The sequence below is a fragment of the Netta rufina genome (assembly GCF_964035555.1).
Source record: "Netta rufina genome assembly, chromosome: Z".
Lineage (NCBI taxonomy): Eukaryota > Metazoa > Chordata > Aves > Anseriformes > Anatidae > Netta > Netta rufina.
Genome location: NC_140126.1, coordinates 78,436,938 through 78,725,295, shown reverse-complemented (window position 1 = coordinate 78,725,295; position 288,358 = coordinate 78,436,938). Strand labels below are relative to the sequence as shown.

Below are 288,358 nucleotides of genomic sequence, written 5' to 3'. Positions count from 1 at the left end.
GGATGAGAGAAGAAAATGATTACTAAACCTGCAAACATTAATAAAAAGATCAAGTTAATCCTTTCACTTAACAGAAGTGCAGTTATGTGTGTTAGGGAAAAATTTCAGCAGTGAATCTTACCATGATTGCCCTGTTTTCTGTTTAAGTTACTACTTATCTAAGAATTTTGTTGTGTCACAAATGTAATGTATGCTGGGCAAAGAAAGTAGACAGTAGTTTATATGTAGGGAATAGACTAATCCCTGCCAACAAGTTAGTAGGGGTGAGAGGCAGCTCTTCCCAGTCTTCTTCCAGTCGTGAGCTCATTTTACCACCAGGATTGCTGGCATAGCATCTGAAAAATGCTGCATACTGCACAAATAACTTCCTAGGCACTCACAGATTAGTTAACCACATATTTTAATATTCAAACTATTACAATATATAAAGCTTCTGATTTCCAACCCCTTCTCTTCTTCTCTTTTTCCCAGTTAAAGGCAGGGTCAAAATACACAATTTCACAGAAAACTGAGTTCCTTAAATGTGCATATGTTAAATGTGCACAAATGTTCCTATAATGTGCATATTGAAGTTAGGGATCCTCGGGGGGATGCTACTTATCAAACAGTTTGAAGAGGTTATTTGGAACCCCAAAATCAGAGCAATGGAAATTATTTGGTTCAGTCAGCCAGGCTTTCTATTTTCCCCAAATCCCAGCCTGTTTCCAGAAATATATCAAAATGCAATTTCTGGTCAAGATGTAATCAGTCTTTAACCCTCAATTTAAAAGCACCTTTTATTTTATTTTCTGGGGAGGCAGATGGGGAAGAGCATGAGACAGATAAAACGTTAGAGAAAGCAGGCATGCTTTCTACCATGCTTAAATGATTAAGGTAAGTGACAGCTGATTACTGTGCTGCTGGAGGATTATACAGTCCATCCAAAACAGCCTCTCAGGTCCGTGCCGGAGTCTGGAATTCATAAGAGTCATTTCAGCTTTCTGGTCTAGTGTAGTAAGAGCCAGATGCTGAGATGGGGTAGCTCCTACAATTCTGTGATGTAAAAACAAAGAGGTTTCAGTAAAGGATCTGTCCTCCATAATAAGGAAGTACCAAAAAACTGTAACTCTTTCCCATGGAAGAAAGTGCAAGTGCAAAGGCATGCTGGCATTTAACAAATTATCAGTTAGAACTTTCTAATTCAAGTTAATCAACACCCTCATCCCGACATCATTCCTCATTCAGTACTCGTAAGCGGCTAGACGCATTAGGTAAAACACATTACTTCCTGAAAAGACAAACTCTAAGCAGTATTTTTTGTAGACATTGTATCTTTGTATAAAGATGTTTAAGCTACTTGATTTTTCTGTATTATTTTAAATACAGTCTTGAGGAAAAATAAAAAAGGAAAGAATTCTTTCTAATAATATTCCTTACTGAAAGCTACAGAATAGGATTTGCTCAAAATAAGTTATTTCAGAACCTGAAAGCCCTTTTTTTTTTTTTTTTTTTTTGGTGTGTCATAAAAGCTATCAGAAAGATTACTATATTTTGTGAAATACATTTTCTTTCAAGAAAAACAGATTTTAGGTTTAGTTTTCTGACATCCTCAAAAATATATGAAACTTAAAAGAGAACAATAATGTGGGACAATTTATAAGTAGTACGGAAAAATAAAAACAACATAAAATGAAATCCAAGAGACCTTTTAGATAGAATACCAACCACCTTTAGCATACTCATTTCCACCAGAACTACTGTAAAGTGCAGGCAGACATTTACAAAGCATCTATCTCAGAACGGCACTTTCAAAAATGATAGGTGGCTAAGCCTTGAACAATGCATGCATATAATTTAAAAACAAAATACCTGCTAACTGTTATTAAACATCTGTTCCACCTCCTTTCCTGGCTAAAAAGGCAACCATAAATTCTCAGAAAATATGAAGTTTTCATGCAACCCAAGAACCACGCAGTCACCTTTCTCTCCATGGCAAGAGTGGGGACACTTTCATGTTCCAGGTGTCCTCGTTTTCCCCCAGTCTCAGAGGAGATAGATATCCTCACTCTCAACTCATATTCCCAGAAATTCTGTGTTGAGTTCACTGTAAAATATCACACTGAATGGCAGCTTAAGTGTTGACATGAGGGCCTGCTCTGCAGTTCCAAAATACGAGAAAATACACTGTCCAGAGCATAAACTAGGTGGCATATTTACTATTCATAAGAATTATTTTTAAACAACCATAATGAAACTTGTCAAATGCTGAAATCCATTATATTTAGCATAAATATGACAATCTAGTGGTCTGGCAACCTTGTATCATGTAAGGACCAGAGGAAATGCCACTGCCAATGTCACCACATGTTCAAAGCCACTGCAGCAGCCCTGTCCCTGCACATGGGCAAGTCAAGCTTAATCTCTTCCTGAAAATACTTGTAAACCCATCCTTCACTGGCACAAAACATACAATGCTTCTCTGGAAAACAAACACTCTATCTCTTAAGCTTCAGTATATTGCACCAGAATAACATTTAAAATGTTTTCTTTACGAAAGCCACATTTTAAAGGATACAAATTGACTTTAAGCAACACTGCTTACATTTTTATTTCAGAAAAAATGTGGCAGGCCATGAGGGATTTTAATAATGGCACACAAAGAAATCCGAGCGCAAAATTTAAACACAAAAGATTCATTGTTCCTTCATGTCTTTTACGCACAGAGGCCAAAACAGCCAATTCCTGGTTCACCTTCTTTTATGTAAGTGGATTAAAAGTAAGATTAACAAACTGTCAAAAAGCATGTTAAATGATAGCTTCTGCTAGTTAAAAATTCTGGTTGTTCTAAAACTCTGTTGGTGGCCATCTTGATCTAGCAGCTTTAATATAAATGAGACTAGTGAAGACAGGGGATGGGGGAAGGAGTCCTTACTGCCAGAGCTGTACAAGGGTAGAAGAGGTTATTAAACATGAGCAATCTCTGCAGAAAGAAGCCACCTAGTCCAAGCAGAATATGCTTTTTAACATATGCGTACATACCGAAAAACAAATTAAAAAACAAAAATTGTGCGCTGTCCATTTTGGGGACAGAATTTCATTACTCTGCATGTACTTTCTGAAGATGATACTAATAGTTGCCATACGAATTCCTATTTGATTATTGCATCCACATTTTCTTCCCGAGCTGGCCTTGCTATGTTCATTTTTGTATACCATTAGCCCCTCTGAACAATTAAACAGGATTGCAAACGCAGGGAGATCTATGTACAGGCAGTGCATATTTTGTTTTATCTCAAAATATTGAGGTGTCCATTTGCATGTTCTCTCAGTACCGCTATCAGCTGCCACCAGGCAGGAAGGGTTTGAGCTTTGTTTCAGCCAGGCTCACATGAAAGAATTCACACAGTGCAGCTTCGCGCCTTGAGCAAAACATGGCTCGCTATGTGCTGGAAAAAAAAAAATCTCTTTATTTTCCAGTGATGTAATTTCTTGGGTTGAAATGAGAGCGCTTACAAAATACCTTTCATCAGTGCCATGAGGTAACCAGTAGTAAACCATCAGCCGACCTCCAGAAGGGGGGTTGGTCTGCACCCAAGGTCTTGTCCACAAGTACACGTACAGTACAAGTACACGTACAGTACGTAAACAAACTTTCTTCCATTAAGTGATGCTCCCACCAAATATCAGCTCTGGATCCTGCTATTTCTCCAAAGCTATATGTGGTTAATATTTAATCTAGTTCCTATATTTAGCTGGCCATTTTTCAGAAATGGAAAACAGCTTTCTCTCACAAAACTCACAGCCGCAGACTCCACAATGAATGTCTAAGCCTGGGCTACGGCAGGCTTATTCTTTCCCTCCAACATGCTAAGATTTACTTAAAATGGGAGCTGCCACAGGAACTAGTTACATGACCAGATACCAAGTTAAATGCAGAAGGATGCTATCATTTTTTGTTTTTATTGATGGTAGTTTTTTTTTTTTAAGTATACACTGCAAAACTGAACAGAACAAATGAAAATTGTATGGTGCCTTAATCTCACAAGTATTTCCCCTGACTCCTTTCTCTGTAAATGCATGGCCATAAACTGTTTTCCACTCGAGTACAGAATATTTAATAAATGCTTCTACCTTTTGTGGAAAAATCCAAAAGAACAAGAAAAGGAAAAATAAAAAGAGCCAAACATTCTGATGATGAAAAAGCACTCCCAATATCCTTAAGATGTGGGAAAAAGTGATATAATGGCATGTTCTTTGGAGCTAAGATCACATTTCTCTGGGTTTGTGGAGTAGCTGGCATTTAGAACAATGAAGTTATACACTAAGTTTCCTAATAATCTATAACAAAAAGCTTTATGAGACCTTCAAATGCCCTGACACTGAAAAAATTATACTTATTATTATTTACACTGCAGTAAGCCATGATCAAAACTGTTTATCTGGATCTGCAAATGAAGTAATTGTGTTATTATTTGAATTGATAATAGCCTCTTTGATAAACATAAGCTGGTATCAAAACTGACCTATTTATTGCGGATAAATAAACAGATACCTATATAAAGAAAAATATGTTTTGACAAATGTAATTTCCCTATTCTGACACAGGAGAAATATACAGAGATCAGGCAAAATGAGAATGATTTGCAAAAGTTTCTCATCACCATTTTTTTTTTTTTTACAGAACATTTTTACTTAAAAGAGTTGAAAGAACAAGTTTAAAGAAACTAACCTCATCCAGTTATAAACCTTTGATTATCACAGATCCTTTAAATTTAAGCTTCCTTGAATACAATGTGATAATCTTTTCTTCTATCAAAGGGCAAATTAAAATATTCCACTTATAATCCTTTTTGCCATTTCAACTGCTCATAAGATTTCTTGCATCACCAGTCTATTTTGGTTAGAATAAGACATTTCTGCCCATATAACAAATTGTTTGTAATGTGCCAAAATTTGTCACCACAGCTAATGTAAACAAAAACCTACCACCATCCATAACAGCAGAATGGATTTATTATTTAGTCATTGTTCTAGTCAATCCACATTCCTGTGCAGGGGCTACAATAAGTCAATAGATGGCAGTCCATCTCTTAGGAAAGACACAGATAATGAATAAAATCACCAAAAGCTTCACAAAAGAGAAAGGTATAAGGCTGTCTGTTTTTTAACAAACATTCACAGTAATTAATGAAGAATACATAATGCAAAACATTTAGACAAATTTTGTAATGGTTCTCTGTAAGTAACATCAAAAAAGTATTCTTTTATTGAAAATTGGAATACCTTGTTTTATTTGTGCACACATTTACCTGTAGGTGTGACACTCATGATCAATTTACCAATATCAGTTTAAATCAATGGCTAAAGCATAGGAAAAACCCACTGTAGCTTCTGTTTGTTTCCTAATAACCAGGCAGTTTCTAGAGCACAGTAACAACCACAAAAGGAGTTTAACATGTAACTTGTAACTTGTGTTATTTTTCTTTAAACACTTACCGTTTTGTACAGAAGCATTTATTCTAAACTAGGGAAATTATAATCTAATTTCTATACCGAAATGCAAATGTGATGATACGGGAGTAAAAAAACTACTTCTTACTTATAATTCTTTACAAAAATACACAATATACATTATTCTATTAAAGAAGTTTTAATTCTTTCAAGAAAACTATTTAGTCTTTTCTGCTGTGGGTACAAAAAATATTTAAACAGAAAAATAAAAGTTGGGCCTCATACATTTAAACAACTCAGATATTACATTATCTTAAGGTATAAACTAATTTAAAAATATCAAGCATGTCTTCTACCACATAGCTTTTGAAAATTTGTCTTAATCTGACTATTAATGTAACTTTAAATGAGTCACAATGGCTCTTCCCATGCATAAAATGGAGAAGTGCAAAGTATTTCCCAGATATCATAACTCTTATTTACAGATAACTTGCAGTCTACTGGAAAACACAAAAGTATTTAGAAGTAGCTAGTGTCCGACTCCAAGCCTATTTATCTCTGTGTATCCATTTTTGACTACATTTCAAAATGTCTCTAAATAGCACTAATAATTTCTAAACAGGACTGTTAATAATACACTCTGTAACTATTTTATTTGTCTACAAGAGCTCTTGAACAAATGCTTTTACTTTTATACAAGGTAAAGTAACTCAGAACACTTTCTACAAAATTCTTCGCTAAAATTTTCTACCTCAGCTACCTCAAATGTTTTCATAACAAAAACTTGGCCACTTTTTAGCTCTTCTGTAATTTCTACAAAAATAAATATTTTTGAAGTATTGATCACCACTGGCTTTTTGAGGAATCTTCAATGGCAAGCAAGAATAAAATAAAATGAAATCTTACACCTCAGTAAAAACAGAACCCATCACATTGCAGTACCTAATATACATATGTGGTTACTAGGCTCCAGATATCATAAACATTTCAAAAATATTTTTATATGCACCATTAAAAATATAATGAAAATATTTGCTTTCTCGCTTCATGCAATTTAAAAAATACAAGCAGAAATATTCAGTAAATGCACCTATTCCTAAACTCTTTTAAAAAAATCACTACCTCAGTTCTGTTTACAAGTGCTCAGAGAGAGTGGAGGATTTCCAACGCTGATCGTTGTTTTAAAATGATTACACAGAAGAGAAAAGCAAGAGGTTGTCAGCACAGTTTTTCTCTAATTTTAGCAAAATCCAAAAGAAAAAAAAAGAGTATTCCACTATTACGAAGTGGTGGAGGCAACAAATTATAAAAGACATGCCATATTTATTGCTCATAGAAAATATGCACACCAAACACCCGTAAAGAAAAGTACTGAACAAACTTTTCTCCTTTATCCTGAATGGACAACAGTGATTAAAAATATATAACAGGTAAATAGTAAGAGGTAGATCTGGACAGCAGTGACAACAAAGATTCAGATGAACAGCAAATATCCTAGTATTTAAAGGTAGTTTTATATATAGAAGTTTTATAAATTAATGTATTCAACATTTGTGATACCAATTCTTTAAATACTGTTTTAACCAGTTAAATAGTGTCCCAGGCTTAAATATTAGCCAATTTTGAAAGCATTTTGTTTTATTTTTGTCTCTCTTTTACATAGGAGGAAAACCCTTAAGTAATATACCGCTACAGTTCAAAAAGTTTTTTTTGTTTTGTTTTGTTTTGCTTAAACGATTAAAGATCAACTCACACATGTCACAGAAGGATAGCTATATTCTTGGCAACTGGCAATCATCTACAAAAGTTTATAAAGTGTATTTCTCAAATTAACATCTCTCTTTAGCTGAGATTTATTTTATTCCTTTAAAAACAGAGCTTTGTCATTAATGGTGATTAATTACCAGAATTTGGGATATCTGAGATGGGATTATTGCTTCTGCTATGCATCTCAACTTAAAATTTAACTCTCTTTATATGTGTAAATGTAGTCATTGAGAGGAGAGAGTACTGCAAGACACTCATTTAATGATTACAGTATAAAAACAAAATCAGAAGTTCTAAAGATGTTTAAAAAATACTGACAGTGTTTCATTGCATTCTTCAGTTCAAAAACTCTTCAGATGTTTATTATCTTCTTGCAGAAGATGCTTGTCTATATTTTATGGTCAGCAGTTCACAGAAGAGTAAATAGGTTGGGTGTAGAAGAAAATAAAAAAGGTGTTTCTACTTACTGTTAGGTGATACTGCCTCCATATTTCTGGGCAAGCCTGGAAAATAAAAATATTGATCAGCTAGGAGCATGAAACAAGGTGCTTTACAGCCTGTTGGTTTTGGCATAACACAGTATCCACCGGTGTCGGTCACAGGAAAATAAGAAGCTTAACTGAAAGGGTCTGCATTTCAGCTTCAAAAACCTGGCTAGACAGTTTAATTGAATTTTACACTGGTTTAACACACTCCCTGCCATTGTCAGAAAGCCAGTAACAGTTTTCTCTCTCCCCTTCTTCTCTGAAGGTTAGAAGTTTGGGAGAGTAGCATGCTCTTAACTATAATAAGTATTAATACTGTAAAACAAACACAAATTAATTGAAATTTAAAATTTTCTGCATTTTTACATTTATACAGTGTTTTGGAAATTAAATCACAAGGTACCTTCCTTTTATGTAGAAATAAAAATATTTTAGTATTTTTGTACATATCTCTATCCTAATCAAAACATAATTGTTACATGTAATAATCCTCAGTAGCCTAATGTCAGATGAGTTGTAAACAAGAAGCATAGCAGATTGCTTTAATGTTTCAATTTTTACAATGTCTTGCTTGCTTTTTTTATTATTATTTTTTTTAAATAACTTGCAAGTCTTGCAATCCAACTTGTAAGGACAGCCCATTGTAAAATTTTTTACAGAGTAGATTCTCAATCACTACAATTAGACAATGGACCTAAGGAATACGTAAGAAAGAGGGAAGAGGAAAATGTGAATTTTCTTCTTTAAACAAAATAAGAATGTGCTAGTGATCAATGACATAGGGTAATTTCTCACTTGTTCTTGATATTTTTACAAAATTGTCAATATTTCCGTCTTCTTCTATTCTCCTCAAGCCACAAACAGATAAAGAAACACTGCCACTTTGTTAGCCATTTTAGTTTTTTAAGAGTGTGTACACAGCTACTTCAATGGAGGTCTTTCACTTTTGTTTAAAACATTCACCCTTCTATTAAAATAGCTTCTTAATCATTTGAACAATTATTGATTTGGTTTGTCAATCTCAATTTTCAGTATTTTAAGAAGAAATATTAGTTATTCCATGGCTTCTACATAATATGATGTAGCTATAATTTCAAACATTGAACTCTCATGACTACTTGTAAACTAGTACTAGTAACATTTATTTAGATTTTTAATATTTTTTTTTTCTCATAACTCTTGCCTTCTTTTATTCTGACAAAGCATGTTAATTAAAAAAGCAAAAACAGCAACAATACACAACAATCAATATTAGCCATCGAATCTCTCACAGAATAACACAAGTTTTTGACAGTCACCCTATGGTACATTCAGTAAGTTTTTCGCAGATGTGATGGAAATTATATTATTTATTATTCATTCTGTCTGCAACACAATTTTCTGGAGAAAAATTTACAATCTGTTCTGTGTAATGGTTCAATATTTCTCATCTTACTCAAATAGTTCACGTAAATATTTGAGTTTTATATTAATATTTCTATAAAGAAAATGTGTGAAGTGCATCATATTTCTAACAGGAAAACACTACAATATTTGACAGTTTGAACACACTCGAGCTATTTTCAGATGCAAACAAAAGGATTTTCCTCTTGCACAGGATTTTGAGATGCAATATATAAACATTCTCTACCTGATAAAAATATCGTATCAAAGATGTTAGTTTCTTCCTCAAAACTATATAAAGCTTCAACCATACATGAGACTTTTTCTGGTTTAGCACAGGGGTAGCAAGCAGTTATTTATACATTAGTTCTGGGTAGTTTTCGATTACCACAGTGTCCCCAGACTAATATGGTTGAAAAATCGCAATCAATGAGTTGTCATATACTGACAAAATGCCACTCTGTGATATGACCTTTACTTACACAGCAGCTATTTAATAATAAAAAACATTACTTTATTTTTTGAATAATATATATATATTTTTTTTCCTCCCTGGATCAAAGACATCATTTAGAGTGAAAATCTGAAACTCAAAGTGGGAATCTACAACTGGCACAGCTCTTAACAAAACTCTGCAAGAGGAACAATCCCAACTACTTAGCAATGCTATCTAGAGGTAAGTTTTATTATCATCATCAAGTGTGCTTCAAGGCTGTGGGAAAACTTAAGGGAGATAGGAAGAAGGTAAAGGAAAATTCACCAAGCCTCTTTCTTCATTCAGATGGTGATTCAATATAATACTTTTCATCGTCACAATGATCACTTACGAAAAGTCAGAAGTTGAATACAATAGTCCAAATCAGATGCTAAAGAACAGCCTTTTAAAAATGATGCTTTTAGCTTAGAGTCTTATTACCTTGCATCAGCTCAGAATGACTGTCTATATCTTTTATCATAGAACAACAAAAAATGTAATTAAGAATTACTACTGAATACTGGCTTCTGAAATGAAAAAAAAATGCATGCCCTGCTGTGGAAAAAAGAATAACCAAATACAGCAACAACCAAAGCTGTGATTTTTATTTATTTAAAAGTACTTAGCCATGAATGGCCCTCATTTAAAGAAAAGCCCTCGTGGTATACAAGCACGATGGCAGTGTGATGAACTACATTAAAATAAAATTGCATTTATTTCCTGCCCCAGTGGTCTGACCTTACTAGCATTTAGATGTAAGAACACAAGAGTTGACTACTCTTAAAAGCAGTGCCACCACTTTACAGCCGCAGAAAAGATATACAAAGGATGGTTTTCAATATCTTTAGGTAAATCTGCACACCTTTTTCTGCACAAGTTCTGCACAATTAATTTTTCAAAAATAATGCCATTTCTGCTGTAACCACATTTGATTAATTTGGAATGGTTATTATTCATATCCAAACACAAACCAGCTCTGTTTGCCACACCAGATGAATCAAGACTAGATACTGTGCATTTTGACCCGTATTGAATTTTATCAGGTGCTAATTATTGTTTTACCAGAACAACGGCTTAATGCATCTGTTGTTTAATTCCCACTTCCCTATTCTCAAATGTGAACATCAAAGAAAATAAAACACTCAATCTGAAACAGCCCCTGACAGCAGACCAGGACTCAAGTGCTCAATAGACAAGGCCCTTGCCACCAGTTCTCATATTTCCACAACAGTGAGCAAACACAAAAACAGCGCTAAGCGGCCTTTCCTCCTTTCCGCTCCCCTTGGCCAGTCGTCTGCCGGGTGCGCCGGGCGCTGGACGGCGGCCCTGCTGGGAGCGCCGCGCGGGAAGGATTAGCCTCACTAACACGCCAGCATTCGCAAATGTGGAGGAAAAACCCCACCACTGTATTTGGCGTATGAATAACCAAAATGCACGCGCTGACAGGAGACCGGGATGGGCCTATGGCTCCCCGGGAGAAAATGTAGCTGTGATGAGTGACAGGGCTTTCAGGAAATATGTTCACAATCACAGACAGTGAAGGCCATGACCTAGATCGTTTAAGAGCTTGTCTTGTCAAATTATCAAAAGCTTCTTCCTCTCTGAATAAAGAGTGACATAAGTGAGTGTCAGAAAGCTGCAGGCTGACAAGCCAAGCATACAATAACAGCATGCACGTCACATACTTGCCGAACACCGCCACGGCTAGCGGCAAATCTTAATGAGAGCGCGGCTGGCCCAGGAGACTTGGGTCCCTGCTGGCACAGCTACTCATCTCGCAAAAATCCTTCAGCTCCAAGTCAGTTATGGTCTGACACGACGACTACAATTACTAAACACAACTTTTTAACAGAATCCTCTGGTGCTTTGTCAAAGCAGCGGCTGCTAGGAGCTGCCCCGCTGTAAGCGACCACAATAAGACAAAAGATTTGCCAAAACACACACTTTTCATCACCTCCGCATGGGAACAGCCGCGAAAAATACACAATGCATCACTCCAGAAACACTCTTGCACAAACAGATGTCAAGACCCTTTCCCCATAAGCTAAGCCTCACATGGCCACCACTCCCAGCGCTGCACGCAGAACTGAGGTGTTTAACCACCAGGATTTCAAAGACTCCTGGTAATGTTTACTTATGCTTACGATTAGACAGAAATTGACTCAGGGCAGGTGAGAAAAAAAGGGAGTGCTGCTGGGGAATAAGACTGTGAGGAAAAAATGACAAAACTGCTGCTTTCTCTCACAATGCCCAGCAGAAGGGCAGAGAAGAAGGATGGAGGCTATGCAGCACCACTGGTGGAAAAGCCCCTGGCCGAAACGTCACGAGCACACCCTTGGTAAGGTCCAGCCCATGCAGAGCCATATCCAGCCCTGCCAACACTGGCACAGCACCAATGGTAACCAGCAGCATGCACTTTGTAGCAGTGAAGGCAGAAGGAAATCATCTGTGAGAAAACATTCTGCCCGTGGCTTAAACAGCCAGAAAAGGACATTTAAAGAAAGATAAGTGAAGTTCCCAACTGAAGTACACACCTGTTTTTTGGGCAGAAGCACTGCTTCAGAGCGTGTTTGAAGTGTGCAGATATGCACAGATGGAGCCAGTGGACACTGCACAGCTGAAGAATGTGGGAGACCAGGACACTGCTGCCTGCTACCTCCAACAGTGAACTCTGGCAGTGCACTGTGTATCTGTATGCTGTTTTTACGTAAGTGTTTGAGGAAATGTTATGCCTACCATTTTTGCCTCCTTCCTGCCACATCATCCTGTTTATGAACTTCTCTTCCCACCCATGCAGCTGGCACACAAGACTGTAGAGCACAAGCCTCAAGACATCCATCTGAACTGCCACCAAACTTGCAAAACAGAGGATGTTTACAGCATACACGTATATAAGCATAACTGTATACACATGCATGTACACCTCAAATATATACATACAGACATGTATTTGTACACACAGATATGCAAGACAAGGTAGTAACATTGCATAAGAGAGACATGCATCTTTGTAGCTGGAGCAGCATATGGTCAAACAGAGCAGCACTCAAAACATCTGAACAGCTCTGCTACATGCTTCTCTGATAACTTTCCTGACGAAAGCACACTAGGTTCAGCTCTTCTAATATGACTCAAATCCAAGATGAGCCTATAAATTATTAGAGTTGTCTCGGGGAAAGTTACTAGTAATAAATGTATTACCCTGAAGTTTTAAATAACTTTGACCATTTTCAAATCAAACTATATGAAGTACCTTGACTTGCCTCATATTCTCTTCTTGACAAAAGCATGGCTGTGGAGAGTGTCACTTTGAAACAGAGCGTGCATGGTAGATTGTTCTGCATCCTTTGTGTCACAGTAAAATTGAGTGGTCTTTCTAGGAAAGACAGATTAAAGCCTTTTTGGATAGTCCAAAGAATTTGATAACAGCTCAAGATCTGCTCTGTGAAGGTGGCACTAGAGTTTTCAGAGTATTTTGGAGAACTCTGGAGAACATTGGACTCATTTAGCTCCAGGCTCTGAGCAGAACTTGTAGTCTGACCTTAGTTCCTACAGGAACCATAGACATCACAATGATACAGACAGACTGATACTGAACAGGTGAACTGACTGGGCTTTGTACATCACTTGGATTTTTGATAAATTGCCCCATGGAGAGGACTCATAACTCTTTAAAGGATGCAATTAACAGAGGCACAGATACATGCATCTGTTACTACAATCAGTTTACTGTCTGAAATGAGTAAAGGCTACACTGCATCAGATCACCTGCCCATTGTCTCTTAACTGTGGCCATAAGCCCAAGTCTCATGGACCTTAGAAACAAGGCAAGTCTGCCTCCTTTCCCTAGTACTCTTCCACATTCAGCTGTTTCCAGTTCAGTGACTTCCCAAGCTGAATACAGTTTCTTATGTATTCAATAACCTTCAATGAGTTGTTCTTCCATCAATTGGTTCAGTGTCCTCTGGCGCCTGAGCAGACTCATCATCTATTACATCCCTTGGTAAAGAGCCTCACAGGTCTTTTACCTACTGCCTGAAGAGTCAACTCCATCTGTCTTTTCTGAACATGACTCCTACTGCCTTCATCAGATGCCCCTAATTCTTGTACAAGAATAAGCAACAAACAACTGATCCCTAACCACTGTCTCCCATCACAGAGGCTTTTGAAGGTCTTTACAGATCCTTTCCTCTGCCATCTCTCTCCCTGGCTAAAGAGATGCAGCTGTGCTGAAGGGTGCAGAAGAAAGGGATCAAACCTGCACCCAGTTCTTCACTGCTTGCCTGGTGATTCCTAGTATTCCATCAGCTTTTTTTCACACCTTCTGAACAATGAAGTGATCCTATTTTTGGAATCGTATCTTCGAAGTTTAAAATTGAGTCCTGAATAGTAGAGCTCAGAGCCCATCATTTCATATATAAAGCTGCAATTATTTTTTTCCCAGGCATTTTACTTTACATTTAGTGCCATTAAAATTCATCTGCCATTTTATTTTGCTGTTTATTACAGGTGCTGTGCATGTCTTCACAGTTGGCTCACATCACTGAGACACTAAGTTCAGTCTTCCTAGCAAATATTGTCATTCTGCTGTTTACACTCTTCTATGTCACACTTGCATATTCTACCCTTATATTCTTATTCCATGCCTGTTTGGTTTCCTCAAAAGCTTTTGGTCAGGAACTTTTTCAAATGCCTTCTGGAAACTGTAGACTATGTTAACTGGATCACTTTCACACAAATGCTTCTTGACATTCTCCTTTGAAGAACTCCAGAGGTTTCCGAGAAGTGGGATTTCCTTTATAAAATCCTTCTTGAATTCTCCCATGCATATCATATTTATACACCCACTTCGTATTTGACTTATTACAGTTTCAGTTAATTTGCCTGGTGTACACATTAGGCTGGCAGGCCTGGTTGTCCAGCTTTTTCTGGGACCTGTTTTAAAATTCATCATTGTATTTTCTACTCAGTTATCAATCAGACACAAGTCAAGAGGTTACACAACACCTTCAGTCATCAAGCTATTTCACCACTCAGTGCCTTTACACCTTTTGGATAACTATTATCTAGTTCTCGTAATTGGTTAGAATTCATTTGTCATCTTAAATTTCAGTGATTCCATCCTGATTTGCTCCCTAAAGTAATACTTTGGTGTGAAAATGTCCCAAATTTCTTCCACAACGAACATTAGATGCCCAAAAAAAATGTTTTTAGTTTGCTAGCAATGGAATTATCTTGGCTGAACATTCCTTTCATATCTCGATCATCTGTTGGCCTTACAAGCTTCTTGCCCTGATTTGAAGAAAGATTTACTGTTAGTTTTCTTCCTTTTCTAATTGCTCTTTGATCACTTTTCTAGACTGCTTTACTGCACTCTCACATTTAAGCTGCCAGGACAGATGAAATTCTACTTATATGGTCTGGCATTCACTGAACAGATATGCTACTTCATGACAGGCATGAGATTATAAGAAAGTTTCAGAGACAAGCCTTTCTGATTTAATTGGGGACCTAAGTGAACAGCCAAAACACAGGCTGTAACGCTCCTGATAATCTGTACAATTTAGGTAGAGTTTAAATTTGGGCATGATAGAGGACTCAATTCCCTACAGAAAATAAAATTATGAGGACTGGCTTCACAAAATATGTAAAATCGAAAAGGTGGCAAAAGATGCAAAGAAAAGACACTCAGGATTACTGAAGGGGAAATTCAGATCATAACTGCCGGGACAACTGGTGATTTGAGACAACCTGGCATGGAGGGGAAGGAGGTCTGGCTGCAGAAGGGGTTAAGCTGCCTGGGAGTAGGAGCAGGAACCAGAGGCTCTCCTAAGGGGGGAAGGTTTCCCTTGCTGGTGAGGTGACAAATGCACAGCTTTGCTGGAATGACAGCCCAGGGCAGCCTTTGGGCAGCAAAGCTGGGCTGGGGGATGAAGCCAATGCTGGGCTGAGGCATTCCAGGCCAATATGCACAGGGTCAGTGCTAGTAGTGTCTGTGTGCTGTAAAGGCATGAATCTCCTTGTGCCACATCTCTGCAGAGTCCTGGTAGATCTGCTTAGAGTGGAAGGATTCTGTCCAGTGTCTTGTCCATTGAGTTAAGCACAAATGTGTGCTTGACTGCCTCAAAGGGTCCAGTAAAAAATGCTCAACATTACACTTCCAATTGCTTACCAGAAAGTGTTTACAGAAATATACCCTTCGTGTTCTTCAAAGGAATGGTACTGTGTAAATACTAGCTATGAGCAAAAGTACACTTAAAAGAAGAAAACCGAATTTAAATTTCTAACATGCAAAAATACCAGAAGAAATACTACTAAGTAAATGTTTGGGCATCACAAATGGGTTAAGCATTATTTGCATATCCCAAATATCATTGTCTAGAGTGATCCTGTAACAAACTCTCATTTTTCCTTCAATTTCTTATTTTTCTCATTATTTGCTGCAGTAACAACTAATTTTGGGGAACAGGATGGATACATGTACAGTACAATGCACACTCCCTCTCATCCTATCTAGAAATGACACTTAACTAGCATATCAAGGGAAGCTTCCTGTGTCTGACTGGTAAGCTACCGGGTCAAACATCTCATTGAAACTCAACTATTCCACGATGCTGCAAAATAGGGATTGAATATAATGACAGAGGTTATGGAAGATAATCTGTATCAGGTTAGAACAGTTATTCAGATAAACTTTTGTATTCAGTGAAAGGGAACAAAAGGTCTTCTCAGGATCTCTCTTCACCTTTGACCAAATGGAAGAAAAAAAAAGGAAAGGAGGAGACATTTAGAAAGAGATATCAAATGTTTCTGAATTTCAGAAATAATAACATTTAGGGGAATCAAACAGGAGTGTTTGGAAACATTTACACCCTATCTTTAGCAAGAAAATTTAGCTAGTAGGAATTTATGCTGATTTTAACACAGGTTGCCATTTATTCTTATATTTTTGTGTTTAAGTTGCTTTTAGTTTGAGAAACAATATAAAGCATAAAAGACCACTTGCTATGTATCAGGAAGGAATCTGTGGGACATGTAAATTAATGTAATGTAATTTCATATGAGGTTAAAAAAAATGACATAAGTATGCTTTACATTAGTAGATCAAATCAGTCACAAATGCCTTCAAACTGAATTCATCTTTTCAGCTCTTACACTATAAAAACCACTGCTACTGAAAACCCACAGTGAAGTTAAAGAAAGGACAAAGTACATCTTTTACCTGTATTTATTTACATGGGCAACCTGATCTAGTGGGTGGCATCCCAGCCCCTGGCAGGTGGTCTTTAAGGACCTTCAAACCTGAACCATTCTGTGATTTTGTGATTTACAAAACACAAAGAGAAATCTTCACATTAAAGTCGCAGTTAAACCTCATACTAAACTTAAATAAGTGTCCTACTGAAAAGTCAGTACCTTCGTCTGATTTATATTTTTAAAATATAATTCAGCACTACCACATTTACAGACTATTTGGGAAAGACGTTGTACAAAACACAAAAGAACAAATAGAAGACCTCTCCAAATGTATTTTTTTAGTACCACTTAATCTCATAAAGTGATAGCATCACTGGAATATACTTTTGCCTAATCCTCCATATGTTTCACATTATGCATAGTTATTAATCATGAAAACTTTGCTTGTTTTGCCAATCACTTTTACTCTTTTACCAAACCTCCAATTGCTATAGGATTCAATACTTTCTCACCAGTATTAAAAATGCTTTTGTGCAAGTGTCCAACAGAGTTGGAACATTCTTGCCAAAATAGTTCACCCTGTACTGAAAATTCACACAAAATTGTTCATGCAGGAAGCAAAAATTTAAAACATAGTCATGTCTAGCTTTGAAGTACACCATACTTAATGAAAGCAAAGTTGCTGGTTTTTGAGGACTCTAGGCTGCTACAAAAAGCTTCTGTTTATAAATATATATATATATAAAACATATGTATGTATATATATAAATACACACATTCTGGAATATTTATAGAAACTTTTACGTAGGCTACGTGACATTAATAACTATGTTAAATGTGCTTATTCAAAATCTTTAGATTTCTTTCAGATCATGCAGTGGTGATGCATGGCACTACAGTCCTTAGATCCAGGAGTCGTGATTACTAAGGAGCTGATGATGACTACACTTACTGTATAGTGTCTACTAACTTTCTCTAGTGGTAATAATATTTTTGGGCAGACTGTCAACAGTTAGTTTCTTTTTTCAAAATGCATTCAGAAGAATTGAAGAGATGTTTTTTGAGAAGGGAGATCATGCTGTGGAGAATGTGTTTCTATAGTGGCACCATTTACATGGTAAAAGTTTTAAGGAAAAAGTCTCACCCAAATGAAGGCAAATGCCCAAGCCCTTACCACTCCCATCTAGGCTTCTGTGTAGAGAATATACTTTTTCTGAATGACCTTTAGTATACGTCAGTATCCTTAAAATATTCAAACATTTTTAAAATGTCTATAGCTAATTTTATGCCAAAGTCACTCACTTATCCAAGACAAGTTTGAATGCCCAGTTAAAAATAACAATAGCAGAATGCATGTGTTTTACAGGGCTCCACATCTCTACAAAATAAATAGAAACTCTTCTCCCATTTTGCTGCTCAACCTGAAACACACAGTCAAGAGTCTGATGGGAAATACAAATGAACATTCAGTCTTGTAGCAAGTATCTCATAGATACATGAAAAGAGATCTTTCATATTCCCAACTGGTGGAAACATTTTTACCATGAATACAGATGCAAGGTTGATAACATCTCTGTTTTTTTAAGTAAAGCCTTTGTTTTTTTAAGTAAAGTATGAGGATTATCATTTGCACCAAGTACTTTTTTCTCTCCAATGCTTAGACATAGCAGCAGTGTAAGAAAATATGAAAAAGGAAGTAGAGTGACTGGTTACAGGACCAGAGTGCCCACCCAAGATGAGCTGTATGAGCCACGTTGGTCTAAGAAGAGAATTTTGGTTTTTTAGTGTTAGTATTGAAGTTGGAAAACATCAGTGTGGTTCTTATGGGATTAAAACAGACATCAGTAGACTGTAGACGTTCCATGCTTTTATCAATATTTTCCTTTTAATACTGAAGTATTTAGAACAATTTTTCAACTGTTCCACTACTTTATGAGTTCTCTTACAGTATGTATATAAGGGCCTGTTCATAGAGATATGGAATTAGATACAGAATTAATGTCATCATTATCTTTCTTTTTGCATGTTCAAAAATAATAGAGGACTCTACTGACAAACAGGCAGAAATTAATCCAAGATGTGAAAATACGGTTGTAGACATGTATACCTACAAGCTACTGTCAGATAAATTTTTTATTCATCTCTACTTGCGTAAGAAATAGAATGTACCACTTCCATTTTGTTCATAAAGGACATTTGCAATATAAAACACAACACAGTTATAAACGTCTCCCAAACCCACTTAGACTTTAGTTTAAATTTCTAATAATTTTTTCATTGATGAATATGTGACCATAGTAAAGTCATTGATCTGGAACTGTTAGAGCATCAGAGCTATTCTTTACCTCTGTCTAGCATGCTTGTAGCAATACATATCTCCTAATTTCAACCTCCTTACACTTTCTGTTCAACAGAAATGTTCTCTTCCTTATCTGCTGCTAATATTTTCAATGTTTCTCCATGCAGAGTAAAATAAAGTGTTAAACACTCCATTTACTGAATACATTTTTTCTGCATATTTCCCCTGTTTTTTAAAACCACCACATTGAAAATGTTTGAACTGCACTTTCTAGGTTTTAAAATCCTTTTATTAAAAGAGATGAGTAGTACAAAACCATATTAATAGACATTTTTCACCACCCTAACTAAAACTGGACAAAAGTAAATTAAAGACTGTGTGTTTCCAATGCTCCAGTTTTCTTTGGACCACCCTTCATGATACCAGGTACAATACTTCCATAAGTTTATACAAATATGCACTTTATAAAATGAAAGAAAATATGAAATAACTGTGGTTCGTGTAACTTCAGCTCTTGACAGATACAAAAACAATAGTGAATGAGTTGTTTGCCATGGATTATACTCACATCAGCGTAATGCCCCTTCATATCACAGCGACTGCAGTGCTTATTCCAATAGGCTCTCTCAAGACATTCCCTGAAATAGTGGCCAGGCAGACAGCAGTTCAAACAAAACCGTGCTGGGCAAGTGTTTTGTAGATGACCTCTTTCTGCACACAGGCAACAAGGGGGAATTTTCTACAGAGAAGTACAAAAGAAGTATCTTAAGTAAGTACATTTTAAAAGATTACATAAAACAAAACAAAAATTCCACAAAAGATGAAATGAAGAAGAAATCATCCTAAATGCTTACCAGGAATTGCATAGAAATTTTGTTACACAGAGAAACTATAGTGAAGGAGAACTATAAATAGTGAAAAACTGCATAGATTCCCAGTACTTTATTATTTTGGACATAACATCAGAAGCACATATTAAATTCTCTAGAATTACTTGCTCAGTGAATACAGCAAGAATTAACATTAAATTGGAAAGTGTATTTCACTCAGAGAAAAAGTGTTTGGTACTCTGTATGAACACTTTTAGGAGACTTCTTGAAAGCTGAAAAGTGTAAGTGTATCATAGGAACATGATATACAGCATGTGACACAACATACTGGAATTGTTTGCAGATATTATGTGTCCTACAGACCACTGCACTGGGTCTGGCTGGAGTAAATTTTATTCAAAGCAGCCCATATGTGGATGTGTTTTAGTTTACTGACCACAACAGTGTTGATAGCACACTGATGTTTAGCTGTTGCTGAATGGTGCTTGCACAGCTTTTGAGGATTTCTCTGTTTCCCACACTAACCTCCAGCCAGCAGGCTAGGAGTGGGCAAGAGTCTGGGAGGGGGCACATCCAGGAGAGCTGACCCCAACTGACCAAAGACATGCCCCTTACCATATGACATCATGATAAACAATAAAATTAGGCACGGGGGCATGGGGAGGTCCAAAGTAGACATTGCCTTTGCATCTCTTGATTTTTTTTCTTTCCCTATGAGACTGTCTTTATCTCAATCCATGAGTTTTTCTTGCCTTACCAGTTCTCTCTATCATCCTACTGGGGGTGGGTGAGTGGCTGGATTGGGGCTTAATTGTTGGCCAGGATCAGCCTACCACAACCACTCAGCTCCATGCCTTGTGACTCATGCAAATACACACAGACGGCCTCTCGGACTGGCAAATATAAAACCGTAAAAAGTACTCTGGGACCAAAGCCCTATCTGTTTAAAGACAATTTTTCCAGTGATGGAGTGCACCTTCACTCCGTTTCAACTGTCTGGGATGTAGTCACAGGATACATGCTTTCAAAGAATTTGCTTTATGTCAATATTCAAAATCTCAGTGTAGGTAGCATCCTCAGTGAATGAGGTATGGATTTTTGCAGGCTTTGTTGCAGGGACTGATAAATCCAGACCCTCCTGCAACTGCTATCACTTGTTCACAATATAGCGATTGAATTTTAAACCTCTAACTCATGGACAAACTTTTTAAATATTTGGCATCTATCCAACCTTCTTAAAGTAATTTTATCTTGTCAGTAACTTTTAACATTATTCATATTATGGTTCATTATACAGACATCTGTTTTCATTCGTTTACTAAGGGTGATTCTTGGATTCCTTAATGTTCTTGTTGAAATAAATTTTAAAAATATTTTAGTTCTTAAAACTTGTTCTACAGTATAAAAAAGATATACAAACCTTGTACTTAACTCTCTTTCTAATCTGTTTGTACTCATGTTTTTTTTTTCCTTTATAAAAACTAAATAAAGTAATCACCTTCACAAAACAGCCAGTTATTTTTATACAGGAAACTGATCTTGTGCAAGCTACCATTCAACTTGGAGCAATGAAATAACAAACCACTGAAGCAAATCTTCTAATGGCAATCAGAAAAGAGAATCAGAAACAACAGCTGTATCTACAGGCAATTAAGATATTGCATTTACCTTTGGACCAGGACAGTTTTTGGACAAATGACCTGGTCTACTGCAATTTTTGCAGGTAACATTTTTCTCAGCTGTGTAGTACCGCACACTTGTACGCCTCACACTTGCATAGTTACAGATCTGTGCCTGGGGAGACAAAAACAGAAAAATGTATTTATCATTTGAGATTCTATGGCACAATGTTTGCTAGAAATTCATAAAGTTCACTGCTGGTAGTGTTCAGTTAGGAATCTAACTTCTTACAAATACAATTTGCATATCCAGGTTTGAACTAGATAATTTTCTTCTAGAGAAACTGGCATCATCTAGAGAAAAATTATTGTCTTGTTTGAACTTCCACTTCAGGACATGCTTTTTTTTGCTGTTTAAAACTAAAGCCATGAAATTTTGCTTTCACTTTATTAGTTGAGACACTTTTACTCACTGTGCTATTTCATGATGAACTGGAATTTTTCCCAGAATGCAAATATAACTAAGATTAATTGCAAATGCAAGTTACAAGTTCCCTGGCACACATTAAGGGAAGCTTCTTGGACAAAGTACAATGCTAAACAAGTCTAGACCAAATCTGCAATTTGCAATTGTAAAGAATGATTTAAAAAAGGAAAAAGAAGTTAAAAGAGAAGCTGGAAAACACCCTCCCTCTTCAAATGACCTCATACATACTTTCTGTTTATGCAGACAGAATTGAAAATTCTATCTTCAAACCCTATTGCTTAGTGAGCATCTAATTTTTAAAAATGGAAAAAAAGATTATGGACAAGTGAATGGAAAAGGTGCAAAATACCAGTTCTCTTACGGGAAAGAGATTATAATTTCACTTGATGATGTCTCTTGGGCAACTTGCTTAAGCTGGGGTGTTGGACAAGACGACATTTTGAGGTCCTTTTCAGACTAAACTGATCTTTGATATAAGCTTTTCTGAACATTGGAAAGAGAAATCAGGAGACGGACCTCCTAGCTGCAGCTTACTCTTCCTGGATACTATCACACCTTACACAAATGCCTCAGGTTACAGCCTAATAGTACTAACGACTGAGCTGACTCCTTTTGCTGGAACTGCAGGAAGACTAACTAACCATGGCAGACTTATGGTGACACCTGCAGGAACAGGGATCTAGCTGCCATGAAACAACTACTGTGAAGAGACTGGAAAGGATGAACTGATGAGTTCCTCATTGCAGAGGAGCTCTTGCTCCCCTCATCCTCTCCCACCACTGTTTGTGTACCTTCTTTAAGAAGTGAACGTCTTCCTAATAAATGGTAGGTCAGGTTTCACATGCCATTGGAAGGACATTCTTAAGACTTCCACATAAAAACTACAGATGGATTTTCCAATCCTGTTTATCTTGCTCTGCTTGTTAATAAACATAAAAATAACAATTATGGAACAATTTGGTTCTCTGTGTTACCTCTAAGTCTTTATTACTGATGGACCAGTCCACATCAACATCCCCTGAAAAACAGAAGTACAACGAATTATACTTAATTTGCATGGAAATTTTTTCTATAATGTGTTCAACATTATGATTACTGCAGTTATTGGAAGTGATAATAGACTTTGAAAGTACCAAAAGGGAGAAAACTTGTTCTATTTTCAGAAAAGAAAAGTTATCAACCTGCTCAGCAGTAAATCTGATTCACCTTAAAATCAGCATAGGTCCAGCTATCAGGTGGACTATATTTGATGCCACTATCCTTTTCCTCTTACTCCTCTATACTATTTGATACCTCCATCATAATACTGACCCCCCAACCCCCCAGGAATAAATTCAGGCAAGCTTTAATTTGTTCAGAGTCAGGGACTCTAAAGCTTCTCATTCCAAACAGTTATCTATAACTTCATTCATGGGCATGGCCAGCTCAAGTCCTCAGGCTGACTGGGTGGGAGCATATGGAACAAGAATTTAACACACAGCATAAAATATACTTTGTGAATTCAAAAAATCTGTGTCTTCAGCACTGCTTTCTGACTGCTGCATGCCAAAATGACTTTATGCATAACCACAGCAACTGTAATGTAAGTAACTCTATTTCATAACAGGGTTTGGTAATGTGCAATAAATCAGGACGACACACTGAATTAACAACTGTCACACTATAACCTTCTCATACACTGACTTTGAACTGGCAGAAATAAAAAGAAAAAATCAAAAAGAAAATAAAAGGCAAAAAGCTAAAGGAATAGGGATGCAGTTAGAGCTGTTTAAAAATTCTGCATGTCAACACTGTTTACTTCTTTTGCTGTGCAAAGACAGCTGTAACACCACAGTATCTTTCTTATCATCAACAGAGGATTCATGTCAACAGAAGTACTTGCTTTACCTATACTTCTACAGTAACAATTATAACTTGTGTGTAAATAAACTCCATGTGTTTGCAGGCTTTTTAATGCCAAGTGTCCTATCCTGTTCCCACACCATAAATCTGAAGCATCTCTGTGTCACCAAAACAACATCAAGAATCACAAACATTAAAAAAAAAAATCTGTTTTTGATTGTATTTCACAGAATCACAGAATTTCTAGGTTGGAAGAGACCTCAAGATCATCGAGTCCAACCTCTACCTAACGCTATCAATCCCCACTAAACCACATCCCTAAGCTCTACGTCTAAACGTCTTTTAAAATTTTTCATTTGTAGTGAAAGACAGATGATTAGAAATTACAATAATACAATCCATAATGTCATGTCTTACTCTTTTTATGGAAAAAGTCAATAAATAAAATATGTAACACAATATCTAGATACCAGGTATGTCACTTAAACATACAAATACTTTTTAGAGCACAATACCTGTTTGCTGCTGTTCTTCATCCAAAAGTCATGACTAACAATAACTGTTCCTTTCTCAACAACACTCTAAAATATTTTTTTGCAACATTCACTAATATCAACAGTCATAAGCATCACTGAGACATTACCAATAACTTAACTGGCCTAATGTAAAGCAATTCAAGTGATGTGTTGCATCTAAGTCACGGTACACAGAGGAAGTGGCTGAGCAAAAACTCAAATGAAGAACTACATGGATACTTCATCCAACTATCATTCAGGATAACAAGAGATACCATAATGAAAGATGTTATTGTCCATATATACCTGGAGACCACTTCTTCCAGACTGTCTGGGTTCCAACAGAGAGGACAGAAGGGGTAGCATTGTGTCAGCTCTCTTTAGTGGAAGCTATTCATGGATATACCCAAAGGAAAATTAGGCCTTTTGGTGTCTACTCATTAAAAGTACAGAAACACACGTACTGATATATTTCAGTGCATTATTTATTAATTGGAAGCTTATTAAGAAAATTCATTCACAAAGAAAAAGATATTTGTAATTCAAATCAGTACTGTGAATGCCATATGCAGAATGGTTGACAAGCTACAGATCAAAATTACCAGCAAATTAACTCCTGTTAATCATCAGACATGTCCTTTCTAAGGACAAACCAACTAAGTTTCTTTTCTTCACTTTCAAAATTCCCAGCGTCCCAAGGAAAACCATGACTCAAAAATTCCTTGTGTTAGAAACTAAAATTGCTCAAATTAACAAATATATACGAGAGCTTTAATGCTGAATGAAACATCAAAACAAAATCTGCCTTTATTAAATGTTTGGTTACCCCCAAATTAAGTCTATTTCACAACAGAATGTACAAGTCTTTATTTTTAGTCACAAGAAATGCTGAAGACTAGAAAACGTAGGAAGAAGAATGTTTCTGCAACCAACCTGAAATCTTTCTTTAGAGACAATGTACAAGTATTTGCAATGATTTTTCTCATTGACCACAGTATTTTGTCTGGCACAAAATCGTGGAATAAATTCATGAAACACTGCTCAAACTGACAAACACATTCCCTCCCCCCCCCCCCCCCCCCCCCCCCCCCCCCCAATAAATAAATTCTACTTAGTTGGATGGATTAACCAGTGCCAAACACAATTACAGTCTTTGGGTGCTGTAAGTATGTCTGAGCTCGCTTTCTGACCAGGCCACCTCCATCAGTCCTTCTGCCCTCTTCCTGGCTTTCAGCGCTGATACCGGCCAGCCTGTTGGAGACTCCTTTGTCTTATGCTCTTCCTGGTGGGTAGCACTTCTAACGTTTAACTCCTTGATACTCAGTCATACAGAGGACAAGTCTAAGACCACAGATACAGTACTTCTTCCTATGAGGACATATGTCATAACTTAATGTCTTTCTGTCAGTGCCCAGGGGAGATGTTCAGGGACCATCTTCTGCGCTCACTCCACAACCTCAACCAGAAGGCTCAGATCCTCTCCTTGGACTAAGAATGTAATTTTGATCAAAGCACTGACAAAAAACAAACTCATATGCTAATTACTGAAAATTACGCAATATAGCAAACATCAGTACGATGCAACTTGTTACCTGATGTTTTCCAAGGCCAAGCCAGTACAATGTGAAAGCATTTCATTCTTTTCTCAGACACACACACAGGGTGTTTGTCTGCCTCAAGAAATGAGGTTATGACTACTTGCCTTCTACTTTTTACAGCACCTTAGTGAAGTAGCAATTTAAAAACTATTCAGATAACCTCTGTCAAGACTTTCCTTGCTCTGTGAAGAGACTGCACATTTTGCAGACACAAAACAGACAGTATTTAAAGAGTGCAAAAAACCCTCCCAGAATATTTTTAATTGTTATATTATCCTTCCAAATCTTCATTTTTAAAAGCTCTTTTTTAAGAAAGATTTTTTAATTAATTAATTTGACTGAGATTAATCTTGATACTGCAACTGAAGAAATAAAACTGACTTTGCCATATGAACTTATTTTTACACTTGGAAGAAGAAATGGCTTTGTCAATTTGCTGAACATGGAACAAGATGAGGGAAAAAAGAGGCTAGAAAAAAAATGATGTACAGGACACAAAATAAATGCAATTTAGATTAAAATGAAAGCTGGGGGAAAACTGCAAGGGTCTTCTTTTATGAAGTACTACACTTTGGCTATCCTGCATCCCTTTACAAGAGGATGAATAGTAAGCAACAACTTTGCTTTTATTTAGAAGAAAAATTTTCAAAGATCATTAAGATTCACATGTATCACTCCACCAGCATGAAAATGTAAATTTCAGAGCAGGGATCACCGTGAAGACAGATTTACGACTTACGACCACTGTTCAATATGCATTCAAGCTTTCTCTGTTTCATTCCAGAAAGGGGAGAGGTGGTGAGGAGTGAAAACGATGAGTAGTCAAAAACTGGAATTGCCAGAGTAACAACCCATTTTAACAGAACAAAAAAAAATGACTGGAAATAAACAGCAAATTATTCAGAAAATGTCTGTATCTGTTGTACCACTGATGGTCCTAGCAACCAGACATACTGCCCCACCCAGAGTGGATGGCCTTGCCTAGATTTTCACCTCTGCCAAAAGTTACACTTTTCTATTATTTATTTCTATTCATCAGAACTAGAAGAAAACATGGTCCTGTTCTCTGCACAAATTCAGCCTGCCCTGCAAAGGTTTTTTTATTACCACATTTAATAACACTGAGAAACGGTAGAGCCGGGACATTCAACTTTGCAAACAAAACACTACCTTTTCCTAAAGTGTAAAGACAAGTGTTTTTTTCCATTCCCTTCCAATTTGAATACACATGTAGTCATGTATTTTAGTTACTGTATTTTATGATCAATCCACTGAAACAGGGTTTTTCAATCTGTGACAGTATGGTATGCAGCCTGAAGGGCAAACACATTTCAAAGTTGGGCTACAAAAATTGGATTTTGACTGCTAATTAATACAAGCGCACTATAAGACCTCTACAGCACAGGACTGTTTTAGACTTCTCTCTGAACAATATTTAATATGTCAGGACACAGCTTCTGGCTGCTACTGGAGTAACAAATAACAATGTAAAACGTCAACCCCTAGAAATGATCTAGAATTTGAAGTATTTAACATTGTAATACTTTACATATATCTGAAAAATCCTGTTCACATTTGAACCAAAGTGATTTATGTATTACTGTTATATAATCTATCACAGTAAGTTTCATATTTTTCTTTCCAAAAACACAGAATGATCATGTGAAGTTAGTAGTGCACCAAAACATAAATTGAAATTTGTTCCCCTCATTAATTTTGCTAAAGACAGGAAATTCAAATATCTACGCAGTAGCACTTTCCTTTCTGCTCTAGAAAGATGTATTCCAAGTATGCAGTCAAATACCCGTATGAATAAATTTTTATATACACGCATGCCACACGATCTTTTGAAGTAAATGTTTTCTCTGCAGGCACTGAAAACTAAGTGTGACCTGACGACAGAGCAGGTCCTCCTTACGCTGCCTGAAGGTCCTGTTCAAACTGCATCCGAATGAAGTGCAGCCCAGGTACATGGTGCACTAAAACACTGCTCTGGTTTGGAGTGAGGGTGCCTGGCAGCCTGGATGATTGCAGTGCAACCAGCAGATTTTAAAGCACTGTACTGGGAGACCAGGTGTGGCTCCACATCAAAAGCTCAGGTTTCTTGCAGTTTTATCAGTCACTGGTAGCTTCATCCAAACACAGACAACTTCTTGCAGGGTACCAGAGCTGTGACACACTGAGGCCACAGTGGATGAAATCCTGTGTGTATCATCCAGTTTCTCGATTTAACCACTCTGCAGAAGGAACAGAATTTACTGCTGTATTTTTCTTAGGCACTTTAAGGAACCTCTCAACTTTTATTTAATGAGTAAGAATTTTACTTAAAAATGAGGCACCTGCTGTTATAATGGATTACATGTCAATATCTCTAGCACAAAAAAAGCATTAAGAGAGATTCATGAGATTAAGAGATTCCCCCACAGAAATTGCTTGATATTACTGACAGAAGTTCGAATGACGAGGAGAGACTCTGCTGCCTCTTCCCTTGATATCTTTTGCGTGAGTGCATATATATTTATGCAGTGTATATATCCACATATATATAAATGCAGTAAGAAAATAGCAGAAATCTTGTTTTTTAGCAACCTTTCTCTAATCTATCATGATGTTTTTGAAAAGCATCACAAAATTGGAAATTTGTCAGTGAACAAACAACAAAACTCAACTCATTTTGAAATGAATTAAAACATAAGATCTTGACTCAAGCAAAAGCAGCATTGGTCAAAAGATTATCCCATTTTAAAAAGAAAAGTAATCCACACATCTGGAAGTCCTGCATAAATGAAAAAACAATGACAACCAAGAAATCAAGCCTGTTAAAGTAACTTTAAACAAACTTAAGCAGCCACTACCCCTGGGAGAAGACTTAACTGTCACAGCCAGAGAATAAAAGTCTGACGGTTGGGGGCTATAACATGGTATTTATAATCCCTAGGCAGCATGTTCGGCTGGGGCCCATGGCAGGGTTAAAGCTGCGATTTTCAGGAAGGCTCACAGGTCATGAAGTTTAGGAGTGTGAATTAAGAGTATGTGATCAAGCAGAGAAGTGTGCTTTTCATATTTAAAGCAGATATTTAAAAACACAAGAATCACTCAAACATTAGCATTTTTATTGAACGTTAGTCGTGCCACACAGCCATGCATTTCAGCCATGTATTTCTTTTCTGCAGAGCTGAACTCTTAACACAACTTCTGTAATGGCAAATCCTGCACCTTCTTCTAAGCTTATGCCCTTTCGCACCTACATCAACTACTTGCATTCTTTTAACTATGTATGGTAAGATGCTTCACACACTAAGTGGAATAAAGTGTGCAGTGAATAAGCAAATGATAATGCAATTCTGTAAATCTTACTCCTCAAGAATACTAACAAATGATTAAAATGCAAGCACACATTAAAATATAAATACATAGTGTGCCCTTTCCAACATGTAAGTACACATAATTTTCTGTATTATGCTGTAAATACTGCTTCTGTTAGGTTTGACCACTGTAGTAATGTTAATTCACAAAACTCAGTGGCTCATGATTTTCAAAGCTTAGAGCAACATTTGCGGAACAAAGTACGTTTTTCTCTCTTTTTGGTGGGTACAACTATAGGGACCACAGGAACAGTTAAATTCATGGCATGGTTCGTCTACCACACAGTCGGGGGAATTCTTTAAATAGAGCCTGTCACTCTCTTTGCCCATCAATGGGATTTCCTTCTCAAACTGCTGATTCGTTCAGGTACACAACAGAGGAAATTTCAGTTAACCTTTGTTTCACCCCAGGGAGAAATCTGTCTGAAAAGTATAAAATGAATAGATTAAAAAAAAAAAAAAAAAAAAAGAAGAAGAAGAAGAAAGAGAAGAAGAAGAAAGAGAGGAAGAAGAATGACAAGAACAAAAAGAACAAGAAGAAGTAGAAGAAGAAGAAGAAGAAGAAGAAGAAGAAGAAGAAGAAGAAGAAGAAGAAGAAGAAGAAGAAGAAGAAGAAGAAGAAGAGGAAGAAGAAGAGGAAGAAGAAGAGGAAAAGCTGCAGTTTTATTCTTCCTAGTGTTCACAGCAGTCAAAGTTAAACAGAGAAAAGGAGGCAAACATGAACATTTTATTCCCACCACTGAATAAGGTATAATATATGATTTAGAAATTCCAATGTCTGTACTGTGATTTCTAATTTAGAAAAGGAAAGACTGAACACAAATCTATTGTTCCGACTGGATACATCAAGAATTCACTTTCTGACTGTTTCCTATATGGCTGAAAAGCACTAAGGACTAGCAGCTTACTTTGAAGTGAAAGCCTTTTTTTTGCTGTTTGATTAAGTTGTCTTAAATGCCTTTTAGATTCCATCAATCCTTGTTGAAAAGAAAAATAATAAATGCTAAGTCAGGATTACATACCAAAAAACACATACACAAATAAAATCAGAAGTAAAGCCATAAAATAAAGCAAAGTTTTAGGATAGATTACTGACGAAAAAAATATGGCCTTATCCTGTTCTAAATTACTCATTAAAAGACTTATTTTGAGATATAATTTCAACATAAAAATAACCATTTTCATTTTCTATTGTCATTCATCTGACAACAAGCCTGCAATAATCACTCCAGTATCAAAAAAAATTCCACTGTAAATCTCCCTCCCCAACAAATTTTCGTATGTCTGACTGCAGGTAAAACTTGTGCAATATGGTTAAGGAGCACGGGAGACTGTAAACTGTGCATAGCTTTAGCTTCAGTGGAAGTGATACTCTGACATTTCTTATGGGATCAATAAGATGTCAGGAGCTGATTCTGTAGTACATTACCAAGACTATTTTAGTATTTTAAGTGATTGTTATCATGCAGTAGACTTTCTAAGTGGCAATACATAACTTCATCAAAGAAGCAGTCATAAGGGAAGTTGGAGGCTTTGGCAGTTGAATAAGCATGCAGGATCTTAATCTCTTAATCAGTACTCAAGGAGTGGTATCTATTGTAGTCATCAATATTAAGATTCCAGAAGCCCAACCAATGCATACACATTGTTTTGATATATTTACAGATTCCTTCATACAGTCAGCTAAACTGGAACTCGGCTCATGTCCAGGACCGGAGCCTGAAGAGTACTGTTGGTCACCTGCAGTACAGTTTTAAGAGAAAATCAACTGTTGAGACTTGGGAATCCGTTTTGGCAATATATCACATCTTTTGTACCAATAGAGAATAAAGAAGATATAAATGTAAAAGGTGAAAAGAAATCCATGAAGCCTGATTTTACTGAGGCTTGTGGTCTCTGTTATGGTAAAGTCACTGTGTCTGAAAAAAAACAGTGTAAGAGGTGTGGTAGCATCATCACAATTCTCTACAGAATAGAGAGGTATCCAGCTTTAAAACTCCTTGGAAATGATTCACTCATTCTTCAACTGAAGCACAGACCTAAAACCACAACAGACCAACTGTATCCCAGCAAAATAGCATGTCTCTTTTGATGTTCCTAGTCAGAAGAAATATGGAAATAAATACCTGAGTGTGAAGAACAATCATGTAAACAAGTATCTGAAACTAACAAAACTTAAACTGGGCTCTTGTCTCTACTTCTACATAAAAATGAATTTAAAATGAAATTTAAAAAGTATTTAACACAGAAAAAGATCATATTTAAACTCAGGGCAATTGCCAATCTTTGGGTATAGGCTAGAATTTAAGTATTTAGGTTCAACTTTCATTCACGTTGATAGCTTGCCCATTTGGCAAAGACAAGCTAAATCATCCCAATTTCTTCCCACCCTGAAGGTCAGACAAGCCTCCCTTGCAGTGAGGTGGAAAAAGAACACCTCTTGGAACACAAAAGGAACAGCTGTGGTGTATTGAGGATGATGTAGGGCTGATGTGGTTAGGCTGGAATAGCTCCTAAGATGGCAGTTCTTTTCCTCAGAGCATTCAGATGAACTCTGCAGTGTTTAATATATCACTAGAATTGGATATTGTGGTTTGACTCTGATTTGGCACTTCCACTGTTTGTAAGAGAAGTAATTCATGGGTTGTTAACATAACAGGACTTAGACTTTCGCTATAACTTTTCATGTTTTTGAACTCTTACACATTAAGTGGTATTTTCATGAATATGAAGGAAGAGAAGTCTCAAAACTTCTAAAGATACAATTGGAAGTGTTAACCCCCTTGTACTAAAGTTTAACACTACCTAAAAAGCCCACTGTTTTTTAAAGGTAGTTCAGACATCAGAAGTATTTACAAACAGTCAAATATTAAACTAGAACAGAACATGACAGATGCTTGCACTGTCTTTACCTGCAGATGAAATCCTGAAGAGTCTGATCATTACCACGTTGCAGATTACATTTAGTCTAAGCAAAAATGAAGTCTGAGTTAAAGCTAACATGGGGACCTGGAATGGGTAAAATCCAGTTGCTTATATTCCTAGTTCCTCTTTTTGATCTTTCTAAAGATTATCACAAACATGGAATAGAAAACACATACAGGAGTTCCTGAAAAATATTCATAATGAAACCAATACAATGCATCTTAGTTGCAGAGATTAATTTCAGTTCATGGATTTCCTATACACCAAAAGGTCCTTCTAAGACACTCCACCTCCTCTCTCATGCTCTCCACCCCCGTTTCCCATCAAGGAGGTATACACAGCATCCTGGCCACTACATTGCCCTCCACACTACGTCTTCCTCAAACTCATGCTTGCCAAGAAAATTAAGACATGAGAAATGATCCAGTAACAATCTAAACCTACTTAACATCAAGTAGTAACAAAGCACTAATGCTGATGTGTAAAAACATGCAGTTATTTTATGAGAATAAAATTTATGGGTTTAACAGTCTGTTCTTACTTTGGTCTTCATAAGCTTTTATGATCTGCATATCCAAAAGCATCCACCACAAACACTCTCACACCACGGAGACTAAAAAGTCATCTCAACAACTTCAGGGTTTGTAAGCATGCATCAAGATTGTGTTCTGGCTCTTCTGAGAGTCACTGTCATGGAGAATCTTGGTTTGTCCTGGCAAAGATGACACACTGCTCTCAACTAGCTGCGAAGCTTTGTAAGTGTTTCAGATTAACAGTACCAAACAGTACTAACATGCTATGGACGCCTTGGGATTCATACTTTATATCATGCTTTAATGGGCAGAGATTGAAATACAGGAAAAGAACTTTTTTTTTTTTTTTTTTTTGGTATACCTTGTTCCATTTGAAATTAAAACATCCTTTTCTTGGGAACACAAAAAATAACTGTGATGGAATTCTTTGGAACATCTTTCTTCTGTTTGTAATAGAAAACATGGAGTTCTCCAGAAACATTTCCATACGTTTTTTTTTTTTCCCCTTAAAATGATACCATAGCAATAAGAAAAACCTTCTTACTTTTACCAAAACCAAAGTGTACTTTAATTATGTTACTAGGAAGAACAACTTTCTTCCAGACCTATTAAAATTTAGAGCTCTCTAACATAATGAACTTTTCAAATAATTAAGGTCCATGAGAATTGCAACCCTTCACAAAATTCCATCATAAAGCACGCAGGGAAAGCACATTAGAAAAGACAGGATCAACACCCCCAAACACTGTTTGCAGAACTTTTCTGACAATATGTCCCCCTCATCCGCAATTTCACTAGGGCTTCAGAGAGTTGTTGGAACTGGTCAGTGTGGCTCCAGTTCCCAGACTATCTATGCATTTTGTTTCCACACACTCAGCTGTAAAGTAAAGTGGCCGTGAATTTTTCAACCAAGAAAGTAAAATCTTGTGTGTTATACTAGCCTGGGATTATTGGAGTCTGAAAATAGAGACATAATTTGTTTAAGATACCAAGGACTGGTTAAAGCATTCGAGTAGGAATTACTCGAAAATGCTGACACCGAAAATGATGTCATCTGATTCTAAACCCATGCATCATTAGTAATACTGTGGACGTGTAACGTAAGTCAGAGGAAAAGTAAACTAAACTTTCACTAAACTGTAATTAGACAAGAGCAATACATATGCTCTGAATGCACTACTAACCACGTTTCAATAACCAACAAGCATTAAACTAGAACCATAGTTATATAACCATAGATATATAACATATCCTGTGCTCTAGTTTACACCTATAGTGAAAAGAAGTGTAATTATATTTTGTGCTGGATGCGTTTACTGCCCTCATAATTGTACTGCAAGCAATTTGTACCAAAATTCAGAAGCCTTGTTCTATAAAAGCATATTAAAAATCATTCAACTTTTCCATTTGGATAAATAACCAATGGTGAATAAACACAAGATCAAAAAAGAAGTGCCTGGACCATAATATCTTCGGTGGATGAAGCTCAAGTACTCCCACATTGTGAACGCAATGTTGATGCGTTCAAGATATAAAATAGTTGCATGAGAACAAGCAGAGCTCACAGTGATTTTAACCATTTAAACTCTGAGAGTTTAGCAAGTCTTTGTTGAAAATGAATCAGACAACAGAAGTACTGAATAGTTAAGGTGTACATAATTATTTTTAAACTAGGACTTTGACAGACTTTTAATAACACCTTTTCCTGACATGAGAATTTGGCAGTGGACTTTTCCTACTTGAATTTATAGTATTTGCAACTCTTAACATTTTACTGCTACTTTAGGAAAATTCCAAGCAGTTTGTATGTGTTTATTTATTTATTTTTTTAAAAAAATCATTTATATTTTGAGTAAAACAAAATTTTATGCTTTTTTTTTTAATTCAGCTTGAACTTCATGTATGGGACTGAAATATCTATATTAATTCGTGAAAGATGATTTTTTTTTAAAGTTGTGATTTAAGTCATTCTTTTGGATAAAGACTAATGAATCTCGCCTACATACATCAAGTGAAAGTCCCTTACACTGATCACTGCAGTAGAGTTATGATTCTACTGTGCAAAATTATTGAATGTACTTTCCATATTGCAAGTCAAAGCAATAATTTCTGAAATCTTTGATTCAAATTTTCCCCATTTCTCTGCCTAAAAGCAAGGGATGTCTGAATCAATGATTAAAGGGCTGGTTGTGAGACAGATTCTGCTTCTACCTAGCAACACACAAAAAATAACCAGTCCTATCACTGGAGAAAATTATCAATGCCTCATTTAAAATGTGCAACCACCCAAATTTCCTGAGCAGTGTGGTAGCTCGTTGCTCCTTTAAAAACAAATAATACAAACACTCTCTCTAACTCCCACCTTCTTTCGTTAGACTGTGAGTATAGAGGAAGGAGACAAAAAAAGAAACAAAACGTCATGTCTGAGACTGAACCCTTCACTTGGGCATACACTTTGAACTGGGAAACTGAGTCACTGCAGATCTCATGAAGATCAGTTCTATCTCTAATACAGTCTTGAAAAGCTTAGAAGTGGAAACATGAGACAAACCTGGTCAGAGATATTAGTGAGTGGGGACTGCAGCATTTCACACACAACTTTAAAAAAGACCAAATAGATTTTACAGAAGAAAACAGAAGACAACTCATAACTACCTTCTCATCTTCAGCAAGTTATCAAAGGTACTGCACAGGACTAGCACGCTGTGGGGTACTGCATGAGTGGCAGTACTAATGCTTGTAGAAGCTTTGCAAAGGGCCAAACAGTAGTCCTGTCTTATTTGTCGTATCTTTCTAATGGAATGGTAGCCATACTTGACAGATTGTATTTGGCATTGTTTTATCAGGCTACCAAATGCCCTTAGCATAAAAGTTTTTTTTTTTAGCCACACTTATGGTTTTGGTCATGAATCATGCTCTAGATGTCTTCACCTAAGCCTAAAAGAAACTATGGATGCAGAAATTATTTTGTCTGGAATAAATGACCAATCTAGGGACTGCTGTCTGCAGAGACTATGCTGGTCAGAAATTGCATTTCATTGTATTAGTGAAAGAGCTGCACTAGCCTATGTCCATAACAAAGTCCAAATGGGCTAATCCACACAAAGAATATGAGACCTGATTCTAAAATCATTTTACATACATGCCTAGTTCTGGTGGCCACAAATTATCAGAAGGTTTGGCTTTGACACTGAATGCATGTAAACCAAATATACACCATCAATTAAAAAACAGGCTTACAATACTCTTCCCATGTACTCACCTTCTAAAATTAAGGCAGGATAAAAGGCAGCAAAATACTAAAATGTGTGGCAGTTAAGAACTGTGCTAAGAACAACCTCAAATAATTTTATTTCAAGTCCTTGTCACATTAGCAATGAAGAATTTCCTGGCTGCTAGTGTTAGTCTCACTGTTTAATGTATATCAGTGATTCAGAAGATACAGTGCAATAGAATTCAGAAATATGTTTTGCATTTAAAAAAACTACTGTACAAATTTGAAAATAATACATTAATTGTCAAAAAAATGTGAAGACTATATATGAAATGCATTATTTGTACATTTACTTTAGTTTAGTCTTGTGTCAATAGCTTAGTGATAATGCAGGTAAAAAGATGTTTGATTTTTGTTTTATTTATTTTTTTTTTTTTTCAGAAGTGCAAAGGGAAGTATAGGAGAATAATAATCTGGAATTTGTTATCCAGTGAGACTTCTGAGATGACTTTAGAAAATGAAAATACAGTACAAAAGTAGAAATCCATGTATTCCTCAGAAATGCACCTAAGTAAACCAATTATTTAAACAAAATTTTCTATCATTCACCTGCAATTTTTAACATCAATGAAAGGAGTGGACCATCTACTTACTATTAATCTCAGAAGGGAGTGCAAAATCTGCCTCCCTCTCTTAGAAATATAAAGAATGATAAATTAACTGCTTGCTTGAAGAGAACATATCTAAGGAGTTGTAGAAACACTCGTTTCCTTTTTTTTGCCATTGTCTCTGATGACATGCTCTCTGAATTACATACCTGCCTCCAGCCTTCATTATTTTTGTTTCATTATAATGAAGATTATACTTTGACTTCCAAGTTTTTTTGCCATTATGCAATCCTGCAAAACCATTGCAATCTCTGTGTCATAATCTGTGTCATAATTGTGTTGCAATCTTCCATTGCAATCTCTGTGTCATAATAAAAATGACACATAATTCTTCCACATACTTTTTTTATCCATATTCACTCTCCCTCCACCTGCCACACAATGAATGAAAAAAAAATGCCAAAGAGGAAACTATTTCATATTCAAATAGTGTGGAGAACTGGAGGGCCCATGAAATCCAAATCAGATTTCACTACTGTTATTGATTTTAAGGGGAATGCTTCGTTTGGAGTATCTTGGTCATTTGCATCAGGGGAAACAAAATGGAAAATATGAATTGCTTAATCATATACAGTATTTTCTCTGTTAAAAAACTATCTAAGTGATTAAATAGACAAAATGACCGCTTTTTTAGTTAAGTCTCCATTTACTTTATGAAGTGCACATGAAACTTCACTGAAATTTGTGCTAATTTTGAGTAGGTCGGTAACTTGCATAAGGACTCCCTGTATGATTGACATTGCATAGATGGAAGTTTTATGATCCTTCCACGGTAAATTGCAGAGGACTACATTCTAATAATGACTGTGTGAAAACATAAATAATAAAACAAAGGCTAGACTGTGACCTCCTATTTCCGCCCCTTTCATTTCTCTGGCAGAACAAATAAGCCACAGAGCCGGCCGCATAAGCAAGCTGAAGATCCCTTGATGTGAAGGAACTGGTGGGTGGCCCAGCTGCTTCTGAACGAAGCCCCTTCCGGACCCTTCCCAGAGCACCGTGTCCTTCCTGCATGGCACCAGAGGCTGAGCTGCTTCTGGGCAGATTTGGGGTGATCAAACAGCAGGCCTGGCTTGGGAGCACCTTCACCCTTTTGGACAAGCCAAGCAGAGATCGGTCCCAACTGTGGACAGGGCCTGAAAACTGAGACCTGGTTATCCCAGAATGTTATCTGTCTAGTCATACCGTTCTGCTGATACACGTGGCTTGCTGTGTGGCCCCAACTTCATTTTTTATGCCAATCTCCTCACAGGGCACCAGGCACATTTGCTGAAAGTTTACACACATACTTACACTTTCAAATGGTGTTTCATGCAAGACCTAAAGTACAGTTATCATTTTGGACATCTGTGGCATCAATGAAAACAACACAAATAGCAGCAGGGTTCCTGTTTAACAAAAAAAAACATTCAGCTATTTTGTCACAAACACATTTTACCTGCTGCAATGTACTATTTGCTTCGACCAATGAAGGCACTGTAGTAATCCCCTGGGGTTATTTTGGGCACAGTTTCCAAAGCTTTTTCACATGACTGCAGGTGTTATCTGCGTTGAATAACATAACCTTTTTTTTTTTTTTTTTTTCCTGTTCTTTTCTTGTATTCCGTTATTCTTGCACTCAGACAAATTTTAAAAAATTAAGTTTCTGTAAATACAGTGTTATCTTAACAAGTTCAAATATTAATAGACTATTCCCCAGGGGAAGAAAAGCAATATGTTCTAAAGCAAGTAGCTGTACATTTTGTAGAAGATGGCTATTCTGAAATTAAGAAATGCAAATGATTCTACAGTTTATGTGCCTCAAAGTAAAAATAATGATATTAAATTTTAAAAAGGTAGCACAAGATATTGCTGCTTACGCACGAGCATCAGGATGCTAAGGAACCCAAAGCAATCCTCGGTCTAAGGTTTTCAATGGCACAGACTAGTGATCACAGGATGCTGGTGATACTCTCCAGTTACCCTTGGCAACCCTTCTCAACTGTAACGATGCTGCCCTACAATAGCTTTCACTGGGCAGCTTTCTCTTCACTTAGCTGAATGCTTTGGGACCATCTGCGTCGGAAAGCATAAAAGGCCAGCCTGCCTGTGGGCCCGTCACTCTGAACACCACCTCTCTGACCCCGATTAAATACAACTTTCAATCCCTTTTGTCCTCCCTGTTGACTTCTCCTATTAAGGGAGCCCTTTGACAAAGAAAGCGGAAGAGTGGACTAAGTGCCCCCAAGAAAGGTGATGTCTGATACTGCTCAACACAAGGATTAGCAAGCCAATACATAACAAAAGCTAGTCTGGGGGAGGGGTAAAGAGGAAGAGAAAAAAATGGTTTTAGCCAGGTCTTTGACTAATTCAGTAGGTACACAGTTCAACAAATAGCTATACAACAGGCCTGCTCCGAAAGAAACAACTACCGAAGAACAATAATTTGAGGAGATACCTTTCAACATCACGACACAAGGCCATGACATTGACAAGAACAGTAGATATATCATTCGCTACTTCAGGCTTTTTAAACTGAATTTTGCGGATAAGGAAAGACAGGAGTAATAATTGAGAAGTTTTTTAAAGAAAGAGTGCTCCCCGCTGAAGGTCTCTGTGAAATCTCTCCGGTCATTAAAGCTCACTTTAGAGGTAGAAGTATGAAATCACAAACGACAAAAACACTGTTGGCTAGAGAAAACCTTAATCACTTACCATGTGAAAGGTGACTGTTTCCACGGGTATACTAAAAACCTACCTGCTTTATGGAATATATAATACACCTTTGTGAAAAAGAATAAATAGTTCTAATGGACATTTACCTAAATTCTTGCTTCAAAAAGACTTGCAATAGCAAGATTGAATCTTAATGTAACATGGACTCTAAGTCTAAAATCTACTGTCAGCACCTGAGAGTGTCGTCCAAGACAGCTCCAAGAACATTTGCCCAGGCAACTACACAGTAATTATTATGTGAATATCACAAGGGAGAAGTTAGGAAATGCCTTACTACATAAGATATCTCCACTGAAGAGCCCAAAGCCAAACAGAAGGGCCTTCTGCAGAGTGAAACAGTAGAGAGGATGATTACAAATTTTATTTCCAGGGAGAAAGGTATTTAGACAGTAGCAGTGACAAGAAGAGAGAAACAAAATGCAACATCAGAAATCTATACACAAAATAAGCCTTAAAAGAAGAAGAAGAAAAAAAAAAAAGGTAAAAAAGTGAGCTCTGGGGGAAAATTTTATTATAACCCCCAAATTGGCAGTAATTAGACTGGGAAAGCAAGCACATCAGACGGGCCCCATGAAAATTTCAAAAAGTATTAAACCTGCCCTTTGTCATATTAGGAAGGATTACAACAGACCTGCATAATCACATCAATATTTTTCATGCTAAATTTAACAACATTTTACTTTTCTTTAAAACTGTTCAGTTTCCCAAATCTGTGAAGGTATATCTGTTATCCAGCTGAGGACAAGAAGAGACTTCCTTCAAAGTACATCAGAAATGCTTAATCTGGTGGTGTTTGTACAAAGTATCATGGTGTAAACCCTCTTCTTCTCAATCCTCTCGGAGGAGAAATCATTACAAGGGGAAAATCTTTTCAAGGATAAAAAAAAATAATAATTGGGCAAATCATGCAATCTGCATTGGCTTCCTAGCCATCAGGAAACTCTGATTGTGTTATATTATAACATCAGCTATTGACAAGCTTAGTCTCTGTGTATAAAGTACACTTAATATCCTTACTGAACCATGATCTACACAGGCGCCAGCACTACTGAGTCACTACTACCTGATCCCATTTATATAACCTGTTTCTCTCAACTGCAATCAGATTGTCATATGCTGTTAAATAAATGACTGTCCACCAGATTTCACTACACCCCCAAAACATTCTTACACTGCCTTTAACACCGTCTATCTGCATTACATTTTCGTGTACATGCTACCTTTAAAAACATAAAGCAGGCAGTTGTCCTAACCCTGATAGCGTGTACTGAGTTACAGCAGGCACAAATGAGACAAAAGCATTTGAAAGGAGTAAAAGTCACCAGCTGCCATAGAACAGGAACAAAAGAGGATACAAAAAAAGCACTTTTTAAGACAAAATTATGACAGGAGACTTGCAGCTTCGGTTGGTTCGGGCACACAAAACAAGGTGGCTATTGCCAAAGAAGAAAAAAACGTTTTAGCAAAGAAGTTGCAGCATTTAACCTGTGGGGTGGGGAGGATAGAAATGGGGTCATATCAGCAATAGCTACCATCAAAATCAATAGTGAGAAACTGTATTTCCAGCACGGTCTCACATAGGTAACAAGTACAGTTGAACCAGAATTTGGAGCTTTCCATACAGTCAGTCTCGAATGAAGCACTACTACAGAAAGCTCTATTGCAGCACCGAGTAGGCACACAGTTGGGTCTTACACACGGATTAAAAGACAGAACAAGGTATACCATAAGAGCTGTGGATGGAAAACCAGAATTATTCATTCAGAATATGTTGACTGTACTGTTGTAGTACAGCAACCTCGCTTCTAAATGACCAGTTAGGATTCTGGTTGTGCCCCTGTAAAACCTCCCTCTTTTCAATGGGGCCAGTTGTATCAACTGGCACTGCACACCTGCAAGATCAGCGTCCTCCAAGAAAGCTTCCTGCTTCCAAAACAGGCACCTGTCTAGATTAACCTCCTTAAAAAGAATTCCTGCAATACCTAACTATGGCTGCTGAATTGTACAGCCAAACACAAGGTACTTGTGCACAAACTCCACCTGCCATGTCTTAAATCTTAACTATTGCAGATATAAAGGAACAAGTAACTATACTCACTCTTAACCAAAAAGCAAAGTTTATGACTCCAGAGACTCTGTTCCCAGACACCACTCTAGCATGTGTTTTTGTATGGGCTGCAGCAATAGCTCAGGCACATTTCTTGAAGCAATTGGGTTTTTACTGACAGCTTTATTAACATTAACTATATTTCTTTTACATTTTCTATTGAAATTTAATGTTTTATTTGGCGCAGTCAATTTAGACTACAGATGTATTTTCTTCTTCCTCTTTTTGTCTTTTTTGAAAGGTGGAAAAAACCATCAGTAAAGTCCCTAAAAGGGCACCACTGAAAATAAGTATTTCTCTATGCACTCAAGAAAGTAATAGATGGGAACCTGTTTCTAATAGTTTTACTTTCTGTGTTATCTGGAGAAAAACAGATTCATACATACAAAGTGGACTGTTTCAGAAGATAGTGCTGCAAAAAAATGAAAGACTGTTCCAAAGTAAAAAGTGATTATTTCAGATGAAATGAGAAGCTCCAGTGTCAACCCTACTGCCTGAGTCAGCAAAAAATCAAAGCCTTGCATAGAATAGGAAATTGGAGATTTTCCTTAAATTTACATTTCTTTTTGCTGAGCACATTTTTGCTTGAACGTGAAAGAACTTAGAGACATTCCTAGTTTCAGACATTGCTTTTTGCTATGGTGCTGTAAAATGCTGCTGTCTGGGACTAGAATTCCATTAGTATAATTGGAAGAATTTATACATTAATGCTAGACATGAGCCACAACAGCCAGCTATTTTAAAGACTTGTGTTTATGGATAATATCACCCAAATTATTTTATTTTGTATTGTTTTTAAGTAAGATTTCCTTGACTGTATTAGCAATTGTCCAATAAAAACCCAAAGCCATATAACCTGAAAATATAAATGGTAGGTTCTGCAGCTGGAATGCATTAGAAATGTAAGCAAAACATAGATGTATGCATCTCTGAGATTTGGTGTGCTACTGCAATAAAATCATGAAAAACTCTAAAAAAAACTCTAAAAACTCTTTAAAATCTCTAAAAATGTTATCATAAAACATCAAGCTATTTATTAAAACAAGTGACATATCAATCCTATTTCATTCATATAGTATCATGATTACATAATTAAAGACATATAGTTTTGATATTACAGTCTACCTCAAAACAAACCAACCAACCAAAAAGTAAAAACAAACTCTGATCAGTTGGAAAAGAGTTTTGCTTTATGTCTTAAGTGTATAATCCTCCTCAGAAATCTTACTGAAGAACTAAGAGCATCCTTCCCCATACCAATGAAACAGCACGGTCACTTTTCTCTAACAAATTGTAAACATACCAATAGAAATTTTGTTTCAGCAAAAATAGGAAACTGAGGGCAACATAAAGAAGCAGCAATGTGATTATTCTCCATACAGGAAGATAATAAAACGATGTGTATCTGATACACAACATGGATAATTAGCCAAGACAAACCAGACACTGTATGGTGCCTGGTTCTCAAAATATTTCAGAAAATAAGGCATCTTCAACGAGCACTAAAGCTCTAACCTTTTTAAAGTCAAAGCTTTACTTATGGCAATTGCTTTTTCTAGTGACCATTCCTTAAGTATCTGCTGAATTCCTGAAAGAAACACAAGTATGAGTGAAGCTACCACTTGAGAGGCTCTTAAAAATTCTGGGGTGATACAGAGAAGAAAAATCTGTTCTTGTGAATAAGATCTACAGTTTGCAATGGGAAAACAAAAGCTAGATCTCCGGCCTGTGCTTGATAGTATCTCCTGCTGTCACCTCTTGCAATGAATACACCCTGAAGAGCATCACAGGAGAACAAACCGAGTGCTTTGGGCATACATTTACAGTCAGAAGAATGCATATGCCCTCATGGACTTTTGTCTCCTCAGAAGATCCTGCAGAAGAACCAGCAAGCATCACAGATCAGACTCAACTCACTGCGGGCTCGCTGATTTCTAAACCATCTGAAGACAGTTTGGTACTTAGGCCACTGCTCCATTGCCCAAGCAAGATCTGTTAATTCTTCAGAAACGACTAACCTTACACTTTATTTAACAGATTAATGATTTACAGAAAACAGTATTGTATGAACTGCTGATTCATCCACAGCAACAAATATCCACAGTAGCAGCTTAAGCTACAGACACAAAACCTGGTTTACTCAAGATATCTTTTAAAAACTCAGTATTTTTAAAAAAAGCTCAACTGAAATAAAACTGTTCTGCATTTGTTTCTTTACTTTGGCACTATGTATTACTTGCATATGATGAACTCTCCTTATCATTTTATCTCTCTTGGTGATTGATGCCAAAGTGTTTTTTTGGCTAGTAAAAAGAGAAAAGACTAGACCGTGGATTACCAGTATCTGCGATGCAGATGGATAACCCCAAAAAAGGAAAGCTGCACCAGAAAGCAAAGATGTCACTATAAAAGAGAAGCAGAAATAGCATGCACACGGTATTCACAACAATGAAAAATACAGTTAAAAAAACAGAGATGCTCAAAGTGTTTTTTCTTACTGTCACCAACAAAAATAACGAATTTTATGAATACGTGACCTAACTGGGGCTTAAACTGTTATTTGTTCTGTGCTTAACCCCAAATCCAAATCAATATGTTCCATTATACATAAGACCAAAACAATATCTAGAACATCATTTATCAGTTGTCATCAAGACTTTATTTTCTTGAGACTGTAGATCCATCTTCATTTCATAATTCACATATAAATTTTTGTGGTAATAATTTGTATCTAAAACTGGGTAATAAGAAAACACTTTTAGATTATTACTTCAACAGTATTTCACAAAACAAAGTGGTTGCATAGTGCACTTACATTTAGAGGTCACTTAATGAAAAGAGCAGACACAAATGAAAAGAGCAGACGGACAGAACTACAAATCTTTTGTTATTTCCTCAGTGTTTTTCCATTTTGGCCAGAGACACCAACTTGCATTTTGTGCCACAGTCACCACACAGATTGCACAGTGCTCTACGAGGCTCCCTGGCAATCTGCAGCATGGACCATGGTAGAGGAGGGTGGCACTGTGTGGTGATGTTTTTCAGACAGTCCTAAGGGGGCATGTTTGGGAAAGAGGAAGATTGTAGGAGCAGAAGCAGGCAAGGTGGGGAGGTGAGCTGGGAAGCGCTGGCCCACCAGCAGGTACAGGCGCGCATGGTCCTCACAGACATGAGCCCAGTGCCAAAGGTGCTCGGCACGAGTCACCCCAGCGAGGGCTCTGCGGTTGAGCTGCAGGGATTCCCAGCACTGGCAAGATGCAGAAGTCAGCGCAGCTTTGGTCTGAACTGTTAAAAGAGAGAGAGGAAGTGAAACTAAAAGATGACAGATGTAAAGCCAGCAGAAGAGGTAACCACCGATACAGCTCACCTGTGAAATGAGCAAGAGCATGCTGGAAATGAACGGGAGACCTGTGGTTGGGCCCAGGAGTCCATGACAGGGCCCTGGGGGTTAAGACCGAGCAGAACGCCATACCACCCCCCAGCTTGCCTGCACGTTTCTCGCTGTGCACAACCGAGGCAGCGTAATGGTGTCAACACAAGAAGGAACAAGCCTGTGCTACCACTGTCCCCACCTTACCCTTGAGCCTTGCCAAGCACACACACACCATGGCTCTGAGGGAACCCTGACATCTTTCCCAAGCTGCTGAGGCAAGCTGGGGTGCAGGCGGCAGCCTGTGCTGCCTTCAGCAGGTGGCCACGTTAACTGGGTGATGGATTCAGTGGTATGGTGCAGGCTGTTCAGATGTGCAACACGGCCATAGGGCTGCCTCGAAGTGGCAGTCTGAACCCAGTGCCACCCATGAGGAGCGCTGGCTTCATGGGAGGCAGGCAAATACGTGTGGTGGCATTGCCTGTCGCACCCCGCTGCCTGACAGGACAGTGCCTGTCACTCCACACTCCACAGGACTGTGCCAGGAGCACAGCAATGCATGAGGGGATGGAAAGCTTTGAAACTGCTGTAAATGAAGGACTCCCTCTGAAATTCAGGTTATACTTAGATACGTAATTGCTTTGTTTGTCCAAAGACAGAAGAGGATGTGCAACTGAGGGAAAACTGATTTAGGTAACATCGGGCTGCAGCCTAAGAGGAGCAAGTAACAGAGGAAAATTCAAAATCATTGCCTTTATCAACCCATGAGGCAGTAGCAGCACCATCCACACTCTTGCAGAGAGCGCTGCTGGCAAAATGTCACCAGCTCAGCAACTGAGTCTCACGGACAGAAAACAACAGTGAACTCTCCTGCTAGAATTGAAATAGAAATTAACAACAAACAACAACAACAAAATACTTATGACTGCTCACAAATTTCAAATATAGTGATCAGGTTTTCTTTTTACCTTTCTGTCTTGCAAGCTTTGGAAACTCCAAGAAACCTCTCGTGTGAACTGCACCAGCTGAGGAAACCAATGTCGTCTTCCCACTCCACATTAAATTCATTTATTGTCAAGCAACAAAGCTTATTTGACAGAAAAGCAGTGACACTCTGAAGACTACAGAGGGATGGTAATAAGGAGGAATACTTCATGAAAAACTACACTTTCTGGTAATGTGACTGTCAGCGTATTAGATAGAGTCCAGTTTTTCAGGATTAGGTAACAACTTTACATTAAAGGTATTTTCATGGATTAAAAGTTATTTTTTTAGTTGCATATGCACACTTCGAAAATTGAGTTATCTGCAGAAGAATGGTGTCTGATATGAATTTGCTTTTACAACACGTGTCATTTTAGCATGAACTGCAACAGAAGACATACTATTAGTGATCTAGCTGGGAATAGTGACAACCTGAGCAGGATGGTACAAATAACCGCATGTACAACTAGTACTCAGAAAGAAATGCTCTTCTACACGTGCTTTTTGAACAAGAAACTACACTGCTAAGATCCTCTCAGCAAGTAGTAATAGAATGTCAATTACAAAATTTCCCATACTGAGAAATAGCTGGTGCTATTAACTGCCACATCCCCATGGCAAATTTACCTTAATGTTGTTTATTCCTATTTACTTTTCTAATAATGAGATATGCTGGGAAGAAAAGACACGAACGTAAGATAATTCAGACATATTAAACTTTTATCTCGACTATTTCTGAAATGTATCTGTTCCATTCAGGTTTTTTAAAAAGGAGATATAGAACGGGGTTAAGTGCATCTTTTGTCAGTAACCTATCTTCTCCCTGTGGTCTCGTAAACAAGCTGCTTTCTTTAGAAATACAGCAGACCTTCAATTTAAATTTATGGAAAGGCTGAACCAGAGGAGCCCGCACTCAAATAATTTTAATAACCTATTAAGTTGCGACTTCAGATTCATTTTATAACCATGTACCTCAGGGAACAGCACTATCAGGATAAAGATAGAATTTTTTTTCTTTTAAAGATAAATAGCATCATTAATCTGCAACATTTCTTTTCTATTATCTTTCAAAATGAGGAGTTATTTCGTTCTGATCTTGAGGTAATTAGCCTTCATTCACTAGCCAGAAAATGTCTGTGTTCTGAAAATTAAAAATGTGTCATTAAGTGGAATTTACCATAATGTCATTTATCTTTATATAGTTCATCAGTGACAGCAATGGGCCTGGGAATCCATCAGCTTTTACCAAGGAAGCATTAAAACAAATTGAAAAACAGAATAATCCCAGGCACTCTTTAACACAGTCAAAGCCATTTGGGTAATTAAATAGTGGTATTTAAAGTTTTAATTTAGATTTTCCCCTCTGTTCATCAGCAGTCAAATGAGATGTTCATATTCATAACTGTTTGTAATAAAGGGTTTCATAAAGCAAACGGAATATCAATGCTGTTAAAATTAAAGAGAACACAGAGAAATCTTTCAAGTGCAAACAGGGAACTTCATTTCTACTGCACCCTATTTTCTCAGGTTACATCGGGAATAAACCTTTGATATACCTGGCTCACTTTCCATAATAAAATAGTATAAATTCTATGATGTCTGTGCTCCCAGTGGTTAAAAATAACTTCATTTGCATTTCTTGTCTTTGAATGTTTTGTTACACAAAAATGCCACTTTCAAGTAGTGTATAGTTTGCCTTCCATTTCCATTGTTTTTCAGCTGTTTGCATATTAATCTCAAACATCTTTTATCTTGTATGTTCAGCTCTTGAGAGCTTATCATTCTGTTTTGTTCTTACACCTACTGCAATGCAACAATGTGCACCCGGGAAACTGACAGGTATTATAAATAAAGCTAACAATAATTATTTAGGAACTCAAATAGAATCATTAATGGACAAACTGTACAATTGTAATCAACCTCAGGACATTTTTTTAATGTGTATTGTCAAAACATTAATGAAATTATTTTAGAAGTGTAACAGCATCCCAGTTCAACATGGAATAGCTTATATGAACAAGCTTATATGAACATCCTATCTAGCACAACAAGGTTACTCAGCACACACTTCTGTAAACAGCTCCAACGTAGTAGCTAACTTTGGGATGATGGGTATCCTAGGAAGAGATGGCGGCTGTATTGCTTATAGAGTTAAAATTTAATGTCAATTTAATGTCAGCTTCAGGACACAGATTTCAAGTTGTTAATTATGGTTTAATTATGTTTAATTACAACTTAACATGCTAGGACAATCAAGTATAAAAGCTTACTAGTACCACTCTTACTAGACCCAAATAAAGTTCTTGCTTAAACTAGAGAAAGAGAACATATAGCTCCTCATGAAACAGTTTCAGCTGATCTCAGTCTGACTGTCAAAACTTCCAATACAGGTACATTTCTCATCAACATGGTATTTGCTGGGACACACTTATTTAAAATATGAAAAAAAACAACAACAACAAAAAACAACAACAACAAAAAAAAAAAAAAAAAAAAAAAAAAAAAAAAAAACCAAGCATATATTCTCTCTTCTGGGTGCAGTTGGACCTAAACTAGACCAAAACTGTGGAAAATAGGTTGTTTCACCGTTTTTGTCCTTATTTTGCATGGCAGGAAGTATTAAAAGATTTTAGCTTCTCTTCCGAAAAATCTTTTGTGTTTGTCTCTCTTTTAAAGAAAGCGGACAACAAGCTCGGTATTTCATTTGCAACGTTATAGAGACTTAGATGTACGTTTTGGCAGAACCACCTGAGATGCTCTACTTTTCACCTGAGTGAACACCTGAGATGTTCAGGTTTTTGCCTGGAGCAGTGGGCAAAAGTCATCATATTAGGCAGAAGACAGTCTCACATAGCACCAGAAAGAAACATTAGAAACTTGACTACCTCTTGTATTTTTCACGTATGAAGTAGAAAAAAATAGCATAGTATCCATTAGATACAACTTAATATAATCAAAACCCAAACAATTAGATAAATACCAATATGCTTGTGATAAAGCAGTGTTTGCTATTTTCTGTTGTGTTCCTATTCCTGCTTTACTGAAAAATACTAAATTTTTTATCACACTTTTCACTACAGAAAAGCTAAGTAAAAATACATCTTTCAAGACAGACAGGCTGGTCACTAAAGAAGTAACTAGGCAAGGGTTTCAGTAGTGTTTCTTCTGACAATAAAATATTCCTCTAAGTTATCCTCCTAACATATATTCCAAAACTTACTTACTTCTGATAACCTGTTTACATTAGCATTTTATTTTTTTTTTAATTTAACTGAAATGCTTTTGGCTCAGTAATATGCCTTAGCTAGCTCTGAGGCACATTCATATTGCTATACCCCAGAGTTTCAGTTCTACAGATTTGGTAGACTTCACTCATCTTTAGCAGCTCCTTTTCCTCAGAAGCATACAAGATAAAGTCAAGTCACACCCCAAAACTACAAATTCCTGCAGTTTCTGCTAGAATTAACTCTTTAACACTGCTTTTTTAAAAGTTTGGTCACCTAAAACCTAGCACAGACTGTATTAAATGGCACACATACAAGGAAATACAAAGAAAGGTGCAAAATTATCACTGCTACGTTGCAGCAAAGTTACTTAACAAAGGAATGAGAGGAGATGCTTCATGTCAGTAAGCAGAAACTCCTCTGCCTCCTAGGAGGAGTAGTAACTACTTCTGTAGCACTGACAGGCTCTGCAAAAGAGCATAGTCTACTTGTGCTGTGCATGCTAAATGGTCAAATTGTCATGGATGCAGGAGAACAGGGAAAACTATGAAAACCATTACATACTTGTGGATCTGAAAACTGAAGGATTGGAACACTTCCACCAGCACCTTCTGCGTATCAGTGAAGAAAATGAAAAGCAGCATCTTTACAGTTATAGTGATGACCTAATCACGACTACCAGCTAAGACACAACAAATGCAAATGTGTTCTTTAAAATGACCTATATTCCACACTTCTGAGTAACAAACTACATTCAATACAATGTTTGGAGTATGCACCTTATCCCCTAAACCGCTGGCTACCTGTTAGTGTAACATAAATAACTAGACTTTCGGTAATGTGAACTCTATTCTTGTAACATTTAGCTTAACTTCCTGTGTCTTTGTGTTATTCAAGGAAGTGAAACTCATGCATAGCATGTTTATATTATTCCCCCTTATAGTAGACTTGCAGACAATGTCAGGTCTGGAGAGATAAGAGCTGCCTCTAGGACATGAATTCTCATGAGGATTAGACAGCCACCATCTGGGGCCTTGAGTTTATCTGCAGCAGCTGCATTCTAAATATCAGCATTGGATAAAAATGCGTGCTGGTCCTGAAGTGTTTAACAAGTTGCTGCAACTTGGTTTCAATTACAATTTGCTGTCTTTTGAAAAAATGTAAGAATAAATAATGGAATGACCTCTCTTCTGAACAGAAAAGTTTCAATGAATGCCATCTGCAGTTCTGCAACCTTACATGCTGATCTCTGGCTAAAAGGAGCAGACCCCCATGACAAGTAGTTAGGGTGGACTGATTTGGTATAAACCCTTGAACACACAGCACATGGCAAAAAAAAAAGACTCAAAGTTTTCGATGTACTCTCTTATTGGCATTCATTGAAAAGTAAAAGTTCCAAACTTCTAAAATAAGTAAAATGACCAGTATGAGGAGCAATACGTTCAGGTATTTAAAACATTTAGAAGTTTTCCCTGCAAGTAGGGAATAAAAGGTAATTGCCAGAGACATTTAACTTTAAACATATTAGAATCCTGCCGCACATTTTTTCCTAGGCACTATGCAGAAATGAGGGAATTGTTAAATCATTTGAGCTTGTTTCAAATTCAAGCCTGAAGACAAACAAATCAAACAAACGCATAGATTGCCCTCTGCTGTGTTGGCCTGGCAGCAAAAAGAATCCTTGCCCAGAGATTTTTGGCACTTTCTTCTCCAGATACTCTTTTTCTCTTACTTCACTTATTTTCTGCCGCAGCTGCATTGTTTTTAATTCTGCTAAGCAAATAAACAGGGGGCTATCTATAAACTATCTAAAATAAAGGGGACTATCTAAAATAAAGCTCCTTAAAATAATGAAATTAATTTTATAAGGAAATATTAACGATGACAAAATAACCAGCAGGAGGAAGGAAACGTTTTGGTGTGATTTCTTGGCACATCTTTCTAAATTGATACTTCAAAATGCAGAAGTTTCAGTGATTTCTTAGACAAACTTTTAAAACTTGAGTTTTTAAAGTTATTCTTCAGTTTTGTGCCATGGTCTGCCTCACTGCGTTGCTACTATGGTGAAAATGCAAAATTGCTTATTTCATTCAGTTCCTCTCTCTTGAGTTCACTCTGCTTTTATGCACGTGTATACAGCCTGTTTTCCCACACCATTGCTTAAAACAAGACCTAGGTTAAACGTATCTCATTTGGGGAAGTTCAAGAAAGCAAAGTGCTTCCTTACACCTATTTTTCACAACAGGTGAACAGTTTTTAGACTGGGTTTGAACCATCAGAACCCTGGGACTAATCTATCCTATAAGCAAAGAACAAATCCCAGTTGGAGAGAACTTCAAACCAATCTTTCATAATTCTGAGACAACTTCAAATTTAGGTCAGAAGTTCCTGTTGTTGAACCTGCAGCCATTTTTTTTCTGAAGCTTGCTGAAACTATCTACATTTTTTGGGGGTGTGTGTGTGGAGTATATGGAAATAGAATCATGAAGTCATAAAAATCAGCCAAAGCAAAGGATGTGCCAAATCAGTGAAAAAGAATTATGTATACAGTCTAGTATTTGCAGTAAAGCCAAAAAACCTCCTACGCATTTCTTAAGTAGAAGCCAGTTATTTCCAGATATGATGTTTTAGTGGCTGGTGTTACATACTAACGGGCCCTTATCTAATGAAGAGGTGCTGCTTTAGTGCTTGGTACCCAGCACTATCTGACCTGATCTGATGGCTAGGTATGTAAAAGACAGGTGTTGGAAATAAGACTTCAAAATCAATATTAAACCTTTGAATCAAGCCAAACAATTAAGAGCTTGATTTTTTTTTTCTTCTTTAAACAAGCTCCAAATTTTAGATATTACTGATGTGCATCAGAGTACTATGTCTAATTTTTTCCTACACAAAGCACAAGTACCACTGGTTGTTCTGAAAATGTGACTGGAGTGTCTGACAAGCTTGTATTTCCACCATGAGTCACCACAGCCATTGTGTTACCGAGCACAGGACTCATTAGATTGCTACAAGAAACTGGCAGACAAGAAACTGGCCTTACAGTTATTACTATACAAATCCAATATAAATCAATTCATGGAGGAGTGTGCAAAAGAAACATTAACAATTTTCTTAGGAAAGAGGAACAGAAAGAAGACCTAATGTAGCTAGTAAACAGCAAAGATCTCAACAGGGTGACCGAAGCCCATTCCTCGGCTTAGAGCCTGCAATCAAGAAGGTCTTCACAATGACTGGTATGTGACTTCATGCAGATCCATTTAAACATTATGTTTAAATACAGTCATCAGGCATGGAAAATGTCCCAGAAGTGAGAAAGATGTACAGTATAAAGAAAAAGTTCATAGGATAAACTTTATCGGAAAAATTCCTCTACAGAGCAGATGATTTGTTACAGGAGAGCCTAAGACCCACTGAAAAAAAACACCTTCTCTTTCAAGCAAGCCCCTGAAAACACAGGTCAGCTATAGCACATGTCTTCGTCTTGAGATAGAATGGGAATGTGTCTGGGATTACGCTGCCCTGTTAATTCAGACGGCAGTGCTCCTGCAACGAGCTGCAGCCCGCACACACACTTTGCTGTAAGCTAACTGTGGCAGATCACCCAGCCTGTCTCCCCCACTGACTGGCCAGTGTTCAGCTGCATCAGCTCCCGGCATCCAGCTAGCTCCCTGACCACACAAAAAAGGTGCTTGCACATGGGAGGAGGCCAGGAAGCACAGGTGAGACACAAGGGCAAGGACTTCGCTTTCTTTATCGATTCAGTAGCACTGCAAACGTATGCTGAATTCAGCTGCCCGCTAGAGTAGACTACAGCCTCAGAAATACTAATTTCCAAGTATGCCCGTCTGCTTTCACAATGCAGAGGAAACAAATCACAGAGTAGCATCAAAAAGCAGAGAATCATTCTGCCTGAATATCCTTACGCTTAACAGTCTTTTCTATTTCACCTCCAAAGAGCTGGGGCTACCTACTTCTATTGAGATATTTTGCATGTTACTCACTAGTCATAAATACAGGTGCAGAAGCTCAGACCAAATACTAATTTGGCCAACTGTCTCCAAGTGTGGCCAAGCGTTAGCATTTAGACAGAAATATAAAGGTTGGGCAAGCAGGCTCTGAAATATCTCCTGACTGTTCTTACCGTCTTCAGCTCTTCCTGACTGAGAGTGGGATGCTTTCAGTAACTTTCGATTTGGTTACTGTTTTCTTCATGAATTATTCCAATTGTTTTTTGAACCCATGGAGCAGTAAACACAAAAGCACACTGTGGCATGAAGTTACAAAGTTTAATGACATGTAGTTTGAAGAAGCGCTTTTTTTTTTTTAATGCTAGTTTCACTGTATGATGCCTAGGTTATTCTACTTAACAAGCAAGGAATGATTTTTTTTTTTAATAATCATCTTCTCCACATGAATTCAGAGAGGCCCTTCATTGCCCTATTATTGTACCTGTTCAAGGCCTCATTTAAGAACAACAAGAGCAACTAAAATACTTGAGATAACCATAAAGTATCACATGTACATTTGAATGCATTTGCAAATCTCAGTTTTCTGTAACAGTAACATTTAAAAGCCTAAACACAACTCACAGTTTAAATGCCTAAAATTCAGACACTGACTCCAGGAAATACAAATATGTACAATAATCTTCACTGCTGATAAAATGAAAATAATTTTATTTCTACAACAAATAAATCTTGTATGGTTTTATCTTTTATTACCTATCTTATTCTTGCCAGATAGTCTTTTCATACTTTGAGTTTAACATATTTTTACCCTCCAAGCAAGGCAAAAAAAGGATGTACTACTTTTGCATAACTATAAAGAAGAGGATATATTTGACAAGAAGATACTAAAAACTGAATTAAAATTGTCATGTCAGAAATGCACATAGTACAGGATAAGAACAACCAACACATCTAGCTGCTGTTCCCTGCTCTTACAACACCCATGTCTAGCTGTAACAGACTCATTTTAAAGGCATTTTAACCTACTCCTTCTGAGGGACTGAGATGTTGCAGGCAAACTGCTGACTCTGTCAGCTTTGTACTAACTGATAAATACATTCATTGGTGTATTTTCAACAATTTCCTTTTACTTGTGTACTGCTTTAGAAGTACAAAAGGACAACAGGCAGAACTGAAAAGCTGGCCATCAGTTTTCATCATCAAGTACTTCAGCATTCGAAAACTGCTATGATTTGATCAGCTCTAAACACTACCAGTGCTACAATTTCTAACCTATTTTCTGTTAGTATAAACATTTTCTTAAAATCACTAAATATAAAAGTGGGAATGAAAGGTCATGACAACTGAAGGTAGGTAACAACGGGTATCAATTTTAAGAAAAGCAAATACAGTTGATTACAATCCCCCCCCGCCCGTTTCATTTCACAGCCCGTCCAAAATAATGCCATTGAAAGTCTTTTCAGTCTCCTAGAACGAACACATGAAAGAAGTGAGCAAAAAGCTCATGAAAACACATGAAAGAAGTGAGCAAAAAGTGTACAATTTGCTACTCTGTATTTAACAAAGAACACTTACCACCCATTCTGTCAGGAATGGCAAGATACTGCTAACATAACTCAATCTCTCAAAACCCTACTGCCAAAAAGTCTTCCAAGGACAATGCATAGCATACATTTTCATAACGGATAAACCTATATTCCGTAAAAGTTGCACCAGGTCAAGCCCTCCTGGATAAACTGAACTGCTCTGTGACGCAGGAGAACCACAGGTATACGCGTTCAAACACAGGTAATCCTCTACTGAACAAGTACCGCAAGTGCTTTCCCTAAAATCTGCCAGGTTTGTTCTTTCAGGGACAGACAGACAGACAACAGACAGATTCATAATGAGTACCAAAGTGAGCAGAATCTTCTCCCAGAACAAGGGTACTACACAGGGACACCTTTAAAACTGCAGAATGCATTCCAACAAATACCAGCAGCTTTGCAATCAGCTGCAGATTGAATTTTCCCATGAACTCCGAAATGCCACACACCAATGTCCTCTCACCACTCCACTCTGCAGCAGAGGAACTGGCAATCATTGCTTTCATCCCCAGTACACCGATAAGGACCTTGCATTGCTGTCTTGGGACATATCAGCTGATTCCCCATCCCAGGTCCTGCCACTCTCACTGGCCAGTGCCGGGCTCCTCCTGGCTCTTCCAGAGGACGCAGTCTGGTCAGCTAAACCCACTGCCATTTGCAGATTTTAATGCTGCTCTTTTGTACATCCCAAAGATGAATAAAGACGCATTGAAATTTCACTGGAAACTGTTTTAACAGCCAGTAAACAAATGGTTCCCTGCTGCGTTGCTAACACAGACAGCAATGCCATACAGTGAGATCCTGAAAATACTCAGGGAGATTAAAAAAAAAAGAAAAAAGAAAATCAACCATGACTGCTTTAATGGGAGTGAAAAGCAAAATACAATAGATACAGCAAGCTATATACATACTTTATTTTACTAGTGTAGGGCTCTAAGTAGACAATTATATGCTTAAATGTTAGATTTCCTAAGCTGGCATAGCAGTCTCTATGGTTTTAATGAAAGCAAAATTTCTTCTAAAAATAAGCAAATAGAAATGTAGAAGGAGCTTGCTTTCCCCCCCCAGTCAAAGTTCATCAGTATCATTATTAAAATTAAATTTCTAAGTTTATGTTCTAATTCCTTAAAGTTGCCAGATACCCTTAAAAAGAAACAGCTAAGTAGTGCTTGCCATGACTAAATGGATTAATTCTTTAGTACAACACAATTACTGTTCTTCACACAGTTTCATTGAACATCTAAATAAACATCGAAAGCTTTTTTTGTGCAAAGAAAAGATCTGTTCTGAGCAATAATCCAAATTCTAAGAAGTTTACAGCATGTGTAAAAAAATAAAGAAAAACTATATTGAGAAAAGAGAGAAAGAAAAGGACATTTTAGGTAGGTTTATGGGGTGACATCTACTGACAAATGGATATCTTTGTTGAAGCTGCACTGTTCACATGCCTGTTTTATTTCTGGATGTCTTTCTCCAAGTATTTTTTTTTTTCTGATGTGGGGAGCTTAGCCTCAGCCCATCTGACCTTTCTTAACGATGAAAAGACCTGGTTGAGAAACATATGGTTCAGAGAAGGAGGAGGAAAAGTTATTGTGCAAATCAATGTGAAACTAGCATTTCTTATAGAAACAGGGAGCTGTCATACTTGATAGCTCCAGGGGTCCGGCTACCCTAGTAAGCTCTTGACAATGGTCTGTGCTGGAGGAATGAAAGGCAGTTATTTTCTAAATGTGCTGCAAACGTATAGCAGGCTTGGGACCCGGACTCCATTTCAAAACAGCTACTGGAAAGCTACTGTAAAAGAAAGTGGGGAAGCAGAAAAGTCACCGAGTCAGCATACAGATATTCCTCTCCAGTTATTTCAAATACTAGCACTTTTTATGAAACTTTTTCATAGAGAAATGTTTTTGACTTTTATTTTTTTAAAGGTAGTCGAGATAGTTAAGTAGTGCTTTTTATAGATATTCAAATGCAAAAGCTTGTGGACAGTAAAGTCACTTTGGAGGAATAGGAAAAGCTAATCCCAGCTTCTAGATTTTCTTAATTTCAAACACTTCATAAAAAAGCCTGTTGAGCTGAACAAACAAGACTTGTTTTGATCTTCTTAACTGGATTACAGTTAAAATATTGTTCTGTAGTTAACAACATACACCCTGTCATCTACACAAAAATCCTTCCAAAAACATTCTGCCTTTGAGTAGAGCAGTATTATTTCTGCAATTCTTCAACACAGAGTGTAATGTGGGAAGAAATAGCACCAATGAAAAATTAGAGCTTTTTAGGACTTGTGCCTGCTTAATTGTGAAAATATAGCAATGACAAAAATTGAAAATATAATAAGTCATATTTTTACATTAACACCCTATTCTAGCAGTTTAACAAAGTCACGCACAAGTAAGATTTAGCCCAGCACGTGTCCTGCCGTGATGGTATGTCACCAAAAGGCAGTGCATTAACCTGAACTCAGCACTTCTTCTTAAATCTCTCCTCTCTAACACCTCTATCAGTATTTCCAAATAAATAAATAAATAAATAAATAAATAAAATCACCGGAAGAGTATGGAAGGATTTCATTTTTTCCCAAGAAGATAGTACATCCTCAACATAACAACAGATGAGGCAAGTTCATGTCTTTTAATGACCATTGCTAATTGCAAGTCATCACGAAGTGAATATAGCATTTTATTACGGATTGGGAATGCCTGACAATAGCATGTGGTTGTGTTGGTGAAGTCAGAGCGGCTGCTCAGGATAGGAGGACAGGAAAGAAATTCACATCTCTTTGTATCCAACTAAAATCAAGAGGGACTTACCCTAAAATCAGATATATTGACTGGAAGGTGCCCCCTCCTTTTTTTTTTTTCCTCCACAAGAAAGAGTCAAATGGTGTTTGGGGTTCTATGTAAGATGAAACATTCAGACTATTATTTTTGTGTGTTTTTACAGGTTAAAAATTGATCTAAGAAGATGTACGTTACAAAGTACAGAAACCTAAAAAAAAATGCCTAAAAGTATTTTGTACTGAGGAAGAGTGGTTTCATTTGGACTAGCATATTAATATACATTTAAAAGTATGTTATGCTAGTGTCCTCTCCTTTTGTTCACCTTTCTCAATTTTTTTTTCACATTGTCTATACCTCCATATTGCAAATGAGAAATTACTTGTTCCCAAACCATGTAGTTTTGAGCTTTGTATACTCCAACAGAGTAAAAAACTTTAATTCCTCCAGTTCAAGAGAAATATGGTCTTTTCCCTACCTAATGGAGTACTTTCTAAGTTGCTTTATAAAACATATCCTCAAGCATAGAAGCTAGTTGACATGAAGACACAAATACCTACCCCTCAATATCTAATACAAATTTCCCTCAAACCAGGACTACCTTATCCTTGAAAGTAAGATGCTGAATTCATCTGGCTTATATTCTATACTGCTTAGAGAGACTTCTTTAAATCCATTAATACCAGTAGAATCAAACAAAAGTTCTTTAGATAAGCAGGTGTTGCTTGTTTTCTTATGTTAAAGCACTTTTACATTGAAGGCAAACTGTAGTTTCTGCCAGCTGTACTTGATGTGTTTGTAAAACCATAGAGATTATAAATGTATAATGTTATAAATCCTATTACAGTATATAATCTCTAAATTACATTCAAGTGGATAAAAAAATAAACAGCTTGTTAATGAACTTTACATTTTTATAGCACCACTTACACTGCATACAAGAATTCTGTGACCTTGGAGTTTATGAAAACCCATTTCGCATAGCTATTATACACTATGTATTGTTTATCCTGGGAATCCATTGCCCTGAAAACGTCAGCCTTAGAAATGTGTGGTTTTCTCACCCAATTCCCTTTTATCTTTTACGGATTTTCATACCATACCTTGTATGTGAGCAAGAAATAAAAGGATTTGGATATCCAGATGCACACTGAGCCAAAATAAGCATTTAGCCATCCTGCTACACCTCTCCCTGACAATCTGGACAGGGTTATCGACACAGGACAACAGTAATTTACGAGGGCAAGAAAATGCTGATAGAGCACGTACAGACACCTCCCCGTGCTACATCTCTGTTAGCTGTCCAGCTTGCTGCAAAACACTGTGAGGCACAAGAGGTACAAGTCAGTCTGATAATTTCAGTTTACAACTTCCCTGACTGAAAACTTATTTTCTCTTCATGTCAGGACATCAGGGAAATAGAAAAGGTGAAAGCTTTATAAAGTACTATTGTGTAAAAAAGAGAAAAGTATCTTTGTTGTGGTGGTTCTAAATGGAAGAAGACGGAAAAGCTTTTTTGCAATGGCTGAATGCTTTTTCCCGATCCCCTATAAATAACATGGAAACTAATGTAAATCTCTGAAGTCACAAAGCCCACTGCCTCCTGGGCAAGGTTTTTAAGGCATCAAGTTGTAATGCTGCAACTTTGTGACCAACACCAGAAGTAATACAATTTCATTGGAAGAGTATTATTTACCAGAAAAAAACATTAAGTTTTAGAACAGTTTCACACCATTTGAAGAAACAAAACTTAAGTAGTAAAAATAGTGAACTGTGAATACAATACACAGGGAACAGCATACTACTCTACAAGATAAGGGTTGTAAAATCCTAGTCTTAATGCAACATTTTTTAACCTGTAAAATTGTTAGAAAAAATATGTAAAATTACTTTCACACAGATGTTAAGGATCTAATCACTTTTGTAATCTTCAAAATTTCCTAACTTCAGTAAAACCAGGAGTGTGTAAGGAAAGCTGCAAGAGAAACATGTCTACTCATACATAAAATACAAACTGGAGAATAATAAGAGAATAAAAACAACAGTATCTATGGCTATTTTGTATTACAGGATAGCCGTTCTAACCTTAGATGTTCAGATACTTATGTTCAACTAAAGAAATTCAAACTACATGAACATTTACTGTTATACCACTCATGTAGACATTAAAAAAAAAAAAAAAGTTATTCAAGAATAAATGAATAGACAAAGCTTTCATCAATGACATTTTAACAAGTTAACTTTTTTTTGAATTTTGTTATGGTGTTCACTTCACCTTCCATACTCTAGTTCTATTTAAACAGTAAGGAATGCTTGGAGTTGTAACAAGATGAAAATCTGTTTCCTCTGAGTATGCAGCAACAAGCTTTGAAGGTGAGAGATACCAAATTCATCTCAACTTCCTTAACTCCACCGGTCTGAATTTTTTTTTTTTTTCCCCCAAAGGCCATGGGATTCAGCATTTCTCAACAGAAAGCCTGATTTTTGCTGCAGCCAGACATCTGTCATTTTTCGTCCCCAGACAGCTGCTTTGCGCTCTCCATCTTCCCCACGTGGGAGGTGTCATGGGCATATAGTGAATGCCCCTTGCAGTGACATAGGGCACTATGCATGAAGACATAGATCGCAGCTGCAAATTTTAGCATTGTCTTCCAGAAAGCAGAAGATGACATTCTGAGACTAAATAAATCGGCACCTAGATTCCAGAAACTGGAATATAGCCTGTGCAATGAGCCTGTGCAATGAGCCGCACCCCCCATCCTGTCCAGATGCAGCACAAACAAGACTTGGAGCGATGTGTGCAGATTCAACTGCAGAAGCCAAGACCAGAACGCTTGCAAGACTTTTTGATGCACTTGAACTGTATCTTGACGGATTTTAGCTCCTACTTCTGTCCGGCGTCGTATCTTGCAATCTCACTGCAAAGGGAGAGGCAGTTCAGAGTCCCAGGGAAAACCATGCCATGTAGGCTTTTAAGGCATTCTCATCTGTCTTTCATGTTCCAAGGGTTCAGTGCAACACTGCAAAACCACGGTCTTGGCAGGCTGAATCTGATTTTCTGACTGAAATCAAGAGAGGGGTGACAAGATGAAAAAGGCCTAAGAAAGCCAACGTAGGTGAGAGAAAGGGACAACAGCAGACCTGCATGTCTCCAATTTCATAAAGCACATGAAATGTGATGTAGCCAGACCTGGAATGAGGCACAGCCCTATAGACTCCTCCCTTACTTTGCTCTGGACATTTATCAGAATGAAAACACTATTTCATTGTCTGACTGCCAATACAATGGCTGCAGAACTTCGTGGTATGACAAACACATAAGACAGTCTTCAACTGTTTATTTGGTGCCACTTCTGCTTTTTAATCTCATGGTCCAATTTGATGTCTCTCTGACTGGTCAAACAACTCCAAGTCTCACATCTCTTGTTTATCAGCTACCTTACCTATATTCTGGGGTAGGACCATAAAAATATTTTTGCTGTTCAGATTTGCCTTTTTTTTCTCTCCTGTAATCAATAATTTTTCTATCCTGTAATCAACTTACAGGCAGTTTTACATAGCATGGAGCTAGACTCCAGTTTACTTGAAAAAATAAAAAGCAAACACCTCTACAGAGCATTATCTCTACTCTTTGCCATGATCAGACTAAAGCTTTCCATTAAAGGAGGTGGTGAAATTATATTCTTCTAATTATCATTAGAGAGGGATGATATTTATTCTGTATCCACAGATAACTCAAGCTGATCTAGCAGAGGCTGCTTCTGCAGAACTATTGTGCTTTCTATCATCAGCATGTGAACAATGTTTTTTTTTTTTTAAAAGTCTGAAAAAGCAACTCACATAAAAATTCCTGCTCTTATTATATAAAAACATCACCTGCCCCATGAGTTCTGAGTAGTTTTCTGTGGAACAGGTTTCTGAAGCTTCTTAATGCTATATGCCCACTGAGCTGGGCAGACACTATCTTCGGAGACTTCATTTTTGGAGAGGAGGAGTTTGTCCTCTGCACACTCCTGTGCTGGAAGCCAGAAGTTCTTCACTGGCAGCCTGTTCAAGGGAGATGCTCCTTGGGTACTGGGTTGCAATGACAGAAATCAACACCAGAAGAATGACTCACTCCTGCTTTTCCCTCCTGTTCAGATATATGTTTGCAGGTCTTTGACATGAGCAATTTACGCGAGGATTTCGAAGTACTCCAAGCCTGCGCTGCAAGGAAGAGAAACCTGTGGCATTTCATCACAAACCTTGTAGAATCTAAGCAAATTGTGCTAACAGAGGTGGATGATACACCGACAGACTTTAATTCTTCTTGATAAATAAGGACCATGGGACAACATACAAACGTGAAAAAAATACCACAGCTATCTTCTTCCACTTCTGCAACTGGGAACTCAACTCCCAGAAATGTAAATTTTCATGCAAGCATGAAAATACGCTCAAGGTCCTTTAGATTTCTCTGGACTGCTTCATGAAATTGATGGGAATAATGTAAAGCAGATGTCCGCATGGTGGTGTGTCAGCCAACACCAATCACAACAAGCCAACAGAAGGGTTTCAAGTGCAACTGTCATGCATGGCAAACCTGGACTGCAATCAGGTGCTACAGGAATTGGCTTAACAGCTCTACCATGTATTGAACAAGCAAAACACCATCAGATGACAAGTATTCTACAGGTTTTAAGTAGAAGAACGAGAACACAAGGAGTAAGATTCCCCCCCCCAAAAGAGAATGATTTTTTTATTCTAGAATTGACCAAAGAGGGAAGTAAATATATTTCAAAAAATGAGAATTGACTCACAAATAATAAATTGAAGCACTGGTTATGGATTTTATTGCTTTAAGTGTTATCACAAAAAAATAAAGCTCTGTTATAAAAATTCAGTCTAACAGCAATTTTTGTAATTTTTTCCTTCAAGGTTAAGTACAACTTAGATGTAATTGTGTACCTTTTGACTTCATGTCTTATGCAAAGCATCACCTATTATTTCAGTGCAAGTCTCCTTAAATAAACTTTTCTAAGACACTGTGCAAATGGAGGTTGTGGATTAGTGAGCAGCGAAAGGTGAGGTCATCTAGGCCTATTGAAATAGCATTTTGAAACCTCACAGACCAACAATAGCAGAACTTCAGCAAATCCTCTGAAGTACACCCCCTTGTTTTCCACATAGCCTGGATTAGTCTTGAGCTTCTAGATCTAAAAATACCCTTTCACTCAAATATAATAAAGAGAAATAGACTATACTAAAAAAAATCTAATAGGTTTATTTACATGCCCAGCACATAAACCGCTCCTGTGTTTACAATACAGAGTGCAAAACAATACAAACCAAACGGCAAATTACAAACAAAACAAAAAAGTGTTTGCAAGCTCTTTAAATCCAGTTTGCCATTTTTACAGTAGTGTAGAATAAGTGGCATTAATGTCTCAAACTGAAAAAGGCATAGGCTTCTAGTAGTACCGAGGCTGTATGCCAACAAATGTAGTTTTTAGAGAATGTAACATTATATGAGTAAACGTCTACACTTGCAACAAAATTTGGTCCAACAAAATTTCCTGGAAACATGCAAAAGAAAAAGATGTGTAACAAGTGCTGCTCTCCTAATTTACAATTATTTTTGTCCAAAATTAAAGGTATGCCTTTGGGACAGATTCTTCAGCAGAGAATGATGAATTTTATACCAACCTCAGTTACTTACAACAATCTCAAAACTCAAATCTCAAGCTTACAATGGAGTGTAATTTTAATGTAAATGAGTATTTCACATTTCAAATTCACTTAAATAAAAGAACAATAAAAATCACATTTATGGTTCAACTTGAGTTTTCCAAAATGCTCAGACAACAGGATTTACTTTTTTTTAAATAATAATAATAAAAACCCAACAGGTAAGCTATAAATAAGCTTTAGTACTATGTCAATAAAGAGTAAAGACAAGGGGCTCCACTTAAGGTAAGACAGCATCAGCATAGGTTATTTTCCATGCAACATACAAGCTTTTACATTAGAATTTTAGCACTTGATTCTCTTTCAGTGCTGTAATCACTTTATGCTGTGGAAACAATGTAATGTGGTCTTAAAAGGCAGGGAATATCCAGGCAGGCTATGAGTAAGTAGGAAAAAAACTGCTTCGCTGCTTTCTATGCTAGCTACCCTTAGCCTTGAACAAAAAGAAGAGGAGGGAACACGAAGAGTAGATCACCAATATATTTCTTTCACCTAGTCATAACAAGTACATTACAGGCTTTATAGGAAACTGACCACAGTTTTAAATCCCACCATGGCAAAGTGGCTGAAAACTATGAGCTGCAACCACTACCCTTTGGATGTCATTTAGATGTAACAGAGGACCGGGCCCCTCAGTGTGTGCACTGTGAAGTACATTATACTCTTAAGCTGGGCATAAAGGATAACAACAACAGTTCGGTTTTAGGTTAAGGAAATTAGTTTTCCAGTATTTTCTACAGCCACCTTAATAGGAAATGAATTTAAATATAGATTTCTCATAGAAATTTTTTTCATCATTTTAGTAAAGGAGCAAGAATACATGACTGCAGGTCTTTCCATAACATTTAATTTTTGCATTTAAAAATAAAATCTGTAGAAACTATCTTTTTATTAGCAGATCCAGAACAACAGAACATACAGAAAACACACGTGTTTTACAAAGCTGGGCAGCTACTTTCAAAAATACAGGTTGGAAAGTTAAGAGATAAATGAAACAGTTTGTCCAGGCTTGTGCAGAAATCTGTGTCACAAAATGGGCACGTACGCAGTTCTCCTGGGTCTCTGTACTGTACCCCAGACATACTCCCAGGGGCAGGATTTCTGTGCAGCTCCTTTTTACTGAGATCACAGAATCATCTAGGTGATCTTGGAAGTCTCTTCCAACCTACTCCAACCTCTGACCTAACACTAGCCAGTCCTCCACTAAACCATATCACTAAGCTCTACATCTAAACGTCTTTTAAAGACGTCCAGGGATGGCGACTCAGATAAAATATGTTAGGCTCTCGCTATGAAATAACCATTCGGGGCCTGAAGAAATCCGGTATGTTCTTGCAAGAGGTGTTTTTAGTCCTGATGATTTATCATGTTTACTTGGAAACACATTTTTCTTCCATCCTTCAGTGTTAAAATGCCCAAGTCCTAGCTTTTCATTTGATATGAGCAAGGAAGCACATGGCAACTAAAAATAACACTTCGAAATATCACATCTACAGAAAAATAAGTTGCAGCAGTATAGGGCAGGAGCATGCAGACCCAAAGAGCACGAGTCTGGGGAGTGTGTTGGCGCAGTGACAGCCTCCAGGCAGATGGCATTTTACAGCAGGTGGTTCTCCTCAAACAGGAGGAATCTGGACGAAGGGCGAGCATGGAGGAGTGAGGCAGAACTGCAGCTGGGACCAGTAGCTGTGTGCTCCCTGGCCGTTCCCACTGCAGTGGCGGCCAGGCCGTGAGGCCTGTGGAGCACCGTGCTTCTCCCAACGCAGCCTGCTTGCGCTGGGCAGCCTGACAGTCACTGTGGCAGCTAGCTGAAGCCTCCACAGGTTTGCATTTCCAAGCAGAATGCTATTTGAAATCACAGCCTTTTAGGTTTGCAAGGATTTCCCTAGTTTTGCTCTGAAGCTTAAACATCAAGTCATCACCTCATGAAGAAGAGCTGCAGGACCGGCCTCCTGTTTGTCAGAAATCCACCTCCCACAACATCCACTGAGTTCATGCCAACATTAAGCCTCCATTCAAAACAATTAAAATGAACGCTGGAAATGAAAAATCTTGGAAATATGTTTTATTCTGTGAGGCCCCTATCTCTCGGAAGTAAATTTCTCCTGCATGTGCCAAGAAGGAAAGCCTTTTTTCTATGTTGCTGGCAAAACTGTCAATCAACTTGATGAACAGCAAATAAATGAATGCCCAATGATGGGATTCTATATTATCCTTAAAAAAGAAATCCATCAAATAAACATCAACAGGTAAATGTTTATACCCGACAGCCATCAATTTCAGCTACCCATGCAAAGAGACAGGTGAGCTGGACTGGTAAACCTCGAAATTAGAGAGGTATTAATCATCTGCTCCCAGCCAATATAAACAGATGTTATTTTTAAACAGGCAAAATCATCTCTTCCCCTGAAATTTATTTGCAACAGATAATGTTCTGTTACATTTTTAATCAAGCAGATGAAGTTACATTTAAATTGAAAATCTGCTGCACTCAACTAACCAGGCAAGTAAAATTCCGAGATGATTGAATGGCAGTACAGAGCACACTATTACGGCAGGTAAATTGTGAAATTTACCTGTCACACCACACAGCTTATTGTTTATCCACTGCACCTGCAAGCTAGAAGCAAAGAACTAAGACAAAAAAAGAAAAAGCATGTTAAACATATTTATAAATCCATCATGTTTTAGGAACACATCATGAACACTGACAGAAAAAAAAAAAAGACTCCACCTCTTTCTCACAGAAAAGTCAATAAAGATTTACATAGGTTGCTCCTATCTGCTTCATGGTACTGTAAGTAGTATGTCTGGATATGCTGAGATCAAGGTACAACATGAAAAACCTTTATGTATCCCACACTAAAATAAAAAGCAAGACAAAAAAAAATAACTTAGGGGAGAAAAAAGTGTGATTTTTTTTTTGTTAATCCATTTCTTGATTCTCCTACAGAAATATTTTACAAACCCTGTCAGACCACTTCTCTAGTCCATGCTTTAGCTCACCCACTCTTAAAAACTGGTATTAATGTCCTGACTCTGAGGTTCATTTATGTCATATTTATTTATGTAAATGTTTCTGTGATAGAAGCAGCACACATCTACACAGATGAAACAGAGTTCAACTACCTACTGTCTACAGAAACACCCTAAAATATTTTAATAAAATTCCAGTAATGAATCTCTTTCATCTTAATTTTAAAATGAAATCCACACTCTTATGCATGACATTTATAAATTATGCATAGCTACAATTTTTTTATGTGAAGATGAATAGGAACTGACAGCACACATCTGGAAGACTGTCAATTATTTGTGTTTTAAAGCATTCGCACCTTTTAGTTAGCTACAGATGCGGAAGTACTGACATTGAAGAGCAAGCGCAGACTGAGCAGCATGCATTGCAAACTCAGAGATCCTGCTGCAAGCTTCAGGTGACGATTTGGCTTACGCGTAGGCATTCCAACCCAGCATGCCAAATGTTTCTGTTCCGTGGATCAGCACTGCTTACAAAAAGCAAAACAAACCCTGTAGCATACTCTAATGATTATGTTAATTTGTCCTTGTGAGTATCTAGCATTAATGCATGGTATTGGAGCACATATGTAGTGCATAAACTCCACAGTACACAGCTCTGCGTATCTTTTCATATCCTCAGCCACACATTGCCAGTACTTCTTCAGACTGCAGCTAAAATTCACCATTCTCTTTAGTAACATGTTATTTTTAAACTTGAAAACAACAGACACCCTGACCTTCCAGGGTAAAGACAAGCAATGTGTCATAGAAACTCTGGCTTAATACCAGAAGATGTAAAGTTGTTTCATTTCTATTACTATTCCCCCCTCCAAAAAAAAAAAAAAAAAAAAAAAAAAGTACAATTAAAAATCACGTCTCCCCCATTTTCCACTTGGTGTTTAGAAACTGTTATTTTCATACTTCATTTTATTTGTTAAATTGCTCTGTCTATAACAACAAAAAGTTTAATGGTTAGTTAAGCACGGTGTCTTCTAGTAAGGTTTATACCATGGAGACTAGAATCCATAAATGATGTTTTTTTTAAAAAAGCAATGCAAAAATTTTTCCCTTGCATATTTTAAACATTGCAAAAGACACTGTAAGAGCTTTAAAATAAACCCTTGTATAAAGATTCCTAAATTTTAGAAAGTAAGATTATGATTTTAAGTCCTGTGGTGAAAACCTAGTTCACCAGGACCAATTATCAAGCCATACCATTTGCTACACCTACCTACACAATCTACACAGAAGAATTTAGTTCCCTAGTTCAGACAGTGCTCAGTGGTTCACTTTGCTTAGGCCAGTTCCAGTACCTGCTGGGACATAGCCAGACTCTTTGTAAAACACATCTCAGCCAGCAAGTGCTCCATGTCTTTAACAAGAATCAACCTTTTGCACAGGTATACTAGATTAGAAAGTCAGCATGAAATGGGAAGCTGCAGAAGAAAGGTCCTGCCTTTGTATGTGTATGTATGTGTTGAACAGGAATTTATACACTTTCCCCAGCTACCACTATTTTTTAGCAGATGCAGCTTCACTCTTACGCCACAGGATCTCTGACTTACTTCTCTACCTGTGAACTGGCTGCCTTTTGTGAAAGGAGAATATCTTGTAAAGCCTGTGGAGGGTGTTCATAATCTTGCACAATCCTCTTCAGCAGCAGCTAGGAATTGGAGACTCTCCTCGCATCATGTAAGTGAGAGCTGAGATGTAAGTAAGAGCTGAGCCAGGAAGGCAATGTGATATTGTCAAAGAGGTATTTAGATTCACCTTCAACTGTGGCTGAAAAGCAATAAAAATATGACTACTTCTAAAATGAGGATACTAATTCTTCAGTGACCATCTGAAAAAGTTCTGTCCACATTTTAAAAGAACTCTTTTTTTTTTTTTTTTTTTTTTTTGTCTTAAAGAGAAGACAAAATAGATAACTGGAGATGGAAAGGGTTTGGAAAAAAAAGATAAACATTACACTACTGTTTCTGATTTCACTAACACCACTATGTATCAAATATACCAAGCTGTGAGAACAAAACAAGTATTAGCTAGAGTACATAATATTTTTGGATTTTGTTATTGTGCTCAGAAATGTGAAAAAGGAAGCATTCAAGCTGACTGAGCAGCTTCCCTGGACAATGATCCTGTGCTGCCTGGAACAGCTTTTTATAATTACGTCCAAACAAAAACCAAGTGCCTCTTTTATGTGCGTTGCACTTTTTTATTATTTTATTATTATTATTATTTTTGGAGAAGTAGGGTAGGATTTACTAGGCAGAAAAAAAAAAAAAAAGCGTTTTTAAAACAATGTTAGAATTTGGAACCAGACACCAAAAATCAAGATCTCAGAAAACGTCAGCCTGCCTGTGTGGCTCTATCGTTGCCTCATGTGGAATACAAGGAAGTACAATTTCCAGTTACACGGCTACCCATGGCAGTGTCAGGACCCTTGCATGATTGCAGAGCTTACATGGTGTGTGACAAATGGAGCAAATATTCTCTTTTTTAAAAGTTACTGCCCCATGACCATGCCACTCTTGCACTCGTGTACCGTCACTATGAACCAAAATATTTCTCCTTGCACTGACACACACTTCTCTAATAAACTCATGCTACGCTATGGAAGTTCATGACAGTATGTGCCCACAAACAAGGCTGAAATGCCCTGGCCACAGCAAAGAAAAAATTTAAGGTTATGCTTAGCTTTAAACCAGAAAATCTTAAATCTAGACAACAGAAACATGCTTTTAAAGTTAAACACTTTACAGTGTTTCAATAAGCCAAAGCCTTTCTGTGTATTTCTGTCTCATTCACTGTACACTCCTAAAATTGCCCAGCCATTTAATTAATAATTTGATCACTGAATTTTATTGCTTTATAAACTTCAATGTTTTTCTTTATTTTTTGTTATTAATAATGTTAATATTATGAAAAAAACAAAACACATTCTATCATGTCGAAACTGTATAGCAACAGCAGAAAGCTCTACACTGGAATGGATCATACACACACAAAGAAACTATACCTAATTGCTTTTTGAAAAATTCAGTCATTAAACTAGACTTCACGTGATGTTATGTAAGAAATAAATCCAGATAAACCATTACTCACATTTTAAAAGTACATAGTAGAGACCAAACTTTTGGACTGCACTGTATTCTTGGCTTGCAAATTAACATAAAGGTCTGCAGCTGTCTAAATTTGGAACTTCATCCAGCAAACACTGAAATTTCATAAAGCACATTCAGGAAACCAAAATTCCTCTACGATTCTCAACCTCAGTTGTCTAGTGACAAATTGTTACTGTAGTCCTGCCTACAGCAACAAGAGTATCAGGCACTGAGACCAACCTGAAATCCAGTTCATCAGATTAGACTCATTTCAAGTCCCTTCAAATGTCATCATATACATCAACCTGCATAGTAACAGAGGTCTCAGCTGTCAAAAGCCTTACATGACCGCAGTTTCCTCCCTGCTGAGATAGCTTTAGAACTGAGATGTGGAAAATAACCAAGTTTGAGACTAGACATAATACACAATAATATGTGAAGTTTTCCAAGAAAATATGGATTGCCATATTACTGAATAACTTGCAACAAAGTACTATTACAGATGAGTATTCAGTGTTAAAACAGCATTGCTTAACTTCTAAATGCATGATGCTTCAACTCAATAAGTAAAGATTAATTATTTTTGCAATCATTTTCCTTTTTATGTGGAACAGAACTCAGCCAGAATTACTCCTAAAGCCTTACATTATACATAGTTGAAAACTCAGATGACAGAAGTCAACACATTCAAGTAAACTACAAATTCATTTCTAATCTTTCATACATCTGCAAGTAATGCAATACTGCACAAATTAAATTTTGTGCATATTCTAATTCATCTGGTATTTAATGTGTCTTAAAATTGGTTTCTTCCCCAAATAAGGAAATAATTTTAAAAAGCACAGTACAGCATTATAGTGACATATTAATGACAAAATAAATTGTAGCTGTGATTAGTAGCAACATTACCAAAAACAAAACTACCACCAAATTCTAATATTCATTTGTTTAAACTCTTACTCTTCAGTTATCCTTCCTGAAATCAGATGTTTCACTGGAAGACATAGGTATTCAGGAGTTGCTCTGATTGGTTCCCATTTTGAAGCAGTAAACAAGAACCTTGTGCTTCTTTTGAATGGGAAGAGTCGGGAAAGACGCCTTTGAGATGTACAAGCTTAGAAGCTGTGACCAAACAGCAAAAAGCTATACACGTAGGAGGATTTCAGTTACCTAAGATACATTTTAGAAAATATCTGCTTGCTCAGACCTGTAAAACTGTTTTGATGTCTTCCAGAAGTGAAAAACTAAGCATGGACCCATGGCTTTCACATTTATTCCTCATTTTCAGAAATGCAGCATTTGCTTCAGAAACTAATTTGGACAAAAACTAAACACACCCATACCCTATTTTCCTGTACTTCTGTAAGCCTGAACTACTCTAAAGAAGAAAAGATTAAATAAGGGAAGGTACTTGTAGAAATGAGGTAAGACAAGGGGTATACCCTTTACTTTTGTTCTGACTTTGACTTCAACATCATATGCATGGAGTAGTACTAAGAACGAGCTGCAGGTGTTTCAGTGGCACAGCTGCACTTAATCCTCCATGCCAACAACCGGTGTAAATCCAGCAGACCATGTAAAACTAATTCATGCTACATAGATTCCCCACCCCAGTGCCACACCTAAAGATAAGAAACTTACTGAAAGAATTTTAGCTTCAAGAACCTGTGCTAGACCATCATAATACAGCATCAGACTATCTTCTAAGGCTTTGGAGGAAAGGTTTCTATAGCATATGACTACTTTGACTTCACAGTTATGGCTGATACTGAAAGAAAATTATTTTATGTATGCAGTTTGGGAAAACCTACACTCTGTTGTCTGCACAGGACTCTCTGAGCTTCTTCTCCCACCCATTGTTTCTCATTACCATTATTTCTACATGCCATTTTTTACTGTATAGAGCAGCATAGCACTTTTCCTTCAGTTCAAACAGTATTTATTTGGTTTAAGGGGATACCTGCAACATAGGAATAAAGAGATTTTCACTCATTTGGCTGATTTAATAGCTCATGCCCCCATTAGATGCTGCTGTTCTCAGAATAAACTATTAGTGTGTTACCTATACTTACCTACTACTTACTACACTTACCTATATTGCCCCACTTCAAGTATGGTAGCCAAGATTTCAGAAATGACAGTGAATATAAGAAAAAAAAAACAAAACAAAACACAAAAGTTTTACTCTTGCAACTGATTTTTATCTTACAGTATTAGCAGAAGAAAACAGAAGTCATGAGACAAGTGAATCTAAGTCCACTCCTGTGTATACTTTGCTACCTTGTTCACTTTAAGGGCAAGCATGTTTTCAATGTTTTTAGTAATGTACTTAAGATTAGAAAATCAAATTGCGTGCTGAGTAAACAGCATTGCTTGCAGAATACAAAATACACCAGTTGTTGTATTTAAATGAATAGCAAAATTACACTACTTACACTAATAAAAATGGTGTATTTGTGATATTCTTTAAGGTTTCCCCCACTTCTTTAAGCAGTAGATGATCGTTTGCTTTTAACCTTTGGCTACGAAAGCCTGAGGTCTCACCTATGTCACTGAGATAAATTCAGAGAAGGAAGGCAATCTACAGAGAACAGCAATCCCAGCCTTGGGAACACTCAGCTGATACATGACCACTATGGAGACTTTTGCTTTCATCAATAACTGATGGGATCAAGACAGCATAATGGATCAAATAGCAAATGAGCGTTGCCTAGAATTGTATCATAAATGGAGCTTCTGATTGCGTGGACATTGTATAAAGTCACTATGGGATATAAATTTAAGCAGATGAGAGAAGACTTGTCCCTTGTAATTTCTGTAGTTAACATTAGTTTATCATGGAAGACCTACTCATTGCTAAAATCTTTGCAAAGTTTTAGTCCCTTCTGTTTTTCTAAAAAAAACAAACAAACAAACAAAAAATAAAACTAGGGATATTTTAGCTCCATAAGATCTTTGGTTGGATTAAGAAAGCCTTGTTATTAAATAATCAAATTAACTTTTTTAAGCATCAGGTAAGCATTGGAACAATAGCCCAAGAAATAACTAAAACCCACTTCAAACTGAGAAAAACTTTTTGCCACCAGAATCAGAAAGCATACATAAGTCAGCTTTGTCTGGCCTACAATGAGGATTTCTGCACTTACCCTGGTTGTGGGCAAGGATATAGCACGTCTGGATAAATTTGTATTTCTGCAACACTGCCATCTGACCCATGCCTTTTGAGGCTCTATACCACAACTCCCAAAACTGACCTGTGCTTAAAAGAAAATTATCATAATATACTTCTTGACTAAGGCCTTGACAGGATTTAAAACAACACACCTGAGAAGAAGGTCTGCTGCCAGAAAGTGGAGACAGAAAGGACAGGGGCTGTGGCCTGCTTTTTCCTACCAGCATGTCTGACACCTGTGAAATACAGCGTTTACCCCGGCTCAGCAGCTCTCCTTCTGGCCTGGGGTTGGAGCTGGGACCTGGTCTACTGCTTCCAGTATTAGACAACTTTCTAGGCTGCAGAATCCCCTCGGAGAGCAGGTTTAAGGGCATGACTAGCTCTGCCTGAGCTGAGGTGGACTCACAAAGATGCACTGCACACAAGGCAAGCCAACAGCAGAAGATGAGAACTCACAGTCAGTTAAGCTTTTGGCATCTCCCAGATCAAGTTATCATTCTGAAATCCTTTCTCATGGCTATATAGCCATCAGCTTATGGTTAAAACACAGGTCTTACTCCTTCTATCCACACAGTGTCTTCTTGCTCCTTTTGCAATCACTGTGTACAGCATTGCTACACTGGCAGCAGCCTGGGTGCCACTCAGTGAGCTCCAGGCACCCAGATTTCCAGTCTATGCCAAACTCACCTATTTTTCCACCACTTGAAGAACACACTCTTCCCTCTGTCCAAAAAGATATTGTCCACACCCTAAGCATCTTGCTTCTTGATTACTGAAACATCTGCTTTTCTGGTCTTGACAAATAGTCTGATATCTCCATCTTTTAAGCTGCTGTCCAGATAATTTGCTCAGGCTATGATTCCAAATCTTTCACACTTCTCTTCACATCACTAGGTATGGATTCCCTGAGAAACTTCTTGTGTTCTTCTCTCCACATGTTCAAAAGTTCATTCTGGGCAGAGAAACAGGTGGTTTGGAAAAAAAAAAAAAAAAAAAGGACACAGTTGTGCAGGTGCAGAGGATGAATGAAGTACATACAAATCATGGCAGCTGCTTCAGCAGCCAGGTAGGACCACCCATGTCACAAGGGGGAAGGCTGTGAGGCCTGCATTTTACTAAGAGCCGTCACAGCATTAAAGGGCAAGCAGGCAAGCAGGATTTTGTCAGGTTAATACAAAATACACTTCTCAAAAGGACAGACAACTTAGAAGTTGTGCAGCTTGACCTCATACTATTTCTCTGCTCCTTTTACCACAACACGTACAAGTATATACTACATACTGATTTGGTTGGCTGTATTGAATTTTGGACTCCTGCAGTATTTCTTACCAGAAGGATATACAGAGGGGTGGAAGCAAAAAAAGGCTGTGGTAACTAACCCAGTCTCCACCATCAGGGAACTGGAAAGACTGTGAATACAGAAGAGGGCTAGAGGAAAATGCTATGGTCTGTGGTTTCTTAAAACATAAGAACAGGTGACATTTATTTTACTAATATTCATGGCATACAGGTAGAATTAATATGCTTAACTCATCATGATAACTGCATAAGTTATGTAGTTCCATAAAGGAGGACAAAAATTAGCATGTATACACCTAAAATGCCTTCAAGAATACCTCAAACTCCTATTTAAGACAAGATTTGTTGACAGAATGCAGTGTTTCAAATTGTATTCAAAGTCCACGGTTTTAAAAAATTCAGTATAAAATTCTAACCATTCCTGAGTTTACTGTAAAACATGCCTTCCAAGTAGTGCATATCTTCATTTTACAAGTCTTCAATGCCACCAACAGCTTCTGCATGAGTCTTCATACTGCTTCAATGATGTCCAGCCGAAATGCACTGAAAACTTCTGCACTATGGCATTTAAATATCGAGACAACATAATACTCAAATTTCTTTAAACTAAAAGCCTAGAGCCTTAAAATTACACCTGTCCTGTTGGGATTTCCTGCACTGTACGTCCATTTCCATTTAATAACAAGGGGTCCCTGCTAAAGACATGCTCTTCCCAAAGCAAAGCAGATTTTATGACATCAGAGATCATTGATATGGATTTCTGCTTTTCCAAGCATAAATGAATGCAAGAAACTTGCTATACTTAAGACCCATTGTGTTCAAAATCTGAGCCTGATAACAGGATTCCTTGAGCTGTCTTCTTCATTTATTTGACCAAACAATAGATGGCTGATGGCAGGAAATTCTTCCATTTATTTAGGTATACAATTTACATGTCTACGTATTTACTGCAATTTTGTTCTTAGGCATGACATGCATATGTGCATTGCTAGTAATATACCACAAACACCAATAAAAAAAAAAAAAAAAAACAAGACTGAATTTTCTAGCACTGTAGAAATGTAAGATCCAACTTCAAATCATTTTTGCTTGTATCACCCGCAGGTTAAGGAATAACCTACGCATCACTACAGGAACAGCAGTGCACTACCTGCCAATCCAAGCCATTCTGTGATGCAGAACCTGGACTGTCTAAACAAACCTGCAGAGGCATGTGACTGAGAACAGTTAGACATTTCGTACCTAAGACGAAACAGAAGAAGAACCTCATGCAGAAGAAGGCAGTGCAGAAGACCATCATGAGAAGACAGAGCTTTACAGAATTTTGAATCCTTACCCCTAGCAGAGTTACTTCCCACTTACCACTGAACGCCTCATTGTAGACGAGAAATTAACCACATCAGACATAGCTAACAGTCAAAGCTCAAGCTTATCAGGATTTGTTCAGGTCAGGCATATCACTATGCGAACACTCTAAAGCCAGTTCAGCAGTATGGACATTTCAGGCCACCATAAAATGTAGGAACCCCAACAGCACCAGCTCATTAAAGAAGAGGCACTCGGACAGTCCTGCTGCACATCGGTTCTTGGTGGGCTTAGTAACATAGGCTCAAGCATGCTCAAGCAAATTCCATGCCACTGTGCTCTGTGCCACACCAGCCACCCTAAAACCAGACCCCTAGGGAACATGTTTGGTTCTCATATGTCTATTAATTCAACAGCTGGAGCTGTTGAATCTCCCTGGAACTAAGTGACATTCCACATTCCGCACTTTGTTTCCAAAACACCTTGTGATATGTCACCACCAGGCTTTTCTACTGGCTTGGTTGCCTAATCCAAGCATCTTTTACCTAATCCAAGCAGCCATTTAAAACACAGATAGAGCCTTCAGATGAGTAAGAAAAGGCATCACCTGTGAAAAATGCTCACTTTCTGGATTGGTCACTGCCTTGCTTGCCATTCCACTCGTATCCACCCAAGTCCCAAACAAATGTTCACCTTGGAGCTGCAGCAGAATCCTCTCTTTTTCGATTTTTTTCCTTCTGCAGCCAGCTTTCAGACTGCGTAATGCCAACTGGTCAACATAGACTCTCCCACGAAGACAAAGAAAAGCCTTGCCCCACGGAGCTGGTGCAACTACCCTCAGTTCTCCTACCTTTATACTCACTTCAATTGCCTGTTGTATGGGGCATAGGAAGGGACTGAGCAGCAAAGCAAACCATCTGCAGCTGCCACACACAAAGCAAACTTCAACCTGAGCTCTGGTTCATAGCCCTGCCTGACTCCTACCCAGACTGGGGCACGTTCTGTACCCTTCAAGCATCTGCAAGAAAGAAAACAGCCTCTTTTATCCCCCACCACTCCTGCATGGCCCCAAAGGAGGGAAAAAGGGAACAAGAGTCACATGGTCTGAATTTTTGGGTTGACCTGCGTGGTACTAGGAATTGACTCGATGATCCTTGTGGGTCCCTTCCAACTCGGGATATTCTATGATTGTGTGATTTTAAGGCAGATCTTGAGCTTATCCAGGTGCCATCTTACATACTTCTGTTGTCCGCAGACTATTACAGAACCAGAGATTCATGGAATCATTCAGGTTGGAAATGACCTCCACAATCACCTAGTTCACCTGTTAACTAAGCACTGCCTACCACTAAGCCAATCCCGAAGCACCACATCTGTTCTCACAAAATTTTGCTGTCACAGACCTTTAACAACAGCCAGTGAAACCTACCCTTGAACAATCTTCTTCTGATCAACTACTTAACCTGAACCATGTCTTTTATACAAAAACTACTTGTGCTATCAGCATTCATCTACAGCTCTGTTTACCACCTCCCACCTCATCCTCCAGAAGGACAGAGTCAAAAAGCACTACAAATAAGGTGACCAGAAATCAGAATTATTTAACAGTAGTATCTCCTTGGTGGATGGTGCATGCCCTCTGTAATAAAGAGTTGCTGGCATCAGCTGACACTCTCAGATGAAGGGCTAGACAAAAATGCTTTTGCTTTGCTTCCATTCAACAAACATCAAGAACCACGAATAAACGCAGCACTAATGTCAGCATTACAACGTTCAATGCAACCTCATAAATTCAGCAAAACCCAGAAGATTCCCTTTCCTGAGACAAGGAAAATAACCTATAACCACAAAATGACATTTAACTACTGTTTTCCTTTCTTTTTTTTCCCTTAAATTTTGGTGTGATAACTAACATACACTTCAGGGTGACCAAATCCACTATACTTGTTGCTTTTGACACCTCATCTTAGTTTTCAAAATGTATGAATAATTTAAAAACACTATTTTGGCAGTATTCCAATTAAACAACAAATACACCAAAATTTTTCAAACTATCACACATGTAACCAAAAATGTTACCTGCGTAATTCCAAAGCAAAAGCAATTCCAAAGATGATTCCTCATTATTTGAAATTATCTCAAGGGATTACTTTGAGGTCAAGGACATGGAAATGAAAAGCTTTTGGTAAGATTAGCAGAGGACATTTTCTCTATTCGATATTTTAACTCAGTGGTTAAACTTGTAAGATTTTTAATCAGAAAAAGTAAATTAAAAGAAGAGCAGAGGAGACAAACTGGAAGGAACATTTTGAGTCTTTTAAGATCAAAAATAAGTATTTGACATTTGGGATGGGACAACAAGACTGACTGACCACCATTGCTGGCAGTCAGCAATTCCTTTATCTGTTCACTTTCTATTTTTGCTGAACTCTAGCAAATAATGAAAGAAGCACATGTTTTTACAATCAGAGAGTTCAATCCAAGACTTATGTCTAGAGAAGTATAACTAAACTGGGGCAACTGTTCAAAGTATTTGTTCAATAGCGGTATTCTAGAAAAAATTACCAGATTAATTTTGAGAACTAATGAGAATGATGTTCAGAGGATTCAAGACTGGCAGAAGAGCATGCTGACAAAAGATGCTGTTTGGACGACATTCAGTATGGTCTACATTTTATTGCAGGTCCCCAGAACACTTCAAGAAATCAGTGAAAAGCCACTAAACTAAGCAAGCCTACTACCAGTGCATTTACATTTACTATAAAAGCAAGCACACAAGTTAGAAATTAAGGAAAATTAGTGGCCTAGATCACTATTTTCCACCTCTTGCAGGGCATGACAAGTTACCCTTAGTTCTTTTTGAAGCAGACTTACTCTTTTGTAACAAAGATGATCAGTAATGTAAGCCACAAGAATCCACCCAACAGACTAGTTAAAATGCCACCATTCTGAAATGCATAAAGCAACAGTAATCTCATTTTAAAGAAAGTCAAAGAGATGACTGAACATTTACAAGAGAATGTGACCTGTGGCAAGAATTTAATCCAACAGGACAGTGCATTTACAAATTCACTTGTGTCTTAGAGACGAAAGAGCACTTGTAGAGGACTGCCTCCAAATGCTAGCCTGTTTGATAACTACAGTAGATTCCTCTTCATCACTTAAACATGTCCTAGCTTTATAATCTCTAGTAAGGCAATAAAAGTAAGCCTTGGACATTCACATTTGATATACCCAGCTACTGTTAAATGTAAGAAACAGAAACCTTCCAAAAAATTTAAGCAGCTTACATAGCCCAACAACTTGCGCTATTTTTTCCCTTGGATTTTTGATTTATCTTCATATACAAAGGATAAAACACTGCAGTATCAAAATGAACCAAACAACTATCCTGATACCACACGTTAATATATAAAACATCTTTCCACATCTATATATTTTTACTATACTAATAAAACTAAAAATTAAATTTCACCCAAATACAGTAGATATATTAGAAATTCAATCATTCTTCAGCTTTCAAAATAACTTGTGCCCAATTATGGATTGTTTATTCATTACTTTAGTAAGTGTAACAACAACAAAAGAAGAATTTTCTGTTAAACACAATAATCACCATTATTGTAAATGTTTTTAAAAACGTATCAAACAAGGATTGTATTTGTTTCCTTTCTATATATTTATAGTTCTTAAAAGATCATCACAAATTGTAAAGAATCTTTCTTAAAAAAGTTAAACCAAAGAAGAAATAGCAACCGTTACTTCAGAAGTTATGCTTTAGTAGTTCGTACTGTCATTCAGTTACATCATGGAAAATTTTCACAAGGTATCTATTGCATACTGTTAAAACTACATTCGAAGGAGTACTTTTCAATATACAAGTGCTAATGGTGAGAAAATCCATAAAGTGGTTATTCCTGCTATGAATCAACCCCTAACCATGGTTGTATTTCCATATACCATTTGTAACAACATTTCCTACTTAAACTCATCGGATCTTTTTGCAGCAGAAAATAAGAACAAAATAAAATTGGAAATTATATTTCTCTATTTTTGCTACTTTAAGAAGATTATTTAAATGCAAGAAGCTTATTATTCTGCAAATTCACTTCATCTAGTTTTCTGGTGCATTTCAATCCATTGATATATTTGTCCAGAACAGAATGCAGCTGAACTTACTAGCACTAATATTTCATTAGCAGTCTCTGGTATTAACAACTTAGCACAACTGTGGTTTTTGCATTTAAGTTTTTATATTTAAATTTAAGGAAAAAATAAGATGTCTCTCTTCACAGATACACCATCTGAAATGTTTTATATTTAACATCTGCACATTTGGAAATACCTTACATGCATAAATGTAAGGATTTTGCTGTAAACAAAATTAAATTGATGAATTTTAATTAAATTTGTGCGTAGATATAAAATGCATAGAGGTAACAATGGCTTCAGGAAAGATACCATGAAAGTTTATTTTGAAGTTCTACACTTATACTACAGTTTGTATAAATATTATTGAAAGTGCTCTGTTTGTATCTCCTTATAACTATGTGTTCAGAAAAAAAATACATTTTTAGAAAACTCAGAGTTAAAATGTAAATGATTAAGAATCATATTTTTAGGTGGGCTGTAAGAAGAGACATTCCCATCTTTTTTTCTGGTATCTTTTTCAGACATTCCATTCTCAGTTTTACAGGGTGAAAACAACCTCAGCTTCTGAATTAAAATCACACTCTTAGATCATGGATGGAAAATATTGGGTTTCTTTGTTTGTTTTTGTTTTTTTTTTTTTGTTTTGTTTTGTTTTTTTCTCTTTACCCGTTTGACTACATACAAAGTATACTCAAAAATAAAGGACTGGCTGTATTTTTATTTTTAACATAAAAATTGTACTTCACTGCTTCAACTGAAGAGATGAAAAACAAGGTGTATAATAAGAAAGATTTGTAGAGTTAACATGCTTGGACATCATAATTTTCATGTTTTCATGATTAGTACTGAGCACGCGATTTAAAAATAAATCAATTTGATAGCTGAATATGGAAGTTCAACATTGACCTGTATGCTAGTTTGCTTAACAACATCAGTAATCAACTATTTTCAACCATAAGCAATGGTAATATTTCTGTTCATACCACCCATCCTAATTTTGGACAGTTAACCACAATGCAACTGAATGGTAATGAGAACTTAAAATTTTAAGTATGAAGGCAGGATATGAGAGTCTGAAATGGATTCCTTGATGTCATTTTGATTTTTCTTCCTTTCTCTTCCTCTTTTTTTTTTTTTTTTTTTTGACGAGAATTGTTTGAACAGACTCTAATTCTTCATTCATTGCATACAGAATTGTATCCTATATGGTGTTTTATTAAAAAACCTCAAAATCACAATAATAGACTTACATTTTGGAGACAAAAATGAAAAGAATTTATTAACATAGCAAATTTCACATTCAGAATGGATTAACATTTTCCCTTCTTCTCTTTTTCCTTGTATTATTTACACTTAGAAATAATTTTCATGTTTCCATAATTAGCAGTACCTATGCCATTTAAAAATAAATTAGCTAACTTGATATAACAAAACAGTTATCTGCTTCCAGTACAACTATTTAGATCTTCATTACTTCCCAGTCTGATTTACACTGAAAACTTCTGAGGGGTCTACTTTGGTCAGTCACATAGCTGCAAAGGCAGAAGACAGATTCTAATCAGGATAACGGTCACATTTACTGCTACTAAAAGTAAGGCTATAAATCAGTGATCCTATTTCACTTTTCCTTTGTATTTCAAGTGTCACAATCAAATTTTAAACCAGCATAATCACCCTAGAGAAGATCAGTTATAAAGGATTGCTTACTTCCATTGGTTAGCCTTAAAAACATAAAACCCCATGATGTTATCACAGCAAATTTACCACTTCTCTAAGTTACTTAAGGCATAGTTTTTAATACCTGTACTGTGCTAATACCACTATGAGTAATAAAGACTTGCATGGGAATACATACAATTTCCACAGCAAGGACAGTTAGGTTTTTGTTATTTGACACCAGGGCATCTCAGTAACTGTACTGTACGGACAAGGTACTGTTAATGTTTTAACCCACCTATGCTGAGAAGTTATTGTGTTTCCACTGCATTCTTTAAGTTCTCACAGAAACTACAGAAAAATAAAGCTACACAGAATTAGTTGTTCTTACAGCAGTATAATTTCTGAACTACTGACAACAATTCCTGGTGTATTTCTCATTTTTGTCATATTTTTTGGAAAAATGTTCTCTCCGTAAGATACTGCTTGAGATGGTCACGTAAGAACATGAACTCAGAAATGTTCTCAGATTCAAAAAAACAGACATATTTGCTGATTTAAAGAGAAATAGAAGTTTCAATGAAGCTATCCTTAGAAATCAATCAATTTTATTTTTTTTTTGTTTGTTTGTTTTAACAGCACTGTAATTAAAGTAAGAATAGAAAATCTGTATTTTGGAAAGAATTCAGTTCCTGCTTGCTCCTACAGACTTTAAGCTTCACAAAGCACCTGACATTTTGTCAAGCTTTGAAATACTGAAATATAAATAAAAGGAGGGAGGACGATGACTTTGAAGGTGCATTCTCTTTGATGATGCATGTGGAACACTAAACAAGTCAACTGAGTAGGTTTTACGTTAAATGAATACACTAAAAGTAAGTAATTTGCAGGCTTAAAAACAGTTATCAACTTAAGAACTTTAATTTACAAAAAGTCATTCTAATTCTACGGGCAGTCTTATTTACCTGTCTATATGCATATACTCTTACACTCAGGTCCAGTGCTTATACTATTGCTGTATCCTAAGTTTTTCATACTGCAACAAAATACTTAACAGCTACCTGCCACACTTTCTTCCTCTGCATTTATTTCCTTTTTCAGTGCTTAAACAACACAAACTGAAAACAAGATAGTTTCATTTTTCCCCCCGGTTTGATATGATTGTGTTTTACGTCATCAAGTACCTGAAATATTTTCATGTGCTCTTTTAACTGCGTCCAGTGAAGAATGATTCTCAAACATGTATTTCCATACAAGAAGTATTTTTCAGCTTTTGTTCTTTAGAGATGGTATATGTGCCCTAATAAAATTTTATCACTAATGTACAACACAAAGCTGTCATTTGTATTTAAAACTATATTACATTTTTAACATGGAGGCCAAAATAAACAACTGATGTGTAAACTCCTCAGTGAAGACCTCCAGGAAAGTGTGATTAAAAGAAGCTTGCCAAAAACTGTCTTTTTGCTATTTTACTACTTTCTGAAGTTGGTAACATGGTAACAACCATTTGAAATGCAGGAAGTTTTTAAGGTGAAGAGTAAATACTTCGGTTCAGAATTGTCTATCAGCAATGCTGCTTCTATCTTAGAAACTTGAGAACAAAACTGGCAACAATAATACACACAGGACACAGCTCCAGAAACCTGTCCTTTGAGCCTTCCACAAATGTAATCAGTGAAAAAAATATTACAAGGAGAGAAAAAAATCATAATGAACCCCTCAGATGAGAAACTAATTGGTACAAAGTACACAATGGCTTACATTTAATCCTGTTAATAGTCACGCGGAAAGAGAAGCAAAAGACTTGCTTTACAGCCATCTCTGGCCGAGTGGGCGAAAAGAACAGCATGAGTAACCCTGACATTGACCCCGGCCCTGCAAGTTTAACCAATTCCGTCCAGTCTGGAGAGACCTCCGTGGCTGCCCCACCAGGGGTGGGCTCACCCCGTGTCAGACAGCCTCTGTGCATAGCAGGTGCACTCCAGCACCTTCCCCTATAAAATGACATCCCGGCTGCAGCACCGGCTGCCCAAAATTTGGGAAGCCAGCACCTCAGCGGTGCAGGCGAAGCTGCCTGGGTAGCTGCAGGTCCCAGGCGGGATGGCAGGGAAGGCCGCTGGTGTGTGGAGGCACAGGCCACAGGGCCGCGGCATGCCCAGCGCTGCAGCACGGGCTGCGGCAAGGCCTGCACGCCCACAGCTGGCCAGACTCGAGAGACGTTTCTTCTGCTAATGACCGAGCTGGCTCTTCCCCATCTGCCCCTTCAGAGCTTACTCACCTTGCTTAAAACATTCTGGTTTTGTTTTAGAAAGCTATGAGTCTAAGCCATACTGAAATCACTCAGTTTTTAGAGAAACTGCAGGTAAAACAGTGTCCGTTCCACCTACTACAAGGCTACTGCTAAAAACTAACAACAACAAAAAAAACAAAACACATATGGATCCATTTTTGACACCAAGATATAGCATCATCACTAGAATATTTTAAACTTTTTGCTAGAAATTCAAAATATTCCAAACTACTTTTTTTTTTTTTTTTAAGAGTAGATAAAAAAAGTAAGATACAAATGCACAAACAGATGCATTGCCACCTTAAAAATGAGAGCCAGCATGGACATACTTAACAAAACACAGAGAATAAACTTTCTTCACTAGCAACTCACTAAAAGAAACAACCACAGAACAACTTGTGCAGGGAGATGTACAAGTACACTACAAATGCCAGCTGAATTGTCTCTCTGCTGTGGCTGCTGATACTCATTTTCTAATCATTTGCTTTCTTAAATGCATATTCTTCTTTGCTATTTTGAATTTTATGCTAAAATAAAATAATTATAATTAAAAATCCAATGAGAAAATCCCTCTGCAAGGCTGTACTTCTAGTAAACCTCCACTCAGTTTTAGTTCTAGAAGTATCAGCAGTGCAAATAAAATAAGGAAGAAATTTTATATGCCCCAAAAGTAAGAGTCAGGGAACAATTCTATTTTATGTTGGGCTATCACACTTGGAAGCCTACCACACAGACTTCAGTTATCTCCATAAAGACAGGAAATACTGCTTCCCATCTCAGAGATATTTTAAAATATTAGTGAAATCTGTATTCAAACTTACTGACTTATTTCACTTTGGTTTTCTGAAGTTACACAGCAGATATTCCACACGAACACAATGAAAATGGAAAAGCTGAAGCTTAACACACAAATCGATAAATATGCATACAAATAAAGACGTATCTATGTTTACATGTGTGTACGTTTTTACATATACTTATCGATATAATTTAGGCAATCCCAAATCTGAGTTACACAGAACACAGCAAAGAGCCACATTTCATGAGAGTTGCTCTGAGCCCACCGCTGCTATGGGGGAAGGGGGAAATCCCCAGACCTCGGAAGCGCAAGTTTTAAATGTACAAGATACATGGTTATCAGTTTACTGGCTTACCTTCACAGCAGTATCTAGACTGGGAAGTAAGTGCAATGTTAAAGCAATTACTGTCACCACAGAGGCTGTAAAGCACCAAGTGCTTCACAGCCTCTGCTTTAAAAGAGGAGAGAAAACTCTATAGTGTCTCACCATGCACAGTTTCAAAAAGAGACCGAAAAAAGCATCTGGCAGTCAGTCTTTCTCTCTCTTCCCCCACACCGTCCCCGTCCGTTCCCCCCTCCTACCCCTACTGCACCTCTCACTCTGCTGGTGCTGTGTGGGGTGGGTTTTTTGTGTGAGCACTTTTTTTTTTTTTTTTTAAAGGAGTTGATGGAGAAATATTTATAAACTATTCAGCATGCCAGACGAGGACTTTGTTGTTTCTCGTGTCTCAGAACTCCAATTGAAGTAAAGCATGTCACAACAGCCCATGCAACAAAATCAACAACAAAGTAAACTAAATCTGTCCACATCAAAGAATAGTTTTGTCTGTAACAAGGACATGACATATGTAACGAGGTTTTCTGTGCCTGCAAGTGTCTGCCATCACCTACACTTTTCAAAAGTAATCAAAACGATGAAAAAACAAAGTATCAAACCTGATATTGTACAAGGATAGAAAAGTAATTCTCAGAACTAATGCCAAGCTGGTTACAAAACAATTTCAACAACCATTTGAAATGCATATTTCATGTTATTCTCTATAATGTGTGGGTGATAGCTTTACTGTTCCTAGGCATACAGCACCATATTCACCATGTAAGGCATACAACACCATATTCACCACAAGACCAGCTAAATAGACAATGCTTTTATCTTCTCACTTCTAACAATGCCTTTACATCCCAATACATATTCAAGACACTAAGCACTGTTGCATAAGTGCAAAAAGAGACATTAGGAAGGATATTAAAAGAAAAACAAACATCAACACCACTATACAAAGTGAGAAAAGGCTCAGCCTTGCACACTTGGAACATTCCCAGTGCTAAAAATTTTCATACAAAAGGAAAAAGCTTAAAGTTAAATTCAGCAACTGCAAAAAAATTTGCATATTAACCAGAAATTACACAATTAACTGGAGACTCTGAGCACAGAAGTGGAACTGTCCATACAAAACTTCTGAGACACTCTCCATCTGCAATTTCTCTTCTCAACATTCGGAGGTGGCAGGCAACCTCACCTCTCCTAACTTCTCTAAAACAGACAGGGCTTCTGCTTCTTCACTGGCACATCAGAAGAGTAAACATTAGTCAGTGCAGAGAGTTTCCTGGGAAACCCAGGATATTTTGAGCAAACTGAGCATCAGGCAACTTGACAGGGTCTGGTAAAAAAACAAAACAAAACAAAACAAAAAAACACTCAAAAAAGCAGTTTCTGTATAGATTTGAGGAGTTACTTCGACTTACATCTGGAGATTAGAAACTGTTTTAGTACTGTGAGAGGGGAAACAAGAAGCCAAATAAGAAAGTGAAAGAAAGCTCAGGACTGCGTTCACGGTAAAATATATCAGATTGTCGGCTCACTGCTGATGAGTAACACGATATATGCATCTGCATATAGCGAGTCCTTGTCTGTGGATGCACAATTCCTGCCTAGTAAATGTTGTTGGAAGAGTGTCATTACATATGTAATACAGTAAAAAAAATAAAATAAATACAGTATTTGTAAGCATACTCCAAAAATCAGTTATATACATTAACAGAGCATAAAGATAAGCATTACAATCATCCCAGGATGAGTTAGCTTGTGCTATGACGACTCAAAAGTACAGAAATACAATATTCTAACAATTCACTTCCCATCTCCTCCAGATTAAAAAACAAAGAAACCACTGAATATAACTGTCACAAAATTAATGGTGATTATGATGGTATCAAAGTTCAAGTTTTCCTTGCTTTTTAGTAGAAACCTACAATATTATCTAGAACACAGCATGTATGCCTATCTTAACAACATGGTAGCTCAACACACTTGTAGTTTAGGCCTTCATGGTGAGTCTCATTCATATCAGAAAGACACAGACTGAGTAATGTAAACAGTAAAGAAACCTCATGTTCTCCAGAAACATGCCAATTATTGTCAAAGGGCTCACAAAATTAAATCTTTGCTCCCTTATAAACTCCCAAGAACATCAATTTTGCCCACAGTTTTGAAGCCCATTAGCATTTAACCATTTTATTTCTTCTACCAATCTCTAGATTTTATCATTTTAAAAATTCATTAATATAAACCTTTTTTCCCCCCTGTGCTTATTGTATGCCCATATCTGCATGCTTTACCATAGGACAACTCAAACTTCACTTTTTCCCTTTGTAAAACCTTCAGTCCTATATCTTTGGTATATTGTTCATTACCTCTGAATTACTTGCATTTTTCAATTACTTAACAATTTTAAACTTCTCCTTTAAAAGGACTGAATCAATTCCCCAGCTGTCTTCAAAAGTTCAATTGAAATATGAGGGTTTTTCCCCACCTGTAAGAAATTCAAACAAATAGGGACAAGGAAGAAAGATCAAACTGATGACAGAAGTGGGAAAAAACAAAACAAAACAAAACACCCTTATAACAACCAACAGAACAGAAAAAAAAAAAAAAGAGAGAGAGGGAAAAAAAAAAGTGAAAAAGTCACCCAGAATATATGACCATGTAAGCATGGGCACTCTTGCAGAAAACCTAGTCAGCAATCCAAAGCCATGGGAAATTTAAATTACGGCTAAGGTCCACAATAGGCAGAGAAATCTGTACAGATAAAAGGGCCTGCTAAAGTTGCAGGTATACTTAATCTAGATATTTACAGACTTACAAAGGAACATTATTAGTTTTATTATTTTTTTTTTAAATAATCAAGAGATTCGAGTGTATCCACATTACACGGTAAAGAAGATTAAGTTTTTCTCTTTAATCAAAACATCCATATGCATGTGCTGTATCTTCCGAACTGTAGGTGGATTCCCACTGCTTATTACAGCTCCAGGGTGCATTCTGTTATAGTAACTCATGCACAAAGAACTCCTACTACATTTAAGTAATGTTAAGGTTCTAGCCAACAAAAGCAAGAAGAAAACCCCCCAAACTACATGAAAAGCCTCCACTTTCAGTGGGGCCCGGTTCTGAGGAAAGAAAGTTCATAAGGGATTTTAGTAATACTCGAGCACACAAACAAAAACTGAATTTGGTGACATCGATGTTAATTTTAAATTCAGCCAGTGTGATCTAGCATAATTCTGTACACTTATCCTATTTAGTGAAAACAAGCATGTAGTCACAAACTGTCACTGCACGCCTGTAACTTCATATGGGAGGAAACACAAGACTTTATACACAGGCAGCGCTGCCGCGGCAGAGGGCATCTTTGCAATACCACCAGCACAGGCACACGCAACTTCAAGAGGAAGATGACGGACTTCCATGCTTTCCATCAGGTTTGGAAACCTCCTGAGGACCCAGAGATGCAGGCTGTCCCGGCAGCCGTGGCAGCCAGCAGACCCAAGTCCAGGTGGAGCCACGTGGCAAGCAGAGGGAAGCACGCTCGTGCTTGCACTCGGCGCGCCAAACACTTCCCACCGCTGAGAAAAATAAGACTTGCGATAGGCTGTTTTCGAATGAAAATTAATTTCTCACTGAGACATGGGTTGCATTGTTTTCTGTCAGATGATCCCCCTCCAACTGCCTAGTCTTTGGTGGCTAAAGTCGAGAAGACTGTCTGCTTGAGGTGGCGTTCAAATCTTACTCAGTGTTGCAGTGAACCCTTAAAAACGGGGAGCGGAGCAGACGTTAACACAGCCCACAGCTACTGAACGACAGCACCTAGCAAGCCTAGGACTCTCAAGGAAAGACTAAGTCAGCATGCAGTTTACAAAAGAAGCAGATGTAATTACCAAGAAATAAACTCTCACTTCTTTTCTTCCTGCCACTGGAATTTGTACATGAGCCACACTAGTGAGTCTTACTGCTGTTAAGACATGCAGCACAGACTTAGGTATTATTAATGAAAATATTTTAATTGCTTAGCCAATTTTCCCCAAAACATAATTTTTAAATTTGAAAGCCACTTTTGCTGACATTTCACATACAAATTTCACAGCTCAGGCATCCAAATGTGCAGGAAACCATGGCTCTTTAAGAAGTTTTTATATGGCCTAATAACATTAATTTTTAAAAAGTAAGTTGGTCTTATACATATCAAGATTCTAGCACAAAACAATACTATATGTTGCAAAGGTCAAATGTTCAAAACTTGTTGCCAAAGGGAGATTAAAGAAAAGCATAATTTACCATACGTTTTTGTCACTCACTCCAGAAGTAAGATTACACTTTTTTTTTTTTTTTTTTACTGTTTAAAAATACACTAAGGGATTTGAGTAACAACAGAGAGAAAAAAAAATACAGATGTGGTGTGATTTTTGAATACTCTCTGTAGTACCATGCAGAGGTAAAAAAAAAAAAAAAAAAAAAAGAACAGTCACACATCTAGAAGAAACCACTTAAAACACAGATAGCAAACAAAGGATATTTCTGTTTTAAGCATGGCTGATAGAGATAAAAGAATAAGCTAAATTAATCTGAGATTCCTATTTCCATTTTGACTTCATAAGCAGCAGTTGCTTAGTTGCAGCTGCTGAATGAAAAACTCCTTCTCATATTACTTTGTAGGGAAGGGCTAAAATAAAATTATTACAAATTATTTTTTGCTATTATTATTTAGATGTCTTTTTTTATGGTTTCATTCACTAAGTGTTCAAGCTCCATTAAAAAAAATAAAAATAATGTCATTTTTACAGTTTCATTGACTAAATGAGAGATTTTATTACCACGGGTAAAAACCAGTGCTTAGAAAGATTTCAAGACCCAGTAAACATGATAGAAAGGGATGAAAAATGGAAAGATGAAAAAACTGCTTTGGAAACACTAGCTTGTACTTCATTTTATGGTCATGACTTCCTTTTGTACAGGACAGTTTTACAAGACAGTAGGAGCACAATTAGATATAAAATTCCACACCTTAAACAAAATAACGTATTCCTTAGTTGCTCTTTCCTTTTCATAACTACTTTCAACAGAGAAGCTGAAAAAGCTTGTGCTTTACCGTTTGCAAGATGTCAATCTGTCAGAAAACACATATATTACTTCATATATTGACAGATTCGATAAACAGATTAAAACCACAACCTATGAACTTCAGCAGACTTTTGTACTTTCTGTTCTTAGTCTTCCGTCCTTCACTTCTCACCAGAGCTAAACTATATGAAGCAAAGCATTTATGTAGTCACAAAATAAAATACTGAAATAAACGCACAGGATGTTACCCATAGCACAGAGTCCCTTTTTTGTCCCAGTTCTGGTGCGCTCAAATTAAATGGGTACGATACATGAGTAAAGACTTGAGTCAGACACCTAGTTTGAGAGCAGCTGCTGGAAGAGAAGTACCACCATGTGCTGGGTCCTCAGGCAGCATCTCTGCCATGCAGGAGACATGCTCAGAGACAGTCAAACTGTCTCATATTCTGCCCATGCCTCAAGATAGTATTTTAAAACGGCCAAAGCTGCTAGCTAATAAAGCTCCAGAGTTTCTAATGAAGTTTTCAATCTGCTGACCAATGACCACAAAGAGCATCTGACCGCAATGCTCTGTACTAAGAAGCTGGGTCCAGAGTTTGTTACTTGTAAGAGCAGCCTTTAGTGTTATGCAGTACTATGCTCTTTTGAATGCCTTCCTACAGTGTTAATAAACAAAAAACAAACAAACAAACAAAAAAACAAACACAGAGCAGAGAAGAAAACATTCCTTTGCCTGTAAGTGTATTTCTATGCAGTTTTACAAACACTTTGGTTTCAAAAACAACCATATGAACTACGCTCCACAAACTTGCATAGCACAGAGTGCTAAAGAGTTAGCCCCTCCTCTTCAAGAAAGGTACCATAAAGGGTGGGTAAAGGATGAAACACAAAAAAAGTAACTTGTTTTCTGTACCCCTTGGTGGCTATAGGCTGGTGCTGTAGCTTTTTCCAAAGGCCATAAGGGGGAGGAAAAAGAAAAGAAAAGAAAAAGAAAAAGCAGAGATTAGGACTGCAGCTATACATGGAAGAAGAAACACGTTTAAAAAAAAAAAAAAAAAAAAAGCTTTTAATGAAGGAATGGATGAAAGACTTCCAGTTACAGGAATTAACGTTCTTATATACTCTTAGTGCAAAATGCAGAAAAGAACTAGGAGGGGAGAACCCTCCTTCAAAGACCTGGAAATTTTCCTAAACTAAAAATTAATTCCATGGTACTGGATGAGCAAAAATAAAACTGTGAAAAGCATATAAAGCCTTTTAAAAAGGAAAAAGGGCATAAAGGGGAGAAAAAGTTTTCATCTGACTTTAACAGCACTGTTTGTTTACCAGATAGAGTTTTCAAAATATTAACTGAAGACAAAAAAAGTCAGTTGAATCTCAAGTTACAATCAAGGAACCAGAGTTCACTTTGCCAAAGCAAATGACCATCTCTTTCTGTTACAGCAGAAGGTGACTAAAGCTAGAGTGCTACACAGAGAAAAGACCTCTCTGTGGGAGGAATTGAGAAACGACGTTAGTTGTTTATAAGGAATTCTAAATATAACAAGGGTGTTAGACTAGAGCAAGGCAGGAAAGTAAGAAGTAGGGAAATGAAGAGAATATGCAGATATGCTTAACTCCTCTCTGCAAGCAGTTACTTCTGACTGTAGTGGACCCTCAGCATCTCTGTTGCAGGTTCTCAGGCAGGAAAACAAACTGACACCAGTGGCTACTCTTGTAGTCTGAGAATTGTTCACATTTCAGTTCCTTTTTTAATATGAAGCAAACTGGACACTACCCATACCACAACGCTACCACGGGAGATCTATCCCATTCACACAGCCATATGCACTTCCTGCAGAGAAGGTAAAAGGCAAGGCTTCAGTAGTCGCTACATTCCACACCCCATCTGTATGGATACAACAGTTCTCAAAACAGTGATGCACATACTGTGTAGTCACCTAAATATCTGGCCTTGTTCTTCAAAAACCCTAAAAACAGAACTGTGAGCACATCTCCAAATAATTCAAATGAATTATCAGAGAATATCTTTGAGAGAATAATTTGTGAATACTTTTTAAAATTCCTTTCTTTCTTTGATTTTAAGTTTTTTATGTTTAAGTTTCAGCAAAGAAATCCTTTACAGTCTGTAAAATTTGAGATGCTGTGTAAAGTTTGATAATCACATTACCTACCATTACTTCACATTAAGATTTATAGCTCTTGTTCCCTAAAGCTATTTTGATGCTGTTGTAGCTTTTCATTACGTATACAAATACACACAACATAGATGTTTCAAAGCTGTCTTTACGTCACCACCACTGTGTATGTTGGGAGCAGAACAGATGAATGAAACTTTTCTGCACTGGTGCTACTTGAATAGCATTCACTGAAATTTCAGACACAGTTGAGAAAGTTGGGATGAAGCTGGAGCTCAGCTTCACAGTATCTTTCACACCTCAGACTGTGTATGTATGTCAGGGCTCAGCACCAGAGCCACTCTGTTCTGGGAACTTCACACAGGTTTAAACATGTCAGTGTTAACTTGGTCAAAATCAGAAGCAACATGCAAACATTCAGACTTTCTGCAAATAAAACATATGTAGAAAGTATAAAGTTTTAATGAAAACAAAGATGTGTGTGCAAAACCAGACCTTTTTACCAAGCTGCTCTCTGTGGCTGACAATAGTTCTGCATGCCTCAAACCTCCAAGCATGAGATTACTGTTGGTAACGCCATCACTGATGTGAGGCAAGAAGCAAGAAGGGATTGTGAAGAAGTTCTGAAGCTGCTTTGAGGATAAAAATCAGAGTATGTGAAGAACAGTAATATTTATAAGCTACTTGTGTGACTGTCTATAATTTCCAACCCAAGCACCTCAAAAATATTTACATTTCCCAAATTAAATGAAACAAGTATAATTCTGAAGATTATGACAACTTTAAATAGCACAGGATAATTCTCCTTCCATTATCTGCCTTGAATTTGGATTGCTTATTGTCAAAACTAAGAATATGAACAGAAAACATATTACTACGTTTGTTATAAAAGCATGCCATAACTTAGCAAAACTGTCTCCTGATATTAACCTTGTATATTGATCTCCCTCAAGTTTGCACCGGTACACCTTTATTAGAACAGCATAAAGAAAGAAACTACGTATAACATGAACATTTGTGGTAAGTATAATCATTGCAATAAACTAATTGCATAACGTTTCCAAAACTTATATATACAATTGTAAAACATGCTTAAAGTCTCAAACACTGTTTAAACATTTTTCTGTCTTCTTTTTCTTTGGGTAATCTTCAGTGCTACCATCAGCAATTTTGGTATGCAAACCGAGGAAATACACAGACTAAAGTGAGTAAAAGAAACCTGACTCCAAGTCTTTTGCCTGCCCGGTAGTAATGAGAAAAATATAAGCTAACCAGAAAATGCAGTAACTATGCTATGTATAAACTGCATTTCTATTACAGCAGTCAACACATGGCCCCAGACATTTGATCCCCAAGAGGTAGAGTAATTAAAAAAAACACAAATGTAAACCAATTAGCTTCAGTTTTGAGCAATACAAAAATATAAAAAGAAATATATTAATGAAATATAGCAACTTTGAGATAATTCTTAGTAAATGCATATTAGAGTCATTCAAAAAGATTTTTAGGGAGAAAAAGTTACATGCATTATAAATATAACGTGGCTGTCTGGGGTTCTGGCGCGGTAACTGTATGTTCTGCCACTCTTCTGGCATTGCACTGGGAACAAGGAAGGCATTTCTTAAATCTCTGAAGCTCATTAATCAGACATCCAAGATTGAGTACGCACTACGGTCTAGTTACCAGCAGACTAGGATAACTATGTAAAACCATACATGAGAAAAACTCAAAGAGGAAAGTTATTAAATGTTTACAGGCAAGAAACACATTTTAGCAGAACTGAAGGAATAATTTCTCAATTTCCCTTCTCAAACAGGGTAGTACCGGCATATGATCAACACCATTCTGACAAAAAACTTTACTAGTATCAACCTACAGACAAGCACAACAGAACATTTTCTCCTCATTTACATGTGCTTCAAATAAAATTCTGATACACATTTATTTTATATATATATATGTATATATAAATAAATGCATATATATATACACACATACATATATAAACACAAAAGAAAATCTAGCTGAGGTCCTCATTGCTGCAGCTTATCTGTTTAGTCTTACTGCTGAATAAGCATTTCTTCAGATAGTGTTCTTGACTGTCAGGGGATGCTATCTCTGGAAGTGATCTATGTGCTTCAGAAAACTGGTGGGCAAGAAAAAAGCATAGATGATTGTCGAACAAGAATTTTTAGTTGCTGGTGCAACTAAGGGTATCTATTTCTTGGGAAAATTGAAATATACTACTGATGTTCTAAGAACCACACAAGTGACTATTACAAACATGCATCTAAAATTTGTTGCATTAGCCACTGAATTAATGCATTTTCTACAGTAACTTAGAAGAATATTTTACAAAATACCAACATGTTAGATGTTAATCTTAGTGATTGTGAATCTCTCTGAATTATCCAACACAGAATCCACATAAAAAGTTGCAGTAAATTTTAGACAAACAGCCCAAATTGCCCTGGACTCTCAAAGGAGTGGTTACATGATCTGCTTCTCGGGAAGGAAGAATCAGTTTAGGTCTCCCCTTTCATTCCTTCCCAACTCCTGTTACAGTTTATCCCCTTCTTCAGGTGTAATTCCTTCGGTCTAGCGGTATACAGCAAATACTTGAAAAGCATTTGTTTCCCCACAGCTGAGGGGCAATAAGGCAAAGCAGACAGGGGTCAGATGGACAGAAATGTCATCAGACAAAAAGAGGAGTCACTCTGCTTTCTGGGTTGTAAGCACTACTTATTTTCCTGCCCTGCAGTATTTTTCTTCAAACTTCTTGTTGTTATGCAATTTTATGTCTGTGGGTTTTTTTTTTTTTTTTTTTTTTTTTTTAGAATAAACAGTTTATATACTTTGTTTACAACAATAAACCATTTTTATTTCCTTTTTATCTCACACCACACACAAACTTTCTACACTGTTAGAACTACAAAATATACAGTAACATTTGAAAGTTCACAAGAAGGATCACTGATACTGCTTCTAAATTTCTACCAAAAATGCTGTTTTCACAGCACCTTACAAAGTACACTTACACATATGATGCTACTGAAATAATGATAGTATCAATGGCTATTTCCTTCATCATGGTTGTTTTCCATCCATCATTGCACACTCCATTTTGATTTCCGATTATCTTTCTTTAAAAACATTAGAACATTTTGCAACATCTTTTTTAAAAGATCAGTTATCACTGCAGACAAATCCCTTCACATACAGAACATTAAACAAGTGATTAAAAAAAGTACTAACCTTTGTTGCGTGGAGTTCCGCAGCCTTCAAGGTTCAAAATTATATCTTCATCTTTGTCATCTGCAGTGCATCCCAAAAGCATCCAACTCTCGACGTCATCACTTTCAGATATCATGCTCTCCTCCTCATCACTTGAGCTATCATCTATTACCATCACCTCTTGGATGGCATGAGTTCCAACAGAACTAACTGAGGCAAGCTTCTCCCTAACACCTTTCCTTTGCCTTGGAATTTCTGTGTCTGATCCAGCAGGATGCAGTGTATCACATTCAGCAGCTCTGGCATGATTTGGTGTGGAAGATCCTAGATGGGTGTGTATTTTACCTTGAGCTAGAGAGCTTGTTGACTTCTTTGCCTTGCTTTCATAAACACTCTCTTCATCTGGTGTATCAGACAAGACAATGACCTCAGAGTCGTTGGAAACCTGAACATCATCATCGGGCAATTCAATGACGTTCTTGTCTTCATGCAGTGTCTCAGTTAGAGCTGAACTCTGACCTTTGACTCCTGCAACATCACCTTCTTCAGTCACATCCACTGTGCTGATTTCACCAAGATTTTGGGAATAGTGGATTTGGCTGTAGAGATGGAATTCCACCTCACTGTCGACACTCTGCTCACTGGATGACTCCTCACGATAAAGATCATCTTCATACACTTCAGTATCATCTGCGTCTTCATATCCATAAAACATTCTGGAAAACGAATAGTCTGTATCTGCAAAAAACATGAAAGGTTATTTTAGTATGCTCATGAATGTATATCCCAAGGCATGTTTCAAATGACACCTTTGGTCTTTCTGAAATTGCTAGGGTCAGTCATACTGCTCTGCAATATGGAAGACTGAGCAGATTAACAGCTACAAGAATCAATGCTCAAAACAATTAACAGCAGAAGCTACTTAAGGGTGCATTTTGTTTAACCTTATCAAATATGTTAACCTCAACTACTTTGGCTTCTGAAAGTTGTGGAAATTCTCAGGCACCAAAGCTCCTCTCTGTCCTTGGTTCAAAAACAAGGTTCCTGTGTGGATCGGTAGACAGATGACTGTACAAATCCAAGTCTTGATTGTCCCACCAACCAGTATTAATACCGCATACTTTGCAAATTGTATTACTAAGCAACATCTTATATATGCATACTCCCTGAAAGAACAGGGAAGCAACACTCAGTGGTATTCCATAGAAGCAACTTGAAACATCTACCTCTGAGCTGCATGGTCACCTGACCTGGCACTTCATTATTTAACCCTAGGACAAGAATTATTAGTGTGATGGTACAGAAGCATACAGATGTACTCTGAACGAGCACAAGTCACACGGTTCTATCAGGACTTACAAGCCGAGTTATGATGCCACAAAGATGCAGCTACAATGCACTTAGACATGAGGAAGGCACACCTGCAAACAGTATCTGCCCAGCTCAACATCAGCCACATCTCTATTCTCCTCCCTGCTGCGAAACAGTTATCTACAACTTTTACTGGCCTCTCTGGTGGATCTATGATTAAGGCCCAATTTCCCCCCCTTTTTTTTTGTACATAGCAATACCACTTGTTAAAAAAAAAATAAGCCATAAGAGCTGAATGATGGACAAAGTGCACCCTCAGCAAGTTTTCAGACGATGCAAAACTGAGGAGTGGTTGATGCAGCAGATGGTTGTACTGTCACTCAGGGCTACCTCAGTGTGCTGGAGAAATGGGCAGAGAGGATCCTCATGAAGTTCAACAAAGGTAAATATAAAGTCAGGCACCTCGGAAGCATAGAGGCTTGGGGCCAACTGCAACAACAAGATGACAGAAAAGGACCAGAGAGTGGAATAAGTTGACCATAAGTCAAAATACTTTTGTGACAAACAGCATGCTGGGCTCTTGAAGAATGTCAACAGCAAGTGGAGGGAGGCGATTTTTGGGTGGTCTTGTGTAGAGACGGGAGCTGGACTCCATGATCCTTGTGGCCCCCTTCCAATCTGAGATATTCAATGATGTTGTGACCCTTCCACTCTACTCAGCACTCACAAGAGCACATCTGGAGTCCTGTGTACAGCTCTGGGCTCTCCCATAGCAGAAAAACATGGACATGTTGAAGTGAGTGTAGCAACTAAGATGACTAAGGGAGAGAAGAATCTGTCAAACAAGGAGAGGCTGTTCATACTGGAGAATGGAAGGCTCAGAGAGTCTTATTAATGTACATAAGGACCTGACGGAGGACTAAAGAAGACCGACCCAGATTCTTCCAAGTAGTGTCCAACAGCATGGTAAGAGAATGGGCACAATTTACAATACAGAAGATTCCACTTGAACGTAAGAGAAAACTTTTTAACTGTTGCTCACAAGGGCTGTGGAGTCTCCACCCTTGACTAAATTCAAAACCCAACTGTACCTGGCCCAGAGCAAACTGCCCCAGGTTACATTGCTTTGAGTCACATTGCTTTGAGTCGAGGCAGTTGGACTAGACAATCTCAAGAAGTTCCTTCCAACTTCATCTATTCTCTGATCCTAACCAAACTGCAAGTATTTCTAAATAGAGAGTTCACTACATACTCATGAGCCAGGCCTAACACTTGAAGGTATTCTGAAGTTACTTTGTCTAACTCATGGGCTACATAATTTCATTTACATGCCCACATCACACATTAAGGAGAAGAAAAAAAAAAAATACTTTCTCTGGAAAGTCTTTCTGCGTATAGTCCTACAGAAGCCAACCAGCCTTTGTAGGTATGAAAAACTGCCAGACACAGATCACTTTTATGGTTGTTGAAGTGGAATGTTATTGTTTAAGTTTTCTGTATGGTTATTGTCTGTATGTGTACAGACATAAAAGTACAAAAATTTAGATTTGCTAGTCCTGGACTTAAGTAATTTGCATGATGACTGTATTCAAAGAACCTAAAGGCTCTTATTATAGTAGCTTTCTGTGAACACGTGTCGTGGTTTAACCCGGCTGGCAGCTAAACACCACGCAGCCGTTCGCTCACCCTCCCCCCTCCCTCTCTGGGACGGGGGAGAGAAATGGAAAGTGAAGCCCGTGAGTTGAGATAAAGACAGTTTAATAAGACAGGAAAATAATAATAATAATAATAATAATACAATGATGATAATAGTACTACTACTAATAATGTGTACAAACAAGTGATGCACAATGCAATTGCTCACCACCCGCTGACCGATGCCCAGCTTAACCCCGAGCAGTCCGGCCCCCTCCCCCCGGCTAGCCACCCCTATATATTGTTTAGCCTGACGTCAGATGCTATGGAATACCCCTTTGGCTAGTTTGGGTCACCTGTCCTGGGTCTGTCCCCTCCCAGCTCTTACTGCACCCCCAGCCTGCCTGTTGGCAGGACAGAGCAAAAGTCTGAGGTGTCCTTGGCTTGGTATAAGCACTGCTCTGCAACAATTAAAACATCGGGGTGTTATCAGCACTCTTCTCATCCTAAGCCAAAACACAGCATTCCACCAGCTACTAGGAAGAAAATTAATTCTGTTCTAACTGAAACCAGGACAACACGTCACAGGAGTTCCTCTCTGATAGATTTGTATTCATCTGTATTTTTGTTACATTAGAAGTCAATGTGAAGAGGAACACTTTCTTTCCCAAACATAAACATGGCAGCAAAAGCAGGAAAATGCAATTCTTAAGGAAAACCCATATGTTCTCCCCTCTTCTGCTTGGGCTTCAAGTAGGTCAGCATACATTTTTCAATCTCACCTGCACAGCTAAGGAAGCCACTTTGGTAATTGTTTGCTGAGATCACATCCAAACAGCATCAGAACTCTACCCTTTCATTGTTACGTGGGATCACCCTTTCAAATAGGGCTAGGCCTGTTCCAGTCCACAGGACAAGAACAAAAGAAGATCCAGCTCTAATCAAGCAAAGTTACAAGAGTAATTAGCAGTTATAGGAAGTGAGAAGAAAGACTTTCAGTAATGCAGGAAATCAAAGAATCTCTCTGAAACACTGCAATCTTAGAGATACTCAAAAAGACAACTTAATTCAAGCACTCTTTGCTTTGACTCTTGTCACCTTCTGGATAAAGTTACACAAAGTACCCACACGGCAGAGCTGAAAGTACACATCTGAACACGACTTTTGGATTTGAAGTGTCGAAGAACAGCCATGTATCTGACTTATAGACACTTCATAATGAAAACAAGAGTAAGAAGAGGCAGCATTGAACTACACTTACTGTGATCTATCCTCTCTAGACTACAGAAATTTAAACCAGTTGATGGCTCGTCTTCCTCTCAGGTCCATGCAGGAATTGGAACAATGAAGGGATCTTTCTCTTGCTCACTCAGCACGTGCATCAGGCCACTGAGAAACAAGAAACATCAAATATCAGCATCAGAAAATGGTGTGAAGATACCTATTTCTGCCTTTCTCTGCTGTAGGATTCTGACAACAGCTGTGTTCTACCACAGCATGAGAAATATGTCTCAAGCATAATCAAAGCAGACAAAAACACTGCCTCCAGGAAAGAGAAAAGGAGCGTGACAGAAAGTTGTGGTGTTTATCAGATTGTCAAAATAAAGCAGTCTTTTACTTACAATGGACAATAGCCTAAACATTTTTGCTGCCAGCTAGACTGTAACAAAAAAACATCCCTCATACCTGACTGTTAAAAAAGTAAATCGATCCCACATGGAGTAGCTAATGTTATCGTTAATACAAACTGCGGAGAGCAGAACACACTAACACATCATTCTTTTGAACTGGACTGCTGTAATTTTTAAAAACAAAGCAAGGAAACAAAAAAAAAAACTTCCAGCCCTGTGCCACAGGAGAACCCCGACCTTTCATCAACAAAAATCCTGCTGCTACCTGAACACCCTGCAGAGCTTTCCTCAGAGGTGTCTGATCACCCCTGTGGTAGGCCTTAAGTCAGAACTTCAAGTAAAGGGTTACCAGTGTAAAAAACAAAACAGAACAAAACAAACAAACGAACCACAGGAAAACAACAGATATCTGAATTTCTTTTAGCCATCCCGGAAAAAACTCTGTATGGCTGTACCTGGAAATACCTGGGGGATAGGGGGCATTTTCCTGAAACATTTGCAAAGACTGCTTGCCAGCACATTTTGTTTCACTCATTAAAACAAGCAAGCAAACAAGAATCCTCACTTTGTAAAGTAACAAAAGTTGGCAGCTGTACAGCCAAAGTCAGAAGGGAAACGTTGATGCTGACTTGCAGGAAGGGAGAAGGAGCAGAAACAAGTTAATCAGAAGCTCCAAAGCAACTTTAAAGTTGCACACAGGAAGCTACTCCCTCAGCCAAAATTTCAAAGCAGTTTGGAACACTGAGCCATAACAGGAGCACAGAAGGTGCTTTGATTGTGTGCCAGCAAGGTGTGCCAGCAAGATGCGACAGCCTTTCCCATGCCACTAATGCTTCCACCTATCTTGTGTCTCCCTACCACCTCCTCTCAAGTGCTTAACTTAATTCCTTTCGCTACTCTTAGTTCAACTCCAGCAAACTTTCACACAGTAACTTTCTTCTCTCTTCCTCTTGCCATTTCAAATATACATTCTGCTTAACTTCAAATACCAAGACTTTTTAGAAACAAACAACGAAAATCACTAAAAGAAGAATATGCCATCATTCGGTGTTGCAAAAACAGCTTTTCAGACAAGCACACTATCCCCATCAAACACCATCAGTGAATTCCAGTATTCCCTTAGTGTACTTGTTCTCTGCTTAATCTGTGCGGTGATATCAAATCTAACATGTCTAGGACAAAGGCTGTGTTGAAAATACAGCAACAAATGTGTTATTTCCTCACCTAGGGAGCAAAGATATGGCATATGTCTATAATCAGCCTCCCTGTTACAGACAGGAACGATGATAAAAACGGAAATCTTTTGAGGAAATTACCAAACACATCCTAAAATCACACGTATCTACCAGAAGAGTTCAGACATCAGAATGGTAGCAGACATCAACAGTCTTTACAGTTTCATCTAGGCTGGAACTTTTTTTTTGCATTTTCTATTTAGCCATATTTCTAATAGGTAAACTGGGTAGTACTTTAGACTGTTATGGCACACGTACAACTGACATGAAATTGCTGAAGAACTTAAATGTTCAGATACAGTTAAATGAAATCTTTCATTTCAATGGCTACAAGTGGTGTACAAGTAGCACACCTCTTCTTCACGTGGTGTAAGTGATCAAAATTATTAGCAACAGCAAAATGGAAATCACATCTTTGTTCCTCTTGCTACCCTGCGAAGTTATGTGATTGCCAAATCTAAATGTCTTAAAAAAATATCAATCCAACAACATATCGTTATCATCAGAGCAGAACATCAGGAGACGTTTTGTCCTTCACCTGTATTGGGTCTCTGTACTGAACACTGTGCAGTTCTTGTCTGGGCATAACTGAATAACCAAGCTGCACTCAAAGCAGGTGAGAAACGTTTTTGTTTCGTCGCCTGACGTGACACACGCAGCCTTTGAACACCCAGAGAAGCTCCCTGCAAGGACACGCTCAACGTAGAGCAGGAACGTACTCGCAGCAAAACATTTCAGAGCAGCTGTACGCACCTTAACTCCGTGGCAGCCACCTACAACAACTTTCCTAAAGGAAGCCCTGAGAAGGGCTGAGAGTACCTGTTGCTCGAGTTACACAGAGGCAACGGAAAGGCAGAGAGCATCAAAAAGCTGATCTAACGGCTACGCCTGCTAATGCGGGGCAAACTTTGTCGGCAGCTTCTTCTGCGGGCAACTGACCGGCTTCTGCCTCAGTGCCGAGACAAACACACGTGTCCTCCATCCGTGCCTGGCGAAACGTCCCCTTCCCGTCCCTGCAGCACAGCGCGAGTCATTCCAGCGGCGAGGCCGAGGCTCCGGGAGGCCACAGCCGAGCACCTCCCGCACCTGCAGCAGCACAGCGCGCGGTCAGGCCACCCGCGCCCAGCCCCGGGGCAGCGCCTCCCCCCCGCCCCCACACAGCCGGCACCGCACCGCGGGTCCCCGCCCGCCTCCCCCGCACCGGGGCCCGGCGGCGCTGACGGGGCCGCGAAGAGACGGGGGCAGGGACAGGGCCCGGGACAGGGGCAGGGGCAGGGCCCGCACGCACCGGGCAGGGCCGGGCCGGGCCGGTGCCTCGGCAGCGCCCGGGCCCTGCGCGCCCCGCGGGGACCCCGGGACACGGGGGCGGGGGGGGGTGCGGGGGCCGCCCGGGTACTCACTGCCGGCCGCACCGGGACGCGACGAGCCGGAAGTGGGGGCGCCGCGCCCCGCCCGCCGGCCGCGTGCTTCCGGCCCCGCCCCGCCCGCCCTCAGGCCCCGCCCACCCAGGCGCCAGGCCCCGCCCCTCTCCGCGCCCGCTGAGGGGAGGGAGGGGAGGGAGGGGCGCGGCGTCGCCGTCTCAGGGGTGCGTGAGGAGGGCTCCCTGCGCGGCTTGCCGAAGACCCCTAATGATAAAGCCCGTTAATAAAAGTCTTTTAAGGCATTCGACGCCTTGACGTGCGGCCCCAAAGCTGCCCCTGTTGTAAACGAGGCGTTGCAGGCGCAACAGTCACTGACAGAAACCCGCAGCGGTGCCCAGGTTCCTGCCCCGGAACCTGCTAGAAACTTCCACGCGCTTCGTGATTATTTGATTTCTCGTCCGGGTTCTTGCAGTGGAAAGGAAGGGCAAGGCATTTTCACACAAGCAGTATCTCAATCCCTCAGTGCTCTGCGGGCTTTCCTGCAGCTGCCTGCATCCTCTTCCTCGGCAAAGCAAACCTGCTTAGGAAAGGGGAAGTTACGTTTCTAAATTTCTGTCATTACCGTGAGAAACTGCACACACAGCTTTCGGCTGAAACTACTTCCACAGGGGTCGCAGTGGTGTTGGCCAGAGCTGCTCATCTTCTGCGGGTGCCGTGTCGCAGGGAGCCCCTGCGCTGAAGCCGTGCTGTGCTTGGCAATGGGGTGACGCCAAGTGCCAGGAAAGACACAGGCACCGGCTGACAGCAGAGACCCCTGGGGCCAGCAGAAATAACTCACAGGTGGTCAGTTACCTGTCACTGACACAGCCAGCACCAGGGGCCTCAGCTTCATAGGATCACAGAGTGGTTTGGGTTGGAAGGGACCTTAAAGACTACCCAGTGCCAACCCTCCCCCCAACCCAGGCTGCCCCCAGCCCCATCCAGCCTGGCCTTGGGCACTGCCAGGGATGGGGCAGCCACAGCTCCTCTGGGCATTTTCTTCCTTATACCTACTGTAAATGTACCCTTTTTTAGTTTAAAGCCATTACCCCTTGTCCTATCCCTACACACCCTGACAAGGAGTCCCTCCCCAGCCTTTCTCTAGCCCCCTTTAGGTATTGGAAAGTTGTTATAAGGTCTTCCCAGAGCCTTCTCTTCTCTAGGATGAACAACCACAAATCCCTCAGCCTGTCTTTATAGGAGAGGTTCTCCAGCCCTTCATCATCTCTGTGGCCCTCCTGTGGACTCATAATACTTCCCTGTCCTCCTTGTGCTGGGGGCCCCAGAGCTGAGTGCAGGGCTCCAGGTGGGGTTTCACAAGAGCAGAGCAGAGGGGGACAATCTGCATCCCCTCAGGTGCTGTAGCACTGTGCACAGCCCCTGTGACCTTTGGCCAGGCTCCTCTGGCTGGGGCTGGGGTCTCTGTGCAAAGACACGCACAGTGAGTGGAGAGACCCTCACCCAGGAAAGCGATTCAGTATTGCAAAGAAGCCTCACATTAAGCCTGCACAGCATGCTTCCGCTTTCATTAGTATAACAGGTGCAGTTAGCCACAGCAGGTAGCAGCGAGTTCATGGAATCTTGGAATCGTTCAGGCTGGAAAAGACCTCTAAGATCATCTGGTCCAACCATCCCCTTACCACCAATGTCACTCACTAAACCATGTCCCTAAGCGCCAGGTCCAACTTCTCCTGAAATACTCCCAGGGACAGGGACTTCACCACCTCCCTGGGCAACCCATCCCAATGCCTGACTACTCGTTCTGATAAGAAATGCCTCCCAATTTCCAACCTAAACCTCCCCTTGTACAACTTGAGGACATTCCCTCTAGTCCAATCACAAGTTACCTGTGAGAAGAGGGTCACCCCCAGCTCCCCACAGCTTCCTTTCAGCTAGCTGTGGAGAACAACAAGGTCTGCCCTGAGCCTCCTCTTCTCCAGACTAAACAGCCCCAGTTTCCTCAGCTGCTCCTCATAAGACTTGTGTTCCAGTTGTCACCATGCAGGTCATCCTAGAAATGGGAAAAGAGAGCAGCAAGGAGGACGTGGATGTAGGGAGAGATTAGCCCTCAGCTGGATCTGCTGCTGGGCTGCTTTGGGGGGTTTGGTCACCCCTGTGGCTGCAGAGCATTTCCTCCATCCGGGAGCCCCTCAGAGCCACGAGTGTACTTGGGCAGGGGCAAGCACTGCTGACCCCAGCAGGTGGCTGGCATGCACAAGCTGGCGTGTGCATTTCTGCTTCTGCTGAGCATGGAGCTTTCGTTTCTGTTTTCATTTTTTATAGGCCTTTAAGACTTTAGGGGCTTTCTTAATACACTTCTTGTACTCTGTTTTCAACATTACTGGCATGTAATTACCACCTGCATTTTGCCCCTGGGAACATTAGTAAAGGCATACATGTGCTGGCAGGAAAAGTGCCTCCTGAAGGGCAAAATGATCTGATTCTCTGATCATCTAAGCTTTAAGGTCAATAAAGAAAAAAAAAATGAACAGAAAATGACCTGCAAGTATGAAGGTTTTTTCTTCTGGCTGCAAGTCAGCAGGCCCTGGAAAGAGTTAGAAACACAACTGTGGCACCTGATACATGCAACAGGTTACTGTAGACTGTAGAAATACAATCTGATCATGACACCCTTCAAAAGGATAACTGTTTTACTGCCTCTGAGTATTACAAAACCTTCTTAAATGTATCATTTAATTAATCATTGTAAAACAATGGCTGTTAATATGGTTAAAGGATGAAATAGAATTGGAAAATATTTGGTGACTGTCAAGGCCCAAAGGGCACTGAAGGGATGCAAGACACTGTTGTGGTTTAACCCGGCCAGCAGCTAAACACCACGCAGCCGTTCGCTCACCCTCTCCCCTCCCTCTCTGGGACGGAGGAGAGAAATGGGAAAGTGAAGCCCGTGAGTTGAGATAAAGACAGTTTAGTAAGACAGAAATATAATAATAACAACAGTAATAATAACAATAATGATGATTATAGTACTTATAATAATAATGTCAATGAAACAAGTGATGCACAATGCAATTGCTCACCACCCGCTGACTGATGCCCAGCCTAACCCCGAGCAGCCAGCCCTCCCACCCCAGCTAGCCCCCCATATAATTGTTTAGCATTACTCCAGATGGTATGGAATACCCCTTCGGCCAGTTTGGGTCACCTGTCTGTCCCCTCCCAGCTCCTGCTGCACCCCCAGCCTGCCTGCTGGCAGGACAGAGTGAGAAGCTGAAACATCCTTGGCTTGGTGTAAGCACTGCTCTGCGACAATTAAAACATCGGGGTGTTATCAGCACTCTTCTCATCCTAAGCCAAAACACAGCATTCCACCAGCTACTAGGAGGAAAATAAATTCTATCCTAACTGAAACCAGGAGACAGACTCCCAATGGCTCTTGAACAGGAGATGTTTTTTGCCCTTTTTCACCACTACATATACTTTCCCCATAGCCCCAGGTGCTGTTCACACGCCGAATCTGTCATACAATTGGTTAGAGACCCTCAGACACGCGCCTCGAGCCAGCCAGCAATTGGCCACTGCCCAAAGCTCATCCTCAACACTGTAGCCAAGTCCCCAGGGAGATGCCTGATGTCCAGGCTGGGGCAGCCCCTTGGCTGCCCTGGTCCTGGCTGTGGCACTGGTGTGGGCACTGACTGATTGGCCAGTGTCTAATATTACATTATTATATTAAAACAATGTAATAAAACAATGTTTGTTTGCAGAAAGGTCCTTGGTCAGGTAACTTCCCAGATTATTTCCAGGAAGCAGAATTACATATTTCTAGAAAGAGAAGCAGAAAGGTTAGAGAATTTGGGTTTAGCACAGGCTACAGGGGCATTTCGTGCTTGCAAGAAATTATTCTTGCTATATTTGACCTTAAAAGGAAGTTTCTTTTGAGGCCTGTCACTATGGAAAGTAAGTGGCTGCTTCTGACACACCCTGTGTGGCTGCGTGGACTCCACTGCCCTACAGTGCCGCACAGCTGCCCCGGGGACACCGAGGGAGCTGACAGCATCAGTACACAGCCTTTCTGAAGGACAGCCTCTTCAATGAGCCTACCAGTAACCAGTTCTTCTCCTCCCTATCAGGTCACTGAAACCCATCTGGGCCATATGCCCCTGTGTATGACCACCTTGTGCTGGACACTTGTCTTGGTATGGCTTATATTGCACCACTGTGCGTTGGTGTAGAGGCACGAGGAAGCTGGTACGAATGCATGTAAATAGCATTCGCTGTTAGCCTCACTCAGGGGGAGTTACTGTCTTCTCCAGCTCTAGCAGCACAGCTTCTCTAGTCCAGAAAAGTGCAGGCATGGTCATCAGGAGCCTGAATGGCTTTTACTGAGCTTGACTTGAGAACAGTCACTGCTGTAGGAGAGCACAGAAGCACAATGGTTTGTGTAGCACTAAACTTCTGGTTTGGCCTTCATATATTATCAGAAAAGCAAAGCCACATGTTTGCCTTTATGTCATTTATTTCTCCTTGAAGAAACCGCCTTCACCAGTGCTTGTTGGTCATAGTGTGTTAAATGCTTTTGGTTGGGAAGTAACATGGCTCTGTTGAACAGACATGCCACAGGGTGCATTGCTGTTGCAGAGAAGCAGATGGAGTTGCTTTCATTAAATGCAGTGGGGTTTATGTGTGATCCTCAGGCACCGGCATTTTCACCCATTTCTCTCTCACGCGAAATGAGTCCTGCCTCTACTGTTGTTTACAGAATCACAGAATCACAGAATCACAGAATTTCCAGGTTGGAAGAGACCTCAAGATCATCGAGTCCAACCTCTGACCTAACACTAGAAGTCCTCCACTAAACCATATCCCTAAGCTCTACATCTAAACGTCTTTTGAAGACTTCCAGGGACGGTGACTCCACCACTTCCCTGGGCAGCCTGTTCCAATGCCTAACAACCCTTTCGGTAAAGAAGTTCTTCCTAACATCTAACCTAAAACTCCCCTGGCTCAACTTTAGCCCATTCCCCCTCGTCCTGTCACCAGGCACGTGGGAGAACAGGCCAACCCCCACCTCGCTACAGCCTCCTTTATGGTACCTTTAGAGAGCGATAAGGTCGCCCCTGAGCCTCCTCTTCTCCAGGCTGAACAAGCCCAGCTCCCTCAGCCGCTCCTCGTAGGACTTGTTCTCCAGGCCCCTCACCAGCTTCGTCGCCCTTCTCTGCACCCGCTCAAGCACCTCCATGTCCTTCTTGTAGCGAGGGGCCCAAAACTGAACACAGTACTCGAGGTGCGGCCTCACCAGAGCTGAGTACAGGGGGACGATCACCTCCCTAGCCCTGCTGGTCACACTGTTTCTGATACAAGCCAGGATGCCGTTGGCCTTCTTGGCCACCTGAGCACACTGCTGGCTCATATTCAGCTGACTATCCACCATCACTCCCAGGTCCTTCTCTGCCTGGCAGCTCTCCAACCATTCCTCTCCCAGCCTGTAGCTCTGCTTGGGGTTATTGCGCCCCAGGTGCAGTTTCTCAGGATTAATGATAAACTCCACCTACATTGCACCTGAGCCCAGGTCCAAATTTCTCACTTCCTCCTCCAAACAACCCATCCCCTTTTGTGTGCCAGGCACTTGCTTGCACAACAGATGAGAGGACCTCAGCACAAAGGCTCAGGCTCTGATACTCATAGACAACCGGAAGAACAGTGGTGGCTTTCCCTTTTCATCCAGTTGCTGATGCTGTGAGACATCTGTGCTCAGCATTCTGCCGTGCTCTGGCTTCTCTCCTCTTTTCCCCCACTTCCAGAACCCACAACCTGAAGCTTTCAAAGCTGCTACAGGTAGAAGGAAATGTCTCCCTACAACCCAGAAAGGGGCTGAAAAGCTTCAGAGGATGTCAGGTTTGAAAACAGCCCTGTCTCCCTCCTATATGAAATGGTCTGCTGTAGCTGATTGCTTGCTCCAGGCATCTTTTGAAATGGCAGTGCTGTGCTCTCCAGGCTGTTGGCATCCCTGACACTGTCCTGCAGCAGGGAGTGGTGGTGTTTTACTGTCTTCCTGCTGTGATGTGCCTGGACTCTCCCAGAAGTCACTGGATGCACAGGAAAGGGAGCAGCCATTCTCTCAACCCTACACTGCTGCCTTACACACCTGCGCCCCTGCACCCTCCTTCCTCTCCCACCTGCCTGCCTTTCAGTGAGTGGTCAAGTGGCTGTGCACTCCAAGGAAGCAGAAATGAGGCATTCCAGAGGAAATCAGTGCTGGTGTCAGAGAAGAATCTGCAGCATTTCCAATTGCTTGGAGACACTTCAGGTCCCCCTGAGTCCCCCAGACTGCAGGAATCTGGTTGTTATTACACCACATGCTGTAAGTGCTTAATAAGGAAGAGGGAGAAAGGGAAATTTTCTACATGCGTACACTGGCAATGTACAGTTCAGATGCCAGTAGGTGGCACCCAAGAATGTGCAGCATTGTGCAAGTGGCTTTGTGCAAGCCTCGCTGCTTGCTCACCGTAGACGACGACACCTCTGCACCTTCAGCCTCTACACTCCTCGTAACCTCCCAGGAAGCCTGAAGTGCTCTGCCACTGGAGCAGAGAGCTGCCAAAATAGACCCTGAGAAAACAAGCGATTATTTTCATTTAGTTCTTTTTAAACTATTTTTCCAAGTGTTTTAGGAAACAGCATGAAGGAATCCAGAATTAGACTCAATAATGCTATTCATTATTAAGGTGTTCATGTTAGGATGCTGTTTTCTGTTGCTTGTAACTTTGTTAGATGTCAGTCCTGTGAGGTGAACCGGCCCCCAAGAGCTGTTTCTTGATATGAAATCCCTTTGTCACAGACAGAAAGAGTTGGTCTGTCTAAGAGCATTGCTGAAGAAAGTTACATGAGCCTTGGCCATGTTAAAAATCTTTTTGTGAGGTTTCGTCCAGTCCAGAAAAATGTGAGAGTGCAACTGAAGAAAGCAGCCATGCAAAGAGGTCAAGTTAAATGTGCACAGGCAGTCACATGCTGGTTTTTAAGAGCTTAATTTTGCAAACCTAATGAATGTTACTTTTACCTAGACACACTGAATGTGAAGGGGTGTATTTGTTTCTGGTTACCTGTGCTGATGGAAGATGTTTCCCAGCATATGCTGTTTCCTGACAACCATGCTGTTTTCATCCAGCAGCTGTATCTGGTATTTGATTAATTGATTGATTCATTGATTGATTTGTGTTGGATGGACCTGTGAACTCCATTTTTTTCTGTCCAGTAGAATATATACACTTTGAGGTGGTGAACCAGTCATCCCCCCTGATGTTCATACATGGACTTGCTTCAGAGTTGGGAGCAGTTCACTGGGCCAGGCAGGAGCAGCCAGCAGAGTCTGCATGGGCCTGTCACAGAATCCGGTGGCGGCTGGAACTGCAGTAGCATTTAAATGGTTCAGAAAACATTCAGCAAGGAAGATGGGAGGAAGAGGAAAGAGGAGGAAAACAAGAGAAAGAAGAACAACTAACAGATGAGAGGAAAGAGGTCACAGATGTTCGCTGTTGCTATTGCTACTATTTTCACACCTTGCCTCCAGTCTGCCGCCTCCAGCAACAGAAAGATGCATTGCACAGAGCACAGAAAATCATGCTCAAAAGACTTTGCACTGACATGGTGTGAAAATCATAGATGTTGAACCCTGACAGGGTGTTCCGTGGCCTGCCCTGGTCGGATCCCATGTAAGAAGTCTTCAGGACGGTACAAAAAGTCTGCATGGTTCCATGTGTGGCTGGATTGGGCCTTCTGGGTACAGCCCACATGGAAGTTTGTCATGACGTTGCATTTGGACCTGTGCAACTTCCTGATCTGTAGCCCATCATTGTCCTCATCTGAGTGCAGCAGGAGCAGGAGCACTTCAGAAGTTAATTAAATTCCCACCCACCACCTGGTCTGCTCCTCCTCTTCCCAGTGCTTCACTTTGCAGTTTCAAACAGAACAGCGGGAGAGGGGAGGGACTGTAATTATTTAGGTCCTTGGAGCTAGCTCTATAGTGCCTCATGGCTTGTTAATTACAGTTTCATCTGTGCTAGTTAGTGGAGGACCAGAGAGCACGTGGGGGACATGGACCGGGGGGGGGGGGGGGAGGAGGGGCTCAGCGAAGTCAGGCAGAACCCACCAGGGCTGACAAAAGGGAGAAGCCAGAGTGAGAGGGGTGGAGGGGCAGAGGACCAGGGGAGAACAGGGAATGGAAAGCATCTGGGAAGCAGAGGAGGACAGAGGAAAAAAAGGAAAGGACGTGCTGAGTATGGGTTGCAGCATAGTTTATCTGTGGAGAGATGGGCAAGCAGCTTAGGCACCAAGGGGCTCTATGTGCTGTCATGACCCGTGTGTCTCTTCGCTGTGCTTCACACCATGCCCACCTACTTCCTCTGGCAGTACAAATAAATACCCGTGCTCCAAAACCAAGTGCTGGATGTTCCTTAGTGCAGTTGCGTGGACATTGGCTTCTGGAGGACAGAATCACTTTCACAACATATTGAATCTTCTGAGAGAAAATATTTCCTTTCCTAAATCATTCTAATTTTCTCACTGAATGAACAAAATAATTGCAATGGTGTTCTGCCTATCTCCCAGTACAAGCAAATAAGAATGTTCAGCATTTTCAGAGGGAAAAAAATAATAAATAAAAATTCTGCTGTAATGGAGAGCTGAGGCTCTTTGTGGAACTCATATGGGACCCCCATCTGCCTGGTACGTGCAGCACTGTCAGCACTGCAGAATCTTTGCCATTTGCAGAACACCAGGGCTTGCACAGGAGCCGTGGGGAGAGAGGAATGTTGTTTTTCCTCCTGTTGGGCAGGACGGTGCCCTGCTGCCCCTGCGTGATCAGTCCTGGCTGTAGCATGGCAGTGCATGCAGGAGCACACAAAAGAGGCATCGGGGCATTGGGAGGGCAGGTCTTGTTCCCTCACCTGGCTCTCTGACTTCCTCTGCTGTTGTAGCAAAGGATACAAAGGCCAAGCAAACGAAGAGACTGCTGTTCACCTGTTTTGCTTGTCCGTGGATCAGCCACCCACTAGAAAACAGCATTTCTGCTGCCCCCTGCTATAAGTGGTCCTGTTCTTAAGAGAAAAGCTTACTCTTCAGAATATTCCAGATGCTCAAAAGCAGATTGTTTAAAACAGTGTTAAGGAGTTAAGAAGATGTAGGTATTTTGAGTAAAACCATTTTGGGTTTATCTGCAGCTTCTGAAATGAATACATGTGAATTTCCTCTTTTGACAGAAATGAGGGGACAACTCAGAGCCAGAAAAGGCTCTGTGTTCAAAGACTTGATGCTGCACTGCCAATAGTTTTTCACTCCAACTTCATGATTTCCATTTTATTTTGGCAGCTCCTGGTCACTGTTTCTCTCTCTCTCTCTCTCTTTTCTTTTTTTTTTTTTTTTCCTAAGAAATTTCTCTTAAGGAACCACTAGTGATGACCCATGAGACAGTGTGTGAATGCTTTGCATTGTATAATGCTTCGACATTTGGCATTCCTATGGCATTATCCCCCATCAATGCAGAATAAGTTGTCAGAGCATGAAATTGGTATTTTTACATATTCTTAATGTACAGATGTCAGTCTGAAAGCCATGCACAAGCATTATGATTAAATTCTTGGTTTCTTTCTCTGCCTGTGGACAGATCTGTTTGGAAGATTTCTTTCCTTTTGGGGGGTTGTAGAGAAAAGACACAACCTTAAAAAGCAAAAATTCTACTTAATAGAACTATCAAAAGATGAAAACTAAGTTTTAGACATTGTGTACCAAATGCCGTACAGACTCATAAGTACAGAGCAATAGTGTTCAATTTCTAGCACCTGTGTTCCTGGCATGGTGGCAGAAAGTGAGCAAGTACCAGATGTGTAGACAGGATATAATCAGTGACCCAGTTTCTGGTGCCAAATATATCAACATGTTCCAAATCAAATCTGCTCAGAGTGTACAAGTTTGTTATTCTATGTTAATTACCATATAAGAATGACAGACACTTATGGGAGGATTAGTATGGCTAGACATAATGTACATGGAGAAAGAAGAGGAAGGGTATGAGAAAGAGTCCACACAGGACTCCAAATTGCTTGGTTTGCTTTGTTTGATATATAAGGAAGAGGAGCTCTTGAAAGTTACCTGCTCAAAGGCAGATCAGCTTCTCTACCCTTTGCTGTCTGCCCCTGTTTCAGGGAGCTGTACTGCTAATGGGAACAAACATTGGTGCAAAATGATGCAAGAGGCTGTGCAGTCTCCATCACTGGGATTTTCCAAGGCAAGGAAGTTGGACTGAAGATATTCTGAGGTCATGCCCAGCCTGTATTGACCGTACTCTCTTGTAGGTAACATTTAGAACAAGAGGATGTTCAGCTCTTACATGCCATACCATCCTTCTCAAGTTCTTCTTAGTTATCCCTAGCTTTTGTCCAAAAAGTGTTTGGCATTGCATAGACCTTTGTCCTGGAGCTGCTGCTTACACCATGCCTAGATGTACACCAAGTCCATGAACTTCAGCAGGGCTACAGGAGGATACCACTTGCTTAAGCAGCATCCCAGTTTACAACAAAATTAGGTGAGTGATACAAACAGGCTACCCAAAGGCTATTTTCTCCATGAGTACCAGAAAACAACACATGAACTGAGCTGAATTTCCTTTGAAAATGAGGTATGCAACAATCAGTCATTGCTTACTCCTGTTCTCTGTCCTGCCCTCCCAGAAGCTTGTGCTGTACAGGCCAGTTCCAGCCAAACATAGTAGAGTGATGAGGAACCTGGGAGGAATTAAAGAGGCATTTCAGGAGAAAAAACATATGTGTGGAGAAGAGAGAGGTAGACTACTGTCCTCACAGATCACTGGGCTCCACAATGGGCTCAGCAACTGCATGGCCAGCTGGCTTGGACATGGTCCAGAATCAGCCATCTCATTAAGTGCTGGTTAAAGGGGGTGAAGATGGGCTGAGAGTGCTGTCAAAGGATGTTGGCAAAACAAGAGCTGTGAAATGAAAAATGCTGGGAATGTGGAATAGAGGAGGAAATTGTCAGTCAGAGGACACACGATGAAGGAAGCTGGGATTATTGTGGGGAAAGATAATAGGTAAAAAATAAATAAAATAAAATAAAATAAAATAAAATAAAATAAAATAAAATAAAATAAAATAAAATAAAATAAAATAAAATAAAATAAAATAAAATAAAATAAAATAAAAGTTATACACTCTGTTAGTTCCAGTATTTATTGCAGAAATTGTTAATTGATGACACCCTTACTCAAAATTCATGAACATGAATAAACGAGATGGCAGTTAGGTTTTGTTTTCAACACAGAATTTATTCCTAAAGACAGTTCAGGTGTGAATTCAAAAAGCCATAGACACAATACAATGCTAGAAAAATTCTGAGGCTGCATTATGATGTGATTGTGAAGTTCCAGTCTTTGCAACCAAATGGCTGATGACAGGGTGTGTATCTGCTCCTAGGGCCACATGGTCAATATGTCAGCCTTATTTCACAGGCTCTGGGGCTGTCTGCAGCTCCCATTCCATATCTGTCGCAGTCTACCATTGTCTTTTGTGCAGATGGGCTAGTAACTTCCATCCAAATGCATGCTAACATCTTCCAAGTGTACAACACCTAACACAGTTATCTTATTTTGAAGGCGATGGACCATTTTACATGGAGCTCTGCAGTCAGCTCTGGGGTCCCAGCACAAGAAGGATGTGGAAATATTAGAACAAGTCCAGAGGAGGCCACAGAGATGATGAAGGGCTGGAGCACCTCTCCTATGAAGACAGGCTGAGGGAATTGGGGTTGTTCATCCTAGAGAAGAGAAGCCTCTGGGAAGACCTAATAACAACTTCCCAATACCTAAAGGGGGATACAGGAATGCTGGGGAAGGACTCTTTGTCAGGGTGTGTAGGGATAGCACAATGGGCAAGGGCTTGAAACTAAAAGAGGGTAGATTTACATTAGATATAAGGAAGAAATTCTTTAATGTGGAGGTGGTGAGGCAAGGGCACACACTGCCCAGAGGAGCTGCGGCTGCCCCATCCCTGGCAGTGGCTAAGGCCAGGCTGGATGGGGCTTTGGATAGCCTGGTCTAGGGGGAGGTGTCCCTGCCTGTGGCAGGGGGTGGTGGAATTAGATGATCTTTAAGTTCCTTTTCAACTCAAACCATTCTGTGACTCTATGATTCTCCTTTTTCTGTAAGAGTACCTGTGATTCTGTAGTTAAGGGTTAAGCAGGGACTTCCAGAGAAAGTCTCACAGAAGATTGAAGAGGAATTGCCCCAGGAAGGCCACTTTTCTCCCCAGGAAAACCATGTTTCTCTCCCTATCGCTTCTGCTCAGCTTTCTGCCTGGTGGTTGGTCGGTCTGACTGGGAAACACAGTGTCTGGGAATTTGGCCAAGTACCTACATCAGGTCCGCAGGGTGAACCAGGCTGCATCCAGACACCGAATCCTTTAAGCAGATGTTGTGTCTCTGTTGGTACCTGTCATCAAAAGTGTTTGGAGCAGATGAAAATAATCTGCATGCAGTACCTCAACTCTGTTGCTGAAGCCAGTGTGATGTGAAATATATGAATGAACTTCTTTTGAGAAATGAACCAAAGCCAAGCAGTTTTGGCAACTGCTTAAGCAGTGCTCTGAGACTGCAGGAAAAAAATGCTGTCTTGCACTTTTGGTCCAGGAAGCAATTGGCAAAACAGCCTTTCACTACAAGCCTGAGTTACAGTGATCTACTTTATAACCACAAGTTTCCCTCCAGTGCACTCCACAAGGCTGCAGATCTTCCTCACTAGGTCCATAAATAGATGTAAATTTGAGCATGAATTGTTGCCTGAGAAAGAACAACACACCGGACCTTCTGCATGAAGTGGTCTATCATTTCAAGGACCTCAGGGTCTATGTATTCAGATATATGCACTTTATCATCAAAAGCAGGCTAGCAGAGGAGAAAATAATCCATGCAGTGAGTGTAAAAGGGCATTCCAGAGCTAGTGGGCAACTTCCATTTACTGAAGAAAATATTTGTTTTCCCGACCAGGGGTATGAAATTAATTCTGGTAAGGAGAAATCTAAGTCATGGTTCTCTCTGCAGGATTTCTCCTACTTCATTAAACTCTGACATTTCCAAGGCAAATCCACATTGTTACATTGTCACTTGTGCCTGAAAAAAGTGTGTGTGTCAACGCTTAATACAAGTTTATTTTTCCATCTTATTTTGCAAGCGTAATCATGTAGCAAATCAAATGGAAGGCTTTTATTTACTTGTTAGCATTAAGACTGTGGCATGCTATATGTTTAAACAAAGGTATTAACACAGATATGGAGTAAAGTCAGTCTGTGCCAGTGGAAGACGTGGTTCGTGTTTCTCTCCCTTTACCACTAGGGTGTGAAGGAAAGGCGATTGGAAGGAGCATTGACTTCAGCTCTGATTGCTAGGCTGATAAATGTCACAGCAAATACAATGTGATAATAGCCCTGGTTGGTTATTTTACCACTGGAATTTTGGTATCATCTCATATTGCTTTTCCCATGAGACTTTCCGTCTAGGCTGATATTTTTTTAATGCTTCTGGGAACTAAATTTTCAGCAGCTCTGTGAACAGTGCCCCCCTGCTCCAATACCAGTGTCCCTGATACATTGCCCCATGACAGCATGTGACATGTCAGAGCAGCTCAGCCTTGCCTGCTGTCCCCTCTGCCTACCAGCATCCTCACTGGGAGGAACCCATCTACCTGAGGTAGGTTGGTGATGCTCCCACCCAGTGTAACGTCTGGCTCTGCCTGTTCTCACCCAAAGAACCAAGCACTCTCTCTCGCTCTATACCAGAGATCTGTCCTCTCAATTGTCTCTTTCTGACACTTTTCAGCCCTCCCACCCCTCAGCAGCTACTTTTGCTTCTGCAAGGAGCTGAAAGAAAGAGAAGGTTGGAGTATGATGTTGGGTGCTGAGGACAGTGAATTTGCTTGCTGTCATTGCAAATCTTGCAGGGGCTCTGTGAAGATTGTTGTATGTTTTGTCATGGCACCACACTCCCTCGCTGCACTAGCCATGTGGGCTGAGCTACAAAACAGGGGAAGGGGTGAGAGACAACTTCTTTACCAAAGGGGTTGTTAGGCATTGGAACGGGCTGCCCAGGGAAGTGGTGGAGTCACCATCCCTGGAGGTCTTTAAAAGACGTTTAGATGTAGAGCTTAGTGATATGGTTTAGTGGAGGACTTTTTAGTGTTAGGTCAGAGGTTGGACTCAATGATCTTGAGGTCTCTTCCAACCTAGAAATTCTGTGATTCTGTGATAAGTATGAGAGCAGAAACACAGAGGAAGGGAAGGGACGCAGGCAGCATGATGTCAAGAATGTTAGATAATGAACCTTTGTGCTTTCCCTGCATCACAGGAGAGACAGAGGTCCCCACTGGCATTTAAAAGAAATAAAACACAATGCTCATCAGCAAAACATGCCATTCCTGTTCAAAGGTTGCTGCTAACATCCATGATAAGAGCCGCAAGGCAAGTAGAGTCTCAGGCTTTCCTTCTGTGGAGAGTTCAAAAGAACTTAGGGTAAGTGGGTGTTTAAGTCCCATCAGACAGTCAAGGGACCTTTATAAGCTGCCTCAGGTACTGAGGTTGCTCTGGAGAGCCCCTGTCTTGGAGACCCTATGGCCGGAGTGTGCATTCAGCTGTTGTGGGGATGGGTGGGACAACCAGACCTACTCAGGTGCCTAAATAAGCCTTCATGTTTCCCAAAGGCAGGTTCTGAAAGCCAGGCTGGGTGGTGGGGTTGTGAAGAAGCATGTTCCTTTACAGGGGAGCCCAGACTGGGGAGGTCCAGGGTCCCTGACAGAGGCGTGGGCAGCCTGTAGAGCAGCAGGAGAGAGCCCTCCAGCCTGAGGAGCCCGAGCAGGGTAGGATGTTGCCTGGCTTCTGGAGAAGGATGGAAGGGGAACAGACCATGCATCCATGGCCTAGCCAGGTAGCACCCTCTTCTCACAAGCTTGTTCCTCCAGCTGCTCATTACTTAGCACCCCAGGGTGCTCTGTCCACACTGAAGCCCAAGGAGTGGTAGCAGCTCATGCAGACCCATGTGGGCACACCAGCCAGACTCCAGAGTCAGTGAGCACACAGCCAGTGAGCTGTCACCACATGGATTTTCTGGCATCCTTGAACACGCTGGACTGATCTCTGTGCTGCAGATCAGCACTGCCCTGGCTCACCAGAGCTGCAGGTGGCGGTATGGCCAGGGCCGTGGTCCTCAGTAGGTGTCTTTGTCTCCATGTGCTCCACAGACATGCAGGTCTGCTTTCCCCGAGCACAGGGCCTAGGAGCAGGCACTTCACTTAGTGCCCCTCCATCTCAGTCCCCCTGCAGCACTCTTCAGAGCTCAGCTGCTGTTCCCTTGGACATTCACTGAACAATGTTTGATCTGAATGGTGTTCAACAACATCTGTCTGCTGACAGGGCCATGTTTCAGGTGTCTCACAGTAGGTGTACAGCAAGTTGGGGTAGCATGTCTGGTGCAGCCAGTGAGTAGGCAAAACAAGCCCAAAGGATTTTGAGTTGTACCATATAAAAGTGTGGCTTAAGCTTAATAGAGATGTAACAATTTTATCCATAAGGCCACCTCACAACCCACAGCTTCTTTCTTTCCTTTTCCTTTTAATAGGATAAATGAAGCAGGAGTTGTGCCACTAACAAAGTCAGCCCTAGCTCTGTTTCTTTCCTCCTGCCTTAGGCTACAAAGACGGCCTTCCATTGGAGCCAGTGCCTGCCACAATGCACCTGCATGAAGGGGGATGAAGACAACTGGAGTGCAGCCTGTGGTGGCATTTCCAGATCATAGTGCTCATTTATGGTCTGGGGCACTTGTGACCTAGGGTCTCTTGTCTCACAGTGTCTGTGGTGCCTCTGAGTGCCAGAAGCTGGATTATTTGCTGTGCACAGAGAGACTTCCTGAGATGGCGAGGTCTGTGTGTCCACATGAGCCCAGCTGTGCATGGTGTCCACCTGTGGCTGGCTCAGGGTGTTTGCTCTCTGCTTGAGAGGCACATCCCCAGGGACACTGCAGGAGCAAGGCACCGTGTCTCCTGTGAAGGCAAATGGGACAGGCGAAGCCTAGGCAAAGCAGGCAGTTGCTCAGGGCAGCTGGCTGCAGGGGGGCAGCGCGGCTCTCGGCCCTCTGCCAGGCAAGGGAAGGGCAGCGAGTGACGGCCTGCAGATCGAGAGCGATGTGTCAGGGGGCGAGGGACTGCAGCTACCCCAAACAGGTGGGAAGGGGGATGGTAACGCATCCGCCAGTGGACAGCATCACAGTTGTGATGACGTATGTGGGACTACTTTAAATGTCGCCATTTTACCTAACTGCATTGTTATACTAATTGCAGCAACATAATTAGCTAAAATTGCTTAAAATGTTTCAGGGCTACCAAGCCTGTTCAGATGTTACACACCTCTAGAAACAGGATGGTCTGGAGTAACACAGGTGGAAATGTTTCATACAGTAGCGCTGGAGTGAGGTGATAGAGAGGAAAAGTCTCTAGGAGACACTCAGAGACACCTGGAGAAACATTTGATATGTCCAGCAGAAAGAAGTTGAATTTAGTTGAATCCCCATTGTTTACTGGACAATAATTTTATTTGGAAACCACTTCCGTGTGTCTTCCATGTGCTGGGAGGCAGGCTGGCTGTTCATCAGTGGTGAGGTGTGTTACGCTGTTTGTGAAAAATGTGACAGTTCTGATGTCCACTAAGGACATTTAGGAAAAGACTCAAATTCTGGTGACCTGCTGGGTCTTCCTTCTTTCCCTGGGAGGCAAAAGCCAAGGTAGAAGGGGAACGCTTACCCAGGACACCCAGTTCAGACCAGGCTGAAGCAGATGACTCAGAGTTTATCAAAGTGGCCCAGGCCTATGGACTGAGAAAGAAGCAAGTGGAAGACAGACAAGCTGCTACATAGTATTGGTGGAAGTCCAGTTTAGAGTAGCCATTTGTCTACCCTCTTTTGTTTATACATGAACCAGCAGTTCACAAGGTCCCCAGACATGCATGGCTTTCTGCAGAGAAAAGTAAATGTGGAACCCTGAGCAGTGTCCCAGTAAAACTGGAACACTCTTACAGAAAAAAATGATCAAAATAGTGCTTCTAAGAAACATATTTCTAAAAAAAAATAAAAATAAATATGTTACTAGGAGTACATCAATGATTGTTATTATTTTAATTAATATTTTGAGAAACAAATATTTTTTATCAAAGCTTTCTCAGAAGGAAAAACAAAAACAAAAACAAAGAACAAAAGCAACCATTGCCTGAATCATACAGTGTGGAAAATTTCAGCCAAAACTCATAAAATCTGGTGAAGTTGTAAGCAACTGAAAATCTTACAATGGCAAGTGATGGCCATGCTCAGTTAGGCAGTGAAGCTTGAATTGCCTATAATTAGGCAAGGAAACATGTGTATGCCGGAAACTATACAAACAAGCTATGAATAGCTGCTTCGTTTTCACTGTTCTTCAGCAAGCAGCTGGGGCCAGGCGGATCCCAGCACCTTGCTGACGAGGCTGTGGCTGGCCAGGGCCAGGCTGCCCCCTGCTCCTGCCCTGCAATGTGGGGTGGGGTTGAGCCCCCACGTTGTCCCCAGTAGGCAGCAGAGATGGTCAGGCTGCTCCTCACCCTCTCTGCCGCACAGGGCATGTGACAGCAGTCATAATAAGGTGCTGGGGTGGGCTGTGCCCTGCTCCATGGGGAGAAGGGCAGTGCTGGGGCCAAGACTGCTGGGGCTGGTGGTGGCTCCTCTTGGAGACTAAGCATGGCCCTCGTCTTCCCACTGGTGAGCACAGAGCAGGTACTGAGCAGGCATTTCCTCCTGTGTCTGCAGACACACAAACCCCAAGAACTGTGTCCCGTGGTAGAATGCAGATGGCAGAATGTGACACACGGGTTTTTACCCAGTGGGGTTGTTTGGTGATACATTCCTTCCCGTTGTTCACCTGGGAGTCTGAGACCATTGCCAGGGCATGCTGTGACAGGCTTGTTCTTCAAATCCATCCTTAGCTGTTCATATCCTGTTACACTACTCACCTGTAAAGGAAAGCCAGGAGACAGGTCTGACAGTGGCTGGTTTTGTATGCTTTGTTATGATTTCTTTGCAGATTCACAATAGCACACCCGTGCAGCTGCAGATGATCATGAGAGATGGACCACAGCAGTTACTGAGCTGTAGGAGATGGGAAGAGAAGAGCTTCTACCTCTGACTCCCGCTGTGCTGGACTTCAGGTAGGCAAAGCCCTCTTATGGTCTGGGATCATTCCCTGGAGCACCTGCACTCTTCTTCCAGGTCTGGGCCTGGCCCGTGGTTTAGTGGATGGAGAGCTTTGACAAAAAACATCATATGTTAAGGGCAGAGGGGCTCAAAAGCTGTGCAAAGGAAAAAGATCTGTGGGTGCTGGTTGATGCTTGCCTGACCATGAGCAGGCAGTGTGCCCAGGTGGCCAAGAAGGCCAACAGCATCCTGGCCTGTATCAGGAATAGTGCAGCCAGCAGGGCCAGGGAAATGTTTCTTCTCAGAAAGAGCAGTCAGGCATTGCAACGGGCTGCCCAGGGAGGTGTTGGAGTCACCGTCCCTGGGGGTGTTCAAGGAAAGGTTGGACGTGGTGTTTAGGGACATGGTTTAGTGGGTGACATTGGTAGTAGGGGGATGGTTGGACCAGATATCTTGAAGGTCTTTTCCAACTCTTATGATTCTATGACACCATGCGCAGTTCTATGGCCTGGGTGCAGAGGAGTGGTTGAGGTTGTAGTGTCTTTCCTGACAAGGGGACCAAGGTCAGCAAGTCGAATCTGCCACAACCCAGTGGTCCCCAGGCACATTGGTTGTGACAGCGCACATCTCACACAAAGCAGGGATGTGTGAGATGTGGCCACTACCCGACCCATTGCTCCCAGTGGTGCTTGGGGCCCTGGCACCCCCTGTCCAGCCCAGCAGCCTGTAGGGGATGTCCCCCGTGCACGCAGGTTGAGAAGACTCTTAGGAGCATGGCCCATTCGCCCCCGCTGACATGGGGACCCTGAGTGCTGCAGGGCAGGGGACAGATCGGCACAGGACACGTGCAGCCTGGCAGGAACTTTCCTACCATGGAGGCCCAGAGTGCAGCCTGTGGGGATTGAGCACACAGCAGTGGATTCAGCCCTGAGTGTGCAAGACACATCTGACCTACAGCCCCCAGGGATTCGTGTCTCTGTTGCTGGATGGCACGTGAAACCCCAGGCTCTACTTTGCTCACCGCATGCATCCTCCACGGTACCAGCAGCATCCTCAGCAAACTCCTGCACGTTCTCAAGCGGGCTCTCCAGGCTGGGGCAGGGGCAGCATCGCTGGCTGGGTGCATACCAGGAGGTCCCAATGCTGGTAGTGAATGGCCACAGCCAATCCAAGCTGAAATGCTGCTGGGCACCCCCGCTGTTTTCCATCTGGTGTGACTCATGCGTCCTCCAGGAGGGCGCATGCCACCACGAGGCCCAGTGTCCAGGAGAGGGGAGAGGTTTCTCAGGATGAAACTCACAGAGGAGAGAGGGTACCTGTGTGGATGACACAGGATCTAAAGGAAAAGGAATCAAACCCTGCCCCAGAAGAGGAAAACACATTCCTCTGCTGTTCAGTGGAAAGATGATCAGAAAAACTGATTCCCAGCTTCTCCTTTCTGAGTTGCTCCTGCCTGGGACAATTAGATGCCAGCAATTATCTCTGTACTGGTGGTGTGGAAATGTGCCCTGCTGGGGTGATGTTGAATAAATAAATAAAAAAAAATCTTCACTCTCCATGACTGTCCTTCCACAGGAACATCTAGGAACTTTGCCTAGTTATAGGGGGCTTTGCGTTCAGCAGACTTACTGCTATCTCACAACCCCTATCACAACAGGCACTGCACTGCTTGCTACTCTATAAAATATGATCTGGTGCTCCTTTGGTGTCATCCCCTATTAGTGGGAAGTCAGGCGGATGCTCCAAACTTTAGTACATAAATGTTCAAATAAAATTACTCATTCATATAGTTGCAGAAACACTTTGGTCACCTTGTTACTGCACCATCTGAGAGGCATATGCTTAAGAGGAAGTGCTAGGAAAAGGACTGTTAGGATAAATCATGGAGGCTTAGGTTCAGAGAGTCACTGCAGTATATTTTAACAGTGGCTTATTTATGATGCTGATTTCTAGAAAGGACCGAAAATCTTTCTGATCTTTGCCTTGCTTACTTATAATTCATTGATTTCTGCTAGCGTAGCAATACTTTCCTTTTTTTTTTAAAAAAAAGGGCAAAATTTCCAGCCCAATTGACCTAATGAGGCTTCTTTGATATATGCATATTATATATGCAGATCTTTCAAAACAAAGCACTTAAGAATTATTTTGAAATCAAGCTTTGATGTCAGCTTGTTCTGTGTAGTGAGTTCATGCAGCACTGCTTCATATTTATATATTTAGTATACTGCATCTGCTGAAGCACCGTAGAGTTTCCAGGTTGTTTTCTGAGGTATTTAGATTCATTTCAATGTTTACAACATATTTGTTGTTCATTAAACGTATTTACCCAGGCTAACCCAACACGAAAGAAATTATCTTGTTTACAGTGGAATCTTGACAAAAAATACATGCAGAAAAGATAGACAAACACACATAAACCTGGATTGCTGAGTGGAACATTGATTTGCTGCCACTTCCAATTTTTCTCATTAGAACTTATTTTATTTGAACATAACTCAGTACTCCGTGTAAATGTGAAGTTGTTAATCTTATTACTATACAGAAAACAAATTAATTATTATGCATGATATTGGAAATGGGTTGTTAGGTTGCCATTGGGAAGATTAGAAAAATACACTCATTACTTCAAATGATATCTGATATACATGTACAACTCTGTTTTTAAAATCATTTGCAATGTTCAGATAGCAAATACAGCAACTAAAAGAGCCCTTCTTCTGTGTGATTTTAAGATTTCAGGCCCATGTTCTGAAGGTTGAATTAAGGACTGTAATTTGCACTCAGACATTTGTATTTTAAAATGCCAGTATTGAAAGAGTGCATTTCATCCTGCTGCAATGTAACATTCACTACGCTGATATAACGAAATACTACATGTATGAGATCTGAGTGGCTCACCTCAATAGGAGAATGCTCTGCATTTCAGGTTTGCAGGTCCACTATTTCATCTTGATTACACGCTAAAAACATTTGGACATAGATGGAGAAATCCTATTAGTGGTATTTTTTTTTTTTTTCTAATAATACTACTTAGAGTCAGAACAGAAACAATACATAAGGTGTCTTCAGTGAAACTTGCATACCTTCTGGTGTACTGGGAAATGAGGCTGTACTTAGGACTTCCAGCTCCTGTGACAGTAACAATATTTGCTAGATGGTGTATGCAGGTTCGAGGAGGGCTTGGAGGGGAAGGGAAGCTATTCTGTTTATATGCTGTCTGTATGGGGCATGCTATTTCCTTGCTGGTGAGGCAAAGAGAATAATTGGGGTGGGTTACAAGTTTTCTCCTCCTGTGGGAATGTCAGCGTCTTGGCTGAGTGGTGAAAAGGACAGGCTTGGAGAGGCTGGTCTCATTGTATTTTCTCAAATGCCTGTGCTCCTTACAGAAGTCTTTAGTCTTGTTAGCCATCAAATCATCTGCTGCATGTACTCCTGTTTGTAAGGTGGTACAGGCAACCATCAGCAGTCAAAACTGTTAAGCCACCACCCACAGAATTGTAACACAGTTAGCAAAATAATATATATATATATTTATTTTTTTTGGGAGGGGGGGAGGGAGGGTGTTTTTGTTTGTTTTAATGCAGTGTCTTCTTACTTGCTATTGGCTTTACATGCTCACAGACTGTCTCTTGCAGCTTCTGCTCCACAGCATTGCAGATGCAAATGTGTTACTTTTTCCAGGGACAGTTATCAGACTGATGAGTTTTGGAAAAAAGTGTGGTAATATTATTTGATACAAGAATAAGCTAAAAGCAGTGGAGTGTTTACACAGATCTTTATCTTGCTCATCATCCAGATTAATGCTGATTTTGTTTGTTTATTTGTTTGTTTTCCTGATCACATAGATTAGGAAGATTGTAGGATATGTTGAGTGTTGCCCTCCAACCCTAATACTCACCTGGGCAAAGGGGACATAGGACCTCTGTCTTCTATGCCAAAGCCTTTCTCTTTTCTTCAGACCAAGTCCTTTTTTTCTTTGTGTAAACTTTACTCATCATCCATTCAGTGCCAGTACACTTACCTTCTCAGGCCTGGACAAACCTTCCTTTGTGGTATACCACTGCCGTACCTCAGAAGCTCTCCTCTCTGCCAAGCCAGTGAGACAGAAAGACAGGGACCCCCTTCTGGGCTACAATGCCTAAACCCAGCTGGGTTTCCCACTACACTTCTGACCAGATGATGACAGCCAACAAAAGAGCTGGTGGCTTCTTTCTTTGTAGGGGTAGCAAGTTTCACCTGCCCTGTACTACAGGCAAGGCTGGAGTACAGACCAGGGCTTTTCCTGTGACTGTTAAAGCTGATCGATCATGGGGTGGGGAATAGAGAAAGGCAGACATGAGAAAGAACAAGATCTTTGTGGAACCTCTAGTTTTGAGGGACATCTTCCAGATGGCGGCTGACACTATGCCCATCAGGAAACAGGGGCTTTAAAAATGTCCCATGTGCCTAGCTGCAAAACTTCTGAAAAAATCCACTGAGATCATTTGCTATAATCAAGGTAATGACTGTCCTGCAGGGCAAGAAATAGAGGCAGAACTAAAATAGCATCATTAATGAGCAATGTAAATATCAGAACAGAGCGGTAAAAGCAGAGAGGAAATTCCCCTGAAGAATGTTTTTTTCCACTGTAGTGACGCTACATGCGAGGGTTCATCTCTGCAGTCCCTGTCTGGCCTGAGGCTGCCACCAGCAAGGGTGACAGCCCCTCCAGCCTTGCAGGAGGCTGGTCCTGCAAGCCCACATGTCCAGCACTACTTCACCTCAGCAGCCGCAGCCCTGGCAGATAACCCGCCGGCATGTGTGGCGTGTTCAGAGAGAAAGGCAAGGTGTTGGTGGGAAATGAGCCCTTTCTTGCAGTGTATGCTGCCGAGCAGGCTACAGGTCCCGCTGGAGCCATGCAGTGTGGTGCCTGCGTCACCACCACCCAGGTGGCAGAGCAGCCTGGCTGTGAGCTGTGACTGGCAGCGCTTTGTCCGTTCGGCAACGCAGCCTGTATCCCTGCAGTGTCATCTGTTTTGCCTGGTCTCAGCTTTAATTGAAATGTATTTTAAAGCAAGCAAGGAAATTCTTCAGTTTTCCTTCCTGCAGAACATATCACAAGGTAAATGGCTTTTCGTGGTGATTACTGCTATATATTGAGCAAACAGGCTAAGTGTTATCAAACTTCTCGTTTTTAATTTTCTTCTTATTGATTTCAAAATTTAACTATAAAACAACTTGAATTGCATACAACGTTTTTATATTTCACACCTAATAACTTCCAAACAGCTGTATAATTGGAGGGAAGCAGTACCTGGAGTTAAAGAAATAGATTTCTGTATTGTTCTTAAAGTCTCCAGTAAACTACAATTCACTGTGTAATGATAAAGACCAGAGCTTTATGTCGTCTGCTCTAAACACCACCACCACCGCCACCCAATTTAGAGTGAATGCAAATAAAGAAAAAGAAATTACCCCCAAAATACCTAAAGAAGGGGAAAAAACAATCTTCTGTGGTAATTATTCTCAAAGGGATGCAAGGACTGAAATCACCCTGCAATGATAATTGTATGTACCTAAACCAGTATGAGTTATTTGCATCCTGAATGAAGCACCTTTTGGCATCAACGCTGTGGGATGAGTTCCACACAAAAGTAGAGGACATCAAGGAGCAGTGACCACCCCTGCCATGGGAGAGGTGAAGTGCCTTACTCCAGCTGGGTGCTGAGAGCATGGTGATGGAAATGCCAAGCAGCAAACTAAGCAGAAGGTAGCGGAGTCGGCAATAGACATAATTACGCTCTTGGCATCTATGGTGGTTTTACTCAGGTGGTTTACTTACAAGCTCCACCACAACTGCTCTCTCACTCCCCTTCTCCTCAAAGAGGAAAGGGGAGAAAATACAACACAAAGAGCTTGAGGTTGGAGATGACCATGGTTTAATTAAAGGGAAAGGGAATGGGGAGAAAAAGAAAAGAAACAATAAGGCCGTGCGGAAGCACAGAGAGAAGGAAAAATAATTATTCTCTACTTCCCATCAATGAGCAATATTTGGCCAGGTCCTGGGAAGCACGGATGTAACAGATGTAGTATGTACCGTTTGCCTTGGTGGGTTGGTGGGAGTGGTGCGATGTAGTCAATCTGCCAGGCCTCACCATATCAAAATCCAAGCCATCTCCCCCTATTCCGGGGAGACTTTACCCTCATGGCTTGTTTGATTGCAGCACAGATCTCACACTGATGGCTAACCTCTGTGATGGCCTCAATGGTCAGGTCCACCGCTTGATCACGAGCCCATCTGTATGTGGCATCCCTCCCCAGATGTCCTGATGTTTCATGGGCCCATTGAGCTACAAACAACTCACCCTTACGTTCTGAGTCCAGGTCCACCTGAGCCACTTCAATTTTCGAAGCTCAGCCACTTCTTCCTTCTTCTGATGTTCTTCAGTGGCACGATTCTTAGGCATGTGGGCATCTACATGACGTACCTTTACAGCCAGGTTTTCTACCCAGGCAGCAATATCTTGCCACAGGGTAGCAGCCCAGATAGGTTTACCTCTGTGCTGCCAGTTGTTCTGTTTCCATTGCCGCAGACACCCCCGCAGAGCATTTGCCACCATCCATGAATCAGTGTAGAGATACAGTACTGGTCATTTTTCTCTTTCAGCAGTTTCTAGAGCCAGTTGTACAGCTTTACTTCTGCATACTGACGCAACTCACCTTCCCCTTCCATGGCCTCCACAACTCGTTGTGTGGGACTCCTCTCAGCAGCTTTCCACTTCAGATAGCTCCCTACCACACGGCAGCATCCGTCAGTGAACAACACATACTACTTTCTATCTTCTGGCAACTCATTGTATGGTGGTACTTCTTCAGCACGAGTTACCTCTTCTGTCAGCACTCTGAAATCCCTGCCCCCTGGCCAGTCCATGATCTCTTCCAGGATTCCCAGGTGGTTGGGTTTCCCCATTTGAGCCTGCTGTGTAATTAACACTACCCACTTACTCCACAGTTGCATGGCGTGTAGTGGGGATTTTCCCTTCGAATATCCAATGTAACACAGGTAGCCGTGGGGCCAAGAGAAGTTGTGCTTCTGTACCAACAACTTCTGAAGTGGCTCAAATCCCCTCATATGCTGTTAATATTTCCTTTTCAGTTGGGGTGTAATTGACTTCTGATCCTTGATAGCCCCAGCTCCAGAACCCCAGACGTCAACCTCGAGTTTCTCCTGGGGTCTTCTGCCAGAGGCTCCAGGTGAGCCCATGCTCCCCAGCTGCAGTGTAAAGTGTGTTTTGCACAGCTGGCCCAGTACGGACAGCCCCAAGGGCTACTGCATGAGCTATTTCTTGTTTGAGTTGTTCAAAGGCCTCTTGTTGCTCGGGGCCTCACTCGAAAGAGTTCCTTTCGAGTCACTCGATATAGAGGACTCACAAGCTGACTATAGCCTGGTACATGCATTCTCCACAGTCCCACAGGGCCTAGGAAAGCTTGTGTTTTTTTTTTACTAGTTGGCAGAGACATTGTCGTTATTTTGTTGATCACACGGAATGTGGCGACGTCCATCCTGCCATTTTACCCCCAAGAACTGGATTTCCTGTGGGGGCCCCTTGACCTTATTCTGTTTAATAGCAAAGCCAGCTTTCAGAAGAATTTGGATTATTTTCTTCCGGTTCTCAAAAATTTCTGCTGTGTTACCCCATACAATGATATCATCGATGTACTGCAGGTGTTCAGGAGCGTTCCCCTGTTCCAGTGTCATCTGGATCAGCCCACGGCAAATGGTATTGCTGCGTTTCCACCCCTGGGGCAGTCGATTCCAAGTATACTGAATGACCCTCCAAGTGAAAGCAAACTGAGGCCTGCATGCTGCTGCCAGAGGGACTCAGAAAAATGCATTAGCGATATGGATTGCACCATACCACTTGCTGCCTTTGGCTCTGGTTCATACTGAAGTTCTAGCATGTCCAGCACTGCAGCACTCAGTGGTGGCGGGACTTCATTCAGGCCCCAATAGTCCACCGTTAGCCTCCACTCGCCATTAGACTTTTGCACTGGCCGTATAGGACTACTCAAGGCTGGGCGAGTCTTGCTGATCACTCCTTGGCTCTGCAGGTGATGAGCTAACTCCTGGATAGGGATCAGGGAGTCTCGGTTGGTGCGATATTGCTGCCGGTGCACAGCTGTAGTCACAATTGGCACTTGCTGTTCTTCAATCCTCAGCAATCCTACAGCAGAAGGGTCTTCTGAGAGACCAGGCAAGGTAGACAGCTGCTTAATCTTCTCTGTGCTCAAGGCAGCTAAGCCAAAAGCCCACCGGTACCCTTTTGGATCCTCGAAGTACCCTTTCTCGAGGTAGACTATGCCAACGATGCACGGAGCCTCTGGGGCATTCATGTTGGGGTGCTTTTGCCACTCCTTCCCAGTTAGACTCACTTCAGCCTCCAATACAGTTAGTTGTTGGGATTCCCCTGTCACTCCAGAGACAGAGATGAGTTCTGCCGCTTGGTGGCCTGATGGCATTAGGGTACACTGTGCACCTGTGTCCACCAAAGCTTTATATTTCTGCGGTTCTGGTGTGCCAGGCCATCGAATCCACACAGCCCAGTAAATCATGTTGTCCCTCTCCTCTACCTGGCCAGAGGCGGGGCCCCACTGGTCCTTGTTGGAGCATCTATCATTTATTTCTTCCAAATGTGAAGCAGAGGTCTATTTGTCAGGGTCAGGAGTAATACTAGCCCTTCTACTGCCTCTGGGGGACTGCCCAACAGAAACTGGGGCAGCAATCCTCCGAGGGGCCCCTTTTCTTGCTGCTCTATCTTTCCGCAGTTCACGTATGCAAGCAGCTAGGGCCGAGGTCGCTTCACTGTTCCACTTCCTCATATCTTCCCCATGGTCACGTAAATAAAACCACAAGGTGCCCCCCTCACCCCCCCGGATTCTCCCTTGCTTGAGCCGGAGACTGCTGGCACTTGATGGCTGCAAGATTCTTCCATCTGGGTGAGGAGGAAGCTATGTGTTCTTCTACCCGTTGGGACAGTCTCTCCACGGCTGAAATGCAGGCCCGTACTGGGGCAGAGAGATTTTCTTCCTATTTATGAAGCTGGCTGGACATGGTATCCACAGTTGGCCCCACCCCCTCCTCCCAATCCATTGCTGCCAGTGTGCTGGCATGTGATGAGGGTGCAGCCCGTACAAACTTCCGCCACATGGGTGCTGGGCACTGGACTTCATCAGGCTCTTTAGGTGTCTGGGCATTGTTCAAATCACTAGAAATCATCTCCAGCACAGCTAATACTCGCAGGTGCTGGAGACCTTTATCCCTAGTGGTCCACTTGTCTACTTGATATACAATATCTTCCTTGTGGGGACACCCTTCAATCACAGCTGCTAGGAGTCGCCTCCAGAGCATGAGAATCTGTGCCTCTCTCCCAATTACTCTATCAATGAGACTTTCTCTGGAGAGGGATCCAAGCTGCTTGGCTTTACTGCCTTCTAGTTTTTGGCTATTGGCCCCGGTGTCCCAGCATCAAAGCAGCCAGGTGAGAATGTGCTCACCTGGATGACGACTGAAATCCTTTCTTATTTCTTGCAACTCGCTCAAGGATAGAGATCAAGTGGTTTCTGATTCATTTATGGTTTTGGTCTGTTCTCCCTGATGTTGCCATGATGCTGCTGCTTTAGAGCTGCCTGCCTTTTTCTCTTCTCCCTTGTCCTTAGGAGGAGCTTCTTCCCTTACTAAACAAGCTGACTTCCGTTTCCATTGTTTTGTCTTGACTATAGGGGCGACTGATCCCATAGATGGTTGGTCCTCTATGGTGGTCACAGTGTGTGTTATTTTGTCCCCCAATTCAGGAACTTCCCCATCCCCTTCAGGGTGCTGGGCAGTGTTAATTGATATTTGATAGGCGTAAGCCAGACCCCAGCAGAGTGCAGCAAGCTGGTGGAGTTCTCTGGTATTGCCAGAGTCAGAGCATACGTCTTCCAAACATTCTACTAGTTTTCTTGGATTTTGCACTTGTTCAGGGGTGAAGTTAAGAGGAGAAAACCGTGACAGGCACCCGCCCATATCCCCCCATACACCTTGCCACCCTCTGTCTCAGGGCAGGTCCTTGGATGATATTCTTAATAAATTGTTTGAAGGTAGGGAGGAAGACAAACACTAGAACTAGTAATAGGAGGATAACATCTGACCAAGGGTATCCAAAATACTCAAAGGCTGCTGCAATTAGCTCACAGGGAGAGAAGAAGAAGGCACCACCCCCCATATTATTCACAGATTGACTGCTAGGGGAGAAAAAGAAGGCAGTGAAATTCTTATTATTTCCAAAAAGATCATCTCCAGGAGACCAGAATGACAACAATGCTGGGCCTGAGTACGAGACCAAACTGAAGGCCAGCATGTTACATCACAGCATGATAAAGAAGCCAAAAACAGACTTCAACACGTTCTCCAATTGGATGCAGAGTTAAAAAGAGAACAGAGAATGGACTACATACAACATAGTCACACAGAAAAATATGAACAGAAAACCAAACATTGTGACTAGTGTATGCTACTTGTAAATACTTTAATCAATTCTACTGTTATCCCAACCCTTGAGCCCCACGTTGGGTGGCAAAAAGGACTGTGGTGATTTTACTCAGGTGGGCAGCTGAGGTCCACCACAACGGCTCTCTCACTCCCGCTCTCCTCAAAGGGGAAAGGGGAGAAAATACAGCACAAAGAGCTTGAGGTTGGAGATGAGAATGGTTTAATTAAAAGGAAGGGGAATGGGGAGAAAAAGAAACAAAAGAAACAATAAGGCCGCATGGAAGCACAGAGAGAAGGAAAAAGAAATATTCTCTACTTCCCATCAGTGAGAGATGTTTGGCCATGTCCTGGGAAGCAGAGCCTCAAAACACGTAGTGGTTGTTCAGGAGGAACAGCCCCCTTCCCCACGAGAGCCCCCCTGTTTATTGCTGAGTGTGGCATCAGGTGCTCTGGAATGTCCCTTTGGTTGGTTTAGGTCAGCTGCCCTGGTGATGGCCCCTCCCCATCACTTGCCCACCTCCAGCCTGCTGGCTCCTGGGGGCTTGGAAGGAGTCCTGATGCTGTGCCAGCACTATGCAGCAAGAGACACAACACTGGAGTGATACCAGTGCTGTTCCAGCTACGAGTGCAGAGCACAGCACCGTGTGGGCTGCTGCAGGGAAAAGGTGACTCCAGCCCAGACAGACCCAACACAGCATCACGGCCAGCACATGGGCCTGGCCAATTCTGCCTTGTTCCCTGCAACCCTGTGAGCCTGACTGCAGGTGCTGGGTGGGAAAGCCCCTGACCATGGATGCCAGCTGCCCTGATACAGCCTGGTGCAAGGGGCAGGTGCCAGCAGAGAGCCCACCTCCACTGCCCGGCCACCCCCAGCCCCCACAGAGAGCCCCGCGCTGGCACTGCCAGTGGCTTGTGCTAAAGTTATCACACAGGGCAGGTGGCTAAGTGATTTGTGTTCTGGCAGCTCAGCTCCCCAGGGGCTTCTGAAGAGCGAGCGGTGAGAAAGAGAAGGGTGCAAGACCTGACTTTTTGCCTGCAACAAGCCCCTAGATGTGCACAGCCATAGTGGTGCGAAAGGCAGGCTTATTGCAGGTAAACTTGCTGTGCCATATGGGGCCTTGGGAAGTGTTTTGGGGTATGCATATTAAAAGAGATTAAAAAACTAGAGAGCCTCAGTCTCACCTGTCAAAAATACATCTGCTCCTCCACAATAATGAGGGGAACATCTGAGTCGCTCCTACTGGTACTCCACAGATGTGAAAATCCGGTGCTTCTGGCAAATTTCTCTGGGGCAGGACCTTTGCTTGTTCCAGGTCCTAGCTGTACCTTTAAGAAGGATCCCGCATCCCAGAATATGCATCCCAACCAAACCCTTCTGAGCACATGTCTAGCCAGTATTTTATCTAGAACTGCTGTGAATAAAAAAAAACTTCCTGAGTTATAACAGTCTGGGGCCTGAAAATGTGCAAATGTTTTCATCCATTCTAGCTCCCTGCTCCTTTGAAAATCTGCTGCGAATATGCAGGCCTTACTGCACAAAGGCTGTGGTGACTAGCATGAAAAAATATTTATTGAAGGGTTCTCGCATTGGGTGCTGTGGTTACCAAAACTATAGAAGGAAGCTTTTCTGTAAGCCATTGAAATGTTCTGGCTAACATTCCCACATAAAGCATGTGCTGTGACTTGTCTAGTAAATTCTAGTAAATATTCTAGGGGAAAAAAATTGAAATCTCTTTAGCTGGTTAGAAGCAAAACCTGAAAAGATTAATTTTTTTTTTTTTTTTTTTTTTTTTTTGCAGTGAAGATTTACACTTGTATCTATTTATGTACGTACAGGCAGCATGTTGATGGAGATGTATTTATTTACATCAGTAAGTTGGCCAAGAAGGAGCAGGAGAATATTTTATTAGGTTCCTGCATGTATTGAATGCCTGAGCTAAAGAAATTCTGGGCAGAGGAGGACTCTGAATGCTGCCCATCTCCTGATCCTGGCCATTTATTTGACGAGAGCTATATGTTTTTGAGGCTGTGACCCACCAACCTTTTTTTCAATCCATTGGGGACAATTGGGATTTTAACATGAAACACAAAGTAAGAATGATGCTGGGTCTTCTGGGTTAACACCCTGGGTATGTCTCCCTAGGAACCCTGACAAAGCCTTAGATTTCTTAATCTCCTGTCTTCCGTTTGCATTTTCTGAACAATTTTATGTCTAGCAAAGGGCTCAACATCATCTGTATTTTCCTCTTTGCTGGCAATTGTTGGAAGCAGACTATTCAGTGAGTTAACTTCCTATCTTTCAATCTACCTCTTTTCCTAGCAGTTCTCAAAGTAAAGGAATCAATTTGACCGTATTTTGGTGTTTAATAGCAGCAAACCTGAAACTTACAGTGCTGGATGAAGCTGGGTTGAAATTTTTGTTCTTCACTTTCTCAAGAGAGACTGGAAAAGGAAGCATTGTGTAGTACAGTCAATCTCTTTCCTGCTATCGTTCCCATCAGCAAAACCTTCATTCTTGGTCTCTTTACTTTGCAGCAAAGCCCAAATGGGCACCTCTTTTAAAAATATCCATGGGAGGATGCCTTTGGAAAGAGGGAAGCAAGGCTTATAACGGAACAAACTGTTCCTTCAGGCAGAAGTGCAGCCCTGGAGCAATCTTCTGCTCTCTGCTCAGCATACATGTAGAAGCTACCTTACAGCATTGTGTGCCGCTGGGCACCCAGCACCGTGTCTGTCCCATGCCTGATGGCGCTGGCCAAGCCTGAGCTGAGTGCCAATGGTGGCTGTGCCGTGAGGCACCTGGCCTGCAGACGCAAAGGCCAGAGCTCTGTGCTCTGCTCCAGCTTCTGCGATGCCCAGCCACGTCTCCTGCCTTCCTCCTTGCCTCCTGGCAGCCGCTCCCCCCTGCCGTGCCTTCTGACAGATCCCCAGGCTGCCCTCCGAGCGCGCGGCCTTCCCCTGCGGGTGCTGATGCTCGCGGAGCTGTGCCCCCCTGCTCGGGGAAGCCCGGGAGCTGCCGTCCGGCTGCACGGCGCTCCCAGGAGGCCAGGCCCTCGCTCCTCCGCACCACTGCGGCGGTCTCAGAGGGCGCGCTGGGGTTTCTCACACAGCTCTCAGGAAGAGGCAGAAGCCAGCATCTGGTGTGGCTTGGCCTCCCTCTGATGTGGGCTCGTTTTCAGCTGTGCACGTAAGCGTGTCGCCAGGAAGAAAGTGACGCAAAGGTGACTTTTTTAAAACCTTTTGTCTTGACCTTAACTGTCAAAATAACCACACTTGAAGGCAGCGAAAGTGACTGCCTGAGAGAAGGGATCAAAGCACTCGCCATGGCCCACAGCCTTTCCACACTGGACTGGCAAAAGAGGTATGGGCAGGAGTCAGCCTGTTCATCACCAACAGACCAGGGTTGCCTTCTGCTCTGACACAGGTTTCTCTCAGAAAAACACAGTCCCTGGTCATTGCATGGTTGTGGACTGCAGAAAACAGTCCCAGAAGCACAGAACGGGGTGGAGAGGAGTAGCCCATGGAGTGCAGGACAGCAAAAAGTTTCTGCAGATGTCTGAGGCACGTTGCATCCTGGTGAAAGCTAGGCTGCTTACTGCTGCAGGGCAGCAGAGGCTGAGTGCTCCTGGCCAGGACCTCCCGACACCATAGTGCTAAGGGGTAGAGCCATTAGGTGTGTAAGAGGAGAGCACAAGTCATAGCACATGTCGGCTGAAAAGGAGAAGTCTCGGTATTTCCTGCTCTCCTCTCACACTCTTGAAAATAAAACCTGTCAGCTGCAGCACCTCAGCTCTGCCCTGTTACTTGACTGACTGGGCTAGGAAACAAAGCACTGATAAGACTGGTGACATCTCTCGGGGTCAGTTCAGAGACGAGATCAGCACCCAACAGGGACAGAGCACCCCTCACTGCCCAACAGAGCACCCCTCTTGTGTGGACCAGTGGAGCGAGCACTGCTGCTGCTGGGATGCCTCTTCCCCATGCCTGTGTCCCTCAGGCTTCATTTCCTGGTGGCTTTCTGTGGACTGTTCTCTAAAGATCACAGAGGGCATTGCAATGTGCCTTCTGTGTGTGCTCAACTTTTCGGGAGAGACCGTCTACCACATTGTAAATTACCATAGTCTATTTAGCATACCCATCTCAGAGCTCAGTTTTATCTGAGGGAACATGCTGGGCCACAATCGCCACTAGATCTCCCATATTTTCATTTTAAAATGAAAAATGAAAGAGGAAAAAGAGCCTATGGTAATGCAGAAAAGAAATATGTATTTCTGAAACAGCAGAACACACCCTTTATTCCAGCTTAGGGGTAGAACATCATTTGTAACAGCCCTCCCCCAGATTTGGTATTGGTGTGTGTTACAGGAAGGTGAGGCGATGCAAATGACTTGAAATGTGTTGCTGGGCTTTGGAAGCTCTGTGCAGCCCTCTGCTTCTCCGCTTACCCAAAGTTACGATTAATCACTTCTCAGGAAAAGGAGACTACCAAATCTGACTGATACATGGGGAGGCAAGGCAATGCAAATTCTTTGCTGTGGAGGTTCCACGTGGTTTGGCTACAAACTGACATGATCAGCCTCAAAGAGTGCTGGGGTTTGCTGGATGTGTGAGAGCATGGTGGGTTCAGGGGGTTACCCTCTCACTTCCCAGCTTTATGAGAAAAATAAAATGAAATAAATAAATAAAATAAATAAAAATAAAATTTTATGAGAAAAAGAGAGAAAAAGTGTGGTTCACTTTAGAGAAGATAGCAACCACTGTCTTGGAATACTCCACAAACTGCTGGATTTGTGCTGCACCACGTTTTGCTCTTCACTCCTTTTTTGCCTGTTGCTTTCCATTTACAAAAAGCACAACACAACCCTGAGGCCAGGGATGCCCTCTGCCTGCAGCCATGGTCGTGGATGTCCCTTTACTGGTAGTTTTCAGGTACAAGCCCGACATCATGCCCAGGCAGAAGTTGTTTCGGGGAACAGCAGTATGCCACTTGCCAGACACCCTTTCAAATGGCTCCTGCTTGAGCTGTGGTCTCTTTCATGGCAGTTGCAAGCCCTGGTCACACCAGGATTGCCTTCAGGTGGAAGCAGAATTCTGCTTTTCCTGGGGATGCACAGGGCAGATATTTCTCATGCCAGCCTCTATTGCTGTACTGCTGCCCTACGTGCTGGGCAGTGCCAGGCTGTGCATCCTGCAGCTGGGTGCAGGATGGGGCCCAGAGCATCTTGCAGTGTCTCTCCCCAGCAGCACTCCTGAGTCCTGCTCTGCTGGGGTCAGCGAGCAGAGGGCTCCCCTTAGTCCCCCCCCAGCAAGTACCACCCCGAGCCGAGCCTCCCCGTCCCTCGCAGCCGTCCCTGACAGCTGGCAGGGAGCGAGGCGAGCCCTGTGCCTGCAGCAGCCTGCGCGCTATTTTCAAAACCGCGCTGCATTGTGCAGCCCGAGAACCCGCCGGCAGCCCGAGCAGCACGGAGCCGGGGGTCCGGGGAGCACCGCTGTCAGCGGCCGGTGCGGGTCCGAGGAGCGGAGCCCCCGCACGGCCCCGGGCCGCCGCCGGAGGCAGGGGAAAGGACGGGCAGGGCCGCGCATCCCGCAGAGCGGCGGCTGCCGGCGGGCTCCGCAGCCTCCCGCCTCCTGCAGCCGTCCGGGACCCCCCTCCCGACTCCGCCGCCTCCCGCACAGAGCCGTGCGTCCCGCTCCCTTCCCTCCGCAAGCTCCGGGAAACCCGCTCGGGCCCCGCAGCGCCGCGGGGCCGTGGGGCGGGGAGGCCGGGGGCAGGCGGGAGGGAGGGCGAGCGCCTGCGGCGAGGGGGTGCTGAGGTTTATTTGCTGAATTTTTGTTTTTATTTTTTTTGCTATTATTGATGTTGGTGGTGGGCTTTTGTTGGTTGGTTTGTTCTCTGCCCCTTGCCAGGGGAGAGCCGCCGGGAGAGGCCAAACCCGAGTGGGCTCGTTCGCACGGCGGCTCGCCGTTCGCGGCGGGTGGCGGAAAGCGGGCTCAGGCCATCCGGTTATTTTTATGTAAGCAAATGAGAGCGAAGAAACGTTGGTGAAAAGGGAAGCAAGAGAGCAAGAGGCAGGAACCGGCCGGCCTCCCGCCGCGATGCTCACAGGATGGAGCAGGGCGGCCCGGAGCCGCCGTGCCCCTGGGGGCCTCGGGGGGACCCAGCTGCGGCCTGAGCTGCGGGACCCCCCCACCCCCCGCAGCCCGGTTTTGGGGAGCGGCGGCCTCCGGGTCGGAGCCGGGGAGGGGGCCCAGGGCTCAGGGGCGCACTGCCGGGGGGCGGGCAGAGCAGCGCACCCCCAAACCCAACCCCCCCCCGCGTCCTTCCCCGCCGGGCCCCGGCGTCGGCGGGCCGCAGGGGCAGCTCCCCGCGGGGATGCAGCCCACACGGGGCCGGGACCCTGCTGGGCGGCTGCGGGTGGACGGGGACCCCCCCCACGGCTCCCCATTCCCCGCTCTGCCCGGCCCCCGGTCCCGCCGCCCGCTCCCCGCACCGGAGGCCGGGAGAGGCCGGTCCGGGACCCCACGGCCTCTCCCGCGTGGGCTCTACGGGCGAAGGAGGTCAAACGCCAGCGGCGTCTGCCGGCAGCAAATTCATTGCGTTTGTTAAAAACGCCCCGCTGGAAACGGGCCTGGGGAAGGGCTGCGGGCGTGGGTGTGGGAGCGTGGGGAGCGGATGCCCACGGGCACCGCCTGCCCCCCGCGCGGGTGCGGGCAGGCGAAAATAAAGATCGGTGGGTGCCGTAGTTGTGTGCGGAGGGAAAGGGGCAGAGTCCCGGGGTCGGCTTGCGGCCACGACCTCGCGCATGGCCCGGCTACGCGGGAAGCGACCCGGTCATGCTTTTTCTTGTCACCCATTTATATATTTATTTTCTGGAAAAAAAAAAAAAAAAGCACCCTTATCATTTTGTTGTTGTTGTTACATGTATATTTATTTCCGGAACAACTTCATCAAAAAAAAAAATAAAAATTTCGGAGAGAGCGTAGCTTCGTGAATTCGCCCCCCTCCCTTCTCCCCCGTTTTTATCGGCGCCTCGGAGGCCCGTAGGGCCAGGCCCACCGGCCCGGTGCCCGCGGAGGGGCTGCCGCAGGGGCAGCGGCTGCAGACGGCGGCGCAAACGGGGGGCAAGAGGGGAGCCCGAGCGAAGCCCCCCTGCGCCAGCGGAGAAGGGCTCAGCACCGGCCCCCGCTCGTCCCCGGCCGGCTGCTGCCCCGGCCATGCCCGGCTTCGGCTCGGCTCGGCTCCGCTCCGTTTTTCAGCGTTTCTCCAGCGAGGCAGCGCAGAGAGGCTGAACGCGGGGCTTTCGGGGACCGCCCGGCTCCCGAGCTGCCAACCCGCGCGTCGCCCCCGTCGGGAGCAGAGCGCAGCCTGGGGCTGCTGGGGCGTCAGCTCGGGAAGGGGAAGTTGGGGCTGCAGAAAAGTTGGTCACAGCCTTCGCCCGGCGGGTGGCAGAGCGGGCAGGGCCGCCGCCGCCGCCGCCTCGCCGCCGCCGCGCTGCAGGCAGCCGAGGCAGCGCTCGAGAGGCGGTGGGTTGCGAACAAACTTTGATTCCTGCTACAACAGATGTCAGAGTTTTCTTGGGTTTTGGCTGCGTCTGGGGACATCTTGTGATGTTTTAGAGAACAGGACATGATCTCACATGGCGAGAAGCTCTTTAGTTTCTTAATCATTTCACGGTTCCTTCAGAGGCTTTTTTCCACCTAAAACGTTTAGTTTCAGCTCAGTGATCAGCTGCAAAAGCTCGGCGGGGAGCGGAAGAGTTGAATTATTCCAACCTGCGAGAGCCCCTCAAAAAAAAGGGGGGGGGGAGAAAACGAGAAAAAGAAGAAAAAAGGAAAAGAGGAAAGAGAAAAAGGAAAAGAGGAAAGAGAAAAAAGAAAAGAAAAGAGAAGAGAAGAGAAAAGAAGAGAAAAGAAGAGAAACGAAGAGAAAAGAAAAGAAGAGAAAAGAAGAGAAGAAAATAGAGGGAAATAGAAAAGAAAAGAAAAGAAAAGAAAAGAAAAGAAAAGAAAAGAAAAGAAAAGAAAAGAAAAGAAAAGAAAAGAAAAGAAAAGAAAAGAAAAGAAAAGAAAAGAAAAGAAAAGAAAAGAAAAGAAAAGGAAAGAAAAGAAAAGAAGAAAAACAGGAAAAGAAAGAAGAGAAAATAAATCAAGGGAAAAGAACGAGAAAAGAAAGAGAAAAGAAAAAGAAGAAAAGGTAGTAACCACACAACGTGGAAACTTTTTCTCTGTCCATTTCACCGAGACCTGATAAATCGGGATGGATTTAGAGAAAACCTACGCAACTCCGCGGGCCGGCCGGACAGGTAGGACTCAGGCTCAGCATCGGAGGGAGACGGGGGGCTTCGCCACCGCGGGGGCCGTCTGGACCCCCGGCCGCGCCTGGCCCCTCCGCTCGGTGCGGTCGCGGCCGCTCACGCGTGGCCGTGGCGCGCCGGGGCCGGGTGGGACGCGGCGGGGCCGTCGGGGCCGTCCGAGGGGTGCCGAGGGGCCCCGCCGCGAAGTGTCGCGGCCTCCCCGGGGCTCCGGGGGTGGCCGCCCGCGGCCGCTGGTGCTCGGCAGCCGCCCGCTGCCCGTTACCGGCCTTCGGCGAGAGCCCGGCGGCGGCAGCGCTGGGAGCCCCCGCGGCGGCACCGGGGCCCGGCGGCCGGAGCGGGGCCCGCGCGGGCGTGCGGGCAGACGAGGCCTCGCCAGCTGCGTATAAAGAATGTAATTTCGAAGCGATCGATGGGGCCTTTTATTAGTTAAATCGCCTGAATAATCGTTTAATCGATAAAGCATTTCATTGCTCCGCGCCGCACGCCCCGGGAAGGCCGTCGAGGAGGAGGGAGGAGGGGGCTGCAGTGGGGGAGGGCGGGGGGCTCGGTCGCCTCTTGGCCGCACGACCGCGGCTCAGCTCTGCCCAGCACGGGACGGCCCGGCTCGGCCGGGCGCTGCGAACCGCTCCGGGCGATGTCGCGGCCGGGGGCTGCCGCTACGTCCTGGGCAGGGGTGGCGGGACGGGACGGGACGGGACCAGACGGGACGGGACCAGACGGGACGGGACGGGAAGGGATGAGGGGGCTTAACTCAGGTGCCCCCGAGCTGCCGGCGCCGTGGAGGAGGAGGAGGACGAGGAGGATGAGGAGGAGGAGGAGGAAGGGGAGGAGGAGGAGGAGGAGGAGGAAGGGAGGGGTGCAGGGCCATGCCCGCCCCGCGCGGCTCGGCGCAGCGCCTGCTTGGTACCCGCACCCCGTTTTCCCGGGCCCGTCGGCGCCTCCTGCGCACGCAGACCCGGCTCCGGCGAGGCAGCCGCTGCCCCGGCCCCCGCAGCGGCCCCGCTCCTCGCTCTGCTCTCCCGGCCGCCCCGTTCCGTTGTCCCGGACCCCAGACCCGCGGCGGCCCGGCCCTGGCAGCTCCGCGCCTCCGGACCCCAGGCAGCAGCGGCCGGGCTCGGCTCCGCGTTTCTCCCGTGCCGGGCCGCACCGGGCTCTCTCCGCGGCTTCCAGCCTGTGGGCAGTCCCCGGTAGCCTCCGCCGATGTCCCCGCGGTTCCCCCGTGGGACCCCTGGCGGGGGCACGGACGGCGCCCGTCCCGCCTGAGCCCCGCAGCGCGGCCGCGGAGTGCGCTCGCTCGCCCTCGAGGCTGCTCTCGCCCCTCTCCGCCCGGGGAGTTTTGGTTTTAACGAAAGCGGCCCCCCTGCCGCCAGCCGCCCCCCGCCGCCCTCGCAGACGGCAGCGGGCGATACCCCCCGGCGCGGCGGACGAGCCCCGTGCTGTGCCCTCGCTGCCGCGGAGCTCGGAGACCCGGCCGCAGACGGGCACAGGGCGCCGCTGCCCCCTCGACGCCGCTGGGTGCCGCGGGCATTGGTCCCGGGGAGGCAGTTTTTGTTTGTTTCTTTATTTGTTTGGTTCTGATTATTTTTGGAGGGGCTGCATCTCACGGCCAGCCCCTGCCGCCCCCCCCCCCCCCCCCCCCGAGCGGGACAGGTCCCGGCGGCGGGGGCGGTGGCGGGGGCGGCCGGCGGGGCTGCGTGCACGGCTCCTGCCGTGCCGTCCGGGGCGGGGGCTCGGACAAACCTCCCCCCGCTCGCAGATACCGCGGCCCGGGAGCGGCCCGAGCGCGCAGCCGAGAGGAGACCGCGCCGTCGAGTCGGCAGCGGAGCGGGCGGGCCGGCGGCGGGGCGGGGGGGCGGAGAGCGAGGGCGGGGGCGCCGCCATCTCGCCCCGACGGCTCGGCCGCCTGGCGGCGCCTCCCTGCGCACGTCGGGCTGCGGCAGGCCCGGCCCCGGCCCCACGCGGTGCTCCCCGACGGAGCGGGGGCACGGAGGGGAGCGGGACGGGGCAGCTCCCGGAAGGGGCGACGCGGCCGTCGGGGGGCCGGGGCCCGGGGGTGGCGGTGCCGGGGTCCCGGTCCCAGCGCCCGGCCGTCGGGGGACGGGAGCGCGAGGCCCCGCCCCGTCCCCGCATGGCCCCGCCCCCTCGGCGAGGCCCCGCCCTCCTCCCCTCTCCTTCCCATCGCCCGCCCCCGCCGCCCCCATTGGCCCGGCGGCGGCCAATCGGCGCCGGCGCCTCCCGGCGCCCCGCGCAGCTCCCCCTCGGCGATTGGCCGCGCCGCCTGAGTGACGGCCGCGGCCCCGCCCCGGCGCTGTCCAGCGGCGCGGTGCTGAAGCCGCCCCGCGGCGCCCCCTGTGCGGGCGCTGCCCGCGGGCACCGGGCCGGGCGCGGGGCGTGCCCCAGACCCGCGCCCCCCGCCCCGCCCCGCCCCGCCCCGCCCCCGCCCGCCACAACCCCCGCGGCCCGGCCGGGGCGGGCAGCGCGGCGGGCGCACGGCCCCAGCCCAGCCTCGGTGTCCCGGGCGCCCGGGGCCGCCGACGGCAGGCGGCGGGGTGGGGAGGGGTCCCCGAGCTGTCCCCGCCCGCGGCCAGCAACGGCGGCGATGGGCGCTGCGCACCCGCGCCCCAAGTCCGACGGCGGCAGCTAACGGCGCGCCCCGCCGGAGCCCCCTCCCCGCCGCTCCCTCCCTCCCTCCCTCCTTCCCTCCCTCCCTCCCTCCCTCCCTCCCTCCTTCTCTCCCTCCCTCCCTCCCTCCGCCCGTCCCCTCCTCCCTCCGCCCGGCCCTCCCGCCCCCTCGCACACACCTTCCTGCCGCCCGCCGCCGCCGCCGCCGCCGCCGCCGCCGCCTCGCCCCTCTTCCCTCCGCCGCTCCGCCCGGGCTCGACAAGTTCCCGCAACTCCCGCGCCGCCGGGAGCCGCGGCGGCGGCTCGGCCGGACAGCACCGGGCGCGGCGCCGCTCGGGCAGCCCCGGCGGCCGCCGGACACAGGAGCGGCGGCGCGGTGCCGCCGCCTGCCTCCCGCCGGTGCTTTCGGCCGCCGGACACAGCGACCCGGGGCCGCCGCCGCCCGCAGCACAAAGAGCCGTCGGGGCGCGCCGTTAGCTGCCGCCGGGGGACGGCGCGGGAGGCTCGGCGCCCGCCGGACCGCGCCGCTCGGGAGCCGGGCGAAAGGCAGCCCGGAGCCGCGCCGCCGCGGCTGCATGGCGCTGTGAGAGCCGCCGCGGCCGGCGGAGGGAAGGCGCACCGACGGGAGCGGCGGGCGGCTGCGGGGCGGCCGGCGAGGCGGCGGTCCCTGCCCGAGGGAACGGCCGAAGGCTGCAACTTGTGCACGGGGATCTGCGCTTGGCCGCCGGTGTCGGATACCCAAGTTTGGGGGCGTGCTTGCTTTTCTTTTCTTTTTTTTTTTTTTTTTTTTCCGCTCCGTTCCGTGTTGCTTCCTCGGCCCCCCCCCCCCCCCCCCCTCCCCCGAGCCCCACACGCGAGCGCCGCCGCCGAACCGAGATCTGATCTGCCAGGCTGCCCGCTCCGGCTCCGGACCGCTCCGATGGAAATACACTGTAAGCACGACCCGTTTGCAGCAATGCATAGTAAGTAGGCTGCTAGTTCAACTTCTCTGACGCGGCAGGGCCGAGCCAGGCCGTGCGCGTTCGCGGACGGGGCCGCCGGGCTCGGTTCCCCCGCCCGCCCGCCGCTGCCGGCCGCGGGGTCCGCGGCGCCGGGGGGAGGCGGCGCCGTCCCGGGGGTCCCGCCCGCGGGCGTCGACCCGGCCCCAAACGAAATCCTGGGCTGCGGCCGGGCGCGGGGCGCGGGACTGGGCGGGCGGCAGCCCCCCGCACCCGTCCTTCGCGGCGCGGCGGGCGGGGGTCGCGGGGGTCTCCCGTCCCCGCCGGGGAGGCTGCTCGCGCCCGCTTCGGTGTTTTTGGCAGCGAGCAGGAAAAGGCGAAATGCTGCAGGCAGCCGGGTGGGTTTTTGTTTTATTTTTTGGTTGTTGCTCTTTGTTTTTTTTTTTTTTTTTTTTTTTTATCTATATATTTTTTTTTCCCTGAGATTCCTCCTCCCGTAGAGAAAGAGCCGATGCATATATATATATATATACATACACACACACACACACTCCTAACTATATTTTTTTATCGATCTATATATATGACACGGACTCATGTGTGTGTGTATATATATATTTATGTATATATATATGTGCAATCCCAAATCAAATATTTGGAAAGAAAGCTGCCCAGTATTTCTGACGAACGGAAAAGTTTGATCTGCGTTATTCCTGGTGTAATCCAGCGTTTTCATATACATTAATTAAAACCGAAAAAACAGGCAGTTTCAAAGGGCGCAAAGTGGGGATGGAGGGACTTTTTTCTTCTTTTTTTTTTAACCATCTGAAGAAAGGCATAACAATTCCTTTGCGTGCTTTGCATCGGGAGCCGCGGCACAGAACAAGTGGGTAGCAGCACTGGTTAAGTTAACAGGTCGTGTGCGATGGGCTTGCCCGAGATTTGTTGTGCTTGAGAGGTCGGGGGAACACTTATCCATTAGCACAGTGTTATGTGAAATGACATCTTCTCTCACGGTGAGTTAAACGCTGCATTACGGCGAGAGATTGCGAGGAAATTTAAGGTAGAACTAATCTCATTTCCTAGTGCACCACAGCCTTTTAGCTAAAAGAAATTTGTTTTCAAAATAAAGCATCCAGCGATAGAGCTACAAATCTGTCTTTCTCCATCTTTCTCTCTCTTTCTCTCTCTCTCTCGTTATCTGCCTGCTCCCCTCTCTTTCTTTCTGTCCGTCACAAGATTTTGGAAGGTGTTTGGAGTAGCTCAGCACAGGCGGGATAGTCGCTGGTAGCTCGCTCCTGCTGCGCGTAAGACTGACTTTTATCTCCCACCAAAACATAGATTTTTTTTTTAAGCTGTGGTTATTTCTCTCCCTTGATTGAACCGAATCGCGCTTTAAAAAGGAGAACTTAAAGGGCGGAGAAAAAAATAAAAAATCTGGGGGCTCCGAGGGGGAGTCGCAGGTCCCCATAGCCGGAGGGACCCGTTGTCGCGGAGCGCGTCTTCGCGGAGGTGCGAGCGAGCGGGCAGCGGCGCTTTCAGACGCGGAGCGTGCGGAGGAAGGGCTTCGCCTGAGGGCACCGGGCATCAGATGTGGGAGCAGACAGCGCGGGTTTCAGCGGCTCCCTCCAATAACCAAAGCCACGGAAAATAGGTGTCTTCTGCAGGAATTTTGTTGAAAAAGGGAAGAAAAAAATAAATAAATCACTGCCCTCGCTCTGATACCGCAGCTGTTGAGGAGGAGACTTCAGTGCCAAAGTATCTCCGGACTCGCGTCTCTCCTCGGGAAAGACGAGGTGGGGGGGGCTGGTTAAAAAAAAAATCCAAGCAGGAAATCCCGGTGCCACGTCCCACAGGAGGGCGGTGAGAGCCGGGCGAAGGGCAGAGGGGCTCCCGCCCGGCGGGGGAGCAGAGCCCGGCTGCGCAGCCTGCGGGGCGCGACGCCGGGGGGCCCTACGCGGCCTCAGGAGCGAGCTCGGGCGGGGGCGACCGGCGAGGGTCGGCCCGGCCTCTCGCCGCGGCAGCCCCGAGGCGACCCGGGCACCGGGAGGCGACAGCGGGGCCACGCGCACCGCACCGTGCCCGCGTCCCGTCTCCGTTCCCGTCCCCGTCCCCTCAGGGCTCTGCTCTGCCGGGAGTGGGGCGCCAAGAACCGGAGCCGGGGGGCCGGAGGGGGCCGGGGGCCCGGGGTCGGGCGCGGGTCGGAGCGGCAGGGCTGGTGCGCGGCTGTGCTCCTGCCTCGGACCGGGTCGGTGTCCCGGGGCCGCCCCAAGCTCTCCGGAGCCGGAGGCGCACGGATGGGCGGCGCGCCGGGACCCCCGCGCTGTGCCCCGCCGGGCTCCCGCAGTCCCGGTACGCGACCACCCGGCCGGGGCCAGCCCCGCACGGAGCTCGGGGTGGGGGGGGGGGGGGGGCGGCAGGTGCCGAGGGGACGGCGCCCGGCGCTTCGACGCCGCTCCCGCTTGAGCGGGCGGTGGCGGGGCTGGGGGCGTCCCGCGGACTCCCCGCGCCCCGCTCCGGCCCAGGGCGGGAGTCACCCGCAGCCTTTGTTCCCCCGGCGGCCACGGGGTGGGCTGGGCTTTCGGCCCGGAGAGGGTCTCCAAAGGAAATACTTTTTTCCTCCTCCCTTCATCCCTTCCCCCTTTCCTTTCCCTCCTTTCCTCCTTTCCTTTCCCTCCCTTCCTCCCTTCTTTTCTCCCTCCCTTCCTTGCCCTCTCTCCTTCCCTCCCTCCCTCCTTCCCTCCCTCACTCCTTCCCTTCTGGACCTCCCCCACCTGCACAATTTTGTCATTCGTACTGAATACCCTGTCCATGATTTCATGTCATTAAAGCTGCTAAGAGGTGAAAACCCTGACGTCTCGTTCACTACAGCTTTGTTGGGTTGCTCCTGCATTTTTATCCTTAGTGAGTAGTGGGTTTTCTTTCTTCCCCCCGGCCACGCTACCATTTCAGCACCAGCGCAGCGCAGCATTCCCTGTGCGCGACCGGGAGCTCCTTTGGCAGGTGCTGCTGAAGGCAGCCCCGCTGCCCTGGGCCTGCTCCCAACAAACTTGGGATACACCTCGAGCCTGAAGCGTCATGCAGCCTCTGGGAAAGGTCTGCTTCTAACGCTGGTGATGGCAGAGCAGCACTTGTCTGCTCGTTGCAGGCTTTACCTGGCTTTGACAATCACTTATTCTATATGGATTAATTATTTGTCCTGATAGTTTTAGAAGGTGTTTGCAAAGTTTGACAGCAGTTTGTCCGTGGTGCAATGGCTAGATTTAAATAAAACTGCTTTATTTATATATATATATATATATGTATATGTATATGTATATATATATCTAAACACTGAGGCATTTGACTTGTCACTTTATTCAGTACCACTCAATTTCTGTGTAAATAGAGACATTTTCTCTATTATTTTTGTTCCAGCATTGACATCTGTACTGCCCCTATTGCTTGTTTGCAATTTCTCCACTCTCTCCAATCTAAGTAGTTTGGATGATTAACATCACAAGGGTTAATCATATTTTCCTACTTGGTGGATGGGATTATTACGTACATGTTCGTGGGTTTTACACGATTTCACTACCATCCATCTAACTGGGTCCCATTTCCCATCAGACATATGCCTCACCTTGCTAAAGGTGAACAGTGCAAATCTGTTACAAAAGGAATAATATATTGGGCTTGCCTCAGTGTTCACATTTCATTTGGGTGATCATAATACCTGCCAAGACTGCTATAAATTATTGGAGCAGAAGACGTTCTCTGTATTTTTTTTTTTCCCCACTCTCGATTAAGTTCAGTTGTTTTGAAAAAATAACGTTTAATTGCAGGTACCCCCTTTTCTGCCTAGACACAAATAACGTGTACGCTGAGCAGTCACCCAGCCTTATTTTATTTTGCTTCATAGCCGGCGGCTGGCTCTTTCCCACCAGGCACCTCCAGGTCTGCCCACAGAGTCTGTGGTCCGGCAGCCTCGGCCCTGTGTTTGGGAGGGCCATGGCCCACGCCTGGTGGGGCTGGGTGACCGTGCGTGGTCTCAGGTGGCCATTTTCCAGCGCAGAGCCCTCTCTGCCTTCAGGCAGGTGGGTCCTCCCCGTTGGCGAGTGGCACAGGGGGCTGCAGAGCGCGGCCTCCGGGCTGCGGGGTGACCTGCCTGCGGGAAGCACATCCCCAGCGCCGCTGGGAGGACTGCAGCACACAGGTCTCTTTCCAACTCTGACAACGCTGTTCTTTTCCTGCCTTTTCCCCCCTCCCCTGGTCTGTTTCAGGACATGGAGGTGTGAATCAGCTGGGGGGTGTTTTTGTGAATGGCCGCCCCCTCCCAGATGTCGTTCGCCAAAGGATCGTGGAGCTTGCCCACCAAGGGGTCAGGCCGTGTGACATCTCCAGGCAGCTCCGCGTCAGCCACGGCTGCGTCAGCAAAATACTTGGCAGGTAAGGGTGGGCAACAAATCTCTTGTGTCCATCAAGAGAAAAAACACCCTTAATTAAAGGTTACCAACACGCAAGGACAAGGGCTCATGATCACCACTCATGATTTTGCACGCCTGACGTGTAAAAAAAACGCAACTGTTTATATGTTTATTTCACCCTGTTCAAAGTCTCTTAGAGGTAATTCTAATGCACAGTGCACAATGCCACGTGTGATATTTGGTGTATATGTGGCATATATTCTGCAGTAGTCTGTTGTGAATACATAGAAAAATCTGCGAGTCAGCTTCAGTAAAATGGAGAGGAAAGAGAAGTTGGGGAACATTCAGGGAAAGTAACTCGTGCTTTCTGAAAAAGACTTACTTTTAGCAATTTTATCATTCTACACTGCATGAATGTTCTCAAGCGTTCATTCACACACGCTATATTGAATCTGTCCCACTGTTTAATTTGAGGCCTTTTCCTACTCTTGTGGTGGAATATGTTCTTAATTAGAGCAGAGAATACGATAAGTAGCTGTTAACCATCTTACATTTGTTTTTTTTTGGGAGTAGCTTTCCATTCAGATGGAACTTGCTAAAACCAGTACAGAGACGGCAAATTAATCTCTGAATTATTATCATTTCCTGATTTTGTTTTAAAATATTATTCAGATTCAGGTTTAAAAAAATCCTTTCTTCTTTGTATCTTCTGAGCATCATTTGTATAAAGTACTGTATTGAAGTAGTTTCGGATTCCAGGTTGAAAATTCTGAGGTATCTAACCATCTTATAGTAAGGACTTTTTAAATTATTATTATTATTATTTTATTCTTGTTGCTGTTATAATATGTGTGTACTTTTTTTTTTATATATATAATTTGTAAAAGTTAATTTCTGACATGTTCACTAAACTTTAACCGTTAATTTCATTGTTTAGCATTTTACTTCTACTGTTACTATTTGTACCGTCTTCCTCTTTTCCATTTTTTAATCAATTAGCTTTACTGGTCATTCCATAGATGTAAAAACTGTTAAAGGACCTTTTTGTTGTAGCATGCATGAGGTCCTGCTCTGATTAGCAGCATTTCTGATCTCTCAGTGACAATTTAAGTGTTCACAAGCAAATTTACTTGCTGAAGTCATGGACCCCCCCAGTTTTGTAGAAGACAGCGTTCTTTTCCCTGTAACACCCTGTTATCTTCAGTCAGCTTAACCGCTGAACTCTATCTCACTAGGCTTGGACTGTGTGCTTTTAGAGTTGCATGAGCTGGTGTGCGGGTTAAGCTGAGCATCTGTCCTTCTTCTCTTTTGCATTAGCTGCTCAGAGGTGCGTTCCCCTTCAGGTTGTAACCATTCCTCCTGGTCGTACATTGGCGTGACTTTAAAGGACATCGACACCTTTACTACTTGATAGAGAAAAACTTTCTGAGGGCTTTATTTGAGACCTGCCTGCCCCTCCCAGGCTATTTCATACTGTTAGAGCTGTGCATCCATGCTCAGAACGGGTTTCTGCTCCTGGTGTGACCATTATATAGTTTGCTTTGTGATGCTCCGCACTGCAGCAGACTTACCAGCAATTCCCCTCAGGACCAATGTAAAACTAAGAAATGGGCAATTTATTTACTGGGCAAATGTCCAGTGGTTTTACTTTTGCTCATTTGAATAGATTTATCATTAGATACATTTGCGGTATACAGCTGAGAATGAAGCTCCAAAGCTTTGTCATTAAAGTTGTCAAAAATAAATTGGAATTTCATACCTCATTATTTTCATAACTAATAATTACGGTGGGTAAAATGTCACTGTAATTGGAGCTCCGTGTGTGTGTGTGTTTGTGTGTGTCTGAAGAACAGGAATCCTTACGAAAAATCTTTACATTTGGAATTTTATGGTTGGAGTTTTCCTATCAGCCTTCAATACAGCCTTAACAACCAGCCTTGTATTGGGCAGCCCACAGGGTGGGGACCAGATGGTTGCAGTGCAGGTGACACTATCTCTGTCCCAGAGGTAGGTTCTGCAGGGGTGCACAATATTTACCTGCATTGCCAATTTGTTGGCAGCAAAAGGCCTGGACCTTGTGCACGTGAAATGAATCTGACTGCAGCCAGCCTTGTCTTTAAAATGGAGATGGGAGTCAGGGATGCCAGCACTGTGCAGTCTGCCACTGCTTCGTGCTGCTCCCTCCATTAGTTGCTCGGGTGAACCAGAAAGCGTCGGCAGTAGTGTTGCTGGTAATTCACCGACCCCTGCTGCAGGCAAGTTCTCCTAGCTGCCCAGGAAGACGGGTCCGGGCCCAAGCCTGCGCCCTTCCACACAAGACAAGCCGCCTGCGAATGTGTGTGAGCTTTTGCACGGCTTGAGGTGGTGAAAGTAGGTTGGCAGATAAGATTTAGAGTGAAGTTCTTTCTGTCTGGAGGGCACCATGTCTTTGTTCCATTGCTGCGGCAGCGTTTTTGGAAAGTGCCTCCACGCACAGTCCCGCAGCAAGCTCACCGCTGCCACGCCAGCCGGCAGCGCCGGGGTGCTGAGGGAGTCTGCGGTCATGCGTTACCCACCCTTAGCAGAGATAGCTGTGGGAAACACTGTCTTGTCCACTCAGTGACAGCTTCCCCAGCTTGCTAGCGTCTGGTTTCTGTGCATGAGGGTTGTTCTCCATCAGTGGGGTAGCTGGCCGCAGGATGCTGCCCGAAAATGACGCACAGCCGTGTGAGAGATGAGCACAAAGGAACGCTTGTAAAATCCATGGTTTCAGATGGAAGGAAGAAAATTACAACTTTCTGTTTGGGTAACATTTATTGTATGGCTTCCTTTCACACCCTTCTTACAGTAGAAGTTCTACTAGAAAAGGTTATGAGGCTGGGGATGTAAGGTTTTAGAAAGTTTGTGATCCGAGTTTGCCTTCATTTTATTATGTCCTCAGAAAATTAAGCACAGAAGGAGCAAAATACTACCCTCCTGCCCTAAAGCTCATGACTAGGGGACACTAGGAGGGTTAATCTATCTCTGACTCTTGACACTGTCCATTACTAATATCACCTAAATTTAAGTGGAGACTGAGTCCACATCTGCACCCAGAATATCTGAAAACATGTACAAACAACATGGTATTAGTCCCTTCAAAGGAATTTTAGCCCCCCCCCCCCTCGCCCCCAGCTCTCTGAGGAAGATTAAAAAGTAGTGACCTGACAGAAATTTAACCAGCATGGTTGCATGCTACAGTGAGACAGACTTTCACTGTGCAGCCTGTTTGTGTTCTGATTTGCTCATGCTGGAAAGACTGTAATTTTATTATTAATATTATAATAATAATAATTATTATTTTTATATAATGGGTATGGCAAGTAGCTGCAGAGAAAACACATTAAGAAATAATCTTACATTCTTATTTGGTAGTCTTTTCTGAGCGCCTTACTGGAAATTGGGCAGAGAGCAGTCGGTGGACATGTTTAAGATGCTAAGAGACTACATCTTGGTGGGTCTCTGGTTGAAAGGCTCATGAAGTCAGGGTCTATTCAGAAAGGATGAGCCAGATAAGGGCAGCTAGGGCGGTGGTTGCAGGTAGCCTGGGGATTTATTTTTCATCTGGTTACAAGGAAATTCACAAGATACAAAACGTGCATGGCCAGGAGAATATCTTGTGTGTTGCACTCCCTGAAATCTCAGCACAGAGGGGCGTGATTTCATTCCTAGTCTCTTCTCTGGTCTTCGGTGGGTAGTATTTTATGGACATATTTTAACAGCATTTTCAAGACTTATTAAAAAGGGGGAGATGGATAGGGCTGGGGATCCCAGCTGTGACATTTTATTGCAATTCTATTAAAGGCAGTTGTGCCTTTACATGTGATTTACATGCAAAAAAGAAAAAAAATTCTGTCTGACATATCTCAGTCAGTTTAGGGGTGCACTCCTACCACCTTCCCTTGTATGACAGCAGAACTGCTCGCGTGTGTAAAGATCGTGTACGTGAGAATGGATCGTGGAGCTGGTCAGATAAACCAACACCCAAAACTGAACCCCTTGAGAATGTGGACAGCTCCTTTTACCTTAAAATTTATGGTTACAACTATTAGAAACATAATATTAAAAATAATATATTCCAAAAAATATTAACTATTAAAACAGTAACATATATATTGAAACAGTTAAATGGGAAAAAGGTATGCCAACATATTTATTTTGAAGGTGCAAATAAAATACGATACCCAGCCTTCATTTCACTGTGAAATGGTAACACATTCTAGATATTAATGACAGAGAATTTCATTAGAAACAGTAATTTACTACAAAAAGTGGTCTTTGGTGTGATTTGTTTCTATTATTGCCAATACCCCTGATTAATAACACATATTTGCACTTAATTTTGGATCCTGGAATGCCTTTTAGTCTTGCACAGCTTTTTTTTTTTTTTTGTCTTTCTGTTATGAAAAAAATATATATTCTATGCTATGGCCCAATTCCAATTACTATAAGTTAATCTACTAGGTGATAAAACACTACATAGGCAGGAAATATGTATGTTAAAGTGAAGATGTATCTCAGGATTTGCTGGGTTTTGGTTACCTTGAAATTATGTTCTCTATAAATCTCAAAGCATGTTCTCTGTCTATTTGTGATAACTGAAGGTTTGTTTTGGATGTTGTCCCAGGTATTATGAAACCGGTAGTATTAAGCCTGGAGTGATTGGAGGATCAAAACCAAAGGTCGCCACACCCAAAGTCGTCGAAAAAATTGCAGAGTACAAACGCCAAAATCCTACCATGTTTGCCTGGGAGATCAGGGATAGACTTCTTGCTGAGAGAGTATGTGATAATGACACCGTGCCCAGCGTCAGTTCAATTAACAGGTAAAGATGTGTATGGTCCTGGGGAGGGACTTTGCTAGAAAGTGTTGTTCTCTGAATTCTCATTTGTCGGTAGAAATGTGTGTTTTGGGTTGTTTGCAAGAAATGCAGTTTACATGTGTTTACATAATGTATTTGGGGCTTTGGAGTGGCTGTGCGGTCACCCTGGTGGCGACAGCCTCACGGTCATAAGTATTTCCTAGGACTGGGCAGGTTGTGCTATTGGCCTTTGCTTCTTTTCTGTCTTTTCCCATTCCCTAGTCCATGCCTTGCAGTTCTTGCTGGTAGAGATCTGTGTTGATTTGACCCAAATGATGCCTCCACTGTGCTGGTACTTCCTCTTGGGGAAAGCTGAGACTGCAACTGAGTTGCGTGGTGGTGTTGATCTGGAAAAAGACAGGCACCTAGGTACCTCAGGAGATGATCCATAGCACAGGTCTCAAGGTCTTCATGTCCTGCTCAGTACTGCTGCAGTTGACCTGGAACTCTGCTGGCCACGGTCTGGTACTGTTAGCATGAATAAACCAGGGAAATTGTTAGCATGAATAAACCAGGGAAAACCCTCTCAAGTACTTAGCTGTATCTCCAGCCCTCCAGAGTGATAATAGGGTATTAATACCTGGAAGGCAGAGCATGCAGGCACCCTCAAGCACACCAACAGCCCCTGGCAAGCCGAGTCTTTTCATTTTCTCTCTGGAGTATTTTCTGTACTGGGCTTTGGTCTCACTGCTCTGGTGAGATGGTTCTCTCTTGTGCAATTTCATGCGAATTCTTTGAGTGCAGCTAGCTATAAAGTCCCATCTGTGTCCATGGACGTGAAATAAATTGATGCACTCTTCTTTTATTGGCTATCCCAACCTGATTTGCATTCATGGAGTTGCCACTTGAGTAGCAGGACTGACTTCCCCAGTGTCAGTGCAGAGTGGTGGCTCTGTCTTGCTGAACTAAGAGTTGAGTTATCCATCTGCATGGTTAAGTGCAAAAACGGGTGAGTTCACTCACAGCCTTTGCTACTGCCTGGAAGTTCCTGCCTAGTTTAGACTCTGAAACAGCACTTGGTAATGCTATGGACATCGCATTTTCAATTTAAAAAAAAGAATTTGAGGAATGATATGGACACCATGAAAATTGAAGGAAAATCCTGTTCTGTCCGTTCTCAGCTAACTAAGGGCAGACTTTGCTTGCGTAAAAGTCAACTCAGCACCTGTCAAGTCAGAAGCATTAAGGCTGCTATGAGCAGTCCTATGTTTATGTCGTAGGGCTTCAAGCATTCTCCAAAAGACTGCCAAAAATGCACTCGTAGCTCTAGAATGCAGACACTAAGTAGGTTCCAGTGTGTTTTGATCCACTTTCCTTATTCTACCTCCTGCTTTATCCTTGATAATGTCTGTGCACTCACTGACTTCTCATCAGAATCTCTGTTTCATGATCTACAGCCAAGTTATTTGGCTGGAAATCTCATTCTTTCTCATCTGCATGCAACTGTGGCTAAGATCTTTCCTTTTTCTGAAGGGTGTGAAACCCCTTTTGAAATCCACATGATCTTTTTGAGTCAGCTTGTTTACCTGGAGAACTGTTTTTGCCAGCCTAGGAGCACATCCCCAAAACCCAAAACAAACTGTTATGCCAAGAGCCTGGAAGCTACATCAAAATACTTGGCTTTAATGCTAAATCCTCACAGTTCTGTGGTGCAGTCTTTGGACTTGTCCTTCCACGTTTCAAGACTTTGCAGATAGGGCTATCATGCAGCAAGGGTGCAAACTTCTAGTATGAAGGTGTAATGCCCTTATTCAGCCCTGAGGTGCAAGTGGGATGTTGCCTTTTAGCCACTGATGTCAGCTCCCACCAGAAAACAGAAGGACGGTTACTGCCTTGGAAGAAGCAAGGTGAACTGAGCCATAAGCCTTCCTGCAGTGGCAGCCTGCAGTGTGGAGAGGAGTGATTCTCCAGGGCTGTGTCATGGAGAGCTGCTGTTGCTGTTGCTGAGAGCTGAGGGGCTGGGGCGCTGCCCTGTAAAGCCTCTGTGGTGGTCTACACATAGCATGTCCTTGCTACGGAGGGTGCATTTCAGCAGATGAATTTGAGTTGCTGCCCCCCTATATAAATGAATAACAACTACTATTATTAATTAGTAACATTAATTAATATTAATAATAGGCCACTCTTCCGCAGCAGGAGCAACTCTGTGCAACTAAGGCATAATTAATCATTGCGATTAGCTTTGCTCAGATAAGCTGCCCAGCTGCTTCAGTGTGCTCCAGTCCCCTGTCCCTCCAGAGATGAAGATATTTCTGTGTCAGAAGGCCCCAGACACCCTTCCTTTGGCATGACAGGAAGGAAGCCTTGTACAGGGTGCTATTTTCAGTCTTGCTCATGCGGGGTCCTTTGTCTTCTTTGGCTGTGTGCTCTCCCCCACCAATCTGCCTGCACAGCTCCCTGCAGCTCCTGTGTGCAGCCAGCTGCTTTGGCCCTGTGTGGAGGCAGAAGAAGCAAGGGACCCCATCACCAAGGAGTTTGAAGATGTCTAACAGCCAACGGCTTCACCTTGGTGCTGACAGCTGAATGTAGACTTGTTTTCACACCTAGCCCCATTGCAGGAAGGGAAGGGGCAGGCAGCGAGTCCTGTGCTGAGGAGGGGGCTGGGCGTCACCAGTACAGGTTCACGGGCTAACTTTCCAGCAAGTAACAGTTTTGTGTTCTCATGACGCATCCCCATGCCGCATCTGTCTCACACCTCCCATCCCCTCCTCTCCCCTCTTCCAAATTCAAGGCAGGCAGAAATGGGAAAAGAGTTTGCTAGGTAAACACAGGATAAATGCTTACCACAGCATTACAACTGCGTAAACAGTGCATAAAACAGAGACATGTGATTTGACTAAGGAGTGTGCCTCGCTCAAGCCCGTTTTGATTCCACTGCAGCCTTTGGCAGAACTGTGTAATCCCTGGAGGCGTTTCAGACCCCTTCTTTTCTTTTTTAACAGTGCATCGGCAGGTGAGCGTTTGATAGAGCACTTCCTCAGCTCTTCTTAACAGCTGCCCTTTGTCCTGTAACACAACGCATGCCTTTTGTCGTCTCTGCTCATTTGAATGTTTCCTGATTTACATCATTATAACTCAGAGCAGAGGCTGTCCCCAGCAAAGACAATGTAGTAATTCAGCTTTTAAGATTAGCATTTAATCCACCACATTTTTGTTTTAATATTAATTTGGATAAGCAGAATCCTTTCAGAGGTATCCAGGTTCTCTAGATGTGCGAGTACTATTCCCGGGGTGGGTTAGTGACAGATTTACAAATGTGTTCAAGCACCCATGGCTGCAGATAGCGGTCTAGTGGAGCACTTGAACTCGGTAGTGTCTGGTTCCCCGAAGATGTGGTGTTGGGCCTAGCCGGTGGCCAAATAGCTACCGACGTGTCCTTCCTGGGCATTAAGGACTATGTCTTCAAAGGGACTGAAGCACCACTCTCTGCTGGATCTCAAGGAGTGTGTAGGAGTTGGTCAGGTACCTAATGTCCCTAATGACTTGGTCTGGTGGCAAAAATGTAGTCCAGGGTCTGCCTGCAATACACAGGAAGAAATTTTTGTATTGATGTAGATATCCCAAAGTGAAAAAGTAGAGTATGGTGTGTCCCCTGTAATTGTATGCTTAATGCTAAGTAGCCATTTCTTTTCAACTGCTTACAGGATCATACGAACAAAGGTGCAGCAGCCACCCAATCAGCAAGTCCCAGCCTCCAGTCACAGCATAGGTAAGAAAAGCTTGCTTTTTTTTTTTTTTTTATATTTTTTTTTATATATTAAAAAAATAGCATAATGGATTACAAATATTCTAAAGAACTTTTAATCATTCTTATGGACAGATAATTCTGCATAAAACACTTCAGCACACGTGCTAATGCACCTTCTTTGTCATTCTCCAAGGACTGAACATAGTAAATGAATTTTATAAATACTGTTAAAAGGTTTTGACTTTTACTGATTATTATGATAAATAGCTTTCACCATGAGACAGAAAATTGAAATCTAAACCAAAAAAAAACCACTAATGGGGGTCTATAGAATGTCAGATAATTAAAGTAATAAATCAAGAAAGGGATACTTATTCATAACATTTTCTGCATCATTAGTCAGTAAGTAGTTTTGAATGTGTTTTTTCTTTTTTTTTTCATCTATCAACCATCCCTTCCATAATTCTTTGTGCACTTGCAGTCTTGAGTGAAGAAGTAGCAAAACTTTCCTAAACTTTAATTTAGATGCAGACCAGCAATATTCAGCCTGGACTAATGCAAGGCTGCTGGAGGTGGTCTCTGGAAAGGGTGTCCTGACTGATGAGGCAGCCTCTGCGGCAAAAGCCGCTGTGGCAAAGATAAGATCATGCTTCTTATGCAGGAGGGAGGCAGACAGGTGTGTGTGCATCTCAGTTCTTCTGTGTGTTCAGACTTTCACCTGTGAAATAGGCTAAGTGCTCACTGACCTTTTTTTTGGCAAAGGTAGGCTGGTGCTGTGAGAGGCACAGTATCTCACAAAGAGCTGTGTTAAATGCTGAGCTTATCCCACAGATTGTGCTCCAGTCCAGCATCCTGGGTCTGTCTTTCTTGAAAATGCCAAAATAATCTCTGTGGAGGGAAAGCAGCCATCAGATTGCTCTGGTAGCTTAGGGGCTGCCTCTCACTGAGAAAAACAAGAGCAGAGATGAGCCGTCTTGCTTCTTGGGGCTAAGGGTTGGTAGAGGCAGCTGGGATTTAAGGTGTCTGCTCTGTGCAGAGCAGCCTGTGCTTTGGGGCAGTGCGGAGCCCTCAGGGATGTAGGGATGTGCCAGTGCAGGGCCAGCCTGTGAGCTGCCATGTTCCACCCCGTCCCATTTCTAGAGTCTCTTCTCCCCATGCTGCTGTGTCCTCAGAGCCTTCCACCTGGCTGGGGCTGTGAGCTGACGTGTTGCAGGGTGGCGTTTGCTGCCTTCCTGGCCTGCAGCTGTCATGCCACGGCGGCAGGGGGCTTTCTGCCAGGCTGGTGCCTGTGCTGTGCTGCCCGCTGACTGCCTGGCCTTGCCTTGCCTTGCAGCCTCCACAGGGTCCGTCACCCAGGTGTCCTCTGTGAGTACAGACTCTGCCGGCTCGTCCTACTCCATCAGCGGGATTCTGGGGATTGCCTCCCCCGGCACCGAGAGCAACAAGCGCAAACGAGATGAAGGTAATGGCAGCGGCTTTCTCTGGGGGTGCTGGGACCATGCATGCTGGTGGGCAGCTGGCCTTGGTGGCAGTGGGGCTCCCGGCCGGGGGCGATGTGGTCTGTGGGGCTGCCGGGGCTAAGGTGGGTGGGAGGGAGATGCAGGTGCCCTTCGCCGGCCCTCGGCTTTGGGGAGTCCTGTCTGAATGCTGCAGGGCCTTTCCTGAGGTTGCAGCCCAGCTTGGGGGCCTTCTGCATGACCCTGTGGTCCTTTGCTGTATACGAAGGCAGTGTTTTTTCTAGGAACAGGGTCCTGACGTCTTAGAAAGCAGTTTCAATGTGTCAGGCTTTGGTTGCCTTCTCTTCCCGGCTGAGGAACATCTCTCTGCCACCAGTGAAAAGGGGAAGAATCCTTGTATTGATTCTGTGGCCACCTGAAGTAAAAAAAATGCCAGGGAGGTGTCGCCATCCACAAAGATACAGAAAATTAACAGTAGAGCAGTCTGTGATGCTGCATTTATCAGGGGCTGTTGTCAGCCCAGATAGCAGAGGAAACAAATGACTGTGGCTTGAATTGAACATTGCCTGCAGTCCTCAAATCAGGGTTTATAGTTGTCCTTCACTAGTAAGAGCTGGGGTCAAGACCACATCATTTGATGTGCATGGGAGCAGAGGGCACAGCAGGGGCTTAGTGGCAATGCTGCGGTCAAGCGCGTGGGAAGGCACTCAGGTAAGATGTCACTGGCTCCTACCAGTGGGTGGGAGGCCCATGGGTGCTCTTTTTTCTAATGTGCTGCCACCCTGCCCTCCAGAACATCAGATTCCCATTTCTTGCCTTTGAGCTCCTGTGGTAATGTGCTCCACATGTCTGTGGGGAGGGGGTCCTCTTGGCCACGTGCAGGCAGAGGTCCCATCTCTGCCTCTGAGAAGAGGCAGAGATCTCTACCTTGGATAGAGGAGCGGCCACAGGAAGTAGTAAAAGAGGAGAAAAGAGGTTTGTTCAACAAAGATTGCCGAGCAGAGGAGAAAGTAATGGTTTTCACTGTGGCCTGGAGCTCACTGCTTGGCTTTGGAGGAACACGTTGGAAATGTGACCTACCTCCCAACACCCAGGGGTACCAGCGTGGGTCCAGGCACTGCTCTGCAGCCAGCCCTGGCCATGAGGTCAGTGAGTGAGGATCAAATGTGGGTCTTGTGCCTCCTTCTCCATCTCCTCATCCCCTGGGACACCCAGTGCTACATGTGGACAGAGGTAGAGGTGGGCAGATGCACAGAAACTCTGGTGCGATAAGCCTAACTTCTAGAGAAACAGGCTAAAAACAGGCAAGGAGCATGGAGTCTCTGTTGCACAAGCAGAAGGTAGGTGTCTGCAGATATCCTGTTGGATTATAGAGTAATGTTCAGTTTACTAAAACTGCGGAAAGACTGCTGAGAGCTTTGTGGGGTTGATTTCAGTCACATGGGAAGCGGCTGTGAGTATAAAACTGAAAGTTCAGGTAGTTGCTGAATATGCCTTTTTTTTTTGTTTGTTTATTCCCAAATCAAAGCCATAAGTGCACAGATAAGTATATATATTAAAGCAGGTGAAGTAGATTTTTTTTTTTTTTTAATGAGCAGGAAAGAGGCAGTTTGTGTTGCAAGTTATGTGACTCTTTCATGGCATTGTCCTGAAGCTCCAGTTCTTGGATGTGTGTGATTACAGATTCACTTATTTAAGCAAGAAGGAAGAACTCACAATTGTAGATTAAAGATTTAAATGCTTCCTTGGGAAGATCAGAGGCATAGCTGAGAAATTCCCCAGCCTTTGCCAATTGACTATTAGAAGATCACATGATTTATAAAACAACCCCGTTGTTTTGGCAGTATGAGTCATGATTTTTGAGCTTGTAAGTTGGACAGCAATGCTGTCTTCAGTAGACCATTTAAATTGCTTTTCTAACAGCTTGCAGCTGCAGATTTGGAGAGGTGTGTGAAGGACAGACTTTGTACATAACCTGATATTTTAACATCTTTGTCCATTTGAAGGGGATCCCAGGGAGACTCTATAACCCCTCCTCATCCTGCTCAGCAAAAGTTATCCCTGCACAGCTAGATTTGAGGTGTTCACAAAGGAGTCCTAGATCTCTGCACTGCAGATGACAAAAAGGTGAATCAAATGCTAGCCTGTAACGTGAAGAAGAGAAGCATGTCATCTTTTAATTGCAGACTGTATCATGATGCAGATGCACAAGGGGGCAGAGTTAACTTTACCATTTACAGACCTCTGAGAGCTGGAGGGAGACTACCTCCATAGCAATCCTGTTATATCACCTCTTTAACATATCGCTTCTTTTCTCGGTAGCTGTTGCAAGATGCATGCCTGCTGCTATAACTTTGTATATTTGTTCACATATAAATAGAGCCACAGTGTGTAGCATTTGTCTGGTGATCCTGGCTTCCCTTGCCTGGGGAATGAAGTAGGGTGCAGTCACCCCTCAGTTCTTCCAGCTGCATTGAGTACTTGGTGTGATTCATTATCCGGTTTTGTTCTCCTCACTCTTGACATTTTTTTAGCGAATGTCACCAGTCTTTATCCCAGTAGGGAGCTTGCTGGGTAGCAACAGGGGCAAACCAAATCCGACAGTCTTTATTGGTTTATATAGCTGAAGGTGTCATTTTTTTCCCTGCTGTAATATGGACTTGGAGCAGATGTGCCTTCGTGGGGGATCGGTTGCTTTCACTTGTGGTTAAAGGACATACTACTGGAGACTGACACAAGAAGCAGGCTGTTCTGTAGCTAGGCAGAGAGTTACCGTCAATCTCCTCAGCTCTGAGCAGCAGATGCTGCTGGGAAGCAGTCTTGCTATTTTGCTTTCAGATTCTCTCCTCTGACTTTTGTGGCTTCACATTCATCTGGCCCCGCAGCTTAGAAAAAGGCTGTAAAAGAGCAGGTGGGTGGCAGAAATGTGCAGAATGATCTGATTGACCCACCTTCTAATGAGCAGGATTTGTTTTAGTGAAGCCAAGGATGGGCACAAAGGCAGGTAGTGAGACCCTGTGTCAGACTGAGCTGTATGCTCCATCAAGTGATTACAGATGCCAGTAGTGAAGGAACTTATTTTATTGTACTTCTCGAAGCTGGTCAGGTGGCCAGTGATTGTCCTCTAATGGGACACTCCACAGAGTCTGTTTTTTTGAGAAATGCTGAGCATCCCCTTTCTGAAAATCAAAGCGTCAGGAAGTGTGATCTTTGGAACTGTGTCCCCAGGTAGGTACAGAGTAGGCCAAGCCAGGCATGGTGTGTAGAATGTGGGACTTTGCTTGGCTGTGAGTGCTCTGAAGGAGGATCCGAGGATCCAGGGAAAGGATGGAGCAGGAAGAGCAGGGCAAGAAGAGACCCAGCTGGGATGTCCCTTCCCTCTGAAGAACCAAAAAAACACCCAAGCTCCCGCTGGGAGCCAAAGCAAAGGAAGGCACAGCTCACTCCTCCTGCCTTTCTCTGCTGTCTCCCGTAAGTAACGCTGTTTTCCGTTCTGCTCACTGCAGAGCTCTGCAGGTACAGGAGAGAAAAAGCCCAACAGAGAGACTTTCCCAGCAGGTTCATGCTGAGAGGGATCATGAAGCAAATGCACATGCCAGACCAGACAGGGGATGTGGCTCTCACCTGAGATGTCCTTGTGATCTGATGCTTTCACTGCAGTGTCTCTCTTCCAAAGCCAAGGCAAAGCCTGACCCTCCTGCTTCTATGAGAGCTGTGTGCTGTAAGCAGCAGGCTGTGTGTGGTGCCCCTTTATAAGCTGGGTCACCTCAAGTGGAGCGTGTGGGATGGTGATTCTGGGTGCACCAAGAACAAGATTTGTGGTGGAGCACCATTGTGCCTCTGGCACAGCCCTCTGCTTTCCAGTCCACAAGGGGCTTGAGCTGCTCACTCTGAGCATGGTTCCTGTCTGTACACAGGTCCTTGCCTGTGGCATTGTCAGCTGCTATTTGTAGATCAGGTACAGACAGCAAGGAGAGTTTCTGTCTGTGTGGCCTGGGGACCAGAAGCAGGCCCACCCTGCTAAGTATTGCCTTGTATTACTGGCTACATCCTGCCATCTATTGTTGTGGCATGATTTTGTCCTTTGTGAAACGGCACCCTCTTGGCCAGTGTCTGCTAATGCAGCGATTAGCACAGTTTGGGCCTTGCTCCTGCTGCTCAGCCTAGATGCAGCCATGATGTTACAGAGGGAGTTTTGTTACAGGGACACAGGCAGTGCTAGACCAGTCAGTCTGCTCTCTTTCCTTGTGCAGACGCAGCTGGTGAGAGCAAAAAGCTACGTGCAGCATTGAATGGCTTACTGCAAATTGTTGGCCTGGCCTGGCCCCTCTCTGGGAAATGCAGTCAGAAGAAGGGCTACAGAATTTAGCAAGAGTCCGGTGCAGGATGTATGTGTCTGTTACCCACCCACATCCTCTTGCTGCAGGAGAAATTTGGCAGATTTAAATACCTGCACACAACAGCTGCACAGACCATATTTCAAATTCACTGGTATGGAGTCTTCTCAGCAGTGGAGGCATTTGGGGAATTGAAACTAGCATAGCAGGAGACCTTCACTCGTACGGGTTGTTTTGTTTCCATTCTCACCAAACATAACCCTACGTTGCTGTCAGCATCTGGTGTGGTGTTTGTACTTTGTTTTCTAAGCTGAACTCTTTGAAAAATGCATTTCCTTTAAATGTAGACTCAGGCAGTGTAGACTTAAAGGCAGTTGGGTCACAGCCGTCTGTCTGGGAGGATAAGCCTTCCAAGAGGGGCAGAGATGGTAATGAGAATAAATAGAAATATGTGCATGTGCACACAGTCCAATGCCACGTGAAAACATCCAATGTTATGATCACCAGATTTTCACACAGGGATGCCCCAGGCTAGGCACAGTTGTAGGCATCCAAGCAGTACCACTTTGTGCAGGGCACATTTTCTGTAGTGCCCATCCTGTATGGCTGTGGGAGACACCTGCATTTGGAAATGGCAGTTGAATTTCTTTGCACTGACAAATACGAACACGAGCTGTGATATGTCCAGGGAGAGCATTGCCAGAGAAACACCAAGAAAAGCAAAGCAAACATGACTAAGGCTGAATGAGGATTAATAATACGGACAGCATTTCTGTATTTGTGTCTTTTCTCCATGCTCAGGAGCTATCCTTTCCCAGCAGGAACAGCAAGCCACACACACAGTGAGTTAGAGACTTGAAGGGTGTGGGCATAAATGTCTCAGTGGCTGCATGGCAGAAGGTAAGCAGCCTCGAAAGGGAACCCAGTGTAGAGTATGCACTGCCAGGGACTTCCTCTTGTGGCTAAAGGCCAGTGCAACTTCCAGGGCATCTACTCTATGAGATTGCTGGGAAAGCTGGGAAAGGCCATTGAAGGGAGCTGGCTGCAGGAGAGAGAATGCAGGTGGGTGCAGGGGTGCCTGGTAAGCTGCAAGGGGGGACACTTTGGGCCCCGGGAGAGAAGGGCTGAACTGAGGGTCAGTGGAAGAGGACATGTGGCATGGGAGCTGGTGTGCGCCAAGGAGCGGGGCTGTGTGGTGGCCAGGACCTGGGCTGTGGAGGCTGGAGCACACCAGGGCAAGGGTGGGGAGGTGTGGTTAAGATGGGGAACCTCACCAGCCATGGGAGCTAATAAAGAGCATGTAGGCTTCCCCTCAGGCCACAGCTTCCCAAGTCTTGATAAACGCAATGTAAATCTCACTGTAGTTACCCTGGCAACTGAGGATCTTTATTTCTCTCTCTTTGGGGGCTTAAATGTAGGATTCGTCTGGCCACATGTGGGCCCCTCTTCCTGGCAGCCAGTGTCAGGTACTGCTGGTCCTGGGACACCTCTGGTGAAACGCTCCAGCATGAATTGCCCTTTCCTCTCTTGGGTTGGGTGTCAGGATGCTCTCCCACTCCAGACTTATCCCTAGGAGTTTCATGAACAGTCCTCGGCACTTCAGCCTGGCCGGTTTGAGCAGCCCTGTCAGGGAGGATTCACTGGACAACGTGTCCTGCCGCTGCCAGAGTTTGCCTGGTGCTGGGAGCAAGTGGTGAAGGAGCTTATGGACCTGCCTGCAATCACGTGCCAGGCTGTGGGCAGGAGAACCGTGCACATTGCAGCCATCGGGAATGCTCAGTGTAGGAACTGATTGCTGGCTGGGTCTTGTGTTGACAGAAATTGCTTAACTCCTCTCACACTGGAGCCTCACAGTATTGATATTGTTCTCTTATCTGTCCACTGGGGAGTTCTGCACTGCAAGTGGTTTGCAAAGGACTGAAGCTTTTGAGGATCAAAACCCACAAGGGGAGCAGTCAATTCCAGAAACACTGTGAGGGGAAAAGAAGGAGGAGGTTATGGAGAGAAAAAAATCACCTGCCAATATAAACTTGAACTTTTTGATAGCAAAGTGCTGAACTGCAAGGCCTGGCAGAAAGTCAGTTGCAGGGTGGGGAAGAGGGATGTGGAGGGACTGCCATGTACTTGGTGAGTGGGACTCATAATAGTATGTGTTAGCTGCATTTTACTGCCCCTGCGATGTCTGTCTGGAACATACACACACAGACCCATCTGTGGAGTTAGTAACATCTAGAACGAAGTGGTAGAAAGGTACATAAAATATCAGAAATCAAACTCTTCAAATCCAGGCAGTCAGTTGATACAGGTGAACTTATTCAAGTCCATGAAGAGGTTAAAGAGAAAGAAACTCCCTCCCAGAGATGTGCTGGAGTTTACTTAAATCATTTCTAGGACCACTTCAGCTATGCTTACTCACTTGAGTTGTGTTTACTCTTGGGGATAATTCTAGTGACTATAATGAGATGAAGTCTTTCAAGGGAATCGGGTTTTGCCAGGTCAGCAAGTACTGATTTAAATTTCTGCTGCTGATTCAGATTGTCCTTCTGCATTCAGGGATCCTTTCCCAGTGTTGCAAAGTGTGGTGCCTGTCAGGTTGTTGGCCTGCTAAAGAAATTATTTTCCCTCACCACGTATACACTGAAACAGTCCTTTTAAATATAGTTTGTTCTTATTTTTACTGGTTACGCTGCAGTGATGGCTTCATCTGTGCTGTATCCAATGCAATCTATAGCTCAGTGGAATTTATGTGGTTTGTTTTGTCTTTTTTTATTTTTAATGTCATTGAGAGTGAGTGAACTGAACTGCTGGAAGAAAATCGCTGCGATAGACATGCAGTCACGCCACTCTTCCTCCTAAATCCCTCGCCACCAGAGGAGTGGTGCTGGTGCATGCTGGCCAGGAAGGATGAGTGCTCTCCCCAGTGCCAGCAGGTCTGCAGGAGACCCCTGCCTGCCATGAGCAGCTCTGCAGATGCAATGGAGCCTTTGCCTTGGCTTAGCCAGCTACTTGAGCTGGGTGTGCAGCTGCTGTAGAGCTGCACAGGGCACCTCGAGCATGTCAGAGGGTCCAGCCACAAAGACACTTTCTGCTGGTGTTAGGGTTGGTTCCTGGGCAGCCTCCTCCACAGCTGGAGGTGAAAACTGGTGGCTTGTGCTTCTCATGGCAGTCACTCTTCATTCAGTAAAACAGCTCACCTCTTAATTTTTGTGGTCTTTGGAAGAAAGGGGAAATACAATCCTTTTTTCCTGATTCCTCAAGCATAATTTTTCACAAGACTGGGGCTTAGGCCAGGGCTTTTGTTTAAGTCTAGTCTTCACATTTATGTTTTGTGGACCTCTCACAGGGCATTTTGTATGTGCCAAAGTGGCAGCAACCTCTGGCCACTCTGGCCAGTGCTGATGGTGTTGGCCACAGATGATGGTAGTTTGGCACCAGCAGAGATGGTGTCACCTGTGGTGGGTGTCTGGAGAAGCACTTTTTTTTCGAGTGCTACAAGCACCTCTTTTGCTTGTAGCACTCGAAAACCCTTGGGTGTTTCTGAAAGCATCACCCTGGTCTGTGTGGTTATTGGTACTATGCCAGTTGACCTGGACATTTGGACATTAACTAGCAAAGCTGAGCTAGTCAATTCATGGAATTTTAGGGGAAAAAAAAAAAAAAAAAAAAAAAAGGAACAAATTTGGAGCCAGTTCAGAATCTCAGCTATGGCTGTATTAAAATGTTTGGACTTCTGAAACAGAATCTAAGAATCACAGAATTATAGGCATTGGAAGGGACGTCAAGAGATCATTGGGTCCAATCCCCCTGCCAAAGCAGGTTCCCTAGAGCAGGTTGCCCAGGTAGGCGTCCAGATGGCTGTTGAGTATCTCCAGAGAAGGAGTCTCCATAACCTCTCTGGGCAGCCTGTCCCAGTGCTCCATCACCCTCACCATGAAGAAGTTCTTTCACATGTTGGTGCGGAACTTTCTGTGATCCATTTTGTGGCCATTGTCCCTTGTCCTATCCCCACAAGCCACTGAAAAGAGGTTGGCCAAATCCCTTTGTCTCCCACACTTAAGGTATTTGTAAACATTAATAAGATCCCCTCTCAGTCTCCTCTTCTCCAGGCTGAACAGACCCAGGTCTCTCAGCCTTTCCTCATAGGGAAAATGCTCCAGGCCCCGCTGGACTCTTTCCAGGAGATCCCTGTCTTTCTTGTACCAGTGAGCCCAGAACTGGTCACAGAAACAATTCTACAAGGCTAAATTCATGGAAATGTAACAAAAGCCATTTACAACCCTATTCTATTATTTTCTGATGTTTGAACATGATGCATTCCATAACAGTTGCTGAGACAGGATGCTATTTCTGGGGATGAAGGGACCAACCTCTGCACAGCTCTGATGAGAACTGTGGGTTGACGTCCTCCTTCAATAGGACAAAATCCCTTTGGCTCTGTAAGACAGTGGGAGCAATGTCTGCTTTTGTTGCTTTCCACGCACTTCTAAGCGTCTCTGTGACTCCCTGAGCATTGAGCATGGTCACCACATGTTTTCCCAGGGTTTTGGGAGTTGTGTTAGCTCTGCCCTGGCAGTTGGCAGTGCGTGGCCATAGGCACTTTTACATGTTCATAGCTCAGTGCAGGAAAGCTCTCTGCAAGTGCTGCTACCTTTTCCCAAGGAGCAGGTTACTGTCTGTCTTATGTGCATGCCACATGTTTGTCACCTCTGTCCTAATGTGGCCCCTAATTTCAGGGGGGTTCCTCCAGGGCTGGGGTGAACCCGTCAGGTTTGCCACGAGCTCCAGCAGGCTTGGGATTTTCCCCATGCTGTTAATGAAAAGCCCCGACTTTCACAACTCCTTACAGCCCTGCTGTAGCTCCAGCTGTTCTCATCAGGAGCTGTCGAGTGTTAGATGCTTTTCAAGAAATAACCTCTTCATATAGGTTTAACTACAATCCAGTTTAGGGGTAGATGTCTTGTCAGATCGTCCTGATACTGTCAGTACTGGTGCTGGCTGGAATTCTTTTGCTGGAATGCATTTTCCAAAGGAAAAAAAAATGTTTTCTGGAAAAGCAGGATTTGTCACTTTTGATGGATATTTATTATGAGTGTTGGCATAAAAAGAAACAGAAATGTTAGGAGTGAGATGAGTTGCTCTGATTTTATCAAGAAAGTGGTAGCATCCCAAGAGGAAGGACTGCGGAGGGTGCAGCTACAGAGCATATCTGCACCTGTGCACACACACGGAGGTTGTATGTCTGCACTCCTGATGCATGCACCGCCGGCATGTCTGACGGCCATAGAGATGTCCAGCACTTCCACAGATGGACGGGCTCGGCCTGGGTGCCAAAGGACCTCTGGGACTCGCCCCGGACTAGACAGCCACCGGGCGGCGAGATGCGGCAAATTGTGATCTCCACCGCCTGCCACTCCCTGACTAATGCTGCTGCTCCTCATCCTCCTGCTCTTCCCGTGTCTACTCATTTGTCTTTTGCTCCTCCTTCTCCTCCCGTTTCTTTTTTTTATTTTTATTTTTTATTTTTTTATTTTTTTTCTGTGCATGGATCCCCTACCCTAGGACCTGTCAGAGAATTTCCGTCCCGTTAAATAAGCACTTCAACTCCACATGTGGACTGAGAGCGCCAGGAAGCTGTACAGTGTGCACCTCGTGCTAAAAGACAGAGGTCTGGCCTCTTGCAAACGGTGCTCTGAGGGATACAGAGGCTGTTCCCACATGGAAGGTCCAATGCCAAAGTGTTAAATATAATATTTGGCACCTCCGTGGCAGGAAGAACTATTTAAGTATCGTGTATTTCTTTGTGCCTGCCCCCGGAAACAATAATGGGTTTCTTGTCCTGCTCTGACTCTGTGAGGGAGCAACCACCTGTGTGGGTCCATGGCTCACCCAAGCTCTCTGTGAGGTCTTCTGTTCTTGGGAAAGCATTAAACTGCTTTTTTCCACGTGTAACAAAATACCCGTGGTATGTTAGCTGATTTCTCTATGGTTATTCAAAATGTAGCATTAATACCTGGATTATCATATGGGACTGAAACCTGCCTCTGCCAAAGCTGGGCCAAGGTTTGATTTGAGTTTACCAGGATTTTCAAGTCAGAATTACTTCTTGGATGAAATTACAAACTCCTGAGATCTTGCATGATAGTGGAAACCCATTTTTTTTTTTTCTGTCAGTACTTTTGGGACTTAATATTTTAAGCTGCAATTGCTGTTGTTGCCATGCAGGAAGGTCTTGGTAAGCAGACAGCATTAAATCAGTGAGATGCAGAAAATGGGGGTGTCCTCAGACTGTTTTTTTTTTTTTACAGTTCAATTTTTGTCTGTCATGGCCTTTGTGTGTACTCTTTGCACCAAGCTTTATTCATTGGTAGAGGTGATTGCGCACTGAATTGACTGAATCCTGACAATTTTGGCCTCTCCTAGTATTTCTAGAATAGGCCCATTACTTACAAATCTATTCCATTATTCAAAGGATTCAACAAACATTGAAAGAAACACAAGACAGGCTGTGGGATTATTCACACCAGACTTGGTGACTTCATTTTGCTCTTTGTGTGTTTTTAAATAATTGCGTGAATGGCTGGTCATACTGAGTTTCCAGAATTTCGGGGCTCATACCCACAGGCTGTTTATATTGTCTGGGTGCACCTGAGTCAAGAAGAGCACCGTTACAGATTGGCCATGGCTTTGTGCTCAGGATACAGAAAATCATGAAGAGAGCTGCAGTACTTTTTTATGATTCTGTGTTCTTCACCGAGAAGCTGGTTGGGCGCTGGAACAGGATCCACAGGGTGGTGGCGACGGCACTGAGCTCAAGAAGCTTTTGGGCAGTGCTCTCAGACACAGGGCTGGTTTTGGGTGGTCCTGTGTGGAGCCTGGAGCTGGGCTCAATGATCCTCATGGGTCCCTAACAGCTTGGGATATTTTGTGATTCTGTGATTCTGCTTACAAAGGACAGTGCTTTATTTGCTGTGTGCCATGCTAGAGCAAAAAACCCTTGGCAGGGCTTCTGGGTTCCCTGCTGTGGAGCTGCAGATGTAAATACAGGAGGATGCATCATGTGGTGTGTGCACAGTGACTCCAGTGCAGCTGGGTGCGTGCACAGGCCAACAGGCTCCAGTGCTCCAGCCTCGTGGGTGCCCTGTGCCTCCCAGCGTGGGGGAGGCTGCATACCCAGTAACTGCTAGGATTTCAGACATCCACCAGCCCAGACAGAGCCACAGCAATAATCAGAAGCTTTGAGCAGGCAGCAGGACATCCAGATGTGCTGCACTGATAGCCAAATCCTATTTTTTTTTTTTTTTGAGCAGATTTCCAGGATAGAAAAGGAAGACATAGCTGGGAACACCCAGAGATGTGGTGTTCCTACTTGCCCCAACAGCTTGCATAAGTGCCTGATATATATAGTATTCCAATGATGTTTTGCTAAACAATTTCAAATTGTTTTGCTACTTCATATTCATCTAGGCCTTTTTTTCTGTCTATATCTCTGGGCAGTTGCCCCAGACAGCCTGAGGTTTGTTTTCTGTGTATGATAGCTCTCCTGTTGTGACAAGAGCAAGCACAGTGCTCTCTCACTGATGCACCCCACTGATAACTGTGGAGAAACTTCGCAAAAGCTTTTGCTTGGAATCAGTTTCAGAGCCATGGCCTTTGCTTTCTCTTTCTTCATTAGCCTCAGCTGGGGAGACTGATATGTAAATGGAGGTGCCTGCACAGCTCCTTCCTTGCTGTTGTTTTTTTTTATGGTTTTGATTCTGCAGCAGATGAAGCTGATTCTGCAGCTACATGAAGATGACTATGATGCTGGAGATGGAAAGAACAGGCAAAATACTTGGACTTCTGAAATACACCATCATCTTTCTCCTGTCAGATGCCTGGGAAATTTGAGCATGGAATTTCCTCATGTTTTATGTCCTCTGAGAATCTGCTGAAAGATATTTGTAGTTTAAGAATACTTACTGTATTCTTTACAATACAAAAAAGTTTATGGCACTAACAGGAGATGCATTTTTCTTTGTTGCTGCAGTACCACATCACAGGTTGAGGTTGGAAACCAAAGATGTGTAGCTGAGGTGCTTTCCTGACCCTGAGTTAAAGGGAAATCCAGTTAAAGCACAGACTCAGCTTGCAACTGATCCAGCTGACTTGCAACATGGCAAAAGAGATGTCTACAGCAGAGGTCAGGGTATTGGAAATCTATCAGGAATGAACATCGGGGAAAAGTGATGGCTTTCATATCACACAGCCACTGCACATTCATAAAATAGCTTCCCTGTAGCTGCAGACTGGGGTGCCGAAGTAGCAAAATGTCAGAATGCTGTGTCTGCTGACATCTGAATCTCTTTGCCACAGGCATAGTGAGGACTTGTTTCTGTTGCCAGCTCAGAAACAGCCCTTTGTTCAGAAACTTCTGCAGCTGTGTCACCATGGTGTGCCTTTCGAACAGGTACAGAGCCCCAGAAAAGATATCCCTTGTAGGAATTAACTTCATGGATGCTTCAGGATACCCTTAATGCTTCAGGAAAAAAGTGCTTCTTTCAGATGCTTTGTACAACTCACATCAACTTTTAGTCAAAAAAATGAAACATCCAATCTAAAAAGCAACTTCGCAGCGAGGAGAAATCTGGAAGAACAATTTTGGTTCAATGGTGATCATCTCACATGGCAGAGATTACTTTTGTCTTGCTAAAGCAGACACTGGGCTTTGGCTGAAGGGCTGGTGCATTGCCCTCCTGGAGCTGATGTGAAAGTGCCACTGCCTGCACATCACCCCTTCTTCTAATGGTCAGGATGTGTTTCCTCTTCACCTGGTATGGTGTATCAAGGGGGAGATAAGGCCCAGCTGTGGGGAGGGAGGTGTGAGGTGCTCACAGACACAAGCACCCACATTCAAGCTGTTATGGTGGTTGAGCACACCAGGTGAAGATGTGAGAATACTTTATGTCAACTAAAACCCCTTCAGCCCTGTCCCCCTCTTAATTCCAAGGAATTATGGTTAGACTTTGTGGTCAAAGTACTCCTGATGCTTTTCTTTCCTAGGCATATAATGTTTGCTAACTGCTGTCTTTGGTCTGTTTATAAGGCAGCTCTCGGATTGTTCTTTGTTTGGAAGGTCTTACAATGAGCAGTTGTTGTAGTGCATGATGGGCTTCAGCTTTTGGTCAACCCTGAATAGGGTTCCTTTGAGTCAGACAGGTTTTGTGTTGGAGTTTTAAAGTGAGATTCTTCAGACTTGGTAATGATTTCTTGCCCATATGATATAAAGGCTTAAGTACATACTTGAACTCAGAAGTAGACAGCTGGTGCAATGCCTTGCTGGAAACCATTCAATGATACCCACTACTTTTCTGAGCCTGATGCCCAGCAGTAGATGGATGGGTGCATTTCTGCTCCCTGTGCTGTGCCACCCATCAGTGGTTGCGTCCCCTGCTCAGAGACAGTGGTTACTAGCTCCTGTGGATGGAGAGAGCTCAGGAGCCTCCCTCCATGTTGGCAGGGCTCTTTTGCATTTCCTCCCATCTATGTGTAATGGATTTTACACCTGAGTGGTTATTTTTGGAAGTACAATTCATACCTGTCCCAGATGGGACATTTTGTGTCTTGTTACAGTTCACAGGAGCTAGACGGTGCTTCTGGTTTCATGCTGTGCTGCATCATCACATGATGCCCTTGTAAACATTACTGTCAAAAGTGACAATTTCATCTCTATTGTCCAAATAAGATTTCATGGTTGACAGTGCATGATTTTTTTTTTCCATAAGTCCATTAATAAGAAATAGTTTTTACTTTTCTAATTTCTGTATTTTCTAGTTGCTTCCCAGAGAACTGGTGTTCTGGCAGCTCTCTCCCTACTCTCACCCAGGTTTCCTTCCAGGCTGGAAGATGCAGAAGCTGTCATTTCTTGAAGAGTGAGGTTTTGTTATGGAAGGGTATGAAAGGCAGGAGCAGGTCTTCTGCCAAGCCCCAGTCAGGAGGGACAAAGAACAGTCTCTATCCATCACAGCCTCGGCAGCCTCAGCTGGCAAGGAGTAGTGGTACATCCAAGACCTGGATGTAGATGTGCCTAGGTCAAAAGACTTTTTTTTTTTTTTTTTTTGGTAATGACTTAGATGTGTGGCTTAGAGCTTTGAAATTGAGTAACTCTTGATTTTATTCATTCTTTCATACTCCTATGGTTCTTGTTATGGAGGTGTTTTGGTGCCTCACAGCTGGATCACCACAGTGCCTCAGTAGGTCCATTTATTTTAAAGACGGAAGTCAGAGTATGGGGATGCAAGAAATCTGTTCATGGTGCCCCTAGAAGTTAGTGGCAGGCAAGTGAGGTCAGTGCTAACTTCTGGGATCTCCTGGCCTTGCTCCTGCTAGCCCAGTCATCCTTCCAGAGCTATGTCAGAACTGAGAGAAATTTCCAAGCATTCATTTATAGGATGCCATGGATGAAAATGGAGCTGTCAAATCAGTGATTTGGCTCCAGTGTCACTTGGTGTCACTTCACCACTCTTTGTTGGAAAACTTGTTTGAAAGTGAGTTATCCAGGGCTGCTTGTTCTGGCCATTGCTCAGGGTGGAGCCCCCCAGTGATAACTGCTGCCGGGGTTTCATACTCACAAAAATTCCCATCATTCTCCCTCCCTCCCTTCAGGGTTTCACCCACCAAAGCAGAGGGCATGTTTTGGGATAAGCTGGTTTTCTGTCAGAGGCAAACTGTTAAGAACTTGAGAGACCCACAGAGGTGTGGGCGCCAGCATGGGCACAGGTTCTAACTCTGCAAGGCCAGTTCCTCAGACAGCGATGGAAATGCTGACGACTGACCAAACTGATTTCACTCTGCTGAAACTTCCAGCACTACCCTCACTTCATGAGGAAGATGCAAATCTTCCTATGAAAGCCGTGAGCTTCAGCATAGCCTTGCACCATCAGCCATGGTACGATGCTTGTTGTGCACAAATTTGTCACCTTGGAGATGAAAAGAAGCCAGAATCATTAATCTCTGTTCTATATTGTGTCTCCCCCAGCCGGGAGGCTTAACTCACCTCTGATATTTAAAAAAAACCACACAGTAATGGTGCAGCTTGAATTTGCTTCCTGACATCCATGCTGTGTTTGTAAGCTGGTCACATCTAACCAGTTACCACAAAATTGATTCTGGAGCCTTCTGTTTAGAAACCTACAAGGTACATCCCAGGCAATCATGCTATCTCCATCAAGCACTGAATGAACCAGTCAATAATCACCATTGCAGAGTGTGCAGAGGTCTTTCCTATTACCCTTGATATTTTTATAGGCTTCTCTACATAAGGGATAGCTATGTGGATGGACAGACGGAATATAGATGTTCACCATGCACGTGTATACACACAGTGTATATATATCTATGTAGGTAGATCTAGGAATATATATGCACACTGGTGTACTCCATGTAGCTCATCCTCTTGCTTTCTGAATGCATCATTCACATAGATGGGCCCATATTTTTAAACCAGCCTTAACAACTCGTGCAGCTTCTGTCCAAAAGCCTATTGTGGAGATAATTACAAACACTGAAAATCACTCTGGCACCTGGCAAGTCCAGAGTAAACTCACCTGCATTTTTTTTTAGGTGACAAAGAATTTTTGGATGTACTACAAACAATTTATAATGGTTAGTGCTTTGCTTATAAGATCTTTATTGAATTACAGTGTGTTCAGTTATAATGTCCTCACTTCATCAGTGGGGAAACTGAGGAACCAGTGGTTGAAAAGTGGTTGGAAATCTTGCTGAAGGCTTCAAGCAGTGCTGTGGAAAATCCAAGACTTGGAGTCAGGATCATGGAGAGCCAGCCCAGGCTAGGGCCCTGCAAGCACCGCACCGTACAGTGTCATCTGTTTATCATGTGCCAGTGAGCCAGCCCTTGTCTCAGAAAATAAGTAGTCTAAGGTAGCCGTGACTGAATTTTCATTTTACTCACTGGAGGTGAGTTTGTGAACGTTGCCTTGCCCAGTCAAAGGAAGGGCAGCACATGCTGGAACATCAGACAAAGGAGAAACAGGGACCTGACAGGCAAAGTTATGCTTGCTGTTTGTTTTCAGGCTGATACGATCAGTTCCCGTTTAGCTGGGTAAAACACTTAGCTGGGTGAGTGCACGTGTGTGAGGATGTGTTTTTGTCTTCACTTTGTAAGTGCACCTCTGTGTGCAGTATACTTCGTACGCACCCATGGACCACATGTGTATATACAGCGCAGGAGAATAATGCAGGTACATGCATAAAGGCTTACTCTGCGTCCAAAGGCTCACTCTGCTTTGATGGGCTTCTGCTTTCCCCTGCTTTTCACCATTTGTGAGGAGCAGAAGGTGACATGGGCAGAGCAGGTGGGATTTAATTCTGCTGTGCCCCATAGATCAAGTTCCTGCATCTGAGGAAACTCTTATCTCTGGCTAGCGTTTGCCTCTTCACTCTGGTGTGGCCAAGTGCACTTCTGCTCTACTTTACCCTTCCAGTCATCTTCCAAATTCTATGACTGCAGAGACCATTCATTTTTAACACTGACATTCATCTGCTAGATCTCCAGCCCTATTACTGTGACTTTGTTTCCCGTCCACTTTTTCTCTCACTGCAGGCACAGAGGACTTGTGCTCTACAGTCGGAGATCATGATGTGGTTTTAGTTTGCTTGGGATGTTTTGGGCTCTTATGCCAGCAGCAGACACAGGATCTGGAGGGTTACAACAATAAGGGGAAGATGCTTTATGTTTATTCTGGTATGTAAGCAAAAGCAGCTGTGATGTTTTGGTTGAGACCTTTTCTTCACTTCAGAGTTGACTGAGTGCTGCTGTTATGGGAAAACCTGGCAAAGAGAAATGGTTGTGGGTGCACACAAATGCAGCACCTTACCTTTGCAACGGTGGGGAGAGCCCACCTACAGCTTCTGCATGGACTGCTTGGTCTTTGTACTCACGATTTGTCAAAGCCCACTCGTTTAGCTGTTTGTCATGGGAATGGCTTATAACCTCTAGCAGCATTGGCCACCCTATCACCTCCAGAAACACAACTGTTAGGGAACAGCAGACCGAGCTAACGACAGTCTGTGTCCACGGCACAAGTGGAAACCTCTTTCAGCAGCTGATGAACATTGTAGAGGAGGAGGCAGTGACGGCAGGAGGGAGTGGAGTGGGTGCACCGTGTGTGAACTGAAACCTTGGAGTCTTATGGTTACTAGCACCTATTAAAAACAAATCATAAATGGCAATACCAGATACAATTGCATTGAGATGGCAGAGGTCCTCGGGAGTCCTGATGGGCTGCCGATAGTCAGTTGAAACAAATTGCCCAGTGCTGTGATACCTCAGCTCCCAATAACAGAGGGCAAATGGCCTTCCAGGGGGAGTTATAGATTTTCCTTTGAGATATGGAAAGGGAAATAAATTAAATTATGTTCGAACATAGAGTTCTCTCTCTCTCTCTCTCTCTCTAACAAAAAGAAGGGGATAGAGAAAGAAAAAAGGGAAATGGGGGAAAAGAGACAGAGGCAGAAAATAAGCTTCAGCAGGCATTTGCAATTTAATTGATATTTGGCGGCAGGAAGCCAATCAGTATAAGTAAATTGACGTTATAAGATAAAAATGATCGCTTAATGGGATGCCTTCCCCCATGGCTGCGGCAGACCAAATAAATACTGCCGCACAGGCTGGAGCAGCGTGGTGGCTGTTACTGGGCACAGCCTGCTGCTGCCGTACTGGCAGGGTTCTGTGTGGGCTGCAGTTTATTTTTATGGCATCTGTCTCCGCTCCCCGAGAGAAGGCAATGAGGGGTTGCACATTGATTGCCGCTCCAGCCAACGGCGGAGGGGAGAGAGGCCGTAATTAATGACTTTATTTGCTGGAGCACCGCTGAGAACGATTGAGTTTGTTATGGTAGGAACCGATGCCAGCTTTCCTGGAGGCATGGGGAGGTGTTTGAGTGCGGAGGGCAGGAGAGACCTGGCAGATGAGATGTCAGCAGGTTCACAGGGCTGGGGCCGGTCTGGACACAGCATGTGCAAGCGATAAGGTCTGCTGCCAGGCATCAGCTGCTAGGGGACATGCTTGCAAGTCCATCGCTGTGGCTTGGGGTGGGCAGCAATTGTGGCAGGGCAGGCTCCAGGTCATTACTCAGCCCATGGATAGGGGCAGAGCTGCCACAGGGCCTTCAGGGGAAAAAAAAATAACACAACCCATGCTGGTATGTTGCACAGAGAGGCTACGTCTTTCTCTGCTGAGTGGCAATACTGGTAGCACAGCTTGTCCCTCCTTCTTTATAGCCACCTTTGGTCAGTGTCGTTTCTGCCTGTTATGCAATGGTAGCAAGGTTTGCTTCTTAAGCTAAAAATTTCCTTCCTTCCTTCCTTCCTTCCTTCCTTCCTTCCTTCCTTCCTTCCTTCCTTCCTTCCTTCCTTCCTTCCTTCCTTCCTTCCTTCCTTCCTTCCTTCCTTCCTTCCTTCCTTCCTTCCTTCCTTCCTTCCTTCCTTCCTTCCTTCCTTCCTTCCTTCCTTCCTTCCTTCCTTCCTTCCTTCCTTCCTTCCTCCTGTAAAAAAATAAAAAATCTCTTTCAGAGATTTCAGCTGCAAGCAGAATGATGCAAACACATGCTTTTCATGAACAGATTCATGATGCATTTTATCAGTATTAGCTTTACCCAGGGAGAGGAAAAGTGGTTGCAGCTTTCCAGAGCATTTGTTGTGAATAATCTACAGCTATGTGTAAATGTAGAGATATACGTACATACATAGGTAAGGGGGAAAAAATTAGGCAGCATGCATCCTGACCAGGCTTTCTTTTATCTCAAAGATAAGAAAGTTGAGAAGAGATTTGGGGAAATAAAACAAAGAAAAATAATTCTTAGCCCTTTCTGGGAGAGTTTGTAAATCTTTGTAAAGGAAAAGTGATAGTCTTTTACCTAACTATTCATTATTCATTGTTCATCATAAAGTACTAAGTTGAAGATATTTTCAGGTTTTGATTAACCAAAATGAATTTATCTTAAAAAAAAAAACCCTGCAAACTCTCCCCTATTTTTGTTGTTGTTTTTTTCTGCAAGGACTTCAGACGAGAACTTCAGTGAAGAATAGTCATACCTTGCATGAGTCATAGAATATAATGACTTTTTTAAGCTTGGTGAATCCTTATGTTAGTATTTTTTTTCAGTATGTCCTATTGATCTTGTTCTGAATGCCGGCTTAGCCAGTCTGTGAGGTTGCATGTGGTTGCACGAGCAATGAGAAGACCACCTCAGGAAATGTTCTGTGGTACATGTGGTGTGGTGTGCTGTGAGCTCAGGCAGGAGCACAGCGCCCTGTGAAAGGGATGCGGGCCTGACGGTGTGAGCCATGCTGGAGGCAGAGGGTGGTCAGGACAGGGGAGCGTGTGGCAGGTGAGGAGGGGCTGATGCCCAGCCTTGTCCAGTCCCAAGAATGGAAGGCTTTTTGCTTTTTAATACTTGCACACATATATTTGTATCTTAAAGCTGAACACTCTAAACACTAAAATAATTTTAAAGTGGAGAGCTAGAATATTTTTATTTGAAAGGGTCAAGATGGGCTAGCTTAGCGCATTCAGGATTTTCCCTGCTAGGGCTTTTGCGTCACACAGTTCTTCAGAAATGATCTCTGCTTGTGAACATGATTCAGTTTCAGTCAGTCGATGTTTTCCAATAGAAGAAAAGCCTCAAAAATTCCCCTGTCAGTGCAGATTTACAGCACAGTCAGAATCATGTTCACTGCTGTTGGCTTCTGTGGCACAGAGTGAAAGCCAGAGAGACCTGTGTCCGTCACACTGGACCTTTGCTCTCGTATCACCATTATATATTCATAGAAATTATTTGTTTGCCTACAGCTGGCTGTCATGAAGAAAGAGGGAGTATTCGGATACAGCAGTCTTTAAAAATAATTTGCCAAGATCTAGACATATTATTATTATTATCTTTTTCCTGGAGGAGTTATCCCATTATATGGGAAGGGAATAAGTGAGCCTAGGAAAACTGGCAAAGACATGACAAAAGGGCAACCTCTGATGATGGTGTGGAGGAGCAGTTCCCAGTGCGTTTATCTCAAGTGAAGTCCACAGCACAGCTGCAGGAACAGGCTCACCTACATGAGATATTGCAGGCAGAATTCCAGGGGTACAGCCCCAAAAGTGACCCACCCGACTTCCCTCTCTAAGCAGGTTTTGAAATAACAGGAATACATACAGTGAAATTCTTCAGTACTCCCCTAATAAGGGCATCCTTGTGATAAGCACGCTGTCAGGGGAATTGTATGGTAGATTGCTGAGTTTACTGCAGGATAAATAATTAATGTTTAGATGACACTAATTAATTACAGTAATTAGCAAAGAACTACACTATCTTCCCTTAAAAGTAAAATCTTGGCTGATTATTTTTGTTCTGTGTCCAGTGCATCAGAATGTTTAAGGCAGAGCTGTAAAATATAAATAGCTAGAAGCTGTCATTTTTGTTCAGCCTCTGACTGCCTTTTTTTCATCTTCAGTTCCGCAGTTTTTAACTGAGCCAAGAGTGCAGAAAGGTAAATGCAGCTGAAAAGCTAAAATAGCGATAATAAAGCCCAACGTGATGTTTAGCTACCTCTGCAGCTGAACCAGTGGAGGTGACAGCTCCCTGCGCCCCTTTCCCCCAGGACCCTGTCTCTCTCGTGCTGCTGCATGGGACGAGGGCTCTGCACCGCAGCGCTGCTCTGCTCAGCACAAGAGCAGCGCGACAGCAGGTCCCTCTGTCAGCAGCAGCCTTTAGCGAGGAGGAATGCCACGGCTACCTGCAAAAGAGCATGAGTGCAAATGCCGCGGCGAAACGCTGCTCCTTGAGTGCTGACCGACAGGGAGCCGTCGGAGCAAGGGGTAGTGCTGAGGGCTGCTCAGCTCTGCGTGTGACTGCCTGGATCCCAGCCCCCGGAGCACAGTGCTTGTGTGTGCACGCTTGCCTGTTCACACCAGGGATGAGGCCGGAGGGTGTCAGCGTGCAGGACACTGCGCCTGCTTGTTGACAGCATCTCCTGTGCTGTGGGCAGGCAGGCGGCCGAGCTGCGGCACTGGGAGCTGGCGGTGCTGCTGTGGTGTCTGCCCTGCTGGAGACATGGGCCAGGGCTGGGAGAGGCTTCCCCATGCAAGGTGGGCTGCAGGCAGGAGGCCATAGAGAGAGCGTAGGAAGCTCTGTGCTCTGGCTTTGCTAATTGAAGTAGATGAATGATACACAGGCAGCAGTAACAGCAGCATGCCTGGCAGCACCCAGGTCCTGAACACCCCTCTGCACCTCTTTAAGCACAAAACAGCCTGGCATACTCAGGCCCAGGGCACCTGCAGCTTGAGGCTGGTGCTGGAGCACACACCTGCCTTCAGGCAGGCAGAAAGTGCAGCTGAAGGAAGATGGATGCACAGGTGCAGTTCCTGGATGTGAAAAGTAATTTTTAAGATCCACGAACAACCTGCATTACACAGCTGTAAAGGGTTTATAAAAATTAAATTCACCCAACTAATGCATGTGGATAAAATGTATATAAAAGTACTTTTAAAACGCATGCTTTATGTAACTTGTGTATAAAAATTATTCCTGTGGTTTGCATTTTGTATGTAAGCTGTACTGCTGAATTCAGCAGAGAGATTTCTTTGCTTAGTTGTAAGCATTTGCATTTGCAGACTTGAAACCGTAGTTCTTGATTTTACAAAATGAGGTTTTATTTAAAATTTGCCCAGTGAAAATCCTCATATGCTAACAGCTTTTTGGGCATCTTCTTCGTGGATCAGAGGATAGAGAGCGTGGACTGATATGTCTGACTTGTTGGATGATGCACAGCACCGATCTGCAGCTTTCAGTATGGCTAGTGGAGCACCCTGCCTCCCCTTTCTCTTCTTTGTATATGGTAAATCCAATCCCGTTACTGGTTGATGGTACTGTCTCAATTTCTTGCCAGGAAATTGCATTTTAGGAGTATTAAAATCTGCTTGGAGGTCCTCTGAATTTCTTAGAAAATGTGCCAGGATCTTTGACATGACAGCAAAGGAAAGTTTTCCTCCTCAGTGAGAGTTTACTCTGGGGTTTTCCAGCAGGCAGCCTTCTGGGACACAGCAATACTCTTGGTGCTTTTAAGTGTGGCACATCCTGTGGGTGGAATGTGGCTGAGCCTTTATTTTCTCCAGGTAAGTTTTCCACGTAGCGCTTCGCAAAGTGTTTAAGGTATTAGGTGGAAATTTTACTTTGGTGTTCTAAACTTGCATGGAAAGATTAGTTTTGTCTGATGCCAGCTGAATAGCCTGCATTTTTCCCATCAAATGTCAGTTCCTGGAAGGGGAGGAATTTTGCAGCCCCTGCCAGCTGCAGCGAGAGATGAGTGTTGTGCAGGCTGGAGCTGCTGCAGGGCAGCCGGTGCCAGTCTGCTTGTGGTGTTCCACCTTCTCACTGGCTCCTGCAGGTCCACTTTCTGCCCTGGTGTCCACTACATTTTGCTCCACTGGGAAAACAGACACCCATTTTAAACAGCACTGTCGCACCGAAAGGTGACTGCTGTTTGCAGGGATGCCTTCAGGCTGTGTTTGCATCTCACACTGTTTTTCCTGTTTTTTTTTTTTTTTTCATGGCTGTCAGGCTTTAGTCTGTTCTCCCTCCTGCTTCTTCCTCTGGCTGCAACAGAGCTGTGTGCAGCCGGTGAGTGGAGGGGGTCCTTGAACACCCTGCTCCTCTGAGCTGGCAGGGTCAGTAATCGGCATCATCTGCAGATGTTGGGTGATGGGGAGGAAGGTTTCTCCCTTCCATCATGCTGCGGGTGCAATGTGGCAGGACTTCCTTGTGTGGGGAGTAGCGGCTGTTTGCCCTACACAGCACTTCTCTCTGGGTGTCCTCAGCACACCGACATTTTTCAGAGTTGTAAATCCTCCTCCTGCCAGTTGCAATGGGAGACCGGTTTGACATTTCCAAAGCCAAGCAAATCACAATTTCATCTTCAATATGCTCTTGTCCATATAACCTAAGCAGGCATAGAAATGATTGAAAAAAATAAAAATGTTATAGTGTGGGATGGAAGTAGGTATAAACTATGTTAAAATAGCGTCCATGAGCTTAGAGCAGCCATTTAAAAATGCACTTTGAACTGAAACTACATGAAATAAAGTGCACATCTCCACAGATTGCTGCTGAATTTACCTTACAAAGATGGATTACAGAGAGAATCATTTTCTCATAATCATTTATTAATACAGTAACCATGGTTGTCATTTTATATAAATAGTTACTGCAGTTATTTCTCCCTTTAAATGTTAATAGAAGTCATAGAAACATCAGCGGATTCCTATGCTGTGCTGCAGCCTGGCTTAAGGGTCTGGCTGCCCCACATGCTGTTCACATGTCTGCTGCTCCTGAGGCTTTGTGTCTCATGGAGGCGTCGCATGAAGTCCACTTTGTGCAGGGCAGGCTTTCAGGGCATCCACTCCCCATTTCTCTGCCTCTTTGTTTTTAACCTCTTTCTCTGCACTTCTAAATCCTCTACTGAAGTGTACGTGGGGGGAAGGTACCACTGACATCATTTTTGCTGCTTTTTAAAAATAAAACTAAATCATAAGAGTGGTCACAAATCCTGCACCCATCATCAGTCCTTCTAGTCCCGAGTCTCCAGGTGGCTGCTTTCCCCATGGGCTGGGCTGTGGGAATTGCTGTGGCTTCTTGTCTGCTCACTGAGAAGGATGCAGCCCTGGGACAGTGTGGCCAAGCAGTGCTTTGGGCCATGGCAGAGGGGGATGCACCCTGCATGTGCAAAGCTGGCAAAGTTTGAGCAAAGACAGGGCTTCTCAGAGCCCTCAGAGGTGCACAAGCAGTCCTGCTCCACTCAGTGGCACTATTTACACAAGCGTTTGCTCAGATACTTATGCTGCTGGATTCACAAGAGGTGTGAGGGCTCCACCACTCCTTAGCTGACCAATGGTTAGAAGCATGGGATGGGCGTTAATGGCACGCCTCTCCTGACATAAACTAAGAGATACATAATAAAATTTCTATGTGGCTACTGTAGAATTAAAATCACTGTAGGGGAAAATGAGCTGTAATCTCATGGGAAATCTGTTCTGTTCAGTGCAGCCCCATTTTCAGTGATGCCTGTAACCAGTTTAGTGGTACAGTTCTGCGTCCGTGGACTTAGGGCCTGGGTGCACAACAATGTTGCAGGGTGGTACCTTGTGGGCATATATGCAAGGCTGTAGCTTGTGCATCAGGCATGACCTCCAGGTGTCCTAATGAGTGAGAGAAATGTTCTTACAGTAGAGAGAAGCTCCATCATTTCTCAGCAAAAGACCGGAGGTGGCTGTTTGATGATAAAAGTGGCGATTGTTTTGCTGTTGAGCATTTTAGGAAGAGCAGCGCTGAGAGGCCTGTGACGCAACCACCTCTGTCTTGGTCCTTCCATTTCGCAGAAATGTTGCAAAATGCAGCAGTGGCTGTATAGGCGTGGATACCACCGTGGGGTTGAGGGACCACCCCTGCCCTTTTCAGGATGCAGGGGAGAGCCCTGCACGATGCAGGAGGACCTGCTGCCTGTTGCTGGGTGTTGCTGGTGCTGGGAAGCCCGCTTGCTGGAGCACGCCAGACAGGTCTGCAAAGACCCTGGCTGGGGCAGAGCAGTGCAGCTGGGGCTGACGTGGCAAGGGCTCACTGCTGGGAGCTGTGGTGATGCAGCCTGGGTCAGCAAAGCGTGACAGGACCAGGAGCAGTGGTCTCCTGGCTGGTGTGGAAGTGGGGACGAAGGAGTAAGCGAACCCTGAACAGCGTGAGAGGCCTTTGCTTGCAGCAGCTTCCTGCAGCCTGCCACGCAAAGAGGCACCTTGTGCTCCAGAGGCTGGAGCATCAGCCTTTGCCCCTGTGCCTGCAGCTGGCTGCCGTTTGGCTGGATTGTGCCATGGGCTCCAGCTGTTCCCGGTGCCTGTACAAGAGCAAAGTGCAGGTTGAAGGCAAGCAGGGTGTAGTCAGGCTGGCCACATATTTGAAATGGAAGAACACATGGGGATGGACTAAGTAACTCCAGTAATCCTGCTCCAGCCCGTGGCTGTCACAAGCTATGACCTTCCCAGCTGCCCCCTGCCGGCCCTACCTCTGGGTTTGCGGATGCACCGGGCAGTATTCAGCCAGGGGCCTGTTCCCCAGGGAAACAAGCACACGTACTGCAGGGCATGCACACCAGTCAGTTAGCAGCTGGTGCTGTACCTGAAGGATGGAGCCCGGAAATGTCACTTAACCGGTCTTTTGCTCATTTGCCCAAATACAGGGCAGTGTGGGAATGAGAGCCAGCGCTGAGCTGACAGGTGGCAGGGAATTCTGATTACTTGGTCTCTTCATGTTTTTATAGCCATTCTGACTGTAAAATCAGTAAAATACCTGTAAAAATACAGTGCTAAGATGGGAGTGTTTAGCAAAAATTCCCCATTTCTTTTCAAGCCTGGATGCAAGACAATATGCTGCAGTAGGCAGATGCTGATCTCTGTGTCTCCAAGAAGAGTAGAGCTGGTCCAAGTATATCTAACAGGTCAAGCTTTGAAATGAAGAAGCAATAAGCCACTGAAATGGTACTATCACCGAAACATGATTGATCAATTGAATTCTATCAGAGACAGTGGGCAGTGAGATTAACTCAGGCCTGATGGGTTCAATGAGTTAAAGCATGATGTTCATTTCAGCTTCATTTCACCAGTCTTTGCTTGTGAAATTGGTCAATCAATAGAGGTTGAAGATCATATATATATATATTGGTGACCATCTTATAGGGAATATAATCTAGCGTAGTCAGCTCCTGACTCCGGCTGCCTTCAGTGGGTAATGGAGACAGAGCAGAGACTCTATCAGTGCCATCGAAATGGCCTGATATCTTCTCCAAATGAAAAGTATTTTTGGATCTCTGATGATTTATCTTTTCTTCCCCTCTTTCTCACTTTGATCTACGACAAAAACCATACCCATCTTTGTGAAATATAGTGATTTCTCTTGAAAATATTTGTGCGATGATCAGCTATATACACTTCAAAATAAAAAGTTTCTTTTTAGTGATACTGTCCCTTGAAAAAATAAATAACAATGCTTAGAAAACTCAAATGGTGTAAATGCAAAGATCTCTCACAGTATATATAATTCTGAAACTACTGGTTTAAAAGGAATACCAGGAGGTTACTTGCTGCCAAATGCACACAGTCCTGAGAAGGTGGAGTGAAAATTCAGTTTACATTTTAAACAAAGCCTCCCAAATGGTAATTAAACAAAGTCTTTATCTACTCTGGACTAATTTACAGGCATGCTACAAGGAAACAAATCACCTTTTTACCTCCTGGTAATATTTCATTTGCTTCATCATGTTTTAAATGTGGTGAATAACATCCTTCCTAATTAGCCTGCATTTCCCTATAAGGTGAAGTAATTAGGTATGATACCAGGTAATGAAGTTGGACAGTACAAATTAGAGACAGAAACCACGTCCTTTATGAATATGGGATGTTCATTGCACTAGCTATTGACTTCCTTGATTAACCCTGTAAAATCAAGTTGTTTAAAAAGAAAACAACCCAAAAACCTGAAAGCAGAAGATTCTATTTTCTTTGCACCAGGCAAGTGTACCACTAAGATGTGCACTTCATGGTACATCATTATTATTAATAACACTGAAGATATTATTCCAGCTGAAGTTGTGCATGTCACCAATTTCTCAGTCACTGTCACCTGGCTTAGATCCTTTTCTGAAGCTACACTTGTTTAGACCAATGGAGAATCTATCCCATGCTATTTCACAGTGCTGCTTTATAATGCAGTAATTAAATTGTGCTGTTTTCCTTTTCTGAATGAAAAAGACAAGATAGAATAAATCTTTTTTATTATTCCAGTGTTGTTTTTTTAATTGATGTCTTCATATTTTTCCTTTTTTTTTTTTTCCCTTTTTTTTTTTTTCTTTTTTTTTTTTTTCCTCTTCTTTTATGCTGGACTGTAGGGCTTTAAAAATGCTCTAGAGTTTTGTAAAGATAGGGCCTAGGGACATTCGTTCTCCTTATTTTGACCCATGGTTTAGACATGTATAAGCAAAATACCGTTTTAAAATAAGTGATTTCCATGGTGAGTATAGCTAAAAATCTGTTATAGGCATGTTTAGCAATTCTGTATCTCTCCTGTGGTTTCAGAAGACATGTCAAGGAAAAGTAATTAACCATAAAATTATGCTAAAAAATTGAGTCACAGTTTATCAGGTTCTTTAAACTGATCTTGCCATTTGCTGGTCCCCAGAAAATAACTACCTCTTAAATAACGAAGACCCAGTATTTCTGGATGAAATCCACACAATTTAGGCAGCCTTTTGTCAGCAAGTCTGATCATGGCACCTCTTCCCAGGGGTGGATCTGTTCTGTGCTTAACTCTTCCTAAGCTATTCAGACTTCGGGTAAGCATAGGAAGGGGCTTCTGGCTTTGTGTTGGGAGGGAAGTGCATCACATCCAAGTTCGTTCAGAAAGTTGTGGTCCTATGGCACACTCTTGACCCATCTATATGATGTGTTAGAGGTAAAGGTTGAAACATTGGTTTGGGAAGAATGTCTTTTTCTGTTAAGGAGACTACTATATTTGTGTTCTTCATTAGCACTTTTGGAAGGATGCCATTGGACAGGGAGCTAATTGTTTTGCAGAGTAGATATGTACACTTGTAGTGCTACTGTCAACAAAGCAGAACTCTCCTAGGTGGATCCACTGATTATACGAAAAATGTTTTACCTCTCCCTGGAGCCTATTTATAACTCAAACTGTTTCAAATGTACCTATGGTATTTTAATTATCAAAGATGTTCTAATGTATTCAAACAATACATAATGCTAATGGTAATTATTTCACACTTATATAATGTCTAATAGCCAAAGGTATCCTAAAGACCTTCATGAACTTTTATATGTCATGCGCAGCATATAGAAAGTCCTTTACCTGTGAAGTGAAATCCAGTCGCTACCTGCAATTAGTTAGAGTTTAGGAAACATAGTGAAAAAGAACAAACTCTTCCCTTTGCTGATGGGATACAGCGAGAGAGCAGTAAAGAGGGTGAGTGAAGGGCCGTTGCCAAGCTCCTCTGACAAAAATGCATAATCTTCAGCACAGAGACCCGCTCTCCTCAGAGTTTCAGCCCTGACTCATTTCTGCCCAGGTGTCTCCCTGGAAAACACAATTGTTTTGAAGTGAAGGAGCAAACACATTGCTCCTTCACTTCAGCAACAGCAGGCTGTGTTGGGAAGAATGCCTCAAAGACTAATCCTTTCTCAGGCCCTTGGGATGGCATGTGGAGACCTTAACACACACAGGTGTTCTGACAGTGTAGTGGGGGCAGCCCTCTGTGGCTTGCTCTTTACACTGCACTCCCAGCAGCATATCAGACCCTGATCTTGAATTTCAAAACCTTATGAAGCTCTACCACTACCTTGTCATTTTTTCATCCCTTTCCAGTGGGCCAGTGTCAGTGAGGCACATCATTCATGGGCTTGCATGCAGTTTTCTCTGGTATGTTGTTACGTAATCTTTCTGGATTTCAGCAAAAGCTTTGATACTGTTTCTCACAGTATCTTTCTGGACAAAAAGACCAGAATGCAGTTATATAAAAGCATAATATGGTGGGTGAACAATTGGCTGATGGGTTAAGCTTAAGGGGTTATCATAAGTGTGGTTACATCAGGCTGGCAGCCAGTTTCAGATGGGGTTCTGACCATTTTAGGGTCAGTTGTCTTTAATATTTTCATAAATACATAAATGACTTAGATACAGGACTTGAAGGTACAGTAAGTAAGTTTGCAGGTGACACTAAACTGGGAGGAACTGTTGACGCCCTTGAGGGTAGAGAGGCCTTGCAGAGAGATCTTGACAAATTAGAGGACTGGGCAAGCAATCACCAACAACATAAAGTTTAACAAGTACCAGATTCTGCACCTGGGATGGGGCAGCCCTAAATGTATGTAGACTGGGGGACAAGAGACAGGAAAGCAGCCCTACAGAAAGGGATCTTTGGGTTCTGACTGTTGAACACGAGTCCGCAGTGAGCCCTGTCAGCCAAAAGGGCCTATGGTTGCTGGGGTGCATCAGGCACAGCACTGCCAGCTGCTCAGTGGAAGTGATTGTCCCACTCTGTTCTGCATTAGTGTGGTCTCACCACAAGTACTGTGTGCAGTTTTGTGTGCCACAATACAAGAACGACATAAAACTGTTAGAGAGTGTTCAAAGTAGGGCAGTGAAGATGGAGAAGAGTCTAGAGGGGAAGACATATGAGGAGCAGCTGAAGTTGCTTGGATTTTTCAGCCTGGAGGTGACAGAGGGGAGGCCTCATGGCAGCCTGCAGCTTCCTCGTGAGGGGAGCGAAGGGACAGGCGCTGAACTCTGCTCTCTGGGGACAGCGACAGGACCCGAGGGGACGGCATGGAGCTGAGACAGGGGAGGGTCAGGCTGCGGGTTAGGGGAAGGTTCTTCACTGAGAGGGTGGTCGGGCACTGGAACAGCCTCCCCTGGGAAGTGGTCACGGCACTGAACTTTGTGGAGTTCAAGAAGTGTTTGGACAATGCTCTGAGACATAGAGCCTATTTTTTGGGTGGTCCTCTGGGGAGACAGGAGATGAGTCCAATGATTGTTGTGGGTCCCTTCCAACTCAGGATATTTGGATTCTAGGATTCTGGGATATTAAATTCCCAGATTGTCCCGTATCTAGGATCATTTTGCTCTCTTTCTTCACCCACTTTGAACCAAAACTGTAAAAACCTTTAACTTTGATGCCAACTTTAGAATACCATTATTTTAACCTGAAATTTGAAGCCAGCACTTTTGTGTTCAGAGGTAGTGTTCCCCCCAGCCTTTTGCTACCATGCAGCTAGCAACCACAATTTTAATTTCATAAGCAATGGTTGACTAAACCCAGCACTATGTCAATTAGATACTATTTGATTTAGAATACTAAAGGAAAAAACAAAAACAAAAACAAACAAACAAAAACAAATTTAAAGATAGACTGCTCTCTTATATCTGCTTATATTTTTCATACCTTTTTACACATTTTGACTTTTTATTCAGAAGACAGGTTCAGATTTTTTCTGCATGTAATAAACCGATCCTGGCACTTTATACAAGCCAGCATTGCCTATTCATGTTGTAAGTTGCCTGACTTCATCTAAGCAGGTAAATACAACATTGTTGTTGCCTGAACAACCAAACTAAAATGTGGGAGGATGTTTCTATAATAACATGCTTACATCAAATGCCTGCTGAGTGTAAGAAAATTTACAGAGATTAACCTAGGTTTTAAAAAGTAGTTCCATCTGTTGGTCCCATAGTTTCAGAGACCTGTCTTAAAGAAGCATTGTTTTCTGAATCTGGTGCACAATGTTTTCTGCAAAATCCATCCAAATCAATAGTCCTTTTTGAAAAAATCTTGTCCACTGGACATTGGCCATGTTACCGATCGCCAGCACACATTGGGAGACAAAACTGGTGTCTGCAGCAATGAGGTCTCTTAGCACAGATGTCCTTTAATACTTGCCTTCAAAAATTTTGATGCAGAATCCACCTGAGAAGCTTTGAGCGCTGGTTCTGCAGACAAATCTGGGCAGTAAGAACTTATTTTTTAAATCTTTCCTTCCTCTGTGTAGTGTGGTGTTGCCATCTGGAGAGGAAATCTGATGTTTACTGTTATTCTTGGAGTTCCACCTCCTGGAGTCCTGGGAATACTGCAGACCTCAGCTTTCAGAACATAAAAGATATATTTCTAGCATTGACAGGTGAAGGAAAAGTAGAAAATCACTGTGAATATGCAAACAAAGCAAACTGAAGCAAGCCCCATATTGCAAGAGTTTTTTCAGACCAAACATTTTTCTAACTTGTCTCATGGCTTTTGAGATATGGGCAGTCACTTCCAACCTGCTGAAAGGAGGGGGAGAGATAGAGAAAAAATGTGCCTTGAAACCCAGGCTTTCTTCATGCTATTGATGAAATACAAAAAAAATACAGAAATATAAAGTAGTATTGTCAGCTGGGAAGAGTGCATCAGATCAGGCCTCGCTCAGGCTGTTGTGGTGGCAACTCTGCATCCCAGTGACATCACATTTTAGTATGGTGCTATTACTGTCTGTGTTTGGGAAGTTGACTGGCCAGTTACTGCAAGCTGAACGTGGTTATGGATTAAGGGTCCCTGTTTCTTGGCATAAGTACACTGTAGCTCAGACCTTCACATAGGACAGAGCTCAGGAAGACTTACAGGCATCACAGGAAAGGGATATAGAGAGTGACTATGCAAAGCAGATCTGTTGGAGATGATCCAAGCTGACTGTGGCTCTAGCATCATATGTTGTAGGTATGTCCTCTGGCATCTAAACCATTACTGGTTCACAAATACTGTCGTAAAAGTGCTGTGAGAAAAGATCTGACCACAAGCCTTTGTCTTGCCTTCAAATTATATGTGAAATCACTGATGTCAAATTTCATTGAGGGTTGGCTATAGTGAAGAACTGATCAGTACATCTTCTAGCAATGTGTGTCTTGCTTGTATCCTCCTCTCAAAGATTCTTCATTGTGTCAATATACTGTACCCACATCAATTTAATGGGTTAAATGGACACTCCTCTGTAGGTCTCATCATTGCAATGTCTATTTATTCTTCTGTCTTCTTTGTCCTCTTTGAAAGGTATTCAGGAATCTCCAGTACCAAATGGCCATTCTCTCCCGGGTAGAGACTTTCTTCGGAAACAGATGCGAGGAGACCTTTTCACCCAGCAGCAGTTAGAAGTGTTGGATCGAGTCTTCGAGAGGCAACATTATTCTGACATTTTCACAACAACTGAGCCCATCAAACCAGAGCAGGTACTGTTCCAAACATTCAATGTTTTTCTAGATATGCTTTCTGATGAGAGTCCTCCTTGGTGGAAATCAACAAACAATTATTTCTCAGAGTTGCAGTAGAAAAACATGGAGAAACAGGTGTTGTATCAAGCTCTTCAGCCAAGACTATTAAAAAATGACAGAAAACACTTGTTATGTAAACATGAGCAAGTGTTTGGGTATGAAATTACACCCAATCTGGGCCAGTTACATCAAATGAGGGCATAAAGAGCTTCACAGCTTCTGATACTTTTGTTGGATCAAACCCAGGCTATGCAGATAATAAGGAATAGGCTTGCAAAACTCTATGCCTAATTTTGGTTCCGAGTTAGCTTGACTGTACACACAAATTCGATTTTTGTATCCAGAAATGGCTTTTTAAGCATGTAGTTAGCCATTTGCTGAGAGAAGTACACAATTAATATGTGAAGGTAAATTTATTGCACCTACAGATTAGCAGTGCATTTCAGAAAGGCTTGGCACTAATTTTGGGGCGAAGTTCCATTTTAGCAGACACAATACAGAAGCACATGCAAAAATTGATTAGCTGTTTCTATCTATGTGCTTTTGGTTTGTAGACCTCAGCCTTAAATTTAGCTGCAGTCATGGGATGTAGAAATGAAAGTATTGCTGTCAGCTTCAATTTGGATCTAGTCAGCTACTTTTTCTATACTTAGTGTTGTAATTAGTCATTGTTAATCTCTGTTGTTAATATTAAGTCTGATTTTTAGCAAGGTGCATGAATGCCTTAAATTGTAAACAAACAGTGATTTCCATTGTAGGAATATAAACATTTGAAGGCCACTGGAGATTATCAGGAACACAGTAGTTTACTACCATCATGGCTTCAGTATTAAGGAGTATGTACTGGTCCAATGTTTTTGGAAAAAATAATTCCTTTTGCTGAAAGTCAATGGTAGAGCAGAAATTCCCTGTGCCCTTAAGCTCCTATGTGTCATTTCTTACTTCATTCATAGTCATTCATTTTTCACCAGTTTTGAAGGTTCTGTGGTTTACATGGTTTATCTTTTTGAATGAGGAAGATGCTGAAATCAATTTGAATTAAAAAAAAAAAAAAGACAAAAAAAAACCACCACCACCAGCAACAAACAGAAATCAAAAACAAACAAACAAAAAAAACCACATGACTTGTTAGGAAAGCCAAGTGTCTCTTGAAGGTGAAATGGCCTTTGCATACCACTAGATGGTGGTTATCCCATCCCTAACACCAGTGATAATGGAGAGGACAGGCACTGAGCCAACTCCTACAGTAAGCCTGTTCAATATTGGTCACTTAAAAGCTGCATGGTGTTACATTTATCCTTATTTAACTTCTATATGTGAAAAAAAAAATCATGTGAAAGAGAGTGGTGATGGAAGAAGATCCTTTTTTAGCCTTCTGTAATCTAAAGTTTCTGAATTATCCAGAACTGTAGCTTATGGGCCAGAGTCCAGCAATGAGCAGAAATAGATAATGTCTTATTGGTTTAACAGAAGGAATAGAAGAATTAAACGAGGATATTGCTAAAGTTTCCTGATTGTCACATTCGTGATTTTCAGCTGTTGGTGGAGCAAGGATCTCCCTGGATCCATGTAAGAAGCTGTAACTAGAATGTCTGTGCAGAGCATTGAGAGTGGAGATATGCCCATTAATTTGTTAAAAAGGGTACTTCACTGTCTGAGAAGTCAAACAGATGCTGAGAAATGATATTTCTAAGAAAAAAAATATTATGATATGTGAAATGGGCTTAGCAGAACTGCCTTGAATTGATGAGGTCTTTTCCAGCCTAAATGATACTGTGATTCCATGATTTTTTTTTCTAGTTTAACTACAAATGGAGTTTTCTAGTTGTTTGCTTTAATATAGGTTGGATCATTCTCATTTGCTTTTGGAAGGCTGGGCCATGGGTAAGAGCTGACATTTGTTTGGGATGTGTTTTTCTTTTTGGTGGCATACAACATTTATTTTCAGCATGAACACATGTAATTTATATGAATGCCTGATTCACAAGGATGTGATGCGATCACTGCTTTAGTAAGCAGTCATGTTTTACCTCTTTTGTAATAAAGCAAACATGTCATGAAACAAGAAAAGTGGAGAAGCTGTCCAGATCAATTAGTGATGCTAAAGAAATCAATTAGAAAGAAAATATTGAATCATATTGAAACATTGGGTTGAAATGGACCTTCTAGGTCCTTTCAGTTCCTTTAAGATTATCTAGTTCCAGCCCCATGACCATGGGCGTAGAGACCTTTCACAAGATCAGGTTGAAAAAATTAATCATGTGACTAGGAAAAACAGAATTGTAATTAACACTGCTAATTATTGTAGTAGACTAAGATATGCATCCAGAATCTGGCAGTCGAGAACGTGGCTGAACTCTGAAGGCAGTGCGTTAGGAGCTCAGGCAGCAATGGATATAGGGAGTTCTTACCCATTTCTGTAGATGAAAATAATGAAAAGATGCTCCTCCCCATATAGACAAGATGTGTAATAGGAGCTGGTGATCCATTACTTGTATGCTATATTAGAAATATAGTCCAGGAGGAGCAAGAAGAATATTGCTAATTTTATTTAGTCACAAAAAACTTCTTAATGTCCCTGTGCTAGTCAGCTGAGGAGGACTCCAGGTGTTTTACCAGAAGACTCATGGCTCGTGAGACAAGGAAGTACCCTGTTTGTCCCTGTTTTGCTGCTCCTCCCTAATTCTTCTTTGCTTGTAATCTGGGCACAGTCACTTGGTCAGGGTGAGTAGTGGCATGGGGTGGACAAGGTTGCTTCTGCATTGCTAAGCATTTGAAGCCTGAGCATGTTCTGTCCTCAGCTGAAGATTGGGTCCTGAATTTCTCCTGATGCCTTTGCTGGATGTTTTGGAAAAAACTTGTCTTGTCTGTTGGAAAGAGTACATTGCCACTCATGTGGGTAGATGTTTTCATGGCCTAAGTCTGAGTCTTTGCTCACCATTACCAAACCCTTTACATGAGTGATTCCAGTCTCTTTCCTTTACTCCTCCATCTTTAATGTCTTTGTTCCTCAGTTCAGCTACATAAAATGGAGACCTGCAAGTTGACTCTCAGCTGAAAACAAGTTGTGCACTCACTTGACAGGCATTATCCGAGTTTTCATATCTACTGTAAAACATGACTGCTATAGAGAAGACCATGGGGAATGAATACTTGTCTCTGAGTAAGGGCTAATACCATGCTGAGAGAGAAGACAACCACTGGACAATGACAGGAAAATAAGATGTTAGACAGTACCTTACTCAGAAACAGTATCTGTTGTATGCATTGGGTGAGGCAGGGGTCCCACGATTTGTTCATGTAATTAAAGTTTGTGTCAGACTGTATGCATCAAGGGGCAGAAGTAAGGCGTTACGTGCCTTGTTTTGAAACCTAATGTCCTGGTGATTCAGTTGTATGTGTGCATTCTGCAACACTGGTATGTAATACCTGTATGTGCATTGCCAGAACATTTAATGGCAGGTGAATGCTATTCTGGTGACATCAAGAAGTTGTAAGATGGGAAGTCTGAGACTGAGGGCTGGATGTGCAAACTCAGTCCTTTTGTGTCTATGTATTTCTGGGGAGTAATGAGGGGATAGAGACAGCAATCTAGAAGCACTATGGCTTTGCTTTGCCCTAACAGAACTCTGCCATGCACGTTAGTTCATGTATAAAATGAATGCCTTTCCATTACATTTATCCTCTTTTGTACTCATCTCATTTTCTGTGAACAGCCCATGATCGATTTGCACTGTCTGCAAATGTTGACAAGAAAACCACTTTCACGTATTTCTGGGAACTGATTTTGAGCTGTACATAGGTGTGTGTTTGCAGCACCACCATTGTACTGTCATTCTGCTCATGAGTGATAACCACCACAAGCACCATATAGGTCATTCATCAGCTGGGACAAAGGCTATGGCTTCAATGTCACATAATCATCAGGTCTCAGAGAAGGAGAACATTCACAGCATCTACTACCTGGACTGGTTACTCTTCCTGTGCTTTTCATGACTTTTGGTGTTTGCGGGGATGGGTCCTGATGCTCCCTGGTGTGTTGACTATGAAGTGCTGTCCTGATGGCTAACAGATAAGTCTGTTTGCATTACTAGTGTATCTTCAAGACTTCCTGTGGAGCAGAGCTTTATGGACACAAGGACTGGCTTTTGCCTGCCTGTCCTGGTAACTGTGCTACACCTGTGTTGGGCCCTGGTACTCCAGTCTGTCCCTTGTCATAGGAAAAAAAAAAAACAACAGTTAGTGGTTGTTGCATTTTATTTAGAGCTTGCACTCATCTCGTGTTCATCCTGCGCATAGAGTTGCTGCACTGTATAGCATACATTTCTGTGCCTAGTCCATGAGGACCGTTCAGGTTAAGGAAACTGAAAGTGCAGGTTACACTAATCAAACACAGGTCTGTTTAGGCACATGCCTGACTGTCCACCACCAGCTGTTCCTGTCTGAGAAGCTGAGGATGCTCTCCACCCTTCACTTGAGAAGCCATCCTGGGCTGACTTGGGCTGTGACATCATCTGCAGTCTCTGTGTGCTCCCCAGAGGGCTGTACAGCAAACATCCACATGCCCAGCACTGGCAGGGGGCCTGGTGATGCCAGACAGTGCTCAGAGCAGGGCTGTCACCCCCTGCATTGCCCTGCAGTGGAGTTGTTCCTGCTTTATCGTTGTGTGTTGTCATGCTGGAGCCCTAGGAGAAACATGGAGGACTCAATGTCCTGTGACCCTGCCACCCTTGAGGTTCTCCTTCAAGAGTCTGTCACCCACTGGGAGGGAGACCTTGCCAGGTCCAGGCACAAAAGTTTCTACAACACATGTGTGAACAGTTGACTCAAATATATTCGCCAATGAAAGCATTGCTAAAAGGTGTTTGTGGAGAATCAAGACCTGGGAGAAAGCTGCTGGCCTCACCTGAGGCATGAGGGGTTAAAGAGGGTGCAGGAAAGTCGTGTCAAGGTGGGCAAGAGGCAAGCGCAAGACTCACAGACTGATGTGGTTTTGGTAGGCATGAGAGCTGGATTAACACCTCTGCAGAGGAGAACTGTGGTGTGTTACAGCAGCATGTAGAGTATATACAGCAGAATCAGTTCAACAAGAACAGCAGTTCATTAATTTCCTCAGAATAAAGAGTCTTTGCTGAGTTTCTGTCCACAACAGAAATGGATTCTCTTGTGTTTTCAGCTTCACACACAGGTCCAATCGAATACTCATTGAAGCCAAGAGGAATATTTCTATTGACTTCAATAGACTTTAGATCAGGACCATAATGAGGCATAACATGATGTGACCAGATTCAGCACTATGTAGGTCACTGACTTAAAAGAGAGCTACTTGCTGCTAATAGCAGATAATTCCCTGGCCTTTCCTGATGCTTTCATGTTACTTTTAACCAGAACTGAACTGAATATCCCTTCCTTTATTATTTCCTGGATAAAGCGTGGATATTCTGGGTTTAGGTAGGAACAAACTCAGGAATCTGACAAACATACAATAATATATGCAATCATGAGATGCAGTCTGGATCTGGAGATAAGTACAGGCAGATGAAATTTGGATATTTAATACACCTGAAAAAAAATACTAGAAAGTTGGACAAAGTAAAAACAAACAAACAAACAAAGCAAGTGCACAGTAAGATACCAATTGCCCTCTGTTGCAGAAGTGTTTTAATAAAGTAACTCTCCAAACTGACCAAAAGAGGGGTGTAAATCCTTTTGAAAACCTTCAGGTGTTACGTTTTAAAAGCAAGTGTGAGCCATCTTCCAAAGAGGAAATTAGACTTTCTGTTAAAGGAGCTGTGTTGGCTCAGGTGTCCACTGCGGTACCACTGCTGAGGAGGGAGGAGATGTACAGTCCTTCTTACAATATTCGGTTTTGATCTCCATCAATAATAGGGGAGGTCCAAAACAAAGACAGGAAGGAGGACTTTTTGTAGACCTACATTAGTTTTTATTGTGTCTCACTTACTCTAAAAGTGCAGGCAGTAGAGAATCAGAAGGAAGGAATGAACCGTAGGACCATATATTTGCTCCTGGTCTCTGAAATATGAATAGTATGTTTTTTCCTATGACACTATCTCTGGGTGGACAGTGGCTGCTGAGGATCTCCCTAAATTACTCTGAGGGTTGTAAAGAGAAAAGTAGAGCTATCATTTATTTATATCTTCCCAAAACTTCATGCTGCCCTGTAACAGTGAAAATTATGGAACTAATTCATGGCTATATCTTCATGTTCAGAATCAAATCTTTTCCTGATCTGCCACCTGCAGCAAGGGTTTGACTATGTAAATGCAGTCACCTGGGAAGAGCATGCAGGCAAGTCCTCTGTGTGTGGCTGAGATGCCCCCTGTGCTTCTTACCCCTTGAGCCCCCCATCTCTGCTGGTGGCTGCAGTGGTGCTGCCATGTGGTGCCAGGGCACTGTGGGGGTGCAGGTGTCCACCTCCTCAGCACCTTTCTCTGAGCCCCGGGTCCCTCCTGCCTGTGGGGAGTGGTGGATGAGGGCAGGTGGTACAAGAGGAAATGTGGAGCAAATTGCAGGTTGGAAAAGCAGGTCTGTGATTTTTACAGCTACACCTCTATCAGCCAAAACAACTTCTGATGCAGGCCATGGCTTTATTGGTGGGAGGGGAAAAAAATAGAAAAAAAAAAAAAAGAAACACAAAAAAACAAACCTCTAAAATCCAGCCTAAGAAAGCATGTCAGGAGAGGAAAAACCTTCCCATATTTACTCTCAGTAGACTATTAAGCAACACCAGGCTATTAATTTGGCTTTTGAGTCTTCACTGAAGCCCATAAAAGTGCACAGTTGTCAAATGGAGTTCATTTTAATTTCCTTTCAATCACAGTAAATTATTCAGGTGATAAATCAGCTGGAGCAGCCTCCTGGCTGTAATAGAAACCCTAATTCCTGGCTAATTATCCAGCCCATTGCTGCCAGCAGATCAATACTACTACCAAATGGAAAGGGCGATGGGTTCACAGCAGGAAGGGTGGCGGAGGGACAGCAGCTGGGAGTACTGGTGCACCCGTGACCCCCTGTGCAGTTCAGAGGCTGTGGGAGGTTAAGCTGTGCAGAGGTTTCTCTCTTCGCCCCACCTTTCTTAAGGGAACACATCCCCTCGTGGTCAATAATTTACGCTAGGGCCTGCGATACTCTGTGTTGCAGAGGCAGCTGCAGCCCACAGCATGCTGTGCTGTGCAGGACTGGGGCTCGGATCCCTGCTTGCAGGTGCGGGTGTAGGGGATAGTGCCTGCTGGGGTCTGGAGTGGATTTCAGCTCTGTCCTCCATGCTGTACTCTTGCCACTTGGTAAGGTACTGTGCTGGCCTTTAGTTCTGCTGTTCCTCAGGCTTGGGACTTAGCTGTTGGTCTTCAATAAAAGCCACGCAAAGGCTTTTTGGTTGTGTAGGAACAGGCCCCCTGGATCCCAGGGGGCATGCCTTGTGTGCTGCAGAGAAGTACTCACCCCTGGTACTTCCCGTCCGTGCTGGCTGCTGTGTAAAACACAGGCAGAGATGGGGAAAGAACCCCCTTTGAGGGAGTCAGGTGCTACTTGGAAGGAGAGCTCTGGCTGAAAATAATTTTGCTTGTTAATAACACCTTTTAATAATGGCAAAATTTAAGGAGGTTAAAAAACAGGCTGCAGAGAACCAGTGCTTAGCCATAACCTAGGGCATTTGTCTGGGAAGGAGAAATAGTTCCCTGGAGATGATAGCTGTTCTTACTGGACCTCCCTGCATGAAGTGGTTTTTCAAGAGGCTGCCCCTTGCCCCTTTGAGCCCTGAGATGCTGCTGCTACCTGTGCCGTGCAGTGCATGGAGAACCATCATCTCCTGGTGAAACACCAAGGCTGTACTACAGAACTGTCAGGTAAAACTCTTCCGTCCTCCAGGGTCCTTGAGGGAGCTCAGAGCTGTGAATTGCCCTTGGCTTCTGGAATCTGAGCCTTCAGCACATGATACGTTGTGTTGGGTTCCTATTCCTGTTCACTGTCATTGTGGTTATTGCTTATTCACATTGCTGTGATACTGGGGGCACCAAACAGGCACAACAGGGCTAAGTACTTGGTGCTGGGGAAGAGCAACTTCCCTGAAGATCTTGCTGTCTTGCTGAGATGGAGAAGGCAGGTAATGTCTGGGAAGAGGAAAGCAGTATTACCTATATATTTGAAAGACTAAAGGACTCCTAGTGCCTGTTACTTATCTGGAGAAGCCCCAGGGTTATCCTGGGTTTATCCTTACACTGCTTCCCTCCAACACTGCTGCATTAAGTTTGCTGCAGGTCATGCCTCTGTTTGCATGTTTTTGCTTTCGGACCACCTCTATGTCTGTCAGGGCAAAGTGTGGGTCTGTCTTCTACCCAAAGCAGCCCTTGATGTCTCCTTTCCTTGCCACAGCAGACAGAGGGCATCCTGAAAGAGAGGGGTAGAGAAGTCCTTTGGGCATTGCAATGCCTTTCTGGGCTCTACCACCCCATTTTTTCCTCTTGACTGTTACCAGTTTTGAACATACATGAAAATAAAAATTCAGGAGTTAAATAAAAAGCCAGCCTTGCTGAGTAGGAGCTCTCCCTTTTCCCTGCCTTTTTTCTCTTTGGTCTGTATGGGTGCAGCCACGAGATATTTTTTCCCCTCAGACGTGTGCCCCTCATTATGCAAAGGCTGGCATGGAGGGGATTTCATCAGGAGATGTATTGCCGGTCCCCCAGTTTCCACTCAGCACTTTGGCACTCTGCATATCTGAAGTACAGCACCTCTCTCCCTGTGTCCCATCACAGGAGTGATGTCCCAGTCTTGATGACAACAGTGATCTTGAAGTGGTTTAGGTAGAAGATCTCTTCCTCCAGGTTTCAGCTATGCTGACCTGTTTCCCAAATGTGCTCAAGTTGCATGGTGGGACTGTAGTGAAACTGTGGGGAGAATGGCGTAGGCAGGGCACAGCCCAGCTCAGAGGCACTGCATCTTGCAAAGACAGCAACTGGTCTCTTCTGGGAAACTCGTCAGTGCTTTCATAAATTTTGTATAGAAGTGGGAAATTTTAAAGAAGCTGTTTCCTCTTGTTATCTTGCCACATTTCTTTTGTAAGTTTAGAGCTGTCTTTTAGTGATTTTTCTCTCTTTGATGTGGTGGTTTTACCGTGCTGGGCAGCTAAACCCCACAACCGCTCTCTCACTCCCCCTCCTTTAGATGAGGAGGGGGAGAAGTAAAGCAAAGAACAACTCACGGGTTGAGATAAGGATAATTTAATTAAAGGGAAATAATTATAATAATTAAATAAAGACTACTATGAACTAAACAATTTAACTAAGGGGAAATAAAAAGGGAAAGGGGAAAAGGGAGGGGAAAAGGAAAAATAAAAAGAAGGGAGGAAAACAAACAAACAAAATAAATGAAAGCGATATGGAAGTGCAGAGGAAAGAAATTACTCTCTACTTCCCACAAATGAGCGATGATTGACCACGTCCTTGAAGCAGGGCCTCAACGCACGCAGCCGGTGTTCGAGAGGAGGACCGACGTTTCCCAACGAGAGCCCACCCCTCCCCTCTTCTTCCTGTTTCCACCTTTTATTGCTGAGTGTGACACCACATGGTATGGAATATCCCTTTGATTGGTTTAGGTCAGCTGCCCTAGTGATGTTTCTCTCCTCACTTTTTGCCCACCCCCTAGGAGGGTTAGAGAAAGGCCCAATGCTGTGCCACTGCTGCTCAGCAGTAGACACAACACTGGTGTGATAACACTGCTGTTCCAGCTACAAGTACAGAGTACGGCACTGTATGGGCTGCTGCCGGGAAAGTTAACATTCCAGCCAGACCCAGTACATTTGATCATCATATAGTTTGCTGATCAATAGCATCTTTTTTTTTTTTTTTTTCAATATAGAAAGAGAAATAAAGTTTATCACTTTAGTGTGTTTAAAATAATAATAATAAAAAATTAAATCTTTGTCTTAAGCAGAGTCTTTCTTCCAAGGTTTTGTGTTGTTAGGAGACAGTTAATTGAAAGTCTGTGTGTACAAAAAAGGGCATAGAGAGTAGCTAGGCAAACAGTGGACATTGTCCATGTTGAGCAGTGATGTACTGGCCACACATTACATTTTTAATATCACATCAAAGCATAATATATATGAATGAGATGAGTAGAATCGTAATTGCTCATGTAGTCTTTGTCCCTTTGAAAAATAACAGATGGAGTCATCCATGTGGTTTACAGTATGGATATTTGTTGTGTTCTGTATGTGTAGGAAAACCACATCAGGAACTGTCTTGAAGCTGATTTTCTCTGTGGAAAAAGACAACTTCTTGTAATGGCCCCCATCAGCCACATCAAAACTGACCTACTTCCTTCTCTCCATGTTAGCCCTGTAAGAGAGGGAAAGGAATCTATAAGCAAACACACTTTCCTGTTGATTTATTTAATGTGGTGCCTGCTCACATTGCATTCGGACGGAAGGGGTTTGCACCAGCATTTGAAGAATGGGAACAAGACTTATTTTCTTGGTTTCCAGTGAATGTCTGGGTCCCACAAGCTTCGAATAGACCCCAATAAAACTTCCACCCATTGGTTTGGAAGTCACTGCTGGTCCGAGCTCATTTGTGGGCTTTTCGTAAATCTGTTACTTAAGTCAGCAAACAGGTTTCTCAAGATGTTCCACGTGAAGTGTGTGAAGAGCTGAATATCTTGATGTGTTAAAGGATTTGAAAGGAGCCAACCTCTTCCTAGCAGTGCAGTGTGGCAATGCAAGAGACAGTGGGCATGAAATGATGCAGGAGAGCTCAGGGTATAAGGAAGTTTTCATCCTGGGGATGCTCTAGGAGTGGAAGAGGCTGCCCTGTGAAGTTGTGCCATCTCCACCCATGGCAATTTTCAAGATGACACTGGATAAATCCCTGACCCAATGGCTGGCCCTGCTTTAAGAGACTTTTAATTTCTCAACAATGCTTTCAGAAGTTCCTTCCAACCTGAATTATCCTATGACACTGATGTCCAGCTACTTGCTCTTCACTCCAGCTTTTATGCTGTGACTTGGAGAAATGTTTGTACAATTACAATGGAGAATGTGAAAAGCATACATGTAGTTATAGGCATGAGAGTAGCACCTGATTCACACAGCACAGAAGGTGAGATGAAGAGCTGGCTGGGGTGGAAGGCCCCTCTCTGTTGAATACAATGTTCTCAGAGCAGATGCTGGCTTTTCAGAAGAATGCAGTGGTTTTGGGTTGCCATTTGTTGAGTAAGGAATTGAATGAAACATGCAACACAGTGGTTGTATGATGACATAAAGGAATTGTAGAGATGAGCTACTTCTAGACAAAAAAAAAAAAGAAAAAGCTAATTTCAAAATTCCTCTCTGCTCATATCAATAGTGGCTGCTTAAAAATTGTGTGGCAGCAGAATTTGCTGAACTGAAAAAATAATTACTCTGAAATTAGGAAGGCTCTTGCGTGAAGAGAGCAATGTAACATGTAGGGCATGGTTTCAGTCCTTCTCCTCTCCTTGAAAATATAATTGAATAATGGCAACCACAGAGAGACAGGGGTTCTCTTGGTCATTTTCCATGTTGCAGATGTCCCTCCAAGTTGATTTCTGAGGTAGTCCAGACAAGTCATGTGTTGAGTGATATCCAAAAGGCTAAGCTAGAAAAGGTTGCCAGGTTGTGAGGCTTTACACTGATGGGAGTTTTTTTTGAAGCTATAGATCTCATGTCTGTGTTTTCATTGAGGCAAACATTTTTTCACTGGTTCTTGTGGTTGTGGAGAAGCGTTTGAAAACATGACCCCCAGATATACTTCTGTCATTAAAATGGGACAGCTGTCAGGTGTGTCATATAAACAGTGAGGTTCCCTTCTGATTTTCTGAACCTGTTTTCTTGTTGGGATGTTTTGATGCCTGTGCAGCACCTGGACATTTTCAGCATAGCTGCAAAAATGATTTTAGCAGGAAAATGATGATTATTAAAAAGCAGTGTATCTAGTTAACCTGTCAAGAAGACATTTTGACAAAAACTAGAATATTTCATTCAAACCTGTCATTTTTGATGACTTTTCCATGCAGAAGATCTCTCACTGGGGTCTTTCACAAGAGTGAGGAGGTGCAAGGCCTCAAGTGTATGTACCATGCTTTATCATCTGCCTACCTTTTTCTGTTTTGCTTTGTTTTTCACATCTGTGTGCCGACTTTCTAGGCTGCTTTTATACAGCAGAATAAACAGTTTCCCTGCCCCAGGAAGGCAGGGTGAACTGAGATATTTAAATGCGGGGGTCGGTGTCTCAGAGGTAGGTAGGTGATCCTGCCTACCCTGGTCCCTGTAAGGACAGACTGCCAGTGTCCTGTCTCTGAAACTCCACACATTTGCTGCCTGTCAGGTTTAGTTGTCAGTGGGTTTCAGCCAATTAGCGAAGGGAAAACAAATATCTCAAGATTTACCCTCTGACATGCATTTGGTTAAATGCCTGTTAAGTGTTAGTGAGTGTAATGTGAAAGAAAGCACCACATCGCTCCCCAAATTTTTTCCATACAAAGTGTTTTCATTCATGTGAACCTTTCAGAGAGTGTATCTGAGGACGAGGGAGTATTTCTTTGCTTGTGGTTCTCCAAAGCCCTCTTTTACTAGCTTCTCTGTGCCCTATCTTATTGCTGCACAGAGACCTTGGGTTAAGGACTCAAAGCCCGCTGTCTGTGCAAGGGCTGTTTTTCCACTTCGTTCAGTTCCCACTGCCTATCTAAGCTCCCCTGAAGACACAGTTAACAAGTGATCAGTAAATCTTTGAGAACAAGGTTTGTCCTTATATTTTTGGCTTTCCCACATGAAAACTGTCTTGCAGTGTTGTGGCCCTCCCCATTCCAGCCTTGGGTACAGTGAAGACATGAAAGAAGGAAGCTTTGGAAGAATGTTTGCTTGTTTGCTTTATGGGGCCAATTTCACACTGGCAATTTGATTGGGACTTTAGCTTTGTAGGAATAGTTGCTTCCAACAAAATGTAAAATAGAGGACTTCAATCTACCATGGGTTCACCTGGCTCTCAGGAACACAAATATGAAAAATAAATTGAAGTCTTTTAGAACATACTAATACTAATGTTTTTGTCTAGCTTTCAAAGTGGCCTGAAATCAAGAGTTTGTGGTTTGAAAGGATTTGTTCATCTTTGACTTTGCAGCATGACATAAAATACTGCAAATTCTGCGTCTTTCTCCATTGTTCTTCATGTGGGTACAGATTAAGTGTACCTGAAGTGGTAAACATTGCCCAGATCCTTTTGCCGTGTGTTACTGTTTTGAAATAAGTGTATTGCATACAATATGAAGCATAGAAAAGCTGAATGAGCTGCTGCTCAGAGTCCCAGTAGAAGTCATACAAAAGAGACTTGGGGCAGAGAAGTCACAAAGCAAAAACATATGAATCTCACACTTGACCTGGTGGTATTTCCAACTTTATTAGGTTGTCTGCTACTCATGTGGTCTGTTAGGACCCTTATTTTTGTATACTATTGATCATATAGAAAGAAGGATGTGGCAGGAAGGGAGTCAGCTGTAACCTGTGGACTCTTTTGGGTGTTTAGTTGTTACCTTCACGATACTCATTCTCTTCATCTGTATAACAGACAGTTATAAAAGGAGTACTGGTGACTGTCTCAGACAGCATTTGTTAAATACCTTGAGATAGTTCATCTGAAACCGTTATGAACATACAAATGTTGTTCTTAGAAATGTGCACATGACATCTCAAGGGTCAGGAGCAGTTGGTACCGCAGATTAAAGATATGTAGCAACATAGATGTAAACCTCATGCACATTCCTAGTGTGCCTCGTATTTCTGCTTCATATTTTTTCAGTAGGGAAATATGAATGGCTCTACTGCAGGTTGCATTTTCTTCTGTGCTTAGATGCCTCAGTGGAAGCAGCAGAGCCACCATAACAGGAGGATTGTACATCTTCCCTCTCCCTATGGCTGAAATTCTTACTGTTGTTGATGAAAGTGTCTAGTTCCTTTCAGAATAATGAAAAACAATGTGTTTTAGTAATATCTTATGACAATGAATGGCATAAAGTGATTTTGTGCTGGTTTTAAAGAAATACAAAAACTATTGTTCCATCAGCATTGAATATGTTATGTGTTATTTTAATTGGGTGATCCTTTTTGGCACTATGTGTAGAAGGATAGAATCTGCTGAAAAGAAAATAGTGAGGTGGTCATTTCATTTGTGCTGGGGTTGAGACAATTCATGAAGAGAAAAGCATAGGGAAAGAGCAAGATATGAAAAAAAAAACCTACATGAACCCACAGCAAAAGCTGGACAGGAGGAAATGAGGGACTCCCTCCAAGGGAGGAGGAAGAGGACAGGGGAGCTGCTGTTTTGAGGCAAAGACACTCATATAGTTGATGATGGTGCCGGCGTCAGGAGGATGAGCATGCAATGCTGGTGCTAAGAACAGCTGGTGAGAGGTTCCTGAAAGCGTGTTAGGCAATTTTTGTACTCCTCAGGAAATGAAACTGTGTTTTAGTTTGTTTTAGTTGTTGAGCAGTACTTACACTCGAGGGCTTTTCAGCTTCTCACACTGAGGAGGCTGGGGTGTGCAAGAAGCTGGGAAAGGACACAGCCAGGAGAGCTGACCCCAAGTGGCCAAGGTCCCACACCATGTGGCTTCATGCTGAACAATAAATATTGGAGGAGTTGGCTGGGGGTGCCACCCCTTGTGCTCTAGCTGGGCATTGGCCAGGAGGTGCTGAGTAATTGCATTGTGTATCACTTGTTTTGTGTATTCTTTTATCATTATTAATATTATTGTTATTTTCACTTTCTTTTCTGTCCTATCGAACTGTCCTTATCTAAACCCACGAGTTTTACTTTTTTTTTTTTTTTTTTTTTTTTTTTCTGATTCTCTCACCATCCCACTGTGGGAGTGAGCACATGGCTGCATGGTGCTTCCCTGCCTGCTGAGTTAAACCACAACAGGAAGCTCTGGCATTTATATGGTGAGAAAGAACCCATGCAGAGACTGTGAAAGGACACTTGATGAACAAGTAGCCTGGACAGGGTTAATGAAGGAGAGTGTGCAATAGAGGAGATAGGTGTTTCTGAAGAAACTGAAGAATGTTTATACTGGGAGACATAGACAAATGAGCAGTTGAGGATGGATGTGTGGAGATGCAAATCACAGCAAAAGCAGAGATCAGCTGTCACCATTGTTGTCCTGTCATTGTTCATTTGAACACTTGTTACTTGCCTGGTGAATCTGAAAATTAGAAATCGCTATAGCTCACTGAGATGTATGTGTATTTTTTTTTTTTTTTTTTTGGGAGGCCTTATCATGATTTTCTGTGGAAACTTCTCCTTACAAACCAGTAGGAAGAGACTGCTGGCTTTCTCTGCCCCAGGCAGGTGACTGGTGCTTTTAATGAATCTACGAAAGGCTTTGTTAAAAAATGTCTCGAAGCATGTGCAGGCCTTTGCTTTCTTCCCACCAAGCCTTCCAGAAGAGGTTCAAAGATGCTGAGGGCAAGAGACAGCCAGGCAGCAGACTTAGTTTCCTCTTCTTGCCTGATATGAGGTGGTGGTGTTGCTGTGGGCATCTCGCTAGGAGTCAGGGATGCTTTTCACCACAGGTTATAGAGAGAGCCAGGTCTGACAGTGCGGCCTGCAGTGACTGTGGCCCCAGCCTTCCTTTTTGGCTGGTTTTGTGCTGCATCCACAGCCATCCTTTCCAATGCTGAAAGGCCTTTGCATGCTGTCCAACTGGCCTGGTTGTCCCCCTCCTCGCCCAGGGATGGGGGACTGGCACATCCCACAAACCACACGGTGACCCTGGAGAGGAGTCTCCTTCCCCGAGGTCAGCTGCTCCTTGGCCGCAGCTCCACAGGCTTCTGCATGGCTGGGAATAAAAGCAGCCCAGCTGAGCACTCCCACTGGAGGCAGTGGAAGAGCATCCCATGTGGCTCTGCTCGTTAAATCCAGGCAGACATGTCTAGTTATGCACTTCTCATTTTGGTTGGAAATAACTGCTTCCTACTGTAGTTAATTTTGCTCTAGGTAATCTCTGAGGCTGGAGACAGGTCACAATTCAAATTTGAAATGAAGTCAGTCAGCCTTGCATATGCATGCCTAGGCACAATTCACTCTATTCAGACCTTGGTTTTACTCAATTTGCTAGTTCTGCTTAGAAAAATAACAAAACAACAACAAAAGAACATTTTCTGCCACAAGTGCTGGTTGTTTTCTGTGCTGCCGTTTCATGGGGTTTTGTTGTTCACCATGGGCAGCCTCTGTGGAGGGTGTGTGCGTGTGTGTGCGCGCGAGTGTGATTTACTGGTCTGTGGAATGCCACGTCTTTAAAATTGCAGTGCCCATTTCCTGCTGAAATAATTTCTACAAAGAGAGGCTCCTATTACAGCAAGAGGAGCATGGACGTCATGATTTATTATTATTTATAGTCCCAGGGCCTTGTTTATGCACGATGGGTTGGGTGCTCAGGATAGGAATGCCATTATGCAAATGACATTGAATGTCCTTACTGAGCCTAAATAATTTTTGTATTGGACGATTAAACCTCATCTGTTATTGATATGGGCTGCAGTCGGGCTATTAAAGAGTCCCAACAGTACTTACTCCCAGTAATGGGAAAATTGAGAGGAAGAGACTAAACAATTGCCTCAAGTGTGCTGTGATTGTCTGGTAGGAGTGGAACATAACGAACCCCCTGAATGGAAATCGTGTTTACTACTTAGGGATAAATAAAAAGGGAGAACATGCAATAAATTACGCTTTGTGATTTGAATCAGCGCACAAGAGAATTTGCGTACTTTCAATTTATTTATTTGATTTTTTTTGAGGGGGGGTAAATACCATGAGTGGCCAGGAATAATCCCTGCACCGTGCTCGGCTCCGGCTGGGGGAGGGTCAGGAGACCCAGCCTCTGCGGGAACACAGGAGCCACAATGTCCTTGCGCCTTTCTTTTTGACACAGCTGTGTGTTCACATTTTGATCAGTGTTGATAGCTTATGAATTCCAAAATTGACAAAATTTACAGAAAAATGAGGATAATCCATCTTCCTTAGCAGCCTGTCAGGAGCTGGCTATACTTCATAATCTTCAATTACAGATGCTATTTTCAGACATTTACATGCAGATATTAGAAGAAAATGAAAATGAGAAACAAAGAGCGAATGGAAATGCAGTTATTTATATGTATAAAAGAAAACCAGGTAAATTCTAGGCATTTAGATTGGATTTGGGGATCCCTTTGGAAAATCTGAGAATGGGCTCGTCTGCTTATGGATCTCACTGTGGAAAAGTAAAATGTAGCGTAGAGTGTCCCACATGCAGATAATCTGAAGATTTAGGTCAAAAGCCAGTCAGCTATTCTGAAGTATGAGGGCAATTGTGTTCATGGCAGGGTGTACTAATTCCCCTTGTTTTCAGAAGAATCTCTGGGGATTTACACAATCCTAATTGGATTTGGGTTAAAATGAAGCACTGCTGTTATTATTATTATTATTTTTAACATTTTTTTTTTCTTTTGTGAAAGGGAGTTTTAGAAATATTCTGTTTACACAGAGGGAAAAAAGGCTTTATCACTGAAATCAAATTTTCATGCCGTTTAAGAGAGTAAGAGCCAAATGCTACCAAAAACCAAACCAAACCAAACCAAAACAACAAAAAAAGAGAAATTAGAGTACAGCTCCAATTAGCTGTGTAAATGGGTTTTATTCCAAACCAGAATTAGTTTCAGTGATAGCAGTGAGTAGAGCAGGAAATGTGATGTAAATTATAAAATGGAGGGGTGGCTGGTGGGGTGGCAGCGACAAGGCTTTGATATATGGCTTTTCAGATGCCTTTCCAGTCCAAATCCGAGGCGGTTGAGGAGGAGGGCTTCGGAATGAATTTCCCATTCCCATAAAATTTAAGACCGAATAGCACCAGTGCCCGTGCAGCTGCATGTGGCACCGAGTTTCTGAAAGCCTGGGGAGATTAATTAAAGCTGCTTTGGATTAAGCTCTCCGAACCATATCTAATGTTACGAATTTCTTCTCTTTGTGAGGCTGGTGTGGGGGTTTCAGTAGAAAGCCTGCCTGGTGTCTGCTAGTTCTGCCTTTCTTTATTAATTTTGAAAGTATTACGACAGGATGACTTGGATCTGTTAAGTATGAGCTCTTGCTTGCTGCTGCCACGACAGATTAGCAGAGCTGTGACCTGGGCTGAGTGACCAAGTGGACAGCACTACACCTTTAAGGAGACCTCAGATCAGCATCTGCCCTGAACAGTAAAAGCTGTGTTGATCAGTGAAGGCCCCCTGTGACATGCCTGTCTCACTGCCAGCTGGTCTGCTCGGGAGAGGCAGGCTGCAAGCGCGGTCAGCACCGAAGCAGTGCCAAGCCCTGAAGCCCCCAGGCTGGTGCAGTGCTCTGGCAGCCCAAGCCACCGTTGTGTTGCGTCAGGCAGGGGTTTTCTTTAGGTGCTGCATGCCAAGCAACACTGTTGGTCTGAAGGCAGCCATGCGAGTAGCAGGAAGGCACAAGACACGTTGCTTTATGCCTGCTTGTTTTTTTTGCAGGTGTGATTTGGAGAACGGAGCAGATGCAAAAGCAACATGTGCAAGTCCCACAGGATGCCAGCTGGCTCCTTTGGATAGTCACTTTCCCTGTGTAGCAGGCACCTCTTTTCTGTCTTTTCCTGAGTGGTCTCATGAGGGGGGTGCAGGGTCTGTGCCACTGGAAGGGGGGAAGAGGGAGCAGAGGGGAATGTGTTTGCTTAGCACTGCCCGGATTGCAGCACTGCTGCAGGGCTAACCCCAGACCCTTGCACAGAAGAATCCCCCCCTTACCTCTGCAAGTTTCCCATGCTGGATCCCAGCACTGGGCTGTTTTAGGGAATGCCCTTTTTCCCCACTACATGCCCTCCTTTGTCTGTTCTGGATATATTGTGAAGAGACAGCAGCTCTATCTGTAGGGTCTGTTGACCTTCTGGTGATTTATACACAGGCATCTTTGTCAGAAAAAGTGTAGTGTGAAGCCAGTGATGGGTTATCTCACCACTTTACTGTGGTGTCACGGGAGATGCCAGTGTGCCTTCTGCCATGCTGTGTATGTTACAGAATCACAGAATCACGGAACTGAAGGGGTTGGAAGGGACCTCCAGAGATCATCGGGTCCAACCTCCCTGCCAAAGCAGGTTCCCTAGATCAGGCTGCCCAGGTAGGCATCCAGACGGGCCTTGAGTATCTCCAGAGAAGGAGACTCCACAACCTCCCTGAAATAGTTTGCGAACAGTACCAATGTACTCCTGCACCTCTTTTCCCAACATATGCTCATCGCCTTCACCACCTCTCACAAATATCTTTCATGCCACAGCTTGTCTTCTGGTAGTGCAACAAGGTGTGAAAGATAGGGCTGGGTACAAGGCTCCTGTGAGCTGCTGCGGTTCAGGATGCTCTGTCAGCTCTTGGTGACTGAGGTTGTCCCTCTAAATGTGTAGCTGAGAAACTGAAGGCAGCAGAATTGGCATGGACACAGCAGGTAGTTTCATGTGTTTTCTACAGAAGGTTGTAATACATGCATAAAAGTTGATTGTTTCCTTCTCATCCTCATGTGTTCACATCCCCATGGGCTGGTGATGGGTCTTTGCATGCAGGGTGTGGAGGGAGCTCTTCCCCCTGTAGGTACTTGCTGTGAGAATTGGTTCAGTACCTACTGCACGCCATGAAGAGAGACAGACACCCAGCTCGCACTCCAGTTATTTCTCCTGGCCCCAGTGACTTCTGAAAAGTGCCCACTGGCACAATTATTCCTATAAATGTGGGACTCTGCCTCAATTTCCCCTTCCATAAAGCGGATGGGATGGTACTTAGAGAGAGATTGTAAATGACACCTACCAAGTGCCCTGGTGCCACAGAGTCTGCCCAACACCACGTAAAGGAAGGCACCAGCCTGTGACTGCCCACACATCTCAGTGCTGCTGGCAATGCCAGTGCACAGATGTGGGCGAGGGGCGCCACGGAGGAAATACCTGGAAATAAAGCCTCTGAAATTAAGGTGGATGTGAAACTTCTGCCGGAGTAGAAACTTTCCCATCTTCACACAATGAAGGTTGGCAGGAAAAGCACCGTGTGGACGCTCCTGCGTGAGGCATAGGGTGAACTGCTGCCCTAGCACACAAAGTGGCCACCCCTCTCCTCACTACCCCGGCTTCTCCCCTGTCCAGTTCCTTTGCCCAGCACCGGGTCCTCCTGAGCCAAAAGGGATGGGGCAGGGCGAGCATGAGACCCTGTCTGGCCTCTCCTTTCAGTTTGTCCTCAGTCTCTCCCCTTTTATATATTCCTCGTTTCACATGTCTGTGTTTTCTCTCCTCCATGCTATGGCAGTGGTGCTCCATGCTGATGAGACAGTACGTGGTACAACCGCAGGCAGTCATTTTTCAGGTAATTTCTAGGGTACTGAACACCCGACTCTTGCTTTTTCACCTACCAAGCAGGTCGGGCTTCCTGCTGCAGAGGGAGAGGCCTCATGGTCACACCTGGGCCGCTTGTCACTGCCAGCAGTGCTGGCTTACATGTAGAAGTGGAGAAGCCAAATTCTGAGCCCCCTGTGCTGCAGGGTTCATCCCCTGGCTGCCTGCTGTCCCGCAGGTCTGCACCCACCTGTTTCAAGGGATGGGGACCTCTCTTCAAAGTGCTGAGCACAGGGCTCGTTACAGCATCTCACAGCTTGGCAACAAGAGGCACCTTCTGCAGCGGCACGCTTCCTTCTCTTTCCAAAGCTGCCTGCCCTCCTCCTGACTAGTGCTGCTGCATTAGCCTGGTGCTGGCCTTGGCTGCCCCCTGAGTGCCTTGTGGTAGGTGCTTTGACCACAGAGGTGTTTAATGGGCTCACCTTGGCCTGGACAATGTGGCTGCGAGTCAGTTGTGGTGGGTCTGGAGCAGCAATGGGCTTGTGTCTGTTTGGTGTGGTGTCTGGTAGCCCCAGATCAGCTGCTCATCTGCAGCTCTTTGGCCTGGCTGCAGGTGTGTGGGCAACAGCTGGTGGCTCCGAGGAGGGATGCTGGCATGGTTTTGCCGTGGGAAAAGTGCAAAAACAGGAAAATCCCTGAAAATCCCGGTATTCTTACCTCCATAGCAGGCAGGTGCAGGCTGGCCTCCATCTCCTCCCGTGGTGCACACACCATCAGGTTCCTGCTCCCTGTGCAGGGTGACACAGAGCACAGGTATGCCATTGTCCTTGCTCCCAGCAGAGTGTGCTATACCCTTCTAGCTATCTGCTTCTGCTACTGAAAACGGGTAAATCCCTCCCAGCTTGAAAAGCCCAGCTGTCGTTTAGTTGATGTGGTGTTTTCAGATCACTACAGTTAAAATGTGAGACCTGTTCCTGTTACAGTGTCCTCCTAGGTCAGTTACTAGGACTTCAAAGCTGAAGAAAGCTGCAATGTTTTGACATTTCGCAGAATGCTCTGCACTCTCATGGCAGGGATTTTTCATGTGGGGTCCTGGGCTGTTCTCAGTTGGGTTTGAGCAAGGAGTAGCAGCCCCTATAGCACCTTTTGACTGTAGGGGGCTGTGTGTGACCCAGCATGTGGCACTGCAGTGTGCTTTCTCTGAGCTGAGCCCAAACTATCAGCTTCCCCTTCAGCAGTGTGAAACCACATTCACACTCTGCTTCGTGGCAGATCAAAGAAATGTAGGAAGCTCTGAAGAGATTGCCAGGTCTGAACGTAGTGCATTTACAACTTCTTAGAGCATCAGGAGTAAAACAACTTCTTAGAGCATCAGGAGCAAAACAAGGAGTCCTTTCCCTAGGGATGGGTGTGTGCTTTTCTCCAGACTGCAGAAATACCATCCCCAATGTAAGAGAGCAGGACAGCTTTCTCCCTGCTATGCTTCCTGCACATCCCACGCTGCGAGGACAGCACCAGCTGCCTGCGATGTCTCTGCAGAACTTCAGCCATGCTTTGTTCATCCAGTCTCTTTTCAGGTCAGGGCTTCAGGAAGCTAAAAAGTTCAGCTATGCTGCTAAGTATGCACATCCCCAAGTGGGGTTGCAGACACAGGACTCTGGAGCCGTGTGGGAAGGCTGGCAGCTCCACACAGAGCAAGTACTGCAGCGAGGGACAGGGCCTGTGGGCAGCCTGGCAGACTAAACAGGGTCTGTGATGATTTTTTTTGGGTAGGATGTGAGACTAGACCAAAGAACTTTGGTTGCACTGGTGACAGCACAGAGGAGTGCTGGTCCTCCCAAAGGTCTTCCCAAAGGGCAGGGATTGCCAAAGTGCAGAAGTAGAGCTGAAGCAGAGGTGCAGGCAGTGCATATCTCTGAGGCAACAGTGTTAGAAGAAAGAGACTGGGCTTATGAAGGCAAGGAAAACATGGGGGTGAGGGGAGTTTTGGAGGAGGAATAAGCTGAAAAGGCTGAGGAATAGGAGAAATCTAACGCAAAGGGAAGAATGGAGATGATGATGAGTCTTTGATGAGAAGTTCTTGATGAGAGTTTTTGATCCAGAGGACCCTGCAGTGCTGATCCATGAGCAGGGTGAAGAGAGAGGGTGGCCAGCAGCTATTCACTTTGGCAAAACACATTTGACACACTCATCTGGAAGAGGTTCGTATGGGAGATCTTTCAAGGTGATAGGGGTGCTTGTGCTTCACACAGGTTGCATCCTTGAATGAAGCATGCTTTGATCAATATAAACCTACTACTAATAGGTTATCAAGTTAAATTATGTTCAGCTTAAGTAAGAACTGAGCAACGGAGACACAAACAGGTATATTTGACCCAAAGTACTCAGCTCGTAGCAAATCTCAAATTGTATGCATTCTAAGAAACTTTCAAGGTGAAAAATGTATTCACACAAGACATGTTTTTTTTTCCTCAAAGTAAATACAAACAAAACAAAACAAAAAGTTAACATTTTGATTTGTTTGCTCAAAAAAATCACTGAGGGCTTAAGTAATCACTCATAACTTCAGCTCTGCACAGCTACATCTGCATTAATACAGTGGGAATCAGCCTTGGAGTTGTTACTAATTTTGTCTGCTTCTGTTGCCTGTTCTCCACTTGAAGTCATAATCATCTGATTATTGTGTATGTGATTACAATTTCTCAAATAAGGGATTAAAATTTAAAGTGGAAATAGCAATAGGGAAGGGAAAACTTTGAAAGTTCCCATTTTTGTGAATGATACCACTAATAAAAAATTAAGGAAAAAGGCAAATGGGCAAATGAAGATGAGCTTTCTGCCATGTATATGGCAGAAAACTGGATGTGTGAGTTGACCTCACCTGCTTTAGATTGTCATAGCTACATGGACTTTGACAGAGCTATAGGACAGAAGGATTCTGACTTCTGAGGACCTGTGCTCATTTACTGTAGCTTCAGCTAATGAGGTTAAAGAATTACCATGAGATGAGAGAGCACCCTTACAACAGTCAGTTTATTTATTTTTAAATAATTTGGATTTTGAAACAGTTGGCTACAAATTAAGCAAGTGCTTTTATTTAAGTGCAAACTATTTCTTATGAAATTATAAGGAAATGAAGTATGCCTAAGTGAAACTGGAAACTGGACCCCTCTATTCCCACCTGTTCATTAGTGTGTGTCTCTTCAAATGCCACCAATGAACTAAGGAGAGTTCAGGTTAACTGACTTGAACAGTTCTCTCTAACAAGCAAATAACTTACACTCGACAGTTACGGTCCCCATTTTGGTCTACAAAACTTCTTTTTTAAAGAAAGCTTTGTGACATATTTGTGAGTTTGGATTTCAGTTTATAAAGAAAGCTCATTTTGGTGTTCTCCAAGAACACCAGTGATAAGAACAGACCCGTTTATTATTTTGACTGCTTAACACTGCTGTTTACGCTACCCACGTACTGCCTTAAAAGTAGCCAGTCTGACTGAACAAAAGATTTCAGAGTTCTGCATTGCATTTTGCCATACAGGCAAAAGCTGTTGAATAGTGAATTTATTATTGGTAAAATGTCTTTTGTTTCTTTTTCCAGGCAACTGAATACTCAGCCATGGCATCATTAGCTGGTGGATTGGATGACATGAAGGCCAATATAACCAGCCCTACTTCTGCAGATTTAGGAGCAAGCGTTCCTGGACCTCAGTCATATCCTATCGTAACAGGTAATTAGTTTGTTATACACTGATAAATGATGTGAAGAAGTACACATGTACATTGTAGGGTGATGCTCTTAATGAAGGAGTTGTCTCAGACGTGTAGTTATTCACTCAAAAGTCTCCTTGTAACCATGTGATTTTACAGCAGCTCTGTTGATAGTCATTGTGTGGATTGTATAAATCATTAGTATTCCTTGGAGCCAACAGATGAAGTAGGATGGAATACGCCTCTCCACCCCAAACCTGCTCTTGTAAAAAAAACTAACACTTAACAGAAAATCAGATGCTTGCCTGTGCTTTTGGGATTTGTGGCCTGTTTTTCATAAAGGCAGCTGGCATTTTAGTCTGGATGAGATTTTTACGGCATTCAAGCTAACTTGAATTTTGGATGCTTTTGTTTTCTACAAAATTCATGTTTTAGACTTATGGACCTGTAATTTTGCACTAAGATGGAACATTTAAGTGGAAAGCAATTGTTTGTTCTAGGATTGTCTGCATTTAAGCGAGACCTTATTAAGAAGGCATAGGGTAAGAGTTAAGGAACAGCTGGAATTTGATAATGCCATGGTCCTCTGTTTATTTGGGACTGTCCACATCATGTGGAAGGAGACTGCTCAAATTATAAGAAATACATGAAGCTGTGTCCCAAAAGAATTGTGGGAGTCACAAAAAAAAAAAAAAAAGAAAAAAGAAAAAAAAAAAAGACATAACAAATCCAGCAACAAACCAACCAGGATTAAAAAAGTTCAGGGACCGTTTCCTATGTATGTTACTCCTGTGTATTACTTTTGTCCTTAAGTCTAACTTGTAGAGATTTTATCACTGAATTTTCTGTGTTTTGCCAGGGATTGGATTTACATGTTTATTTTGTTGCTAAAATTGAAAATGATACTGTTTTTCTTATATTATTTTTAATTTTTATTATTATTATATTATTTATTACCTTATCTTGAAAGCACTGCAATCTCATCTAGTAGGTGAGAAGCAAGAAATTATTAAATTGCATTATTGTGGAGTGAGACTTAGGAAGGAAAGGAAATGATAGAAAACTTGAATGCTTTCTTGCTTCTGTCTTCCTCTAAGAAACTGCCTGTCCAAGATCTGTACCTAGCCAAAACCAGGTTCACCCAAAAGCTGTTTTAATATTCCAGCAACACTTCTTTCTTTTATGCTGGTTTAAGCACTTCGCATGCTTATTGCATTCCCCCTGCTGTCCCATCTGTGTGAAATCATGCAGGAAATCATATAATGAAACTGAACTGGCTGGAAAATAGCCAAGACCCTCCCCCTTTCAAGCCTCCCCTCCCCCCCGAGAAAAAACACCCTCTACAGAGTTACTTTTCAGCCAGGTAGTGTCCCTGGCACAGTACTTCGTGGTGTAATACTAGAATACTAGCACAATGTGTCTGGGGAGGGAAGAGGTGGGCAAGTCAATGAGAGAGTCAGCAAGGGGAGCAATAGGGATAATTACCCAATGGCAGTGACTGCTTGCTGGAACTGCTGGTGAAGCTTTTGTTGTGGGCCCAGTTACTGAGGGCCTGAGAAGAGCAGATCGTAGCTTGTGCAAGTGAGTTGCACAAGCCTCAGGTCTCTGGAAGTAGGCAGGATGGACCCAGGAGTTCAAGCAAGATTTCACTTGTTTTATAAAGCCAGCTACTACTATGGCAGGGCCCTGGGAGTTGATGAGAGTATACTTCCTTATTCTTTCAAGGTATTAAAAACAAAAACAAACAAACAAACAAAAAAGGAATATTCCAGGCAGCACTGACGTTGTTCAGTTGTTCTTTCCAGCATTTGAAAAAAAAAAAGTCTAGCAAGAGATGAATAAACTGAGTTCCAAGCATAGTTGAAAATAAAGAATTATGGATAAGAACGAGCTTGGGAAACCTTTAACAGAGAACAGGCATGAATATGCCTTTCACCAGGATCTGATCTATACTATGTATACTAATCTAATACAAATCTTATTCTCAAACCAGCCTTGTTTCATAGGGTTTCTAAAAACATCTCATTTACATGTGGCTCCCAATGATATTGATTAGCCAGGAATGGAGAAGACTGCATGGTAACTCTCAAGGAATCAAGTAATTTTAGGTGCCTTGACAATAGTGTAAGGTGACATTTAGCAATGGAAAAAGTACTTATTACAGTCTTTTGAGCAACGTGCATTAAAACTCTGAGTTTCTGCATATACCGAAATGGCAAAAGAACTTGTTTTGATTTAAAGTATAAAAAGGCCTTGCCAAGCTCACACATATCCTATAGATAATTATTACTTATTTTTTAACTTTGTTTTGCAAGAGGCTGACATGGACAGAAGCACTAAGAGTCGTCAGATTTGGTCAGTGTGTTGTTATGGGTGCTGGTCATGCTGGTCCCTTCCAGAAGCAAGGCTGACTATAGATTTCACCTGTAAAGATGACCTTGGGGCGCATGTATGTTCCATGGCCTCTTAGATAACAGAGCTTACTTCTGTTGCCACTGGGACGTTTCTGCTGTTCCTACAGCTGCTAACACCAGCTCGTTCAGAGGCAGCTTACAACAAGACTTGTGTTTCAGACTGTGCTCCTGTGTAGACACTTCAATTCATTGTACAAAACATCCATCCACAGTTCAAAGAGCACGGGAGCAGCCATTGCATCCTTATCTTACTTATTGGGCATGACTGACAATTTTCTTGTACTGCTACTTTCTTAGCATTTGGTGAGCTGACTATAGAAATGGTGCTGCAAAGCTTGTTACATACTTCTCTTGCGCTCTCCTTGTGACTTTATACCCGTGAACAAAAGTTCTAAATGTTAAATTTATTTGTTCTCATTGACCATGTGGAGCAGGCTTTATGAGTAGAAAGCCTAGAAAAAACCTGCAGTTGGTCTTAAATGTGACAAGTTGCGAGCTATAACAGAACACATTTTACAAGACAGTAGGTATTTATATCTTTAATTTGCTATTGCTGTAGTGTTTTCTAACACCTACATTCATAAAACTTAGATTTATACAAGTGTATGAAAACCCTTTAAAAACCTACGCTTTTTGATATATTTTCTTGAAAAGATTGTCCAAGTGCTATCCTCCCTTTTTCTTTCATAACCTACACCATAGCAGCTTCATGCTGCTCACATTTTGGAAGCACTGAGAAGCCCAAGGCATGCCCTGAGCCCTGTAGCGCTGGACACATACCATACAGCTGAGTCCTGCTCTCTGCCCTGGGGCTTCTGTAATGATCTGAGAGGACGTGCAGATCTCAGGGGTAGGAAGATTTAAGTAACAAGCCATACTTTGTGCCTGTAACATACAAGCCATGTAAATTAAAGTGTACTTGATGATACGGTTCTCATCATAGCTCTGGACAGACTACTGCATTTTCTCCCAAGAATTAACACACTTTTTTAGTCATGTTTCTTTTTCTATTTTTTTTGTTAGGTGGGGCAGGGGATTCAGGAGTCAAGACACATTTATTGATCCTCTTTTTGCTTGTAACCAAAACCTGCGTATTGCTATGGGCCTTGCATTTGTAGTAGATGCCACTGAAAATTAGAAGGAGATGAACAATGGTACACACTGCACAATAATTGTTTCTAGTGCAGGGTTCAACAAACACTTCCTAACAGGGCATGATGTAGTCTGCCTTCTGGGAGCTTTTTTGTTGTCTGTGCTCTGACAAAAGCTATGGTTTAATGTTTCTGAGTTGGGATCATGGATCAGTGGGGGTAGAATCACAGAATCACAGAATTTCTAGGTTGGAAGAGACCTCAAGATCATCGAGTCCAACCTCTGACCTAACACTAAAAGTCCTCCGCTAAACCATATCCCTAAGCTCTACATCTAAACGTCTTTTAAAGACCTCCAGGGATGGTGACTCCACCACTTCCCTGGGCAGCCTGTTCCAATGTCTAACAACCCTTTTGGTAAAGAAGTTCTTCCTAACAGCCAATCTAAAACTCCCCTGGTGCAACTTTAGCCCATTCCCCCTCGTCCTGTCACCAGGCACGTGCGAGAACAGACCAACCCCCACCTCGCTACAGCCTCCTTTATGGTACCTTTAGAGAGCAATAAGGTTGCCCCTGAGCCTCCTTTTCTCCAGGCTGAACAAGCCCAGCTCCCTCAGCCGCTCCTCATAAGACTTGTTCTCCAGACCCCTCACCAGCTTCATTACCCTTCTCTGGACTTGCTTGAGCACCTCCATGTCCTTCTTGCAGCGAGGGGCTCAAAACTGAACACAGTACTCGAGGTGCGGCCTCACCAGAGCTGAGTACAGGGGGACGATCACTTCCCTAGCCCTGCTGGCCACACTGCTTCTTATACAAGCCAGGATGCGGTTGGCCTTCTTGGCCACCTGAGCACACTGCTGGCTCATATTCAGCCGACTATCCACCATCACTCCCAGGTCCTTCTCCGCCAGGCAGCTTTCCTACCATTCCTCTCCCAGTCTGTAGCTCTGCTTGGGGTTGTTGTGCCCCAGGTGCAGGACCCGGCATTTGGCCTTGTTGAACTTCATACACTTGGCCTCAGCCCATCGGTCCAGCCTATCCAGATCCTCCTGCAGAGCTTTCCTACCCCCGAGAAGATCAACACACGCACCTAACTTGGTGTCATCTGCAAACTTACTGAGGGTGCACTCGATCCCCTCATCCAGATCATCGATGAAGATATTAAAGAGGACCGGCCCCAGCACCGAGCCCTGGGGAACAGCACTAGTGACCGGCCTCCAACTGGACTTGGCTCCATTCACCACGACTCTTTGGGCCCAGCTACCCGGCCAATTTTTAACCCAATGAAATGTACACCAGTCCAAGCCAAGAGCAGCCAGTTTCTTGAGGAGAATGCTGTGGGAAACGGTGTCAAAAGCCTTGCTGAAGTCAAGGTAGACCACATCCACAGCCTACCCCTCATCCACCAAGTGCGTCACTTTGTCAGAGAAGGAGATCAGGTTTGTCAAGCAGGACCTGCCTTTCATAAACCCATGCTGACCGGGCCTGATCGCCTGCTTGCCCTGCAGGTGAGAAATAAGAGAACTGAAGAACTGCTAGCTTTGTGTCAGCCCTGCTTTAGTGATCAGGAACTAACTCATGGGGGAAATTCTGCTAGAACCATGTCCTGGGTCTCAAGCCCTTGTGTTGCAGGAAAGTACCTGAGCCTCACAGATTTCTGATAGTGTTTCTCCTGTAAACTGCTGCCTCTTGGAGGAGGAATGGCTGTCATGAATCCTGTTTTAATTTTTATTTTTTTTTTAATTTATATTTATTTTTATTATTTATTTATTTATTTTTCTTCTTTTCCCTTGAAATTCAAAATGTCGGGTTGTTTTTAATTTCTTAACTCTTTTTTCTTGAGGGCTTTCCAACTTCCTTGTTCCAGATAGGCTGTCTTGTGATGTGTGCAGACTGAGAGGAGGAGACTGAAAGCTGTGTGGGACAACCTGTTTCAGTCTTGCTAGCTAACACAATTTTCAGTTGTCAAATTGGGTGGTTAAAGCTCCACAAAATGTTTACAGTCTGTGTTTGGTGGTGATAATGGCTTGACAGGTTTACCTCATTTCTCTGCTGACATTCCAGATTATAAAAAACATTTGTAATGGCTTAATTGTTATGAGACCAAGGGCTGCGTAAAATAGAATCACAAGTGGATTGTAATATTAAGATCTGTTAATGGAAAATATTATTTTTATCAGGAAATCTTCTAATCAGTGTAAAGCAGAGCCATAAATGTGTGAATGTGTGACTTCATAACATTTCAACACAGAGTTGGTGGGAACAGGGTTTAAAAGACTTATTTTGGGGATTGAAGATCATTAAATATGACATACAGGCATTAGTGGGATGGGTTTTATTATGGCTAAGAATACTTAGTCCTTTTACAGGCTGGTATCTGCAGTTCAGGCTTAATCAGTTTCATTAGAAAGTTTGGAGACTCTGGGCTGCCATTTGTGAAGAGAGTTTATTCTGTTAGTCTTCAGGCTGTAAAATAGATCATAAGGAATTTCATGCAAATGAATTGGAGAATAGAGGTCTTAAGTGAATTATAATCATAGTCTTTCATTTTTTCTTAGTGCTAGAACACAGTTTGGATTGCAAGGTAATATTGAGGGTTGAGATACGGAAGATCCTCTGCATGTAATATTAAGATTCCTATTTCCTGGCAAGCTGGTAGAGCAAAAGATAAAGGGTATTTCTCGAAGATGAAAAGATTGCTTAAACACTAGCATTCATGCTAGCACTTGCTGCTAGAATATGTGTAAGGAAAATTTAGTGACAGTTCTCTGTACTGCTTCATCCACCAGCTCTGTTATGTTACAGACCACCAGCCAAACCTCTGTTTAGAGAGCCACTCAATTTCTTTCCATCGTTTTTATGCCACATTAAATATTAAGTTAAAAAAAAAAAAATTGTTCCCTTACTGCTTGCTGCCATGGTTCATAAATGCTCTCTCCATTTGCAAGCCAATGACATGTGCCCAGCTCATTACTGCTGTAGTCAGCAGTCTCCAAGCAGCCTGTGATTGTTACTAATTACCCACAGATGCATTTTCCCTGCTCTGGTTGCTGATTTCAGCATGGTCAGTATCACTTTGAGAGGACAAAGTCGTTCTAAACTGACACCTTTGCTTGACTTTCCAATACAGTGTAGAGGGCAGATTGACAAATCCACAGTCAGCCCTGACTGCAGTTGGCTGGAGAGTCAGTTTGCATTAGCAGAGTCCCGAAGTGACTGCGACCAGCCTCACTGAAGAGCAGAGAAGTGCATTTCATTTTAGTGGAATCTGACGTGAACTCTGTGTTGCTCTGTGAAAAGAAGAAGCACAGAGCAAAACATTCGAAGTGGGCTTTATTTTTGTTCCTCCAGCAGATGTTCAAGTGAGGGAGCTTCATCTGCTCCCATGCCATGCCAGGACAGCTCTGGCACAGCTTACCTCTCTTAGCTTGTCTGCTTCTCCACATCACTACGACTCCATGAATTTGTGCTGTTAGATCTGCTGATGAGTAGGTTGCAGTGCATTTTGCAGCTTACACACCTGTGCATGGGAAAACGGAGACTGCAGAATGCAGACAAGTGATTCTTTCTTCTCCACGCTTGGCTTTGTAACTACACTACCAAATGAGTGTTACCTTGTATGCTCTTTCTTGGGATCAGCCATGAAGATGATATTGCCACAGAGCCGACTGCATCATCTTTCCTGCGCATTTTATGTGCCTGTCAAAAAGGCGAGAAGAAACAGAGCAAAAGTAGAAGCAGAGTCCATTTGTCGTCTGGAGGCTTGGGGAAGGAGAGAAATTCTGAATGGCAATCACATTAGATCATCTGCTCTGGTTTGCACTGGGGGACTCAGGCAACCAAACATAATTGATTCCAGGCTTCAGGCTGGATTGAATGTTGAGCAAGTGGGACAAATATATCTGTTGGAACAGACTCTGCCACTCCTGGAAAAATCAGCTTGACTTTTTCTTTAGCGTAGATGCATCCAATAACTTAGATGTGGTATATTATGCCTGGTAGTTATTTCTCCATAGGTGGCACAGGCCTGTGGGTAATGCAGATAACAGGGATGCATTTAACCTTTTATATTACTACATATTTTGTCAAATTTTTGTCACTGGGAAACAAGAGTGCTAACATGGGATAAATGCATGTCAAAAGTGTTTTTCTGCTACTGTTCTGCAGCAATATACAGCCCTTAGCTGGTGCCTGATAGCATGTTTTTTCATTAGTAGTGCTCAGTTTTACAGAAGTCTGTTGCCTGACTCTTCTGCCTGCTATGTTTATCCCATCATGCTATGTCTACAATTTATGAGCCACAGTTTCACAAGGTTTTGTAAAATGGCAGTTATTGTCAATTCTGAAGCTAGGCGCTAGATGGTGATGAAGCAGTTGGACCGAAAAGGATGCCAAAAATGGATCACCACCTGAGCTGTTCAATATTTGCAACCAAAGTGGATTCTGATACCTTAAGCAGCAATGTAAAAAAAGAACAGCTGCTTTAAAATCCCAGGCTGATCTCTTGCCAGGGTTAAACACTGATAATATTTATCATTTAGCAAAATGCAGCCTGAAGAAGCTTTTTGTTTATTTAAAAAGAAAACCCTGTAGGACACAGGATTCATTTGAACAACACTGGATACAAGCCTTGGTATGGAAGGAGCCTGGAGATACATTTCTCTCTTCACAACCTAGAGTTTATGAACTGACTTTGGACCAGATGTTTATTTTTTTGTGTGGCTCAATTTTGGAGGTCTTATTACACACTAGATCATGATAATCATAATCAAAGTGTGCTCTGAGCTGTGGTCTCCAGCTGACACCTGATTAGGGAGAGTCAAGCACTTTTTGAGCTGCTGCTGAGTAAGGGGACAGGACCAGAGTGCACCTAACAGGAAAGCAATAGCAGGAGCAGCTTCAGATGCAACAGTTTGTGCAGAATTATGCAGTTTAGACATGAGTAAATGGCCATAAGTTGTGCCAGAGGAGGCTTAGGTTGGATATTGGAAAAAAATTCTTTACTGAAAGGGTTGTGAAGTATTGGAATAGGCTGCCCAGCTGTGTCACTGTCTCTGGAGGCAATCAAGACGTGTAGATGGCATAGTTTAATGGTGGGCTTGGCAGTTCTAGGTTAAAGGTTGGACCAGATGTGCTTAGAGGTCTTTTCCAACCCAAATGATCCAATGATTCTGTGCTTAGAAATAATGATGGTGTGCCAGCTGGCAGAACTGGGAGAGTGGTCAGACACTGGCACAGGTTGCTCAGAGTGGCAATAGGATCTCCATCCTTGGATATGTTCAAATGCTGTTTGGATATGGTCATGGACAACCTGCTTTAGGTGACCCTGCTCTGAGCAGGGGAGTTGTACTGCATGAATTCCAGAGCAGATTTCTAACCTCAGCTACTCTGTATTTCTGTGATAGGCATTGTGCTTCTGTGTTTGCTGGGTAGCAAGTTCTGTTCCTTGTCTCTATGATGGGATCATGCCCAGTGCCCCTGGAGATGGGACACCTGCATAACTTCTGAGTATCTGTTTGTTCTTCTGAGCTATGCTTGAAAGTGGAGTAGATGGCTGAGGGAGGTTTTGATTCATGTATTTTTCTCTGTCTGTTACATGCATTTATAGGACCATTCTTTAGATACCATAAAACATGGAAGAAATGGTGGGTGTTTTGTTTTTACATGATGTTTGTTATTGATGTTTTTGCTTTAAAAAAAAAAAAATCCTTGTAATGCATCCCTGTTTCTCCACCCAGCCAGCAAGGATACCAGTTTTAAAAGCCTTTCTCTGGAATTCTTACCCTGAGTTAATCTCTCAGATGAAAACTGTAGGGGCTGTGTCCCTCTGGGAATGGCTGGGGGACAGTTTCAGGAGAAATGGGAACACAGAAGTTTCTAAGCGGTTTAAAATCCAGCCTATTTAGTTTTATTGGCTTTTGAATTAGGTATTTTAGACATGCAACAGAGAAATCAAGTGTTTTGTCTTAGTAGGAAGCTGCAAGAGTGTTGTCTTATATGGTGTGTACATCAAGGTAGAGTATTTTATCATTGCAGAGAGGTAACGTGGGAAATGTGGGCTGAACTCTTTGAAGTTCTGCTTGAATCCCAAATATACAGTCTTCTTTTGCCATGTCTTGGCTGGGTTCTGAATACTCATCCCACACTGAAATCAAACTACTGACTCTTTGCAAACTGCCTTCTGTTTTCAGCTTGGTGAGAATAAAGAGAAGTTTGACTAATAGATGGTGCTCTTTCTTCAGCACTGATGAAGTCTCTGGAATTGGTGCTTAAAGGAGCCAAGAAAGGGCTGTTTCTCTTTTGGCTCAAGCCCTCATTTGATCTGCATTTTATAACTCATTTTTGATGATAATCTGAGAAAAAAAAAAATACTTTTCGTGTCCAGTGGAATCTGTAATGTGAAACAAAAGCAAAAGTAAAAGATTCCCATACATGACTGAGGAATACATAGTGACATCAGACTTTTCACTCATTCTTGCACACTTGACACTCACAGTGGAGACAACTAGTAGTTTTGAGATGCAAAAAATGTGGTACAGGGTCAACATTTCACTAATGTGGAGTGTGAAAGTGGGTAATGCGCTGTGAAATCTGCAGCTGGTGATTCCTTTGGGGAAAAGAGAACATTTATTTTAGTTCATATTTTACTGTATTTGAGGTGGGGGTGAAAAAGAAACAACAAATATTGTATATAGGTGATTCTACAGTTGTGGGTTGCTTATCATTCTGAATTTAGTTCTAAACCCAGGTCTTGCTGACCACAATGGAAGAACCTGATTTCACGAGGAAATGGTATTTTACCCTTAAATTAATTTCCCACCTTGCACTTTAAGAACGACATAGCAGCAAAGTCATCTCACAGAATTCTCATCCTTTGGAGGTCAGTTGCTGGTCATCAGTGTAGCAGGATATAAATGAAGAGGAGAAAGCACTTGAAGGTGACTTGTCCCACAAACCTCTTGGATCTAAAGCTAGGGGTCATTGTCAGAAGGTAACTGCTTCTTTCGGTTGACTATATAGGAAAGCACTTAGCTTAAACTAGAGCTACGTGAAGTGGGAGGGATCTACCCTGTGGAGAGGAAGAAGGGTCTCAGGAATAAGGTTTTGGAGGGAATCCTTATCCAGCTGATATTTGCTGAAATATTGGTAACAGTTTTGAAGCAGTGTTTTCATTAGCTGAATGAAAGGATTTCAATTATATTGACTGTAAATTAAAAAAAGATTTGCAGTTTCTAAATGGCAAGTATTTTAAAAGTTTAAACTTCCTATTCCAATTCTCTAACAGCAATGTAACATTTTCACAATTTGTTCTTCCTTTTTTTTTTTTTTCCTTTTCATTCCTAAAATCAAGACAGATGTGACAAAAGTAAAGAAAAGGGTTGATTTTGTGGAAATTGCCTTTTCTGCTGGAAACTGCTTTGTTAATTTTTGTTGTTGTTGTTGGGCAACAGTAATAATAGCTAAATGTCTTCTTCTGAGGCCATTATGTTTTGTTCATATAATCAATTTCTACATGGATATATTGATTGGTGTTTAACCATTATCACCAAATTATACTTCAATTTCTGTGATACTGTTTTTGAAGTACAAATTGGTGTTGGTAGATCACTGGTTTCTAGCACAACATAATGCTAGATTTACAACTTAGTCTCTACATTTAGTAGATAAAAGTGCAGATGCATTTTCCAATAATCTATTCATCACTCCTGATAGGGCCTGTCATGCTGAAGACTTGAAAAAAGGCCACATAAACTCTTGTGGAAAGGCAGCCAATCTGAAAAACAAAAGTGTCATTTTTAATGACAGGTCAGAGTCTAACTGAAGCACTGTTAATTTTTTTCAATTTTTATCTTGCCATTAAAAAGGAACAAGTGCATCTCAAAAAGCAAACGAGGCCACTTGTACCCCACTAAGACCTTGGCTATTAACTGGCTCTTTTGATGATGTGCAGCCTGATTCTGCTGGGAGTTTTGCTGTGGATTTAAATGTTGAATTTAACTGTGGTAGACATGTTTTGGTGCAAAGCATGTATAATAACAATTTGCATTTACATAGCATCTTTTGCTTAAGGATTTTGCAATCTCTAATTAATTAAATCTGTTTCCCCCTGCCCCCAATACCACTGTGGTATAGATAATAAATACAATTTTAAATGGAACAGCCATAGCAGAAAGATTAAGACAACAGGGTTTTGGTGCCTCTGTGCTGGCTCCTGATTGCAGCGTGGCTGGGGCTTGTTCTGCAAACATGTTGAGCAGCTTCAGCTCTTTTTTGCTCCAGTCTGAAATGGTCTGGAAAAACAACAACAGGGCATTAAACCAACTCCATGCAAGCGGGTGGAAACTATCATCCTGGCTTTACCAGCAGCGTCTCACATTGGTCTTTTAGTCCTGGATACACTCACCCACAGTTCTGCCACTGTCTGCAGCCAGCTGTGGAGGAGCAGTGAAGGTTTCAGGTGCTCAGAGATGCCAGGGTGGCTTGCTGTGTTAGTGCTTTAGGACATCAGTGGCCTATTCAATGCACAGTGCTTTTTTGCTGCCAGAGAATTGCTGTAAATGTTCAGATATCTTCAGATTGGAAATAAAAATAGAAATGAAAACACTCCAGATAGTAAAAATGCTTTTTAAACCGCCTTTTTTTTTTTTTTTTTTTTTTTTTTTTGTCCTACAACAATAGCAAAACATCTGAGGCTGCCTGTACAATACAACAAAATGGTATTTCCAGGTGGGTAGAGCGATGTGTTTTCCTCTATTTGTAGGCATGTTGCGCGAATAAAGTCTAATGGCAATCTGAGTCAGGTTACAGATAACATTTCTATGGCAAAGTAATTGTTTTGATGATGGTACTTGAGGAGGCCTCCAAACTTGTTGCACCGTCAAAAATAGGTAGCTTTAGCTGGCCATGTATGAGTTACTTCTCACCTGTTACATTGCTCAGTTTGGAGATTCTGCTTAGTTACATATGGGGTAGTGATTTCTCTGACTGGCAGTTCTGGAAACCAGTATAGGAAGAGAGAATATTTTTGCTTTAATGGTAAAACAGAGGCATTTCAAGAGCTTTATGCACCAGCGAGTAATTAATGGATAGCATAACAGGAGAACACTTGCTGTTTGCTATCAGCTAATACTGTGCTATTAACATGTAGAAACCAGAACAAACTTTTTTTTTCTTTTTCTTTTTTTCTTTTTCTTTTCTTCCCAAACTCACAGAAGAAAAGCAGCAAAATATAGAGTACTCAAAATTAGACGAGCACAAGGACTAGCAACCAGTGCTATCTTCAGGTGCCAGACAGTGTAGGTGCTTCCTTAAGTAGCTCTGCTCTAAGGTGCCACCCGTGCCTTGCAGAGCTGGTGTTTCCTGAGGGCGGACAGCTTCAGGCATGTGCATGTCTCTTTGCTGCTGCCCAGTTTGGAGCTGACAAAAGTGACTGCCAGTGACATCAGGTGAGAGGGAGAGAGAATGCATCCAGATGTTTTAATGATGCTGCAGCACAGTCTGGGGGAAGGGGAGCATCTGTTGCAGAGCAGGAAGTAAAATCTTCATTTACTTTCCCTACTGTCTTCTTTAAATAGCTCACATGTAGTTAGCTCCCTTGTTAAATGCTGTGCTCTCTCATGTTATCTCTGAACAGAGATTTTATTGGCATATTTGGGGCTTTTTATTTTTTAATGGACCATTATTTCTTTATAACTATATAAGTGACCTCATCTTTGCTGAGCCTGTATACCACAGTGCAGGAGAGGATATGCAGGCAGGTGCTGTGGCCTCTTGCAGTGAAGATGTATAAAACTGCAGGAGGTGTATCAGGCCTTGAAGAGGTGTGTGAAGTGTGAGTGCTACCTCACAGACAGACATGCCCTTGTTCTTTGTATAAGAGTAAGCTTATGCTCAAGTATAACAGGGCTGAGTATGAACTGCCATGGGTTGGTTGGTGTGATTCACTGATTTTAATGGGAGAAGCTCGTAACATCTTAAAATATAAGTGGTCTTTTCTGTAAAATGGATAAAGTAGCTCTGTAGTTCTCCTTGGGCATGTTATGAAAGATGGCTTTGGTACTGAAGCAGCAGCAGTGAAGTGGTCACATCAGTGCCTTCAAGCATGAGGTAGACTCATCTGAAACTTCAGTTTGGTCTGACAGTGGCGGCTGAGGAGCAGGAGGTAGCCTTGCGAGCACTGGATGGGGACCCCTGTGCTGTGCCCCTGCTGCCCTTCACTGCCTGCACTGAGCTCATCAGTCCGTGTCTCATCCTCCTCAGATTGCTGCTCTTGGAAATTAACCCTTCGGTCTTTCTCCAGAAGAGCCACTCTCAGCAGCACCACTCCCTCCAGCCCTGCCAGCACATGGTGCACACAGGTGCTTTTCGTGCCAGCTGAAATGCACAAGGTGACATGCTTAGCCCCTTGAAGTAATGTGAAGTGAACTCACTGGTGTGTTATGCCACCTGAGGGTTTTTAAACAGTATGGCTACTTCCTCATTCTCCTCTGTAAGGTGTCAGGTACAGACACACATCTAACAGCCTAGTCTGTCCTGTGCTCTCCAAGGTCTGTCCAAGCTGTGCACCACCCTTCATTTCTGATGGCAGCTGTCTCCCTGGAGTTGAGGGATGCCACGGTAGGGATGGCTGTCAGATGTAGGGATGGCTTCTGTACAGATGTACTTCAACACAGCACAGCAAAAGCCTCTGGGGCACCTCCCTGTGTCAGGCATCCTGTCCCCTCTCTCTCTGGGAACAGAGTCAGTCCCTCAGTGCCTGTCTGTACCCTGATGGGCCCCTGTTGTCCATGGCTGTGTGCCATGGCGAGGCTGTAGGGGGCAAGCACCCAGCCCAGCCACAGTGAGGGGGATTCCAGGAGTTTCTCCTTGCCAGCATGTCTTGGAGGGCTGTCAGGCCAGGTCCCAGCTTGTAGCATCCTCCTTAGCTCTTTCCTTCCCCTGGGCAACCCCTCAGGGTAGCAAGGAGGCCTCGCTGCTTTGTTCAGCATCACGTGGTGGGTGGAGGACATGACAGCTCAGCCCCTCATCATCAAAAGGGCTTTCCTGAAGGGACTCCTTTCTTTGACCTTTGTAGTTATTCCCGTTCAATCTTTCTTCATGTTTTCTTTTAATTATTTTTCCCTTTCTTCTCTCCCCGTCTTTTTTCCCTAAAAGTCCACCACTCCTCTCAAGTATATTAAGGATGTGAGTGAAATTGATGGCTGGAACGTCTCAAGTCTTTATGATGATGAATGACTTTCACTGCCAAAGCTTTTATTGTCTGTGATTTGGGAAGAAGGGGAACTGATTTATCATGGCTGACTGTCATGCCATATAATACAGTTATAAATCCTGACCCACTGACTGGCACCATGAACCAGGGACCTCCTCTGGCCAGTCTCCCTTCCTCTTTTGCCTCCCTGCTCCTTCCTCCCACAGCTGCTTGCTCATCTTCCTCAGCTGAAGGGGGAAATTCAGACCTGGGGAGCTCCCACAGTAATGGTGATGGCCCTGAGCACGTTACCCAGACCCGAGTGGGCTGTGAGGTCCCCAGGCTCTGGGGCAATGGGGGATGCCCAAAGGCCCAGCCCAGGGCACCAGAGCAGCCCCAAGGTTTTGGCACCTGTGCTGGTGAGGCTGGTCTCGTCCTGACTGAATGTGGTAGAGAGGGGAACTGGTGATTGTGGCTGGGAAGCAAAGTCCCATCAGCTGCTTTAAACATGCAAAAAGCCCTCAGAAAGATGAGCTGATGCATTTTTTTAACTTAATTTTAATGATCCTGGTGTAATCCTCCTGGCAAAGACCGGGCATGTGCAGTTTTCGCACAAAATAAACCAGGCAGAAGTAACATGATGCTGCCTCTGCAGCACCACAAAGGAAAGTCCTGAGGCATCGCTGGCTGGTTGGCAGCCCAGAGGGGTACTTACTTTATAGAAATTTTCAGTTCTGTGAATTCCCAAAGCTGATTTTCAGGTCTGTGTACAAACCTGTTTACCTTTCCCTTCTAGGACTAGACAACTTGCTCACAACACTTCTTAGCTGGCCAGGAATATTTATTTGAAAAGCTTTCCTGCAAAACTGCAAATTTCTGGGGAATATTTCATGGTGAAAAAAATTCATTGTCGCAAAAGATTAATTTTGTTGTCCTCCACTCCTTTTTTGGACAGAAAATCACACTTGAATATTTTTGATCAACCAGTACTTTCAGCAGAATATTCAAATTTTTCCTGTGTTTCATGATTGTAGTAATAGTAATTCCATGTGCTTTTATGTCCTTTTGTCTAAAGTCATTGGAGGACACTTTACAAAAAGTAACTCATGCATTTATTTTTTCCTGAACTACCTGGTGCATCAGTTGATCTACACATCTGAATATCTTGTAGGAGATACTATCTATTGACAAGGCAGCTAGGAAAGGGAATGATGTTGGAAGTACAAACTTCATCTGACTTTCAAAGGGCACATGAAAATTGCAGTTGTGTCTTAAAGTGATTTCATCAAGCTGTTTCAGGTTCTTTGAACAAAAAGAAATAAAATACTCCAATTTTGGTAATTAAAATGTTTTGATGGAAATGTTGAGGTATCTGGTTTTCCATATTTTTTCTAAAGCTTCACTTTTTCCATCACACAGAATCCAGATAAAATGTCTGATTTCAGCTTTTCTTCTTATTCCAGGATAAAAATAGCATTATTGAAATATCCAGAATGTCATACTTTGAGTTGTCAGTTTGGACAGTACCTTAATTACGGCACTAAAACTTAGGGTGTAAATATCTTTTCTTTGAGGAGCAGAAAGCTGCTGATAATGTTAGAAGTGAGTGAAAATGTCTCCATCTCAGACAAACTGTAGATGCAGGCAATACATACTGATTCTTGTGAGATGGAATATTTTAGCATGGGTTTCACATCTCTGCAACAGATATGGGTGGACGCTGTTGTACTTTTTCCCTCTGTGTTTACCTAGCAAGATGGATAACCGACTGTCAACATACTCTCCCCTTCATGTTTCTGACTCTGCAGGTGGGCTGTGGAGTCATGTCTGGTGGTGACTGCGCATACAGGGTGCTCTCCTGTACCGAGGGGACTGTTTGCATGGGAGAAGGCTGAAGGTCTTCCCTGGCAGTAGCAGGGCATCTTGCTGTCAGGTACATCTGGCTGTAAAGTGCATGGTGCCTAACTGAAAATGCCCTGGCCTTGAGGAGCCCTGGCGATGTGGTGAGCTGGCACCCAGTCAGTTGTTGGGATCGATGTCAGTGAACAGTGTTGAGGGTCCAGTTTGGAGCTGGCAAGATCTGTGCCAGAGCAGTTTTGTACAGTTCCTGGGGGCTGCTCTCTGACTCCTTTGTCCTGCTCTCATTGCTCCCAAATACCCCAGGGTACGGGTGGCTTTCTGGGCTGCAAACACGCTTTGCTGGCTCATGGTGAGGTTTGTGTCCACCAATACTCCCAAGCCCTTCTCAGGGCTGCTGTCTATCTACTCATCACCCAGTCTGTAGTTGTCCTTGGGATTACCACAGCCCAGATGCAGGACCTTGCACGTGGCCTTGTTGAACCTCATGAGGTTCTCACAGGCCCACCTCTCAGGCCTGTCCTGGTCCCTCTGTATGTCACTGCTGTCATTTGCAAGGCGACTGGAAAATCTTTTGCCTGGTCAAGTCCTTCCTGGCTGCTGCCAAAGTGCTCTTCTGTGCCTAGCTGGGAGGCAAAGTGACCCTTCCTTGCCAGTGCCACCTGGCCCTGGCAGGTCATGGTTCAGACCCACGGCTCTCTGTTCCCAAAGCAAAGCTGACTGTGGTGCCACAAGCCTTGGCTAGCTGCCTGGGCTTGCTGGGCTGCTTGCACCCATATGGCTGCTGAACAGTGGTGCTATCCCTTGCACCACCTCCAGATGAGGAGGGCAAAAGTCAGCATGAAAGTCTTAGCTGGCTGATGCACTGGGGTTGCTTTGCAGTCCTGTACCAATGCAAGAAGCTGGACCTCATCCTTCAGACAGGACAAGCTCCCTTTGAACTTCAGAGTGGATATCTTGTGCAGTGAGGAAGCCCACCTTGAGGTCTTGTTCTGGTTTCCCTGTCTCCATCAGTTTTGCCTTCCTCCCACTTGTGGCTTCCTGCCTGTCCTGGCTTGCCAGGCTGTGGCACAGCCCCACCACATGGAGCCACATCTCCTTGGCCAGCCATGCAGGTGGTGCCTCCTGTGCCTGGGCTTTGCTGTCCTGGGTCACCTGCAGCAGCTCAGGGCAGGGAATTGGGGATCAAAGGGCTCCCAACATTGCCTCTCACTGTTCTGGCAGTGGGGATGGTCCTTTCCAGATGGCCTTTCTGCACAGGTGGTCAGCAAGCTAATGTCACAACTTGGTGTCCCCGGGGTGCTCCCCAGCCCAGGTCCTGTGTTACCACCATCTTCCGATGCTCCTCAGAAAGCAGCCAGGACCTTGCTGTAACCCATAACCTTGCTCCTCGAGAGCTCAGACAGTGGCAGGAAAAGCGCTGGAGGTGGCTGATGGTTGTGCTGGTTGGTATGGGCAGGGGTACACATGTGTACTGCCTATGGACAGCAGGTGTCTTTTGACCATAATAAAGATCTGCAAGGTTTGGAAAATGAAATCCTAAGGAATTATGGACTCATTTGGGAGCAGCCCCTCTGTCTTCAGTGCTGCTCCTCATATGAATAAAGGCTTTCGATCTGAGGAGTGAAGCGCAGAAAACAAGGTATGAAGGACAACCCAGTGTCTTCAGGGCTCTCATTGATATGTGTGTTCTTTCTGTTAACTGCTAAGTATTTGCTAAACAGGTGTGAAGCCACAGTGTGCTGTTGAGAATGTGCTTGGTTTTTCATTCCTTGAAAAATGCCATGCTGGAGGCCAGTGTGGTGGGCAGCTGAGCTGCACCACAACTGGTCTCTCACTCTCCTCAGAGGGACAGGGGGAGGAAGTACAATGAAGGACTCAAGGGTTGAGGTAAGGACAATGTTTTCAATAGCTAGCTCTGCGCTTGTTGGCAGGAATGGGGATCCCTTAGACCACAAAATTTACAAGCTGCCGACCCTCTCATGGTTGTCTTCCAGCTTTCTAGCAGTAAAGTGATTACTATAGAGGCAGTCTCACAGAGCCTGCTGTGCTGCTCTTATTAAAAGTATTGCTGTGCTGCAGAAAGGAAACAACAATAAAGGGAATGTGTAGCTTCTGCATGCATTAAGATCACTGATCAAACCACATGAGATCCCATTTCAGACATAATGTGCATTGGAGGGCAAAATTAGATTGAGAAGTAAATGGAGCCTAAAATTTCCATAGCTTTATTCGTCAGAAAGCTGTTTCATTGCGTGGTTTAATTCTCCTAGTTCTTTCATTCATTGCATGTAGCATGCTGGCTGGAGTACATTTTAGAAATAATGGGATGAAAGAAAAACCATCTTTAATTTGGCTGTGGCTGTGAGGTGTGTAAGGGTCGTTCAGACCTGGGATGGAAGGGGGTATGAAATGCTGAAGAACTTACACAACAGTAGAAAAATAGCCATGCTGACACTTCCTGTGCTTTAACAGGAGGCGGCGTTTTTTTTTAGGATTTTTGTTTGTTTCTTTTGGGTTTGGTTTCTCTTGCATTTACTGAATTTCTGAACTGTGTGAAGTTGGTTTTATTATTTCTCTTTTAAGTTTCATTTCAGTGCTGCTTGTAAAGCATACTGCACAATGAGCTACACTTCAAAAAAAAAAATAAAAAAATCCTAGGCTTTAAGATCTGCAATGGTGGCAAGTCCCCTGCCCCCCTTGTTTTTTGATTTGTTTTGTTTTGGTGAGATTTCTCTCCCCTTTTAACATATCAATTTGACAGGAGGAGACTAACTGGTCTCTTAAATAAGTAGACACGTTTCTTTTTTGCCTTTGAAGGTAACACTTGGTGTCATTTCCAAACTAACACAGATGGCCGAGCAGAGCACTTGATGTACAGTGAGTCCCTTTTGAAATAGTGAAAACTGTAGGTCTATATAACTGGCAGCAGTGATATGACCAGAGCTGCAATGGAAGCATGTTCATGTGTCTGTCCCATGTATAGATTTATGCATGCACACATGCTTCCAGACTGTATTTCCCTTGTCAGACTGCTTTACAAAGCTGTGAAAGCTAAGGTGGCTTGCCTCACACTGCTTCATGAATTCCTACATGTTAATTGTTTGCAATGTTTTTTTATTATATTGCATTACAAAACATGGAAATGCAAAAAGGGATCTGTGCCTGTTCCAGAATCTTTCCAGGGAAGTCTCTGTCCTTTTTTTTTGCTGTCATGACACAAATTCTTGTTTATCTCCTTAAAAAGAAGGTGTGGTTCATTCCTTGAAGTTGTTCGAATGTTTCCGTCAATTTTAGTGTCAGATATGCTGAGTGCCTGGCATGATGTTCTTTGCTTTGAGATATATATATATATTTTTTTTTCAACATGCTAAGGAGTTTGCTTAGGAAACTTAGTTGAAGGAATCAGCAAACTCTGCTCTGGTGCCACTAGCCTTATGAAATCAGTGTCCCATGTGTGTCCCCAGAGAAAAGCAGAGGCTCTGCTGTGCCCAGGCGCAGGTCTTTGTGCGGTGGTTACTGTCCTGGGTTATTTTCAGGTCTTCAGGGAGGTCACCCCATCTCTGGCTGAGCACACGCAGGGTCCAGCCTTGCTTGGCTGTGACCCTTCTCTGTGGGCCCCTTTGCCCTTGTTGTAGCCAGGTGTGCTGAGCCTTACTCACCAGTGATTGGACTCAGAGGAATGGATTTTCTTGTCCTGTGAAAATATTCACAACTCTGACTTTATCAGGTCTATTGTCAAATAAAAACTTTAGATCTGAGAAAAGTTTAATAACTGAAAGTAGTAAGTAAGATAAAAGCAGTCCAGAGCAGTCAGCACCTCTTGCTTTTATCTGATCCAATTTTTCTATCTGTCTCAGTACCTTATATTTTACATACCAAAGTCACTCCAATCCTGAAAATGGCATTTCATTTTATATGTATATTCCCAGAAACCTGTGGAGCTAAAATACCCAGAGCACTGGACTTTCTGCTCACATGAAGTCCAAGCTTCTGTGATGCAGGCTATTTTCTGGGGGTTTCTGACTGTTTATGAAAAGGGTTAATTAAGAAAGGTTTTGTCTGGCTCCAGTATAAAGGCAAACCAAAATGATGGCTGTGCTCTTCCACTTCCTCCTCGCTGTGCACCGGAGAATGGCCAGCACCTGCCTGCAGCACTGGCATGCCCTGGCTGTGCGTTGGGCATACCAAAATGTGCGTGTGTCCATAATTCTCATTTTCCCCATCTTTTTTCTTCCTCAAATGCATCCTAATGAGCCAAGCATTGCTAAACCCACTAAACCCACAGAAGGGGCACAAGCTCATAGTTCTGAATGGTGGAAGCACTGTTTAAAGCATGCTGTCCCCTCCAGCAAGGGGCAGTGACAAGAAGCAAGTGGCGCTGGCGGGCAAGGCAAGACCCCTGCACTAGCACCCAGCTCTGTGCAGTGGCCAGCTCCTTTGGAGCGACAGTGTTCTTTGGCAGCAGAGAGGTATGGACAAGCATCAAGCAAACAGGAATTGTGCAGTGAAGAGAGTCTGTGCTCTGCAGAGTCTTCACTTTCAGGGAGTCAATGACAGGTTAAATGGCAATGATAAGTTGTTGTACATGGCTAATCGCTGGCCACCTGTGATTTTAGGTGCCGTGGCTGTGGAGTCTTGCAGAGACATTGTCTGCCTCAGGGAATCCTTTTCTCATCTCCACACAGATGTCCCCTCCAATACCGTGTGTGTGTGTGTCTGTGTGCCCACACACACATCTATAGACTTCTAATCCTGCATGGACGTGTTATGTGAGGGGAAAGAGAGCCAGGTAGACTCTAGTTCGAGATGGATGACAGGGTGCAGCTTAGTGGTCATCCTTGCCTCAGGTCTGCAGACAAAGCTTTCTGATGCTAACAGCTCTAAAAAGTACTTAATAAGCTGGGCTGTCAGGTTGTTCCTGGGGCAGAGCAGCACAGTGACTAGGCTAGAAGAAAAAAAAGGACAGGAGTTTTATGCAAAAGCAGGCAAGAGAAATTGTTCAAAAAGACATTTTGCAGCTCCAAAATTGTTGCTTAGAAATTGCAGAGAAAAAAAAAAAAAAAAAGATTGGAGGTTTCTTCTGTACTTCTCCACTGTATTTTCTCTGTACAAGGAAGTGTTGATCTTCCTTCCTTTTTCTTTTCCCTGCCCTGCCTCTTTTTAAAAAGTGTAGTAGTGTCAATGGGAAGAGCAAGAGATACACCTGCTATGAAGGGCAGCTCTGGGCTCCTTTAGACATCTGTGGCTGCTTTGCAGGTGAGAAGAAAAATAAACCTACAACTGCAACCCCCATTTCAGTGCAGTGCGCTTAATTTGAATTTTATGGCCTTGATAGCAGATTACAGTGATGCTGTCACAAACCCTTGCATCCACAGTCACGGTGGACACTGTGCATTTCAATACCTCCTCCGCTAATCTTTCCCCCACTGCTCCCAATCCCTGGCTGCTAATTTCACGCAGGCACTTAAACATGATGGATAATTGTGTTCTGCTTATCAATGTTTAATTTAAGGGCTGTTCCATCTGACCTGGATGCCCTCTGCAAGAGCTATGCCTCATTATTGATTTCATGGTCACACCTGTGACATTACCTGCTTTGTAGGAAGTAGACTTTGACATTCCTGTGAGGTTTTGGCAGCCAGAGCTAATTGTCAGAAGAATAATCGAGTCAGCAAAATCATTACAGGTGATCTGTGTGTTACCACTGTTTTATCTGCCTCTAATTAGGTGTAGGAGAGGTAACTCATAGCAGTAAGCATGCTGCAATTGGTTTGATGTCCACAAATAGAGCTAGATGAGCACAGGGGGGAAGTTACTCATTTACAGCTGCACTTCAGTTTGTCTGGGTCCTGTGCTGGTGGCCTGTCCTTTCCTGGGGTAACCAAGGAAGATGTGACCACATCCAGACCACAGACATCATCCGGAAGCAAAGCCTTGACTGCATTCATGCTGGACAGTGTGGCTGGAGCAAAGTCTGTGAGGTGCTCGTGGGGGCTCTGGACTGAGCGAGCCTGGCAGGGCAGAGGGGTCGGTGCAAGGCAGGGGATGGGACAGGGGATGGGGAGCAAAGCCCAAGGGCTGGTGCTGCCTGACACCCCCAGCTCCAGCCCCCTCCAGATTTTGGGAGTCAGCTGTAAAGGTGACAGGTGCACCAAACAAATCCTTAAAATTCACTCGGGACAGCTGAGTTTTATAAATTCACTGTACCTGCAGGGAAGGACAGAAGAGGATTAATTCCTGCCTCCTCTGTTGTGGCTGTGGGCAGACTGGGAGATGGTCACAGTGGAGGTTTTGTGTCATTGTCATGCCGAGTGCTGTTTTTTATGGCATGTGGTAAAGCTGGGTAATTTTTTCAGGAGAAGCTCATCTCTAGTTGGGGTGCTTCTCTACCCCAGGTGGACTGTCCGTGTGACACGTGTCTCCAGCGGGGGGAGCAGGAGCTGGGGGTGGGACTTGATGGTCTTTAAGGGTTGCTTCCAACAGAAACCATTCTGCTTCTGTCATTCCACGATGCCTAGAGGTCCTTTTCCTGCTGAGAGGGTTGTGAGGTTGATCAAAATGCTTTCCTCCTGATAATGATTAGAACAACAGGGGCAGTATTATCAAAGTCATCACTTGGCCAAGGAAGAGCTTTTCATAGGGGGAACCAGATTTTTCAAAGAGAAGTCTCTTTTGTAGCAAGTTTGGCTGCTTCAGTCTTTGTCCTGTGACCTGTCTGCATGGGGCCCTGGGGAACTGCTTGATTCCATGGTGGAGCACCCCCAGCATGGGGCATGACGTGGGGTGCACATGGCCTTGGGTGGCTATTTCAGACCAGCCAGTGACTTTGTGAACACACCTGTGTCAAGAGCAAACACACACGGGGCATTCACAAACCGTGCAGCTGTTTTTTATAGTACTAGTGTCTATTATAGACTAATATAGACTATTCCGTGTCTGAACCTTTGTCTCTGGAGAGGTGAGATTATCCTGTTAACACAATGCACTGCCTAGTCCTTGCCCAAGTTCCTGAGCTGATGGCAATTTCAGGTCTGTTGTAGGCATGAAACAGTGAGTGGAAGCTACTACGCATGGCTAGCATTGCTTCAGTACAGCCCACAGGCACCTCAAAGAGGAAAATGCCCTCTATTGCAGAGGAGCTATTCTGAGGCATTGGCAAAACAGCTTCTGAACTACCCTCCCCACCACCTGAACCCCCTGCATTTTCTAACGTATCCTGTGCAGTAATTAATTACCTCTCCAGTGGATTCATTTCTTTCATACTGTTACTGGCAATCAGTTAGATAAAGGGAAAAAAAACATGTTGGTGCCCTGTGGTATTGAAAGTGAAGGGTTTTCACACTGTCAGGGTAATGAATTCTGCAAGGGTTTGAAGCACCTGAGCTTGAGGAAGTCCTCGTGTCATGTGTCTGGGAGTGACAACCCCCAGTGGTTAATTACTGCCATGGATGAGAGTTGAGCTGATAGCAAAATGAGATAATTTCATTAGTAGTTAAGTGTGAAGTTAATTGGACTCACGTTTACACACATTATTATACAAAGACACACTTGGAAATGCTCTTCACTGTTTTTTTTTTTTTTTTCTAAAAAAAAAAGATGAGTAAAATGAAGAATGCTTCTGAACCGTTCCCTTATTTTTTTCTCACTGTGGTTTGGAGACAAGACGCCTTTCCTGCTGCACGTTGCCGGACTCTAGTATTGTGTGCAGGAGCAGAACATTTGCCAATGTCTGAGTGCTGCTTACCATGCGTGCTTGGAGGGGGTGTTGCTTAGCTCTCCTGCTGCTGGTTGCAAAATAATTTCTTTTATGGAAGAAAATTACTTATTTGCACTTTTTCTGAGGAATGATAATTTGCTCTCAGTGCAAGCAAGCTGTCAGCTGCTGGTGAATGGAAGGACGGACATGCATTGCATATCTTCTGTGTACAGAGCCAAGCACTTTGACACGTAGCTGCGGCCTCTGGTCCCACAGTGCCAGTTGATATTATTATTATTAAGCATCATTATATTCTAGTTTCTGGAGTAATGCAGAATGAATTCCATCAGGAATATGCCTCAAACTCAAAATGATGAGCAACTTTTCATCCCTGTAGCAAGCTCAAGATGGTCACATACATACATACTTCTCTGTAAAAGAGGCACTTGCTCCACTGCCAGCCAGGGTGCGTGCACCCACCCCACCTCATGGCATACCATTGCTGCACAGCTTCGTGGCCCTCAGCCCCTCTCCAGATGGGTGTACGTTCATTTCTTGGTGGAAAGTCACAAGGCAATGCTGGTAAGCATGTGCTGCAGCCTGCCTGCTGGAATTTAGGCTGGTGTGCCCCTTGTTGTAAAGCACCTTGGTGGGAAAAGCATTTCAAATGTCACGTTGCTTAGAATGCTGCAGGGCTGCTAATCCTTCAGACTCAATCAAGAAATGGTTAACTCTTTCCCCCTTGGAGAGGTGGAAAAGACAAGGCTTGGAGACAGAAAGTGGCTTGACCGTAGCAGTACTGAAAACTGAAAATGGGCTCCTCACCCTCATCTCCGGGATGAAGGCTTCCTGAGTCGTCCTAATCTCAGGTTTCCTCTACTCTGCAGTTTTGTGTTTCCAAGAGGGCTCATTTGACTGTATGGTGCTGTGGCAAGGGTTGTTGAGTGCAGATAGTCCTGTATTCATATTTGTTGTCCATACATCACTTCTAAGGTTGCTATTGTTTTAAACCTATGCCCATAAACCTACTTCAAGTCAGTCTGGTTTAATTGCAGTCCTAGTGGATGGTGACACTTTGCTGTTGGGCTTGCAGACATAGGATATTGTATGACAGTGGTATACTGTGTGCCGCCAGTGGCATGCCACACTCGTGCAAAAGCATTCCATCTCCTCAGCATCATGCCTAGATGCTGTATGCTCCCCTGAGCTTCCAGAATATGTTGACTCAAAATGAAGATTCAAAGTCCTTCTAGGCTTGGCAGCCTGGACCTGGGGTATCCAAAGTGCTGCTGGAAGTCAAGGAATAATGTGTTACTCCTCTGGGGTGGTGCAAAGTGCCTGTGAAAAGGTAAGGATCATATGTGGATGAGACAGAACTTCCTTGGGACCTGGCCATGTTGAGGGAAAGGACATACTTCCCACCCTAGTAATGATGTTGCCAGCCTCACCACTTCCCACTCAAAGAACATATCTGAATCATGCCTTCATGGGACGGCTGAATGAGCAAGCCCCTGGAGTAGGACAGGTCAGACGCATGCTGGTGATGCACATCTTAAAGGTACTCCCTAGTGATTTGGGTAAGCTCAGTGAGGACACCTGAAGGATATGTCAGGGTCTCCTGCGGACTGAAGTGGCATGAGAGGCAGTGAGCCAGGGCCCCTGAATGTGGCACGCTCTCTTGAATGTTCATCCTCAAAGGTAACATGGATAGAGTCATTTCATGGCCCTCAGGACTATCTCCTTTGCCAGGAAGGTCAGAAACAGTTAGTTATCTGCAAAACGTGAACAGGTATTTGTCAGCTAATCGATTATCTACTTCAGGTGCCCATCCTGTTTGCAGTAGGAAGAAGTGAGCTGTGTGTGCTCCCTCTGTCTCTGACAGTGACATACTGTCAGCCCCACGTGCCGTGACACGAGGTTATCTCCCCACCCCCAGCGAGCGTGGTGAGCTGCAGGAACTGCTGGTGCTTTAAGTGCCAGTATTATAAACTCTGCAGGCTTCTACAGTCTGTTTTACATCCCTTTGTTAAGGGATTTCCTGAGATAGTGGAGATGGAGCCTAAGCATATGGAGTCCATTGTTTTGCTCTTTTCTTTCATTCTCACTCTCAATTTTAGGGAAAAATCAGTGCTGGTATCACCAGCCAGTGGAGTGCGAGTGGTTGCTTGCTGGATAACAGGCTGCCATTCCGTAGTTCTGCCTTTTATTTTTTTACATAAATCTGGCATAAAATTTGCAACACACGGTCACATGAGGATTACAGGTAATTGTTTCCTCGATAAACTTTTTCCTTGATAAACTTTTAATTGAGCTGTGGGCCAGCTGTGACTGCAGGGGTGGGAGACCCATTGTCATGCCTGGCATGCTGACGGCAGGCCAGCAGATACCCCTGCAAGTATGGGTAGCAATGGGGCTGCCAGCCTCTCCATGGGCAAACTCGGCAACGTATTTGGGCACCTGAAGCCTTAGATAGTGACCTCCCTGTGCTGGCAGCAATTATCGTTGGAAAATCCTGAGAGGCTCTGCTATAGCTGAGCTCCTCTTAAGGCTGGGGGTGGCAGCTGAGCTGCTCTGTCCTGCAGGATGTAAAGGCAGGAGGGAGGAAGCTCTGCCTCCAGGCCATCCTTGTCCTGCCTCCAAATTTAGCCATCTAATAACCTTTAGAAGAGACCAGGCCAAAGGAACTCAGGAATAAGTGTGTGCTGAAGTCTCTGTGGCCCACTACTAAAATGCAGACGTGCTTTACTCTTGTACAGTATGGACATCCTAGTATGGATGCTGCTTCTTGCCCTCATTTTGTACTAGGGTTGTTGAAGTTTCTCTGAAACTAATTATTTGAGCAGAATTGAAGCTTGCCTGTATTTGGGGAAAATCTCATGGAGGACAATGATGCTCTGTTCTCTTTTTTTTGGGTAAGCGTATCAGATGAATCAAGAGGACAAGACAGGGTTGCAGCACTTGCAGCTGTTCCCTTGGTCCTTGCCAGCTTTTCCTTGCAGAAAATGAGCACTGGGTCAGTGTGTGAGATGAGAAGAGAACCAAAATTTTGGATATGTGCTGCCAGAGAACTGGATACTTTTGGAAAACGAGTCTTCTGCTTTTTGTGGTGATAGAAAGGGGAGAGGAAGGGAAGAGCAGTGGTAGCCCTACTGGGACCCATGTTGGTGGGGTGGCAAGCAGGGGAGATCACTGTTAACCTCTCACTGCCTGCGAGTCGAGGGGGTGAAGTTGCCGTCCTTTGACCACATTTATGGAGACCATAGATACTTTCACATTCCCCAGACTGCAGAGATAACATAATGTTTAATTTTTACCTGTGTTTTCAATCTCTACAAGCTCTAAATGTGTTTTAAAAATGACTATTGTAAAATTAAATGCCTATGCTAAACAATTTGAACATGAAAATATGTACACTTATTTTTTTCAGGGATGTTAAAATCGAGAAACAACTCGTATTTCTCATCGATCTGAGATAACCACGTTTTAACGAAGGAACTGTCAGTCGGTGATTTTTGCTGAGCAGGCTGTTTTGAGCCTTCTTTGTGCTAATAGCATCTCTGATCTTGCTGGTTGTCACCTGTGTGGTCCCTTCCATGCACGAGTTTGAGGTGTGGGAGCACCAAGGTGACACGTGAGCCATGCAGGCAGGGGGAGAATGGATCCCCTGTCCTTCACCTGACTGGAGAGGAAGCTCAAAGCTGATGCACACCAGTACAGGACAGCAACTCCAGACCCTTCCATGGTGTCTCAGGGTAGATGCTACCATGTGTATGACCGTTCTTTGAAGGCAGTTGTCCTGGAATGAGTGATACAACCAAGGATGCCCTCAGCTTCGAGGAGGTGAACTTGAGGATTCCCTTTAGGATAAGAGGCTGGCTGTGCTGGATCCTTCCTGGGGTGATTCATGGGAACATCTCTTTCGCCTTGTGGGCTCCTGAACTAATTTTGGCACAACAAACTACAGCAAATTTCCTTGAAATCTCACTGCATCAGCTTCAGCCTGTGGAGCAGGATATCCTGGCACCTGCACCATGGGAGGCAGGGTCTGGACAGGGTCTGGACATTGCTTGTGTAGTGTCTGTGGTGCGGAATCCAGTGTGTACCTCTTGTCTTAGCTCAGCAGGCAGCTGAATGTCCTAGGTTGGTGTTCAGAGCTGTGTCTGGAGCTGTGCTTGAAGTGAGGGCACCTCAGCACAGTGATCGAGGGGCAGAATGGGCTGGGGACATCCCACTGCCTTTCTGTGGTGTGATTTCTGTGGAAGACCCGAGGAGATTTGAATAAGAAGGCACGTTTCTGTAGTCTAAGTAGAGAGTGCCCTGTCAGGCTGTGTATGTGAATCTGACTCCCCTTTTTCTGGAGCAACAGCCAGTTTTTTTTTGAACTGGCTTTAGGCCTCAATGTGTGTGTGTGTTTTTTTTTTTTTTTTTTCCTTTTCTTTCTTAAACTGCCTTAATAAGAGATGCAAATAATATCCTGCTTTGTATTTAGGTCTCTGCAAGCCATCAGACCATGTGGTGTGATTTCCTAGAGAGTTTTCTGGGAAAGTGTCATTAAAATCAGTGTTATTTCACATTTTGCTGTTTCTGATTTTACAAACCTGAACTTTGGATAAACTTGGGAATAAAGGGAGAGCAGCTGCAGTTGAAACTGGTGCCTTTTGCTCCCTGCAGTGTTCATCTCTTCCCCTTTCCATCTCTCTTTTTGTCAGAGTGTTATGGCAGCTTACAGAGGAAGGGAAATTGTGTCTTCTCCCTCCGCCAGGCTAAAAATCCCACTCTGGTACTTGCAGAGTAGTTATGACAAATGCATGGCTGTTTTCACAGTGTTTGGGGAGATGTAAAACCATGTCCACTGGTCGTGATGCTCACGTGGTGATTTGTTGGTTTGATTCCTCAGGTCGTGAGCTGGCAAGCACAACCCTCCCAGGATACCCTCCACATGTCCCCCCTGCCGGACAGGGCAGCTACTCAGCTCCGGCGCTGACAGGAATGGTGCCTGGTGAGTTTTCAAAAAAAAAATGGGGGGGAGGAGGGGGTGGGAGGCGGGGAAGACAGCATTTCAGAAAGAAAACGTGGCACTTTCTGGACGCTCTGCACTGAGGCAACCATGAGACAGAAATCACAGCACTGGAGAGGGAAGAGATGTAATGCAGCCCTAAGTGAAGGAGCAGACTTCCCAGTGCTAGAGACAATCCAGCCTTTAGACTGGCAAAGCACATTATCTGCATGGGGATGCTGAAAGTGCCTCCAGCCTTCCATGTGCGAAGCTTGGGGATAGCTTAATTTTGGACCATTCCAGGCTTTTCCCATTCAACAGAGGCACCTTTTTATCCCTCTGCCATGTCTTACATAAGAAGTTGCTAGTCCCTGGGAGCTAGACATGTCCTGAGCTTAACATTTCTCTGTGCCAAACTGTGGCAATCCCCAAATGACTTTTGGGGAACATAGTTTTCCTCAGGACAGTTGCTATTTATACATCTCTTTCTGTAATTACCTTCCCCTTTTTGAGCCTCATGGTGAGAAATGCCAGATGGCAGGTACCAGCAAATGGCTAGCTTGTGCAACCGGTGGGAGCTGAGCGTGTGCAGGCTCCTGGGTCTGGCAGAGTAAGGTCTGCATAAGCCTAACATAATCTACATAATCCTCTCTTACTGTTGGCTGTGGATCTGCATGCAATGCTCAATAGGATGGTGATATTGGGGTGCTGGCAGTGGGCAGCTGGTGGGTGTGTGGTGGTGGAAAGACTGAGTTGGGCTAACTCCTGCCAAAGCACTGGGGATCAGATACTGCTGGAAATCAGTGCGGTTATTTAGGCTTGAAAGAAACAAAGGGATTTGTCCCCAAGCTCTGCCGCCTTTGGTCTGGACATGACAGACACTGCTGTCTACAAGGGCAAGAAGTATCTTGAGGCTCAAATATATATGTTAAAAGTAATGAATCTGGTCCCTAAGTATTGTATAGCTTGAAAATTAATGATAAATTGGGGATTATCTTTCTTTCCCCTACTGCTTTCTAAGCCTTTAAGGTCATCTGAGTTAGACACTTTGGAGTCAGCAAGGTCAGACAATTATTGAAGAAAATCCCCCAAAGTGGAATTTCATATGTAATCACATGGCTCCAGGAGGTGGTGATTTAGAAAACAATACTGTTAATAAGAAAGTAGGAGTTGATGATAGTTATATGATGACCAGGCTTTTGGGATTAGTCTTTTTGTCCAGAATTGATTATATTCTGTTAAATGTTTTCCAGCAGATCACTGAGAAATTAAGAAAAATAATCTAATCAGCCACGTTATTTTTGTGTTAGAGTTAGAAACTGGCTATGGATGCTAGATCAGAGGTTAAGTTGAAACAATTTTTACCCATAAAATGTGGTCTTGGAGAGACTACAGAGGATGAAAGACTGCAGGTGTTTTTTTTTTTTAATAAAAAGATAAAAAGTGAACATCTGAAAGAAAGTCTTGTTTGGAAAGTGTTAGGTTAGACTTCCTGTTTTACGCTATTTCTCAACGACACACAGCTATTAGAAAGCTTTTTCTGTCCTCAGCTTGGCTGCTCTTACTTCAGTGGCATTGCCAGCTGCTTAAATCACCTGAGGATTCAATTTTACATTAACTTTTTAGCATGACTGAAAACTGTAGTTACACTTCAGATCATTTGGAGTATGAGGATCAGTTAATCATGTGTGTGCCAGGCTGGTCATGAAGACAGAGGTACGAATTCTGTGCCTGAACCTGCTGTTGAACACAAAGTTTAGAGATGGCAACTTAGAGGCTTTTAGAAACCTTGTAGAAATCTGTCATCTTCCTCCAGACCGCCTTTGAATACAAACTTAATTTTCTCTTATGACAAGATCACCCATCTAGTTGACCAAAGGAAGCCAGTTGATGCAGTCTTTCTGGATTTCAGTAAAGCTTTCAATACTGTCCCTCACAGTATCTGTCTGAACAAAATGACCAGAATACAGTTAGATAAAAGCATAGTAAGATGGGTGAACAATTGGCTGACAGGTGAGACCCAGAGGGCTCTTATAAATGGGGCTACATCAGGCTGGTGATCTGTCACTAGCGGGGTTCCCCAGGGCTCCATTTTAGGACCAGTCCTCTTCAGTGTTTTCATTAACAATTTGGATGAAGGACTTGAAGGATTTTTGAGAAAGTTCACAGACGATTCCAAATTGGCTGGAGCTTTTGACTCTGTTGAGGTTGATGAGGCCTTGCAGAGAGATCTGGATAAATCAGAGAGCTGAGTGATCCCTAATAATATGAAGTTTAACAAGAGCAAGTGCCAGATTCTGCACCTGGGAAGGGGCAACCCTGGTTATATGTAAAGAGTGGGGAATGAGAGGCTGGAGAGCAACCCCACAGAAAGGGATCTGGGGCTTTTGGTTGACAGCAAGCTGAACATGAGCCAGCAGTGTGCCTTGGCGGCCAGGAGTGGCTGGGGTGCATCAAGCACAGCATTGCTAGGCAGCCAAGGGAGGGGATTGTCCCACTCTGCTCTGAGCTGGTGCAGCCTCACCTCAAGTACTGTGTGCAGTTTTGGGCACCGGAGTGTAAGGAAGAAAGACATAAAACTGTTAGACAGTGTCCAAATGAAGGCAATAAAGATGGAGAAGGGTCTAGCTGTGAAGACATAGGAGAAGCAGTTGAAGTCGCTTGGATTGTTCAGCCTGGAGGTGACAGAGGGGAGGCCTCGTGGCGGCCTGCAGCTCCCTCACAGGGAGCGGAGGGGCAGGCGCTGAGCTCTGCTCTCTGGGGACAGCGACAGAACCCGAGGGAATGGCATGGAGCTGGGACAGGGGAGGGTCAGGCTGGATATCAGGAAAATGTTCTTCACAGGGAGGGTGGTTGGGCACTGGAACAGGCTCCCCTAGGAAGTGGTGACAGCACTGAACTTCCTGGAGTTCAAGAAGCATTTGGACAACGCTCTCATACACATAACCCGACTTTTTGGGTGGTCCTTTGGGGAGCCAGGAGTTTGTCATAATGATCCTTGTGGGTCCCTTCCAACTCGGGATATTCTGTGACTTTGTGAATATCCAACCATGGGCCCTGGTCACTTCCCTATTTAAGGGGTATACATGTTCTTCCTTTTCTTTATTATTATTATTATTATTATTATTATTATTATTATTATTATTATTATTATTATTATTTTTGGTTGTGGGAGCTGGGGAATAAATACATCATCAGTTACCAGCTGTTCAGGAGCACCTGCCAGAGTGGGATGGCAAATCTGTGAGAATGATGGGCTTGGTGGAGCTCAGTATGAGGAAATGCAGTGAGGGGTCAGTGATATAGAGTCGTCTGAGCTGATTTTCCCAGGTAATAGATTTTATTTTTAACTACACATAGGCCTGTGTGACCCATTACATTGAATAACTGCACTGTTCCTCTCACTGGTTCCTTTAATAACAACCTTCTGCTCCAGCTAGTGTGAAGGTCAGCTCCAATTTCTTTAGGTTCGCCTTCTCATTTAAGTGAGAATTTGCTAACTAGCATCCAAAATACCTTCTCAATCCTTCTTTGCCTCTTGTCATTTGCAGGGTGAGTTTCAGAGTCTTGCTAGGGAAAGCACCACAGTCTCTGAGGGGCTGACCCAGAAGTAGCTGACAGATCAGGTCTGGTTCCAGAGGCACATCTGCAATTGTTCTGAAACAGCCAAATTGCCATGACCAAGCATGTATACGTTTGTTTTGCCTCTTTCACAGGGATTCATTTCATGACATGCCACCTCCTCTGCTAGAAATGCGCTTCCTTGATGAGATTTTTAATTGTTAGCCATTAATTTTTGTTCATTATTAAGTGATTGTGTGAGTTAGGTACTTAGAGATATGAGAGAAATATATATACAACAAGACATACAGGGTGTTTTGTTGCATGCTGCTGACATTGCTTGTGCTGCTGTGAATTAGCTGTTCCCCACTATACTTGGTATTTGTGTCATAGTTGCTGGGGGTTTATAGTATGTGTGAAGAGCGAGGGAAACCTTTGAGCCCCTTGGCATTTTCAAGCTGGAAACAGCAGCCATGTAGTTTCAGCTTCTTGCTCTCTTTGTATTGCTTTTCCAGGTTCCCCACTATTTGTCTGAACAGGAAAGGCTTCTTCCTCCCACCACTGGTTCCTGGCTCTCCAGCAGCCAAGACTGTCCTATGGGAGCATGTCCCCTCTGCGTTTCCATGCCTGGCACAAAACATTTGATCCACACTCTTAGATTTCCCTCCTTCCTTCTCTGCAAATACAGGGACTTACTTGTCACCACAGAATTCCCTTTTTGACATGTATGTGATTCATGAATGTTTAATGTGGCCAAGAGAATAAACTAATCACAGATTTTTCTCTAAAGAAACCAAAGAACCAGAGGTATAGCTTTGATTTCAGTCCAGAGCTTTAGAAACTGAGAGCTGGCATCTCTTGTGGGTCCTGTAAAGAGTGTTCCTCTGCAGGTTACTGGCCCTACATGCTTGTACTGCCTTCTGCCTTTTGGTGGCTGTTATCCCTGAAAAGGTGACTGGTGAGGAGCTTTTCAAGAGGTGCTGCAGTGATGGCACACCACAGTCCTCTGACAGCACAGGGCCTGGGCACTCAACAGATAAACAGGGTAGGACTTACAGGAGCACAGCCTGCCCCTGGGGTAGGGGCTGTGATGCTTCAGGTACTGCCCAGTCACTTTGATCCATGGCCTGCAAAACGCTGTCTTTCGCAGTGTTCTCGTGTCCCTTTGTATGCTTTTATCCAAGTCAAATGTTACTGTGTGGATGCTGCTGATGGACAGCAAAATGGGAAAATAACTAGTGGGATGGTCAAGCTTGGAGGCTGGTGGTTAGTGCCAAGCTCTAACTGTATGCGACACTGTAGCATATGTGCAGGGGTCTGTCCTCTTTAACACCTTTATCCATGAAGTAGAGGAGGTGGTGGAGCACACATGTGTAACATCTGAACATCACATGAAACCGAGGAGTGCAGATCAAAGGGTAGGGCTGTCCTGTAGAGGCATCTAGGCAGGCTGGAGGAGGAGACAGCAAGGGCAAACACAGCATCCTGCACCAGGAAAGGGAGCACATTGCAATGGGCTGGGGATTGGCTGGATGCTGGAAAGCATCCAGGGGCAGACAGGGAGCTAAGCATCTGCCTGCAGCATGCACTGGCAGCAAACAAAATGTGCATGGCCAAAAACATTCTGGACAGGAGATGGAGGGAAGAGATTATCCCTCTCACTCACAGTATCGCTACAAGAATGCTGCATTTTGCCTCCCTCCCTCTGCCCCCGGCACAGAAAAGGCCATATGTTTAAGTAGCAACAGGTGAGATGCAGACAAGACATGAGGGAAAGCTTCAAACTTTTGTCCCACAGGGAGGTCCAAATAGTTGGAGAGGTTACTTGGAGGGGCTGTGCAGTCTCCATCTTTGATGGTTTCCAAGGCCAGACTGGATAAAGCCCTTAGCATCCTGGTCAGGCCTCACTGCTGATCTTCCATGAGCAGCATCAAGAGACCTACTGAAGCCTGTGACTCAATGTTTTGATTACAGCACTGCTGAAATACACCTCAGAATCAGGAATTCCAATATTCCGATATCTTCTGTCTAATATTATGAGCAGAGAGTGAGTCAGTAAGCTGTTAACAGTAGGTCCCTCTCTGGAAATCAGTTATGCTTGCAGTCCACACCAGTGTGATAGCTCTGCTCTAGACCTGAGACACTGCTAAAAAACAAAACTGTAATTCACCGTCAGAGTCTGGAGGGAGCTATACAGGCAGCTTCCTTGTCACGGGACAGTGCCTAATGTTTGCACAAGGACCCAGGGAAATTGGTCTCCACCCATCTTCTCCCACCAACGACCACGGTGACCTGTTGCAGCCCAGAGGTGCCTGCCACAGGCCCCACTGGTGGCTCCCACTGCTGCTGGTGTGTCTGCGGCTGAAATGCAAAAAGATTATACTCAAGTAACCATACTTGTTCATGTAAGTATTTATTCTGGCTCTGGTGTTGGAAGTGCTCAGACAGCAGCCCCGTTACCCTCTGTTTTCTACCTTTTTCCTCATTTTTCCACTTACCTGTCTTTGGGATGGAGTCCTGAGCACCTCTCCCATGTCCTCCCTTCCCCAGGACTGTCATTCACATTGTCCTCTTGGGGCCCTGCGCACAGGGTGACAGGAAAGGGTAGACTGTCCGGAATAGTGATGCTGAAAATACAGTCATTAATGGGACTCTTGAAACCCAGATGTCCTTTCTCAACACCGGTAATTTGTTTTTAATGAAAAACCATGCAGTGACCCTGAACAAATGAATTTCCTTTATATGAAGTCTATGTGCAATTACCCAACTAAAGGGACCTGAAAACAGTGACATTCAAAAATGGGCTTCTAAAAGAAAAGCATAAAAAATAGCAAGGGTATCATTAACAATCTTTTATCTAAAGGAAGAGGCTAGCCGAAATGTGCAAAACAGAAAGAGATAATGTTGAGAAACAAAACACATGGTTTTTAAAATATTTTTTTTCCTTGTGATTAGAAGATACTAATGCAGACATAGATTGTGTAGCTTCTCCCTGTTTAGGCTGTTTCTCCCACCTAACCCTCTAAGGGGAAACACCCTCTCTCAACCCACTTGAAACATTACGTATGGTAACGTTTGTGCGAAGAACAGAAGCACAAGTGCTGTGTTGTGGCTGGGATCAAAAGGCAGGTATTACAAGATAACAGTTTCTACACAAAGCCTTTGGGGATAGTGTTCCCCTGCCATGCACTGTGAAGAGTTTAGTCACCAGAATTATCATATGTTTATGTTACTAGTTTTTGGCTCTGCCTGTGCCAGAGTTTTGTCATAGCATTTTGTAGCCTCCTGATGTGAAGCAGTAAATATTTGACAGGAAGGTAGCTGGGAGGTAAAACATTGAAAAACAGTGACTGACAAAGAAAATTACAGTATGTGGCATGATAGAGGGCATCAGTGGGAGAGCCTGAACTGTGTGTGCTCTTCTGATTCACAGCATAAAGCTGGAAATGGTTACTTAAACAGTAATGCTGTTGCCACCAGTGAAAGCAAAAGGAAAATCAGGGAGGAAATACTTTTTTTCTGAAAGGACCTCTTAACACTTCTTTGGTGAAGTGGAAAGTTGCAAGTTGTCTCCTTGAAGCCTGGAGATGATATCTGAATCCTTTTGCCATCTGCTTCACCTGTTTCATACTCTGATATTACAAGGATTTTTGCCTCTGTTCTGATTGTGATTACTTGCTTCTTGCCAGTATCATGACTTTTTGCAGCTCCACTGTATAATGGATTATACCATATTCATTTCTGTCAAAACCCCCTCTATTCCTCCCTGTGCTCTTCTGTCCCACCCAATGGGCCAGGGCTCCTCAGGGTCAGAGTGAGACTGTTCAGTGACGTGCTTGTCTCGCTCTATCTGGACAGGTGGCTTCAGGAGGGTGTGTAAATTCTGGGTTGCTTATTTCTGCTGCTTGTCTTTTGGGATTCAGGCAGAGAATTTGATCAGGTGGAAGAGATGCCATGAGAAATCGTGTTTTCTATCAGCAGGTAGAAGGATTGATGCTAGGACATGCACTTAGCATAACTACCTTGAAGGTAATCTGTAGCTGCCTGAAGATTTTGACCCAGAATGTTTTGACTCTTTAGGGATTTCACATTTCAGTTTGTGAATGCAGTTATATAGTGTGCATCCAGCTATCATCCAGAGTATCCCTAAAACACCTTCATGCCCCTAAATGCACACAAAAGCATATCACAGCATTCACCTTTACAGCCAGAAGACTGACTGCTAAAGTACAGAAAGTACTGATGTTGGAGATGTTGGAGTATGTAATTTCCATTTAAATGAATTACTGCTTTTTCCTAAGTCTAGGACTGCTTCATAGAGGTGCTTCCCCACTTTTCTGTAATGTCAGAAGGCAAGTCCTACAGAAATTCTATCGCATATGATGAAGCAAGTGATGTGCCATCACAAATATCTTGGGGCAATAGCAGGTTGCAAACCAAATGACAAATGATTTATAATCATTTATTAATAATTAATAATGAAGCAGTTAAATAGCTGATATGCATTTATCCAGTGCTTTTTGAATAAGGGGCTGCCAGGAACTTGGAAGACTAGAGAAATATTTTGTTATTTTAGGAATGTAATTACTGCACTTACAAAGAATATAGACAGAAATTATATTGTTTTCAATACAACATTGTCAGAAATTATTTCATTAAATTGATTTAGAAATTATGCTGGTGATGGAAAGAAGGTGAAACATTGGAAAAGAAAAACCAACAGCTTCTAGATCTGCTGTTCCCAAACATATTTTCTTCCCACAGAACAGATCCTGAACTGGGGTCAATTTTTCTTGACTCCCCTGACTTCCAAGGCACTCTGCTGCTTTACCCTGGCCAGGGACGTTGTCCCACGTGGCTTAGTAAGCCAGTCTAGGCTTCTGTGCTGGTTCCTTTGGCTCTAGCCGTAATTTCTGCCTCCTCCCTTTGAAGTGAAACATTATGCATAACTAAACATAAGTAAGCAAGGCAAAGTGTGTATAAACAAAAGGCTCCATATTTAGGAGTGAGGAGGAGGAGAAAAAACATATTGTGTTGCTCCACTCTTTGGAAATTTCTATGAATTTGTAATAACAAAATTACCATAATTTGCTCGTTAATGCCGCTAGATCAGTCAAGCATTGTTCCAAACATGCAGGGGCTGCTTCTCGTGCTAGGTCTGCCAGCGAGTTAAGCACGGTGAAAATTAGCATGCAAATAGCCCTAATTCGGCGGCTGAGCTGTCAGATCCAGATTCAGCGGCTTGTTTTGTTTGAAAACCCTGACAGGAGCGGCTCAGGCAATCCCACTCTCAAGTAGATCCAGCATAAGAGGTACCAAGGGGGCAGCTCCTGAGTGACAGTTTGGCTAGCTTCAGTCGAATAAATCAGCCGCGTCAACCGGTAGCAACGCCGGGGGGCCGGGGGACACAGAGGCGGGGGGCTGCAGCCAGACCTTGCCACAGAGACCACCCTGTCCCCACCTGAGGAGTTTGGGGCTCTGGCAGCTGACCCAGGAGCTGGCTTGAAATACTGCTCGTGGGACAAGGGACTGACCTCGTGGGATTTTTTGTCCAGATGCTGAGACCGAAGTCACTGTTTGGCTGCAAAAAGGGTTCCTGTTGGGGGACAATTTGTGTGGATGGATGAACGCCAGGGGTCTTGGTCATGTCTTCTCATTTTCTGCTCTGCCCAGGGCTCCTGGCTTGCTTATGGTAACTGAGTGTGTGTAGGGTAATTTTGGAGGTTGCTACACTGGGCAAATTGACAAGCACACTGTAGTTGGCAGGGCTTGGTTGCTCCACGTGGAGGGATGCCTCCTGCTTAAGTGCAGCCACCTGCTGCCTGGGCAAGCAGAGGAGGAGAAGTGGAAGGTGTTCAGTGCTTGGTCTTGATGACAGACCTGGCTGTATTTTCTAGACCCAATGAGCCACAGCATAACAGGCTTGTTCAAAAGAATTCTGACTTCTTGGTGATACTGAGCTAAATCCTGCATCTCCCAGGCAGGGCTAAACTGCAGGACGTGCACAGCTTTTATCTCTTGTCTCAGTGCAGCATATCCACAAGGAGACACTGACAGCAGTCTAAAAATAGAGGCTGTTTCCTGTTGATGGTTCATTCAGTGCTAGGAGCTTGACTCACTGCTCATCTTTAAGCAATGCTGGTGATTATAAAAGCAACAGCAAGAATTTAGAATGCCTTTTGTTGCTGTTTCTATTTTTATTTTTTATCATCAGTAAAAGTTTTTCTATCCTCTGCAAGCCAGTTGCTTTCAGGTCCCTTTGTGCTGGAAGCATTGTGAGCACAAGTCTCTGCCCCAGCCAGAATTTTAAAGATGAGGTGCCTGTAGATGAAACATGTTGAAAAGTTTGGCCTCGGTCATTAATTGCCCTGTAGAAGATGGCATCAGGGAACTGCCCAGTGCAGGACTGGTTGATAGAGCTTGCCTTCTGTGGGGTCTGCTCATTACCACTGAGACTAGGCATCAGGACATCACTGATGATCCCCCACATCCTTGCAGCTGTGGGGGCTGCAAGGTGCCTTCTCCTCTCAACAGGCAGGAACAGCTTTACATAAGGTTTCCCAACAAATCATTGACTGACTGGCTCTTAAAAGCAGCAATGACAGTGGCTTCCCAGGCAGTACATCCCCATGTTTACCTGCGTGCATTGGGAGCTCAATGTCCAGCAAGGACATTTCTTGCTACAGATTAGGCTTGTTGCTTCATGCTCTGTCATCCACGGGTGCCCTCCTGTTGGATATTATTATTATTATTATTATTATTATTATTATTATTATTATTATTACTGATTGTTGGTAGAAACAAAGCACAAGTAAAAAAGCAAAAGCAAATGTAATTAGGAAGCCATGAGGTCTACACTAGTTCTGGTTTTGGAAAGTTGTGGTTTGGATTAGTCAAGCAAAGCACTGAAAATCTGGTAAAATTACTTTTGTCCTGAGTGCAGTCATCGCTTGCTAGGTGTGAAAGCATGGCTGCCAGCTGGCCTGAATATGCTTGTGCTTGTGGGATTGAATTTTGCTTGTGATGAGGTTTCTCAGACTTAAGCATCACAGATGTGGGAGCACACAAAATCCTATACAATTTCTGAGTGTTCATCATTCTTAAGGTTGTGTGTCCTTGTGTTATATCAATACCCAGAGTTTTCAAAACCTTGAGATTACAAAAGCATTGTGGTTACAAAGAACGAATAGTATGCTCTACAAACCATATGGTGTGCCCAGAACCTGCCTCTGCAACCAGTGATGGTATGGGGGTGTTGGGAGCAACACTAATGATGTGTGGGGTGCTTGTGGAGCAGCAGACCAAGCCACCAAAATCAAACAGGCAGTTTTCTGACAAACTGTGTTTGACTATGAGAAAGCGCTTAGATCCCAAAAGAAAGCACTGGAAAGTATTTCCTGGCCCACTGTATCCACAAGCAGAAGGAGCTTGTGGTGTGGGTTGAGAACTGGCTGACTGGCCGAGCTCAGAGGGTGGTGATCAATGGTGCAGAGTCTGACTGGGGACCTGTGACTAGCGGTGTGCCCCAGGGGTCAGTGCTGGGTCTGGTCTTGTTCAACATCATTGACGATCTTGATGAGGAAATAGTGTCCACCTTCACCAAGTACACTGATGATACAAAGTTGGGAGGAGTGGCTGACATGCCAGAAGGCTGTGCTGCCATTCAGTGAGACCAGAACAGGCTGGAGAGCTGGGCAGGAAGAAACCAAATGAGGTTTAACAAGAGCAAGTGTAGAGTCCTGCACCTGGGAAGGAACAACCACATGTATCAGTACAGGCTGGGGGATGACCTGCTGGAGAGGAGCTCTGAGAAGGACCTGGGGATCCTGGTGGACGACAGGTTGGCCATGAGCCAGCAGTGTGCCCTCGTGGCCAACAGGGCCCATGGGATCATGACGTGCATTAAAAGGAGCGTGGCCAGCAGGGCAGGGGAAGTGATCCTCCCCCTCTACTCTGCCCTGGTCAGGCCTCTCCTGGAGTACTGTGTCCAGTTCTGGGCTCCCCGGTACAAAAAAGACAGGGATCTCCTGGGAAGAGTCCAGCGGAGGGCAACAAAGATGATACGGGGCCTGGAGCATCTTCCCTGTGAGGAAAGGCTGAGAGACCTGGGTCTGTTCAGCCTGGAGAAGAGAAGACTGAGAGGGGCTCTTACCAATGTTTACAAATATCTTAAGTGTGGGAAACAGTGGGATTTGGCCAACCTCTCTTCAGTGGTCTGTCTGTGGGGACAGAACAAGGGGTAATGGCCACAAAATGGATCACAGGAAATTCTGCATGAGTATACAAGAGAACTTCTTCATGGTGAGGGTGATGAGCATTGGAACAGGCTGCCCAGGGAGGTTGTGGAGTCTCTTTTTCTGGAGATATTCAAGGCCAGTCTGGACGCCTACCTGGGCAGTCTGCTCTAAGGAACCTGCTTTGGCAGGGGGGTTGAACCCGATGATCTCTGGAGGTCCCTTCCAATCCCTACAATTCCATGATCTTGTGGTATGTGCGATCCTGTGTGCCTGTTGTATATCCGCACAACATTGGTGGCACTGGGCCATGCGGGTTACCCATGCCATTGTGAACTAACCACCAGGTAGCACTGAAGAGAGAGCAAGTTTGTACAGCTGTCACATCCAAGCTTTACAGCTGAACTGCCAGCTGTTTGACTGTATGACTGGTGCCCTGTAGGATTCAGTTTCTTTTCCCCTGAAGCATTAGACCCTGGATAGCAAATCTGCAGCGTGCATTTAGCATCCTATGGAAGGATGTATACTATAAGTTGTACCTGGCTCTGGGGGCCAGCCTGAGAGGTTTGCCATCTGCTCAGCTTCATAGCTTTAGAAAACACTTGCTGAGTTAGTCTGCAGTGAACTTGCTGTCTCCTCTTTCCAGCATTTGTGTTGCCAATGGAACGCAAGTAGAGGCTGGAGAGAAGGATCTGGCACTGAGGCTCCATACCTTGTTAGCTTTGTCCTCTTTGCAGCTTGAGGAGGACCACAATAAATGTTTTGGGAGGGGTGCTAAGGGGTCTGCAGCAACCTCATAGTGTTATTTCTAGCTTCAGCATTTTTACGTCTTGCTGGTCTTGTTTTCCAAGACTGTAGGCCTGATTTTCTGTGATGGTTTCTGTAGAGAGTTTTCTTGGAGTTAGAACTGTCTGAACATAGAGCATCTGTCCTGTAGTAAACTCAAATAGTTGCAAACTGATGGTTAGATCACACACTGGTATATTTTGAGAATCAAATTAATTTTGAGAATTAATACACTGTCTTTCACTTGTGACAGCAGTAGACTTTGGATCAGTCTCTACTCTCACTGGAAATTAAGTTGGGAAGTTTAAAAGTGTTCCCCGTAATTATTACGTAAGAAGACCAAAAGCAGCACTCTGGTCCTGAATCAATGTCTGTTTCACAAGATGCTCTAAATCTTTGGAGTCTCAGGTATTAGTAACAAAGGTTACTTTGCCACACAGCACCTTTGCTGCAAAGTATTTAATCCCCAAGTGGGTGTGGATGTTGTACTTGCTGAATTAAGATATGTACATGGACTCAGTGATGTGATTAGTGACATACAGGTAGGAGAAGAACCACTTGCTTTGTCAACAGCTGTTCTCTGGGCCTGGTGTGAAGATGCTGCCCTGTCTTCTCTTCCTCATATGAACCTTTTTTTGGAGCAAAGGTGCCAGTTCAGCAAAGGACTGCTTAATATTCAATCTTGTGTGCTTCCTGAAGTGAGGAACAGGAGTGCCAGCACTTAGCAAGAAGCCTCTTTCCTTGGAAGTCAGGCCTGGGGGTTCAGGATGCACATGGCCTGCACACACCAGGCCACAGTGTCCTCAAGCATCAGGCTACCCCTGCTAGGTGGGGAATGAGGCTCCCACCAGTCCTCACTTCCTAATTGTGTGTCCTTATGCTCAGCGCAATTTGTTGCTGTCTCAGTTGGATCAGGCCAGAATAAGTGGGCTGCAGATATCACCCTGAAGTGGCTTTGATTGCAAAATGTGTGTTTGGTGATCCTGTGAAGGCACAAGCTGCTGCGCTTCCACAGACTGACCTGTGTTTGGCTGACATGTTTTTTTCCTGCATTAAAATAACTGCTATAACGTGGATGTGGTGTAAAACCAAAGCAGTGCTATGAAAATCAAGTGAGAAATTACCTGTCTTTTGTCACTCAAACATTAATTTGCATTGTGTTTGGTGTCAGAAGGAAAAACTGACATCCCTGCTGTAGCCACGTCTCTGAATTTCAGAGCTTGTGTGAGCTCCCCGTTATGACAGAAAGAACCAGGGAGGAAAAGCCTGCCCTGCTGACATTTTAAAGCCCTAGTCCAGGGATGGCCGATGCCTGAATTCCATCTGAAAAGCCAGTCTTTCTGGATGGAAGGATGAGATGCAAGGATTTTGAGGGGCTCAGCCAGAAGTGTTCATCCACACAGGGGGCTTAGAAGATATCTCAACTTTTCCATCTTTCAAAGGTGCTGCCACCTTGGCAGAAAGGACAGGACTCTGTAATCTGGTGTTGCCAGAGCTCCTGACCTGCTCCCAAGTGAGCAGTGGCCTGCCTCAGCGTGTTCTAGATGGTCACCAAGGGCACCAGTGGGATGGCTGTGAGCATGCTGGTGTGGGCAGCTGCTCCATGAGCTGCGAAGACACTTTTCTACCCTTTTTCACATCGGTATTTTCAGATTAATGAAGACTGCTTCACTGTCAACAACAAAGTACCCAAACCAATCAAGATACCCAAATCCTTAATTTCCAGACATTTGAACTCTAATTTCCACATTATGGATATATTGTTATGCCTCATAACCTTATAACTACTTCTGCTGTTAGTTAAATTACTTGTGTAATTCCTGGAAGTAACAACATACTATGCTACCATTCCAAAGGCTGAAATTACATATAAAGAAAGGCAAAGATCTGAAAAAAAAAAAGCATGGAGTGGACTATTTTCAACTGACCCAAAAGCAACGTTTCGATTACACAGTTTGAAGAATTTATATATATTTATATATATATATATTTATATATTTTCTTGACCTTTTTTTTCTAACAGTTTGGGCTGCAAACATATTTTAAGGTGTTTTGTGAGATGGAAATTTCCCTTCTCATCCAGCCTGTGCTACCAGCTGTTCAGTTTGCAACAGAGAAAATGAAATCATGCATGCTGCAGTGCACTCAAAGGCTGGAAATGCTAAGATCTTTAAAGGCCTGGATGCAAGCGCAGAGAGTGTGTATGACATCCTGACTGGAAATAAGGCACTCAATGCCAATTGTCCTTCTTGAATGATCCTAAAATGGAGCATCAGGAAGACGGAGGCCTCATTGACCAGAGTTCAAGAGAGCTGCAAGCAGCAAGGTAGTAAGCAGCCTGCATGGCACACGTAGTGGTACCACGTGGTTGGAACAATCTGCCAAGCTGCACAAGATGAGTATCACAGAGGGGAACTTCATTTTTAGCCCCACATCCTCATGAGCATGTCTTGATTTACTTGGATGTTCTGGCAGTTCAGCTTTTCATTCCTGAGTCCAGCTGGAATACCAAAAGGTCACGTACTGATGTCTGGTTAGAAAGGGCAGGCATCTCTGTAGAGGGCAGCCAAGGAAGGGAAGGGGCAACTTCCTCCTCATCATTAATTGCAATGCCATGTTCTGTGCAGATGAGTTGGACGGTTGTCCTCTTTGTAGAGGGAGATAATTCTCTCTTAATGCAGTTCCAATATGGTTGCTCTGTGGCACCACCTACCTTTGTTGTATTAAAGTTAAATATCTTTGTGTACAAAAGTTTAAAGTGCATAGCTAAAACCTATGTGCTTGCAGTAATTGCAGATGTAAATCTTTTTGTCATCCTGCAAAGACTAGGTGAGGTATTTCATAAATATGTCAGAGGCAGCATTAAAATTTTATGGCAGGCAGCACGGGTCGAGAATAGTACAGTGACTTCACAGCAAGGTACGTCCACCTTAACCCACAACTCATTAGTCATTGATGGGATTTCTGTGCCTTGTAGCATCTTGGAAATGAGGTAGTGTTACAAAAATCTGCATGTTTGATTTTTTAAATATGACAGCCCACTCAGGACTGTTACAAATAAAATTGTACATCTTTGACCAGGTTCTTGTTAATATAAAGATAAAGGAAGGGGACAATAGTGTGCAATCTGTAGGATAATAAAATTATATACATCCTTTATTTGAAGTTAATTGGCAGTCTTTGTGGGACAGGGAACTTTGGAGAGATGCTATTGAATATGACTATGTGCCTTCCAGCCACAACTGCAATAAACAGCTTTTTGGCTGAAGTGTGGAAAAAATTACCCAATGCACACAGAGATTTTGAAATCACTTGTGAAAATTTGGGCAATGGTTATACATATACTGTTAATAGAAATATTAACCAACGAATATGAGGCATTACAGGTATGAGCAGAATGCACTTTTGGTGAGTAAAAGTGTACTGGTGGAAGGACTCAAAGGTGATAATAGGTGGTCTATTGATCCCATGTATACTTATAGTGGATTTACCTGTGATCTGTTAAGTGTCTCTGGATGGGTTTCTTTAACCTGAGATGTGGCCAAGAAAAGCCTAAATGTGCAAAGTGTTTTCACATCTCTGTGCATGGACATCTGCACATAATCTGTCAGTGCCTGTCGGTACATGTGCTATTTTTCTTCTTGTGTGCTTCTGCTTCGTCAGTGCCTTCAGGAGTGCACACAGTGCCACATCACACATAAGAATACGGACTGGAGAAGTAGTCTGAAAATGAACCTAGCAAAAAGCATCTTTTATTCAGTTCAGCCCTGCATACCTAGCGAGGCATCTCTGTTGGCAGGCTCCCTGGCTGACCTCCTAGCTGCATGCTCTGAGGTCAGACAAGTGGCTATGGCTTTGACTGGGATAAGCCACCTCCAGCCACAGCTGTGGCTCATCATGACCAGAGCCTTGGCTGCAGGCAGAAGCCTTGGTTTTGGGGCTCTGGCATGGGAAAGCGAGGCAGACAGGGGGGTGACAGAAACTCTGATAAGTGGTTTCTGATGTCCCAGGCACTTGCCTGTTCCCTTTCCTGGCTGCAGGCTCCCCAGTTTCCCTGCTGTGTGAGTTATTGTGTGACAGTCAGTCTGTGAACTGAGCAAAACCTGTGTCCCTGCCTGAAGCTGGATTTTTCCACGTCCATCATTTAATTCATTTCATTTCATTTCATTTCATTTCATAGAACAGAACAGAACAGAAAAGAAAAGAAAAGAAAAGAAAAGAAAAGAAAAGAAAAGAAAAGAAAAGAAAAGAAAAGAAAAGAAAAGAAAAGAAAAGAAAAGAAAGGAAAAGAAATGAAAAGAAAAGAAAATAATAGTTCCAGTTGGAAGGAACATACAAAGATCGTTGAGTCCATCTTTCAGGCTGCCTTGGGGCTGGCCAAAGTTAAAACATGTCATTCAGAGCATTATCCAAATGCCTCTTGGACACTAACAGGCACGGGACATAGACCACCTCACAAGGAAACCTGTTCCAACATCAAACTACCCTCTTGGTAAAGATGTTTTTCCTAATACCTAGGAAAGGCATTTACCTAAACACACTCCTAGGCAGCGGGATTGCTGCCTCCTTGGTTTTCCTGAAACTGCAGAGAGAGAAATATACATGGTTTACTAGACATGTAGGGGAAGGCATCTCTAAGATGTGACAAATTTCTTATCTCCGAATTGGCAACCTGATGAGCACTCCACCTTTGCAGTGAGCATTGACCCTGGTCCATGTCCGCTGCCCTGTTGCCCTCACTCTCCCTGCAAAAGTGGGAGAGTGAAATGCAGCTGGTGGATGGTGCGATACAGCTCTAAGCCCTGCCGCCCACAGATAAAGAGATGTAGAGTGTGCCTGTGACTGCCTTACCCTGCCAGGCTCTGCTTCAGTGCTAGTGTAAATCTTTTCAGAGTAATGGAGCTGTGTTTAAAGAAGACTGGCAAAATGAATGAACGGGTATGTCAAAGTCTGCAGAAATATGTTTGCTGGGCCAACTAAGTCAGGTTTACCCACACCGAGATCAGGAATGGGCATGCTGGTTTGTTGTCTTATACAAGCAGAGCATGAGGTCTGCATTAAAACCTAAAACAAACATATGACAAACTGAAGCTGCTGTTTTCCTTTCAGACATCTCTCACTGGAACACAGTTACTGCCATTATATGTGGGACTAGCAATTCTTCTAGATGTATTTTCTAACAATCCAGTCTGAAGAAAATTTTCCAAGCCTGTCCTTCAATGATTGCCTTTCAAATTCTGTTTGCTTGTCCTGGGATTTTTGGCTGTTTATTAACTTGGGTATTTTCACTGAGATAAATTGGATAGAAAACGACAGACTTTTGGCATTATTAGTGCATTTGCCCACTTGTTTTCTTTCCAGGGTGAACACTGCATCTGAAATACATTTTGTTTTAGTTGTGTTTTGTTACTTGTTCCCTTATTTTATTTCATTTTCTGTTTGTGTGTGTACTCAAGCAGTTAGATTAGTGGCCAATCATCTGCAAAGCAGAAGGTAAAGTTATCATTGTCCTCCATTTGTGGAGCTTCTATGGACAAGGTAAACGTGAGAGAGCAGATTTACTGGTGGTCCATTTACTGGTGGTCAGCCATTGTTTTCTACACACCCTGATTAAATACATCTGATATTTACAGATCACAGCAGTATAAATCACTGATTCTTTTGTTTGCTAATGAATGTTAATATTTAAAGGAATTTCAAGGTTACAAAGCAAAACAAAGAGCAGCAATAAAAATTACTTTGGATCAAATGAAAAGATTTTTGATTCAAAGCCATATATATATATTTTTTTTTTTTTCTGTGAGATTTTTTGACTTTTAAAATATTATTGAACTCGATTTGAAAACTCGGAATCACTCTGAATTTAAAAGAAAAAGAAGAGATTGGTTTGGAAAATATCTGAATGAAAAGGAAAAGCACATAGGGCTAATTGTTGATGGAAGGAGTTTGTCAAATTGTTAGAAATTTGCATAAATATGATTAGAAACTACGCAAGTTTTACCTGAAAAGTGCTTCCTAGCTTCCCTGCATGTGGACAGAGCTTCTAGGGCAGTGAGTTTTGTAAGTAATGGAGGCTGCATGTTTCCAGACAGGGCTGCAAACCTGTTACTCTCTTACCCTGATCCACCTTGAGAACTTGTTGCAGGAAAGCTGATGTGCTTCCCTGAGGGCAAAACAGAGCTCTGTAGAGCCCAGATCTTTTCCATTATTTTCTAAAGTGTCTTGCACTTGTTTGTCAGTCTGACTTTATTTCACATGCTTCCCAGTGTGAACTAGATTCTAGACCAGGCTGAAGCTGATCCCTCAGATGGTGTTAGCTAGCACCATATTCTGTCCTTTGGTTAATATTTTAAACATCAAGTGCATATCACATGTGGCCCTATTGTACATATCACTTTTTGTAATAGATTTTAAAGTTGCATTATGAAAGCATCTATTTCATAATGTTCATAGGTAATAACAGGCTCCTTTGGTGTATTCTTGTTCCTAAGGGCAGTATTTAACCCTGCTCGCCATGCAGTCAAGCATATCTTAGTTACTAGGATAATGATTGTTATTGGAGTTCACCAAAGAAATTTATGATCCATGTGATTACTTCTGTAAAAAAAAAAAAAAAAGACAGAAAACAAATAAAACTCAAGATTATTTTTTTTTTTAAGTTACATTATGTTTCTTTGCCATGTGAAAAAAATAAAGACACTTGCAGCCCTTGCCTGAAGGTCAGGGTGGAATGGGAGAACAGTTAATCTACAGACGTCCAATTTCTAGGCAGGTACAGTAGCTCAGTTTTGAATTTACCCTGGACCACAACAAAGAATGAGCAGAGTGTTGTTGTTCTTGGTCAGAATTCTGTTTTGTGTCCCACAACATCCCATTCGTGTCCCTCATGAAGCTGTGTTTATTGAAAACTTTCCCCTGGCTTGTTTTATTAGTCTACCAAATAGAAGGGCTGTATAAGACACTGTCCTAAACCAGTAGCTTGGATGTCAAAAGGATGCAGCAGTTTTGGACTGGAATTAAAAATAGAGGCTTGGACAATCTGGTGAGAAGAGACCAGGGACAGCTGAAGGGGGGTTGTAATAACTCACAGTGGCTCCAGTTGATACTCATCAGGAAGTGTCCACATGCTGATTAAAAAGGGAGAGAAACACGCTCATTGCTGAAAGATGCATCTGAGGCAGATTATACAAAGATCCCTGAGCTGGTGAGTGACTGACTGACCAGGAAGGAGAAGTGTTGAGAAAAAAATATTGTGAAGAGTCCGATTCTGTAATTCAGTGGTTCACTTAGTTACAGCCGGGCTGCAAACATAGCAGACAGGCCAATTCTTACTCAATTGCCTGAATTTTTTCACTGATTTCTGCATGAAACAATTGATTACAGAGGAAGTCAAGCCTGGATCAGGTCTGTAGGTGGTATCCTGAAACCATAACACTGATATAAACATTTGTCTCCATGGTCTTGATGGATTCTTCCTGTTCCAAACATGTGCACAAAACTTACTATCTGAACTGAGAAAATGGAGTGAAAGGAGTGTTCAAACACGTCCACCTTCACCTTGCCAGCTCTAGTTAGCACTTCACTGGCTCCAGAGCTTCTGATTCTCAGGATCTTGTGTGACTCCGAGGCTTGTTTTCCTTGGGAATCACAGCTCTGTGATGAGCTTGGAAATGTTAAAACAAACTTGTTTGTTAAGTATTTGTAAAACTTTGTATTTCAGTGAAAGGATACCAGCAGCTGGGTCACAAAAATTCTTCATATTTGATTAGGTTGCTAGTTTCTACTGTTAAATGTTACACGATCTTAAGAATAAAATATTAAGGGACAAATTCACTACAGCTGTGCTATCTAGTGAGACAGCAGTGAGCCAGATCTTCTCCATGCTGCACAGTGATAGTGGCCAGACTTTGTGGCCCAGTGGCCCAGTGAAGCTGTGAATCTCCATCCTGGGAGATTTCCAAAACTTGGCTAGATGAATTGGCTGGATTCGAAGCTCTCTCTCCTTTGAGGGCAGGTTTGGAGCAGATAACCCCCACAGATCCCTTCTAACTTACACTCCTCTATGGTTACAGCATCCCATTGAAAAACAAACAAACACAAAGGATGGAAAATAATTTGCATTCCCCTCTCACCTACCAAGACCCAAAGCTAGCTGAGATTGACTGCAAATCTTCCCATCTTGACTTGAGCAAGGTTTAAGCATATAGTACCCACTGTATCTCTGTGAAGCTGGTGAGAACTGGAGCTTCTGCACCTGTCTGAAGGCTGGAGCTGGCTGAGTTGCACAGCCAGCCTCGGAAACATGGTTAATGCAACCTCTTGCAGGGGGAGACATCCCCTAAGCTTGTGCAGAGATATCTGTGAACTCCTTCTTAGTGCACATGCATGTTGCTCTCCTAGGGCCAGCCAACAACATCTGCTTTTCCTTCTGCTGTTCTGCCCATTCTTCTGCCTTTCAGTGGGCAAGGAAGGTTTGCAGCACCCTCAATCTTCCCTTGAGCTCCTAAGAGCAGTAGGGCACCTGATTTCAGGAGGAGCTCCCAGGAGCTGTCCTGGGAGCTGACCCTGGGTGCATGCTGTGCACCTGCATCAAGACCAGCCAGCACATGCCACAGCCTCACTGAGTTAGAGCAGGTAACATGTACCACGTTTGATATAACAGGGGGAGATATCAGCCACCCCCACCTCTTTCAGGTATGAATTTAGTGGGCTGACTGATTTCTGGGGTACCCCATTTCTCTGCTGAGTACAGAAAGGACCTGACAAAGAGCTCAGTCCAAACACCTAAAGTTTAGATAAGTTTTGTGAGTTGGGCTAAGTCCAGTACCTTGTGTACAGAGAGGTACATGCAGCCTCTCTGGTCCCCTGTACAGGCAGTTTTCTTAAGCCTTGGTATTTTTAAACACACCATGAAATCTTCTCTTTGTGTATTTTTTATTTTATTTTTTTGTGATTTTTAAATACAGGTTTTTAGTCCTGTGCATCACTTTGGAAACTTAGTGGAGCCTTTACCTTAAAACCAAACTGACAGGTAAAACTGAGTTGTTAATCCCCAGTGGAAACAGGGCAGAGAGGACAAAGCAGGCTTCACCACCACCACCAAGCTCTGCAGTTGCTCCTGGGGCTCAACCCACGGTGAGGGTGACTATGTCTCTGTCCTACCATCTCTGGATGGAGTTCTTCTCTTCAGGTTTGCTGCTGTGTCGTAGCACAGTTTCTGTGAATCACTCTTCCCTCTTAAACCTTTCAAAATGAGACCTCTACCTCTAGTGCAGCCTTTTTGGCTATAGCAGCAGTACTATCGTAACAGCCTGGGTTTGGGTCAGCAGGGATGGGGTGGTGCTGTCCAACATGAAGGAACAGATTGCCACCCCTGCTCTATGTGTGTGTGTATCCCAAGGTAGCTGCTCTGTTGTACTTTTTGAGTGGGGCTGGCCACTAAGCAGTGCTGTCAAGAAGTATATCTGATGGGCCTTGGAATATCTGGTGAAACTCATGAGGCATTCATGCAGCATTCATTCATCTAGTTTAGTTTCACTGTGGCTGTACCATTTGTCTGCCCACACATTGTGATGATAGCCGCAGGGCTTGAGACTTTCTCCCCCACTTCTCCTCTTTCCCCTCCCATCCTTATTCCTTTTCTCTCGTTTTCCTTTCCCTTTCTGTCCCCCTTACCTCCTCCCCCAATCTCTTTTTGCAAGGCTGATGGATATGCAGAGTATGTTAAGAAGCAAGCAATACTGTCACTGAACTGATGGTGTTCAGTGACTCTTCGAGCTCCTGGCTGGTCTGTACTGCAGGAGCTTGACACCCTGACCACTGAGGCATAAAAAACAGAGAATTGGAAGCCTCAGCCTGACAGGCACCAGAGCATCCCCCAGAGAGGGTCCAAGATATGTGTGTGTGTTTGTGTGAAGGGAAGAGGGTAGTGGAGATTTTGGGGGGAGGAGAGCAAAGCAAGAGAGGATGAGACAATGAAATGTCAGCCCATAGTCAAGCTGCAGCGCTGCTGAATGTTTAGAAAGCACAGCTGCCTACTTAGCAGTGTGCACAGTGTAAGTGTGTGAGGGAGCATGATGTTCCAGGTGAAAATGCCCAGGACTCACAGAGGGATGTGTTGTCCCGTCTCCTGATGGGCTCGGGTCATGCAAGGGCACAATGGCTTGGTGTGACATTTGTTCAGCCTGCACACAAAGCAGCTGGGCAGACTCTTCTCCACACCCAGGACTGCTTCTTGCGCAAAGGGTCTGCAGCTGGGAGCAGAGGCTGTCCTGTCCATTGTGCTCCTCTGTCCGTACACTGTGCAGCTCCCAGGAAGGACGGTGCAGAGACACGTGTGCAAGTTGTGTCAGCCAGGCAGCAGCGGCATGGTGGGCCATGCACACCTGCCCTGGTCTTGTGCTATGTCCAGCCTGAAAAACGTTGGGAAGCTTCAAGTGAATATTTTATTATTTTAATAGTCATGCTCCCGTGCAACTGAACCTCTGTCAAACCTCTGAAAATTAAAAAAAAATGAAACCCCTGGGGAAGCCAATGTGTCCACAGGAAAAAGTATTCACAGGATGAAGGGGTCTTTGTGCGGCACACACTTGGAAGGAGAAATTGGGCTTGAGCCTTCAAGGGCTGGAAAAGATGATATTATTCAGCCGTTAAGATAACAACCAGTTTGCCACCCATAGGCTTTGTAGGCTTCAGCAAACACCACTCGGACAGAGCCGAGTCAGAGACCTGGTGGAATGCGAGAAAAGCAGAGAAAACACCTGACTGAGAAGACAGTCTCAGGTGCAGCAGAGAGTCACAAGAAGTGACCAGAGTGGTTTTTTTTTTTTTTTTTTTTTTTTTTTTCCCCCCTGGCTTTTCCTGAATAAAAGTGGCTGCAGCAGTACTTGTGTCCCGCAGGAATAAGCTTGCTTTCTACTTTCTAGCTAGCAGAAGGCAGGGAAGGCAGTGGGGACATCTTTGCCAGTGCATCTGGGACCTCAGATGGTTCCTGCTTCTGTCTGTGCTGCTTTCTCTGTGCCTTGTTTTTTAGCCAACAAGGGTGAGTACTGAATGGAGGTAGTGGTCGGGTACTAAAGTTGTCTATGATCCAGAAGGACAAGGACTAGGGAGGATATGTAAATACATGTAAATGTGTTGCACCACATAGAAGGATTTGGAAACAAATCCTTTTCCAATAGGATTTTTCAATCCTATTTTCCATGGCTGCTAGAATGAATACTGTTTCTTAGAAGTAGTAATGAAAAGCTGTTCTGAACTTCTGTAGAAATGTAGTCAAAACACAATTGGCACTTAACAGAATGGGCATTTAATGTTCCCACCTGCAGCTGTACAAATCTTTATTTTCTGCTTGTGCTCCTGCAAACGTGCCTTGGCCAACCAGTGTGTAACAGCTGGAGGAGGCACATGTAAAGAAAAGAAAAATACTGGGCCAGAGGCATGGTCTGTCTGTCCTGTCTTCCTGGCCTGCAAAGCCAGTGTCTGCTGCTCCAAGCAAGGTGCAGGTCTACCCATGGAGATGTCAGATGACCTGTCTGTAGTTAGTACTCTACACATCTGTAAATAGAGGTAGGGAGAAACAATGATGCATAAGGCTCATAAATAAAATAAAATAAAATAAAATAAAATAAAATAAAATAAAATAAAATAAAATAAAATAAAATAAAATAAAATAAAATAAAATAAAATAAAATAAAATAAAATAAAATAAAATAAATCAGAACTGGTTTGTTCTGGGCTTAACTGCTTCAGTGCAGGGTGAAGCTGTGATCCCTGTGCAGGTTTGCCACTTATGCCAGCAGGTTGGTGGGATGTTGCTGCCAGGTGTTGGTGGTGTGGCTCTGCTGCTTGGCTGGTTAAAGGCAGTCCCCGAGTGCGATGTGGAAGCCGTGCCATAGCCAAGGACCAGAACAGCTGAAGGCTACAGACAGCATCTTCCTTCTTCGGCCTGGCAGCCTTCTCCACCACTTAGCAAAGGAAAATTTCTCCTGCTGTGCTGTTTTGTATGTATTTGTGTACTTGAGAGGGAGCAAGAAAGAAGGAAGAAAGATAGAAAGAGAGCAGGAGAAACTGTCATTTGTGTAACATGCCCTAACAAAACAATGGCAGTATTTGTATTTTTGTGGTGCTGTAGCTGGGTGCCCTGCCCAGGGTCAGAGCTACATGATGAGCACTGCCCTGATGAGCTTGCAGCTGAGGTATGAAACAGAAGAATACATGCAGGGAACAAACAGATGGGGAAAGCAGGAGCTCACAAGAAGATAAATAACAGTAACTCTTTGAGTATTTACTGTGCATTGGTCCAGAAGGTTTCAAAGCCACCTGAAACCAATGCCAGCATCCCTCTCCTTTGGTTAAAATGATCTATGGAAGCCTGGGACTAAAACCATGTTCTTCTGGAGAGCCTGGAATGATATTCAATACCTAGAAGATTAGCTGATTTGTCTTCTCCTCCCAGTAGAGAGCCTAGTTGACCAGCTCTGTCCCAGGATTGCATTTCTTGTCCTGCTGTAGGACCACAGTGGCAATGGCCAGCCCCTTAGATGTATCCCAGACTCTTCTCCATTCCTCCAAGCTGTCTTGCTCCTGCAGTACAGGCGGTGTGAGAAAATCCCACCACCTCATCAGGCATGATCTACAGTGCAAGAAGAACACATAAAAGATGACTGTTCCCATTCATTTAATAATTTGGCCATCCAGATTGCCCTTCTTCAAAGAGAGTGATCATCAGTGCTTTTATGAGAGTCTTCACTAGAGTATAGCACATACTGAATAGTTCCTTTCCCACATGAACAACTGCAGTCTTAAATCAAATGATCTTTCCTTTTGTCTTTTTTTTTCTTTTTCTTCTGTTTTCCTTTTATTTAGGGAGTGAGTTTTCTGGGAGCCCATACAGCCATCCACAATATTCAACGTACAATGATTCCTGGAGGTTTCCCAATCCTGGACTCCTTGGTAAGTTACTGCCCCTCCCTTCAGGGTGCGTTGCTAGCTGTGGCTCATTCATAAGCTGGAGGCAATTATCCACCACCAGGGGCGCAGAATGCATGTCCTGGTGCGGTCCTACATCCCAGTGCTCTTCCCTGGTGAGTGGCTGCAGATCTTTGTTGGGGCATGATAATGCTCTTAGTTGCTCTTGCCAGCAGGAAGCCCCATGCCAAAACCTCTTGTCTTCCTGTTTCTGCTCCATAAAATCATTTGACAAACACAAGGCATTGTTGGAAGACTGGATGCCCATTTCTGGAGGGCAAGGAATCCTATTTGTACAAAACTAGTGGTGTTTTATTGGGACACCTGCTTCAAGAAGTTGCTGTGTCTGTTACAGTCAGATGTGAGCCCCAGCACTCTCTGCAATGTTATTTTCTTGCTGCCTCGAGCCCTTTCCCTTTCTCCCAGCCCTCATGTTGTGCATGCTCTTCAATTGTTCTTTCACCAAATCCAGCTTTTCTTCTGCAAGGGACTGTCGTGCCAGTGCAATCTCACTGACGTCTGCATGGGCTTTCATAAATGGTGGGGGGTAGGAGCCCTGTGGCTCATGCAGGATCATGGCCCTCATGTGAAGCATAAACATAATCCATTTTACACCACTGTCAAAAGCTGGCCCACTTTGACCTTGTACACATGTAGCATGCAGTAATTAGAATTTTTCCCTGCATAATTTGCATGGATGAGGTAAGTAAAATACCAATTAATTGTCATCTCTCAACACAGGAATAGCATGCCTTAGAGATTTCCAGATTTATGGATGACAGGGCTGTTATATGTGACCTCCAGCGGAGAAATAATTTTGAATTTTTGTCTTTTTTTTTTTTTTTTTTCATCCAGTTTCTTTGTTTTAAGTAATTGAGTCCCCATGTAATTGAGCCACCCAGGCTGTATTCATCATAGTTCTTGTCCTTAAACAAATCCTTCGGGAGCAATAGACAGCCTCTGCCTCTCATGCCATGGTGCTGGTATACTACTGCTATTTGCTGTGCCACATTTAAGGGTTTGTTAGTGCTTCCATCATAAATCAGAGAACAGATCTTCAGCTAATATAGATGGGCATAGCTGTACAAAGCCAGGGGAGACCCTGTGCTTAAACCCGTAGTTACCATGGCCACAGCCAGGAGTGCCTGCAAGACTTTGGTTTGGCTGCATGAAGGAAGCCGCTTTAGCCAGTAGAAGAGTGCATGCAGTTATTTCCTAGTTCCTGGTTTTGCAACTCCTTTGGAAGCAAATGAGATGCTTTAACCTACTGCTGAAGGGAGGCCTTGGAAGCCAGGTCTTGCATGTGCATGGCTTCTTTTTTTTTTTTTAATTTTCCTGCAAACCTGTGAATAAACCAGCAGGATTTTCAGAATAAGTGAAAACCCAACTCAAAGTCCTCCTTTCTACATAACAAGAGTGGCTTTTGGCAAGGCTCCTGGGTTGCAGACTTGTGCCTGCAAATTACCTGCAAGTGCAGGAGAGGATTTGCTTCTTTTTCCTTGTTTTCTTTTTGGATGATAAACTTCTGGGGGCAAATTCTTTCTCTTCTTTGAATATGTGGGGGGACCACAGCTGAAATGAGTGTGTACTCCTCACCTTAAAGTGAATGGACTGTAAGGCTCACATCTCAAACCAGTGAGCGTTTATACAGTATTTATTCAGTAGCATGCTGTGAACATGTGTTTAAAGGGGGCAAGGGCAAAAAGATTTGAATGCTACCATTTTCCTTCGGAAACTACAGATTTATTGAACCTGAAATGTTGCACAGCGTAAATACAATAATAATTTTTTGTTATCAAGAGTTGTTAAATCTATACTTTTAGATTCCTTGTTTTTATCCTATATGAAGCATTTCATTTTGATATTTTCAAAATTGTGTGTTTCAGTAAGTACACTATCAATCACTGCTATATCATGTTATGAATGCACTGTGGCACACTGAATGGGAATGATGAGACTGAAAGCTTTTGATACATTGGAAAGAAAAATAAATGGGAATATTTGTTCTGCAGCAAGTCCTCAGGAAGAACTTACTGCTCCTTTAGCATGATCACAAAACCAGAAGTGCTGGAGTTTCCTTTGGAGGAGGAATTCCCTTGTCTGGCCAGTGATGGTTTAAAATACCTGCTCCACTTTGCTTCTGTCATCAGTGTAGGTGTTGCTGAGCCGGTTAAGATCTGACATAATTTGTAGCTCTCTGTGGTGCTCAGGTAGTATCTGTCTATGGTCACAGTGTAAGAACTAAGAACTGTAGCAGTGAGGTCTTGACTGAGCTGAACCTTTGAGATTCCTTTTTTTTTTTTTTTTTTTTTTTTTTTTTTTTTTTTTTTTGTGTCAGAAGAGCACCAAAAGCAAAATGGTGTTAAGTTTGAAAATGCATTTACTGGGAGTCTACTGGACCTAACTGGAGCATGCAGCTCTTGTCTGTGCCAACATTGTGCTGGATGGCAAGGCCGGTGAGCAGGTGCTTCAAGAGACACTGCAACGTCCAGATGCAGCCATACAACCTAAGAATGTCCATGGTTGGCCATTGTCTGTAGGTCTCCTGTATCATCCAGAGAGCCCAGTTATCCATACTGTTCTGTTGTCCTTGGGAGCCTAATCTGGCACTCCATTCATGTGCCAAGATGCCCACTAAACTCAGTGGTAATTCAGGGCAAGTAAGAATCTGTTGCAGAGCCTTAAATGCCTGCTCCAAGTCTCCTTGCACACTCAGAAGGCTCTGTGTTACAAATCTGAGCACCTGCAGTAGAGAGGAGGTTAATTTAAGCTATATCCAGGATGCTTCCACTCTTCTCAGTATACGTGAGTACATTTACTAATTCTCTCCTGAGAGCAAGCTCTGGCAGTATCAGCCTCAAAGCAGAAACCTTGACAAAATTAATCAGGACTGGTACATGGACTGACACAGTTTGTTTTACTAAGTCCCTCTCCCTTCACCAAGATGAAATTGTAATACTCTAAGCACTTAACAGCACCTATGTTCAATTAATTCCCTGTTCTGGCAAGGAAGAATTGCACTGCAGCAATCACACCAGGCTCAAATCTGTGAAAGAGGAATTTAAAAGAGAGATGCAGTGATTTGCAAGTGCCAGCAAGAAAGGATACTGGGGTTGAAAAACGGTTTGGGGGGAGGAATAAGGAGAATATGAATAAAGAATGTTAAGAATAGCATAAAGACTTGGGTCATTAGTCCCTGGTCTTGTGTGAATGTGGAGCAGCAGTGAGAGGAGTGAGACAGTTTCTCCACTGTGAGGTAGGACTGTGCTCTGGGGAGGCTTGCATGAGGTACAGAGCAGCTGTATGGCCCACCAGAGAACCAGCTGCTTGCTGTTGGTTCCATGCCTGCTCTGTGCTTGCTGCAAAAGGAGCACCAGGCAGCCCACCCACATCTGCTCCAGCTAGCACATGAACTGATACAAGAGGGTGACCACGCACCTTTCTTTCTGGGGCAATCTGAAACACTGTGGTCTTTAGCTCTTGTGGAGGGGGAGAGAACCAATCTACAGTCCCCCAGAGTGGTCAAGAGAAGCAGGGGCAAAAGAAGAAATCCCTTCACTGCTGCAGCTTTGTGGCCTCTTCCCACCCTTCTGTCCTGCCATCAACCCCAGTAGTACCAATACCTAGCTCTTCAGCATGGACACAGCAAGCATTTGCAGCATGTCTTGACACGACTCGTCCATCCCTGACTGCAGCAGCAATGATGGCAATCCCTGGGTTTCTATCAGGCTGTGCAGGGAGGATGGATAATGCAAGAGCTGGCTGCTGGTGTCGCATCCATCTCAGTGGCTGTAGCCAGGTGTCCTCATGGAAGCAATAGGAAGAGGTGGAGAAAAAGGTGTCTTGTTTGTTTTTTTTTTTTCTCCACCGTGCTGTTAATGACCTGAAGCTGCTATAATACAGGGATGTGCACAAAGGCGTGCACACAAACATGCCGGGAAGCAAGCATGCGTGCACTGAGGGCTCAGTCCGTCACTGTCTGCAAGGCCTGGCAGGCATGCCGGTGTAGAGTCTGCTCAACAAGCACACGCTAAAAGTGGATAACAGGAAGGCAGTCTAATGAAGAAAAACGATTCAATTTCATGCTGGCTTGTTGCAATAACTTCTTTACCGTTCTCTCTCATTGCTTTCGACTTGATGCTGCTCACGGCAGGTTTTGCTTGATGTGCTGCTCCTTCTCCTGCATGGATGTGGTTCATGCGCCTTGTCTGGGAGGGCTTCCTCTCGGGGTTGCCTACAAAGTCATGGTGCTGGCACAGCCTCCTGTGAGGGGAGGGCTTAAAGCTGGTCAATTAGGATTATGTTCGGTTCTTCTGTGGGTTCCTGTGAAAGGATTAGAGAACAAGTAGGCACCAGAAATGACTGTGTCAAGAAATAAATTGATGATAATATGAATTAGAAAGGAAAAATGACAAAAGGATGGACAAGTCTATTCTGGATGGTAGTATGGTGACAGGGAGAAAGAGTGATTGCTTTGTGATGTTTTCATTTTTCACTTTAAATACAAGCTTTTTATTTCACTGCTGAAATGTAAACTGGAGAAATGAAACCCAGAAGAAGTGTAAGGCCTCTGGAAAGCATCAAAGACATATTGCTGCCATCCTTTGCTCCAGTCCTCCTGGTGCCCTTGCTCTGTGAACACAGCAGTTTCACCTGGGTCTCCAAGAGCCTAGCAGGTTTTTTTACGCTGAGATGCTGTAGCAGCAGAGACAACTCAGATGGAACTATTGGGGAACAGAAACATGCCTAAGCTGTCTTTGCTTTAGGACAGAGTGGACATCTCAGTCGCCTGATCTCTTTTGTGCCACTTTTGCTGTATTGCTTGACAGGGTAAAGGTGTCCTTTCTCCTGTTGTCATTTTGAACATCCCTCCCCCCAAATCAGTTAGACAGCAGGCAAGTTTCAAAGTTTGGTGAATGGCTGAGTTTGCAGCATTGAGCTGCAAAGGGCGACGAAGACGCTGAAGGGCCTAGAGGGAAAGATGTACGAGGAGTGGCTGAGGGCACTGGACCTGTTCAGCCTGGAAAAGAGGAGGCTGAGGGGGGCCTTCATCACGACCTACAGCCTCCTTTTGAAGGGGAGTGGAGAGGAAGGCACCGCTCTGTGTGACCAGTGATAGGACCCAAGGGAACGGTGTCAAGCTGCGACAGAGGACATTCAGGCTGTACATCAGGAAGAGGCTCTTCACCAAGAGGCTTCTTCACTGGAACAGGCTACCCAGAGAAGTGATCACTGCACCAAGCCTGCTGGAGTTTAAGGAGCATTTGGACTGTGCTCTTAGTCATATGGTCTGAGTTTTTGGGTAGACCTGTGTGGTGCCAGGAGTTGGACTTGATGATCCTTATGTGTCCCTTCCAACTCGGGATGTTCTATGAGTCAGCGATCCTATGAGCTTAGTTTGCTCTATCAAAACGGCATCATTTACCCAGAGGCTTCCATTTTGCTGGGATGTGTACAGCAATCTTGGATGGCTGCGAGAATGGCATTTACTGTTCTCGTGAAGTTGTCCAATATTATCCTCTGTGAAATACAATTCCCAAGGCTGGGATTTGTTACTCTAGTGTCAGTTACCTAGAAGACAAGAGTCCAGGCATGGACAGCAGTTGTGGTGCCCTTGCAGGTAATGCAAGGCTGTCAGCACAACACTTACATAAATGTAAATAGAATGTGTACTCTCTGAAGTGATCTGCCCTTGCCTCTCTTGGTTACTGCTTAAAATACTTAAATTTAGTTAACAAATCTAGATGTGATGAGTGCCTACCTACAAGTTCTGCAAATATCTTTGCAAATGTTTACCTTGGCCAGTTACTTCACTGGCCAAGTTCAGAGTATTGAATTCCTCTGATGCATGGTTAACATGTGACTACCCTTCTGGACAACTGAAGCCACAGCCCTGAAACTTGGTTTACCTTCTTTAAACTCATCCCTTTGCAGCAGGTTTGCATGATATGTTGGATGGTTGAAGCACTGAGGACAATGCTCCTCACAGATGTGGCAGGCCCCTGTGTACAAACTCTGCTGCTGCAGCACTGACTGTTGCAGAAGCCATGCTCCCATGCCCAAATCCTGTAGTTTCTGATCCATCGGGGTTGCAACAGAAAAGTATCATGTGCTTTGGTAGGACTCTGATCATGAGAAAGAAGTTTCTTTTTCATGGCTGTGCTGAGGATGTGCTATGCAATGGTACATATTAGCTGAGCTCCATTTTTTTGATGTATTGGCTTGTACCAGCTTGGAAATTGGCAGCATCAGGCTGGTGATAAAGCCTGAGCTAACTTCCTGACAATGTGCTCAGGAGGAAAGCAGAAGAAACAGGTGAGCTTGCATGTTAGTGGAATCCTGTTGGATCCAGCAATAGCAGTGTTTTGGGAAGTGTTTAAGCTGGTAGGGCTGTCTTACTCTTCCTGGGAAGCAGCACTTATTTTGCTGGCCTTTCTCATTCCATACCAGAGCTGCAAAGAGGAAAGAGCTGAGTTTTGGAGCCTGAGCACCTCAGACAGGTCATGTTGGGCAGAAAGTGAAGAAAGCCCTGTGTGTTGCAATTATAGCACCATCCTGAGCTGATAGTTAACACTAAAGGTCCACGGGCTTCCTCTTAGAAGAGGTGATGTGATTCTAGCTCTGTTCTTGGGCTTTTGAACGAGTCATGCCTTTTTGAGGTAGACAGCAAAGCCAAAAGCACGCCTGACTTCAGACGGAGGCTATGGAAGAGGAGGGGAAGCCAAAAAATACTCCATTGCCCCAGTGCAGAGGCTTCTTGGCAGAGCGTGCAGAGGAGAGGAAGCAAGACAAAGACTCAAGGTGTGCAGTTGAATTCTCCTTCGTACTACCTCCACAACCTCTGGTGGCCCCATGGTCCTCCATGCCCACTGCTCAGATGTTATCTCACATGGAGGGTGTTAATCTCAAATGCAAATGATGTGTTGTGGCTGTGGAGGTGGTATGGATGGAGCAGTGGCACGCTGGGCCTATATAAGGTCTTTGGCAGCCTGTGGACCTGCCAGAGCAGAATTTGTGAATCTGTGATGGGAAGCAAAGGACAGAAGATGCATCTTCGACATCACTTCCACTGTTGCTTTGCTGAATTGTCCACACACCCACCTGAGGACTAGTGTTGTCACCATCTCCTGGAAGTGTCAGCTCCTCCACGTTGCTGAAGCTGCAGAAGTTACTATGACTGTGAAAAGCCACATGCCTGGGCGTGGAGAGCCTCCTTGCGATGCCTGTGAGGCTGTTGCTCATGTCCCAGGCAGAGCACAGGCGGGTTGTTCGGGATCAACTCACAGCTTTCTGGATGGGGTAGGGTGCTCTTTGAACCTGATACTACAGCCCATCCTGCTCCAGAGCAGATCCCTGTGTTGGCTTTTTATTGCTCGTCCAAGCCTTTCTGGGGGGTTTTGGACACAAGAGTCCAGGTGTGAATCCTTCCACGGGGTTTCTTCCACACTGTGGCCTGCCTTACATTTCCTGAATGTGAAACTCTGCTGGTGACTTGGAGACTGAACTGACAGCACTAGGAAATATTTTTTGTTTTACTCTTCTTACACCACATCAGAGCTGGTTTCCTCTCCAGTGTACATGGAACTGATTTAATACTTTGTATTGTCTAGACAAATTTGTGTATGTCTAGATACAAGTGAAGTCTAACACTCTTCCTTATTTCAGCAGTCAATCCAGATTCAGTGATCACCCAGCCTACTGCTTAGCACTGCAGGGCAGAAAAGTCATCATCAATATTTTTCAGGCCTTGTCATGCTAGATGAGTGTATCAGCACTTATCAATCTGCATAGTTCACTCAGATGTGTAATACATGTACTGAATGAAAAAAATAAAATGTATCTTTATTTGATCAGCTTGTGAGTGAAGTGCCTGTTTCAGAAGCTGTCATATAGAGCACTTGATACTTCTTCAGATAAGATGTTATTCACTGTAGGTAGTTGTAACATAATTTCTGAGTTCAAACTCACTTTCACTGAATTCAATTTCACTACTAAGTGATATTTTCTGAGACAATTTCTCCCTTCAGCAAATTTGTTAGATGACAAAGGGCTTTCTCTGGCCAGACGGAGGCCAATGTAGTGTGGCCATCACAGAAGCAGATCCAGTAGCACAAATTTCACTGTTCGTTCTGTATCTTCAACATCATTGCCAGAGCTAAGCAAAAGCCAGGGGTTTATTCCTTGAAAGAAGTATCTTGAGAAACAGGGAAAATATTTTTGAGTCCAGTAAAATATGTTGAATACTTTGGGTTCAAACTCTGCATTCTTCTAAAAGGACAGAAAAATAAACACACACACACAAAAAAAAAACAAACAACAACACCAGAGAAGTCAGAGTCCTGTAATGTTTTAGTAGCTGGAACAGTTCAACCTTCTACTCTAACAAGTAATCCACTTTTTGCAATGTAAATGAAATTAATGTTTTAGGTGGAGTAAGGGAACCAGATATCTGGTTCTGCTAGCCAGCAGAAATGCAAAGCAGCTCCAGCAATGTTCTCATGCAGAATTTGTGACTGTGAATTTTATTTTAATCACCTGGCCTTTACTCCTCTGAGTCTGAACTCAAGCTGGAGAGCTATCTGCTGTCTGTGCTGGCACGGTGCAAGCTGGCACCATTCCACGTTTGTCTTCTTCACAGTGGTCTCTTCTCTTCCAGGCTCTCCATACTACTACAGCGCTGCAGCCCGTGGAGCCGCCCCACCTGCAGCGGCTGCTGCCTATGACCGCCACTGACCCTGGAGCCCGGAGCCCAAACACTTACAAAAATATACTGCCTGGGACAACTGCATTGAGTCACCTTGCCACAACCATGCAAGTCACCCTGCAAGGGAAGGAGAAAGTATCTAGTAGGAACAAGCTAATTGAAATTTTACTCTTTAGACTTGGTGAACTTAATATTGTTGTTTTCTTAATTCTGGAGGTGTTATCTGGGTCTCAAACAAAATGAAGAAACAGGAGGATATGGTTCTCCTGACACTTTATGTGGTCATAAAAATGCAGTAGTTTCATGTCTTTTGCAGCCGGCTGGCTACTGCTTTAATTGCCTGTGGGTGCCACGGCTGTATCTGGGGATAAGGAAGAGGCTTGAGCCTCCCTGCTTGGGGTGGCTTCCTCTTACTGCACACTGAAACAGGCTGTGAGACTCAACGCAATTTTTATTTTATTTTATTTTATTTTTAATTTTTGTTGCAAAGAAAGATCAGTCTGCTCAATTTTACACAAGCAGCACTGTAAATATTTGCTTGTTTGTATTACTATGAGTGACTTAGCATAAGCAGCAACATTGTACAAATATGAACTCAAAATACATCTGAAAATGTGTTTTGAAACTGGTGCACTGATTCAAAGAATTCAGTAAGCTTTAAGCAACTTTGAACCAGGTTAACACTCATTGTGGCTGTATTTCAGGCTGATATTACTTCTGTGTACAGCATCCTTTCTGACAGTGGTGTATGATCATGCTATATGCTGGTATCAAACCCATGGGCAACAGAAAGACATGGGCAATTTTGTGACAGTTTATTGCTTAAAATTCATTTAAATCATTTGTCATCATAACGAGCACTGAAACAAATTATCTGGTTTCAAGTTAAACAGCATCCAAGAAGGAATCATAGTTGACACCTTTTGTACATCTCAATAGGTTGTATGCTAAAATCCAATTATGAACACTTTGAGAGGAAGGGGTAAAATAATTTTTGTGAAATGTACATGCGTAACAGGGTATATTGTGCACAAGGGTAGCCACATGTGCGCCCTGAAGCTAACTGGTGAGGGGGGCACTCATTTTGGGGGGTCTGTACATTTGAGTGAAGGCATCTCTCAAGTCATTCTAATAACATGGAGGAGAGCAATTTCAAATTCAAGCCACTGCAGTCCAGACTGGTGTCATGGAGAATTTTGCCCTGTTAATTCTGTGTTTCTCCCCCTCCTGCTCAAAGTGGGAGCACTAATGGTGACATTTTGTTCAATGTTCACTGTTTCCTGGGGCTAATGAAGAAAGCAGCTTACAGTTGATCTGGTAAGCAACAACTCCGATCACTGCCGTTCCCAGGGAACTGAGAAAAATGCTGATTTCTTCCTGCACTGTCCCCCTGCACCAGTCCCAGGTGCAGCTAACTTTAGTCATGTATTGGTAGAACGTATGTGCCCAGCCCCTTCTGAAAGCAGTGGGAAAACTCCCTGGCCCTGCTGAGATGAAGATTTGACTGTAGCCTCTGGCAGTGTGAAGCTCCCAGAGGAGCTCCATGCTTATTTACACGGATCCGCACAGGCACTGCGAAGGGATCTTGCTGGTGTGTGCCTGTGTGTTTCCCAAAGTTGAAAAGGGGTTGTTGGTGTTGAACCTGAAATACAGTCCCATATACAATCAAGTAAAAACATTTGCTTCTAGTTTTACAAGTATTTCTTTGAAATGGCAACTACTGAGTTAATATTTCTCCCTTTCCTTACTTCCTCCCCCCTACGCTGCACCTCATCTCTTCTGCTGCACGTCTGGTATCTTGACCTTAATGGCCACTGATCCATTCAGAAAGAATCTCTGTGTGCTCTCCCAGTTTTGGTGGCATGTTTTATGTGTTCTCATGCTACAAAAATGCAGCCACCACATTCAAGTTTCCAGGTGAGATGTGTTCAGATCCTCAAAAGCCATGAATGGTACCATTGGTCCCATTGGCTTAAATGTTTCCATCTAATCCAGAATTAAGTTCTGTGAGCATGTGAAAAACTTTCCCATACAAAAAAACCTCCTTTTTATTTTTCAACAGTTAATAGCTGATACACACACACACACACACATACACACACATCTTCAAGAAAAATAAAAGCATGGGCAAATCATCTATATAGAAACCTTCTGAAGATTTGCTTTGTGTCACCCTTTCTAAGCCATCATGACATGCTGTGTTTTGCACCCTGGTGGTAAAGCTGCAAAGGGAGTTTCTGTTCTTGGATAGTGCTTGTGTGGGAGTCTTCACACTTGTTCTTGACTGAGGTGTGCACATTGTGTGCAGGGGCACATACTGAATGCACCTGCCTTTCCTGTAATCTTGGGAAGTGAAAAGGCTATCTGACAATAGCTGAAGAGAAAAGAAGTGAACATTTGACAGCATGACATGAAGGTGTGGGTTATGGTTCCAGAACAGAGGTGGGGATGAGATATAAGAGCTACAGACACCACCTGGTCAGTGATTAAGCTAGTCTTAAAGCTACTGTTTATGTCTTTCACGTGAGGGAAGAGCATTTTTTTTTTTTTCTTCTCACTAGTGGCATGGCTTGTATGACTTAAACTCATTTTAACATTCAGAAGACTAAACATGAGACTTCAGCAGGTGTTACTATGCTCAGGACAGAGACTCTTTTAGTTAGGGTAGGGACTTACAAGAGGCACAGTAGGTATATTTCATCCTAAGGATATATGCATGCCCGTGGATGAAATGACCTAGATGCTTAGGCTCAGACCTGGTTTGCCTTAATGCTTTCATCAAGATCCCCTAAGGATTGGCCCTTGTCCAGAGTCATTCTGCAGTGCATGCTGGTGGGCTCTATCCAGCGAGCCAGCGTGGGGGTGAAGGGCACACACGGTGCAGGTTCACAGGCCATGTACATGTCCCCTCCCCGCCTGTGTGCCCCTGGTTGCAGCTGCAGAGGTGAAACTACACCCACCCTTGCACACACACAGCTGAGATCTGTGTCTGGCCCACCTTCCCAAAACATTGCTGAGGCTCCCTGGCAAATGTGGCCCACCTCTGTCTGCTAGGATTGTTTCTCTGCAAGAAAGACAAATAGGATTTAGCCCAATAAGTATGCATACTGTACTTCTAGAAAAGACACTTCTTGTCAGTATTTTCTGTTTCTAGGAATATTATGCCTGATATTTACAAACTCCTTTCTTCAGGAGGTCTTGACTTTCTGTCCATAGTCTTCATCATTGGAAATCTTATTCCTTGGAGAATGTCTTTCACACTCATGACTAGCAGAAAATGGTCTTCCGAGGATGACGGAAAGTTGCCTTCTGCAGCTCTTTTCCTTTGTGACCCTGGCAAGACTGGAGGAATGCTGCCCGTCTCACTGGTGCACTGCATCCCCTCACTCACCCTACCAGTCCCCCAGGGATGTTTGGGTTTCATTCAGCGCCACAGACTGCTAGACCTTCCTGTGATGTAGCACTGCTTCACGGGGCTCAGCTTGGGTCAATGGGGAGCAGATCAACAACGCTCAAACCCAAGGCAGAGGTGTGTGCACCTGTGCTGTTTGCAGCACAAATGACCCAAGCACTGCTGGGGATGTATGTCATCTCTAGCAGACGTATGCTCTGTAAAAAGACTGGCTGAAGAGACTGTTACAAAACTCTCAGTGTGTAGGCTCTTTTTTTAATGTGCTGGCTGCAGTGGAGGCTGCTGAGTGAAGTGGAACCTGTAAGCAAGTGAGCATTTGGTGTTGCAAAAAGGGAAGAAAACACGGTGAATGCTGATATTAATCTGCTGAGGCTGTTTCAGGCTTTCCAGAACAGTTTTGGGGGTCATTGACACCCATCCAAAAGCACTGGGGCTATGGGCATGTTAGGCCCTGTTTATGTTTCACTCAGGCAGAATGCCCTGTAGCACCATGTATCAGTACCAGCCTCTTGCAGAGATCAGCCCCATAAAGCGTCTTTAGGCAGTTTCACCACTGAGTTGTTTAATGCAGCTAGATAGAGATTTTTTTTCAGTAGTGTGTGCTCCAGCAATAAATTTATCAAGTACATTTCCCATACAGACAGGTCTAGAAATAAAGTCTGAGAGATGGAGAGAGAGAAAATGCTGATGTAAAACTAAATCAACAGAGTCCATGAGCTAGTGTTACATGAACTGACTTGTTGAGGAAACTTTTAATCAAATACTATAAGAGTGTGACCATAAGGAAAACACAAAATGTTGTGGGCATTGAATTAGCTTAGCATCGATGTGCAAAGTTTCAGCTAGAGAGGCATTATTGTAAGATGGCTCCCACCGACTGCAGAGCTAAGCATGTCTCAGGACCAGATCCTTAGACTGAAGACTTTGATATCTATTAAATCAGAAGGCCAGAGAGTAAGTTTATTCAGAGATGCAGAGATGTCAAAGTAAAGCTTTGATTTGTGCTGGGACTGCAGGCTCCAGAAGCAGAGCCCAGGTGTTGTAAGCCTTTGTGAAGGAGATAGCAAAGGAAGAAGCAGCACCAGGAGAAAAAAAAGAAAAAAGAGAGGAAAGAGACTAACTGAAAAGTGTTTTTTGGAAGAAAAGTGAAATTGAACAGAAAACTGATGGGGCATTTGTGATCCTTCCACTGTCCTTCTGCGGCTGAATTCTCTCGCTGATGCAGGGTACAATGGCTGTGTGTTGTGGAGAGCAGAGAGACGATGGGTTCACTCACTTCACGGGGTACTGGCAACCACTAGCTGTGCACAAGTGTTCTGCCATACCCCTTCTTGACTGATGGGATTACATTCCTTTTTTCATTTTCTTTAATTTCTCTCTTCTACAAGTCCTTGAGCATGAAGAAGAATGGAAGCCATGTTATAATGTTGCTTATTGCCAAGCACAAATATCAACAGCTCCAAAGCATTATGGCACATAGACCAGTGTGTGGCTGGCAGCTGGAGCAGCTGCACAGCTTCAGTTAAGTGTCCTCACTGGTATTGTAATCTTTCCTGCATGGTGCGTGCCCATGTGTGTCACTAGGACACCTGAGGTCATGGTCCATGGCAGGAGCACAGTGTTAAGCCAACCCCCTTGTGACTCTGTCCCAGCAAATGCTGGGAAAACCTGCTTTTCCTTCTGAATTCACTGAGAGCTCTAGGGGGCCAGCAGCTCCTGGGTGCTGTACCCTGCAGTCTTGTGAAAAGTGGCAGCCCTGTGTGGGGCTGCCCACAGGCAGGCAGTGCCAGGCTGGGCTGCTTGCACTGACATGGGCCCTGAGCACACATCCCAAGTCACAGCCTAAGATCACTCTGCACTGAAGGCAGAGAGCAAAGCAGCAGCAAAAGGCTCAAGACTTTGGCTAGGGACCTGCTCTGCACTGCTGTGCCCCTCAGACAGAAACTCACTCTTATTCCAGACATGTTACAGCAGCATGAGAAATTGGAAACATTCAAAAGGATTAGAACCTGGTTAGTATTGCTTTTCTGGTGGAGCTAATAAGACTTGGTGAGCAAATACTGAGTGGAAAGCACCGTATACAGGTGCTTGGTGCCAGCATTGCTCATTTCAGCATTGCAGGTGACTTAGTTGTCAGCTGTAGCTGTGATCTCTGCTTACTAGTCCTGAGAAAGGACAAACTTAATTTAAAAGCTTCAGAGTAAGAGCCAGACTGCTTTGCATGATGCAATCTCAGCACTGTAGTGAGTGTGCGTGCCTGTGTGTAGAGATTTATGTGCACACCTGTGTGCATTTGTAGGCACGCTTGAATCTCCCAGTCTGTGGGGAATTGTTATGGGACAGACCTGAAGCCTGCTGGTAGCCTTTCCACTCAACTTGTGACCACGCTATTAAACTTGTGTGTCCAGAGTTTCCTACTCTGCCTTGTAAAGTGAGACAGAAAATGACCAGTGGGCATTTAGATCTTTCTTTTGCTTCATTCAGCCTTGTATTGCAAAAAAACTGTCCTGGTTTTTCACTTTCTAGTGGCCTTTGTACATTCTGAAATTACAGAAACTCATTTCATTGCAAATGGGATTTATTTCCAAAAATAAAAAAAAAAAAGAAAAGAAAAGAAAAGAAAAAAGAACAGACTTTTTTTTTTTTTCTTTTTTCTTTTTCTTTTTGTTCTTTCTTTCTTTCTTTTTACTTCTTGGAAACAAACTACTTTCTATTAGGAACTTCTAGCAACAAAGAAATACATATCTATTGTATCCACCAAAGTCTGCAATGCCTGCATTGAAGCTTAATTCTTATAAGAGAGGGGAAAAAAGAGAGGGAGAGAAAAAAAGCCTCCTTTCCTTGAAAAATACATACAAGCAGAAAAAAAAAAAAAACAAAAAACAACAAACTTTCAAGAAAACTCATAAAAATAACTGTTGAATTGCCTTTGAAAGTAGGGGATAACATCTGTTGCAAAACAGATGAAAAATTGCTTCTTAAAATGTGTATGTTTTGTATTCTTTTTTTCTAGTAGGAAAAGAACAGACTTGAAATTTTGGTGTTTTTTCCTTAGTGCTGTGTGTTGCTTTTGTGTGTTATAATATTTGAATGTAATTACAGCAGTGCCAATTTGCCAAAGATGTTGAACATTATTTTGGGGTTTTTGTTTTGCATTTTATTTTGGGGAGCAAAATGGGAGGTGGGTTGGGGAGTGGGGGTGCTAAGGTGTGGTTCATAGGGGATGGGCCTTTTGAATTTTTTTTGATCCTTTTTTTTCTCAATTCTTTTTCTTGTCAAAACTGAAATTTGTGATTTTATTCTAAGTTAAATGGTTGACTGCAACACTTTTTATTTTTAGATTAGTTGACGAAACATGCAATAAGATTGGCGTAGTTCAATATCTGTGTGTCTTTTCATGAGAGTGACTGTTACTTGTGGACATTTGATTTATGTAACCTTTATGTGAGATAATTATTTGTAAATATCTACCATAATTTTATTGGTTCCTAAAATAAAAGTAATTTTTTTAAGTTCCAAAAGTCTACTTTTACTCTTGTTTTCACCTTGCATTCTGGGTCTCTTGCAAATAATACAATGTTGTTATATTTGGAATGTTTTTGGTTTTTTTTGTGTGTCTTTGTTGAAAAGATACCCATCATGCAGGGCCAGGTGGCTGTCAGGGGACCAGCCAGGACTGCTGATGCCAAGTGAATAAAGGAATACCACATGCTGTATGACATTGTGGTCTTCATTAAAATGTTGAGGAAGGAGGTTTTCCAAAATATTTCTTGCTCAAGGTGTGACTGGATAACAGAATCAGAGAATGGTTTGAGTTGGAAGCAACTTTAAAGTGCATTTAATTCCACTCCCACCCCCCCTGCTATGGGCAGGGACACTTCCCACTAAATCAGGTTTCTCAATGCCCTATCCAGCCTGGCCTTGAGCATTTCCAGGGATGGGGCATCCACAGCTCCTCTGGGTAGCCTTTGCTGGTGCCTCAACGTCCTCTGAGTAAATAATTTCTCCCTAATGGCTAATCTAAATCTACACTCTTTAGGAATCATGGAATCATAGAATATCTTGCATTGGAAAGGACCCACAATGATCCTCGAGTCCAAACCCTAGCTCCACACAGGACCACCCAAAACTCAAAACATTCACCTGAGAGCATTGTCCAAATACTTCTTAAAGTCTGGTAAACTTGGTGCCGTGACCACTTCCTTGGGAGAGTCTGTTCCAGTGCCTGACTACCCTTTCCTACCACCCAGCCTGATACTGCCCTGTCCCAGCTCCATGCTGTTCCCTCAGGTCCTGACCCTGCCCCTCCACTCCCCTCATGAGGGAGCTGCAGGCCACCACAAGACCTCCCCTCGGCCTGCTCTGCTTGGGGCTGAACAAACCCAGGGACCTCAGCTGCTCCTCATATGTCTTGCCCTCCAGACCCCTCACCACCTTTGTAGCCCTTGTTTGAACACTCTTTGTTTTATGTCTTTCTTGTATTGTAGCACCCAAAACTGCACAAAGTACTAGGGGTGAGACCACACTAATGCAGAGCTGAGCAGGACAATCCATTCCCTTGGCCAGCTAGCAGTGCTGTGCCTGAGGCACACAAGGATGCTGGCAGCCCCTTTGGCTGCCAAGCACACGCTGTTGACTGGTGTTCAATTTGCCATCAACCAGAACCCCCAAATCCCTTTCCAAGGGACTACTCTGCAGCCCCTTGTCCCCCAACCAGTACCTATATCCAAGTTTGCTCTATCCTACATGCAGAATCCGGCACTTGCTCTTGTTAAACTTCATGCAGTTGGTGATTGCCCAGCCCTCTAATGTGTCCACATCTCTCTGCAAGGCCTCTCCACGTTCAAAGGAATCAACAGCTTCTCCTAATTTAGTATCTTTAGCAAACATACTCAGTATGCATTTAACTCCTATGTCCAGATCATTTAGAAATATGTTAAGAAGAACTGGCCCTAAAACTGAGCCCTGGGGAATCCCACTAGTGACCAGCTGCCAGCCTGTTGTAACCCCATTAACTTCCAACTTTTTCAGGCTGACCAGTTTAGAGCTTTTACCTCTTGTCCTATCACTATACTCCCTGAGAAATCATGTTACCCCATATTCCCTGTAGGCCCCCATTAAGCTGCTATAACATCTTCCCAGAGCCTTCTCTCCAGGATGAACAATGACATCTCTCTGACATTTTTCATAGGATAGGTACACCAGCCCTCTGATCATCCTTGTGGCCTCCTCTGGACCCACCCTAACAGGTCCATGTCTTTCTTATGCTGGGGATCCTACCATAAGAGCTGAATGCAGGGCTCCAAGTTGGGTCTCACAAGAGCAGAGCAGAGAGGGAGATTCACCTTCCTTAACCTGCTGGCTGCACTGCTTTTGATGCGCCCTAGGATATGGTCAGCTTTCTGGGCTGCAAGTTCATGTTCAGTGTTAAATCCATCAACACTCCCAAGTCCTTCTCCACAGAGCTGCTCTCAATCCATTCTCTGCCCAGCCTGTATTTGTGCTTGGGATTGCCCCAGCCCAGATGCAGGACCTTACATTTGGCCTTGTTGAACTTCATGAGGTTCACACAGGCCCACCTCTCAGGCCTGCCCAGGTCCTTCTGTATGGCATCCTTTCCCTCCAGCATGTTAACAGCACCACACAGCTTGGTGTTGACTGCAAAGCTGCTGAGGGTATACTCAATCCCACTGCCCAAATCATTGACAAAGATGTTAAATAGTATCAGTCCCAATACAGCCTCCTGATGAACACCAAGACTCACTGTTCTCTACCTGTGCATCTGGCTATTGACCACAACTCTTTGAGTATGACCGTCTGACCAATTCCTTATCCAACAAGTGGTGCACCTGTCAAATCCATGTCTCTCCAAGTTAGAGACAAAGTTATCATGCAGGCAGTCTCAAATGCTTCGCACAAGTCCAGGTAATTGATGTCAATTACTTTGCTCTTTCCCTCTCCACCAATGCTCTAACCCCTTTTTAGTAGCCCATCAAATTTGGCAGGCGCAGTTTACCCCTATTGAAGCCATGCTGGCTGTCATCCATCATCTCCTTATTCTCCATGTGCCCTAGCACAGTTTCTAGGGGGATCTGCACCATGATCTTGCTGGGCACAAATTTGACACTGACTGGCCTGTAGGTTCCAGGTTCTTCTTTTTTTCCCCCTTTTTGAAGAAAAAACCAAACCAAACCAAAACAAAACAAAAAAAACTTTTAAAAAATAGGGGTTATGTTCCCCTCTTCCAGTCAGTGGATCCTCACCCAACTGCCACAACTTCTCAACCATGAAGGACGTGGCTTAGCAACTTCATCTGCCAGTACAGGAACTGCAGATGCATATCATAAGGTTCCATGGACTTGTGTGCCTCCAGGTTCCGTAGATGGCCTTCATCCTGATCTCCTCCTATAGTGGGTGTTTCTTAATTCTCCCAGTCCCTGCTTTTGCATTCTACTACTTGGGATATGTGTCTGGAGTTCTTGTTGGTGAAGACTGAGACAAAAAAGTCATCGAGTACCCCAGCTGTTTCCATATCCTGGGTAACCAGGTCTCCCATTTCTTTTCAGAGAATGCCCACATTTTCTCTCACCTTCCTTTTATTATTGATGTCTTTATAGAAGCCCTTCTTTTTGCCATCGATGTCCCTGGCCAGGTTCAATTGTATCTAGCTGTTCTCCAGGGTCAGCTCAGCTCATCATAACAATAGATGCAATGCTGTTCTGTATCTATGTCACAGTAGCATACATTTCAGTATTAGTCATATTTAAGAAACAAAACTCACAGAACTTACCACAATTCAGCAAAAAACTGTAGATAAATAAAAGAAATTGACAGTCTAATTGCAGATGTCAGAGAGGGGCAGAATTTAATCAACCCATAGCTTGGAACCAGTATTTACTAAGCCCTCAGCAGCCTCTGCTTTTGGGATGCAACTGGATTCTCTGCTTCATCAGCCTAGAGCATCAAGTCCATCCAGAAACAGTCCAAACTGGTCTTGAACTCCAGAGCAAATCATGTCTGCCTGCTCACACCATTATTTTCACAGCTCAGAAGGGCTGTGACTGCCCTCTCTGCCCTCAGGGCCCTTTCCAGTGGTGATTAGCAATTCACCTGAGGGCAAAGGACTGCTTTCACGCACTAGCATTTCAAAGTGGAGCTGGTTTTCTTGCACTTGAGAATACAGTGTCATGCATCTGACTTGAGAAGTGCTCAAAAATCTGTTTTCTGGAATTTTCAGGTTCATGCAGCAGTGCTTATTCAGCCATATCACACACCCTGTTTGACTCTGTGAGTCCACCTTCACACCTCATGCCCCTCTCTTCCTGTCAGTCACCAGCTGTTCTACACGCATGGCTTACCTTGTAGCTCTGTGGAGAGCATGGCATTTGAGAACAACCCTTTACAGCAAGAGTCCTGTGCAAGCAATTGTCTCAGCTCCCAGTGTCAATGCCTGCATCACTGCTACAGGATGGCATTTACCATCATCCACCCCCCATCGAGACACAGGTGCCCCCAGCAAAGGTGACCCAGAGTTTCAGAAGGGGGCAGAAAATGCCTGTTTTCCTGTCTGAGACCTGGGATACTCTTGTGAGCAACATCTGCTGCTGGTGGCCTCCCAGGAAGAAAACCACCTGCTGCATCAAACCTCACCACTTACCTTCCAGCCATCAGACCCCTTCCAGACCCCAGGACTGATCTTGTGCTGAAAGATCTCCCTAAATGGATTCCCTGCAGCAGGGTATGTTTACGACCGGTAGTGCCACTACCAGCATTACAGAAAGAGAGCAGAGAGGTGGATGAACGCAACCACCTTCCCCTCCAAGAGAGAGGTGAGAGCCAATGCCCAGGCAGCCTTCAGGGAGGGTCACAGTGCAGCAGCAAAGAGAGTTTGCAGAATAGTCAGATAGTGACAGCAAGAAGTGCCTTGTTATTGTCCATTCCCTACAGAGAGATGTTGGTTGCAGGGATTGCTGTTACTCACTTTGTTTTTCAGGCTTTTTATATTTTTGCTCTCTTTCAGTCTTGCTAGGTTAAAAGAGGAGCAAACTGTCCTGCAGTACACATGCGGTGCCCATTCCTCATGAAGCCCTCCCACATATGGATGTGAAATACCACTTCAGCCTGCTGGCAGGAGAACAGTGGGATTAGATTTGACAAAATTACAGTGAGAGGCACAGGATCATCCTGTCTCTCCAGGTGTGAGGCCCCATACCGCTTTGTTCAATGA

General features: G+C 43.3%; 2 protein-coding genes across 11 annotated transcripts in view; one reads left to right on the top strand and one right to left on the bottom strand.

Annotated features, from left to right (window-relative positions):
• ZCCHC7 (zinc finger CCHC-type containing 7) overlaps positions 1-101,964 on the bottom strand; it is a 117,010-nt gene extending 15,046 nt beyond the window's left edge. Inside the window, exons 1-7 of one of the 3 annotated variants that reach the window (XM_084305626.1) lie at positions 101,877-101,964; positions 101,416-101,562; positions 94,686-95,402; positions 22,947-22,990; positions 21,535-21,660; positions 19,605-19,775; positions 7,665-7,700 (exon numbers count right to left, since the gene is read on the bottom strand). In XM_084305626.1, coding sequence (XP_084161752.1) covers positions 7,665-7,700; positions 19,605-19,775; positions 21,535-21,660; positions 22,947-22,990; positions 94,686-95,402; positions 101,416-101,458 — 1,137 coding nt within the window. In that variant the 5' untranslated portion in view covers positions 101,459-101,562; positions 101,877-101,964. Of the gene's footprint in view, positions 1-7,664; positions 7,701-19,604; positions 19,776-21,534; positions 21,661-22,946; positions 22,991-94,685; positions 95,403-98,871; positions 99,000-101,415; positions 101,563-101,876 lie in introns of those variants that run through there. The other 2 variants (XM_084305628.1, XM_084305627.1) reach the window with 2 other exon arrangements.
• A 36,898-nt stretch (positions 101,965-138,862) lies between these two features.
• On the top strand, positions 138,863-276,748 carry PAX5 (paired box 5; the record flags this gene model as incomplete). Of its 8 annotated transcripts, XM_084304927.1 has the most annotated exons (10): positions 138,863-138,908; positions 146,743-146,908; positions 151,532-151,729; positions 155,410-155,474; positions 156,787-156,915; positions 188,917-189,092; positions 213,108-213,237; positions 242,367-242,468; positions 267,914-268,000; positions 276,672-276,748. In XM_084304927.1, the coding sequence occupies 10 exons, from the start codon at positions 138,863-138,865 to the stop codon at positions 276,746-276,748; spliced, it is 1,176 nt and encodes a 391-aa protein (XP_084161053.1). The 8 variants fall into 8 exon arrangements, with proteins under 8 accessions (XP_084161053.1, XP_084161057.1, XP_084161055.1 ...); XM_084304931.1 differs by lacking the exon at positions 156,787-156,915; XM_084304929.1 differs by lacking the exon at positions 242,367-242,468.
• Positions 276,749-288,358: the final 11,610 nt, after the last annotated feature.